General features: G+C 38.6%; 1 protein-coding gene across 6 annotated transcripts; it reads left to right on the forward strand.

Moving 5' to 3' along the window:
* Window positions 1–31,679: 31,679 nt before the first annotated feature.
* Window positions 31,680–170,920, forward strand: STAG2 (stromal antigen 2). 6 transcript variants are annotated; one of them, XM_045472409.1, is made up of 35 exons: window positions 32,589–32,682; window positions 32,977–33,107; window positions 82,601–82,744; window positions 87,024–87,102; window positions 91,658–91,822; window positions 101,098–101,194; window positions 106,084–106,160; window positions 108,994–109,198; window positions 111,344–111,495; window positions 114,082–114,155; window positions 115,749–115,872; window positions 116,675–116,773; window positions 116,906–116,985; window positions 122,563–122,670; window positions 124,264–124,375; window positions 126,274–126,391; window positions 126,792–126,895; window positions 128,366–128,458; window positions 128,584–128,673; window positions 129,280–129,483; window positions 131,666–131,736; window positions 132,059–132,146; window positions 132,236–132,316; window positions 134,115–134,207; window positions 141,058–141,232; window positions 145,377–145,516; window positions 147,023–147,124; window positions 150,509–150,657; window positions 152,162–152,290; window positions 156,300–156,523; window positions 159,526–159,715; window positions 159,806–159,916; window positions 162,907–163,033; window positions 164,180–164,257; window positions 168,993–170,920. In XM_045472409.1, exons 3-35 carry the CDS (start codon window positions 82,701–82,703, stop codon window positions 169,014–169,016), a joined length of 3,807 nt encoding a protein of 1,268 aa, XP_045328365.1. In that variant the 5' UTR covers window positions 32,589–32,682; window positions 32,977–33,107; window positions 82,601–82,700; the 3' UTR covers window positions 169,017–170,920. The 6 variants fall into 6 exon arrangements, with proteins under 6 accessions (XP_045328363.1, XP_045328368.1, XP_045328367.1 ...); XM_045472407.1 differs by lacking the exons at window positions 32,589–32,682; window positions 32,977–33,107 and adding an exon at window positions 31,680–32,113; XM_045472411.1 differs by lacking the exons at window positions 32,589–32,682; window positions 32,977–33,107 and adding an exon at window positions 32,168–32,189.
* Window positions 170,921–243,400: the final 72,480 nt, after the last annotated feature.

Below are 243,400 nucleotides of genomic sequence, written 5' to 3' on the forward strand. Positions count from 1 at the left end.
TCGTTTGGAAATGGTCAATTAATTCAAATGACAAATTGGAAATAGGAGCCACTCAGCAGGTGATTCTTGGTATGACTGAAGGGGCCTGGTGACCTTTCTGACTCAGTTTCTTCCTTTGTCTGTAGGAAGCGATGGTCTCACAGAAGTGTTACGAAAACTAATTGAAGTCGGTAGCTAGCTAGCGTGCTTTGAGATTCCTGTATGAGCCCTGCTTTTTCAAGGCGTGTGATTGCACCCTGCGGTGAGTCTCTGGTTCCCTCTCCTCGGTCTTTAACAGGTATTCAAAATGACCCAGCTCAGGTAGATTTTCCTTGTTCTCAAGTTACCACTACTACATTTAGCCCTGATGCCAATTGCCTTTATTTATTTGCTCATGTTTATTTATTTATGTTGAGAGAGAGAGTGTGTGCATGTATGTGTGTGTGAGTGTGCAGGGGAGGGACAGAGAGAGAGTGAGAGAGAATCCCAAGCAGGCTTCACTTTGTCAGTGCAGAACCCCAAGCCGAGCCTGATCTCATAAACCTTGAGATCATGACCTGAGCCGAAATCACGAGTCGGTGCTTAAGCAACTGAGCCATCCAGGTGCCCCAGCAGTTGTCTTTACAATCAAATGCAGCCCACGGTAGTAGTAAGGACCCAGACTAATCCTTTGGCTTTAGGAATTTTTTTTTAATGTTTATTTGAGCACGAGTGGGGGAGGGGCAGAAAGAGAAGGGGACAGAGGATCCGAAGAAGGCTGTGGCACAGAGCTCGAACTCACACACCGAACTGTGAGATCACGACCTGAGCCAAAGTCGGATGCTCAACTGACTGAGCCATCCAGGTGCCCCTGGCTTTAGGATTCTTAATGTCTTTCCTTCTGCGGAGTTCAGTTTTCCAGACCACTCTCTACCTACATTTGTCAATTTTCCAATCGACTCACTCATCTCCTCCCTGATAATAATCCCAAAAGGTTGTAAAAGATCATCTCAGTGGCTTCTCCAAAACCTAAAAGGACATGCTTCTTGGCTTTGCTTAATACTTGCTAATTTCTTCTATGCCTTTCTCATTCTTTCCCTCCTCCCCTCTCCCCCATTTTAATTGGCCTGTGGGAAACACACAGCAGGTGAAATTCTTTAGATGACTCCACAGCAGGAGAAGAAAAGAGATGCTAAAACCCAAATGTTGAGTTGTTGAATGGGGGGGGGGGGGGAAAGGGGGGCAGGGAGGGGTGCTGGGATCGGCCAAGCAGAAAACTAGAGGGGAGATGCGAGCAAGACCGTGTGACCACATCAGAATCCTTCTGGATAGTAAGGGAAAAGCTAGAAAAAGAAAGCCAACTGAGAACACTGGAAGAAAGGACCATTGACCCCTACCCTGAGCCACCTTCCACAAACTCGCTTTGCCATTTTGCCATTTGAGAGAGGGAAGCAAGTGAATGTGATACCCTTCCCCATCACAGGAAAAACGTCAAGCTGATATATCCTAATGACCCTGGATCCATAGTGACATCTTTATGTTCAAAGGAAAGCACGCTTTTTCTGAGCGTTTGCTTCTAAGGATGGAATATAAAATGGAATATGAGACTATGAGTGTAAATCAGGCTTTTTCTTGAGTTCGGTTTGAATTCTGTCAATATGTATGACAATTCCTTTAACTTTCTATTTTGAAATCATTTTAGAATTACAGAAAAGTTGCGAGAATAATACGGGATTTTCACATTTATCCCTCGCTCAACTTTTCTCTAATAGTAACGACTCACAGAATTATTGATAGGGAAACATCTGTTATAAGATGGCAGGCAGGACTGATGGGGAAATTCCAGTCCCTGACCGAAGACTCCCCTTCCAGGTTCTTCTTCTGACCCTGCTTGCCCAGGCACCAAGTTACTACTAATTCGGAATGTGGAAGTGACAGACTATAAATTGTTCCCTCTGCTTACACTTGGAGTGCGGAGCTCTGGAGAGTGATCTCCTCTGAGCCCACCGGTGTGAAATAAACCTCCTGCCTTCCGAGATCTCCGAGTGCCACTTGGTTCTTGTGCTGGGTGATCCAGACCAAGTTCCATAACATTAAAACAATAATGTAAGCCAGGATATTAGCATTGGCGCAATACACAAAAATAATACTTCACGGTAAACGGCTGACCTTACTTAAATTTCACCAGTTTCACTCCTAGCGTTCATTTTGTTCCTGGGTCCAGTCCAGGATCCCACATTACATATAGTTGTGTGTCTCATTAATTTCCTTCTGTCTGTGGCATTTCTCCATTTTAATATATTTTTAAATGTTTATTTTGAGAGAGAGAGAGAGAGAACGGGGGAGGGGCAGACAGAGAGAGGGAGAGTGAATCCCAAGCAGGCTCCACACTGTCAGCGGAGAGCCTGACTCCAAGGCTCCATCCCACGAACTGAGATCATGACCTGAGCAGAAATCAAGAGGCAGATGCTCAACTGACTGAGTCACCCAGGCATCCCAGCATGTCCCCATTTTAAAGAAGAAAATAAAGCCTGTTGGCAGTGATGTTGTTAAAATGCAAGATAGATGTAAGAACATACAGATGAACTGCCTCCCTCCCTTCTTTTTTTCCTTGCCAGCAAAAGTTAAATATTAGCTTTATTTTTATTTGCTATATAACTGAAGTAAAAAATAAGTTATGATTTTTATTTTAAAGTAAAAAATGCAACTGATAGTTTTAAAGGGTTTAAAAGCTTCAAATAATCTTGTAATAATCTTACAATTGATTTTACTATGCAGTAAAGAATTTAACCTTGCCCGAAAAGAGGTCTGACCTTTGTTCTTGGCTTCTGAGAGGTTATCTCTAAGCCCTTGGAATGTCATGCTTGATAAGAGTGTCTTCACCTGCCTGGGCAATATGTGTGACAATTTTGACATGAATCCCAGGCACTTTCTTTCATTCTCTCGAACCCCAAAGTTATGTCTGCACTACCTGGGGGAGAGTTTCCTTTCATAGAAACCACTACTCAAAGAAGTGCCCATTGGTGAGTGGCGTCAGTTACCATTGCAAAACTAGAACTTTACCAGACTAAGATATCCAGAGAGTGGGTCAAGTTTCCTTTTACTTTGCAGGTAAGAAATATTTCCCTCTGGAGTAAGAAACACCAAGGGGGCTCGGCTTTTACGAAATGCTGTAACACTGCATATGCTTCTCACTTGAAGTGCAGAAAACTTCTGTTGTTTAAAATGTTAAACGTTTATTTATTTTGAGAGAGAGAGAGACAAGGGTGGGGGGTGGGGGAGAGAGAGAGAGCCGGAGCCAGGGAGAGGGAGAGAGAGAGGAAGAAGAGAAAGAATCCCAAACAGGATCTGCACTGTCAGCTCGGAGCCCGACGTGGGGCTCTATCTCACAAACGGTGAGACCATGACTTGAGACGAAATCAAGAGTCAGATGCTTAGGGGCACCTGGGTGGCTCCGTCGGTTGAGCGTCCAGCTTCAGCTCAGGCCATGATCTCACGGGTTTGTGGGTTCCAGCCCCATGTAGGGCTCTGTGCTGACAGCTCAGAGGATGGAGCCTGCTTCGGATTCTGTGTCTCCCTCTCTCTCTGCCCCTCCCTTCTCACGCTTTCTCTCTCTCTCTCTCTCTCTCTCTCTCTCTCAAAAATAAATAAACATTAAAAAAAATTAAGAGTCAGATGCTTAACTAAGTGAGCCACCAGGTGCCCCCAAAACTTTTGAATAGTATCTATTTATACAACATTTTTGAAATGACAAAATTTAAGAAATGGAGGACAGCCCGGACTTCAAGCTGTATTACAAAGCTGTAATCGTCAAGACAGTATGGTACTGGCACAAGAACAGACACTCAGATCAGTGGAACAGAATAGAGAACCCAGAAATGGACCCACAGACATATGGCCAACTACTCTTTGACAAAGCAGGAAAGAATATCCAATGGAATAAAGACAGTCTCTTCAGCAAGTGGTGCTGGGAAAACTGGACAGCGACATGCAGAAGAACGAACCTGGACCAATTTCTTTCACCAGACACAAAAATAAACTCAAAATGGATGAAAGACCTCAAGGTAAGACAGGAAGCCATCAAAATCCTCCAGGAGAAAGCAGGCAAAAACCTCTTTGACCTTGGCCGCAGCAACTTCTTACTCAACACATCTCCGGAGGCAAGGGAAACAAAGGCAAAAATGAACTATTGGGACCTCATCAAAATAGAAATCTGCACAGCGAAGGAAACAATCAGCAAAACTAAAAGGCAACCGACATAATGGGAGAAGATATTTGCAAATGACATATCAGATAAAGGGTTAGTATCCAAAATCTATAAAGAACTTATACAACTCAACACCCAAAAAAACAAATAATCCAGTGAAGAAATGGGCAAAAGACATGGATAGACACTTCTCTAAAGAAGACAACCAGATGGCCAGCTGACACATGAAAAGATGCTCAATATCACTCATCATCAGGGAATACAAATCAAAACCACAATGAGATACCACCTTACACCTGTCAGAATGGCTAACATTAACAACTCAGGCAACGACAGATGTTGGCGAGGATGCGGAGAAAGAGGATCTCTTTTGCATTGTTGGTGGGAATGCAAGCTGATGCAGCCACTCTGGAAAACAGTATGGAGGGTCCTCAAAACATTAAAAATAAAACTACCTTACGACCCAGCAATTGCACTACTAGGAATTAACCCAAGGGATACAAGTATGCTGTTTCGAAGGGCCACATGCACCCTAATGTTTATAGCAGCACTATCAACAATAGCCAACGTGTGGAAAGAGCCCAAATGTCCATTGATGGATGAATGGATAAAGAAGGTGTGGTATATATATATACAATGGGGTATTACTCGGCAATCAAAAAGAATGAAATGTTGCTATTTGAAACTATGTGGATGGAACTAGAGGGTATTATGCTAAGTGAAATTAGTCAGAGAAAGACAAATATCATGACTTCACTCAAAGGAGGACGTTAAGAGACAAAACAGATGAACATAAGGGAAAGGAAACAAAAATAATATAAAAACAGGAAGGGGGACAAAACAGAAGAGACTCCTAAATATGGAGAACAAACTGAGGGTCACGGGAGGGATTGTGGGAGGAGGGATGGGATAAATGGGTAAGGGGCACTAAGGAATCTACTTCTGAAATTATTGTTGCACTATATGCTAACTAACTTGGATGTAAATTAAAAAAATAAAATAAAATTTTTTTTTTTAATTTTTTAACGTTTTATTTATTTTTGAGACAGGGAGAGACAGAGCATGAACAGGGAGGGTCAGAGAGAGGGAGACACAGAATCTGAAACAGGCTCCAGGCTCTGAGCTGTCAGCACAGAGCCCGATGCGGGGCTCAAACCCACGGACCACGAGATCATGACCTGAGCCGAAGTCGGCCGCTTAACCGACTGAGCCACCCAGGCACCCCTAAAATAAAAATTTTTTTTTTTAATTTTTTTTTTCAACGTTTATTTTTGGGACAGAGAGAGACAGAGCATGAACGGGGGAGGGGCAGAGAGAGAGGGAGACACAGAATCGGAAACAGGCTCCAGGCTCTGAGCCATCAGCCCAGAGCCCGACGCGGGGCTCGAACTCACGGGCCGCGAGATCGTGACCTGGCTGAAGTCGGACGCTTAACCGACTGCGCCACCCAGGCGCCCCTAAAATAAAAATTTTTAAAAAGAAAAGAAATGAAGGACAGCTTAGTGGTTGTCAAGGATTGGGGAGGGGAAGGCAGAGGGAGATGGGTATGGTTACAAAAGAGCAACTGGGGGGATCCTTGTGGTGTTAGAACTATTCCGTGCCTTTTTTAAAAAGTTTTATTTATTTAAGTAATCTCTACACCTAACGTGGTACTCAGACTCATGATCCTGAGATCAAGAGTTGCACACTCCTCTGACTGAGCCAACAAGGCACCCTGGAACTGTTCTGTATCTTGACTGTGCTGGTAGATGCATGAATCTACATGGGTGATAACATTGTGTATAAATTTTTTTTAATACTTAAAAAAATTGTTTTAAGTTCATTCTGCTCCCAGCGTTGGGGCTTGAACTCACAACCCTGAGATTGAGTTGCATGATCCACTGACTAAGCCAGCCAGGCACCTCCAAATTGTATATAAATTAATATATACATGCACATGTGCATGCATGCGTGCACACACAGACACACACACACACACACACACACACACACACATTAGTACAATTAAAACTGGGGAAGTCTGAATAAGACCAGTGAATTGTATCAATGTCAATGTTCTGGTTGTGATAAAATGCCGTAGAGGCCAAGGGCAGGCTGCCCCAAGATAGGCCCCTTTGGTATGAAGATTATTTTGAATTAAAAGCAATATAAAAACCCAACAGATTCGGGAAAAGCTCTTTACCTTCCCCCAACTGCCTACTAGCTGTACCAGGAAGAGAGCTATTACAAGAGATTCTTCTTTACCTAAGAAGCTTACCTGTATAACAGGGCAACTTTGTTTTCCAGACATCTCTTCTCACCTTCCTGTTAATGGTCTTCCTCCCATTTGTATACCCAGATCCTACCCCTCTCCTTAGCTCAGAATGTCATTTAAGCCTCATGTTGCCTGTATCTGAAATTTCATGCCTGCGTGGACTCCCCATATATACAAAGCTAAAATGAATTTTCTCCTGTTAAATTGTCCCATGTCAATGTGATTTTTGGTCCAGCTAGGACCTTGAAGGGAAGCGCAAATTTCTTCCTTCCCAGCAATACTATAGTTTTGCAAGATGTTACCGATGAGGGATGGAAGCAGAAAAATGTTCACCTTTACCCCAGAAGGCTGACCTATAGCCTGCATAGTTTTAATAAGGGTCAAATACATGCTAGTTGCTACATTCTATAAGGGTTTCATTACTGCCTGTATATCTCACTGATGGTTGATTTCAAAATGAATGATAAGCACCAGAGAAATCTTATGAAAGTAGTTTTACAAGTAGAAATTTGATGAAGACTTTTATGACCTGCCTACACGTGCCCTCCTTCTTGAGCACTAAGCATACAACCACCAACTTCATACATCAAAGGTGGAGCACTTTCTGCCCAAGGGTTCCGTCCCTGTGCTACTCAAATAAAATTACTAAGTTGCACCACACAATGTCTCAAGAATTCCTTCCTGACCATTGTACTTAACAACCGCCCAACATTACCCAGGGGGGTACCCAGGCAACGTGTACAAGGGATCTCTCTGTATTATTTGTTTACAATTACAGGAAAACCTCGGTTTGCGAGCCATAATTCATTCCAGAAACATGCTTGTAATCCAAAGCACTTGTATATCACAGCGAATTTCAAGAACCATTGGCTCAGTTGTGATCATGTGACATTCGGCATCACATACTACTCGTATTTCAAGACGTAGCTCGTTTATCAAGTTACATTGATTAGAAATGCTTGCTCATCTTGTGGAACACTCACAGAACAGGTTACTTGCAATCCAAGGTTTTACTGTATTTTTATGAATAAGGGTAGGGAAATCATACTGATATTTAGACAGAAATTTACCTTAACCCAGGTGCCATCACTGTAAAATGATTGGTTCAGATTTGTTTTGAGAAATGAATAAATCTTATAAAGGTGACATCTTCATACTAAGACTATCAAGTGACAGCAAATGTTGTAGATCCAGGCTTGTTTTGTAAATGAAGAAATATTAAGTCTAGGTTTTGAATATATATATTCGAGGGGCACCTGAGTGGCTCAGTTGGTTGAGCGTCTGACTCTTGGTTTCGGCTCAGGTCATGATCTTTCAGTTCGTGGGATTGAGCCCTCGGTTGGGCTCTGGGCTGACAGCACAGAGCCTGCTTGGGATTCTCCCTCTCCTCTCTCTCTGCCCCTCCCCCCACTCGTGCGTGTTCTCTCAAATTAAATAAATAAACTTGAATATATATTTGAACCAAAGAGGTAGCAGTAGATAGGACCAAAGTGAGAAAGACTCCAGTTGATTTACTCTGTTAGATAATTATTATGTTGAGGGAATAAAAGAGGAAAAACCAGCTCAGCCCATCTGTTTGAGTATGAAAACCTTCTTCAATTAAATTATTCTGTGGGAGTCAATAATGAGGTAATTCAGATAGCATCAAACTAACAAATACCTTGATATAGAACTGAAAAGAATTTTGGGTCAAAGTCAAATCTCTGCCTCATATCCTATTGGTGTAATACGCAAAACTAGGTGTGGCTGAACAATAACAGATAATGCATATACTGAAAGTCCAACCACTGTGCAGATATTCCTGGCAAATTACAACATTCTTTCAAACAACATCCTGAAGGCTCAACAGGATGATATTTTCCATCCTCAGAAAGACTTGAAGGATATCATCCAAGCAAGGAGGAAAATAATTTCCTGCAGGCTGAGTTAGGGATCTCAGTGCCAGTGTGGAATAGGAGAGAGCTCACAACAGAGCAGACACAGGGTCAAGATCACCGTGTTGGGGAAAACATGGTGAGAGAGGGACATGCTTCTCTCCTAGACGTTTTCAAAGACACGTGGGCAAAATGGAACTGACAGCTAGGTACACTATAAAAGAATTAAAGGGCTATACAGTAGTTTCTAGGGAGCCAGAAGAAAGACTGGGTGAAGGGAATTGAAAAAACAATGACTGAAAGCAAAAATGGGAAAAAGAAGCAATGAAAACCTGATGGAGAGGCTGCAAGTGTTAGCACAGAACTGATTCCAAGACCTCCGAATGGCTGAGAAATTATACATGAATGAAAAATGTATAAAACATAGAGCCAGTGCTAGGCTGTAAGAAGAAAATGAAAGGAAAATAATTAATAGGAATTTTAAAAATGAGGATTTCAGAAACGTATTACATAGGAGTTGGAAAGGGAGTCTGACTATATGTAATTCGGCTTTTTTGGAGCAAAGTTTACATTGACATTCAAGTACCCCGGGTGGTCTCTAACCCAAGCTGGTAGCATCAGGCCAATCACAGTTTCATGGCTGCTTAAAAGCTTACAGTGTATTATTTCAGAAACAAATCAAGGGTCTTGGTGGTAATTCTTTCTGTAAATACAATATTGTCTTAGATAATAATGATTATTTTTTTTTAAGTTCATTTATTTTGAAAGAGAGAGAGAGCACAGCGAGTGGGGAAGGGGCAGAGAGAGAGGGAGAGAGAGAGAATCCCAAGCAGGCGCCACACTGTCAGCGCAGAGCCCGATGTGGGACTCAAACCCACAAACCGTGAGATCATGACCTGAGCCGAAATGAAGAGTCAGACGCTTAACCGACTAAGCCACCAAGGCACTCTTAATAATTATTATATGGAAGCCTCTTCTTCCTCTCTGGGGCTAAGCATGCTGTATTATATTTTTCTACTGCTTATCAAGTTCACCAGACAGATTATAAACTTCTAGAAGGTAAAAACCATGGCTTACTTTTTCTGAATCCCAAGTATCTGGGATATGCTAGGAATTCAATAAATGGTTGCTTCTTTAATAAATGAACAGCAAAGAAAACTTAAGAAAAATGAAAGGGGGTTGCTTGGCTGGTTCAGTTGGTGGAGCATGAGACTCTTGATCTCAGGGTTGTGAGTTCAAGGCCCAAGTTGGGTGTAGAAATTACTTTAAAAATAAATTAAAATTAAAATTAAAAAAAAAGCAGTGCACCTGGCTGGCTCAGTTGGTGGAGCATGCAACTCTTGATCTCAGGGTCCTGAGTTCGAGCCCCATGTTGGGTGAGGAGCCTACTTGAAAGAGAGAAGGAAAGAAAGAAAGAAAGAAAGAAAGAAAGAAAGAAAGAAAGAAAGATGAAAGGCAACATTAACCTACTCACTGGTCACCAGCTAAATTCTGACCGTGCTTCTTAGTAATCTTTACATGAAGGCATTGAAGGAAACTAGATGGTGACCTAATCATTTCTTTGAGGAAGTTTGGGAGAAACGGTTCACAAAGCAACAAGGAATAATACCGGAGAAACACAATTCCTGTATGACATTCTAAGATGTGATGTAGTCATAGTTCAGCAGTAAATTACAAGTGGTAACACCTTTCCCTTCTAGACTTAGATTCAGCTTCCCCTTTTCATTACCCACTCCCTGCGGCGCACCTTCTGTTTTGTTTTTCTTTAACGTTTATTTATTTTTGAAAGAGCACTAGCAGGGGAGGGGCGTGGGGGGCGGGGAGGGACAGAGGATCTGAAGCGGGCTCTGCACTGACAGCGGCTAACCCGATGCGGGGCTCGAACCCACAAACCGCAAGATCATGACCTGAGCCTAAGTCAGACCTCAACGGACTGAGCCACCCAGGCGGGCCTCCCTTTTTTTAAAACCACAAAATACCATTTGTCTTTCCTGAGATAGGCTGTGTCCTTTCAGTCCTCTGTGCCTTGGTTCGTAATATGCCCTCTGCCTGGAAAAGTTCTTTCCTCCATTATCTTCCTAAAGAATTCTTATTCGTCTTTCTAATTGCCAAGTCCCTCTCATTTACCTATTGCTGCATAACAAACTCCCCCCAAACTGAGTGGCTTTCAACAACTTTATTTATTATTTCCTGAATCTGTGGGTTGTCTGGGCAGGTCTGCTGGTCTTGCCTGGGCTCCCTCCTGTGCCTGCCGTCAGCTGGTGGGTCATGGGGGGCTGGGCTCAGCTGGGACACTGTCACACCTGTCCTCTCTCCATGTGGTCTCTCCTCCTCCAGGGCCTCTCTCTCCACACAGCCTCCTCCCAACAGGATAGCCTAGACTTTTTGCCATAGTAACTGGGTTCCAAGAGCAAAAGCAGACACTGCTAGTTCTCTTAAGACCTGCCTAGGATCAGAAATCCCAGAATGTCATTTCTGCTGCATTTTATTGGTCAAAGCAAATTCCGCAGTCAGCCCAGATTCAAGGGGAGGGGAAATAGAGTGCACTTCTTGACAGGAGGAGCTACAGAATCACATTGCAAAGGGACAGGAAACAAGGGGAGGCATCATTCATTGGGAGCCATTTTTAACAATCATACAGCTGAAATGTCACTTCTTTGTTCCTTATTTGTGATACACACGCAGAGACCAAGAATGAGAGAGAGAGAGGGAGAGGGAGAGGGAGAGAACCATCACATTATCTCATGGACATGATCTCATTCTTGTGTCTATGTCTTTTTTTTTTTTTTTTTAACATTTATTTATTTTTGAGAGAGAGAGAGAGAATGGGGGAGGGGCAGAGATAGAGGGAGACACAGAATGCGAAGCAGGCTCCAGGCTCTGAGCTGTCAGCACAGAGCCGGATGCGGGGCTCGAACCCACGAACTGTGAAATTATGACCTGAGCTAAAGTCAGATGCTCAACCAACCATATAGGCACCCCTCTGTGTCTATGTCTCTTCCCCTTACTATACTGTGGCATACTCCTGACGCACTTGAAAGAGGCAGGGGGTTAGGAAACCAGTCTGAAAGAATACCTTTTGGTAATCGGATTTGGGGGAAGCTATACCAGCAAGATGCAGTTGGAAATATAGTTTAGGGCCAGATTGTGGAGGCCCTTGAATGTCATGCTAAGGAATTTAGATTCTATCTTGCAAGCACTCAAAACCGAAGTCAAGAACATCTCTCCCCTAACTGCTGCTCCTATATTTCCTATCCTAGTGAATGGCAGAAGTGGAGACTCATCTTCTACTTACCTCATCCAAATGGCCTCCAAGTGCTGCTTATCACAATTCTTAAATATCTCTTGACTGGGCCATACTCCATCTACACCGCCATACCATTAGCCCAGGGTCTGCCTCATCATCTCTCCTCTGACCTATCGTCACAGCCTGTTAACAGGTTTCCGTGATACTAGTCTCACCCCATTGTCTGTCCTCCACACTTCCACCAAAGTCATCTGCAGATGTTAGCCTCTTTATCACAAACCTTCATGGATTTCTATCACTCTCGAGATACAGTTCAGTCTTTAGCACTGATTACAAGGGCCCTCGGTGATTTGGCCCCTGCCTAATCTCCCTCTACTCCCCGCCCCCCACCCCCCCGCCCTTTATATATTAGCAGTCCAAATTTCTTGTAGCTTCTCAATTCATTCCATGCCTCCTTAGGTCTTGGTGCCTTTGCCCATGCTAGACTCTGTGTCAAAAAACGTTGCCCTCTTCTCTTGCCCTCTACCCCCCTGTCATTCTGTATTAGGTGCCTCTCATCTGTGTTGTGATAGCACCTAGTTATTATTGCTATCATAATAATGATACTTATTGATCACTCACATACATGAATAACTCAATTCGCATACCGACCACACGAAGGCAGCTAGTACGTGACAGAGTTGGGATTTGAATCCAAGTGCCTGGCTCAAGGACCTACTATTGAAATCACTGTACTACTTTCCTGCTCAGGCAGAGCACACATCACACTGTATGGTGACTGTCAATTTGCCTGTAGGTCTCCCCCCATCTACTGTGAGTTTCTCGAGAATAGCAATTGTGTCACATTCATCTTTTTATCCTCAGAACCTAACATAATGCCTGTCACATAATGGGCACTCTATAAATGTGCACTGAATGGATGGATGGACAAATGAATGAATGAATGACTCCTGCAACTTGTGAATGATTCTTCTTACTCTGTTGTTTTAGCCATTTTGTAAAGATAAAAATGCCTACCGAACTAGACACATACTTTGATAAAGACCCAAATTATATTAAGGAAAAGAACAGAGGACTGCTCATAGGTGATAAATTTTCTGTTTACCTGATGTTCTGTCAACAGTTTAAAAAATGCATGCAAAATCGTTTTATTAAGTAAAAACATACAACAGTGGAATAAAAAAGGCACTGGATAACAGCAAGAGTTTAATTCTTCCTTCAACTCCTCCCCATTAAGGTAAGAAATGAAATGAAGTCCACTATTAAGGTAATCCAGAGAGGGACACAAAGGCTGTCCAAAAAAGATATGTTTGACCAGAATGAAGATATTCATGATATATAGAAGTATAGTGAAATGATACACTGGAAGGTGGCTTAGTTGTGGAAAGCACATGTATTTTGCATCTTAATAAACCTGTGTTTGAATCCAGGCCCTGACGCTCCTTGGGCAAGTCACTTAAACTCTCTGAAGCTCGGTTTTCCCATCTGTAAGTTGGGGATGATAATATCTATCTTAGAGGGATGTTATGAGATGTACAGATAAGGTGCCATGCCTAGTCTAGTGCTTGATGTAGAATAGGCTGTCGATAAGTGGTAGTTTGACTTAGTACTTACTCGGTTCTTTATATGTCTCAAAACGCTTTCATACATATTGTCACAGAGTGAGTTAGGGATAGAGAAAGAAAATGTCATGAAAAGCTGCAGTGTACTATGGAAAAAGCACAGGGCTTGGAAACCATGAGACCCAGGACTGAATCCTGGCCTGACCATTTCGGAGCTTTGTGACCTAGGGCAAATTCCCTTAACCTCTCTGAACCTCAGTTTCCATATCTATAAAATAGGAGTGACAGTACCTAGTTACAAAATAAGGGAGTTTGTTCACCTATACACAGGCCTGAAAAACAATAAAATCAGGGGCACCTGGGTGGCTCAGTGTCCAACTTGGGCTCGGGTCATGATCTCATGGTTCTTCGTGAGTTCGAGCCCCGAATTGGGCTCGCCTTTGTCAGCGCAGAGCCCGTTTTAGATCCTCTGTCCCCCTCTCTTTCCACACCTCCCCTGCTCACACTCTCTCTCAAAAATAAAAAGCATTTAAAAAAACAATAAAATCAATCAGCATTTCATTTGTGAGCTGTGAAAATTCATACTTTATTTATTTTTTTAATGTTTATTTATTTTTGAGAGCGACAGAGACAGAATGCAAGTGGGTTACGGGCAGAGAGAGAGGGAGACAGAATCCAAAGCAAGCTCCAGGCTCTGAGCTCAGTACAGAGTCCGACATGGGGCCAGAACTCACGAGCTGTGAGATCATGACCTGAGCTGAAGTCGGAGGCTTAACCGACTGAGCCACCCAGGTGCCCCTGAAAATTCATACTTTATAGTTATGAACGATAATGAAATGTAAAAGTCACAAGCATCAGAAGACATAAATAATCTAGTGCAGTCCTAAAGACTTTGAGAAGACATTCTTGTAAAAAGAATACGAAGTAATATGGAAAACAAGAAGAATCTACCTTCTTATACTTGAAGTGGCTTCAGTAGTATCTGGATACTGAAAACAGGGTGTCTCAGTGGGTGCACCAGCAAAATGCAGGTCCTGCATCTGCAGAAGTGAGTTCTGCACTCTGAATTACGGTGATTTCCTCCAAAGGATAGCCACCCAGCAAAGCCCGTTTTGGATGAAGAGCTGATCGCCTGCCACATTATCTCTATCGCAAGTCTCTCTATCAAAAAGCAACTGTTGACAAGATTGCACACAAGCCAAACAGACTAGCTTAAAACTTTGGAACCAGTTTTCATTAAACTAGTTATTTCCCCTTGAAAGAATTATATACAATTGCACTTCTAGGTAGAGAAACATCCCCACGTGTGCACAAAGATATTTACTATACAACTGTTGTTAGTAGGGGCGCCTGGGTGGCTCAATCGGTTGTGCCTCCAACCTCTGCTCAGGTCACGATCTCATGATTGGTGAGTTCGAGCCCCATGTCAGGCTGTGTGCTGACAGCTCAGAGCCTGGAGCCCGCTTCAGATTCTGTGTCTCCCTCTCTCTCTCTGCCCCTTCCCCACTCGCATTCTGTCTCTCCCTCTCAGAAAATGAATAAACATTTTTTAAAAATTTAAAAAAGAACTGTCATTAACAGTAACAAATAGAAAACAATCTCAGTCTCCATCAATACAAGAATGACCAAATAAGGGGCGCCTGGGTGGCTCAGTCGGTTAAATGTCCGACTTCGGCTCAGGTCATGATCTCATGGTTCATGGGTTTGAGCCCCACCTCTGGCTCTGGGCTGACAGCTCAGAGCCTGGAGCCTGCTTCGGATTCTGTGTTTCCCCCTTTTTCTGTCTCTCCCCCACTCACATTCTGTCTCTTTCTCTCTCTCAAAAATAAATTTAAAAATAAAAAAAAGAATGACTAAATAAAATGTAGCTGATTCAATGGAACACTATACGGTAGTTAAAAGTCACGAATTAGTGCATGTATCAACAGGGATAAATCTTAAAAACATAATGTTGAATGAAAACCACAAGTCACAAAAGGATATGTATGGCATGATACCTTTTATGTGACATACTACACTACTATTTATTTTTGTACCTATTTAGGTAAAAGTATTTAAAAGATTTATCTGGAAGGGGACACGTGGGTGGCTCAGTTGGTTAAGCGTCTGACTCTTGATTTCAGCTTGGGTCATGATCTCACGGTTCGAGAGACGCAGCCTTGCATCCGGCTCTCTGTCGACAGCGCGGAGACAGCTTGAGATTCTCTTTACCTCTCTCTCTGCCCCTCTCCTGCTCGTGCTCTCTCTCTCAAAATAAAGAAATAAAGATTAAAAAAAAGAAAAGATTTATCTGGAAGAATGCTCATCAAACTAAAAAATGTTTCTCTATGGGAAGAAGGGAGAGGGACAAGTTGGGAAAGTGGCCAAGGGGAGGGTCTGTGATGGTTAATTTTATGTGTCAACTTGACTAGACCACAGGGTTCCCAGATGTTTGGACAAACATTCTCGAGGTGTCTGCGCGAATGTTTTGGAATGAAATTAACATTTCAGTCAGGAGACTGAGTCCGGCAGATTGCCTTCCCCAATGTGGGTGGGCCTCATCCAATCAATTGAAGGCCTGACTAGAACAGAAAGGCCGACTCTTCCTCCTGCTTGATTGCTTAAGCTGCTCAAACTGAAACATTAGTTCTTCTTGGCTCTCGAGGCTGTCAGCTCTCCCGAGTCTCCAGCTTGCCAACTACAGATCTTGGGATTTCTCAGCCATAATTGTGCTGAGCCAATTATTTATTTATTATTTACTTACTTATTTTTAAACAAGATTTTTTTAATGCTTATTTCTGAGAGTGAGAAAGTGCAAGTGGGGAGGGGCAGAGAGAGAGAGGGGGACAGAGGATCAGAAGAGGGCTCTGTGGTGTTAGCAGAGAGCCTGATGCCGGACTTGAACTCACGAACCACGAGATCATGACCTGAGCTGAAGTCAGATGCTCCACAGACCTAGGAGCCCTGTGCTGAGCCAATTCTTAATGGTCAGTCTCTCTCCCTATCTATCTATCTATCTATCTATCTATCTATCTCTCCATATATACATATACATAGTTATAGGTATAGGTATATGTATAGATATATAGATATCCTGTAAGTTCTGTTTCTCTGGAGAACCCTAATACAGAGATTTTAGCTTTATCCTTTTTAATGTTCTGGTTTTTTGAAAGGAGAATGGATTCATGTGTTATATTTATTAACTTTATCTTCAAAGAACCAAAGTGTGTCAAGCCTGTCTTTTTATTCCCAGTTCACAGATAATGAAACTGAAAGGTTAAATGATTGCCTCAGTCTTTCTCCTTACTCCACATACACAATTCGAAGGGAAATTGCAAAGGCAAATGCAGCATTATAAAAGAAAAGTACCTAGAGCTCCTTGTTAGGACATAGAAATTAAAGGTATCATTTTTGATTTTTCCTTCTCACCTTCTTTTCTCAGATCTTCTACACCAAAGGGGTGAAGTCACACACATGGAGAAAGAGAGAGGAGGCAACAAATGTCTCATAAACACGGTAATTAACTCTATGTTACTTTCAAGATTTGAGGATGTGCCAAAAGTTGACCCCCAGAGTGTGGAGTGAATACTGCTTTGGAAATCATCGAGAACCAGTGCTTCAGAAACATAATTTACAGGCACAGTAGCTAGACAGCAAGATTTGCAGTGGAAAATTCCTCTCACTCCCAGGTTAAAGGATGGGGATAATTCTCCATCCTTTCTGGACAGGAAAAATGTGCTTGGAAATATGTAAGAGGAAGGCAGAAAAAAGTTTAAAGGGGGGAATCTACATGAATATTTATATGATCCTGAACTCTCTTGACTATTTCTAGGGAAAGATATATTGACATGAAATCTACTTGGAGGATTTTCTATTTTACTTAAAAGGGGAAAATAGCCATAAAACTGTTTCTTTCTCTTGTCAACAGCAGTAGAAACCCCCTTTCCACCAAATGAAGTAAAGGCTACTGTGTCTTAGATTTTGGGAGGTCTTGTGTAACTACTTGAATGTCTGTAAACAGGAAAATAGAATAGTCCCCCTTCTCTGGCACATCCCAAATCAATGTTGTTTGTAAAAATGTTGTATTAGTTGTTACAGAAGCAAAATGCCCTATTATCCAAATAGAATCATATGTTTTTTCAAACCTGGTCATTTAAAAAAATTTTTCTTAATGTTTATTTATTTTTGAGAGAGACACAGAGAGTGTGAGTGGGGGAGGGGCAGAGAGAGAAGGAGACACAGAATCTGGAAGACCCTCCAGGCTCCCTGCTGGCAGCGCAGAGCCTGACACGGGGCTCCAATCCACGAACTGAGACATCACGACCTGAGCCAAAGCCGGAAGCTAAACCAACTGAGCCACCCAGGCACCTGTCAAACCTGGTCATTTATCAGAATACTTCTGAAACCTGATTTCAGAATTCTTCCTTTCCCTTGATTGAATAGAATCTTTTTAAACCATATAATTTAAAGGTATAAAAGAACAGCAATGCATTTAAGGAATTCCAAAATGGTTATGTGGACTTCTGGCTTGAACTTGGACATGATCTCTCAAGAGACTGCATATGTGGTACTTATATGATGTATGCTAGTGCTATTGTATTGAGAAGTTTTCATTCCTTTATGTGTAGAATCTAATGTTTTTAGAGTGTATCACTGAGCTTTTATGAAATACCCAAATGCATTTTAACTGAAATGAAAAAGGGTATCCGGATTTCACAGAATCTTTATTTATTTTGTATTATTTGAGATCCAAGACAAATAGTCTGGCTTTATAGTATTTCATTTCTTTTATTTATTTATTTATTTATTTATTATTTTTTAACATAATCATTGGTCTTTTTTTTTTAATTTATTTATTTTGAGAGACAGAGACAGCGTGAGTGAGGGGGGGGGGCAGAGAGAGAGAGAGGGAGAGAGAGAGAGAATCCCAAGCAGGCTCTGTGCTGCCAATGCTTGAAGTCATGAAACCATGAGATCATGACCTGAGCCGGAGTCAAGGGTCAGAGGCTTAACTGACTGAGCCACCCAGGTGCCCTCATTTCTTCTTTTTAAAACTTCTTTTTTTAAGTCATCTCTAGGTGGGGTTCAAACTCATGACCCTGAGATCAAGAGACGCATGCTCTTCCTACTGAGCCAGCTAGGCGCCCTATAACTTCTGTTTTTAAAATTATGGAATGTTTTACATATACAGAAAAATATAGAGAATGATATTATAAACTCCCATCTGCCTGCTGCCCGGGTTGTCAAATCTTAAGTTTCCCATATTTACTGAAGATCCTTTTTTAAAAAAAGAAAGAAAAGAAATACGACTTTACAGATACAGTTGAAATTTCCTGCCTCCATTTATTTCCCATCTCCCTTTCTCATAAGTAGCCACAATCATGGATTTGGTGACTTTCTTTTTTTTTTTCTTAAATTTTTTTAAATCTTTATTTATTTTTGAGAGAGTGAGAGAGAGACAGAGTGAGAGCAGGGGAGGAACAGAGAGAGAGGGAGACACAGAATCTGAAGCAGGCTCCAGGCTCCGAGCTGTCAGCACCGAACCGGACTTGGGGCTCGAACCCACGAACCGTGAGCTCATGACCTGAGCCAAAGTCGGACACTTAACCGACGGAGCCACCCAGGCGCCGCTTGGTGACTTTCATTTCCATGCACCTTTTTGTATTTTTATCACATGCGTGTATATCTATAAATGTATAGAACATTGTTTTGCCTATTTTAAACTTTATTAAATGGCATCATACAATCAGTAGTAGAGGCAGTATAATGCAATGAATAACAGCACCAAGGGGCGCCTGGGTGGCTCAGTCGGTTGAGCGTCCGACTTCGGCTCAGGTCATGATCTCACGGTTGGTGAGTTCGAGCCCCGCGTCGGGCTCTGTGCTGACAGCTCAGAGTCTGGAGCCTGCTTCGGTTTCTGTGTCTCCCTCTCTCTCTGCTCCTCCCCTGCTCATGGTCTGTCTCTCTCTCTCCTTCAAAAGTAAAAAAAAATAAAAATAAAATTTCAAAAAAAAAAAAGAGCACCAATATTGGAGCCAGAGGTGCTCTGGAATTTCTGCTGTACATGTTACTAGTTGTGTGACCTTGAAGAAATTACTTAATCTCTCTGTGCCTCATTTTTCTCATCTATAAAATGGAAATTCATAAAAAATATTTAACTTATAAGGGTGTTTTAAGGATTAAATGAGTTGATATGTGTAAACACTTAGAACATAATAAACTAAGCGTAAATGTTAGCCATTACTCTGCACCTTGATTTTTTTTTTACCTAACATTTTTCAGATTCACCCATGTTGATTCATGTAGCATTAGTTCATTTTCACTACTACAAAGTATTGTCATATGAACATATTGCAATATATCTCCTCTTCTGTGATACACACGTAGGTTGATTCCATTAGAAAAAGTGCTGCAATGAGCATTCTTGTAGATGTTTTTTGTGCACACATATACAAGAGTTTCTCTAGAGTTCTTCATCTTTAACTTTCTCTTTTTTTAAGTTTTTATTTTTTTAGTAATCTCTACACCCAACATGGGGCTCAAACTCATGACCCCAAGATCAAGAACTCTTCTGACTGAGCCAGCCAGGCACCCCTCATCTTTAACTATCTAGAAAGATACATTTTTAGAAAATATGGCTTTTATTTCTTTTTCACAGGCAAAGGAACTATGTGTCTCATCCATTTCAATGTCTCCAAAATCAATAGTCCTATTGTACACCTGAAACTAATATAACAGTGTATATTAATTACACTTGAATAAAATATATGTATATATTTAAAAAACCAGTAGTGTTTGTGACTTTCTAACCATTTGCAGCTGCCCTGTTGAGCATCAAAATCACAGACTGGTTAAAGTGATGATGTCATGACAGCAAATACTGGTCTTATTGGTTTTTTTCATTGCCTTTTAATTTTCACACACTGCAATCTGCAAACTGAAAGTGTAGAACCTGACCTCCAATCAAAGAGCATGCCATTTCTTATGCTTTGTATAAAATCCGATTTTTTCATGCATAGTGATTGATCATTGTACTTGAAAGGTCATTATACTTCAAAGGTTTTTGAGGTCTGTGTCACAACAGTTGTAACTAATGAATGTCTTTTCAAACTCCATTTTGTTATTTCTTCTTGGGAAGAGACTGAATTGGTCAAGTGGGTGTTATATTGGTCTTAACTTGCTGAATGGTAGGCTGTAAACCTTAAGAATGTTTCGACAACTCATAAAGGGATAAAGACCCCAGTTGAAATGTCTCTGATGATTGGGATCTTAGACTGCTAACCTCATTAAGTTTCATCTGGTAGTCCCTTTGAAAATTCATTCAAATTTTATCATTTTCTCATCCTGAAGATTGTAGGGAAGTGTTGTTTTTTTTTTTAAAAATAGGGACAGCTTCCTTTTTTTTTTCAAACAACTTCTGATAGTCATTATTTCTTGCATTTTTTTGTGCCAGTAATTGATACGCTTCTCTTTTAAGAATATCTAAATGGCTATAATGTTTTGCCTTGTGAAGTGACTTTAAATGGATTCTCAAAGTGTTCTATAAACCGTATTTAAATCTGAAAAAATAAAACCTCAGTAGAGATTCCAAAGCTGATCTCATTTTATGATTTGGCTCCTAGACATTTGGATGTCCCACCCTCTGTGAAACAAGCCGTCTACTTTCATTGTTGGTAGCCAGCTCTTCATTTACAGCTCTAAGAAAATATGTCAGGTTTTATGGCTTCGTAAATAAATCTAAAAGCATCTTTGAAAAAAAGAAAAAGTCTGTGTGAAAGGCATTCCAAACTAATGGATATATCAAATGTCTATTGAGCACCAAGTTTGACTTATCTACTGTGCTGGATAGATGTCCCTATTCTCAAAATGAGTAAGCACACTATGTTTGGCCAGCAAGTAGAAGGCTATGATCCAGTATCTAAAAGTGGTCTGGAAAGTGTGTTCCCGGTGGTGTAGAGAAATAGCCTAGGGTTTGGAGAATGAGAGGACTAGGGTGTTGCTCCTAGCTCTGTCACTGGACCCTGTGTTATACTGAGGACACTGATCTCTTGACTCTTCAGTTCCTCCTCTGAAAAATGAAGGAGTCAGTCTGGATGCCCATCTATGTATCTTCTAGACAACTCTATGAACTGTAAGGAAGGGACCAATGTGGAATGTAGTATTCAAGAGAGACATTATGGAGAACATGAAGCTTCACAAAGTCCTGTGAAGGATTCAGATGCTTGGGAGGCAGTGTTCGGGCATAACTAAATCGGTTTTTACTGCTAGATATGATTGTTTTTAGTTTACAGTGTACAATAAATAATTGCAAAACTAGAATAATGTACATATTTACCTATTTTCCTGGGTAGATATGTTTGAAATGTATTTTCAGATGATTAGAGGATGGCATATGAAAATATATTATTATCATTACTATAATTGTTGAGATTTAACATCATTAGGTTTTTTGAATGTATCAACTCAGGTTAAAAGGAAAATAGAATTAAATTAATTCTATCAATTATAACACAAAAAAAAGTCATGACTCTGGACATTATCTTTGACTTTGATCCATGGCAAATATGTTTTAACAACTGGCTCTCCATGGGGGAAAAATAGCCCTGATTCTCTTGCATTTGCTGATTTGCATGGTGTAAATGCCCTCACCGTGTCTGATTTCAAGATCCCAATGTGAGGTCACGAACTGAAGTCGGGAAGACATGTGCACACTCAGCTCTTGTGAGCCAGTGCTAGCAGGCTCTAGCACACCACCATAGTATATAACGTGGATATAAGGAATATATTTACCTTTCTTTCTGACCCATTTGAGTATAAGCTGCTGACACAATGCCCTTTTTACCCTTACATAGTGCAGTGTGTATCTCTCAAGAATAAAGACATCTTGTGGCACCTCTTCACCTCCATCGGTGAAGCATGCAACTCTTGATCTTGGGGTTGTGAGTTTGAGCCCCACATTGGGTGTGGAGATTACTTAAAAAGAAAAAAAAATGAAGACAACCTCCCAATAACTACAGTATAATTATCAAAATCGGTAAATTAATATTGTTACAATATTATTATATAATCTAAATAGACCTTATTCAAATTTTGCCAGTTGTCCCAATAATACCCATTATAGTTTTAAAAAAGGGTGTGGTCCCAAAAAAAAAAAGGGTGTGGTCCATCTAATCCAGGGTTGTCTACATTTTGGGGATAAAATGTATTTTTTCAGAAGTTTCTCCTTCCACTTTGCAATTCTCCCATCTTTTCTTCACACCTCTTAATCTTTCCACGAGGAGTTCTAGCATTAATTTCTAGTGTCTAACATTAGAAGTGCTATCAACATATAACAACAGTAAACTTGCTACCAATGATACACATCAAGTGCTTACAGTGGTTCTAGTGTTTGAATTTTACTTAATGTTGGTAGTTAGTAATAACAAATGCGCTTAAATTCAAGGAATAGTCTTTGTTGTTATTAATGGTAGTGTCCTTCCTAGTCATTAATATGGTCTTAGCTTTATAAGCCTGCATGCGTGCCAATAAAAGACAGTCTTAAAAAAGAGACAGTCTTATTGGAGGTCCTGGGCAATGCTAATTTTAACCAAATGACTTTCAGCCATATATGGAAATAGGTAAAAAATATTTATTTTGGGGGCACCTGGGTGTCTCAGTCGGTTAAGCCTCCGACTTTTGGTTTCAGCTCAGGCCATGATCTCACGGTTCATGAGTTCGAGCCCTGAGTTGTGCTCTGCGCTGACCACGTGGAGCCTGCTAGGGTTCTCTGTCTCTCCCTCTCTCTCTGCCTCCTCCCACCCCCTGCCTCTCTCTTTTCTCTCTCAAAAATAAATAAACATTTAAAAGAACTTTAAAAAAATATTTATTCTTGGGTGTGTGTCTGTTATTCTGCTAACAAGAATGCTTCTGCTTACAGTACTATTTCGATAAAAAGTAGTATCCACCAAGGAGTTCCACAGAACAACAAACAAAATGAAGAATAATGTAATCATTAAATGTGTATAGGTTTATTTTTTTACTAAAAATTAAAAAAAAAATTTTAATGTGTATTTTTGTGAGAGAGAGAGAGAGAGTCAGAGCATGATTGGGGGAGGGGCAGAGAGAGAGAGAGGGAGACACAGAATCCGAAGCAGGCTCCAGGCTCCAAGCTGTCAGCACAGAGCCCGACGTGGGGCTGGAACCCATGAACCCTGAGACCATGACCTGAGCCGAAGCTCAACCAACTGAGCCACGCAGGCGCCCCTTAAAATTTTTTTTAATGTTTATTTTTGAGAGAGAGAGACAGAGACAGAGACAGACAGAGCTTGAGTGGGGGAGGGGCAGAGAGAGGGAGACACAGAATCTGAAGCAGGCTCCAGGCTCTGAACTGTCAGCACTGAGCAGGATGTGGGGCTCAAACCCATGAACCGTACCGTGAGATTATGACCTGAGCCGAAGTCAGTCGCTTAACCAAATGAGCCACCAAGGTGCCCCAAATGTGTATAGGTTTAAACTGATAAATGTCTCTGGAACATATTGAAAAATCCTGCATCACAACAGGGCCTTTAAAATAATCCATAGGTCTGAAGTGATAGGTTTGCCTGTGCCTTGATGTCTTTTCTGTTGTTGTTTTTTAAATGCTGGCACTCAAAAAATAATGCAAATGTCATCTGTCTGCACAACAAATCCTATGACATGTTTAACTACTTAATACAAATAACTAGGACCAGTGCCAGCATTAAGTGATGAAAGAATTAGCTGCCGATAGGAATGGATTATTTTGGCTAGTATTTCTCAAATGATTGAAGCAGAAGGCAGAAGGTCATTTTTTCCTTGAAATTTCCAGATATTCATACTAAATTTCTACTTTGCTTCCATGGAGATCTGGACATTCAGTGAAAGCTATGTCTTTATATGCAAAAAAAAAAAAAAAGTTGAATGGATGATCAAATAAAGACAAAACAAAGACGTTCACTGTAATTACCTTCTTTCAGGCCAAAAAGCAGCACATGTGCCCTGTCTAAACCCTGAATACATTTTTACTTCCACTGCTTAGTCTAAGCCTCATCACCTTGAAAGAGGACTTCAACTACCTCCATTTTGACCTTAAACTTTCTAATTGATTAAATTCTTTCCAGCTTATCTCTTAACTCAGGCAAAAGACCCGGTGGGCAAAGCATCCCGTGCTGGGAACTGAAATTACCCCCTAAAGCAATAAGGACTGCCCTGACGCCAGCAAGACCCCTTAAATCCCAAGACAACAATCGACCTGACCTTTCCTGCCCACCTGCACGTACCCACTGACCTTTGTCTTACATTTTCCTTATATGAACCTGGAAGGATTTTCAGCACTGGAGACAGTCTTGGAGACATTAGTCCACTGTCTTCCCCGTGTTGGCCTCACTGAAATGGACTCCTTTCTAGTTTCATCACCAGTGCCTTCGGATTTTGTTAGAGGCAAGTGCTGAACTTGGTCTGTTTGGGATCCTCAGCGCCGGTTGCCCTTGTGCCCATGCACACTGGCTACAACCTCTTAGATTGTCTATCCCTTTCCGATCCATCATCCAGAGACGTCTTTCTAAAATGTCAAACTGAGCATGTTGTGTCCATGGCACACCGTTGCCTGTAGGTACCAAGCTCCCTCCTTTACATGGGCATCCCAAGGGGCCCCTGTGATCGGGATCCTGCATACATCTCCAGCATAAACTTCTCCAGCTCTCCTTTTAACAGAGCTCTCTGCCCTCCACTTCCTAGTCGTTAGCCAAATGATTTGTAGTTCTAGGAGGAGAGGGGCTCTCTGTTGTGACTTTCTGTGCCTTTGTTCACACTCCTCCCAGAGTAAAGCTCTTTATCTTTTGTTTGCCTAATGAACACTATGTAATTTCAACTCTTACCTTCCTTATAAAGCCTTTTCTAACTCATGCCCACATTCACCTTTGTACACACATTCTATTTCGTCAATCTTCTGTAGTAGCACCTATAACACTTGATTGGATTTATTTGATCCTGACTATCTTTTCTTAACAGGTTGCAAGCTCTTTGAGGTCAAGCACCATGAATTATTCATCTTTGTGTCTCCAGCCCCTAGCCTATTCTGTGTCTGGCACATGGGAGGTACTCAGTAAATACTGTTGAATGAAGAACAGTTGTAAAAAAAAATTGTCTAGATAGCTACTGTCCCGTACGTAGCCACTAGCCACATATAGGTATTTACATTTATATTTTAATTAAAATGAAAAATGCGGTTCTTCAGTCACACTGGCCACATTTCAAGTGCTCAGTAGCTACTTGTGTGTATCATACTGGACAGCCCAGATAACAGAAATTTCCATCATCGCAAAAGGTCCTAATACATAGTGCTGATCTGGAAAATTCTTTATTTTCCTGTTTCAATTTAATGAACATTGATTTTCTGCTATAGGCTAACATTTGTGCTAGGCGTGGTGGTTATCGCAAAAGTGAACAAAACGTGAATATTATTATGATTATTTGCAAGGCATTTGAAATCTGGTAGGAGGAAGCCTTGTAAAATGAGAGAGATTATTTCCATATTGGGACATCAGGGAAGGCTTCATGGAGATTTTCTCATTTAAACTGGGCATTTAAGGATGGAGAGTATTTGAGTAGGGCAAATCTTAGGAAAGGAGAGAAAATAGTGTAAGCAAATGTACAGAGGTGGGAAAGTACTAGGAAAATGGGAAGTAATTTAGTTCCCTTAGAATATATGGTATATGAGCTGGGAGTAGTCGTTTAGTGTATTAATTCATTCCTCAAATCATTCAACAAATAGTTTTTGAGCACCTATCCTGTTTCAGGCTCTATACTAGGTCCTGGAGGGGTGCCTGGCTGGCTCAGTTCCTATAGCACAGAACTTGATCTCAGGGTCGTAAATTCAAGCCCATGGAGCTTGAATGTGGAGCCTATTTTTAAAAAGAAAAAAAAATGTATATATATCACACACATACACACATACATACTGAGTGCTGGGGATAAACAGAGACTATACAGATATCGCCCCAGCAGAGTTCACAGTTATGAGTGATGAGATTTGGATAAAACTATGGAAGGCACTGAAAACTACCCTAAAGAGTTTGTACTTTGCTCCTTTGGCCCTCACACTCAAAGTGCGGACTTTGGACCAGCAGCATGGGCTGGGCATGACCCGCGAGTTTGTTAGAAATGCAGAATCTCAGGTCCCACCCTAACCTCAAACCTACTGAATCAGAATTTGCACTTTAGCAAGATCTCCAGATTATCCTTAAGCACATTAACGTTTGAGGAGCATTGTTGTAGGCCAACTGAGCCAATAAGAGAGCGTGCAAGTGAATGAATTAAAGTAAAGGAGTAAGGATGTAGGAAGTAAGCAAGCATAAAAGTAGGAAGTGAGGTGGTATTCTAATCAGTATTGGGTTGAAAGCAAAAGAAACCGGACGTGGGCCTATTACTGTAGAATGAGATGAGAAATGGGAGGGGTTGGGTGTGAGAGACAATCAATCTTTTGTATACAGGCACAGCTTCCGCTCCATGAACTCATACTGGAAATACTGTCTGTTATTCAAAGTGAAAAAAAATCAGCAAATTCAATAATATGGTATCTGAGATGTCTTAGAAGGTGCCAGCTATTCGTTTCAGAAAAGGCTTATTGGTAGGTCTACTTCCTGTTGACGCCACAGGTCCATAGTGTACTCCTGAGTGTCAAAGTATCAGGCCCTTAATCTCATACAAGTTCATACAGGGATTATGATAAGGAATTCAGAAATTAAATCACTGTATCAAAGTTCACAAAAAGCTGATTTATAAACGAGAAATTCAATTGATATAAATTTTTAAAAAACATTTTTTAATGTTTATTTTTGAGAGAGAGAGAGACAGAGAGAGACAGAGAGAGACAGAGAGAGAGAGAGTGGAGGAGGGGCAGAGAGAGAGGGAGACACAGAATCTGAGGCAGGCTCCAGGCTCTGAGCTGTCAGCACAGAGCCCAACTCCGAGCTCAAACCTACCAACTGCAAGATCATGACCTGAGCGGACGTTGGAAGCTTAACCAACTGAGCCACGCAGGCACCCCTAGAAGCTCAATTTATTAATTTACAATGGAGTAATTACCTTTCCACTAGCCAGAACTTTCTTTTATTACCAGCATTAAAATTTTTAAAAGTTTTTATTTATTCATTTACGTGATCTCTACACTCAATGTGGGGCTTGAACTCATGACCCTGAGATCAAGAGTCCCATGCTCCACCGACTGGGCCAGCCAGGTGCCCCTAGGTGTATCACAATTTCTTTAACCAATTTCCTTAAATGATGCCATTTCTATTTTCAGTTTCTCTTTATTACAAATCTACACAGATCTTTGTGTAATTTGTTTTTTTTTTTAATTTTTTTTTTTCAACGTTTATTTATTTTTGGGGGGGACAGAGAGAGACAGAGCATGAACGGGGGAGGGGCAGAGAGAGAGGGAGACACAGAATCGGAAACAGGCAATCTTTGTGTAATTTGTACAAGCATCTATGTATGATAGATTCCTAGAAATAGAAATGGCAGGCTAATTTTACATCTTGTATGCTATGAGATACTTTTTAAAAAAATGTTTATTTATTTTGAATGAGAGAGAGAGAGAGAGCGAGCGTGAGCGGGGGAGCGGCAGAGAGAGTTGGAGACAGAGAATCCCAAGTAGGCTCCAGCTGTCAGCACAAAGCCCAAAGCGGGGCTCAATCCAGAGTTGAAAGCTTAACTCACAGAGCCACCCAGGCACCCCTGGGATACTTTCTTTTTTAATGTTTGTTTATTTTTGAGAGGGAGGGAGGGGGAGAGGGAGAGAGAGAGAGAGAGAGAGAGAGTGAGCGGGGGAGGGGTAGAGAGAGAGAGAGACCCAGAATCTGAAGCAGGCTCCAGGCTCTGAGCTGTCAGCACAGAGCCCCACTCTGGGCTGGAACTCAAGAACCGTGAGATCATGACCTGAGCTATAGTCGGATGCTTAACAAACTGAGCCACCCAGGTGCCCCTGAGATATTTTGTTTTTAAACAATTCCCACCAATGGTACGTGAGAATTCTCAGTGCTTCACCAATACTGAGTACTATCAAAAACTTTTTATCTCTGGGGCACCTGGGTGACTCAGTCGGTTAAGCGTCCGACTTCAACCTAAGTCATGATCTCGCCATTCCTGACTTCGAGCCCCTCATCAGTGTCTGTGCTGACAGCTCAGAGCCTGGAGCCTGTTTGAGATTTTGTGTCTCTCTTTCTCTCTCTCTCCCCTCCCCCATTCACACTCTGTCTCTCTCAAAAATAGACATTAAAAAAATTTAAAAAATTTTAATCTTTGCCAACCTGGTAGGTATTTAGTTTGCATGTCTTAGTGGCGGATGAAGTTCGGCACCGTTTTATGTATTTATCAGTCATCTGCATTTTTCCAGCGAGTTGACTCTTTATATTCTTTCTCCGTTTTTTAAAATTTTTTTTCAAAATTAAAAAAGAATTTTTTTCTGAGATAGAGAGCACGCACGTGGGGAGGGGCAGAGAGAGAGGGGAACAGAGGATCCAAAGCAGGCTCTGCGCTGACAGCGGCAAGCCTGATGCGGGGCTCAAACTCACGAGGAACAAGAGATCATGACCTGAGCTGAAACTGGATGCTCAACTGGCCGAGCCACCCAGGCGCCCCCTTTCTCCACTTTTCTATTGGAGCATTTTTATCTTGTTGATTTGTGCGAGTTCTTCATATGTGTCATGCCTTTCTCATTCATGTAGCAAATATAGTCTGCTCATACTTTACCTTTTGACTTTGTTTATTGTACCTTGCTATACATAATTTTAAATTTCTGTGGGCTCAAATTTATTCACCTTCAGGCTTCTGGATTTTAGTTCACATTTAGAATGGTGTTAGAAAATACAGACTATATATACATGCTGCCTAGAGTAGGAGACTATCTAGAAAATTTAAATTATAATCAGAAGCTTGTTCCATTGGTATAGATGGAGTTAAAGAGAGCTGTGGAATGCTTTATTTAGATTGTGGTAAGATAGGAAGATTATCTCTGCTACCCCGTGGGGTATGCATTTCTAGTGACCAGAATATTTTTGCATCAAATAGTGTCTTGTCCCTCAAATAGCATCAAATGTTCTAAGTATTCAACTTTCCTTTTTCTTATTTCTCATCAGGCACTGAAAGTTTCTGCTATTATAATATTATCTCATGAAGGAAAGCTTTTTTTTTTTTTTAATGAAGGCTATGTTACAAATAATTAGATTAAAGCTTATTTTACATCAGTTACATATTTCATTTGGTGGCATTTTCTCACTTTGTCCTCAAATTCAAAGGGTTCCCTTTTTGGTCTCTCGGTACCCTATGAAATACATTTCACTTCTTAGGACAGGACTGGGGCACACAGCACTGTAATCTGTACATATTGAAAGCTCAATAAATATTCTTGTGAATAAGCTCTAGAAGAAAAGAGAGGCTACTGTGAAACACTCAAACATCAGTACAAATTTGCTATAAAATTTTCTTCAGATGTTATACCAGTTAGTTACTGGTTTTCTTCAATGGTATTTTTTCACAAGATGAAAGAAAGTTTAGTAAACAGAGGAAGTTTTCAATGTTTTTTCAAGGTATAAAATTGTTTAAAGTCTCAGTTGCTACATAGACAATAAGAATATGAATTTACAAAATAGGTGAAAAACTGCACCATGTACTATAAATGTGACGTTTGGAGCAGAAAATCAGTAGTTTTCAGCTAATACTAAGGCAGGAAATAATTTAATATCAATTGATAGTAAATTGGCACAATTGAACTAAATTAATGTAAAATGATTTGGTACAGAGCCCAATTTTTCTATTACTTTAAGTGGAATTTTGCATTAACTTATGTAACTGTAAATTTTCCACTACTCCCTATTTAATGTTCTAGCTGCATCATTCCGTAACTTGAATCTATTAAAAACTGTATAACATTCTACCAAAGATGGTCTATAAATGAAATGGAAATTTATTTTGAATAGTATTCCACTCCCCAAAGCTTTAGAGGTAAGTAAAAAACGTCTCGGATTTTATTTGTTATTGATATTTAGATGTTTCTGTTTAACTTTTATTGTTCAGTTGATTAAATATACCATAACTCTTTTTTAAAGTTGCAGAAAAAAAACAGTAAGCACACAGAATGGGAGAGAAACTAAGGCGCGTTAGGAATATATTTTGAGGACTGAAATTAATCATTATATTCCATTAGGAATGCTTTGAAGGTGATATCGGGTGAAATCTCCTCGATTTACACGGGGCTTTCGTTATTTCTCATTTGGAAAATTTGTCAGTAACATTTACATTTATTCCTTCTCTTGTAACTAAAAGGTAATTCAGTATCAAAGGAATACTCTAACCAAAATTTTTTAAAAAGAAAGGAACGACGTGCCTTTAACTACACACTATTGTGGGAACCTGGGAACTTCTATAACAGCAATGGAGACACGGTAATAGGTCACTTCTTCCTGTCCTAGGAAAAGCGGCGCTTCGGAGGGGACAGGGCCTCCCCGAGTTTTTCTCCCCCGCGTAGAGAGTTCTAGGTGGTCAAAAGTCCGGGACGCTGGATTCGAAACAAACAAAAAAATAAAAAGGGTGATAAAGACTGGAGTTAACAGGGGGGTCAAAGGAACGTAAGGGCTCCTTTCGCACTTCAAACACCTTGGGATAGGGGGGAGGGGGCAGGACAAGGAGGAACCAAAATTCTTAACAAAGTCGTGAGGCAGCCCTGTCCCACGTTTCCAGGAAGACAGTGGATCAGCGGGGAAGGCGGGGGAGGACGGGGAAAGACCGGGCAGGTCCCTCTCGACTCCTTTAGCCCAAATTTTTGATTTCCCTCCACTTCGCTCCGTCCCGTTTCCTCCCCCCACCCCTGCCCCAAGAGTCGAGAATAAATTGGTCGAGCGCCCGGCCTAGCCTAGTAGCCCAGTTCCTTAAATCTCTTAGACCCTAGAGGGGGAGAGACCATATTTTCTGGGAGACGGGAATAGTGGGCTGCAAAGAAAAAAAAAAAAAATTTTTTTTTCCTCCAGTGTCAAGTCTTCCCGGTGAAAAATCGGCTCGCTTTCTCTCCACAGCCGAAGCAAAAAAGCAAAAACAGAAACTCAAAAAGCGAAGCCCCTGAATCACTTAGGATCAGGTGTCAGAGTTCCGCGAGTAGACTTCTTTCGGTGGGAAGGGGTAGGGACCGCGGGGGAAAAGAAGGTCCCGGAACTAGGGAGGAAGGCCCCTCGCTGGGGCGTGCCAGAGGAGGGGACAGGGAAGGGTGATGCCCGGTTGGGCTGCCAACCTCGGGCTGCGCTCGGGGCGCAGGAGCCCGGGGGACGAGTCCCGCGCGACCCCGGTTTCCGATTTCCCACGGCCCGGGGCTCTGCCGGACATTCCTAACGACCTCCTTTCGACCCCCCCAAATTAAAGAGAGAGGAAACGCGGCGCGATCGGGTCCGCGGCGGAAGCGCGGCCAAACGAATGAGTAAGTCAGGCGCGGGCACGGAACCTTGTTTACCCCACTCGGCGGCGCGCCCCTGCGGGCGCCTCGTTTGCAGGCGGCGTCGGAGACGCTGAACCCGGGAGGCAGTCGGCCACGATTGGTCGTTGATAGGGAGGAGGACGCTGGGAGACAAGCGTTGCAGTGTCAGCTCGCTGCCGCTAGATGCCGCTCCCTCCCAACAGGAGCCGAGCGCGGGTTCGTGGCCGACAGATGGCGCCTGCGCGTTCCATTCGCCTCCAAGTCGCCGAAGAGCGAACACCCCAAACAATCCCGAAGCGCCACCAAAAAAAAAAAAAAAAAAAAAAAAAAAAAAGAAAAAAAAAAGAAAAAAAAAAAAACCCGCCGGATCCGACCGCCACTTTCAAAACCCCCCACCGCTCTAGAACCGCGGGAGCTTCCGTCCCTGAGTAGAATTCGAGGGTGTAAAGAAGAGGAAGGGGAAAATATCTTGTACCAGCCCAGGGGTGAAGAAGCCCCCGGCCTGAGAAAGAAGGAAGGAGGAGTGGGGGAGGCGAACAGTCTCGTTGCTGCCTCTGTGTACGCTGAGGGGGGAGGTAAGTTATAAAATGGCGGAGGCGAAGCTTCTAGAAGTTTGGAGGGGCACCCGGAGGGCGCGGGGCCCACCGTGAGGTGTGTATGGTTGAAGCAGGGCGCGAGAGAAGAGTTGGGAGGGAAAGAGAATGGGCACTCTGTTGCCACTTAATTTCCCCTCTACTCCCTTTGCCCCCAGCGGGGCCAGCCATGGAGCGGGTGGCCAAGTCAAGACGGGGAGAAGCCTCCCCGTCCCCGCGTAACCCCCAACCCTTCTTTCTGCCTTCTCCCCCCAAGTGGCCACCTCAACACTACCAAGGAACTTCCAGCCCCCCTTCCTCCCTACCTCCTACTCCTAGAGTGGCTTTCTACTGCACGACTCTTCTTTTCGACTACCCTCGCTGAAGATTTTCTCTTCCTTCCCTCGCCCAACTCTCCCTCGGGGCCTCCACGGAGACCCCCCCCCCCATGGGTGGCCCAAAATGGAGAACGCGGAGCAGCGCAAGATGGAGGCTCCGCTTTTCTGTGTTGCATTAGATTTAGGTGCCTTTTCTCCGGCAGGCTCTTAAGCCTGGGAGAGCCCAAACTGGAGGTGGGGTGGGGTGCGAGCCATAGTCGGGGGAGGAAAGCCGGGGAGGCTGTGGCTGGGGTGGGGGAGAGCGCGGTATCGTGGAGAGGGGAAGGAAGAGAGCAAAATGGTGGTGCTGGGAACCTAGGGGGGAGGGGAGAAGCGGAGGCTCAGTTGTGTATATTTGGGCCTCGGACCGAGGGAGGCGAGGGAAAATCTACTCTGATCACACCCCTCCCTCGTGCCCCCTCCCTTCTCCCTTCCCCTCTTTCCTTTCCTCCCTCCCTCCGCTCCCTCCCTCTCTTCCTCCCTTCCTAGAGAGGGAACAACATTCATGTGACGGGCCCCTCTGCTTCTCCCCCGCCCCATCATCTCCAGCGCGTGGTGGGGGAACTGCTTGGGAAAGCGATTGGCATCGATCTCTCCATCCCTTCCGAGGCCCGACTTCGGTCAGTTTTCTTCGGGCAACAATTTTATAAATAGGCTGGGGTCTGGCAGTGTTGGCCCCCGCGTGCAGACCTTGCCCCCGAAGGGGGCCCTGCCTGCCTGGCATGGGAGGAGGGGGGAAGGGCGGGAGTGGAAGGCTGTTTGTTGGGGGGTTTTGGCGCCACTTTTGTTTTAGTTTTAGTGCTGCTTTTCGTTCCCACCCCCACCCGCACTGTCTTTCTCAAGGCACGAACTGAGCTGATCCTTGCCCCAGGTAGGCAGCTTCTGTTTTTTCTCTCTACACTTTTATTCTTGCTTGGGGTTGACTTTCTTTTTTCTTCTGTCGCGTACCCGGTGATCTGTGGCCGGCGATTTTAGCACGAAAAGGGTCTGATGGGCCATGGGAGAGAGAAGGTGTGGGAAACAGCATCAAGTAGTTCCGCAAAACTTTGAGCCCCGTTCCCATTTTCTTCTGGCCTACATTCGTAAACGTATTGTTGATTTCTGCCTTTTTTTTTTTCCTCGTCGCGAGAAGGTCTTGTTTTGCCTTTAGTTTTTTATAAACCGCTGTACTTTCGACATTTAGTTTCCGCTCTCCCTTGGTGTGTATGTCATTTTATTTTTAATCCTGAACTATAATGGGTTTTATCGTGAGATTTTTCATGCTGCAGTGTTCAGCTTTAATTTTTAATATTGCATTAGTAGTTTCATCCGGTTTGTGAGACTTTCTCCTGCGTGGCCTAGAAATGTTTTATATCTTGTTGCCTACCACCCTTTCCTACCGTCTCCCTCCTTTCTCTCGGATGGTTTCTTAATTGAGGGTCATGGTGTTTGATTAAATGGTTATTTACAGTTTACACGATATATCTATTAGAAACTTTTGATCTGTGGGATTAGGTTTAAGTAAACGAAAAGCTTGTGTTGCTTTGAAATGGTTCCTTAAAATGCGCGGGCCGCCCCCCCTCCCCTTGGTAAAGCCCCATCTTCCCCTCATACTGGAGTGTAAATTCCATACCCCTTTTCTCCCACGGACCGCCGTATTTCACGGCAGCCACACCCTGTATTTGTCTCTGTGGATTGGACTCATTATCAGCTTAATTTAGTGACTCTTAAACCACCATGATGGGACTTGCTTAAGCACGAAGCTTCTTTTCCTGTTTAGTCCTAGTGGTTAGTGTCGAAAGAGGAATAATCGAGGTTTCTTGATGAAACCTGGTGCGGTCCAACCTCTGCCTTTTTTCTGTTGTCTTTTTTCCTACTCCGGGCTGTTGGCGGTGTCAGCACCGCTGCTGGGGGCGGGGGTGGAGGGGAGAAAGAGTCGGGTTACCGAAGTGCGTCATTCCTGGCTCTAGCAGGGCCTGCTCGGGAGCTGCTGGTGTTTGTTACTGTCCTCGCAGCACTTTCCTGCCAACCTTCTCTCTCTGCGTATTGGTTAGGAGCAAGAGCAGGAGGCGGTCTTCTAATTCTATCTGTAGCCTAGCGCGTTGCGTTTCAGGGTATATGTGAACTTATTAAAAAAAAAAAAAAACCTGGGCCCTGGAAAGTGGATATACATTTCTGTTTAATGACATACAATTCAGGTAGTTTAGACTTGCTTTCATATATTTTCCAATGAACGGTGGGGTTAATTTTGAACATTTTAAAACGCTTACGTTAAAATGCCTGGTTTTCTTTTTACATCGATATCAATCTGTAATTAGGGATCAGAAGGACCGGTTAAGGCATAAGCATTCAGCGGTTTTTCAAGTGGTTGAATTGTAATTTTATGACACATTATGTTAAATAGTCTGTTTTTTTTTTCGTTTTGAGCCGAGGTGCTACATGAATGTAAGCTAATTGCAGATATTTAAGTTCATTTTCACCACCTACTCCTATTTCTCCTTTTACGTATAATTTTAAATATGCCTTTTGGATCTTACGGACTTTATTAAAATTCTTAAAGATGGCTATTTCTTTGTTTTTAACTGAATTCTTAAATTTGCAAGTAGTTGTTTTAGGGTGACAGTCACTGTTAAATTCTTCTTACGAGTCTTTGATACTTTAGCATCTTTGGGCTTTTTTCAGGGTACTTACCGAGCACAGTGTCTTCTTAATTCTTTTCTGAAGATAATAATTGGAAGAGAGAGTGGTGGGAGGTAGAGATGAAACAAAAGTGGCCTTGAGTTGATCGTAGCTGGATGAGTACAGGGGAGCTTATTGTACTATTATTCTCTCTACTTTTTTGTGCGTACTTGAAAATTTCCACAATTAAAAAAATTGGAAGAAAAAATTTCAAATTGGCTTGCAATTTTGATGTGATGGCATACGTTTGTATTTACCTATCAGTTATCTGCGTGGAAAACTTGGCGTTTTGCATAAGTAATTACACAATGCCTGATATACAAACTTTCAAAAAAATATTTAATTTGAACCAGTATAGAATAAGCAGTATACATAGTTACAAATCGGTTGAACTCTAAATGTTTGTAACTTAGTCTGAATGTATTCTACTTTTAGTTTCTTTTTTAATCCTTTGAAAACGGGAAAATTCCATTCTCAGATTTTGTAAATTTTGCTTGTTGTCTATTTCATTAAGTTGGGGTTACAGTGAGTCAGTATGAAAGGGATTTACTATTAATAGGAGGGGCTTTGGCAGTTGCAATAAGTGACAGTGGAAGGGATTCGGGTGCCCTAGGGCGCATTCCTGGTAGGAACATAGAGGTAGGAGTTGAATTCAGTTTCAGTATTTGGTGTTTAATGAATGGGTAGAGACTAGGATTGGAAAGGAAATGTACTTATTAGCCATTCTTTCCTACTGTGAAATAACTATAGCATTCTAAGGTTATCAGAGACTGGCAGTGGGGGTGGGGTGGGTTCTTTAAAAAAAAAACTGATATGAAAATGAACATTTACTTATAAAGTGAGTTAAATTGCACTCCTCACTTTGAGGATTTAGTGTAGTTAAAAGTCGATATGTAAAATATTCTAATGTTTTTCTATTAAGGCCATTCTGACCATTACCCATCAACAGTAAAAGTGCATTGCAATTAAAATCCTCAGTTTCCTTAATTAATATATTTGTGAATTGCTTCTACATTCTTTGAAGGTAAGTGCCTTATTTTCTGCAATTTTGTGTTGTTCAGTGTCAGGCTTTTTACCCCTATGAGATGTATTTTTTTTAAGATTTTATTTTTAAGTAATCTCTACATCCAACATGGGGCTTGAACCCACAACCCCAAGATCAAGAGTCACATGCTTCACCAACTGAGCCAGCCAGGTGCTCAGATGTATTTTTGAATATGTCAAAGTTCTAAAGGAAATCCAAAATAATGGATATTTAAGTTTTATGTTGGGTGAAGTGTCTTCCTTCATCATTATTAAAACAAAATTCCACCCTAGTCTAGGAAGATATTTCATAACTGTTAATATTAGTCTGTGTATTCATATGCAAGTTTTAGCTTTAAGAATGTTATGAGAAGACAGATGACATTTTTTGAATTCTTGTATGCAAATAATCTTAAGTAGATGATGAAGATTGTGGCTTCAGATTTATTGTGGAAGGCCACAGCTAAACTACTAAGCCAACAAATTACGAGTTTTGTAACTTTGAAGTGTATTTAGTAAGGATTATTAATTTTTAAAATTTTATTTATTTTTTAAAATACATAAGTAATCTCTACACCCAACGTGGGGCTTGAACTCACAAGATCTAGAGTCGCATGCTCTTCTGACTGAACCAGCCAGGTGCCCAGTTAGGATATTTTTTAAAGCCCAAACACTAAAGATTTGAATGAAATTAAGTCTTGCATTTCTTTTTCATAATTTTCTTTATCGATCTTACATTATTGACTTTGGTGGTTGTCTGAGGACCTATGTATTAAAATGGGTGGGGAGAAGTGGGGAGTAGGCTCAGGCTCAAATAAATTATCTTTTGGGAATATAGCATTAGATGTGAAAATATGCCTTGGACGGTTTAGTAGTGCTTAATATTCTGCATGTTTAACTGATGCCACCCACAGTCATGTGTGGGAAGAGAGTAAACAGTGAATAGTGTATTCTTTTTGCTTTGGGCTCTATAATAGATGGAAGACTTCAGTTTTTGATGCTGCAAGTTAACTTTTAATTTAGAATTTACATTAAATGGACACCTGGACACTTGGGTGGCTCACTTGGTTAAGTGGCCAACGCGGGGCTCAGGTCATGATCTCATCATGAGTTCAAGCCCCACATAGGACTTGGCTGCTGTCAGCACAGAGCCTGCTTCAGATCCTCTATCCTCCTCTCTCTGCCCTTTCTCTGCTTGTGCACACTGTCTCTCTCAAAAATAAATAAACTTTGAGAAGAAAATTTATGTTAAATGGACACCATGATCTGTTCATTACATCCTAGCGGGATAAGATTCATATCTCTTTAATATTGTGACTTTTGTGTCTCACATGTTTAAAAACAACAACCGGGTCTTATATTATTAGCACTTTGAAATTGCTATTCGTAGGTTATTCAGATATTTGAAATGGCAGCTCATTGTACAATGGAGCACTATTGTATACCCATTTTGGAAATTGGGGGAGCTTAGCAAAGGAAAGGGATAGTCCCAGTTAGCTATGGGTATCAGTATATCCTGAAATGTGATTAATCATTGGAGAATAAAGAAACTTTAAAGATACAGGCAAATTTAAAAGTTCTTTACATTTTCCTTTTGTAGTTTTCTACATCTGATACATGCATTGAACTTTTAATTTGTGGCTCAGTACTGTCCCTGTATAATAATTCTCTGTGTCTCTGGCTATCATGAGCAGTGGTTATTGCATGTTTCTGTTTGGTAAAGATAATGTGAGAAAAAATTGTCAGATTTTTTTTTTTAACATATCCTGGGTTGCCTGCTTTGCATTTAATTGAACCAAATTTTATATTCCTTCTGTGTAAGTGGTGTTGCTTGTGGAGTCTTAATTTTTGAATATGTGCATTAAAAAAAAAACCCTACATCTCTAGCAGCTGTGGTGATCTGCTACCTGAACTGTGTTCTTAATGTATGCTTGCTATAGTTCCATCTTTGATACTAACCAGAAGAAAACAAGAAGTGTTTACATATGGTTAGTCAAGAGATTATTGAACTTGTTTTACACTCCTCATTCCTCCGAAGGAAGGGAGGGTGAGTAATGTCAGTGCTCTGTTCTTTTTTATTATTTGATTGGAAAATGCATTACTAGGATTGATGAGACCAACTAGAGAGATATCTGTAAGTTCTGAATAATCTAATGTAAACTCAAAGTAAAACTCTTTTATAATGTCAGAATGTTAGAGGGGGAAGAAGTAAGTCTTGTTTACACTAAAATTTTGCATGCACAACATTTGTTGTAATTGGATTTGACCTCTAACTTGTTGAATCTTGAGATATTCTAAGAAAGAAACTTAATTTAGTGTACTTTTAAGTTCCTTTTGAATACCAATAACTGTTTTAACATTTATTGTTTTATCTTCTCGGCTGCCTTGCATGATAGGTGGTTATTATCATTTTACAGATGGGAAAATTGAGGCTCTCAAAGAATAAATGACTTGTCACATAATAATTGACAGCCTGAATTTACACCCAAAGTAATTTGGCCTCAAAACCTTTGTGTGTGTATTTTTTTTAAGTTCAGTAGTTTCCCTTAACTGGCTTAGGTCTTGGGTTATTTATCACCAGAAAGCATGCCTCATTTTAATATTACAAAATGAAGATTTTTTTTCACATACAGTGCAAGGGAAATACAGATTTTTACACAGGGTTAGATGAGTTGTTGCCCGATGAAAGGTCTAAATTGTGTTTTACGCTAAAAGATAGTTGAAAGAAATCTGAGCCTTGGTTTTGTTTGTGTGTGCTCATTATACAAAAGTTAATGTGATAACATGTTGAGTTATAGTTTTGACTTTTTGGGGGTAGGGGTCATACTATGGTAGATAGAATGGTTTCACTGAAAAATTTTTCCCTTATGTCATTTATGTTCTATACAGAATGGAAGCTAAGTGTGTCTGAGAATAGTTCCCCAGTCATTCAGCTTGTTTATTGAATGGTTTAGATTTGAAATAAAAATTTATGCAACTTTTGTAGTTCACTGCTCTGATTGATTCTGTAAGGGGATTTTGTTGTTATTTAATGGTACCTTAAAAATACTCTTTCCTCCTGAGTGTTAATATCTTCTCTGCTTCTAATTTCTAGTTCATCTTTTCACTTTATTAAATTTTCTTGTTCTAATTTGTATCAGGTAATAGTTAATATTGGTGACCTGGATTATTAGTAGGTTCATTAGTCTCAGCTTTCTTTGCTTTTTCCTTCTTGCTTTTCATAAACTACAACTAGAACTTTTCTTATCCGAAGGACTGCTAGATGTTGGATATCTGGCCTAAGATAAATTAGTGGAGATGAGGTAAAACAATGTATAATGTTTTTCATAGCCATGAGTGCAATTTATATGTTTTATGTTAATTATTCCCTTATTTTGTGGGAGTGATGCACTCTTCTATCCAGATTTCTTTGTTCAATATTGAGTCTTTTCATCCATATTTTCCCCTTTTGTACTCCAAGAATACCAAGACCCTGGTGTTCTACAACGGAATTATGCCCCAAGACATCCATTGTACACAATGAATTAGTTTCTCTCCTGTGTATCTAGGAAGATACTAGTTTTGTACCATTCTTGGGAGAATTCAGGAAATTGTCACTCACATTATTTTCTGAGTTCTGTGGTTAACTTTGTGGAACCCTGGATGAGAAGGGCTGCTAGAATATTAAGGGACTTGGTTTGGTGCTAAGCAGTTTTACTTTTCACAGTTAACTTTCCTGTCAGTAACCCTAATATAGCTCTACTAAACTTTAGTATGATAAAATGTGAATGTAATTGATAATATTGTCATCTCTGTGGCATAAGTTGGATAAATTGGTTAGTGTTGATTTCAAGCAGTTAGTGCTACTTAGTTGTTTCAAAGAATTGAATGTGGGAAGTTGAATAATTTTATTTGTAAAAAGGAATATTGTAGGAGCACTGTTCATTATACAAGTCAAAACTTAAAGTTTTTTTTTTTTAATGTTTGTTTACTTTAGAGAGAGGCGGGGAGAGAGAGAGAGAGACGTGAGCAGGGGAGGGGCAGAGAGAGAGGGAGACGCAGAATCTGAAGCAGGCTCCAGGCTCTGAGCTGTCAGCACAGACCCCCATGCAGGGCTCAAACCCACCAGACGTGAGATAATGATCTGAGCCAAAGTTGGACACTTAACCCACTGAGCCACCCAGGCGAGGCAGTGCCCCTCAAAACTTGTTTTTTAAGTTTATTTATTTTGAGAGAGAGAGAGCGTGTGCACGTGAGAGCGGGGGAAAGGGGGAGAGAGGGAGAGAGAGAATCCCAAGCAGGTCCCGTGCTGTCAACGCAGAGCTCGACGCGGGGCTCTATGTCACAAACTGTGAGACTATGACCTGAGCTGAAATCAAGAGTCAGACGCTTAACCAACTGGGCCATCCAGGTGCCCCTCAAATTCAAAACTTCTTATAAAGTATTTGATGGTGACTAACATTAGGAATAGTTAACACTAACTGAATTCTTAACTCTGTGTCAGACACTGTTACAAATGCTTTACATTGCATTACCTCTCTTAATCTTCATAACCCTGTTACCCATTATCCTATAATTTATTGCTCAAATCAGGATACTTTTTTAAAAAGTTTATTATTTTGAGAGAGAGAATGCAAGTGGGGAAGGGGCAGAGAGAGAGGGGGAGAGAATCCCAAGCATGCTCTGCGCTGTGAGTGCTGAGCCTGAGGCAGGGCTCAAACCCACAAACCAGGAGATCATGACCTGAGCTGAAATCAAGAGTCAGACACCTAACTTGATTGAGCCACCCCAGCATACTTAGGAGAGTGAAAGGGGACTCTAACTAGATGGCATTCTGGGATAATAGTATAAATGGGAACTGTCCCAGAGAAGCTAGGATATATGACGTCCCTAATGAATACCCCATTTTTCAAGAGGAAACCTTGCCTAATTAGTAAGTGGTAGGAAGGGATTCACAGCCTCTACAATTTATTTGGGCATGAAAGTGATTTAATTACTTTAAACGGCCATATTCTGAGAGTTTGTTATTTTTACTTGGAGGAATTTCTGTTGGTGTGGGGTTGACAGTAAAAGACGAGAGACAGTGTTTTTAAAATTCTACCCAGGAGAATTTCCAGTTGGCTTTTTTCAAGTGACTATTGGACTTTTGAGTCACTGTTAAAAAAAAAAAATAGCTTCTGAGGTCCACTGAAATAAAAGGAAAAAACCAAGATAACTACTTTTACTGTTTGAAATCTGTAAACAGATTTTCTTACATTTTATTCAGACTTCCTTTATTGTTTTCTAGGGAGGAAATGTTAATTGTATGCTTTTTCATGGAGGTTTTTATGTGGGAAATCTCTTCCTAGAAGAAAAGTGAGAGAGAAATAATTTTGTGACTAGGGAGAAGTGGTGTTAGAAAAGAAAGAAAAACTTACAGGTTAGAGACTTATTTGAAGTTAAATTGATTCTGTAACATAATTTGAGAGTTGTCTTGTAGAGTTTGAAGTGTCATTTCATAAAATTAATAGTTCTCTTTTATTTTGATGACTTTTGTAGTTGCCTTATATTCCCGCCTGTTTATATTTGTGGTACATCCCCCCCCCCCAAAATGATTACTGTAGGTGAATTCAAACATTTGGAGAAATGAATTCAGCATAATTGCAGATTATACTCTATTGCAAACGAAAATTCCCTTCCCACCCTTTTTAGTGGGGGTGAGTGGCAGAGAGCTGATCTTAAGAGGACTTTAAGTTTTTTCATATTTGGCTATTTTGATATTTTGTTGAGGAATTTGTGTGTTTTTTATCCCCTGGCTAGTTTACTTTTGGAGGTTTTGTTGGTGTCAATATCTTATAAACAACTGCATGGTTAGTAAGTAGGTCTGTTTAGTTTTGTAAATCTTTTCTTTAATTCATTAAAAGCTATCATGAAATTGGAAGTGGGGGGATCGCCTGGGTGGCTCAGATGGTTGAGGATCTGACTCTTCATTTTGGCTCAGGTCATGATCCCAGCATCGTAGGATCGAGGAGCTCTGCATCCAGCTCTGTGCTGAATGTGGAGCCTGCTTAAGATTCTCTGTCCCCCTCCCTCCCTCCCTCCCTCCCTCCGTGTGTCTCTCTCTCTCTCTCTCTCTCTCTCTCCCTCTCCCTCTCCCTCTCCCCCTCTCCACCCCTCTCCCCCCCGTCCCCTTCTTCCCCCCTCATGCTCTTTCTGAAAAAACAATAGCAACAACAACAACAACAACAACAAAACAAACCACTATGTACTGGGATTACTATATATTAAAGAATATTATTAGGCTAAAACCAATAGTCATCAATGCAGATTTTATTTTATTTTTTTTTGATACAGTGCTCTTAATTTGAGATAGTGACAAGTATTTTTTTTAAGACTTTATTTTTAAGTAATCTCTGCTACCTAAAGTGGTATTCAAACTCCCAACTCCAAGATCAAGAGTTGCTTGCTCTACCAGCTGAGCCAGCCAGGCACCCCTGGTGACAAGTATTTTTAAGGACTACTTTGAAAAGTTTTGGGAGAAAAAACAATTGACTTTAAAAAAAAACATTTTTTTAAATGTTTATTTCTTTTTGAAAGAGAGAGAGACAGTGACTGGGGGAGAAGCAGAGAGAGAGACACACACACACAGGACCCAAAGCAGGTTCCAGGCTCTGAGCTGTCGTCACAGAGCCTGATGCGGGACTTGAACTCACAAACCGTGAGATCACTACCTGAGCTGAAGCCTGACGCTCAACCGACTGAGCCACCCAGGCGCCCCTGTTTAACTTTTTGACTTTGAATTCTTTGTTAGAATGTTAGCTTGAAATGTCTTCATAGCACTATATGATACTCATTAAATTCATTCTCTGAATATGATATACATGATGATTTAGGTTTGGTGTATTTGAAGTATTTCCATTACAGGATTGGGATGTATGATACCCTCTTTTCTTGCATTTCTAATCATTTTCCCTTTTTCAAAAGCAAGGAGAATTTTTCCACACTCACCAGTGTGTCTACTGCCTTGTACCTAATTTGCAAACTTTGTGGCAACTAGAATATTATTACAAAGAACATGTTTAATATCCTCTTCCTAAAAAATGCCTTTTTTTGTGGTTTAAAGAAATAGTATTAAAGATAGGAACATGAACCTTTGAGAATTTCCCTTTTACACTAAAGAAGTAACGAAAATGTAGGAAATATTAGCAAAGCCGTAATATTTTTCCTTAGGGATATATCCCTCCCTGTTTCCACTACTCATTCAGGCCAAAAGGCATTCCTCAGACTTTATTCCTGGCAGGAGAATTGAGGAAGTGGTGGTAGCCATGGTTGGCAGGGAAGCAGAAGCATGAAGGTATGTTTTTGAAAAGCAAATTTGTCAATGATAAATGGATTTTTCCAGCTCTGTGTATATGTACTTTTTTGAGTTTTGATTAAATATCAATGCATAAAGTGCTACTATTCATTGAGGAGTATTCAGTAGTTGCATTCATATTACGGTGTTCTAAATATACTTGAAAAATTTCAGAGGGATTATTTGGACAATATGGCATTATATTAGAAAAGATTCTTTAGTGGGAAATTAGTTCCTAAACTTTTGAAGTTAGATTGAAACAGGTATCTAGGTTGCTGCAGAAAAATAGCAAATCTAACATGAGAGCTAATTATATGTGTGTGTATAAATATATAGTGTTTAAATGTACAATATTGGTGAATATTCATTTATCTCTTATAAGTAGATTGTTAACTTTTTCATTATCTCTTTTAAGTAGATTGTTAATTTCTTCTGACTACGAATTGTGTTTTTATCTAATTTTGAATCCTTGTGTCATGTACTATATGTTATACAGATTCTCAAGTGAAGATTGAATTAAACCTTAGGTTTTCTAGAAATTTAACCCTGCATTATAATTACATTATTAATATTCACATTAAAGGGCTGTATGTTGGAAGAGAAGTAGTTAATTTCCTCTAGTTGGCTTTGCCTTAATGAGAAATCTTAAGTTTGTATAGGATATCATTACCACATCTACTACGTGGCAAGTTGTACATTCCCTAACATTGACTTTTTTTATTTCTTTCAACATCCTGTGAGGCAGTTGGTGGTATTTTCATTTACTGAGGTTCCAGAATGGTTAAGTGACTTGCCTAAGTTCACTCAGCTAGTAAGTGGCAGAGCCTACTTTTGAATACAGTTCTTTCTGCCTGATTCCAGCATACAGTACTTCTTTACATGGTGATACACTGCCTCCCAGTGGGCTGATTTATAGATTTCATAGTGATAATTTTTTGGGGGGAAAGAGAATAAAAGGAGACAATAATTGGGGTGCCTGGCTGGCCCAATTGGTAGAGCATGCAACTCTTCATCTTGAGGTCATGAGTTCAAGCCCCACGTTGGGCATGGAGCCTACTTAAAATAAATAATTTTTTTTTTTAAAGAGACAGTAATCCTGAATTGTTGAGACTGAGGAGGAAGTTAAATTTCTCAAAGTAGCTAGGGAACTTTTGGAAATAAAGTAGGAGCAAGGCTTTTTTTTCTGCTTTGAGAATTAAAAATGCATGAATTTTTTTTAAATTCCAGTATAATTAACAGTGTTCTATTAGTTTCAGGTGTATAATATATTGACTCAACAATCTATACATTACCCGGTGCCCATCACAATAAGTGTACTCTTTTTTTTTTTTAACGTTTATTCATTTTTGAGAGAGAGAGGTTGACAGAGTGTGAGCAGGGGAAGGGTAGGGAGAGGAGGAGACGCAGAATCTGAAGCAGGCTCCAGGCTCCAGGCTCCGAGCTGTCAGCACAGAGCCTGACATGGACCTTGACCTCACGAACCGTGAGATCATGACCTGAGCCGAAGTCCGATGCTTAGCTGACTGAGCCACCCAGGTGCCCCACAATAAGTGTACTCTTAATCCCCTTCACCTATTTCACCCATCCCCCTATCAACCTCCCCTCTGGTAACCTTCTGTTCTCTATATTTAAGAGTCTATTTTTTAAAACTTTTATTTTTGAGGGGCACCTGGGTGGCTCAGTCGGTTAAGCGTCCGACTTTGGCTCAGGTCATGATCTCATGGTCTGTTAGTTCGAGCCCCGCATCGGGCTCTGTGCTGACAGCTCAGAGCCTGGAGCCCGTTTCAGATTCTGTGTCTTCCTCTCTCTCTGACCCTCCCCTGCTCATGCTCTGTCTCTCTCTGTCTCAAAAATAAATAAACGTTAAAAAAAATTAAAAAAAAATAAAATAAAACTTTTATTTTTGAGAAAGTGAGAACATGAGTGAGGGAGGGTAGAGAGAGGGAGAGAGAATCCCAAGCAGGCTCTGGGCTGTCAGTGCAGAGTCCAAAGAGGGGTTCAGTCTCACAAACTGTGAGATCATGACTTGAGCTGAAATCAGGAGTTGGACGCTTAATGGACTGAGCCAGCTAGGTGCCCCTAAGAGTCTGGTTTTTTTTCGTTTGTCTGTCTCTTTTTTTCTTTGTTTTGTTTCTGAAATTTCACATATGAGTGAAATCATGGTATTTGTCTTTTCTGACTGACTTCACTTAGCATTATATTCTCTAGATCCATGTTGTTGCAAATGGCAAGATTTCATTCTTTATGATTAGTATTTCATTGTGTGTGTGTACACACCACGTCTTTTTTTTTTTTTGAGAATTTACTTAATATTTAAAGTAATCTCTACACCCAATGTGGGGTTCAAACAACCCTGAGATGAGGAATCGCATGCTCCACTGATTGAGCCAGCCAGGTGCCCCTCTATCACATCTTTATCCGTTCATCTATTGATGGACACTTGGGTTCTTCCATATGTTGGCTATTTTAAATAAGACTGCAATAAACATAGGGGTGCATATTCCAATTAGTGTTTTTTTTAAATGTTTATTTTTGAAAGAGAGAGGGTTTTTTTTTTAATGTTTCTTTTTGAGAGAGAGAGAGAGAGAGAGAGAGAGAGAGCATGTGTGCACATGCACAAGTGCAGGAGGGGCAGAGAGAGACAGGGACAGAGGATCCAGAGCAGACTCCATGCTTGACAGCAGCAAGCCCAATGTGGGGTTCAAACTCAGGAGCTGCGAGATATGACCTGAGCCGAAGTTGGATGGATGCTCAACTGACTGAGCCACCCAGCCACCCCTCTGATTAGTTTTTTTGTAATCTTTGGGTAAATACCCAGTAGTAGAATTATTGGATCATATGGCAATTCTATTCATTTTTTTGAGGAACCTCTATACTATTTTCCACAGTGGCTGCACCAGTTTGCATTCCTACCACCAATGATCAAGGATGCCTTTTTCTCTACATCCTTGCTAACACTTGCTGTTTCTTGTGTTTTTTAAACTAAACTCTACTCCTGATGTGGGGCTTGAACTCATGACCCCTAAGATCAAGAGTTACCTGCTCTACCGACTGAGCCAGCCAGGCACGCTGTTTCTTGTATTTTTGATTTTGGAGAAAGGCTTATTTTCTACCAGTAGTTGATAGAGGATAAATCATTCTTAGTCTGAAGTTACATGTGATGTTTCATATTTTATAATAAGTGTTGAACAGCACCTAGAAGAGCGTTGGATGGGGGGAAGATGATAAAGTTTATTATATTGTATTTGTTTTAATCCTCAGTAAAATGACATCTGAATTAATTTTAAGAAATTAAACTTGCTATAAACTATGAAATAAAATGTTGTCTAAAGCATTGTTGGCACATATCTTACTGCTAGTGTTCCTACTAAAGGACAATAATACTAATAGGAAAAATCTGTTCAGGTAAATTGGTTTAAGTCCAGGCAACATTATAATGCCACTTTGTGGTAGTGTGTGTGTGTGTGTGTGTGTGTGTGTGTGTGTGTGTGTGGTGTTTTTTTTTTTTTTTTCTTCTTCATTTTTTCCTGTCTCCATTTTCTGCTGCTTTTCCACTTCTGGTGTCTTTATGATTTCTAAAATTCAGCATGGGAAGTGGAAACATTTTGATGATTTAAAAAAAAAAAATTATACTATTACTACTACTAACACTACATAACCAAATGCTGCGCCCTGAGATAGAAATGATATCAGAAAGTAACCCATTTAATTCTCCCAACAACCCTGTGAAGTAGGTACTATTATTATTTCCTGTTTACAGTTGAGGAAACAGAGGTGCAGAGCAAAAATGTAAATTGCCCAAGGATACTTACCTAGGAAGTGGTGGAGCTTTGATGTGAACCCAGGCAGTCGGGCTATAGAGTCCATGTTCTTAAGCACCATACTGCTGATTGGTTGACAGTAATGTGAAAGGTTTCCTCATCTTGGCTGCGATTTATTTATTTATTTATTTATTTATTTATTTATTTATTTATTTGGAGATGGAGATAGCACAAGTAGGGGAGGGGCAAAGAGAGAGAGAGAGAATCCCAAGCAGGCTCCGTGCCTCTAGTGTAGAGCCTGACACAGGGCTTGAACTCATGAAACTGGTGAGATCATAACCTGAGCCAAAATCAAGAGTGAGAAGCTTAACTGACTGAGCCACCCAGGCATCCCTTGGCTGTGTATTATTTTAAGTCATTTCTTTAGTTGTAGAGTGTTTCTTCATCCTCATAGGAATTTTAGGTGTCCACAGAGGATTGGACAAATTTCTGATTCTCAGGTTTCCCAGCTGTAAAAGAAGTAATGCTATCTGATTTATGTTATTATGGGGATTATATAACAGTACTTTTTCTGAGTGTTTCTGTGTGCCTGACAATATGCGGAGGGTTTTGCTGGTATGTAATAATTTCATTTATTGAGTACATTCCATGGGTCTGATATTTGATGTAATATACTACCTTTACTTATATGGTGTAGGGGATGTTATATACCCAGTTTACAGATTGGAAAACTGAGGCCTAAAGAAATTAAGTAATTTGCCCAAATAATTTGGTTCTTACCTCAAGGCCTTTGTATTTGCTGGTCCCTTTGCCTGGCTTGGTTCATTTCATCAGGACACATTTTGCTCAAGTAATTAGCCTTTCGGTGTAGCATTCCTTGGTCATGTTCTGTAAAGTAATATTCTTTGCCCCCAGCATTCACTTTCCTCCTTACTCTGCTTTCTTTCTCTGTGTGGCTCTTTTCACCATCAAACACAACTTTACATGATTTGTCCCTTTTCTGCCTTCACTCCAGCACTTAGAACAGTGCTTGGGACATAGTAGGTTGTATAAATATTTGAGTGGATGCATTATGTGGTATCGTGAGATTATAGACTGCATTTGTGAGCTGATCCTAAATTAAACTGATTTAATCTTAATGGGCCAAGATGCCCATTCCCTGGAGTAAAGAAGTGCTGTGGCATGTGCTTGGGCCTGTTCTGGGGTGGGAGTAGGGAGATAGCAGAGTCTTCAGTAGTTTTAGAAACCTTTCTCATGAATTGCCTTCAATTCCAGGAGGAGTATGTGCACTCAGCTCAGTTTCTAGGTTCTGTGAAGCCTTTTATCTCTTAGTAGAGGTCTGCCTTCCAGCTTCTTCTTACGGTCTTAACTTTGAATCCCTCATTTTGCCTAAAGATTTGTTCATTGAGCTTTTATAGTGCATTTGTAATGAATGCAGTATGGAGCTAGATATGAAGTAAGGAGTTGGCTTCAGAGAGGAGGATTCCTAGCTTTGCCACTTACAATTTAGTAGGAGATAACATACATACACACATACGTACATATGAGTGTATGTTTAAAAAACCGCCATGTACTGAAACTTTCAATAATGATGTTTTAGTTAATATTTTGATAGCACATAAGTCATTATTTTATGATGTTCTGGAATGCATACCTCTTTCTTTGTTTCTATTTCTTGAAAAATTTCTTGCAATAATTTATGTAGTTGGAACACAGTAGTGATAATATTGTACTGTGCTCTTGCATTTAAATGGTAGCTGATTTTGGAGAGAAAGAGATGAATTATATTTTAGATACTTCAACCTTAAGCTGATATTATGCAACTGGAGTTCAGTAGATAGAAGAACAGGAAATATATGTTAGGGATTCCTATGCATAGAGTACATTGGCTTTTAGAGGGGAGAACTTATAAACAGGAGCAGAGGGTCAGGGGTGAAAATTTCATTGTTAATTGGACAGGAGCAAGAAGTAGGACCATTGATAACAGAGTGGTCAGGGAGATAGAAAATCTAGGAAAATGTAGAATAAAATCCATAAATATCTGAAATTTGAAAAGAATCCATTTCTCATCTGGGAGATGCTTTTAAATTGTATACAGTATAAAAACTTGTTCCAATTGTGTCAAGTTGAAATTCTCTTTAAAGCTGATATAATCAATGGTTATCCTCATGTAGATTGTTTTCTTTGTGGCATCTCTTGGGAGTTGGGTTCTTCTTGTACGCTGGGTCCCAGGTTACCAAGAATAACACTAAGCTGTGAAGTGGTCTGGGACAAGAAGGGAGGGCATACCTGGCTTATTTCTTTCTAAAAATTCAGTGGAATTATTTTGTCTTTTTAAAAAATGTTTATTTTTGAGAGAGTGAGAGTGGGGGAGGGGTAGAGAGAGAGAATCTCAAAGCAGGCTCTGCACTGTCAGCACAGAGCCCGACATGGGGCTTGATCTCACCAACCGTGAGATCATGACCTGAGCTGAAATTAAGAGCCCGATGTTCAACCGACTAAGCCACCTGAGCACCTCTTGGAATTATTTTGTATGAAACATTTATGTTAGTGTGGATAATCAAAGAATTGATTGTTCTTGTATGTGAGCTATGATAGTTACAATTGGATATGTTGGAATCGATTTTTTAAAAAATTTTAAATGTTTATTATTGAGAGACAGAGACAGCATGAGCATGGGAGGGGCAGAGAGACAGGGAGACACAGAATCCAATGGAGGCTCCAGGCTCTGAGCTGTCAGCACAGAGCCCGACGCGGGGCTCGAACTCACCGCGAGATCATGACCTGAGCCAAAGTCAGACACTCAACCGACTGAGCTACCCAGGCACCACTGTTAGAGTCTACTTTGAAAAGGAAAGCCTTTTTTTCTTTGTTCCCTCTGTGCTTCTATGTGAAATAAAGTTTGTAGATAATCACTTCAGTTTTCTTCAAGTTTTTGGAAAAGCTATTTTGGGTAGAAATAACGCCAGGCTGAGTATCTTGTAGAATCTTCTCACTTTTCTGCTTCTTGGGATAACATTTCAAAGAAAAATTATTGATCTGAAAAACTACCCAAATTCTAATACTTATTACTTCATTCCAAAAATACTTTTTCTTGATGAACTTACATTTTACCATTTTAAGTGTACAGTTCAGTGGCGTTAAGTACATTCACATTGTTGTGCAGGTATTACCACCATCCATCGCCAGTGTTATTTCATCACCCCATAATGAAACTCTGTACCCATGAAACAACTGCCTCAGACAGTCCCTGATAAACCAGTGCTCTCCTTTGTGTCTATGGATTTGACTATTCTAGGTACCTCATCTAAAGGGAAACGGAATATATGTCCTTTTGTGACTGACTTCTTTCACTTGTCATAATGTTTTCAAGCTTCCATCTATTTTGTAGGATGTGCCAGAATTTCCTTCCCAATTGAAGGTGAATAATATTCCATTGTGTATATATAACACATTTTGTTGATTCATCCATGATGGACATTTGGGTTGCTTCCACCTTTTGACTATTGGGAATAATGCTCCTGTGAATATGGGTGTACAGATACCTGTTTGAACCCTTACTTTCAGTTCCTTGGTTTATATACCCAGAAGTACAATTGCTCCACAAATATTTGAGTGTCTAGTATGTGGCAGGCACTGTGCTAAGCACTGGAGATAAAGCAGTGACCCTGGTCCCTGCCCTCAAAGAATTTAGTCTACTGTTGGTAAAAGATATTAAATCAGCAGTTAAAATTAAGTATATTAAGTGTTACAAAAGGACAAGTACAGAGTGCCGTGTGTATGTTTTATATGGTTGTAGTAATGTATATATTATTAGTGAGAAGAATACATAATATCAAATGCTTTTCCATATTCCAGTATAATCCCTGCAGCACCCCACTCCCCCACTCCCCCACCTACCACCACCTGGGAAACTTCATTTTTTCACGTGTAAAAACTTAATGCCTGGGGGCGCCTAGGTGGCTCAGTCTGTTAAGCATCCGACTTTTGCTCAGGTCATGAACTCATCGTTTGTGAGTTCGAGCCCCATGTTGGGCTCTCTGCTGTCAGCGCAGAGCCCACTTTGGATCCTCTGTTTCCCTCTGTCTCTGCCCCTTGTGCGCATGCTTTCTCTTTAAAAAAATAAATAAACATTAAAAAAAAGTTAATGCCTGGAGTTTTTTACTATGATGTGAAGTAGGGCTGTTGTGATACTGTGATTTATAAGAAGTGTGTGTATGTATGTTTGGTCTTTGACCCCATTCCTGGCACAAAGCTCCTGAAATCCTTGGAATTTCCTAAGTGTTGAGAAAGAGTAACGTGTTTTTCATTATGTTAATGAGGTTACTTTTGGAAAGCACTTGGGGATGGGACTAGTTGGTTGCCAGTGGTGCCAACCTTGTGTTTTGACGTCTGGAACCTTCAGCTCCGCCCCCCCCTCCCCACGCCTCCCGCCTCCCGCCTCCCACCTCCACGGAGTGGGGAAAGGGGCTGGAGATGGAATCCAGTCACCAGCTGGCCAATGATTTAATCAGTCTCCTGCCTCTGTAATGAGGCCTTCATAAAAACCCAAAAGGACAGGGCTCCAAGAGCTTTCAGGCTGGTGAATATGTGGAATTTCAGGGAATGGTGAGCTCTGAGTGGGCAGGGAAATATGTCCTTTCTCTGTACCTTCTTTTATGTGTCTCTTCATCTAGCAGTTCCTGGGAATTATATCCTTTTATAATAAACCGGTGATCTAGTAAGTACAGGATCTCTCTGAGTTCTGTGAGCTCCTCTAGCAAATTAACTGAACCCAGGGAGAGGGTCTTAGAAGCCTCTGATTTATAGCCAGTTAGTTAGCAGTACCGGTAACAACCTGGACTTGGCGTTGTCCTCTGAAGTCTAAGGACGTGGTCATGGGAATGCCCAGTCTGTAGCCCATTGTCAGAAGCACAGGTAACCTGGGTTTGCAACTGGGAGCAGAAGATGCTAGTGGGGCGGTGGGGGGGGGGGGCAGTCTTGTAGGACCGAAGCCTGAACCTGTGGAATTTGATGCTATCTTGCAGTAGATTAGTGTCAGAATTGAGTTGCATTGTATGACACCCAACTGGTGTCTGGAGAATTACTGGGTGCTCTATGAGAAGAAAAACACATTGGAATTGGGTCTCAGAACCAACTTATGTATACATACTTTTGTCTTTTTTATGTTCATTTTTTATTTATTTTATTTTTTTAATGTTTATTTACTTTTTGAGATAGACAGAAGCATGAGGGGCAGAGAGAGAGAGGGAGACACAATCTGAAACAGGCTCCAGGCTCTGAGCCATCAACACAGAGCCTGACACGGGGCTCGAACTCATGGACCACGAGATCATGACCTGAGCTGAAGTTGGATGCTTAACCAACTGAGCCACCCAGGCACCCCTATTTTTTATTTTTATTTTTTTAATTTACATGTTTATTTTGAGAGAGAGAAGGGGAGGGGCAGAGAGGTGAAAGAGAATCCCAAGCAGGTTCCACACTGTCAGCACAGAGTCTTGATTCCATGAACCCTGAGATCATGACAGCCAAAACCAAGAGTTGGACACTTAACCGAGTGAGCCACCCAGGTGCCCCATTTTCGTCTTTTTTTAAAAAAAATTTTTAATGTTTATTTTTTAGAGAGAGAGAGAGACAGCGTGTGCGAGCAGGGAAGAGTCAGAGAGAGAGATGGAGACACAGAATCTGAAGCAGGCTCCAGGCTCTGAGCTGTCAGCACAGAGCCTGATATGGGGCCTGAGCTCACGAACCGTGAGATCTTGACCTGAGCCGAGGTCGGACGGTCAACCGACTGAGCCACCCAGGTGCCCCACATTCAGCCTGTTTCTTGATAGTAATGATCATTTTTAGTTATGAGCAGGGTAGATAAATTAAAAATGGCTGTTAGACATTCTTTTTAAAAAATAATTACATGATTGCATTTATGGTTATGTCAAATGGTGGTCCATATTCTACTTTCAGGAAGAAAGTCCATAGGCTTCCCTATTGAGAATTTGTCAGTGCCATGGCCTGGTGAAACCTATGGAAAAAGATACTCTTCTTTCTTTAGGATATCTGAGAATGTTCTTGACTATTTAACTTTTTTTTAAAAAAACAGTTTCACTCTTTACTATTTTTTTTTAAAGTTTATCTATTTTGAGAGAGAGCGAGAGAGTCTGCAGAGGGGCACAGAGAGAGAGAGAGAGAGAGAGAGAGAGAGAGAGAGAGAATCCCAGGCAGGCCCCACACTGTCAGTGCAGAGCCCGAGGCGGGCTCAGTGTGGGGCTCGAGGCTCAAACTCACAAACCTTGAGATCACGACCAGAGCTGGGATAAAGAAATGCTAAACTGACTGAGCCACCCAGCTGCCCCTGGACTATTTAACTTTTGAGTTATTATTATTATTATTATTATTATTATTATTATTATTGTTAAATAGGCTCCACAGTGGGCATGGGGCTTGAACTCAGGACCCTGAGATCCAGACCTGAGCTGAGATCAAGAGTCAGATACTTAACCAACTGAGCCACCCAGGCACCCCTAACTTTTGAGTAAATAAAGATGCACTAGTAACTTAAAAAAAAAAATGTTCTTAACATTTATTTTTGAGAGACTGAGAGAGACAGAATATGAACAGGGGATGGGTAGAGAGAGTGGGAGATACAGAATCTGGAGCAGGCTCCTGGCTGTCAGTAGAGAGCCTGACGCGGGGTTCGAATCCACGAACTGCGAGATCATGACCTGAGCTGATGTTGGACGCTTAACCCACTGAGCCATCCAGGCGCCCCATCAACTTTTTTAAAGTAAGCTCTACGTCCAGTGTGGGGCTTGAACTCATGACCCTGAAATCAAGAATTGCTTGCTCTACCCACTGAGCCAGCCAGGCCATGCCTGCACTAGCAATTTTATAGTGAAACAGTTTGCAGGTCTGGGGAGAGAATTTTGGAGCAAATGGAAATACAGAATAGTTAATTTTCAGACGCTCTATAGATTGACTTATTTTAGTTAGATACATAAAATGTATCTATAGCTTTAGTTAAAATGATCCCCTCTCAACACAATCACCTTGTTTTATTTTCATGGTAGCTTTTACCACTGCTTGGTATTTTCTTGTTTCTTTGTGGTCTTTCTCCCCCCACTAGAATTTAAGCACTAGAATTTAGAGCAGGGACTTTGTGGTTTAATGCTGTAACCTTTGTGGCTCTAAGTTGGTAGAGCATACACTTCTTTTTCTTTTTAGATGTTTATTTATCTTGAGAGAGAGAGAGTGAGCGTGCAAGTGAGCGTGAGAGCATGTGCGCGTGCTTGAAGCAGAGAGGCAGAGAAGGAGGGAGAGAGTCTCAAGCAGGCTCTGCACTGTCAACACAGAGCCCGACTCGGCTTGATCCCATGAACAGTGAGATTATGACCCAAACTGAAATCACGAGTAAGATGCTCAGCTGACAGCCATGCAGGTACCCTGAGCACGCTACTCTTGATCTTGGGGTTGTGAGTTGGAGTCCCATTGGGCGTGGAGCCTACTTAGAAGAATAATATTACTTTATCTGGATACTGATAAAGTATTTAGAAGTAAATTCAGTCCTAGTTGTGAATGTAACTAAACTTCTGAACTTTCAGAAATCACTCAGGGTGTTTTGCTTTTTGTTTTAAATCTGAGAAGTGGAAAAAGTTTTGAGATCTGAGGAGCCTTGTCAGTATTACTATAAAATACAAGAAATTAGAGGTGAGGCTAAAAAAAGACTCCAGTCTCCAAAGTCCATTAAATAAATGTTGTGCTGTATGTAACTATGTCTGAGCTCATTATCTGAGTTATGACTATTAGCATATTTTCTTCTGATCAGTTTTATCTTCAAGTTAAGGTAAGCTTTTTCTGTTAAGCATCTGATTTGGTACATTTCCAAACTTAGCTTCTTTTGCAAGTTGCAGAAAAGAAATGTGAAAAAGGTGAGAGAAGAGTAGTTAGAAACTGTATTGCTTTTTTGCCACCATCTTGGAGGAGGATCAGGGGAGGGGAGTTATGTTTGCTTGCACTTTATTTTTCAGTGTTGAACATATTACCTAATATCAAATTCCAAATGTACTGCTCATTATGTGTGTTAATCAAGTGTAACAGTAGCGATGATTCCACCATAGTTTCAGTGCATTGTAGAGTTTATTATAGCATTTTCAGTATGTCCTCATAATAATTCTTTAGAGGGGGGGAAGTCTTGTGGTATTTATGCAAATACTTTACACATGAGGAGTTAGCCTTTCACAGGTGCCAAACATGGCCCAAGGTCACACAACTAAAATTGGTAAAATAAACTCTAGCATATATATACATCTTGTTTCCTGGTTTTGTGTTCTTTAGAACCGTAGAATTTTAGATCAGGAAGAAGTTTTAAATACTCTTAATCTCATATATATATAAATTATGAAATAATTTAGCATTACAAAGCTAATGTGCCAGTATTCCAATCCAGCTCTCATCCTCAGATTGGTTCTGTATTGTTTCTAATCTTCCATGTCTTTGATCTTGGAGATATGTATGCTACTGAATGAATTGACTAGCTGATAGCAAAGGTATTTGGGTTTCTTAATAGTTTTCTGGTTCATGTGTATACTTGTAATGGTGAATGGCTTCCAAAAATATTTGAATGTATTTTGAGGCATCTTGGAATAGTGGAAAGAACATAAGCCTTCGAGCAAAGTAAACTTGTTGGAATCTTAGGACTCCTTTCCTCAACTGTTTGACCTTGTGGAAATTACCTAACTTCTTTGTTTTTTCATCTGTAAAATGGACAGGATATCACCTACCTTAAAATAAAGATAGCGTATTATGTTAAGTTTCTGACACGTGGGATATACTCTGTTAACATTACTTTACAAAATGTCACATACAAAACTTTTTTACAGTATAGAAAGGAACAGCTAAGATGAAAAAACAAATTTGGGGGCACCTGGCTGACTGAGTTGGGAGAGCATGTGATGCTTGATCTTGAGGTTGTGAGGTTGAGCCCCACATTGGGTATAGAGATTACTTAAATAAAACAAAATTTGGGAATGCATTTATAGCAGATACGACCAAAGGTTTTATATTAGAATTCATACAAATTGACATAAACAACTATTGTCATCTTAAATGTTAGTGGACTTGAAGGTTTTAATAATATTACTACCATTTACTGAGTCTTACTTAGTGAAGTGCTTGACAGCTGTCACTTTAAATTCTTAGGCAGTAACCATGCAAAGAATAGGTGCAAATCTCCCATTTTACAGATAGCCAAAAATCGTAAAAATGTACCTTGTCTCTAATCAAGAGCCCTGGAATAAATGTTGATCTACTTGGATCTAATAATGAGAAAATCAGGAATAATTCAGCATAAATCTATATGTATATAGGAAGCAGTGTTATAATGAAATAGTGGAGTCAATCTTAATGTCTAACAATAAATACATAGGTTATAGGACATCATATCTGGTGGAATTTCATGAAAACATTAGTTTTTATTATGAATATCACAGAGGTGGTAGAAGTGCATATATAGATGGAAAATTATGCACTATTAATCCACTCTGTTTACAGTTTTGAAAAGATTTACATCTAGGCATTTATGCACACATATATAGACAAAGCCTGGAAAGAAAAATGAAAATAAGTGATTTATCAGGGTAATGGATGCTGTGTGATTGTTCTGAGATTCTTAAAGGTAATTTTGTGTGTAATTTTGTGGAAACCAAGGTAATAATGCTTCCTGTGTAGTGTACATTGAAGAACATTGCCCTTAAACTATCAGGGGACTTGACCTCGATGACATGGTCCAATATACTGTATCTTCTACCTTCGGGGGACTTTAATACTCTCAACTACTGGTGTTTTACTTTTTTCTTCCAGTAGACTTTCAGCACACATTATCAGTCAACCTATTGTATTTTACCGTGGAGTTTCAGTGTTATTCTTCTTCTTGAAAATCATAGCTACAGTAAGTAGACCTACATATATTATATAACTATTTTTTCCCTTAATGGATTTATTTGAGATTCTTCAACTTCTTGGTGAGATGAAAGAAGCATGCTTATTTAAGCCCCAGATATATGTCTGTCCCACTGCAGTATTATGAGGGAAACCATCCATTGTAATCTTCTATGCCCATTGCCTTTTGTGGAGCTTGTCTTGTCAATCAGCAAAGCAAATAACTTCACTGCTCTCTGCCTCCCAAATTACTTCATATATTTTATGGTTGATATATTTTATGGTATGTGTGTTCTTTTCTGTTTCATTGCTTCCGTAAAAAAGACTGGTTGAGGTGTTAGTTTTGATTCCTTCTCTTTTTCCATTCATCTGTACTACAAGACACAGTGCACCATTGATTCTTGTATTTCTCATTTATATACTGATTTTAAAAGAAGCTTGTTAGAATTTACTTGTGTAAGGGGCGCCTGGGTGGCTTAGTCAGTTGAGTGTCCGACTTCAGCTCAGGTCATGATCTCACGGTTTGTGAGTTTGAGCCCCGCGTTGGGCTCTGTGCTGACAGCTCAGAGGTTGGAGCCTGGAGCCTGCTTCTGATTCTGTGTCACCTTCTCTCTCTGCACCCCCCCCCCCAACTTGTGCTCTGTCTCTCTCTGTCTATCAAAAATAAATAAATGTAAAAAAAAAAAAAAAAAAAAAAAAAAAGATTTTACTTGTGTAAATAGTATGATGGTCGTGGCGGTTTGAGAACTTACCGGAATCCTTTTTCAGTTGTTTGCACTTGTGTTCCAGTTAAGGGTATTACTGTTAAATTGATATCCCCTGCCTTCCCCCAATGTGTATGCTTGTGCATGCACCCCTCTGATTGGTTTTAAAATTTTTTAAGTTGATTTATTTATTTTGAGAGAGAGAGAGAGAGAGAGAGAGTGTGTGTGTGTGTGTGTGTGTGTGTGTGTGCCTGCGTGCAGGGGAGGGGCAGAGAGAGAGGGGGAAAGAGAATCCCAAACCAATTCCAAGCTCTCAGGGTGGATTTGTTTTAAATTAATATTCAGGGAGCGGTGCCTGGGTGGCTCAGTGGGTTAAGCATCCAACTCTTGATTTCAACTCAGGTCATGATCTCACTTCCTAAGTTCCAGCCCTGCATTGGGATCTGTGCTGACAGCATGGAGCCTGCTTGGGAATCTCTCTCTCCCTCTCTCTCTGCCCCTCCCCTACACATGGGTACATACTCTTTCTCAAAATAAATAAATAAACATTTTAAAAAATATTCAGGGAGTGAAATCATTGAGAGTTCTCTGTACTGTGATTCTTTGGAATGTTCATATTTCTTGTATCATGTATTTTACACAACCATTGTTTGGAAAATTTACAGGTTGTGTTGCATGGTCTTCATGTCTTCCAAGGATTTAAGAAGGATTTTTAAAATGTTTAGAGCAAATTACTTTGAAAGAAGGAGTAACTGTTGTATAAAAATAATGATATCTACCCATGGTAAAAATTCAGTACAAAAGAGGCGTAACGTGAAAAATTCCAATGTCACCATTCCCAGTTTCAGAAGTAACCACTGCTAATAGTTTCTTTGGATCCTTCTAGAAATTTTGTTAAGCATAAACAAATTGGATCATATTTGAAAATTGTGGTCTATGGGGTACCTGGGTGGCTCAGTCGGTGGAGCATGCAACTCTTGATCTCAGGGTTGTGAGTTCAAGCCCCACATTGGGTGTAGAGATTATTTAAAAATAAAATCTTGGGGGGTCCTGGGTGGCTCAGTCAGTTAAGCGTCTGACTTCAGCTCAGGTCACGATCTCATGCCTCATGAGTTCGAGCCCCACGTTAGGTTCTGTGCTGACAGCTCAGAGCCCGGACCCTGCTTCAGATTCTGTGTCTCCCTCTCTCTCTGCCCCTCCCCCCCTCAAAAATAACTAAACATTAAAATAATGTTTAAAAAAAAGTCTTAAAAGGAAACATATGTATTGGTCTGTAATTTGTTCTTTCTACTTGATGACACTATCCTAACATTTAATAATATCAGCACATTTTTTAGCAGTATATGCTTTATGAATCTAACTATCCATCATGGCTTTTAAAAATGCACATTTTTTTCTGGGAGTACATGTAATTTAGTGTTTTTTTTTTCTTCCAGAAAAAGTGGTATTGTATTATTCTCTATACTAAGTTCGCCTAAACAATTTTTGTTGTGTGGGAAGTTCATGGGGATGTGATTTAGGGCATACCTTATTCCCAGAAAAGAACTTTATTATAATGGTGTCTTTTCAGTGTGAATTGTGTATAAGATGCAGTTTTTGTCCTCAAAGAGTCCACAGTCTGAATACAGAAGGTAGCTAAGGAAACAAAAACATTAAAATATAGGATCATTATTGTAATGATGGAAACTTGTGTAAAGTTTAGGAATAGAAAGAGGTAGTGATTATCTGGAAAAGTTCAGGGAGTGTGCCTTACCATAGTGATTGAGATTCAGTAGAAGTTTATCAGGGCATTCCAAACCAGCCAGCCATCCCCCTCTCCCCCTCTCCCCCTCTCCTTACACATTGTAGTAGTATCCAACTGCTCTTAGTTCCCTTAAACATACCACGCCGTTTGATGCCTACATGTTTCTTTGCTTGAGCTTTCTAATGCCTAGAATATTCCTGCACCCACTTGCCAGCATAACTGTATATGTCCTTCCAGATTTAGATTGGGGTCACATGGGAACCATATCTGAGCTCCTTTTTCCTAAAGAGCCACTTCTTTGTGCCCTGGGGCTTCCTATGCATATTTATGCCAGTGTACTTTCAGTATACTCAATTGTGTAATTGCTTGGGTGACACCTTCACTGTACTGTAAAACTCATTTGCAGGGGTGTGTGTGTGTGTGTGTGTGTGTGTGTGTGTGTGTGACTGTTTTATGCATTCCCCCATATTTTATTATGAAAAATTTACAATATACATAATTGTACAGTGATCACCCATATATCCATCACTTAGATTCTGTCTTTAACATTTTGCTATAATTGCTTTGTCAGATACCATCCATCTAGCCACTGCTCCCTTCTATCCATTGATGACCTTTTTTTTGGTGGGATTTCAAAGTAAGTTGTAGGGGCACCTGAGTGGCCCAGTCAGTTAAGCATCCGACTTCAGCTCAGGTCATGATCTCATGGTTCGTGGGTTCGAGCCCTGCATGGGGCTCTGTGCTGACAGCTCAGAGCCTGGAGCCTGCTTCAGATTCTGTGTCCCCCTCTCTGCCCCTCCCCTGCTCGCTCACTTGCTCTCTCTCTCTCTCTCTCTCTCTCTCTCAAAAATAAATAAACATCAAAGTAAGTTGTAGACATTAGTACCTTTCTACCCCTAAAGACTTCAGCATTATGGTCATTAAATGGAGTTCGTGTTTTATTTTCATCCTTTTTTTACATTTTGAAAATTGTACCTGTTATTTTTATCAGGGCTGTCACAGTGCTAATATAGAGGTGCTTAGTATTTGAATTGAAATCCTTAATTTTGTGCATTTAACTATAAGTATATTGCACTTGAAAGGAGCGATTTATTAAGGGCTGGAGTAGAGAGAATTTCATAGAACAAGGGTAATTATTATGATTATTAGAATAATTTATAATTTAAAGGCTGAAATAAATGCTAGGTAAATAGAAAAGGGTAATTAGGAAATGGATTTGGGGATAGAGTGGGGAGGACTAGCGAGGTTTGAGAGGATGCCAGGAGCTGATGTTAGAAGCTAGGGTTTTAATTGGGCTTTACAGAATGGTTCTAGGTTGAGCAGAAGAGGGTGGTTATGGTTACAGACTGGAGAAACAGAGATGGGAATGAATAACTTTCACGGAATAATGAGACCAGCATTGTAATTGGGATTATAGGTTTGTTTTCAATAATAAAAACATTAGTTTCTGGTCTTTGCCGGATCTTCTCAAGATTGGGAAGTGGCTTGTGTAACAAGTGCTCAGAGATTATCTTGTATTTTTCTTAAACTCACAGCTTAAAAAATAAACTCTTTTTATCTGATACTTTTTTTCAATTAAGTAAGCTTCTGTCTTGGGTTGTTCAGACTTCAAAAAACAGGCAGCGTCTGGTATTTCCGTAGAATATAGAAATTGGAAGGAGGAAGATCCCAGTGGCAAATGAAGCATATATGGAATAAACTTCTGGAGATTTACAATCTTGATTAACTTAAATTTGGGCAATATCTTATAGAAAAGACCTATTTCCTTCTTGTGGAAAGAAGAGTGGTGTGGTGACCACCGGTGGCTTCAACTCTGGGAAGCTTCTTAAGGACATTTTGGGGAAGTGCATTGAGCTGTGGGTTTCTGGCATTTGAGTGAGTAAGGTTCAGATGATTAAGTGGCCCAAGGCAGGAAAGGGGAAGTGTGTTTGTTTCTCTTCCCAACTACTCATGCCTTCTCAGTCTCTAAAACTGGGTCGTTTTGTATATTAGAGGTTGCAGATTCTATGGCTTACAGCAGCTTTTCTTAAAGTGTGATATGGACCCATCTGTGTAGGGGATTTATGAATAATACAGATACCTGAGACTTTAATACAGATTTACTGAAGAAGTCTCTTGGTGTGGGTCCTGTGACATTGCATTTTAATAAGCATTTTATATGATTCTTACGCAGTTGGAATTTAAGAGAATCACTCTTATACATAGACTTTTCCATTATTTATTTATTAAGTGATCACCTGTAGATACTATGGTGGGGCTACTGCTCCCCTTCAGAAAAGTACAATTATAGGTGGCAAATGCCTATTTGCTTTATAATATGATTGATGGTAAAATGCAGCTGTTGATTTTCTGCTGCTCTAGATTTTGCTAGAGATCATTTTGTGTACACAATTGTAAAGAAACAATCGTTTTTATTGCATGTATTGATCATGGTGTGTAAGATATTTCGGCGTTTTTTCTATGTAATTGTTTTAAACATTTAAATACAGAGGAAGGAAACCAACACCTCTCTTATATTTGAAATGGACTGATTCAGAAGACTTGAAGAGCATAATCTCATTTATGTTCTGAAGATATGGTATGTGAATTAGCCTAACAAGATACCCATCTGTCCCATCTATTTGTGAAGCAAATATGCAAAGACAGGTTCAAGCCCCAGATTTCTGCCTCTTACTATCTGTATAACCTTGGGCAAGACTCTTAACCTTTTAAAAAATATTCAGTGTTGATGAGTGTTTACGGAGAGTTGATGATGTGTTGTAGGAACCATGTTATGACATTGCTTAAATATTTTGATAAAACTTTTGGTTTTACCATGATGTGAGGGATGTTTTGGGTATGATACAGAAATAACGAGGTGAACAGGAAAAAACCCTTTGCAAACTTTTTTTTTAAGCATATTTGGTGACAGATAAAATGTGCAGATCACAAAAGAAAATATGTAAGGAGGGTCTGTAGTGCATCCAAGAAGCATGGAGAGTGGTGAGCTAGCTTAAGAGGGGATGGCTGATCTCAAAAATCTCAAGTGCAAAAGATGATGTCCTTTGTGGGTGGCAATGGTGAGCAGGGTAGAAGATAAAGCTTTGGTAGACAAGGTTTAGTCAGACTAGGAGAGATGATAGGGTTGTATATAACAACTATTGCATTGCCTGAGAAAGGGCTGTATATAACAACTATGGCATTGCATGAGGATGCCATATTAGCAGGAAGTGATCTGTCTGTGGAAGCAGTGGAGAGAATCTGTGGCTTCTCAAGCCTGAAAGACTATCCTGACGCTTAAAGAGATTTTTGAAGTTGGCAAGAAAGAGGTCATTAGCCTGGTGTAGTCAGTCTTTCTCCACATCCTGTGCCCCTGGCAAGCAGTGATCTGTTTTCTGTCCATAGTTTTTACTTTTCTAGACTGTCATGTAAATGGAATCCTACAATTAATAAGTAGTCTTTTGAACCTGGCTCCTTTCAGTTAACATAATGCATTTGAGATTCAGTGGAGTCATGTGTATCAAGTTTGTTCCTTTTTACTACTGGGTAGTATTCCATTGTATGGGTGTAACATAATTTGCTTATCCATTCACCAGTAGGATATTTGGATTGTTTTTCTATTGTTTAGTGATTAATGAATCACTTTGAAGTTTTATACTTTCAGATTTTTACACTGACTCTAGCATTCATTTTGAGTTAATTTTTGCATATGGTACGAGGTAATCGATTAAGTAACTTCTTTTGGTATATGGGTACCCAACCTTTGAAAAGGACCTTTCTTCATTGAAATTCCTTGGTAACTTTGTCAAAAGCCAAGTGACCATTTGTGGTGTGGGTCTGTTTCAAGTTTGTAGTTCTGTTGGTCTCTCTTGATCACCATTTGCACTGCCTTGATTATTGTAGCTTTATATGAAGCTGTGATATAATGTATAGTGGGAGTCCTCCAAATTTGTTGTTTCAAAATTGTTTTGGCTGTCGTAGGGGCGCCTGGGTGGCTCAGTCAGTTAAGCGTCTGACTTCAGCTCAGGTCATGATCTCACGGTTCGTGAGTTTGAGCCCTGCTTCGGGCTCTGTGCTGACAGCTCAGAGCCTGGAACCTGCTTTGGATTCTGTGTCTCCCTCTCTCTCTGCCCCACCCCTGTTTGCACTCTGTGTCTGTCTCTCAAAGATGAATAAACATTAGAAAAAAATTGTTTTAGCTATTGTAATTCCTTTGCCTTTTCACCTAACACAAACCATGAGGCAATGACCTGAGCCGAAATCAAGAGTCAGACACTTAACGACTGAGCCACCCAGGTGCACCACCCCCCATACTAGGATTTTAATTAGACTTTTTAAAGTTTTATTTTGGTGTAATACTAGAGCCATAAGAAGTTGCCAAAACAGGAGAGACGTCCCATGTATTTTTCACTCAGTTTTAACCAGTGGAAACATCTTGCAGAATGGTAATACAATATCAAGACCAGAAAATTGGCATTGGTGCAACCCATAGAGTCTATTTATTTAGATTTTTACAGTTATATGTGCACCCATTTGTGTGACAGTGTGTTTATAATTCTGTCCAGTTTTATCACATGTGTAGATGAATGTAACCATCACCACCAAGATAACAGAACTGTTCCATCATCACAAAGATCCCTCATACTACTTGTTTATAGTTACTTTCATCCCCCTCCCTCACCTTCCTCAATTCTGTCCCTAATCCCTGGAAACCACTAATTTGTTTTCCATAATTGTGTCATTTTGGAGACTATTATAAATGGAAATGATATAGTACATAACCTGTTGAGATTAGCTTTTTTTGCTCAACATCATTGTCTTGAGTTCTGTCCAAGTTGTTGCATTCCAATAGTTAAGTCCTTTATATTGCTGAGTCATATTCCATGGTACAGATGTACCACAGGTTAACCATCGACTCATTGAAGGAAATTTGAAATTAGTGTTCATGTTAATTTGTATTAGTTTGCTAGGGCTCCCAGTACCAGAAAGTGGGTGGCTTAAACAATGATAATCTATTGTTTTGCAGTTCTGGAGGCTAGATATCCCAGAGCATGGTGTCAGCAGGGTTGGTTCCTTCTGAGGGCTGTGGGAGAGAGTCTGTTCCATGCCTCTTCCCAAACTTCTCATAGTTTGCTGGCAATCTTTGGTGTTTCTTGGTTTATAAAAGCATCACCTTGGTCTCCTCCTTCATCTTTTACATGATGTTCTTACTGTGTGCATGTCTGTCTCAATTCCCTTCCCTATTGTTTAATTTTTTTTAAATTTTCTTTATTTTTAAATGTTTACTTATTTATTTTGAGAAAAAAACATAAGTGGGGGAGGGGCAGAGAGTGAGAGGGAGAGAGAATCCCAAGCAGGCTCCACACCATCAGTTCAGAGTCCAAAGCAGATAATTTTTTCTCTTACACTTAAACTCTTGATTTTTAATACCATTACACTTAAACTTTTGATTTTTAATACCATTTACCTGATTACTTATTTGCTATCCTACAGGAAAAAGAAAATAGCTTTGGACGAACATGATCAGTATTATAACAAATGATAAAACTATTTAAAAATTTTTTGCCTTAACATTAACATTTATTTATTTTTGACAGAGCACGAGTGGGGGGGGGGGGCAGAGAGAGAGGAGGGACACAGAATCCGAAGCAGGCTCCAGGCTCTGAGCTGTCAGCGCAGAGCCTCACATGGGGCTCAAACTCACGGACCACAAGATCATGACCTGAGCCAAAGTCGGATGCTTAACTGAGCCACCCAGGCACTCCACAAATGATAAAACTATTAAGCAAAGTTTAAATTTTCCTTAGATTTCATTTTGTCTTTGGAATTCATCACACTAAGTATGTTGTGTTGTGTTTTGGAATCTTAGTATAAGCACTTTCTCTGTATATTTGTGTTATTTATTCAGTGTACATGATTAAGTTTATTTTTCTAAATTTTTTCAACTTCAGGCATTTCAGAAATTCAGTTTCATGTCTCCAATAGATAATTCATTTTCCTAAATCAGAAGTTAAAATTCAACATAGAAGGGTATACATAGAAGTCTCCAGAGACTCTTGCCTTCTCTATTCTTTTTTCTTTTTCTTTTCCTTTGGTAAATATTATTTATTTATTTTTTTTTTGAGAGAGAGAGGGCGAGCACAAGTGGGGGAGGGGCAGAGAGCATATATCAAGCTGACAGTGTGGAGCCTGGTGTGGGGCTTGATCCCATGATCGTGACCTGAGCCAAAATCAAGAGTTGGACGCTTAACTGAGGAGTTGGTCCTCCTCTATTCTTTCTTTCATCCCTTTCCCCTCACAGGCAACCTAAAAAATGTTTCTTGTCAATCCTTCCAGTATTTCCTTCTGGGCAGACAAACACATCCATGTATACATTCTTATTTTACTATACTATCTTGAAAGTAGTATACTAGTCAAAATAATTTGTTACATGGGAATGCAAGCTGGTGCAGCCATGGTAGAAAACAGTATGGAGGGTCCTCAAAAAACTAAAAATAGGACTACCCTATGACCCAGCAATTGCACTACTAGGCATTTATCCACGGGATACAGGTGTGCTGTTTCGAAGGGACACATGCACCCCCATGTTTACAGCAGCACTATCAACAGTAGCCAAAGTATGGAAAGAGCCCAAATGTCCATCAATGGATGAATGGATAAAGAAGGTGTGGTGTGTGTGTGTGTGTGTGTGTGTGTATATATATATATATATATATATATATATGTGTGTGTGTGTGTGTGTGTGTGTGTGTATATATATATATATATATATATATATATATATATATATGTGTATACCCACACAATGGGGTATTACTCGGCAATCAAAAAGAATGAAATGTTGCCGTTTGCAACTACATGGATGGAACTGGAGGGTATCATTCTAAGTGAAATTAGAGAAAGACAAAAATCATGACTTCACTCATATGAGGGCTTTAAGAGACAAAACAGATGAACATAAGGGAAGGGAAACAAAAATAATACAAAAACAGGAAGGGGGACAAAACAGAAGAGACTTATAAATATGGAGAACAAACTGAGGGTTACGGGAGGGATTGTGGGAGGGGGGATGGGCTAAATGTGTAAGGGGCACTAAGGAATCTACTCCTGAAATTATTGTTTCACTATATGCTAACTAATTTGGATGTAAATTTTTTTTTTTTAATTTTTTTTTTTCAACGTTTATTTATTTTTGGAACAGAGAGAGACAGAGCATGAACGGGGGAGGGGCAGAGAGAGAGGGAGACACAGAATCGGAAACAGGCTCCAGGCTCTGAGCCATCAGCCCAGAGCCCGACGCGGGGCTCGAACCCACGGACGGCGAGATCGTGACCTGGCCGAAGTCGGACGCTTAACCGACTGCGCCACCCAGGCGCCCCTGGATGTAAATTTTAAAAAATAAAAAATAAAATAATTTGTTACAGACATTGATATTAGGTGCCAGACCTAACAGAAGAGTTGTGTTGATGATGTCTTCCATGGTGTGAGAGTTGAATCTGCCATACTGACCTGAACCATTTCATGATCTGTCTGTAAGTTATGATCAATATGAAGTAGTGAGATAGTTTCACTAGTAACTGTGCTAATGATTAATACAACATTGGAGAAATCTGCTTGTTACTATGTAATTTTAGAAAGAAAATGAGAGACAGATGAAATATAGTTGAATACCTAGTAAGTGGTTATTGCTAGCCAAAGCAAGTGGTAACAGGAGTAACCTATGTGTGTGGGGGTGCACAATGAGTGGGATATTCGGCAAACATTGGCAGAATAATTTGCAAGAAGCAGTTGAAGAAATCTTTTTCTTGTTTGAAACTTCTTAATCAGAAAAGCTGAGCATAATCTCGGATGGTAGAGAGATTGCTTTTCATGATGAAAAGAGTACTTTGAGCACTTTTGCCAAAGTAGTAATAATAGAATAAAATGGGAGAGGGGCGCCTGGGTGGCGCAGTCGGTTAAGTGTCCGACTTCAGCCAGGTCACGATCTCGCGGTCCGTGAGTTCGAGCCCCGCGTCAGGCTCTGGGCTGATGGCTCAGAGCCTGGAGCCTGTTTCAGATTCTGTGTCTCCCTCTCTGTCTGCCCCTCCCCCGTTCATGCTCTGTCTCTCTGTCCCCAAAAAAATAAATAAACGTTGAAAAAAAAATGCTTAGCAGGTAATAAACTATTATTAAAAAATAAATAAATAAAATAAAATAAAATGGGAGATACTTGAATATGAAGAATCTCCTTAGGCATGTTCTCAGATTTTGCTAAATTATTTGGCACTTTTTTTTTTATAAAGTGGATCGTTACACACATGTTTTTCTATTGAAAGTTTTCTTTTTTTTAATGTTTTTATTTATTTTTGAGAGAGAGAGAGAGAGAGAGAGAGAGAGAGAGAGACAGAGACAGAGTGTGAGCAGGGGAGGGGCAGAGAGAGAGGGAGACACAGAATCCGAAGCAGGCTCCGGGCTCTGAGCTGTCAGCACAGAACCCGATGCGAGGCTTGAACCCACGAACTGCGAGATCATGACCTGAGCTGAAGTCGGACACTCAACCAACTAAGCCACCCAGGCACCCCAAAAGAGTTTTCTAATTGAAAAATTTCTTTCCTTACTAATGACTTCACAGATAAATCATCAGTGCAACAAATTCCATCTTAAAAGTAAGGGTGCAATAACTATAAACCTCTCCAATTTAAGATAGTAGTTTCAAGTTCTCTGCAATATAGTATACTTTCAAGTATACCTAATATTAAAACATTAGTTCTAAGATATATTTTCCTTTAATAACATATCGTTCTTAATATTAAATGTGTACTGAGTCATTATTTTGCTTCCTTTTTTAGCGTTTAGATAATCCTTTTAGGGGAAATTTTGTAGGATGCTTTAATATATTTGTGGTGGCTTAGAAATAAGGTGGTCTTTTGGTCTCAGTTGCTCTATGAGTTTAAAAAATTCCCATCATCTTAGAGCTCAGATTGAGAGTTGGTTTTGTTTCCTTCTTTTTCACCATTGGATGGCATACTCAGGTGGATGAAATACACTTACAGGGATATGGGATATAAAGGCACTAAAAATGGAATAGGTTACAGGGCAAAATGTGGGGGCCCTTTGTAATATCTAGTATCAGTAATCTGTATATGTTTAACATTTTAATATCTCTTCTTACTGATCATCTTTATGAGGTATGCTAATGATTAGCTCCCCCCACCAAATTTAATGGAACCACATGCTACATTCTAGGGATCAGTAGTAACTCCTCTAATTCCTAGTATCATCACATGATGCAATTCTAGCATGTTTAGCCCTTGACTGCAGCCTGCTTGATTGCTGCGAGAAGGTTCTTGTCTCTTTTTTCCAGTTTTAAGTTGTGTGCTGTTTTCTTGTGGGAAACTGAAACTTGTACCATCAAATTTTATAATTAAATTTTTTTTAACATTTATTTATTTTTGAGACAGAGAGAGGCAGAGCATGAACGGGGGAGGGGCAGAGAGAGAGGGAGACACAGAATTGGAAGCAGGCTCCAGGCTCTGAGCCATCAGCCCAGAGCCCGATGCGGGGCTCGAACTCACGGACCGTGAGATCGTGACCTGAGCTGAAGTCGGACGCTCAACCGACTGAGCCACCCAGGCGCCCCTCAAATTTTGAACAAAGGAGAGAAACATTGAACATTTATTAAATGGGTTTCAATGATCATTTTTATACTCTGGTTTGTAACTTTAAAAATACAGCTAGGCCTAGCTTACCTTGTTCAGTCTAAGCAAAAAAGTGCTTCCATTTTTTTTTTTTTTAAATCTGGATGTTTCTTTGGATCTTTTGCCATAAAGTTACACAAGCTTTGGTTCATTTTTTACCATATTAAAGAGACAAAAAAATCTGTTTGCTAAAGCAAAATACTTTGAGTGTAGGTATAAATTGTTAGTGTCTTATTTATAAAACTACATCTCAAAAGATGTCAATAGCTAAGGTCTGTAGTGTGCTTATTCAGTAGAAAGGTGTTCTCAAGTGTCTGGTGATACAATCTTGTGAGACTGTATGATACAAGAGATGCTTACTTGATAAAAGGTTAAAATTTAATTTTATTGTGGTAAAAAACTTAAAATGTACCATCTTCACCATTTTTTTTTTTGTTAAAAAATTTTTTTTAAAGTTTTATAGAGAGTGCAAGCAAGAGAGAGGGGCAGAGGGCGAGAGAGATAATCTTTTTAAAATTTATTTTTATTTTTTGAGAGAGAGCGCAAGTGCACATGCGTGCGTGATTGTGAGCAGGGGAGAGGCAGAGGGAGAGAGAGGGAAAGAATCCTAGGCAAGGCTCCATACTCAGCGCAGAGCCCCATATGGAGCTCTGTCTCACAGCTGTGAGATCATGACCTGAGCGGAAATCAAGAGTCAGACACTCAACTGACTGAGCCACCTAGCCCCCCACCCCCACTCCCCCGGCCCCCGCCATCTTTACCATTTTTAAGCAGACAGTTCAGCAATTAAATTGACATTGTTGTGTAACAGATTTCTAGAACTTTTTCATCTTGAAACTCTGATTTAATGATACCCATTAAACAACTCTCCTTTTCCCACTCCCTCCACCTCCTGGTAAACACCATTCTACTTTTTGTTTCTTTGGATTTGACTACGTTAGATACCTCATCATGTCAGTAGAATCATACAGTATTTGTCTTTTTGTGACTGACCGGCTTATTTCATTTAGCATAGTGTCTTGGAGGCTTATGCATGTTGTAGCATGTGACAAGATTTCCATCCTTGTTAAGGATGGATAATATTCTATTGTATGCATATACCATATTTTATTTATCTGTTCAGCTGTTGATAGACGTGGGCTGCTTCCATCTCTTGGCTATTGGGAATATTGCTGCTATGAATGTGGGTATGCAAATACCTGAGAACCAGCTTTCAGTTGTTTTGGATATACACCCGAAAGTGGGGATTGCTGGATCATATGGCAGTTCAGTTAAAAATTTGGGGGGAACCTCCACAGTGTTTTGCATAGCACATGCACGGTTGTACAATCTTACCAACAGTGCACAAGTGTTCAGTGTTTTACACATCTTTGTGGACACTTGCTTGCATGTGTATTTTGGTTCTAGCCATCCCAGTGAGTATGAAGTGGTATCTCATTGTGGTTTTGATTTGATTTTGATTTAGATCCTTTGCCCATTTTTTATTTGGGTATTTGAATTTTTGTTGTTGAGTTGTAGGAATTCTTTATATATTCTGGTTATTAACCTTTTACCAGATACATGATTTGCAAATATTTTCTCCCATTCTGTAGTTTTTCACTCTGTTGGTTGTGTCCTTTGATGTGTAAAATTTTTGATATTGTCTCATTTGTCTGTTTTTTGCTTTCGTTACCTGTTTTTGGTCTCCTATCCAAGAAATCATTGCCAAGTTCAGTGTTATGAAGCTTTTCCTCTACATTTTCTTGTAGGAATTTTATAGTTTTAGGTCCTACATTTAGGTCTTTAACCTGTTTTTAATGAAATTTTTTATATGGTGTGAGATAATGAATGGTTCAACTTCACATCTTTTGCGTGTGGATATCCAGTTTCCCCAGCACCATTTGTTGAAGAGACTGTCATTTCCCTATTGAGTGGTCTTCATACTTCTGTCAAAAATAATTTGAATGTGTGTATGCAAGGGTTTATTTCTGACCTCTCCGTTCTATTCTGTTGGTCTTTATGTCTGTCTGTGTTTATGGTAGTACAACACTGTTTTGATTACTGTAGCTTTGTGATATGTTTTGAAAGCAGGAAGTGTGATTCCTCCAACTTTCTTTTATTCTAAATTGTTTGGGTTATTTGGAGTCCCTTGAATTTTATGATGATTTTTTCTGTTTTCTGGAAAAAAAATGCTCTTGGGATTTTGATAGCAATTTCATTGAATCTGTGGATTGTTTTGGGTAGTATGGACATCTTAAATGATAATACGTCTTCCAATCAATTTACATAGGTGTCTTGTGACTTATTTGTGCCTTCTTTAATTTCTTTTTATTTTCTCTAAGACCTTAAGTAATTTCTACACCCAATGTGGGGCTTGAACTCATACCCATGAGACCAAAAGCCACATGCTCCACCGACTGATCCAGTCAGGTGCCCCAAGTGTCCTCTTTAATTTCATCCAGCAATATTTTGTAATTTTCAGTGTATAAGTATTCTACCTCCTTGGTTAGGTTTATTCCTAAGAAGTTTTTTCTTTTGATGCAATTGTAAATAAACTTATTTTCTTAGTTTCCCTTATTGGATTGTTCATTGTTGGTGTATAGAAGCACAACTGATTTTTTTTAAGTTTTTATTTATTTTGAGATAGAGCGGGAGGGGGCAGAGGGAAGGAGAGACAGAATCGCAAGCAGGCTCTGCACCACCAGCGCAGGGCTAGATTTGGGGCTCAAACGCGTGAACCGTGAGATCATGACCTGATCCGAGATCAAGAGTCTGACCCTTAACCACTGAGACACCCAGGCATGCCGAAGCACAGCTGATTTTGTGTGTTGACTTTGTGTCCTGCAGCTTTGCTGAATTTGTTCATTCTAACAGGTGTGTGTGTGTGTGTGTGTGTGTGTGTGTGTGTGTGTTTGTTTGTGAAATTTTTCGAGTTTTCTACATCCAGGATCATATCTGAAAACAGATAATTTTACTTTTATAATTTGGGTGTCTTATTTTTCTTGTTTTTTATTTTCATTAAAATTTTTAAATGTTTATTTATTTTTGAGAAAGATGGAGAAATAGTGAGCAGAGGAGGGGCAGAGAGAGAAGGAGACACAGAATCTGTAGCAGGCTCCAGGCTCTGAGCTGTCAGCACAGAGTCCAATGTGGGGCTTGAACCCACGAACCGTGAGATCATGACCTGAGCCGACGTCCGATGCTGTCTTTAACCGACTGAGCCACCCAGGTGCCCTTAATTGCTTTTTAAAAAATGTTTATTTTTATTTTTTTTTTTTAATTTTTTTTTTTTTCAACGTTTATTTTTTATTTTTGGGACAGAGAGAGACAGAGCATGAACGGGGGAGGGGCAGAGAGAGAGGGAGACACAGAATCGGAAACAGGCTCCAGGCTCTGAGCCATCAGCCCAGAGCCCGACGCGGGGCTCGAACTCACGGACCGCGAGATCGTGACCTGGCTGAAGTCGGACGCTTAACCAACTGCGCCACCCAGGCGCCCCTAAAAAATGTTTATTTTTGAGAGAAAGAAAACAAGTGGGGAAGGGGCAAAGAGAGGAGGACAGAATCTGAAGCAGGCTGCACACTGCAAGCAGACAGTCCGATGTGGGGCTAGAACTCATGAACTATGAGATCATGACCTGAGTCCAGGTCTGACATTTTAACAGTCGGAGCCACCCAGGCACTCACCCCTCTTGCTTGATTGTTTTGGGTAGGACTGCTGATACTATGTTGCATAGAAGTGGGGAGAGTGGGCATCCTTGCCTCATTCCTGATCTTTTTCTTTTTTCCAATGTTTATTTTTGAGAGACAGAGACAGAGCATGAGTGGGGGAGGGGCAGAGAGAGAGGGAGACACAGAATCTGAAGAATCTGAAGTAGGCTCCAGGCACCGAGCTGTTGGCACAGAGCTCGACAGGAGGCTCGAACCCTTTGACGCTTATCTGATTGAGCCACTCAGGCCCCCCACCTCATTCCTGATCTTAAAGGGAAAGTTTCAGTCTTTAACAGTAGGATATTAGCTGTGGGCTTTTCATTAGTGGCCTTTGTTTTGTTGACTTTCCTTCTATTCCTAGTTTGTTGAGTGTTTTTATCATGAAAATGTGTTGAATTTTATCAAATGCTTTTTCTGCATCAGTTGAGATGGTTATGAATTTTTTTGTCCTTCATTCAGTTTGGTGCATTGCAATGATTGATTTTCATATGTTGCACCAGCCTTGCATTCTAGGAATAAATCCCATTTGGTCATGGTGTATACTATGTTTAAGGTGCTATTGAATTTGGTTTGCTAGTATATTTTTAAGGATTTCTGTATTGGTGTTCATCAGGGATGTTGGTCTGAGGGTTTTCGTAGTGTCTGTCTGGCTTAATTTAACTTTTAAAATGTCATTTACATGTTTTAATCTTTAGGAAAGTTTAAGGTTAGAATTTAAATAAATTTAGTTTACATATGTATGACTCTTCTGTCATTGTCATTGTGTAGAATTAACAAATGAAGAACCAACCTCTTAAATCTGAAATAAGAAATGGGAAGTATCCATACTGGTTTATAAACTTCATTGTGAAAGCATATTTGATTTCTGAACTTCCAATATAAATATAATTCAAGCCTATGAATTGTATACTGTGGGTGTTAGTAGAAAGGTTAGCAGTTTATATCAAGTGGATGCTAATGCTAGGTATTTTAACAGGTTGTTATCTAACCAGAAATAGAAGGCACAAAAAATATTAAATATGTAGCTTGTATGTTGTGTTTCCTGGTCATACTAAAATGACAATATTTTTGTGCTTACTAGTAGTAACTGAAAATATACATTTTAGATTAAAATTTCCCATTATCCTCTATAGAGTGGTTTTGCTTGTTTACACTTTGCTTTTATTGTTGTTTGTTAACTGAATTGTTATCTTAGTTACAGTTGTATCTCCATATTCCTGTGACTTATTAATAAACACTCAGTATTTCATTTAGATACTTTTTGTACTACCTTGAATAAATAAATGAAAGTTTTGATATAATCCGAGAATATGTGAGATAAAAATGTGGATTTCCCTTGAAATCCAGGTAGGATTATCCTTATTTTCATTTACTTTGCTATCACATCTGCTTTGCTATCTGTTGCTTGAAATCTGCCAGTGAGCTAGTGGTGCCCAATGTGAAGTGGGTTTGATGGTGATAATGTACTGTGCTTATACTGTATACCATTTATAAGTATTTACACATGAATTTAGCTCATGGTTGTAAATTTGGTTTTCAGATCTAGATATTCATTTATATCAGCTAATTGGGTCTCACCTTTGAAATGTTGATAGCCACTACACCCAGTTGTAATTATCGCTGTTTATTCATGATGTCTTAACATACAGAAAGTTCTGTCAGTGGGGGCATATATATATTTTTAAATTAACTCAGTGTCGAAAGGTAGGTATGGTATTCTGGTATAAGTTAGATGAAGAGTGAGCATTGATAGTATTTTTAAAAATTACTCATGATTTAGCTATTGACCTTGGCAGACTGAGATAAGAGTTTAAGGTGATAGTTTATGGTAAAACAAATACTCTGTTTTGATGTTTAGCTTGATATTTATTTTGATATTTATCTGTTTTGATATTTATTTATAAAAGTCAACTGCAGCTTGTTAGGACACACTGGGGAATCAGCAGACTTGGAATTAGATAGTTGATACATGTCCAGTATATCAGGTATGATATGATATCCAGTGTCTAGCAGCAGCTAGTGCCGGTATGGTAGACAGATGGGAGGACGATGTGGCATTCAGATTAGGGCATCTGGAGAGACACAGAGATGCTGTTTTTAGGGTGGGTTTTGGGCAGGAATCCAGTTCATGGGATGGGGTTGGTAGATAATTTATAGCAAGAACAAAGCAGGGTATTGATCCTGGGATGACTCAGACACAGGGTACAACTGAGTACAGGGTGAAAGAGTAGTGGGTCTGCAGGAATAAAGCAGAAGCTTTTTCTTATCTCCCTCCCCTTCCCCTGCCAACACCCCCCCTCCCCCAACTGGTAGTACTCATTTGTTGCAAAGTTGAGGAGTGGCATGCTAGATTTTCTACAGAAATCAGAATCGATGGTCAAGATCTGGGGCAAGCAGAATATGTAGGTTGGGCCAGGTGATTCTAATTGTGTTTAGCACTGGAGTCATATTTGGAAGGTATTGGGGAATGTGGGTAGACAAGGAAACTAGCAAGATTGCTGAGCACCTACTATCACATACTTAAAAATAGGAGGGGAACAGGTGGATGTTTCCAGTTCTGTCTGGCTTTAGTTTCTGGCAATGTGTAGTGATAGCATATCTGTGTAGACTGTGCCCCAGCTTGCTCCTTCCCCTCTTCCTGAAGTAGAAGTTGTTTCTGAAGTGTCGTGGCATTGTGTTCAGTTTGTCTACTTATTTGAGAAAGTCCTTTTACTTCTGGCCTCCCTCTTTCCTTCTGTATATTGTTTTTTAAGTTTGTAAGGGCAGATACTTGACCTATCATACAGTTAATTAGGAAATGTAGGTGGGATCATTAATTCTCCGAAGTGCACAGATTTCTTCTAGTCCTACCGTTTCCAGATTACCTTTTCCTGTGCTAAAGCAGGTGCTTTCACTAGAAATTCTTAAGGACTCCATCTAGGTTTATGGAAGCGAAAATATATTTGCAAATGATACACGTGGTAGCTACGATATGAGTATGCTATCAAGAAATGTTTTGGTTGAAGTTTTGTTACTGGTCTGGGTGTACATGATCATTGCTTGATTTGTCATTCTTTACACCTTGTCGTCTCCTTAGAAGACTATAGCAGAAATTGGGGAGATAAACAGAGGGAAGAAAAACATCTTTTTGAGCAAGGAGAAATCTTTTTTTAAGAAGGTTATTAATCATTAAAGGGACAGTAGATTTTCTTCTTTTGAAGGTAAGTATTTACGATTAGCAGTTGGTGAGCTTTTCATTTCTTGCCCTATGTACTCAAAGTTGCCACGTATCATTTGACATAAGGAATGATAATAACTTTCCTATTTTGATTAAGTGTTCTGCTGCAGGAACTAGTTTACCTTTTAACATTCATGACCTCAACCTAAATGATAGACTCCTGCCAGTTGGCTTCTAAGAAAGTAGATAGGCCAATAAAAGCATACCTATGTTCATAAAGTTTTCGGGGGTGCCTGGGTGGCTCAATTGGTTAAGCGTCAGACTCTTGATTTTGGCTTGGGCCATGATCTCATGGTTTGAGTTTCAGCCCTGTGTGGGGGCTCCGCCCTGGCAGTTCGGACCCTGCTTGGGATCATCTTTCTGCCTCTCTCTTTGCCCCATCCCCCCTCAAAATAAATACATAAACTTTAAAAAAATATACAAAAAGTTTTTGTTCCTTGCTTACCTTGAGTAGATGAACATGGTAATGATCATTTTATGTGAGCACTTGGATGGCTCGGTTGGTGGAGCATGCGACTCTTGATCTCAGGGGTCGTGAATTTGAGCCCCACATCAGGAGTAGAGATTACTTTTTAAAAAAAGATAATTTTGTGATAGAACTCGGATTTTTGTAAATACTTTGAGATTATGGACCCGAAATATGAATAAATCAGCAGAGATAGTTTTGTAATTCCTCAGATAGTTCAGATTTTAAAAGATGACATTAAAAAAATACATCTCCACCTACATAATTTACTTTTTCCATACTAACGATAAAATTGTGAGTTAAAAATGTGAAAATCACCTATATTGTCACCATCCTGATGGTTTTTTTGAATGTTTATTTTTTTTGAGAGCGGGAGTGTGCCTGCACACCTGCGCAGCACAGGCAAGGGAGTAGCAGAACGTGGAGAGAGAGAATCCCAAGCAGGTTCCCCATTGTTGGGGCAGAGCCCAGAGCTGTCAGTGCAGAGCCTGACACAGGGCTCAAGCTCAGGAACTGTGAGATCATGACCTGAGCCAGAATCAAGAGTTGGATGCTTAACCAACTGAGCCACAGGCATCCCACCACCCTATGTTAACTGTTCTCCTTTGCTGCTGCTTTTTTGTTGTTGTTAATATTGCATACATTGATAGAGGGCTTTGATGTATCAAACTTTACCCATGTTGCTACACAGTCATCATAAATAGTTGTAGAGAATGAATGTTATATTATTTGTGTTTTTGTACCGTAAGTTAATAAATGGCTGGACATTTAGGTTGTTCCTACTTTTAAGTGTTTATATTATAGTGATGGTGGCATTTCGGAGGGTTATATGTATTTCTTAGATGTGATTCTTAGAGAAGGATGTAATCCTTTTGAGAAGAGTGTTAAGATAATAGATTAGCATGTTTGTATGTGCTGAATTTGCTGGCCTTTAGCAGCTGAATATTTCTCCATTTTTAGGGACATAACACACCTAGTCATTTTAAATGCTCCCCTCACTCCCTAACAATATGTGGATTCTGAGGGACCTTGTTAGTGATGGCTCTCTGTTTTGGAGCTTTTTACTTTCTGTTTTGAGACCACTTGGGATTTGAGTTAAAAGAACTTTGAAACAATTCTTTTACCAAAAAATCAAAATTACTCTAAGATTTTTAAACAATATCATAGGAAAACATGTTTTTTGTATATTTTTACTTTTTTGGGGGGGTAATTTTAATGAATTTATTAGCAGGTGATTCAAAGTTAATTATGCAAACATAATGACATTTTTTATATATTTGTGTTTGTATGTTCTAGTTATAGGAGTCTAACAGGTTTTCACAAGTGAGGGAAGATTTTGTTATTGAGTGAATTTAACATGGAATGTAAATTTTGAATAATAGGCCATAAACATGTATTTATTATAGATAACTTGAAAAAGCTATGGTGATCAAGTTTTAGCTTTTAGATCTTTGTTTATATCAAAAGAAGTGCTACTGAGAGCATTTACTTGAATTTAATGTATAGAATTGAAAATATATAATCACCTATTACCTCTTATTCTAATAATTATGTGTGAATGTATTTAACAAACCTTTAATGGCAGTATACTAATACACTTGAGCTTAAGGAAATGGTTTTACTTTAGAGTATATTCAAACTGTCTACAAATGTGTTACTTAGTTTTCAGTAAGGAGAAACAGAAGCTAATTGTTATTGTATGTATTTTTTTCTTAAAAGGAACATAGTGATTAAGAACTAAAGCAAATTTCATTTCTGTGAATTATCTTCCAAAGCTTTTGGAATGTTAACTCTTTTATAGTAGTTGCAGAGAATTTGTACATGTGATAAGAATCAGTTTTTCCTTGACACTAGGTGAGAGCTCCACCTTGTGATCTTTGAGCATATTTTTTAAAAAATTAGTAACCTATAGTAGGCCAGAAATGGTGTGATACGTTTGATCATCAGACTCTTACTTTTATTTGAGCATTACATATTCTTACAGTTTTGGGTTTTCCAACTTGGGACAAATGTTATTAAGTATATTTAAAGACTTTGTTTATAAGTTTTTTAATGTAAGTCTTTGGGGGAAGCAACTGTATTTATATACAGCTGTAGACATTTAAAATAAAAAAATTTATAGCCCTTTCTACTGATAAAAGTTTATATTCTTAAAAAAACCCAGTGCTAATTTACCCATTGATTCCCTCTCCCCTTAAAGAAGTACAAAGCAGCTTTAATATGTATAATGTTTTGAGCTATGAAGAACTGTTTTGGTGGCAAATTGGTTATTTAGATAGTGATTAAAATAGCAAAAACTCAGATACAGGCAATTTGGTATTTATGCTTAATAATATTAGGTGGCAGTATAGGTAGGTGCCTTCTTGTAGAAATATATTTTCATGTTTATTGGTACAGGTAGTTCCATAAGGGTAAGGATCTCTCCTGTTCACCACTGTGCACCCCAGTGCGCAGCACTGCATTTGGCACATGGTATAGATACCTTTAATTGGTTGGATGGATTTTTAATAATTAGAAACTTATTAGAACAAATATTTACCCAGGATAGGGAGTTGGCGAGTTTAATAATTTTTTTCTAAATCTATTAGACCTTGTCATGGTATTTCTTTTTAAAATACAACTTGTAGGGGCGCCTGGGTGGCTTAGTCGGTTTAGCATTCAACTTCAGCTCAGGTCATGATCTCATGGTTTGGGAGTTTGAGTCTCGCATCTGGCTCTGTGCTGTGTTGACAGCTCAGAGCCTGGAGCCTGCTTCAGATTTTGTGTGTCTGTCTGTCTGTCTCTCTCTCTCTCTCTCTGCCCCTTCCCTGCTCGCGCGCGCTCTCTCTTCCTCCTTCCCTCCCTCCCTCTCTCTCTCTCTCTCTCAAAAATAAACATTAAAAAAAATTTTTAAATACAACTTGTCTGAGAGACTTAACATCTTCATGAATTCCATTTTTCCTTAGTGTTTGCTGTGGTTTCTAATTACCAAATCCATGTTAGTATAGCCCTGTATACTGAACAAATTAATTTGACCTGGCAAAACTTGTACACTAGAAATTTGTGCTATTTAGAGGAATGTGGTAAGTGTATCATATAATGCTTATTTTATTTAGTGTTCTCTGCTTTTCAGAGCTGATGCATTCTTTATGTCCCTTAGGAGAATATATTTATGAACTACTTTTAAAAACTGTGTATTTAAGGAATGCAGCAAGTTTGGTTTTATAAAGTGCTTGGGGGAGGGCTGAGGACATTGCAGGTAGGCAGACAGAACAAGCACTTCATTTCCATCTTGCCATCTAGATTGCCTGGTGAGTGTTGGTTAGAACTTATTAGCTCTATACTTCTCCAACTCCTTTATAAAAAACAAAATTGTTTCTTAAGAAGTAATTTTTTTTTTAATAAGTTGGGATTTTTAGGAGGCTAGAGTGCATCCTACGTGTGATGGCAAGCATCAGAGTTCTGGTGTGCTACTTAGATAATTCCTTAGGTTACAATAAGAATAAAACCAAATTAACAATTTAGTGGTTTTAGAGGAGAACAATCCTGGGACCATGATTTAGTACAATGAGAAGACCATACTAACGGTCATACCCAAATAAAGATTTTACAATATGAGTACTCTTCAGAAAAAAAGATCAACTCAGAGTGGCGGTATAGACAACCCCTGATTATTCAGGGCTTGATTTGTGGATTACTCATTCTTCTTGTTTCTCTTATTACCTCATTATTTTGCTGTTCATAGTAGCTTCATTAGAGTGAGCTAGGAAATGTAGTGTTTTGAATTTCTATTAATTGCATATTACTAGCCATTTATGATTTTTAGAGACTTAAAATTAATGGAAAAAAATGGGGCACCTGGCTGGCTCGGTTGGCAGAACATGCGACTGTTGATCTCAGGGTTTCAGCCCCACTTTGGGTGTAGAGATTACTTTAAAAAAAATCTTAAAATTAATGGAAAAATTGAATTATCAGTTTCTTGTATAATGTCGTATTTATTGGGAGAGATCATTAGAAGTTAATCAGTATGCAATATTTTAGCATTATTATTTTTGGGGAGCATAGAGAGTGCATGTGTGCATGCGAGCGGGGGAAGGGCAGAGAGAGGAGAGAGAAAATCCCAAGCAGGCTCCATGCTCAACACAGAGCTCAATGCGGGACTGAATCTCACAACCCTGGGATGGTGACCTGAGCCAAAATCAACAGGTGGACACTTAACAGACTGAGTCATCCAGGTGCCCCATAATGTTTATTATTAATTAGATATATTTAGTCTTATCTGCTTTTTCTTTAGGTGGCCATCAAGTACTAGATTCACATGGAAATAAAAGAAAAACATAAGAAAATTATAAAAGAAAGTTACACACAAGATTAAGAGCTTCAGACCCAGCCTATTTTTTCTTTTTTGTTATAGACAGACTTATCATTTACTTTTAGATCATTTTCTCATTTAGGATCTGCATCTTTGACCTTCAAAATTAGAAATAATATCCTTCCTATGGCCAAACTAAACTTATTTTGGTCACAAATGGCATCATCTGTTGTCTACATGACATTATTGGTATTTAAATTGATTGTAAGTTCCTTGAGGGAATAGATCAGAGCTAACATTTTTTCCCCTTCTCTTTTCAACACAGTGTGGTATTATCATGACATTATTTATTAATAAGCAAGACTTTGGGCTGCTTCTTTTATTATAGAAGAACCTGCCTTTTTTTTTTTTTTTTTTTAAGGTAGGCTCTATGCCTAACATGGGGCTTGAACTCATGACCCTGAGATCAAGAGTTGCATGCTCTACAGACTAGGCCAGTCCGGCACCCCTGGCTAGCTCCTTTTAAGTGTATGGTACATCATCAGCAAAAAGCTGCAGAATTTTTAGGCATCTTGTATTATGGTTTTAAACTTGTCATAAAGATTTTAGGACCAGTAAAAGAGTCATATCCTGTTCCTAGTTAGGGCATACATCTCTTTAAGCCAGGCTAGAGAATCATAACAAATTTTAGTTATTTAAACCAGAACATTTATTTGTAACTAATTATTGAAATCCTTAGGATGAAACAGATGCTGTAGCATCTGCCCTCTTGGGTTTAAGTGTTGTTCTTTCACGGAATCCATGCTGGAATCTGCAGTATACAATTTTTAGGTGCCTCATTTGATCCGTCCCAGTGGTGTTTCATCTTTTAGCCTTGGCACTCCAGTTATACTTTCTCTTCCCCTTGGCAGGATTATTTGCTACAGGTTGGCTTTTTTTTTAATTTAAATTTCTTAAAAATATGTATTTATTTTTGGGAGACAGAGAGACAGAGTGCAGGCAGGGGAGGAGCAGAGAGGGAGGCATAGAGCCTGACGTTAGGCTCAAACCCATGAAGCATGGGATCATGACCTGGGCCAAAGTCGGACGCTTAACCTACTGAGCCACCCAGGCGCCCCACCACAGGTTGACTTCTGAAGGTGGTAGGCCGTGGAGCCACAGTGGCGGCACAATGTGTGCGTCTTATTGCCACACTTTCCAAATGATTACATCCCCTTCATCATCTCGTTTCTGTGGCCGAGACCAAAGAGAGAGAATCATAACAAAATTTAAAAATAATTGTCTGTAATACAGTGTTTTTTCTTTGTAACTGTTGTTGCTACGGTGGGGCTACATCTGTTTATAACAAATCCACATCTAGAAAAAGCAGTCAAATGCAAGGGGAAAAAAAATCCTTATTTACTAAAGGACAGTAGCAGGCACTGGGAAATTTAGTTTTTGTTTTGTTTTGTTTTGTTTTGTTTTGTTTTGTTTTGTTTTGTTTTTGTTTGTTTTAAGATTTTAAGTAATCTCTATACCAGAACTTACAACCTGGAGATCAAGACTTGCATGCTCTACCAACTGAGCCAGCCAGGTGCCCTGGAAATCTAGTTTTTGAGTATGGATATCTTTCCCAATATTTTTCATTTGTTTGTAATAAATATGGCATCCCTTCCCTTAAAGGAATTGTTTGTCTTAGAAGAAAGAAGCAAACCATCATTTTACCCACGTAAATATATGAATATATTTCTGACATTGGGGTGTTCCAGAAGATGATAAAGAAATGATAGCAGCTCCAGAAATACCAACTGATTTTAATCTACTACAGTAAGTATGTTATGAAAATTTTTCAATACTTGCTTTTTCCACGAAATGGGAAATTTAGTATATTAATTTCAGTTAAAGTTAGTTCAGAAGATCTAACATATAAGATAGAAGATAAGCATGTAACTTTGAAACAGTTTATATCAGTGCTGGTTTGTCTCTGTAACAGCAATTCCATGGTTTTCTGTACTATGTGTTAAATTTATTTTTTAATTTATTATTTTGCCATGCGATTCTTTGAATCTGTACTTGGTTTTACAGTAGCAAACTGTTTGAGGGAGTGCTGTGAAATTCTTAAAAAGTACAGTGTTCTCATTAGTAAGGAATATGTACCACGTAGTAGCATTTAGGATGTAATATCAGATTTTTGTTACAAAATCCAATGATAATAGGATAAAACAAATCTGGGAGGGTAGGATATACTCTTCATATTTTTTTCCAGAAACAAATTACATGCTTAGTGGTCCATAAAGTAACTTCAACGTAGATATTTTCTTTTACCCTTGTTCTAAAAGCTACCTATACTCCTCATTCAACTTTTATTCTAACTACTTTTTAGTATTTGATGTAGGAAGGAATTTGAGCTACTGTATGTAATAGTAGTTTTCACACTAAGCTGCAGTTTCCTGAGGTGCCTCAGTGAAAAGTGAAACTTTAAACTGCCTTTGGATCCCTTTAACTTTACACACATATACACCATAGTATATTTGCTGTTGGAATTTTTATAAGACTTGATTTGAAAATAGTTTGGTTGCTAAAAATTGTGAAAACATTAGATAGATACCTTTGTACATAATGGTTGCCAGTGTCTACTTTTGATGCTGTATAGATTTTCATGTTTATTTATAAAAATTACAAATTTTTAATTTTAATTTTATTTTAGAGAGAGAAAGGGGGATCGCAAGCAGGGGAGAGGGGCAGAGGGAGGGAGAGAGAATCTTAAGCAGGCTCCATGCTCTGCGTGGAGCCAGACTCAGGGCTTCATCCCACAACCGTGGGATCATGACCTGAGCTGAAATCAAGAGTTGGATGCTCAACCGACTGAGCCACCCAGGCGCTCCTAGGTTTTCATTTTTGAAATAACTTTATTATTTTCAATGGAGACTATGGGGGCTCTATTGGGATGTTGCCAATATTTCAAAGTACGTTTTTTAATGTGACTTCAATCCCAGTGTTTATTAATTCTATTTTAAAATTCTTGAGGGACATTTCTTATTTTTGTTTGAGGGAGGCTATGGGATAGTCTTAGGAAAAAATAATTTTTGGTTTGACTATTGTAAAATTAGGAAATTTCTTAAATTGTTAATTAATATTGGAGCCAATTAAGACTGTTTATATTATAGGGGCATCTGAGTAACTCAGTCGGTTGAGCATCCGACTTCGGCTCAGGTCATGATCTCGCAGTCTTTGAGTTCAAGCCCCGGGTCGGGCTCTGTGCTGACAGCTCAGAGCCTGGAGCCTGCTTCAGATTCTGTGCCTCCCTCTCTCTGCCCCTCTCCCACTCACACTCTCTCTCAAAAATGAATAAACGTAAAAAAAATTAAAAAAAAAAAGACTGTTCATATTATAAACTAGACTACTATTAGAATATCTCAAGTAATTAAGGACTGAAATAGGATAATGGATAAGTGGGAATTGTTGTGGAGGTAGAATAGCACTATTTGGTGGGGGATGAGATGGGAGCCAGGGTAAAGAGAAAGGAGTGGGTGGTTCAGTCATATGATAGATGACTCATGAAATTTCAAGCCACTAAAAGGTTAACCTCGTATGCTCCATAAACATACTAGCATAGGCTATTTTACCTAGGATAGGTGGTGGTGTTCTTTTGATCTTAAAAGCAGAGGAAAACACTGGAGGAAGACAGACTTTCAAGAATATTTCTTCTCTGGTTGGGGATATTTTAGACTCTTATCCTGATTACTCCAGATTTCTTCATAAGGTTTTCCAGTTTGTAATCAAACCTCTAGTGGCTCATTCTTTTAGTTGGGATAGCCTGGAGATGAGGATTAGGAGTGTAATTGAGCCTGTGATTACTCTGTGGCCATTGGAATATTGTGAAGACTAGTTATTGTTTGCAGACTTACTGCAGTTCCTGAGCTCTCTAAGAGAGATGGTGTCCCACAGATGTCTTGGGAAGGAAGAAGTATTATTTATATTCAGCAGATCCTTAAAAACATTTTTTTTTTGCAAGACCATATAGGTATGTGGGGAGAATATTGATGACAACAATCTTCCTAAGATGTAACAGGCATGAGTTTTTCAGGGTTAATATTATAGTAGTCGTTTAGGTTTTGGTGCATTAACTCTGGGAAATGGTATTTATTATAAGCCCTTTCCTCACAGCATTATAGGAGATAGTTAAGATTGCCACTATCTTCGGTACATTGTTTAAATTACTTTGTATCTGAGTGCTATAAATAGTAATTTTTTTCCCTGCTAGCACCTTAAGCATTATTATACGTATGTAAAGTATTCCTACCTCATAGCCTCCGGACAACTGGTTATTGTGGCAATAAAAATGGAAATAAAAGAAATCTAGTTAGAGAAGACTAGCTTTAGAAAGATAGCTTTAAATTTTGATTGCATTTATTTTAAGCAAAACTGGTACGAGGTTTACATATTTGGAGTGGCAGACTTTTATCTTTTATGGGTGTGGCTCAATCCTAAAATCCATTATGACCCAAATTCCAAGTATGCCTTGGCTTAAGCATTTAAATGAGATTATGTTAGTACTATTTAGATACAGAGACCCATATTTACATATATATGAAGCATTACACATATGTATTTAAATTAGTCTTCTTCCTCATGTGTATGAAAATCCAGATAATACAAAACACCCCACCTTCTCCAAAATAAAGGACAACTTTACTTCTTGTACGAGAATGAAGAGACTTGAGAGATTTCATTCTTTCTTGCATATACATTGTCTGTAGATGAGAAGATTGAGAGATTGTCACTTGTTTAAGATCACACAGTTTCTTACTACTAGAATCAGTTCTCCTGACTGTATAGCTTACCACCTCTTTATTTCAAAAAGGATTTTGATCAATTAGCACACCTGTATTTCAAATGGTTTAGTTTGTAAAAATGTTTTATATATACCTTTCAGAAATACGTGTTTTGTATAGTTATATTTAGATATACAAATATTTTTTGAGTGAGAGAGGAGTGGTCAGAGGATCCTTAATATTGCTAAAATTCCCTAATATTAAGTTCATCTAGTTCTTAGTGTTAAAATACAGTTTTTTGAGCACAATGGTGTTTCAATCAGAAAATGAAACCAGCCATTACAACAGAACACAATTCCTAGGGTTAAAATTTTGAGAACCATTGGTTTTGTTTTTGTATTTTGGTTAAAATTAACAAAATAAAAAATGTTTAGATATTTGTGTTTCAGATTATTGTTTTTGTAGTTATGTAATTTTTTTTTCAACGTTTATTTATTTTGGGGACAGAGAGAGACAGAGCATGAACAGGGGAGGGGCAGAGAGAGAGGGAGACACAGAATCGGAAACAGGCTCCAGGCTCTGAGCCATCAGCCCAGAGCCCGACGCGGGGCTCGAACTCACGGACCGCGAGATCGTGACCTGGCTGAAGTCGGACGCTTAACCGACTGCGCCACCCAGGCGCCCCTGTAGTTATGTAATTTTATGTTTGGGAATGTGCTGTGGTATGATGATTTGGGGAAGCATCTTCATTATATTTAATGAATAAGAATTAATTGAAAATAATTGAAAAGAATAAATCAAACCTTTCTGTTAGAAAATATGGCAAAAATTATTAACTCCACCAATGTTTTTTAAAAAAGTTTTATTTATTTTTGAGAGACAGTGCGCAAGTGAGGGAGGGGCAGAGAGAGAGTGGGATACAGGATCTGAAGTGGGCTCTGCACTGAGAACATTGAGCCTGAGGTGGGCCTCCAACTCACAAGCTGTGAGATCATGTCTTGAGCTGAAGTCAGATGCTCAACTGACCGAGCCACCTAGGTGCCCTAAATTCCACCTGTATTTCTAAGGAAATGTTTTTGTTGTTTTTTTAAAGTTTATTTATTTATTTTGAGAGAGAGAGAACATGCATGCTGGAGGGGCAGAGATGGAGGGAAGGAGAGAATCCCAAACAGGCTCCCTGCTGTCAGCACAGAGCCCGATGTGGGACTTGATCCAGTGAACCATGAGATCATGACCTGAGCTGAGATCAAGAGATCAGATACTTAACCGACTGAGCCACCTAGATGCCCCATAAGGAAAGTTTTAAATAATTGCTTATCTTTCTGTCACAGGGAGTCAGAAACACATTTTTCTTCTGACACAGATTTTGAAGACATTGAAGGAAAAAACCAAAAGCAAGGCAAAGGAAAGGTATGTACAGACTATAACTTTATTTTGGTTCTTAAGGTCATTTGCGCGCGCACACACACACACACACACACACACACACACAAATATAGTTTTAGTTGTATCTCAGATATTCTATTTTGTTTTTTTTTTTTTTAATTTATTTATTTTGAAAGAGAGAAAGGTAGGGAGAGAGAATCTCAAGGAGGATCTGCACTGTCAATGTGGAGTATGATGCAGGGCTTGAACTCATGAGCCATGAGATCATGACCTGAGTCCAAATCAAGAGTCAGACTGACTGACTCTTGCAGCCCCAGTCAGATAGATATTCTCTTTTAAAAATGCTTTTTTCCTGGATTGGTGTGGTAAACCTTCTGAACACATATGGTTTCTTTGGCTTCTAGGCCAAATATCTTTTTTTTTTTTTTTTTTTTTTGAGAGAGAGAAAATAAAAAGGGCAGCACAAGCAGGGAAGGGGCAGAGAGAGGGAGGGAGAGAGGGAGAGAGAGAATGAGAATCCCAAACAGGCTCTGTGCCATCAATGCAGAGCCCGATGCAGGACCTGATCCATGAACCATGGATCAAGAGTTGGGTGCTTAAAATCAAGAGTTGAATGCTTAACTGACTTAGTCACCGAGGTGCCCCTGGGTCAAATATCTTTTGATTATCTATTTCCACTACTGTAAAGTTGAAATTAATAACACATCATTGTTTCTTTTTTTTAAAAAAAATTATTATGTTTTTAATTTTAATTCTAGTATAGTTAACATACAGTATTACATTAGTGTTAGGTGTCAGTATAGTGATTCAATAATTTTATACATTACTCAGTGCTCGTCATGGTAAATGTACTCTTTAATCCCCATTGCCTATTTCACCCATTCCTCCACATACCTCCCCTGTGGTAACCATCAGTTTGTTCTCTATAGTTACGAAGAGTCAGTTTCTTGGTTTGTCTCTCTCTTTTTCATTTGTTCACTTTTTTCTTAAATTCCGTATAGGAGTCAAATCATATGGTATTTGTCTTTCTCTGACAGACTTATTTCACTTAGCATTATACTCTCTAGCTCCATCTATGTTGTTGCAAATGCAAGATTTCATTCTTTTTTATGGCTGAGTAATATTCCGTTGTATGTACATGCTACCTTGTCTTTATCCATTCGTCTATTGATGGACATCTGTTGATGTGCTGCTTCCATAATTTGGCTATTGCAAATAATACTGCAGTAAACATAGAGGTGCATATATTGTTTTGAATTAGTGTTTTTGTGTTCTTTGGGTAAGTACCCAAATCGTTAGTGTGATTACTGGATCATAGGGTAGATCTAGCTTTAGTTTTTTGAGAAACTTACATACTGTTTTCCACAGTGGCTGCACCAGTTTGCCTTCCCACCAACAGTACACGAGGGCTCCTTTTTCTGTACATCCTTGCCAACACTTGTTTCCATTTCTAATAGATTCTTTTGTAAAGCACAGTATGCTAAACACAATGTAATATTTTGTTGGCTTTACACATGAGTAGTCAAATATAAAGCAAAGCAATAATAAGATGTTCTATTCTAAAGATGTAACCTATAACCAGTTCAAGTCTAATAGGTTACAGTTGACAAGAGTTTCACTCTTTATAAATAATGCCAAGGATAAAAACTAACAAAGTAAGGTTCTGAGTCAATAGAATGCAAGTTTAGAATATGAGTAGTTAGCCTGAGGGCTCTGGACAACTTGGTGAATGGGTGAATTATTTTGATGATTTGGAAAGTACACTTGACCCTGTGCATGTGTGTGAATACATTGTACAAAAGCTGATTCATTTTTGTTAACCATTTTCTTTCCCAAAATGAATTTTGGATTTATATTTTCTTATGACATATTTACTTAAAGTCTAAATAACAGAAATGTAAAATGAACAAAGTAACATTTCCCTATAAACCTATCATACAGAAGTAATGTATTATTTAAACATTTTGATGAACATACTTTTTTTATACATATACCTGTCTATAAACATGCACGTAGAATTTTACTTAAATGGGTTTATACTATGCAGACTGCTTAATTTGCTTTTAAAACTCAATAGTATGTTGTCAGCAGCTTTCCTATCAGTGAATTTTTGCTGTAATTTCTAATGTCAAGGCATCACATTTTATGTATGGAATATAATTTATTTAACTAGTCCTTGGAATATATTTTTAGAGTTCACATAATCCATGTTTCATAATTTCATATGCTTTTTTAGTCTGTTAAAAAGTGGAAGTTTTGAGACAGAAAAAGTGTGAATGAATAAAATGTTAACTCAGAACTATCCAAAGACAACTGTAATTCTAGTGGGTAGTTTATGGTTTATTCATTATAAATCCATGTTTTCTTGTTCCACAAATATCTTGCAAAACTAAAAATCTGCTTTTGACTTTGATTTCATTTACAAGGTAGGATAAGACTAACAGTGGCATCTGAATAGAGGACTCCCCAAAGTTACTGTGCCACAGGTTAACTTTATATAAGCCACTGCTATGAGTGAGGTGTTAGGGGTCAGGTCAAGGATTTATTATAATAGTAACTTATGTTTTTTTTTTTTTTTAAGTTTTATTTATTTTGAGAGAGAGAATACATGCGAGGGAGGGAGGGGCAGAGAGGTGGGGAGAGAATCCCTCAGATTCTGTCAGCACAGAGTCTGATGTGGGGCTCGATCTCGAACTGTGAGATGATGACCTGAGCTGAAATCAAGAGTCAGATGCTTAACTGACTGAGCCACCCAGTCGCCCTGGTAACTATGTTTTGACACTATACTATGTATATCCCAAGCACTATGCTAATAATAATGTTTGTTTAACTAATTTAATATTTGAACCACCCTGTGGATTAGAAATCTTCCTTATTTTTATAGATAGGAAACTGTGGTCCAGAGAAGTCCAGTGCTTAAAGGATTTGAGCCCACATGTTGAAAGATGGTGCTCTTAATCCGCTGTAGTATGCTAGCTCATAGTCTTTCTTTAGAGATGTTTTTCATCTAGAAGATTGTACCCAGGTTAGCATGTTTACTTCTTGTACTTCCTGTGTTATTATTCCTTGCATGTTGTTTTCTAGCATAGCATATTCATTGAACCATTTTAATTGTACTAATTAGTTTTCCATACCAACAGGGAGTATTGAAGCATGTGATAGATAGATTGCAAATATATAGTTCCGTTTAATTAACATTAACATTTTATACTTTTCTAGTGTACTCCCGGTAGTTGATTTTTTTCTTTCACCCTTATCTGAAATCCTTCTACTGGGGACAATAACCTTTCATTCTACAATTAGTAATTAATGACTTAGTTTCACAAAGGCTGCGTCTCATTAAGAAAATAATGTAAGTTAACAAGTAATATATTTCAATTGTTAGGAAGGAGTTTGAAGTAGTTATTATGAGTAGGGTGGTTTTGGACTCTTGAGGAAGGACCCTCTATGGAACAAAGTATAGACCCATACGGGCTGTCAGCAGAAATACATTTGTAGACCTGGCGGTAGATTGGGGGTTTGTAAACTATGACCTGTTTTTATACTGCCCATGAGCTAAGAATGGCTTTTATATTTTTAAAGGGTTATAAAAATAAACAAAGAACATGTGACAGAGATGGAATGTGGCTTGCAAAGCTTGAAATATTTACTGTCTGGTATTGTACAGAAAGTTTGCCGATCCTTGCTCTAGATCATAGAAACGTGTAGGTTGAAAAGAGACCTAGAAATCATCTATTCTAATCTGTAAAGATTTAATACAACTCTGACATTTTAGAAATGAGGACTCTGAGTTAGGGAATGACTTGCTTTTCTATAACAAGGTATAAAGGCCGTGGGAGGTATTTTATAACTGAGGCATGTAGGCAACCTTTTCACTGATTTATGAAGCCCCCAGCCCCCCAATATTGACAGCTTCCTTATAAAGGTCCTTTGTTTCCCTAGTGTTCATTAACTGAATTTTCATGATAAATAAGTGTTGAGCTATCACCAGTTGTACAGAGGAACATGATTTTTTAAATTTGAATTTGCCTTCACTTATCCAGAATGAGAATGAGGTTGATACACCTGTTCATCCTTTTTAGAATTCCTTTGTCAGTCCGCCACAATAATTTGTAAGACTAACAATAGAATTTAAAAGTTTGAACTAAATATGAGCTACTTACTTGATGAGGTGTTTTGTTATTCTTGCTGCCCACTCTAGTCTGCACCCTAAAGTATGCAACCCTATGAGTAGGCACAGTTTTATCCTCACTTTACCAATGAGAAAGTCTGCAGCGCAGTGTGGTTAAGTAACTTGCCCAATATCACTCAGCTGATAGGAGTAAGAATTTGGACCCATGCAGTCTGTCAGTCTGCAGAGACTGTGCTCCTAACTGCAACCTCATGTGAGGTGTCCGATAGGATAAGTAAACAAAATGATACCACAAAGAGGCTGTCTCAACATATGTGTATGGCACTCCTCTTTAGGTCAGGTTTAGGCATGTTATAATTATGTACCCTTTTAACTGCTTCTGCCGTAGCTTTGTTTTGAATTTTCAAGGATAATGATATAACTTACCCAACTTGTATTTTTATGCAGACTTGTAAAAAAGGCAAAAAGGGCCCAGGAGAAAAGGGCAAAAGTGGAAATGGAGGAGGAAAACCTCCTTCTGGTCCAAACCGAATGAATGGTCATCACCAACAGAATGGAGTGGAAAACATGATGTTGTTTGAAGTTGTTAAAATGGGCAAGAGTGCTATGCAGGTAATGTTTATCGTATTCTTCCCAGTTCATTTGTACATTTTAAACTTTAGTGAGTTATATGAAATGCTGGGGATTTTGAATTGCATTTAAAAAATTTCTAACACTGCTTATTAGAAAAAAGCAATAAAGTCATCAAAACTAGGGATCTGTCCATTCAGACATAAGACCTTTAAGCTGTGTCTTGTCATTTTCTACTGCATTATTTTGTTTTCATGGTATATAATAAAAAATTCTTTGCTCAAAAAATATGCTGATGTAAACTATGAGGTTTTAATTTCCCCTGAATTTATGTGTCTACCATTAAAATATGAAGTCCTTTGCTCATATAGAATTCTTGGTTGAGTGACCTAATATAATCACCATCCACTTTAGTGAATTGAATTATGTTGATCACTGTTATCTATTACACATTTTATTACTTGTGCTGTTTCTTAGCAGAAGAGTAAAAAGTGAGAGTCATATCCATGTCAAGTCATCCTAATTTTGTTTCTTCTGCATGATTTTGTGACGAGAAGAATTTAGGCTTTACATTGGAGACTAAACCTGTACTGTTCTAAAAAATTGAATAAACACTATACTCAAAGAAAATACATGCTTAATAAGGTTATTATTTACTTTATAAAAGCTACAAGGAATCATTTTCAGAGAATTAATTTTAATCAAAAAAAAGTACACATGGATTGATTTTGGAGAACTAGCCATTTAAGCTTTGTGTTATTAAAAAGTAAATATAATTCTTGTTTATAAATATGGACTTAATATGTATGGTTTTGTAAGTAAATTTTAAGTATCAATTAGGACTAATAAACAACATTTTTACATGTATAATAAAAATTGTGTGAGCTGTTACCAGTTGTACAGAGGAACATGATTTTTTAAATTTGAATTTGCCTTCACTTATTCATCTATGGTTTGCTTTTTATATAGTTGTGATGAGGGTATGGATTTTATTTCTTTAATGTTTTAAATGACTATTTCATATATACATTTGATATTTTAAAAAATAACATCTTAATTATATTACGGTGCTATGGTTTACTTAGTTGTTCCCTAATTTAAAAAGTTATCCCCCTCTCTGTTGTTCCCATGGTTTAATTTTATCAAAGAAATAAATTGTCTCAGTTACATCATATATAGTATTTCATTACTTTCTTTTTTATTTTTATATTATACTTTTTTTCTATAATATTTTATTTTAAGCTGTTAAATGCATTAATCTTTTTTCTGGTATCTTTCATTTTTGTTAACATCAGAAGTCTCAACTTATATCCACAGCTAATTAGACTGTTCTAATTTTGTCTGGTCTGTAGGGTTTTTGTTTAACTTTTTGGCTCATCAAAATTTTTTAATAGAAAATGTGAGGATTTCACTTTATATTTAATTTTTTTGTTAATGGTATCTCAGTGTTTAAAGAATGAACGTTTTCTTTATTTTTGTGATTATGGTTTGTCACATATGAAGATTGTACCTCTATGCTATTTGTTTTTCTATTTCTAAAAGTGTTTTCACCCTTAAAAGTGGAATGTCCACAGTATCTCTCCATTGATTTCCCTGAATTGTCTTCTACCTCTAGTTTGTTTTGTGTACTCTTACTTGTGTTATCTTGGTAATACAAAATTTGATCAAGGAAGTCTCCTGTTTACAAGCTTCCAACAGTTCTTCCTTATCTAAAAGTTCCAGCCCTGATTTTTTTTTTATGGTGTGCTTGCTCTTCCCTAGCCACAGTATGTACTCTGCTTCCACCCTACCCGGCACTCCCACACCTTTCTTTTCGTTTTTTCCCTTTGCCTGGAATAGCCTTCTTTCTTTTCTTTTCTCCTTTTCTTTCTTCTTTTTTCTTTTCTTTACTCTTCTTTCTTTCTTTCTTTTTTTCTCTCTTTCTTTCAGTATCACATAAGATTGACTTAAATCATACGTCACTCTTTTGAGAAGCATTCACAGGCTCTGTCTCTTTCTTTCCTTGAATATATTTCTTACTCTCCTCTTTCCATTATAGCACTTAGTATATTGTATTATAGGTATGCATATGTCTGAAAATGCTTCTGGGTTATTAATTTCTTGATCAGGGACTGTGTATTATTATATATGAAAGTAAGTATAAGACAGGCCACTGGTTTTCAAATAGTTTTTATTTTAAAAAAGGAGGGATCATGCATGCCTATGCCCTTAGTTCTAGTAGATAATATATGTTGAATCTTACTGAATAGATTTTTAGCAAGTTACTTGATGATGAAAATTTTAAAATATTTTAATGTGTTAGCTTGTATTTATTAAACCAGCCTGGTATTCCTAGTACAAATTTTATTTGATCTTTCTCAGTAACCTTTTAATGTGATGTGATCTTTTTGTAAGATTTCATTAAATATTTTTGTATCTTTATTAATGAAAATAGCCCTTGTTCACTTATCTGTTGCTGCATAACAAATCACTCCAAGCTTAATGATTTAAGAGAACAATCATTTTATTAGGCTTAATGATTCTGTGTTGGTCTAGAATTCAGATGGAACTAAATAGGGATGAAATTGTCTATGCTCCTATCCATGATGGCTGGCGGCCTTACCTGACACAGCTTTAATGCTTGGAGGTTACATAAACAGTTAGGGACTATAATCATCTGGAGGCTTCTTTATTGATGTTTGGTGTCTAGTCTGGAGTGACTTGAAGGCTGGGCACAGCTGGAACTGTTACCTGGAGTGTGCACAAATGGCTCTTGCATGTGGCTTGGGTTTCTTACATTATGGCTTCTGGGTTTGGATAGTGTCCTGAGCAGGAGCATCTAGTTCTCTAGTGCTCCGAGAACCCAATGCAGTTGAATGGTGTTCAGTGACTTACCTTTGGAAGCATCATTTTTACTGCCTTCAGTCCTAGATAAGGGAACATAGATAGACCCCACTTCTTACTGAAGAACAGTGTCCAACATTTTGGGCCATATTTTAAAGCTCCCACAGTCCTATAATATATTCTCTTGGCATTTATTAATTGTATCATATTTGGGAATAATCCTAAATGTGTTAAATTGATTTAGTTAACATACCTAAGCTGTTGTAAAGTACAGAAAAGGACTGAGATCTAGAAGTTAGGTAAAATTGTAGAAGATTTCTTCTCATTCTCTGAGCCAGGTAGTTCTTAGATAATACTTCCTTTTTATTTTCTTTAATGTATATCAAATTGTACATATTTTATTCATTTAGTTTGTACCCAGGTTTTATATTTGTTGGTACAGAAGTTCAGTGTTTTCCCCTCTTGACATTTTGGTTCTTTTAGTAGCTCTTATTTTTCATCCTAATTTTTAAAGCTTGGTTTATTTAAAAATAATTTTCATCAGCTTTGTGGTTTCCTCTTCTGTCCCCCAAAGAATAAAGTGCTGCTTTATTTTTTTTAGCTCTGTCCTATTTACAGAAAATATAATGTTGAAACATACTTCACATACCATAAAATTCACCCTTTACAATGGAAATTCAGTGGTTTTTAGTATATTCACCGAGTTGTGTAGCCATCACCACAATCTAATTTTACAATAATTTAATTTTTTTTTGTTTTTGAGAGAGCATGAGCGGGGGAGGGGCAGAAGGCGAGGTGGGCAGAGGATCGGAAGCGGGCTCTGTGGTGACTGCAGTGAGCCAAATGCATGGGTGGAACCCATGAACCTCAGGATCATGACCTGCACTGAAGTCAAGAGGCTCAACCACCTGAGCCACCCAGGTGCCCCTAATTTTAAGATATTTTTAAAGAAAGAAACCTTGTGCCTCTTAGCAATCATTTTCTCTTCATCTGCCCCACATCTAGGCAACCACTAATTGACTTTTTATAAATTTGCCTATTCAGAACATTTCATATATATGATCCATTCAATATTTGGTCCTTTTTGAGTTTTTTCTTTGACTTAACATAATGTTTTCAAGGCTCATCCATATTGTATGTATCATAACCTCATTCTTTTTTATTGCCAAATATTCCATTTTGTTTATCCATTCATCTTTTGATGCACATTTTGTTTGTTTCCACTTTTTGGCTGTTGTGAATAATGCTGTTACAAGTATTGTACAGGTTTTTGTTTGAACATACATCTTCATTTTGCTTGGGTAATACATACCTGGGAGTTGAGTTGCAGGATCATATAGTAACTTTTTAACCATTTGAAAAGCGGCCAAACTATTTTTCCAAAGTGGCAGCACCGTTATATGTTCTTCACCAGCAGTGTTTTAGCATTCAGTTTCTCACATCCTTGCCAATACTTGTCACTGTCTGTATTTTTTATTATAGCCATCCTAGTGGGTGTGAAGTGGTATCTTATACTTTTTATTTCCATTTCCTCGATGGCTAGTTACATGGAGCATCTTTTGATGAGCTAACGGCCATTTGTTTATCTTCTGTATAGAACTGTACTCAGAATCGTTGTCTATTTTTTAATGTTTATTTTTTGGGGGGGGGAGTGGAGGGGAGAGAGAGAGAGAGAGAGAGGGAGAGAGAGGGAGAGAAAGAGAAAATATGAATATCCCAAGCAGGCTCCACCCTGAACATGGAGCCTGATGTGGGGCTTGATCTTATGAATGTGAGATCATGACCTGAACCGAAAATCAAGAGTTGGATGCTTAACCCACTGAGCCATCCAGGTGCCCCTCTCTGTATTTTTAATTAGATTATTTGATGTTTAAAAATTATTAAATTGTAAGAAAAATTTTTTAATGTTTATTTATTTTTGAGAGAGAGAGAGACACACACACACACACACACACACACACACACACACACAGAGTGTGAGTGGGGAAGGATCAGGGAAAGAGGGAGACAGAATCTGAAGTAGGCTCCAGGCTCTGGGCTGTCAGCACAGAGCCTGACGCGGGGGGCTCACAAACTGTGAGATCATGACCTGAGCCGGAGTCGGCCACTTAACCGACTGAGCCACTCAAGTGCCCCGTAAGAGTTCTTCAGATAGGCATACCTCAGAGGTATTGTTGGTTTGGTTCTAAACCACCGCAGTAAAGCAAATAACACAATAAAGCAAGTCAGATGAATTTTTTGGTTTCCCAGTATGTATAAAAGTTATGTTTATACAGTACTGTGCTCTTTTAAGTGTGCAACAGCATTATGTCTAAACTGTATATACTTTTTTCAGAATTTTAAAAAATATTTAAATGTTTTTAGAGAGAGTGTGAGTCAGGAAGATGGGCAGAGGGAGATAGAATCTTAAGTAGTCTCTATGCTCAGTGTGGAATCTGACGCGGGCTTGGACTCACAACCCTGGGATCATGAACTGAGCTGAAATCAAGAGTCGGATGCTCAGTTGCCTGAGCCACCCAGGCACCCCTTAACTGTATGTATATACCTTAATTAAAAAATACTTTATTGCTGAAAAATGGTAATCACTATCTGAGCTTCTGGTGAGTTGTCGTCTTTTCGCTGATAGAGGATCTGGCTTCAGTGTTGATTGATGGCTGCTCATGGATTGAGATGGTGGTTGCTGAAGTTTTGGGTGACTGTGATAATTTCTTAGAATAAGACAACAATCAAATTTGCCACATCAATAGACTGTTCCTTTCACAAATGATTTATTTGTAGCATGCAATACGGTTTGATAGCATTTTACCCACAGTAGAACTTCCAAAAATGAAGTCAATCTTCTCAAAACCTGCTGCTGCTTTATCATTTAAGTTGATATAATATTCTAAATCCTTTGTTGTCATTTCAACAATCTTCACAGCATCTTCACCTGGAGTAGATTCCATCTCAAGAAACCACTTTCTTTGATCGTCTATAAGAAGCATTCCTCATTCGTTAGAAGTTTTGTCATAGGATTTCAGCAATTCAGTCACATCTTTAGGCTCCATTTCCTCCTCCTTCTCCTTTTTTTTTTTTTTAATGTTTAAGGTGGGGGAAGGGGCAGAGAGAGAGAGAGAAAATATCCCAAGTAGGCTCCACACTGTCAGCACAGAGGCTGACGTGCGGCTAGATCTCACAAACTTAGGAGATCACAATCTGAGCTGAAATGAAGAGTCATATGTTTAACTGACTGAGCCATCCAGGGGCCCCTTCAGGCTCCATTTCTGATTTTAGTTCTTTTGCTATTTCTACCACATCTGCAGTGAAATTTCTACCACATCTACTGGAAGTGTTGAAGCCCTCAAAGTCAGCTATGAGGGTTACAATCAACAACTTCTAAACTCCTGTTAATGTTGATATTTTGACTTCTTCCCATGGATCACAAATATTCTAAATGGCATATAGAATGATGAATCATTTACAGAAGGTATTCAATTGACTTTGCTCATATACATCAGAGGAATCACCAACTATGGCAGCTATAGCCTTGTGAAACGTATTTCTTAAATAAGAAGATTTGAAAGTTGAAATTTTCCTGATCCATGGGCTGCAGAATGGATTTTGTGTTAGTAGGCACAAAAATAACATGAATCTCCTATTGTACATTTCCATCAGAGCTCGTGGGTGACCAGGTGCTTTGTCAATAGGCAGTAATATTTTGAAAGGAATTTTTTTTCCTGAGCAGTAGGCCTCAAACGTGGGTTTCATATATTCAGTAAACCATGTTGACAACAGGCTTTGTTGTTCCACTTATAGAGCACAGACATAGTAGATTCAGCGTAATTCTTAAGGGCCCTAGGATTTTTGGAATGGTAAATGAACATTGCCTTCAACTTAAAGTCACCAGCTGCATTAGTCCCTGACAGGAGGGTCAGTCTGTCCTTTGAAGCTTTGAAGACCAGCATTGACTTCTCTCTAGCTAGCTATGAAAGTCTAAGATGGCGTCTACTTCCACGATAAGGCTATTTTGTTTACTTTGGAAATTTATTGTTGAGTAGCTACCCTGGTTAATTATCTTAGCTAGTTTTCTGGATAATTTACTACAGCTTCTACATCAGCATTTACTGCCTCACCTTGCACTTTGATGTGAAGGAGACACCTTCTTTCCTTAAACTTCATGAACCAACCTCTCCTAGCTTCAGTTTTCCTTCTGCATTTTCTTCACCTTTGCCAGCCTTTGTAAAATCAAAGAGAGTTGTGAGGCCTTACCCTGGATTAGGCTTTGGCTTAAGGCACTTTTGTGGCTGGTTTGATTCTCTTATCCAGACCTGTAAAACTTTCTCCATATCAGCAATAAGACCGTTTCATTTTGTTGTCATCATGTGTTCAGTGAACAACACATCATTTTCTGCAAGAATTTTTCCTTTTCATTTATAACTTGGCTATTTGGCTCAAGAGGCCTGCCTATCTTTTGGCCTATCTCTGCTTTTGGCATGCCTTCCTTGTTAAGCTAATCATTTTTAGCTTTTAATTTAAAGGGAGAGATGTGCAACTCTTTCTTTCACTTAAACACTTGGAGGTCATTGTAGGGTTATTAATTGGCCTACTTTTAATACTAGTATGTCTCAAGGACTACACAGGTCTGAGGAGAGAGAGAGGTGAGGAAATCAGAGCACACACAGCATTTATTAAGTTCGCAGTCTTACATAGGCACGGTTTATGGTGCCCCATAACAACTACAATACTGACATCAAAGATCTCAGATTCCCATAACAAATATAATAATGAAAAAGTTTAAAATATTGAGAGAATTACCAAAATGTGACAGAGACCCAAAGTGAGCATGTGCTGTTGGATAAATGGCTCCAATAGACTTGCTTGACACATGGTTGCCACAAACTTTTGGTTTGTAAAAACAATACAACCCGCAAACGAAACAACCCGCGGTATCTGTGAAGTGCAATACAACAATATATGTTTCTATATTTTGAGTACAAATGCCTTGCCAGATACATGACTTGCAAATATTTTGCCCTATTCTGTGGATTGTCTTTTCTCATCCTTGATGGAGTCTTTTGAAATACAAAAGTTTTCAATGTGATTAAGTGAAATTCGTCGTTTGTCTCTCATGCTTTTAGTCTAATATCTAGGAATAGTTTGCTTAACACACAGTTAAAGATTTACTTAGTTGCTTTATCGTTTTAGCTGTTACATTTTGGTCTTTGATCATTTTGAGTTAAGGTTTGTGTATGGTATGAGGTAGGGCCCAACTTCATTCTTCTGCATACAGATACCCAGTTTTGCCAGCACCATTTGTTGAAAAGCTAGTCTTCATTGAATTGTCTTGGCATCAAAAAAATGAAGTAACCATCAATATAAAAAAAATAAATTTTTAGATTCCCATTTTTAGATTCTCATTTTTATTCCATTGATCGACACATTAATCCTTAAGCCAGTATTATCTTGATTACTGTAACTTTGTAGCAGGTTTTCAAAATCATGAAGTGTGAGTCCTCCAACTTTGTGTTTCTTTTTCAAGATTGTTGGACTATTCTAGGTCTCTTGAATTACCATAAGGATTTTAGGATCAGCTTTCCAATTTCTACTAAGAAGACAGCTAGGCTTTAAAAAAAGTTTTTTTTTTTAATGTTGTTTACGTTTGAGAGAGAGAGTGCACAAGTGGGGGAGGGAGGGACACACACACACACACACACACACACACACACACACACACACAGAATCCTAAGCAGGCTCCAGGCTCTGAGCTGTCAGCACTGAGCCCAGTGCAGGGCTCGAACTCAGGAACTGAGATCATGACCTGAGACGAAGTCGGACGCTTAACCGACTGAGCCACCCAGGTGCCCCATTTAATAGGGATTGTGTTGAGTCCGTAGATCTATTTGGAAAGTATTGTCATCTAATAATATTAAGTCTCCAGATCCATGAACTGTCCTACTTTCTTATGATGTTTATTTAGCCATCAATTTGCTTTTGTTATTAACATGGGACTATTAGTGCTCAGTGATGAAAAAAAATTGTTTGGTGGTGCATTTTCTCATTGACCCAGCCATTCACATCTTTTAAAAGATTTTTGTTTTCATTTCATTGAAATGTTAATATTCAAGTGTTATTTATATTTACTACCATATTTTAGTGAAAAAAAATGGGTGTGATGTTTAATATTTTCTAGGATATCCTTAATGTCACTAAGAAGTAAGTAGTTACACTTTATAGAGTTGGGTCCCATGGTTTTCAGATTCCTTTTAATGCAGATTAAACAGAAGAGCGATCATCATTTTGTGGCATCAGGTGATTATTTTATTGAATTCAGTTAAAATTTAATTTTAAATTTTAGTACACAAGTATGTATATATTAATTTGAAGTAATGGGATACCATTTAATGTTGAATCTTAATGACTTTAATCACACTTAATTCTTAGAACATTGCAAAAGCTAATTTTTTTTTTTGCATTAGCAAAAGTTAATTTTTCTTTAATTTCCTCCTCTGCTGTAGTCGGTGGTAGATGATTGGATAGAATCCTACAAGCATGACCGAGATATAGCACTTCTTGACCTCATCAACTTTTTTATTCAGTGTTCAGGCTGTAAAGGTAAGATACATTTATTTTGGAAGCAGAATGTTCTCAAATGATCTCTTTCTGTTCCACCTAAATATACATTAGTGCTTTACATGGAAAATAATGCCAAGATATTGAATTGTTTGCATTATAATCATACAAAATGTTAAAGGAAAAAAGAGCAAAGAACAAAATAAGAAAGAAACTCTGTTGAGACCATTGTATTCATATGTGAAAGTTAACTAAAAACTTGGCAATTTATAATTATTATATTACTTTTATTAGATATATTTCCCACTTTCAGCATCTGGTTTTAGGAACAAAGAAATGGATTAAGAAGGGAGGAGGAAGATAATGAAGAGATACAGGTTCAAGTGGCAGGGAATTGTAAAGTGTAGGGAGTTTAAAAGTGCCATGAATAAGAGTAAGTAAGTAGGTAAGTAAGTAACTAAGTTAAGTAAGGTTTTGGTGAACTTTCTAGTTTTTTTTTTTTCTCTAAAAAGTAGAGAAGTTTCGGAGTGGGGTTTTGTTGAAATTTTTTTTTCACTTTATTTAAAAAGATTTTGAAGTAGGAGTGAGGTAAATATAAAATACAGTAGTGTCTTCCCTGGGGCAAAAATACTTAGTGCAGACATTTGGCAGGGAGACAAAATTATGTAAGTTGGGGGGTGTCATACATCCTGATCTGGATCAGTAAATGATTCAGACAAAATCCTGGGCAGGTTAGGACCTATTTTGTTTCTCTGTAATACTTGGTCCGTCCTTGAAATTCTAGAAGGTGTCCAGGAAAATAAATGTTACAGAGTTTTCCAAGAGTATTACATTTTTTTTAAATGAAAGTGGTACCAAAAACAGGCATTAGTAATAAGTCAGGAGGAGGGATGTTTGCTTAAAAATAGATCTGAGAAGTTAAGATGTTAATGACAGATTTAAGTAAATCTGTAAAGAGAATCCAAAGAAGCAAATTATTTATGTCTACTCCTTTAATTCTATAATAATACTTTAAAAGTACTATTATTGAAGTTGTAAAACAAGTCACGTTTTTTAAATGAGTTTTTACTTTTTTATTTTTATTTTTTAACTTTGAAAGTGACATTTTATTGAAAATAGAGTTTACATTCTTCTCACATTACTTTCTCTTCCAAGTAGCAGAGGAGTAAAATCCTAATTCTCAAAATTACACTGCTCAGTGTAAAATTTAGATAATCTGTTTATATAAAGACTTTTTCAGTTAAGTTTTTAAAATATTTATTTTAATTTCAGTGTGTTAACATGTAGTATTCTGTTATTTTCAGGTGTACAGTTTAGTAATTCAGCAGTTCCTATGAACAAGTAACCTTTTAAGAAATGATACATTTTATTTGAGGTTGATCACAACATTCAGTGCAGCATGCATACTAGATATTATGTATGAGAGTCCAGATGGATAAAAAATTAACTTCTTGAGTCTTACCTGCATAATCTCATTAATGTGGTCAGTTTTGAGATTTTAAAAATTGTCTTTTTAGAGACTTTAAAACTTTAGAGTACAGAGTTGCCTAGTGTACTTCTCAGCTATAGGTAGCCACAAATCAGTATTACAGAATTCTGCAGACTCTGCTCAAGGGGTGTGTAGTAATGACAGAGTGATGAATCAGAATAACACTTTTCATAAATGAGATATGTCAATATTATTTTTATTTTGTCTACGTCCAGTCTATTTTTCTGGAGTAGAAGAAATCAGGTACCTGTTTGTGGTGGTGTGTAATCAAGGGCCCCGTCCTTTTTCTTTAGATTCTTTGACAGTGGAAGGTTGATTGCAGAACAACTGAACAGGTGCCAGAAATAACTTGATGAGCTAAAGTTCTGATTTTTATGTTTAGTCTTCCCTGTTATACGGTAGTTTGGTTAGTTTTAGTTTCCTTAGTTAGGCTCCTCATTGTAGTTTTAAAGCAAGGCCGTAGTCAGAGCATTTTCCTTTATCAGATTCATTCCTTTTCTGGCACCAGCGTGTTTTATGAATCAGGAGCCTGCCAGTTGAGCGTTTGGATACACTTGGTCATAAACTAGGTTGTCCAGATTTTTAAAAATTGAAGGTGTTGAAAACTTAAATTATCAGGTATATTTAAACACTGCCATAATATTTATTTTAGAATCAAGAAAGTTCCACAAAGGAGAATTTATCATATAATCCAAAGTTAAGCTCATTAAATGCTTTCAAAACATACTCAGCATAATTTAAATTGAATTCTTTTATAAACGAGTTAGAAACATCGTTATGTATATGTATTGTACTTTAACCTTTTGCTTTTGGAGTCCTGATTGTCATCATGAACATCAGTTATTTTACTGTAGTTTTGCCTTTAGCAGCTATTGAGGTGTGGTGGGATATTTGGTGCTACACTGAAGGCTTCAGGCTGCTTTGTGGTGGCTGGATGTGGCCAGTGTTTCCTTCTTTCTTTCCTGGTCAGCTGTCACTTTTCAGTTTATCAGCTTTTAGCAGTCTGTCTTCATCTCTTCTACAATTTCAAGGCAGTGCCTTAGGCCTGGTGTCTTTTTTAATTTTTTTTTTTTTCAACGTTTATTTATTTTTGGGACAGAGAGAGGCAGAGCATGAACGGGGGAGGGGCAGAGAGAGAGGGAGACACAGAATCGGAAACAGGCTCCAGGCTCTGAGCCATCAGCCCAGAGCCCGACGCGGGGCTCGAACTCACGGACCGCGAGATCGTGACCTGGCTGAAGTCGGACGCTTAACCGACTGCGCCACCCAGGCGCCCCAGGCCTGGTGTCTTAATGGCACCTTCACACCTGCCCCAGGGGATACATGCACGGAGTTTGTGACAGCTATTTTTTTTCTGCTTATTTTTGGGTTTCTGGCTGTTATATGGTCAGTGAGATCAGAGAGGAGCTTTAGAAATGGGACACTTGTCGAAATGTATGCAGCATGTTTGCTTTGAGATTTATTTATTATATGCCATGTTTATTTTGTAGAAATTGTTTCAGGGATTGAGCAACATGTCTTTCTATAGCATTGCCAAGTTTATAGCACCTGGGTGTAAAGTGTAGGAAGGTTCTGAAGATGGTATATCCATGATTCTAGATTAAAATAAAAACCTTTGGAATGTTTTTGAGAATGTCCTTCTTTAGCAAGGAAAATGGTGCTTCCTTCCAGATTTGTTAATATTTTAAAACCATCATGTAGTTCTTTAATGTTGAGGTAAGTAAAGGCTCTTCACAGCACCACTAGAAATTGATCTTACCTGGGGGTGGCAGCATGATGAAGATGAATCATTGCAGACAAAGTATTTAGCTTCTCTTCGCCTTAGCCTTTAGCTTCCTCATCTGTAAAGCTAGGATTACAGTGCCTGCCTCATAGGCTTGTTCCCAGAGCTGCATGTATGTCACGTGGCTGGTGTATAGGAGGCTCATTGGATGCTAGTTCCTCTTGTAGCCTTGCTGGCATTATTACGCTACTGGGAAGTGTTAAATTGCATGCCCATAGAGAAGGAGCTCAGGTATCAGTTGTTCTTTTCTGGTTTGGGGTTGGAAAGAGAGTATGGTATTTTATTGTTGTTTTTAAATTTATATATACACACACAAGTATGTGCATATACAAAATATATCATGGTTAATTGAAAGAAGTCTAATTGTATCTAATTTAAAAAAATGTTTAGAGAGAGAGTGTGCATGTGAGCTGGTGGGGGGGGGGACGGTAGGTTGAGGGGCGGGCAGAGACGGAGAGGTAGAGAATCCCAAGCAGGCTCCATGCTGTCAGTACAGAGCCTGATGCAGGGCTCAAACTCAAGAATGCTGAGATCATGACTTGAGCCGAAATCCAGAGTTGGAAGCTTAACTGACTGAGCCACCCATACGCCCCTATATCTAATTTTTATAATATATCTAATCTTCTTATACCAAGACACTTTTTTTAGATGGTACTATATTTATGGTGTTCATAGTGCTATGACTGGCAAGGAATAAGTAATCCAGCAATAGAAATAGGAATTTGAGAATCTAGTTTTTACATGATTTTTTAAAAAATAATCTGATACCCCATCAGTGGAAGTTCATGTGCATCTTCTTCCTGTCTTGTCTTTTTTCTAGAAATCCCTTTTCTGATACTTGATCTCTCTACTGGCTAACTTGTACTACTTGTAATGTACCCCGTTTCTCCTCCCCTTTCCCATATTCCTTTGAAATTCTGAATGTCCTTATCAGATTCCTTCTCTGTGAAACACCTGACTTATGCTAATTTATTTATTTTTTGTCTAACCTATAGCTTTTGTTGGCATTGCCACTCATTAGGGCATTTCTTATATATTGCATTTAATAGTTTTTATTTTTTCCTTCCTCCTTCCAAGAGAGAGCGGGAGCTGGGGAGAGGGAGAGTGAGAGTGAGAGGGAGAGCGAGAGAATCCCAAGCAGTCTCTGCACTGTCAGCGCAGAGCCCTTCTCAGGGCTCGATCTTGTAACTGTGAAATCATGACTTGAGCCAAAATCAAGAGTCAGACGTTTAACTGACTGAGCCACCTGGACGCCTCCTTCCTGTTTCTGTTATTCTTTATTAAAACTTCCAGCTAGATTACAAGATGAGCAGGAACTACAACTTACTGTCTATTTGAAACCTTTTGGAGGATAACGAGTTATTGCCTTATACATAGTGGTGTTTAATAAGGAAACTTGGCTAAAGTGAACTTTACCTATCACTCTCTTCCTTATTCAGTTTTATACTTGAAGTTTTAATTGTTACTCTGGGTATTGCCTCACCCTTGATGACATTTTATATTAAAAGGGGTTAAGCTAGTATACATATTATAGGTAAGACTAGATTAAGTCAGTTAGAAATGTTATAGAGACTGACAGTGTTAGAGGCTGACTTAGAAGTTCTCTTTATTTTATTCATTCTACAATGTATATTAACTTCTTACACTTGCACATTTCAGGAGTTGTCACAGCAGAAATGTTTAGACATATGCAGAACTCTGAAATAATTCGAAAAATGACTGAAGAGTTTGATGAGGTAACTTATCCTAAATGTTTTGATAATTTTATGCATGTTGATCTTGATTTACCCTTGAAAGTATTCTTAAATTCTGAGTGTTAGTGTTATGGATAACAGCTTTGGCATCAGATTTAATCAGATGATGAGATATGATCTTGGGCAAGTTGTTATCTTGGCATCAGTTTCATGATCTGTAAAATGGGGCCAATAATACTTCTTTCATAAGGCTGTTGTAAAGATTTAACTCAGTAATGTTTGAAAAATTTCTTAGCATTTTACAATGCCTGGTATATAGTAAGAACTTAATATATGGTAGCTTTTATTATTGTCAAAAAATTAAAACTTCAAGAAAGAATAAAATGTAGTGCCTAAGAACACATCGTGGAATATTGTTAAAGATAGATTTGGTCAATATTTGGGGAACAGGTACCTTAGGCAAAAGACTATACAGTTGACCCTTGAACAGCGGGGGGATAAAGGATGCTAATCCTCTCCCCCCCCCCCCCCCCCCAAACCACCATGGTCAAAAATAGGCATGTAACTTTGCCCCACCCTCCCTTAACTATTATAATAGCCTACTCTTCCCTGGAAGCTTTACCAGTGAACGGTCGATTAACAAACATTTGTATGTTATATACCATATTCTTATAATAAAGTAAGGTAGAGAAAAGAAAATGTTACTAAGAAAATAAATTTACAGTACTATACATATGTTTATTGAAGAAAATCCATGTATAAGTGGACCCGTACAGTTCAAACCCATGTTGTTTAAGGGTCAGTTCTCTATACGTTATTATTTAGAATATCTTTTATGTTTCAAATATGAGTAATAAGAACAATACAAATAAAAAAATACTAGCTTAGACTTGAGTGAATTCTTTATCACAGTGATGTCTTTGAAGTACTGTTACCAATAAAGACAGATTTACTATAATGTAAGCTCCTTCAGGGCAGGGTTCACAGCTGCATTCCAGGACCAGCAGGTTTACTCTTCAAAACTTGTCGGTGTGGATTTTCAAGTAGAAAGTCTGGTCTAATTTGAGTTTTACTTGATCATTTTTTTTCTTGCTTACTCTGACGAAGGAGCTTTCAACTATCATTCTAAAAGATAGACAAGATTTGTTTAAAAAGGCTTTGATGATCACTAAGTGCTATTAATCAGTCTTCAAGTAGTTGAGAGGTAATTATGAGTAATGGTATTACAGCAGTCCCTTCCCGCCCCCCACCCCTTCCTTTATCCCCGGGGGATACATTCCAAGATCTCCAGTGGATGCCTGAAGCCACAAATAGTACCAGACCCTATATATTCTATATTTTTTCTATGTATACATACCTGTGATAAAGTTTAATTTATTAATTAGACACAATAAGAGATTAACAATAACTAACAATAAAACAGAACAATTCTAACACTATACTGTAATAAAAGTTACATGATTGTAGTCTGTCTCTCTCAAAATATCTTGTGCTGTACTCACCCTTATGATGATGTGAGATGACAAAATTACCTACATGATGAGGTGAAGTGGGGTGAGTGACATAGGTGTTGTGACATAGTGTTAGGCTACTATTGACCTGACAATACCTCAGAAGAAAGATCATCTGCTTTTGGATGGAGGTTGACTGTGGGTAACTGAAAGGTGGAAAATGAAACTGGATAATGGTGGGAGGGCCTACTTTATTTTAACTTACTAATATCAAAATGTTTTAGTGAGAACCTTTTTACTAAAGGGAAATAGCTATTTGAGATAAGAATCCTGAAATCTGATTTGAAAGTATCCGCAAACTAACAACAATTAAGATGATACAGTTCATTGTAGCCACTAAATGATTTAATCAGATAATATGGAAGAAAGGTTTTTTCTGGAATATTAGGATCTTGTTCTCAGATGAGAAATAATAGTTCAACTTCTATATGCCATGACCTAAAATTAAAAAAAAAATGTTTCTCTGATGACAAAATATAGGGGTGCCTGGCTGGCTCAGTTGGTAGAGCATGCAACTTTTGATCTTAGAGTTGTGAGTTCAAGCCCCCTCGTTGGGCGTGGAGTCTACTTAAGAAGAAAAATATATCATGGTTAAAAAATGTACTAAACTGTACCAATAAAATGATCTTAAGTCTCTAGGATACTCTTGAAAGCAACTCTTACTTTTGGATGTTCTGTGGAGTATTGGCCTTCGTTTTTATTTTTTAAGGATTTGTTTTTAATGATTTATGGGGATTCTCAATGTAACTGCACTGGAGAATGCCCCATCTTTATGTAGAAGAAAACTCAAGTACCAGTCTTTCCAGGCTATACTAGCTATCTTTACATTTCTTTTAAAAATTATATCATTTTAAAAAAATAACTATGTCATTGTTTATGTCTTTTGACTGATGTCCTTGAAGCTAATGAAAATATACATTGTAATCTTTTGATTATTTATAAATCATAACATCATTTAGACTGGTTGAGAGTATGATTTCATCATTTTTAATCCATTAAAAATAGAACATTGGTTTGATTTTTGCTATGCTTTTGTTTTAAAGAAATTTAATCAGTTTATCTTTGTTAATCAGAATAATGTTTTGCTTTGATGGGAGAACCTTTATATTTTTAACATTGAGTAATGGTATATATTTTTATTAGTTAAAGTGAATTCAGAATATCCATTTTGGTCTTAAAGAGAAGTGTTCAAAGGTACCTCCACCTTTGCATATTCTCCTGCCTACTTTGAGGATTTAATGGAGAAGAAGGGTGAGGTAAAGGAGTCTATTTTCAGCTTTTGCCTAGGGAATTTCAAAGACAAGCGAAAATTTGTTAAATCATGTGTTTTAAGTGAAATTCCTGTTTAAAATTTTTGTTTTTAGGATAGTGGAGACTATCCACTTACCATGGCTGGGCCTCAGTGGAAGAAGTTCAAATCCAGTTTTTGTGAATTCATTGGCGTATTAGTACGGCAGTGTCAGTATAGCATCATATATGATGAGTACATGATGGATACAGTCATTTCACTTCTTACAGGATTGTCTGACTCACAAGTCAGAGCATTTCGACATACAAGCACCCTGGCAGGTCAGTATTTAAAATTTTTTTGCCTATTTCTTTAGGTTAGAGATGAAAATCGTTTTCATTAATAGAAATGAAATAATCACACAAATTAATTTTGCTTGTAGAGTAACCATCAACAGGACACTCTTCCTCCACTCCCCCCCTTGCCCCATGAATTACTGGGAATGCAATGATATTTTCAGTTTTGATTTTTAAAGGTATATTATAGTTAGTATATATTGTGATTTTCTTGTGTTAAACCTACTTGATTGCTATGCCACAGAAGGGGAAAAGAAGTGGATAGGAATGTGTCATGTTTTTGAAAGACGTTTTATCAGGGAGAATATTGACAGCAAATTTGGGGAGACTGTCAGTCACTTTGGATATGTAGTCCTAATGACCCTTATTTTGTCTCTGATTATGCACTGTCCCTCCTGGTTTGATGGTCCTGGCAGGATCATGTTTATTCTTTAATCACGCCACAAAAGTTTATTTTATTTTATTTTTTTTTATGTTTCAGAGTAACTTTAGACTGAGCTAAATTCTTTGATTTTTGAAATGAGTTATATTTTTAAGCCTTACATAATTCTAGAACAGTGATTTTTGGTGTTGGTGTTTATAAAATCTTTTGGTTCCTCCTTTGTGCTAAAAGTAAAATTGTTGATACGCTATCACTGAATATGTACTTCTTGGTTTGAGTTGGAAAAAAATCAACTAGACTTTCATTGTTACTATAGTATTATAAGCCTTAATGCTAGAATATATGATTTCTGCAAAAATTTTTCATTCTTTAAGTGTGGGGATATTTTTATCCTTTATTTTCCTAAAGAATTAAAGGTACAATTAAAAACGTACTTTTGCTAAGTCTTCCATTTTCAAAAAATGCAGGTAATCTGAGGGAAGGGAGTAGAGGAAAAAAAAAGCAAGCAATCTTTCTATAGGATTTTTGTTTTTAGATTGGAAGTCACAAAATACGAATGTGTTCTTGCTCTATGAATTTAGGTAGTGTTTAATATTAAGAACTTGATGGCTAAAGTAAATGAAAATAAGTATGATGACATAAGGTGGATAATTTTAGATCAGAATAACAATCTGAGGGAATGAAATAGCTCTGAAGAGAAAATTGAGGCTCCCTTTTAAAGACACCCAGTAGCCACAAATTAAGATTTAGTTTTGTGCTGTTCTATTATGCAATGAGAAGTAGTCTGGAGTAAACTAAAAAACGCATAAAATGGTGAGATAGTAGTTTTAAATCACAGTAAGTCTGGTCTCAGGAGCCAGGGTTCGGTAACAGAAGGTGGGAATCTGGAGGAAGTGTAATAAAAAGCACTTTATTTAAAAAAATTTTTTTTAATGTTTGTTTATTTTTGAGAGAGAGAGTACAAGAGGGGGAGGGGCAGAGAAAGAGGGAGACACAGTTTTACACACTATAGTTTGACATGAGCACTCAGATTGCTTCTCCCTTTGGTTATGGAGATAGCTAAATGACTGCTATATGAACCAAAATTTACTTAGAAGGTGAAATATCTCTGAAAAAGATCATAGGGGACACAGTTTAGAGTAGTGGGATATGAGCATAGTCTAAAGTCAGATTACCTGGTTTTTTAAAAGTTTATTTTTGACAGAGAGACAGAGACAGAGCATGAGTGGGGGAGGGGCAGATAGAGAAAGGGAGACACAGAATCTGAAGCAGGCCCCCTCAGGCTCTGAGCTGTCAGCACCGGGGCTCAAACTCCTGGACTGTAAGATCATGACCTGAGCCAAAGTCAGATGTGTAACGGACTGAGCCACCCGGGTGCCCCAGATTGCCTAGTTTTGGATACTGGTTTAACTACTTATATGAACTGTATAATACCAGGCATATTCCTTAATCTCCCTGGCCTTCAGTTTCCTCGTGAATGAAATGGGGATAATACTTGACTTTGAGAGCTGTTGTGAGGTTTAGGAGACAATCCATGAAAAGTACTGTAACATAGGTAACTGACATAGTAAGTATTCAGTACACATTAGCTGTTGTTTATTTTGTTGTTGTCATTTGTAGCAGCTGTATTTTTCTTTTCTGTTAGAAGCAGAACAGCCCATTTTGTCCTTAATTTCTCTTAACTTGATATTAAATTGTAAAATTTTGCATCTGTGAAACTAATTTCAACATTTTCCATTTAAAAATAGCTATGAAGTTGATGACAGCTTTGGTGAATGTGGCACTAAATCTTAGCATTAATATGGATAACACACAAAGACAGTATGAGGCAGAACGGAATAAAATGATTGGAAAACGAGCCAATGAGAGGCTAGAACTCCTGCTACAGAAGCGGAAGGAGGTAAACTTCTGTGTTGAGTTTTTTTTTAATGCTATTTATTTATTTATTTATTTATTTATTTATTTATTTATTTATTTATTTATCAAGAGTGAGAGCGAGAGAGAGAGAATGCGCACATGCACGTGTGTGAGCTTGAGCGAGGAGGGTCAGAGAGAGGGAGAGAGCGAGTCCTAAGCAGTCTCTGCACTGTAGCGTGCAGCGCTACACAGAGCTGGAGCTCATGAACTGTGAAGCCATGACGTGAGCTAAAGTCAAGAGTTAGATGCTTTATTGATTGAGCACCCAGATGCCCCTGTATTAAATATTTAATCTGTTAATCCATGACCAACGTGGCCACCGTGAATTATCATATAACTTTGCAAGTTCATCAAACTTTTGGGAATGATTTAAATTTAAATAACATTTCAGGTTGTTTAAATGTCCAGTTCGGTTGACTGTGCAAACCAGCAGTACCTTTTGCATGCATTTTCTTTTCTGTGTGGACTAGGATTAAGAGTTCAAGGTTTTAAGTAAGGAGTCCTGGCCATTCAGACAAGTTGTTTTAAGCCTTAGTATTTATCTCTGCCATGAAAATGTCTCTGTTAACTTCTTCCCCAAGCTTGTTGTCAGGATGAATTCAGGTTTTACTTCTGTGACATCACTGTGAAAAATTACTTATGGGCTATTCATGGTGTCTCAATTGCTGCCCTTTTTTTTTTCCTTTTTTCTTTTTTTTTTGGTAGTATAGGAGGGCAGTTAGCATTAACAACCGACCGCCAAATTTAACTTTGAATGAGGAGACTATTTTTCAGCCTTAAAAAATTTTTTTAATGTTTATTTTTGCGTGAAAGACACAGAGGGTGAGCAGGGGAGGGGCACAGAGAGAGAGGGAGACACAGAATCCGAAGCAGGCTCCAGGCTTGGCACTGTCAGCACAGAGCTTGACGTGGGGCTCGAACTCACAAGCCGCAAGATCTTGACCTGCGCCGAAGTTGAGCACATAACCGACTGAGCCACCCAGGCACCCCCTAAATAAAATATTTTAATGTTGTGTTTGTGATTTTTAATTCCTCCTTCATTAGTGATACATATTTTGCTGTCTGATATTTGTGATGTTTGTGCTCATTTCTAATCTGCAAGATCTGATGTTTTAGAAGTGTTAGTAATGCAGTTGAGTTAATATTTGCCATGGTAATCCATAAATTCCTACTTGATTTTGACATATTTGGGGTTGGTAGTAGCTACAATTTTAGTTGATTATTTTTGGGATAGTCAATAACTTTAAAATGTCCTGACTCAACAAAAGCCTCAAAATCTTGTCCATATTTTCCCCCTACCTAAATTCCTCATCTTTTTTGTATAATTTGAAATGGAAGAATTGACCTTTTTGCCCCTTAATTTAGATAATAACGTTCATCAGATTTATTAGGTAAACATAATGCATGTCTTAGGCCTTGAAATTATGGTCCAATTCTTGGACATTATTTTAAGATTGTGAGCATAGAACGAGTGGATATAGGTAAAAGGATTTTGAGATTAAAATTCCTGTACAGGTATAAGATATTAATACTTCTAGGTTAGGGTTAAGTTTTTGACCACCTTGTACATTTGACTATTTATCTGTGCTAATGAATATAAGAAGCACATGCCCTTATTAGCATTATTTGGAAATGCAAGAATGTATTTATAAAAGAAAAAAATACATTTTACAAAAGCACAGAACATAATCTAAAAGCTCATTGATACTTAAACTGTGAAAGATTTTTCTTCTCTCAAGCTCTGAAACAATTTTGTCTTCATTCTCAAACTCTGAATTAAAATAATGGGAGTAGATAAGTAAACAAAGATTTTAAAATGTTTACTTGATTATTTAAGGTGCGATTTGTTTCCTTCAAAAGAATTTAGCAGGGAGATTCATTTTTACTAAGTTATTTTACTCAAATATCTTTTGTTCTTTTTTTTTTTTTTTTTTTCAACGTTTATTTATTTTTGGGACAGAGAGAGACAGAGCATGAACGGGGGAGGGGCAGAGAGAGAGGGAGACACAGAATCGGAAACAGGCTCCAGGCTCTGAGCCATCAGCCCAGAGCCCAACGCGGGGCTCGAACTCACGGACCACGAGATCGTGACCTGGCTGAAGTCGGACGCTTAACCGACTGCGCCACCCAGGCGCCCCTATCTTTTGTTCTTTGAACAAGCACTGTAACATTTCTTTTTCTGATGATTATGACCAAGATAATGAAATAATGTTAGGCTTTTTTGATATGAACATACATGTTATATAATAGGTGATATGTGTGATAATAAATTACTTCACAGATTCTTATGTGCCTTTTTACAGTGGAAATTTGTGACCCTTAGAAAAGGCTAATCTACCAGGTAAACATTAAAAGCCACGTCAAATATTCTAGGTATCAAGGGACTTTGGCTACCTGATCTACAGCAGCTGTTACTTTTTGTGTGTGGTTACTGTTGTCTAGTAGAGTTAAAAATTAGATTTAATTACCAAAATACTGGGGAGACCTGCATTTGTACTTGTAACAACTTCTAGAAGTTCTTTTCATTGTCCTTCCTTACAATTGAAAAGAAATGATGTATTCTTTTCAGCTTCAGGAAAATCAAGACGAGATAGAAAATATGATGAATGCAATATTTAAGGGAGTGTTTGTACATAGATACCGGTAAGTCAGGACATTTTTTCTATGTAATTCTTTTTTTTATAGAGTTTAAATTTATTCATTTATTCTAAGAGAGAGAGAGAGCACACAAATGCACACGGGAGCTAGTGGCAGAGAGAGAGGGAGAGAATCCCAAGTAGGCTCTGTGCTGTCAGCGTGCAGCCTGATGCAGGGCTTGATCTCACGAACCGCCAGATCATGACCTGAGCCAATATCAAGAAATCAAGAGTGAGATGTTTAACTGACTGAGCCACCCAGGCGCCCTCGATGTAATTCTTTTTTCCTATTCAAGTTTGGGTATTTAGTGGTTTAGGCAGTATAAATCAGTGGAAGGAGCACTGGAACAAGATCAGTGTTAGAAGGTAAGGTCTTCCACTGATTGAGCTACTCGACAGTCAAGTTATTTAACTGCTCTGAAGTTGATGTTTTCTCTCTGAAAAATGGGGTAATGTGCTTGACTTATAGCTGCCCAGCAGATGGAAGCTACTTCTATGATTAGGACTCAGAGCACAGAATACTTCATTGCCTTTGGATGTACTATGTTTAAATTTTTTTGTTTTTTCAACGTTTATTTATTTTTGGGACAGAGAGAGACAGAGCATGAATGGGGGAGGGGCAGAGAGAGAGGGAGACACAGAATCGGAAGCAGGCTCCAGGCTCTGAGCCATCAGCCCAGAGCCTGACGCGGGGCTCGAACTCCCGGACCGCGAGATCGTGACCTGGCTGAAGTTGGACGCTTAACCGACTGCGCCACCCAGGCGCCCCTGGATGTACTATGTTAATAGAAACTATGCATGACAATTCTGGGCTCTACTGTTTTGCGTGTCAGTGGGAAAGTCTGGATAGATTTAAGGGGTTTTTTTGTTCGTTTTGTTTTGTTTCGTTTTGCTGTTTTGAATGAGCAGAGGAAAGAAATAGGTAATCTTATCACCATTTCTCCTCTAACCTATTCTTTAAATGTTGGTCGCATTTTTATTCAACTTCTCCCTCACTTCCTCAACTTGTCAATTATTGAATCACTTCCTTTGTAATGTCCCTTTGTCCATTTTTTCCTTTTTGTTTCTGGTGTCACCATTATCTTAGTCTATTCTCCCACCATTTCTCATACCTAGAGATTATTGAAGTTTTCCTAAAACATTCTTTTGTTGTTATTCCTCTGCTCAGAAGCCTTCAGTAACTCACCAGTATCTATAGGCTGAATTCAAAATAAATTTAGTCTGACATTCAAATCCAAATTTAGCTTGGCCTCAATGTTATGTGTACCTAATTCTCTCCTGGAAAATTATGCTCTAACTAGACTAGTGTGCCTGCTGTTTTCTGAACACACTGTGCCCAGCAGGTGTGAGCAGAGGCTGGGATATGGCATGATATAAAAGGTGAGGGATTCGATTTTGTTTGTAGTTTTATTTAATTTTAAAGATTCATACGATGACTATTATGCTTTGCCAAATAGACTGTAAGCATTCAGGTGTCATGCATCAGTTCTACTTTTAAATCCCCAGTAATCCATAAAGGTATTTGGCGTCTCTTGACTAAATCACAAATCCTGTTGCTGTAGTGGCACTAATATATGTAATTTTTCTTTCCTTCATTTAGTGATGCAATAGCTGAAATCCGAGCTATTTGCATTGAAGAAATTGGCATTTGGATGAAAATGTATAGTGATGCCTTTTTAAATGACAGTTATTTAAAGTATGTTGGTTGGACTATGCATGATAAGGTGAGATATGCTCTTATAGAATATTTGTGTACATATAGGCATAGCTATCTACAGCTCTCATTCGTGAGGAGTATCTGCGTATAGGTATGCCTGGGACCACATTCCTATAGGCCCCTCTCTTTTATTCTTTTCTATCTTTTCCATGAGAACATGGTCTCCTGTATAAAAGTCCCCTAGACTTTTAAATCTTGGCCACTGATTTGGACATCAATCTTGAATTACTTTTTGTAGCGAAACATTAGAATCATGTATGAGGTGGTGGTCAGGCATTTCTTAGGGCAGTCAGAAGAGTCCTTATTCTTAATATGTGAGTGCTAAATACTTTTAAAATTTTTCTAACTTTTCTTCTCTCTTTGATAAACACTTATCTTTGCCAGATTATAAATTACTTTGCCTTTGACCTTTTTTATTTTCTGTTTTTTGTTAATCTACCTTTCTCTCAGGCTACCTTTTCACTAGCCTTGAAGTTCTTAGAATACATCCTTTACAAATACTTTTTTTGAAGGAAAACTTACTGTCAAATGTTCTACTATTGTCTTTCACGGTAGTATTGCTCTGAATAAGTTTTCAAAAAATTTTCATTTGACCTACAGAAATAGTAACCCAAAAGGTTTAGTCTTAAATGTATGTACTGATTTCTATTTTTGCATTATCAGGGATGAGAGGTTTTGAAAATGAAAGTTTTGGAGAATTGTATGGAAGATACTTAAATATTTAAAGTAGAAAATACTGTTTATGTCTTGAATATTCACGTTGAAGATATGCAGAGTTTTAATGCATTTTCTCCTCTTGTTTCATTTAGCAAGGTGAGGTAAGACTCAAATGTCTCACTGCTCTACAAGGGCTTTATTATAACAAAGAGCTTAATTCCAAACTGGAGCTTTTTACCAGTCGGTTCAAGGTTAGTATAACTTTAAGTTTTTAAAAATTACCTGTTGTTTGAAAATATTTTTCTCTAATTTTTACTTTATTTTTAAAAAATTTTTTTTTCCAATTTTTACTTTAAAAATATCTTAATTTTTTTTGTCCTTAGGATAGAATTGTATCTATGACCCTTGACAAAGAATATGATGTTGCAGTACAAGCAATAAAATTACTTACTCTTGTTTTACAGTAAGTATGTATTTATTGCATATTATTAATGTTCAGATGTTTAAATAAAACATTAGAGTATATAGTTTAAATTTATCTGGTTTTAAATTTTAATTACTTAAGTCACAGAATTTTTACAGCTAGAAGTTTAATTTTCTTACGTAAGGTTGTAGAAACAGGAAGAGGAAACCATTAGAGTAGAATATTTTAACTGAGCTAGGAATTCATGTGTTCCCATTCTGATGGCCAGTTTCCTTTCCAATTTCACTGTCTTAGGTGCCCTTGAAATAAAGTTAAACACTTGAGTACATTAAATATGCCTATTATATTTTGTCACTCTTTTAGAAAATAAAGTTAAACACTTGAGTACATTAAATATGCCTATTATATTTTGTCACTCTTTTAGAAAATAGTATTTACTGAAATTTCTCTGTAAACAATCTGAATTTAAAACATTCTTTTATGCATTTAACCTCCCCCCCCCCCCCCCGGATGGGGGGCATTAAGGAGGGCACTTTTTCGGATGAGCACTGGGTTCTACCTCTGAAGCCAAGACTATGGCTATGTTGACTAACTTGAGAGTAAAAAAAAAAAAAAAGAGAAAGACTAAAAAAGAAAATTCTATTATGTTCAAATGTAATAGTGATGCAATATTTTTTCCTTTTTAGAAAAATTTACCATCATATTTTAAAAAATTTGTTTTTTAATGTTTGTATTTGAGAGAGAGAGAGCATGCACATGAGCAGGGCAGGGGCAGGGAGAGGGAGAAACAGAATCCGAAGCAGTCTCCAGGCTCTGAGCTGTTAGCACAGAGCCCGATGCAGGGCTTGAACTCCCGAACCGTGAGATCATGACCTGAGCCGAGGTCGGATGCTTAACCGACTGAGCCACCCAGGTGCCCCTAAAATGTTTAATTGAAGTGTAGTTGACATAATATTAAATTAGTTTCAGGTGTACAACATAGTATTTCAAAAATAATATATATTATGAAACGCTCACCACAATATGTGTATCATAGTATTATTAACTACATTCCCTATGATACACTTTTCATCCTTGTCACTTACTTTATTACTGAAAATTTGTTCCTCTTAATCCCTTCATCCATTTTGCCCATTTGCCCCACTCCCCTCCCCTTTGGCACAGGGGTTCATTTTCTCCACAACCTCACCAACACTGTTATTTGTCTTTTTGATACTAGCCATTCTGACTGTTGTGAAGTAATACCTCATTGTGGTTTTGATTTGCATTTCCCTGATGATTAGTGATGTTGACCATCTTTTCATTTGTTTGTTGGTCATCTGTATGTCTTTGTAAAAATGTCTGTTCAGGTCCTCTGTCCAGTTTTTAATCAGATGTTTTTGGTATTGAGTTGTAGGAGTTCTTTATAGATGAAAACAGTATGGTGGTTCCTCAAAAAACTAAAAATAGAAGTACCATAGGATCCAGTAATTCCACTACTGGGTATTTACCTAAAGAACATGGAAACACTAATTCAAACAGATATATGTCCCTCTGTGTTTATTGGAGTATTATTTACAATAGCCAAGTTTAAGAAGCAGGTAATCTGTCCCATCAACAGATGAAGGATAAGATACGGTGTACACATGTACACACACACACACACACACACACACACACACACACGCACACACAGGAATATTACTCAGCCAATAAAAATTTACAATTTTAAACATTTTTTAAGTGTACAGTTTAGAGGCCTTTAGTAATGTTTATTTTGTTGTGAAGCCATCACCATTATCCATCTCCAGAACTATTTTTATCATCCCATACTGAAACTCTCTACCCATTAAACACTAACGCCCTATTCCTTCATTCCCCCCCAGCCCCTGGTGACCACTGTTCTACTTTCTATCTCTATAAATTAGACTATTTTAGGAAACTCCTATAACTGGAATCACATAGTATTTGTAATTTTGTATCTGGCTTATTTCACTTAGCATAATGTCTTGAGTTTATTCATGTTATAGCATGTATCAGGATTTCATTTACTTTTGAGGCTTAGTAATATTCCATTGTATGTTTATGCCACATTTTGTTTACCCATTCATCTGTCAGTGGACATTTAGTTTGTTAGCATGATCCAAATAATAATTGCAAAATGATTTTTTTAACGTACCATGCTAATTCTGACACTCGTATGGAAAATTCATCATGTATTGGTAGCCAGTGAAGCTGTGATAAAAACATTTAGTGAGTGATGACTGCCCAGTATTATTTTTAAAAAAGGATATTCTTTGTTCATTCTAAGATTATGTTCTTTCCTTTTTTTTAAATATTTTTTTTTTGAGAGAGAGCGAGCGAGCATGGGAGAGGGGCTGAGGGAAAAGGTGAGAATTTTTCACAGGTTCCATGCCCAGATCTCACGACCCTGAGATCACGACCTGAGCTGAAATCAGGAGTTGGATGCTTAACCAATTGAGCCACCCAGGCGCCCCCCAAAATCAATTATTTTTTACCTGTGTCCACAAATGGCTGGAAGTGATTTGGTTAAAATTAGCATTGCCTAGGACTCCCAATAAAATTCTCCCTCTTCTCTTTTTAAACTCTTTTACTGGCATATAACCGACTGAGCCACCCAGGCACCCCTGCGCAGTATCATTTTAAGCCATATTGTAGAACCATAGTAATTTTTAGATTTCGGTACTGGTGTGTGAATAGACTGTGATTAGTAGCAGGGAATAAAGAATAGAGACAAGCACAAATGAGTCAGGGAACCTAGTATAGGGTGAGGGTGACATTTTCCTGTAAGAAAATAAATGGTTTAAAAAAAAAAGAAATGGTTTTGTGACAACTAGGTTCTATTTGGGGAAAAATAAAATCGGATTCCCATCCCATTCCTTATACAAAAGTAATTTCCACATGGATGAAATGTTTAAATGCAAATAAGTGAAACCATTCAAGTACTAGATGAAAACCTGGGGGAGATTAAATATTTTTATTTGATATGTAAAATGACTGAGCAAGATCTTTCAGAGCTTGACATAAAACCTAGACATAACAAAAATCATTGAATTAATTACATAAAAAATTTAAAATGTCTGTATGACATAAAATACCACAAACTCAGAGAACCAATGACAGATTGGGCAAAATATTTTTTTATCAGAGGAGTTAATTTCAGTAAATCAATTTAAAGAATAGAAACCCAAGAATAGTCCAGAGTCAGGAAACCAAATTATGGGCAGAAAAGAAAATAAAAATTTAAACATCTGAAAAGATGTTGAGCCACACATAGAGACAAGTATATTAAAATGAGATCATTTTTTTAACCTGTCATTTGACGGATATACAAAAGTGTTTGCTAATACACTATTTTGTTAAAGCTGTGCAAAAACAGGTACTTAAACATTATTGATGTGACTATAAATTGATACAACCTTTTTGGGAAGAAGCTTGACAGTATCTATGTTCAAAATTTTAGTTGCTCGCATTCTATAATATAGCATTGTTTATAATAGAATTAAAAAAAATGTTTATTATTGAGAGGGAGAGAGAGCGTGTGAACAGGGGCAAGGGGAGGGAGAGAGAGAGAGTCCCAAGCAGGCAGCACATGAGCTAGCCTGACATGAGCCTGACATGAGCCTGGGTCTCACGAACCGTGAGCTCATGACCTAAGCTGAAATCAAGAGTAGGATGCATAACTGACTGAGCCACCCAGGCGCCCCAGAATAGAATTTTTGATATGGCCTAAATGATTATCAATAGAGGAAGAATTAAATTAATATGTAAGATAATAGCTGTTTTGAGCATTCTTAACTATTGCATTTTCTTTTTTAGTTCAACTTAAAAATTATAAATATTGTATATGTTATGAAAGTATTGAAATAATTCTGAAATAAATAAGAAAGTAATAGTACTCTACATGTATTTCCGTAGCTTCTCCCTTTCTCTGTAATACCTTACGGATATCTTTCAATATTGTTTTAAAGGATAATAGCCATTTAGTTGATTCAGCTATTACATACTTCATCACTGGAACTTGTCAGGAGCATTCCTTCTCAAACAGTTAAAATGAGTGAACTACTGCACATTGATTTGAGTCAGTATATATATATTTTTTAATTATAAAATGACCCAAGTTGGGGCGCCTGGGTGGCTCAGTGGGTTGAGCATCCGACTTTGTTCAGGTCACGATCTCGCAGTTAGTGAGTTCAAACCCCGTGTCGGGGTCTGTGCTGACAGCTCAGAGCCTGGAGCCTGTTTCAGATTCTGTGTCTTCATCTTTCTCTGCCCTTCCCCTGCTCGCATTCTGTCTCTCTTTCTCAAAAATAAATAAACATTAAAAAATTAAAGAAAATGACCCAAATGGTTTTTCCAATAACGATTCAGTATTATACATGGAGTAAGTCAAAATGCTTTTGAAACTTGAATTGTAACATTTTGGTTTTGTTTCTCTTAAAGAGAAGTACTATTTCCTTAGACATCAGACTTCTGGAATCCTTGGGCACAGCAGAAAACCAAAAAGGATCTGAGCTCCTCAACTAACCATCTAACATACTTAGACTTCTTTCTATGTTGGTGGTCCTGTGATTCTCAATTTACATATAATGCTAAAAACCTAGATTGCATATTAGGGGTGAAGGAGGTACCAGAGGCCGGGACCCTGAATACAGAGTCCATAAGGGAAGAACTTAACAAGGTTTACCCTGAGGTACTGTGGTTGATGGGCCTAATAATGACTTTTATTTACCAAGAAGATTTTATTAGGTTTATTTTGTGTGTTTTTTTAAATTTTTTTTACATTTTATTTTTGAGAGACAGAGAGACAGAGAGACATAGCACAAGTTGGGGAGAGGAAGAGAGAGAGGGAGACACAGAATCCGAAGCAGGCTCCAGGCTCTCAGCTGTCAGCACAGAGCCCGATGTGGGGCTCGAACTCAAAAACCATGAGATCATGACCTGAGCTGAAGTCGGCCACTTAACCGACTGAGCCACCCAGGCACCCCAAGGTTTATTTTGTTTTTTAAAAATGAGATCAGGGAAATGAGCAGTACATTTTAGTAAGATTTTTCCAATGATAGATTGCAATTAAAGGTCTTTGGCACTTGAATTTTAACTATTTCAAAAATCTATTTGCATTGCCTTATATGGTGTTCAGTACACGGCGAATGAAGTATTCATCATTGTGAGAGAATTGGGGTGTTGGTATATTTTAATGTTGTGATATTCTTAATATCACTATGAAGTACAGAGAGTATTTTCTGTGATTATTAACTCTAAGCTCTTAGAATGCCACCACTTAATTTTTTACATTAGTTTTTATTCTGTCTTCATTTCTCTTTTGCATCCTTGTCACATTATCACTTCTCTTCATCATATATTTCAGTACATTTGGTATTCACTCTAATTTTTCCTCCCATTGATCTTAGATGTTAAAAAATATGCAGCTCTTTTGTCAGTGTAAGCTTTTACTGACAGATGATACTCAAATAAGGTTGATTTTTTTTTCTTTTTTTTTTAAACAGAAGTTAGTAAAAGTGTACTGTTTTTTAATGTATGAGCACGGATTGTTGTACTCAGTGTCTTTAAAATTAAGTCATTGTTGAAACTGCTCCTGCTCATTTATTTTTTTAGGAGTAGTGAAGAAGTTCTTACTGCAGAAGATTGTGAAAACGTCTACCATCTGGTTTATTCAGCTCACCGGCCAGTAGCAGTAGCAGCTGGGGAATTTCTCTACAAAAAGTAAACCTACTTTTTTGTTATTTTGTAAAGTATACTTTTATGACAGTAATTCCTTGTGCTATAATTGATACTAAAGATGTATATAACTCATTTAAAAAATTATTCAGTACAAGGTGTAACTTTCACATTTAAACCTTTCTCCACTTGATTTGTAGAAGTTAAATCTTAAAAGGGAAATGCCTTTTAATGGATAAAATATATAAAAATATATCTATATCGTCATGTTAAGACTGACCTCTTCCTAATTTTTCATTCTTTTCTCCCATGTCAGCTTCCAAATATTGCCCTTCCTAATGTAATATTTAGTTTTTTAAAAAAAATTTTTTTTTTTTTTTTAATTTTTTTTTTCAACGTTTATTTATTTTTGGGACAGAGAGAGACAGAGCATGAACGGGGGAGGGGCAGAGAGAGAGGGAGACACAGAATCTGAAACAGGCTCCAGGCTCTGAGCCATCAGCCCAGAGCCTGATGCGGGGCTCGAACTCACAGACCGCGAGATCGTGACCTGGCTGAAGTCGGACGCTTAACCGACTGCGCCACCCAGGCGCCCCTAAAAAAATTTTTTTTAATGTTTATTTATTCTCGAGAGAGAGACAGAGACAGAGTGTGAGTGGGCAAGGGTCAGAGAGAGAAGGAGACACAGAATCTGAAGCAGGCTCCAGGCTCTGAGCTATCAGCACAGAGCCTGAAGCGGGGCTCGAACTTACAAACTGTGAGGTCATGACCTGAGCTGAAGTCGGACTGAGCCACCCAGGTACCCCAAAATATAATATTTAGTCTTAAGCCTGTAATTGTTTTGCTTTAGAAAATATTAAAAGGTTTTGCCTCAAGTGTTTGATATAGTGTGACATAAGAATCCCAAGAATCCTACAATCTTTTTCATGTTGCTATAACATCTCAGATCAGGTAGTATGGATAGCATTGTGAATATCTTGGCCACAGAAAACATTCGGCAAATGTTATGTAATGGCTTTTAAAGAGAACAATTTGAACCACATGGACTAAACTATGTATCTTTGACATTTTATTAAAATGCCTATTTGGCAGAAGCCATTTTATTAGAAAGTTCTACATGACATAAAATGTTCATATTCCATTTTTCTGTTGGTTGCTACCAGTGATGGTTCTCTTTTGTTATATATAAGGAAAAACCACCATAATGTCCATAGAAAGAGGCCACTAAATTCACACTTTGGGATAATTGCAAGAAGGATAGAAAGAAAATACATGTTTAGTTTTAAAGAGATGAGTATCATAGATTTAGGGCATAAATGATATACGCTAGTATAATATTTTTATGAAAAGGAATGGTTGCATAAAATGCAGTAATGTTTTTAAAAAGAAATAATTCATAACTCCATACAATTAACTTGAGAAGTTAATTTAAGAGGACTTAGAAGTACTATCAAGTTTGAAATTAAAAAGGTTTATAGCAGTTATTTACTTGGGTATCATGTTGTAGAGTACTCTACCTACCCAGGTTTCATTTACTCTCCTTAGGTAGATGCTTAAAATATGGAATCCAGACAGTTTTTTTTTATTAGGAAATACGGTTTTTTTGTTTTAAAAGTAAATCTTTTGTGTTGATTGTAGGCTCTTCAGTCGTAGAGATCCAGAGGAGGACGGAATGATGAAAAGAAGGGGACGACAAGGTCCAAATGCCAACCTTGTGAAGACATTGGTTTTTTTCTTTCTGGAAAGTGAGGTTAGTTAGTGTTCATTTTATGCGTATGTTCAAAACAATTTGGAGAAAAGGTTGAAATAATGTATATTTTAAAATCTTCCACATATCACAGAAAATCTTGGATGGAATAGTTGTACCCATTACACAAAGTTTAAAAAACTTTTGACTTTTCTTAAGATGTTCAAATAATAGGATTTATGTACAGAGCTTAGAGTATGAGCTTTGGAATCAGAAAGACCAATTGGGGTCCTCTGATTATTATTTGTATAACTTTGTTTTAGTTACTTAGTTTTTCTCTGCCCCATTTCCCTTGTAAAAATATGGGTAATAATTTGTTACCTAAGAAATTAGCTATCTAATCCACGTAAAACTCTTAACACAGACCCTGCATTTCGTTCTCAGTATTTGGTACCTGCTTTATCACTTTTGTTGTAAAGAAGGAGATAGGGATTTACATTTAACATCAGCTCTTAGGTCTCCTTCAGGTTGAAAACCTGTTGACAAGAATTTGAGAGAATCCAACATACATTTTTGGTGTCCATATTCTGTATCACTTAATCACTTTTAGAGTCTTTTAATTAAATTTTCTAATTGTTTCTGCATATAGAAATACAGTTGGTTTTTGCATATGGACCTCTTAACTGTAACTTTGCTAAATTCACTTATTTTGGTAAGTTTTTAATAGATCTGTTGAGTTTTTCTCTAATAAAACAATCAAGTCATTGCAAATCACGATAGGTTTATTTCATTTCATTTATGCCATTTTTCCTTGGTGTTACTTTTTTGGTCACTGTTTGTTTATTTTTTGAGAGAGAGAGACACACCGACCGTGCACATACAAGTTGGGAGCAGGGTGGACAGAGAGGGAGACAGAGAATCCCAAGCAGGCTCTGCACTGTCAACGCAAGCCTGATGCGGGGCTCTTACACACAAACCTGTGAGATCATGACCTGGGTCAAAATCAAGAGACTGAGTCACCCAGGTACCCCTTCCCTGGCATTATTGCACCGGTTAGGACATCCAGTAGAATGTTGAATAGAATAGGTGAGAGTAGACATCTTTGGATTGTTGTTGATCTTCGTGGAAAAGTGTCCAATATCTCTCTGTTCTCTTATTAGTTATGGGTATTGTGTAACTGTTTATTTGAGGATGTTTCCTTCTATCCCTTTTGCTGAGTTTTATCTTGAATGGATGTCAAATTCTGTCCAATGCTTTTTCTGTGTCCCTTAAGATTGTTTTATTGTATCCTTCATTATGTTAATAATTGAACTATGTTGATTGATTTTTTGAATTTTGAACCAACCTTGCATTCTTAGGGTAAAACCTACTTAGTCGTGATCTGTTATCCTTTTTATATATTGCTGGTTTCTATTCCCTCTATATTCATGTAAGATGTTGGTCCATACATTGTTTTATTTGTAATGTCTCTGACAGCTTTTGGTGTTATTTTAATGTTGTTTCCCTAAAATGAATTGGGAAGCTATAGGGCCTTTTAAGCTTCACAGAATGAAGAGAAATAATATGCTTATATATTGAATTGATAAGTTAAACATGTATTTTATGTTTTAAGTAACCATTATCACCCCCATTAAATTAAAATCCCAGTATAATTGTAGTTAATTCATGTAGTATTGAGTCAAAATAGGCACTAAACTTAAATGCATATAATCTTTTCAGAATTAATTTTCTTGTAAACTGTTTAATGATTATTGTGAGGAATATTTAATGATACTACCTAACTAGGTTAACTTATACACAGCAAGCTGAGGCAAGTGTCTTCTTTGTCCTTTTTTCCATTTGACCTCAACAAACAGATATGCTGTTTGAGTTTGTATGTGGTGCCAACAAAGCTTCCATTCCTTTGAGTTAAGGCTAGTGTACTATTTGTCTAAGAGCACGTTGCTCTTTTTAAATTTTAGTTACATGAGCATGCAGCATACCTTGTGGACAGCATGTGGGACTGTGCTACCGAGCTACTGAAAGACTGGGAATGTATGAATAGCTTGTTGCTGGAGGAGCCACTTAGTGGAGAAGAAGGTAAGTGGTTGTTTTCTTGTCTAGATAGTTTTGAAAATGGATTATACTTATTCCATTTGTATTTAATATTAAAACGTAACTGAAAATCTTTGTGAATAATCGTGTTTTCATATACACGAATACTGTGTAAAAAGATGTAGTTGCTGTCAATATTGTTGATTTTTTTCCTCCTGGTATCTGTGTTCATATCTTTGGTCAAATTGTGGACCAGTGATGCACAGATTTGTACTGTTCAGGATCGTTTACCTTGTTCTCATCCTTTTAGTGATACAGTAATGGGATATTCTTTAGTACATTAGGTCAGATTCTGTCACAGGCAGAAGGAATTGTTATGTAATACTTATAAGTGGCATATAGGAAAAAGAAACAGGTTAACTCTTTCTGATTCTTTTTTTTTCAGCATTAACAGACAGACAGGAGAGTGCTCTGATTGAAATAATGCTTTGTACCATTAGACAAGCAGCTGAATGTCATCCTCCTGTGGGAAGAGGGACAGGAAAAAGGGTATGTCAGTATAGTTTCAGTATTTTAAAGTATATTTCTGCCTTTTCAATATCATTAAATTCTTGTTCTTAAATTTTTTTTAATGTTTGTATTTTAGTTTTGAGGGAGAGAGGTCAAGTGTGAGTGGGGGAGGGGTAGAGAGAGAGGGAGACACAGAAGCCGAAGCAAGCTCCAGTCTCTGAGCTGTCAGCACAGAGCCCGATGCAGGGCTCAAACTCAGACTGTGAGATCATGACCTGAGCCGAAGGGACGCCCAACCAACTGAGCCACCCAGGCACCCCTAAAAAAAATTCTTGTTTGTAACTATAGAGCCATATTTTTGAATCTTAAATTTTATTTTTCAGATGATCTTTGCTAATATGTGTTAGAAGTAAATTTTAAAGCATTAGCAATTTGGAAAATTTGAGTTCCTTCCATAAGATACTTTGTTAGTTACTTCAGGAGATACAGTGATAGTCTCTGCTCAAGACTAAATATAACTCACAAGGGCATTAAAAAAAAAAAATATATGTATTTTTGAGAGAGGGAGAGAGAGACTAGACAGAGCAGGAGAGGAGCAGAGACAGAGGGAAACAGAGAATCCCAAGCAGGCTCTGCACTGTGCGTGAAGAGCCCGACATGGGGCTCCATCTCCTGAGCTGCGAGATCCTGATCTGAGCCGAAATCCAGAGTCGAATGCTTAACCAAGTGAGCCACCCAGGTGCCCCTAGAATGGTCCATTTTTGTGTTTTGGTTTATTTGTAGACTTGCTTTCTCTTTCTTTTAATAAAAATTAGAAATTAAAACATGTTTATTCATTAAAATGGAGAAATACCTATTTCCTTGGATTATTTTTTAACATATCACTGCAAAGTTCACATATATTTGCATTGTAAACTAATAATTCACCAGCCTTTTAAACATTTTGATTATGAGGCGTAAAAATACATGGTTTGTCACCTGGTATACACCTATATATGTGTGTTTATGTGTAACTGAAATAAAACTTCATCAAACAATACTGAAACTTACAGTATGTAACTTACTTTGTTTTCCATTTTTTCTTGTTTTTCTAAATGATGATAGTAACTTACTATGTTGAATTCATAACCCATGGATCATGGCCCATAGCTTAGAGTACGCTGAAATGCTACTCAATCTCGTTATTATAGAAGATCCTAAACTACATTTTCTATTCCTAACTGCTTCTTTATTCATCTAGTGGTAGAGTTGGTTAGTCTAATTGGGTATTGATTTTGCCTTTGGAATCCTTCAAAGTTTTTTATTGTTGTTATTTTAGGTAGCTTTTAAAATAATTGTGCAGGTTATTCTCTGTTACTTTTGGGTTTCATATTTTATAGTAGAAATTTTAGTATCCATCATTTAAAATACAGTTTCATCGCTTATTTTGTATGTCTTAACTTGAACTTGAGCACCTAACAATGTTAATAGGTTTAGTAAATACTTAAAAGCATTGTTGTGTTCATTCAGGTGCTGACAGCGAAGGAGAAGAAGACCCAGTTGGATGACAGGACAAAAATCACTGAACTTTTTGCTGTGGCTCTTCCTCAGTTATTAGCTAAGGTACATTTGTGTAATGTCCTGTAAGAAATTACAGGATTTGTTTGGAAACGCCATGCAGATTTTTATCATAATGTCTACTTAACATTTTTGTGATGTTTTGTCATGATTTTCTTTTTATTTCAAAGTATTCTATAGATGCAGAAAAGGTGACTAACTTGTTGCAGTTGCCTCAGTATTTTGATTTGGAAATATATACCACTGGACGATTAGAAAAGGTACAGTGTTTTCTCTGTGTAAAGACACCTTGAACAAAAGTTATTGGTTTAGTTCATCTCATCATATTGTTTGTTTATATTTTTGAAACTTCTAATGCTAAAGGAAACCTACATTTTATATATCTTCTTTATTTTCTCTAAGTTGGATTTAAAGAATGGCATTAATGAGGCTTCCTTTTGATTCATGCCCATAGCCATACCCTCATTCCTACCCATTATGAGAATATATCTGATCATTTATGGAGATTGGGGTTAGATAACTGGATAATAGTAACTGTAAAATGAGAGCAGTTAATATTTATTGAATACCTTTACTGTGTTCCAGGAACTATTGTAACTTCTTTGTATTTTCACCAAAGCCCTATGAGATTAGTAATATTATTCCCATTAAATCTGAGGAAATAAGTATGGGTGGGTTATTGTATTTATTTTCCACAACTGGAAAAACATCAAAATGTATGCCCTATTTGTTGTAGAGTTACCATATTTGAAGCTTTTTGTCGCAGAGGTGTAGTCTTTATGTGCCTATCATATGTACCTTAGTGTTTTTTTTAATTTATATGTTCCTTAGTTTTACTGGAAAAAAAAAAACCTTTGCTTTTGCAGCATTTGGATGCCTTATTACGACAGATCCGGAATATTGTAGAGAAGCACACAGATACAGATGTTTTGGAAGCATGTTCTAAAACTTACCATGCACTCTGTAATGAAGAGTTCACAATCTTCAACAGGGTAGATATTTCAAGAAGTCAACTGATAGATGAGTTGGCAGATAAATTTAACCGGCTTCTTGAAGATTTTCTGCAAGAGGTATATATTACAAGTATTTTGTCAGTTGGGTTCCTCCCCTTCAGTAACCGAATTATTCATGTGTCCTGGTCATAGTCCCTAGCAGTATGTTTAAAAATGTTCAGACTTTTTGTTCTTCGATTCATCATGTTACTGTTATTCCACCAAAATGGGAAGGTGGTAAGAATCTGTGACTGGGAGAAGGTGGAAGCAAAACTGATACTCCCTCCCTTTTTGTTAATTAAAAAAAAAAAAAAAAAGATCTCAGAAGTTACCAGGGTTTAGCTGAACCAGAAGCTATTAGGCAATTAGGGTATAAATGGAACAGAAAAGTAGAACTAAACTGTGGCCATGTAACCTCATAAAAGAAGGCTATTTCTTAGTGTTTTGACAGTGTTACTAAGGAAAGGCAATTAATGATCTTTGATATTGTAAAGCCTTGATAAATTGCTGTTATAGGGGCGCCTGGGTGGCTCAGTCGGTTAAGCGTCCGACTTCGGCTCAGGTCACGATCTCATGGTCCGTGGGTTCGAGCCCCGCGTCGGGCTCTGGGCTGATGGCTCAGAGCCTGGAGCCTGCTTCCAATTCTGTGTCTCCCTCTCTCTGACCCTCCCCCGTTCATGCTCTCTCTCTGTCTCAAAAATAAATAAACACTAAAAAAATTTTTTTTAATAAAAAAAAAAATTGCTGTTATAGCCACTGTTCATTTGGGGGTTTCCTTTGTTCTATTATATTCCTAAAGAGACTTAAATTGTGACACTCAAATACACTTGTATTTTTTGAGTTTTGTATTTTCTGGAAATACATACCTAACAGTAATTGACGTGCATAAAATAAAATGTCATAATTCTCAAATGAATGCATTTAGCCTTTTCTACCTAACTTTTGTCATTAATGTTACAAAAATCATAATGGACTTTGTAATTTTCAGTTTTCTTGTTTGTTACTTCTTTAACTTTCTTGTTTTGGGTGTGTGTAACATTCCATGCTTACTAAGTTTTGCTTAATTGGAGGTCTGTGCAAATATGTTAATGTACAATGATGACATTTCTTAGTTAAAAAATTTATTTTTTAATATTTATTTTTTGGGAGAGTGCAAGCAGGGGAGGGACAGAGGGAGACAGAGGATTTGAAGCGGGCTCTGCACTGACAGGCTGACAGCAGCAAGCCCGGTGTGGGACTTGAACTCAACGAACCATGAGATCATGACCTGAGCCAAAGTCAGACATTCAACTGATTGAGCCACCCAGGCACCCCTTTAGTTAAAAAATTTAATGGCTGTACTGTTGGCTAGATGTGATTGTGACTAGGACAAGTTAAGTCAAAATCAAGCAATGGATTAAGTTTATTATTTTTTAAAATTAAAAAAAAAGTTTATTTATTTTGGAAGGAGAGAGAGATATAGAACCCGAGTGGGGGACAGGCAGAGAGAGAGGGAGACACAGAATCTGAAGCGGGCTCCAGGCTCCAGGCTCCAGGCTCCAGGCTCCGAGCTGTCAGCGCAAAGCCCAATGCAGGGCTCTAACTTATGAGTCTTGAGATCATGACCTGTGCTGAAGTCGGATGCTTAACTGACGGAGCCATCCAGGCGCCCCAAGCAGTGGATTAATTAAGTTTAATTACTTGTGTAGAAAAATTCAAGTTTAGAAACAAAATGTTTTTTGAGAGACACAGGGTTCAGTATAGTAAGTTTGATAGTATTTAAAAAAAATTATAAGTTTCATGGCAGTAAGACTCATAAAATTTTCAAAAACTTAAGTTACTCTAAATTGGAAAATTGATACTCACAAAGGTCAATATGTCTTTCTTGAGCACTGTGTTTCGTTCATTTAGGTTTTATCTTTTAGGTGTTGTCTTTATGATCTCTTGTTTGTCCTTTACTATATTTTTCTTTATTGTCCTAATACATCTTTTACTGTGAAAGAGTAAATTACTTCCTAGTTTTGTGTCAAGGTTACGTTAAGGGAAAGGGGAGAGTGTCACTCAGTTTTTCTTTCATGAGTATAATGTACCTGTGATAACAACTCTATTGACTCATTACTCCAGCCATACTGCTTTAAATTTGAACAGACTAGGTATTGAATGAGAAACTTAGTTTGCGGTGTTAGGTTATTTTTCTCAAGGTGGTATCACCAATGTGATAGCCTAAAGTTTTTCATGTGGGTAGTTATTAAGGTTTAATGCTGTCTAATTAATATTTGTAGGGGAAGAGCCTGATGAAGATGATGCATATCAGGTATTGTCAACATTGAAGAGAATCACTGCTTTTCATAAGTAAGTTGAATTTTAATATTCTGATATCTTAAAACTAGCAAAATCAAAACCAGTTTGTGTGTTTTAGGGTTATAATGTTATCACATTCTGCTAGATTCCTTGCACTTTTATATAAAAAGTAGTTGGTAGAATCATGTTTTGAATTGGGGAATAATTGACAAATTATCAAATACCATACTTTTTAAAACATATTTCGTTTTTGTTGTGGGTGCATGTTAAAAAGTTTGCTTTATTTACTTTAACAGCATTTTTGTTAACATTCAAGTCCCAAATCACTCGAAGTGATTAAGCTTAACTTTTAAATATAACTTGTCTTTTACAGTGCTCATGATCTTTCAAAGTGGGATTTGTTTGCTTGTAATTACAAACTATTGAAAACCGGAATTGAAAATGGAGACATGCCTGAACAGGTTTTTATTTATTTTCAAGTTACATATTTAACTTTGAGAATGAAAACTTGTGACTTTTTAATTTTAACTGTATTCTTTTCTTTTTACAGATTGTTATTCATGCCCTGCAGTGTACTCACTATGTGATCCTTTGGCAGCTTGCAAAGATAACTGAAAGCAGCTCTACAAAGGTTTGTGGTGGTCCTGTGAGGTTCTTATTACGCTCAGTGTCATTAACTGTTTTCAGCACACGTACACATTTAGTAAGATCAGTTATTTCAGTAAAGTGTTGCTTATTTCTAAAGTACCATTTAGGCATGTATACCATTAGAAAGTTTTTTTTGTAGTTTGATATATATTCAGTGAAAGAACATTAATATGTTATGATTCAAGGCATAATTTTAAATTAAAAATTCTTTCACATTTTAAGGTGGCATAGTTTATGTACGTCCATATTCTCAATAGTATTGAGAACATATAGAAATACAGATTTTGTAAATTATGACCAAGAGCCTTTGAAACCAGCATACAGCTATTGGACTATATAAATTGATGATAACAAGCCAGTTGCCCCTAGATCTTCATAGGCCTCAGTATTGTTTTGGGATCACTTTGTTCATACCTAGATCTTTCTGTTGATGTTCCAAATTCATGATAAATCACTTTCTGGTTGAGTATAATGTGGCAGCTACAAGGTAGTAGAACTTTCAGAATTTTATCCATAATGGTAATCTTTGATGTGTTCAGTAATTGAACTAAGCAGTACTGCCTCTTTGATTTGTAAACTAGAAGCTTAAGCATTGTACGTGTAGTAGATGTTGTCTTAAGTATTATATAATATTTTTATAAATATTAAGCACTTTCTAGAAGATAGAGACTTAGTTGTTCGTAGCTTTTCCCTCAAAAACCATAGTCTTGATAATAAATTTCTTTTGTATAGAATCACAGAATAATTTTAAATGCTTAGAATTTCTCTGAGTTGATAATGCACAAGATGCTGTTATATCCACAAATGGATATTTCCCCCTTGAAAAAACAATTGAGTATTGTTGTTAGTGTACTTTTGTCAAACACCCAAGGAATTTATTTAACTCAATGCCAAGCTTCTAGTAGGAACAGTAGCCATATTAGCAAATATGACTGCTCGTCTAAGTCAAAAGCATTGAATTAAAAATTAAAATGGGAAAGGAGATTATATTTTGAGTAGAGGAAAAGGATAAAAATGAATGTTACTGACTACAAACTTGTTCTGAAGCTTGGTTGAATTTTCTTTACCAAATCAATCTCCAAGTTAAACTTGTTTTTCTTTAACTTTATGGTCTATTACAATATATTCATATTCTATCATTTGGGATCCAGTATTAGGTGATGGGTCAGGGTTATACCTTAAATTAGTGAGGATGATCTTTGTAGAATAGTTTAATATTTTAAGGTAATTGGTAAATAATTAGGAAAAAATGTAAGGAAAAGATTTATTTTTATTGTATGTTTATAAGACCTTAATTTTTTTTTAATTGGAGCAATACCACGAAACTGATTTTTGTCCATCTCTGTTTTTAAAAAGTACAACTGGTATACTTCAAGTAAGAAATAAAAGATCGTCTCTTTTATTATTAATTAATTTCGTCATCAATTGGCTACCCTTCAAATTACAAAACGATGATGGAGCATAAATCTTTACTCTATGCATTCTGAGTTAGTAGATTTATAAAGATAGCCATATATAGTCATATAGGTTTTCTACTTTTAAAGGACCCAGACCACTTAGGATATTACCCATTAATATACCTGGAATTTTTAAAGCTGCAATTTGTTGCAAATTTTAAGAAAAATGGTCTAATTTGTCTTTTTCGTTCTGATGAATAATAAATAAGTAACTCTAATGTACATATATTACATAGTTAAACATATATTTTATGTAATTTGAAGTATCTTAATACATGAGGTTTGTATACAATATCTTAAATTGTTTATGTTGGATTTTTCAAGGAGGACTTGCTGCGTTTAAAGAAACAGATGAGGGTATTCTGTCAGATATGTCAGCATTACCTGACCAACGTGAATACTACTGTTAAGGAGCAGGTTAGTAATTACTGTAGATAGCCATCTTTTGTAAGCAACTTTTACAAGTGTCTGAACTAATACAGAAAATTAAAGTAATACTGAGGTTGAGCAAAGTAGAAATGACTTGTATCTGTCCATGTATATGATGCTCAGAAAATAGATTAATGTATTTCATGTGGAATCTGTAAGTTGTATTGTAGATTACCCTCATATTGTAGTTATTCTGTTATTGTTTCTTTATGACTCACATGGTAAACAGACCCATATATACAAATTAGATGCATGAAATTACGTAAGTTATTCTTTTTTAAAAAACTTTATTTCGTGAGAGTTCATGTGAGTGGGTGAGGGTCAGAGAGGGAGAGCCTCCCTCCCCGTGCTGTCAGCACAGAGCCTGAAATGGGGTTCGATCTCACGAAGTGTGAGATCATGACCTGAGCCAAAATGAAGTGTTTGGACACCTATCCGACTGAGCCACGCAGGCTCCCCATTGAAATGAACAAGTACAAGTGTGCCTCAGGGAGGAGAATGGGTCCATACGGTTTTTGTCATCTCTGAGAATATTATCAGATAGAGACTGATATTCCTGTTCATCCTGATTGTGTACATTATTTTTCCTTTTGTGGACTTTGAAATAAAAATTTTAATCATTTTCCTGCCTTCAAAGAGTTACCTTCGCACTTCATATGCCCTCATGATTTCATTACTACTATTTACCTCCTCATTCTGGAAATATATATTGTTAAATGCTGCCATAGGTAATTTTCCCATCTGTAAAATGAATTCTGATCCTTGGACTAAGAGCCTGTTTAGTTTTAATTCCCTAGTAGAGGATTAAGGTTTTTTGGACATATGCTTTTTATTTTTTTCTTGTTTTTTTTTTTTTTTTTTTTTAAATTTTTTTTTTTCAACGTTTATTTATTTTTGGGACAGAGAGAGACAGAGCATGAACGGGGGAGGGACAGAGAGAGAGGGAGACACAGAATCAGAAACAGGCTCCAGGCTCTGAGCCATCAGCCCAGAGCCTGACGCGGGGCTCGAACTCCCGGACCGCGAGATCGTGACCTGGCTGAAGTCGGACGCTTAACCGACTGCGCCACCCAGGCGCCCCTGGACATACGCTTTTTAAATGCTTCTGTGAGGAAGACATTTTCATAATCCTGTTATAAGAAATATTAATGATGATACAGTGAAAATGGTTATTGTGATATCAAGGGTTTTTTTTTTTTTTTTTTTAGCCATTTCCTTCTCCTTAACCTTTGCACATTGGGATAGATCCCTAGCAGTCATCACGAGTGCTATTTTCAGCAGTTTGTGTTCTGTTGGGTACTCTTTATTTATTTTTTCATTTTGGGGTATACTGTTCATTTAATTTATAGTGTATTTTTTATTTTTTTATTTTTTCATTTTTTTAAATTTACACCCAAGTTAGTTAGTATATAGTGCAACAATGATTTCAGGAGTAGATTCCTTAGTGCCCCTTACCCATTTAGCCCATCCCCCCCCCCCCCCCCCCCCCCCCCGTAACCCTCTGTTTGTTCCCCATATTTAAGAGTCTGGAGACTTATGTTTTGTCCCCCTCCCTGTTTGTATATTTTTGCTTCCCTTCCCTTGTGTTCATCTGTTCTGTGTCTTAAAGTCCTCATATGAGTGAAGTCATATGATATTTGTCTTTCTCTGACTAATTTCACTTAGCATAATACCCTCTAGTTCCGTCCACATAGTTGTTAATGGCAAGATTTCATTCTTTTTGATTGCTGAATAATACTCCATTGTGTGTGTGTGTGTGTGTGTGTGTGTGTGTGTGTGTGTGTACACATCGTCTTTATCCATGCGTCTATTGATGGACATTTGGGCTCTTCCCATACTTTTGCTGTTGTCGATAGTGCTGCTATAAACACTTGGGGTGCATGTGCCTCTTGGAAACAGCATACCTGTATCCCTTGGATAAATACCTAGTAGTGCTATTGCTGGATTGTAGGGTAGTTCTAGTTTTAATTTTTTGAGGACCCCTCGTACTGTTTTCCAAAGTGGCTGCACCAGTTTGCATTCCCACCAGCAATGCAAAAGAGATCCTCTTTCTCTGCATCCTTGCCAACACCTGTTGTTGCCTGAATTGTGAATGTTAGCCATTCTGACAGGTGCAAGGTGTATCTCATTGTGGTTTTGATGATGTGGTTTTGATGTATCTCATTGTGGTCCCTGATGATGAGTGATGTTGAGCATTTTTTCCTGTGTCGGTTGGCCATCTGGATGTCTTCCTTGGAGAAGTGTCTATTCATGTCTTTTGCCCATTTCTTCACTGGATTATTTGTTTTTTGGGTGTTGAGTTTGATAAGTTCCTTATAGATTTTGGATACTAACCCTTTATCTGATATGTCATTTGCAAATATCTTCTCCCATTATGTTGGTTGCCTTTTAGTTTTGCTGATTGTTTCCTTTGCTGTGCAGATTTTTATTTTGATGAGGTCCCAGTAGTTCACTTTTGCTTTTATTTCCCTTACCTCTGGAGACGTGTTGAATATGAAGTTGCTGCGGCCAAGGTCAAAGAGGTTTTTGCCTGCTTTCTCCTCGAGGATTTTGATGGCTTCCTGTCTTACATTGAGGTCTTTCATCCATTTTGAGTTTATTTTTGTGTATGGTGTAAGAAAGTGGTCCAGATTCATTCTTCTACATGTCGCTGTCCACTTTTCCCAGCACCACTTGCTGAAGTGACTGTCTTTATTCCTTTGGATATTCTTCCCTGCTTTGTCAAAGATTAGTTGGCCATATGTTTGTGGGTCCATTTCTAGGTTCTCTATTCTGTTCCATTTATCTGAGTGTCTGTTTTTGTGTCAATACCATACTGTCTTGATGATTACAGCTTTGTAATACAGCTTGAGACCTGGGATTGTGATGCCTCCTGCTTTGGTTTTCTTTTTCAAGATTGCTTTGGCTATTCGGGGTCTTTTCTGGTTCCATACAAATTTTAGGATTGTTTCTTCTAGCTCTGTGAAGAATGCTGGTGTTATTTTGATACGGATTGCATTGAATACGTAGATTCCTTTGGGTAGTGTTGACATTGTAACAATATTTGTTCTTCCTCTCCAGGAGCATGGAATCTTTTTCCATTTTTTTTGTGTGTCTTCTTCAATTTCTTTCATGAGCTTTCTATAGTTTTAGTGTATAGATTTTTCACTTCTTTAGTTAGATTTGTTCCTAGGTATTTTATGGGTTTTGGTGCAATTGTAAATGGGATTGATTCCTTGATTTCTCTTTCTGTTGCCTCATTGTTGGTGTATCAGAATGCAACCGATTTCTGTGCATTGATTTTATATCCTGCGACTTTGCTGAATTCCATCAATCAGTTCTAGCAGTTTTTTTGTGGAACCTTTTGGGTTTCCCATATAGAGTATCATGTCATCTGCGAAGAGTGAAAGTTTGACCTCCTCCTGGCCAATTTGGATGCCTTTTATTCCTTTGTGTTGTCTGATTGCTGAGGCTAAGACTTCCAATACTATGTTGAATAACGGTGGTGAGAGTGGACATCCTTGTCTTGTTACTGACCTTAGGGGGAAAGCTCTTAGTTTTCCCCCATTGAAGATGATATTAGCGTTGGGTCTTTCGTATATGGCTTTTATGATATCTCGTGGTATGATCCTTCTATCCCTAATTTCTGAGGGTTTTTATGAAGAAAGGATGCTGTATTTTGTCAAATGCTTTCTCTGCATCTGTTGAGAGGATCATATGGTTTTTGTCCTCTCTTATTGATGTGATGAGCCACATTGATTGTTTTCCGGATATTGAACCAGGCCTGGATCCCAGGAATAAATCCCACTTGGTCGTAGTGGATAATTTTTTTAATGTACCGTTGGATCCATTTGGCTAATATCTTGTTGAGGATTTTTGCATCCATGTTCATCAGGGAAATTGGTCTGTAGTCCTCCTTTTTAGTAGGGACTTTGTCTGGCTTTGAAATCAAGGTAATGCTGGCTTCATAGAAAGGGTTTGGAAGTTTTTCTTGCATTTCTATTTTTTGGAACAACTTCAAGAGAATAGGTCTTAACTCTTCCTTAAATGTTTGTTAGAATTCCCCTGGAAAGCCATCTGGCCCTAGACTCCTCTATTTTTTGGGAGATTTTTTTGATTACTAATTCGATTTCTTTACTGGTTATGGGTCTGTTTGGATTTTCTATTTCTTCCTGTTTCAGTTTTGGTTGTATATGTTTCTAGGAATTTGTCCATTTCTTCCAGATTGCCCTTTTTTTTTTTTTCAACGTTTATTTATTTTTTGGGGGACAGAGAGAGACAGAGCATGAACAGGGGAGGGGCAGAGAGAGAGGGAGACACAGAATCGGAAACAGGCTCCAGGCTGTGAGCCATCAGCCCAGAGCCTGACGCGGGGCTCGAACTCCCGGACCGTGAGATCGTGACCTGGCTGAAGTCGGACGCTTAACCGACTGCGCCACCCAGGCGCCCCCAGATTGCCCATTTTATTGGCGTATAATTGCTCATGATATTCTCTTATTATTGTTTGTATTTCTGCTGTGTTGGTTGTGATCTCTCCTATTTCATTCTGGATTTTATTTATTTGGGTCCTTTCCTTTTTCTTTGTACCAAACTGGCTAGTGGTTTATCAATTTTGTTAATTCTTTCAAAGAACCAGGTTCTGGTTTCATTGATCTGTTTTTTTGTTTGTTTCAATAGCATTGCTTTCTGCTCTAATCTTCATTATTTCCTGAGTTCTGCTGGTTTTGGGTTTTATTTGCTGTTCTTTTTCCAGCTCTTTAAAGTGTAAGGTTACATTGTGTATTTGAGACCTTTCTTCCTTCTTTAGGAAGGCCTGGATTAATATATACTTTCCTCTTATGACTGTCTTTGCTGTGTCCTAGTGGAATATAGTGCATTCTTTTTTTTTTTTTTTTGATGTTTTTATTTACTTTTGAGACAGAGAGAGACAGAGCATGAACTGGGGAGGGGCAGAGAGAGAGAGGGAGACGCAGAATCCGAAGCAGGCTCCAGGCTCCAAGCCGTCAGCACAGAGCCCGACGCGGGGCTCGAACTCGAACTCACGGACTGTGAGATCATGACCTGAGCTGAAGTCGGACGCTTAACCGACTGAGCCACAGGCGCCCCTAGAATATAGTGCATTCTTAAAGCTACAATGAAAGTATTTCAGATATGGTCATCCAACTATAAAGCGATCAGTAAAGTTGTTCTACCTTTGTGTTTGTTACTTGTCTTTATTTTATTTTATTTTATTTTATTTTAGAATATCAAAACTGATTTCAGGGAAGTATTTGGAGTTATATAGTGAAAAATTTACAGTCAGTTTCCAACTGTTAATCTTAATTTTCTTATTTCCAACTCCCTTTTGTCCCTCCCATACATACATGCTTGGGCATAAATACATTAGAAAATATTAAATGGCCAAGATCCAGTTACTGAATTTCATGTTTTTCATGTAAAAATATGAAGTATATTCTTGTAATTATTAAATTGCTGAATTTTCCAGTTTTAAATATATAGTTTTGAATTATAGCAATAAAGGATTTGGAAATTCAGTTTTCATCTCTACATTTCACATGAAAGGAAGAAACGTTTCTGTAGGTAGTAAATTGAGTTTAAACTCTTAGGATATGATTTTAATGGAGGTATACATGGATCCAAATTTAATACGTGAAATATTACTTGATATATTTTCGTATGCCACCAAGATACTGAGCTTAATATTCCCTGTTTCTTACAGTGTTCACACAGTTCCTTATGGGTTATCATATGTAATCTATATAACCTGCTGTTCAGGCCTTGGCAATTATTTGGTCATGAAATATTGGTCATGAATTATCTTGTGTGTCAGTCTTCCTAACAGCTTCCAGAAATAGTTCCTGGTTAGTTCACTTGACCTGCTAGTTCACCTAATTAGTAAATACCAACATGCTTATCACTTTGTGTTCTTACTGTATATGTTGCAAAAGTTTTTATAAACTCAGATATCCTGATGGGTATAAATGGCTACTATAATAGCAAAATGAGAAGAGACTGAAAGAAGAGATGAAAGCATAAAGTGAAAGAGAAAAAAGTTAATGTGGTTAGTTCCAAAAAGGTAAAACCATTAATGAGATCTGCTTTATGCTCTGTAGTATACTCTTAGAATCTGTCTAGCAGTAGTCTTCCTTCAAATGTATTTTACTGTTGACTCTGCGACCCCGAGATTCTATGTTGATTACAATCCTTTCCCAATAGGTAATTAAAATTTTCCGGTTTCCTTCTATTTTTACTAGTGTTTGAGTCCATGTAAAACTCCTGGCAAAGTTTTTATAAAGCTCCTTAAGATATAGCATTAGCTTTATGTTTATTATGATATTATCTGGTTTGCCTGATGAGTAATAAGGAGGCACATAATTGGTTGTGTTTTTTCTCTACTTAATTACCACACATAATGAGAATGAGCATGCTTAAAAAGTACCAGAGACTTTGTGATCTCTCTTCTAAGAGATATTCTAGGACATTCCAAGTTTATATGTTATTTCATATTTAGGAGTGTATAACATGAGATACTGTCATATAGTGTAGAATGAGATTTGGAGTCAGAAAACCTATGGTTGATTCCTGAGTGCATGTTTTGGCAGTGTTAATATGTTCAAGTCACTTAAAGGTTGCTGAAAAGAAACAATATTTGTGAAGTTACCTTGCAGTTAGTAAAACATGATTGCACATATTAGTGATCATTATTATGAAAATTACATTCTTCAGCTTTAAAAATTTGGTAAAATACTAAACTAATTTTTTTAAGCAAAAGTTAGATTCTGTTTTTGTGTTAAATATGTCACTTGTGGTAGTTGGTGAGAAACCTTGAATTATAACATGCTGTCCTTTTTTTTAATAGGCCTTCACTATTCTGTGTGATATTCTGATGATCTTCAGCCATCAAATTATGTCTGGAGGACGTGACATGTTAGAGCCATTAGTTTACACCCCTGATTCTTCATTGCAGTCTGAGTTGCTCAGCTTTATTCTGGATCATGTCTTCATTGAACAGGATGATGATAATAACAGCGCAGGTAATTTTAGTGATATCTTTTTGTGAAATCTTTGTATCCAGCAGAAATTTAAGTAAGTGGTAGAATACTATTTGATATTTTACTCTGAAAACTTTAAACACAGGTTCATGTTCTGGCACAGTTCTATTAATTTTTTGTAATATTGTAAAGATAATGTGATATCTTCTTACCAGTTTTCAGGTAGTTTGAAAAGAATAAAGTGTTTCTTTAAGTGACCTTTTTGTTGTATTAAACTGTATAATTTCTCAATGTTAGAAAATGTTTGAAACTGTTCTGTAAATGTCTGGGGCAGTACAGAATGTTCACAGGAAAATAATTGCACCAGCCTTGCCTAGTGTTAAATTACTCTTCCTACCCTAATTAAATACACAGATGCCTTACTTGAACAAGAGGTCATGGAAAAACAGTGTTGGGTGGCTTCTTTCTCGGTTTGTTTTTAATTTGAAGTGCAATATAACATCAATATATATGAATCTCCATACATATAATGACACATCACTGCAAATCAGATTCTAAACACCTACAATTCTAGACATGGCTTATAGCTTATTTTTATCAATAACCAGCTTTGTTTCTCAAGTATTAAAATTTAGCTAAAACAGAATGAAGAAACCTAGAGTAGCAGAAACATTTGTTAAGAGTCCATGTATTGAAGTTTATTTACTTAAAACTTTTTACCTTTGGGCGCCTGGGTGGCTCAGTCGGTTGAGCGTCCGACTTTGGCTCAGGTCATGGTCTCGTGGTCTGTGAGTTCGAGCCCTGCTTCGGGCTCTGTGCTGACAGCTCAGAGCCTGGAGCCTGCTTCGGATTCTGTGTCTCCCTCTCTCTCTGCCTTTCCCCCGCTCCTGCTCTGTTGCTGTCAAAAATAAATAAACATTAAAAATTTTTTACCTTTTACTTTGAGCTGTTGGTTTAGTTAGACTTTTATTTTTTAACATTTATTTGACATTTATTGGTCAGCAGGCAGTATACTAGGTGCTATGGATATAAAAAAAATGAAACAGTGGCTTTTCCTTTGAGAATTCAATTCAAGTGGAAAAGCCTTACCTATTTTTTTAAAAACGTTTATTTATTTATTTTGAGAGAGAGCACATTCAGGGGAGAGGCAGAGAGAGAGGGAGAGAGAGAATCCCAAGCAGGCTCCAAGCTGTCAACACAGAGCCTGACTTGAGGCTCGAATTCCTGAACCACGAAATCATAACCTGGGTCGAAATCAAGTCAAATGCTTAACCAACTATCCAGGTGCCCTGAAAAGACATATCTAAACACAAATAATTTCACTGCAATTTGATAAGTAATAGAGGCATGTTCACATTGTTGTGGGCTTGTAGAGAAAGTTTTAACTGGCCTGGGAGTCAAACCATTGAAATAAGCTAACATTTGAATCAGATCCTAAAAGAGATGAGTAGGAGTTTTTAAAACTTCTATGGGAAAGCATAGTTGCATTCCAAAAACTGATAAAAATCAGTTTTGGTTTACCACCCTTTTCGTTAATTGGGTGACTGCCTCTACTACATTTATACCATGAAACTAGAAGAGAATAAGCTTGCCAATACTCCTGAGTTTTCTAGAAGCTTGTTGAAATTACACTCAGTCTTATTGGGCTTTTTTTTCCTATTTAAACCTTAAAAATGAAATGTATTCCAGTTTTTTTGAAAAATATAAAATATAACACATTTGTCCATATCTACCACTAGCACTTGTCAAATTTTGCCTTATTTGTTACTGATTTTTATTTTTGAAGGAATAAAGGGTAGATACAAAAGAAATCCTTGTTTTTAATCCCTGCCCAGTCCTATTACTCTTTTTCCCTGGAGATAACTGCTATTCTGAATTTGCCGTTATCATTCTTTGCTTTTTACTTTTATTATTAGAAGTTTATATGTCTGATAATATATAGTTTATGTTACTAGTTTCCACATAAATGGTATTATGTTGAACATTTTATTTTGCATCTTGTTTTTTTGCATTAACATTTTTGAAATCTGTCAGTGTTGTCATGGTTATAGCTTATTCATCTTGACTGCTGTTACATAATATGAATTAACTCTACTTTATCCATTTTTATGTTATTTCCTTTTTTTATTTTGGGGGGGAGGAGTGAGAGAGAGAGAGAGAGAAAGAGAATGAATGAATGAATGAATGAATGAATCCAAAGCAGGATCCACATTCAGCACGGAGCCTGATATAGGGCTTGATCCCATGACTGTGAGATCATCACCTGTGCTGAAATCAAGAGTCGGACGCTTAACTGACTGAGCCACCCAGGCACCCCTATCCATTTTTATATTGAGGAACATTTAGGTTGTTACCAATTTTTTCCCTATTGTAGTGCTACAACAAATGTTTTCTTACACTTTTCCCCTTGAACGCACGTGCAAATGCTTTTCTAGTGCATATCTAAGAATGGAATTGCCAGATTATATAGTCTTTGTGTGTCTTAACTTGACCACATGTTGTGAAATTATTCTGCCAAGTTGTTGTATTGTTTTATTTTCCCACCAGGAACATGAGTTTCCATTGCTTTTCGTTTTCATCTAACCCCTGATGTTGTAGACCCATGGTTATTTATTTGATTTGTTTGTCTACATCTCATGAGAAGGGGAGCGTAAAACAGAGAGTGCTTCTAGAGGCAATGACAACACAAAATAACAATGGCAGCTAACATCTATGAGAGGCCCAGTGGGTGAGATAATTCTCTAACATTGTTTAATCCCCACAAGTGGCTGGTTTTCAGTAAGAAGTGGAAAAAAACCAGGGTGCCTGGCTGACTCGGAAGTGTATGTGATTCTTAATTCAGGGTCATGAGTTCAAGCCCCACTTTGGGTGTAGAGACTACCAAAAAAATAAACTTTAAAAACAAACCCAAAATCAGAGCTCAAAAACTCTTAATATCTGGGCAATTTAGTCTGTAGGGGGAAAGCATCTGAATACATGTACCTCCTAAGAGTAGTACTAAACATTGATTGGAAACAGTATCGTATAGAAATCCATTACAATCACAGAGATGTTTAGACAAAGCTGGTATATTCAGTGCAATCTTTTAAAAGAGTAAACAATACATTTTAGGTTTCTAATCAAATGGCTTTGGGATTCTGGAGTATGCACTCATGATAACTTTTTCTGATGCTCTGTCTGAAATTCCTATTCTCAAAATTTGGTTTTGACTTACTAGCAGTTATCAAGGATCATCAGAGACAGGGTAAAACATTTGTTTTAAAGAACATTCTTACTTTACACAAATTAGTTGTTTGATATTGGTGATCTTATATTGAAGAGCTGACAGGATATGCACCTACTGTTCACAAAAGAGGAAATATAAATGTCTAATCAATGCACGAAAAACTTTAACTTCACTGCTAACCAAAGAAATGTAAACAAAATTAGATAGTTTTTATAAGGAATTTCGTTTGTAAAATTTATCCAGAAGAAAATACGTAGCTTTATATATAAAAGGTATCATCACAATTTCATTTGCAGTATCAAATAATTAGAAAGAGTCTTTTGGCAGTACTTGGAGGCTATAGTCCAGCTTCCTTGACTATTCAGTTGGAAGTAAGTCTTACTCTTTGATAACTCTGAATGTCAACATCTCACACAGTGGATCTGAGTAGAAATGTGTGAAGTTACCTTAAAAAGAATGGTTCCTAGGCCAGACTTACTGAATATATGTAATATTCATAACATAAGTATGTTGAGGGTAGGGTAGGGTCGAATCATCCTTGAAGGGATAGGAAGGTTTCTGAGCTTGGCTGTCCCCTGTGAAGAGCCTTAACCAATAGACACTAATCTGCAGATCTCATTGGCAAACTATCCTTTAGGCAAGTGAATGAATGGGTTAGGCAAGCTCAGCCTGACTTCACTAAACATCAGTTCCTCTGACTCATTCCACTTATTCCTGTTATGTCTTCAACAGGCAGCCTTATGATTACTGTTCGAGTTCACAAAAATTTTCTCTCTTGGGATTAAGGAACTGATCATTCACTGAGATATTAAGAGTGACTATAATTTGCATTTCATTTAAATGCTTTTTCCTTATTTTTCAAATTCTCCAAAATAAAGGTATTTTATAGTAAGAATTAAAAAATACATATGGCAGAAGTAAAATACAAGATGGCTTAATGTTTGTCATTTTTTTTCTCAGACGGTCAGCAGGAGGACGAAGCCAGCAAAATTGAAGCTTTGCACAAGAGAAGAAATTTACTTGCAGCATTTTGTAAGCTAATTGTATATACTGTGGTGGAGATGAATACAGCTGCAGATATCTTCAAGCAGTATATGAAGGTAAAGTTGAAAAATGGATAGCAACTTATTTTTATAATGCTTAAAAGAAAATGAGTGTAACACTGGCTTTTATGCCTGATTGCCATTGAATTTTTTAAACAGTAAATTACTTTTCTAGCATAAAGTAAAATTTCTTTTAAAATCTAATTTTTTCGGTAACATGACCTCATACTTCTACTCTTCCATTAATGGACATTTTGGATTTGTTGGTTCACATCTTTTACAGTATTGGAAACATGTTGTCTTAGGTTAACTAGCACTATTAGAAATTACCTTTGTGATTTGGTTTAAGACAACAGGATGATGTTCCTCCTCTGCTTGATGTAGCATAAAAAGGGTATTGTTCCAGGAGTCAGGAGACCTAGCTGCTATAGTTCTGGCTTGGTTACTATGCAGCTCGTGACCTTGAGTAATTCAATACCTTTTGTGTCCTGTCTTTCTTCATCTGTTCCACTGTGATAACTAAGGTTCCTTTAGGCTTTGAAAATCTGATTTGATTCACAGTGGGTTATTCACAATTTTCATAAGTACCTGTGAGATTCTCTAATTTTTAAGTGGTAGTAGAAAGGATATTATTAGCGGTACTAATGAAATAGGACTAAGTGTGGTAGGATAGTTTTTCTTTAATCCTTTCTCAAGTAAAATCTAATTATAAATGTGAACTTTTTAAGACTTTGCTGTCACTAAATATGCAATAAATTTGTCAAAACCTAATTAATTAGTTCTCTCTTTGAACTATTTTGCTACATGATAGAACTCTCTTAGAACCATTGTAAATTACTTTGGAATTTAAGTTATTTGGCATTATTGTTTTTAGATTTTTTTTAAAAAAACTAAGGTTGTGAAGTCATTTTGCAAGTTTAAACTTTTTGACTTACGTATTGTAAAGTCACTTTTATTAGTCATAAATAAGGGTATGGTTATCCTGTTATCTCTGATAGTTCTGTATTCATTTTGAAACAAGGTCTTAAATTAGAAGAAAAAATTCATGTGCAATGAATGTATAATACAAATGTCACACACGATGAGTTTTTTTTTTAAATGTTAACAGGCTGTTAGTTTCCATAAGCCAAATTAATAAAGTTGGAAACTGCATGTGACCTGTGGGCCTGTTGTAACAATGAATAAGTTCTAAATGTAACTGGGATTATATTCATTGTCTTGATAGTTCACAAAGAGCACAAGAACTTTGTTTATATCCTTTGTGCTATTTCTGACAATGTGCATAACCTGATTACTTAGTGTTTTACTCCGCACCTCCTTAAAACCAGGTCTGGAGCTTAATGTGATTGGATCTCAACTGTCTGTTTCAGAATTTACTGGTGTTAGGGATTATATACTTAGAAATTATTTTAAAGTTTAGTAACATTTTTATTCTGCCTCTGAATGTGTAAGTTCAGCCAAATACGTATTTTGTGGCATACTCACATGGCTAACATAAAATTAGTCTTATTGTCCAAAAGTTTTAGGAGATAAGGCTCTAATTTGTACAAATTTCTTTTCTAGTATTATAATGACTATGGAGACATCATAAAAGAAACGATGAGTAAAACAAGGCAGATAGACAAAATTCAGTGTGCAAAGACCCTTATTCTCAGTTTGCAACAGGTAAGATACAAAGTATCAACTTGGTTAAACATAATTAACATCTAAGAGTTTTCAAGGTAACAAGTAGAAAACTGGACAAAGGATGCAATACACAGTTCATGAAAGTAGAAATACATGATTTTGAGTCTCACTAGTAGACATTGTTCAAGTGAGATCATTTTTTGCTTTCAGACTGGCAACACTTAGAGCTATCTAAGATATGGGAGAAATAGGTACCGTCAGCAGTATGTGTTGGTACAAGCTTCCTGGTAGGCAGTTGTTTGGCAGTGTATATCAAAATGTATAACGTGTATGCCATTTTTGGCCGCGCTTCAATTCTGCTTTTAAAATTTTATCCAAAGTGGTAATAGGACAAGTTTGCAAAAAGGGGTATATAATATCACACATGGCAAGGTTGTTTAGAATAGCAAGAAATTAGAAATAATCCAAATGTCTATCAATAAGGTGTTAGATGAATATATTGTGCAATGCATCTCTTGCAATGACTATTGTGTAGTACTTAAAATTGTTTTTTTTTTCCCTTTTTGTGTAGCACTTAAAAGTTGTGTAGATCTGTATTCACTTTCACTAATGTGTAAAGATCAAATATATAGTTTGAGAATAAAATGAAAAAGAGTATAGTACAGCATCCCTGTAAAATTGAACTTCTCTGTATATCTATCTGGAAAAATCATCACCAAAATTTTAGCTGTGGTTAACTTGCTTTGGTAGTTTTCAAGTGAATTTTACTGGTTTTTTTTTTTTTTTCATTTTCACATTTACCTTAATGAGCATTTATCAGTTTTATAATCAAACCACAATACTCATTTTCATTTTGACAGTGGTGAGGCAAATTTAACTTCGTAAAAATCATTTGCTTAATATGCGTTTGTCTCTGGAGACCAAATGCATATAGAACATAACCCAACCTATTTCAGTTTGATAAATTTCCTTTTCAGAAATCTAGGTATTGAATTTCTTAATCCCATTTGCATATTTGGATATTCTTTAATGTTTAATAGAGCACAAGTAGAGGAGGGGCAGAGAGAGAGAGGGAGACACAGAATTCAAAGCGGGCGTCAGGCTCTGAGCTGTCAGCACAAAGCCCAACGTGGGGCTCGAACCCGCAAAGTATACGATCATGACCTGAGCCGAATTCAGATGCTTAACCAGTTGAGCCGCCCAGGTGCCCCTGGATATTCTTTTATTTAAAAAAATTTTTTTAATTTTTTTTTTTTTTTTTTTAACGATTTATTTTTGAGACAGAGAGTGACAGAGCATGAACGGGAGAGGGGCAGAGAGAGAGTGAGACACAGAATCGGAAGCAGGCTCCAGGCTCTGAGCCATCAGCCCAGAGCCTGACGCGGGGCTCGAACTCATGGACCGTGAGATCGTGACCTGAGCCGAAGTCGGCCGCTTAACCGACTGAGCCACCCAGGCGCCCCTAAAAAAATTTTTTTATTTTAATGTTTATTTATTTTTGGCAGAGAGCATGAGTGGGGGAAGGGCTGAGAGAGAGGGAGACACAGAATCTGAAGCAGGCTCCAGGCTCCGAGCTGTCAGCACAGAGTCCGACGTGGGGCTCAAACTCACGAACCATGAGATCATGACCTGAGCCAAAGTTGGGTGCTCAACCGACTGAGCCACTCAGGCGCCCCTGGATATTCTTTATTAAAGTCAATAGAGGGGTCCCTGGGTGGCTCATTTGGTTAAGCGTCCGACTCTTGTTTTGGCTCGGTTCATGATCTCACAGTTTGTGAGTTTGAGCCTTACGTCATGTCTGTGCTGACAGTGTGGAGCCTGTTGGGATATTTTCCTTCCCCCCCACCTCCCCCCAATCTCCTGCTCACGTGTGTGCTCTCTCTCTCCCTCTGTTTCTCAAAAATAAATATTGAAAAAACGTTAATGGAATTTAAAAGGATTTAAGGTTGACATTTAAATAACTTTTCTTCTCATAAACCAATAGCTTCTCCCTGTAAAAAGTTTAGAAAATATAGGAACTAGAAAAAATACAATATCCTTGTTTTTCACCTAACAAATACATTTTTAGTTTTTAATAGCCTTCTTAGTCTTTTATGCCTATATGAAACCTTAAGTTTTATAAAAAATTAAGCCATATTATGCATTCTATTTTGTAAGCCTGAATTTTTCATGTTAATAAAGCAATAACACTTTCATACACTTTCATGCCATTACTTTCCTGTAATGTTTTATTTATTTTTGAGAGAGTGCAAGTGGGGGAGGGACAGAGAGGGACAGAGGATCTGAAGCAGGCTCTGTGCTGACAGCAGTGAGCCTGATGTGGGGCTTGAACTCACAAACCGCACAATCACGACCTGAGCCAAAGTCTGACACTCAACCGACTGAGGCACCCAGGCGCCCCTTTTTTGAGCATTTTATTTATTTATTTATTTATTTATTTATTTATTTATTTTTATTTTTTTAATTTTTTTTTTCAACGTTTATTTATTTTTGGGACAGAGAGAGACAGAGCATGAACGGGGGAGGGGCAGAGAGAGAGGGAGACACAGAATCGGAAACAGGCTCCAGGCTCTGAGCCATCAGCCCAGAGCCCGACGCGGGGCTCGAACTCACGGACCGCGAGATCGTGACCTGAGCTGAAGTCGGACGCTTAACCGACTGCGCCACCCAGGCGCCCCTTTTGAGCATTTTAAATGACTGTATAGTATTCCATTTTATACAAGGACCATAACTTAATCAATATCTCTCCTTGTTTAGCGTTGAGGTCTTTTACTATCCTTGCCATTATAAATAACACCAAAACATTTTTGTACCTATGTATCGTGCACAGATACTATTATTCCTTTGAGTAAAGTCCAGTAATTAGAATTGTTTAGATAAAGGACATCAGACTTTTACAGTTTTCAATACAGATTGCTCTATAGAAAGGTTATCTTTCAATTATGTTTCTAGCAAGTCGCAGTGCTTGTTGCATGATAGTCTTATCAGTAGTAGCCATTATTTGTTGAAAACCTTGGCCATTTGGTAGTTGAAAATTATATTTTGTTGTGCTTACTTATGATGGAAGTTCTTGATGTGAAGATTCATCATTTAAATGGGAAGTAACACATAGTTGCCTAATAATGGAGTGGGTTTCCTTTTTCTTTATATTTTTATATGCTGTTTTAATATCCAGTTAATTCCAGCAGAATAGAATTATACCATAATTAACCTAAAGAGTTCTTAATGTCAGTAACTCCCTCTAGTCTGAATGTATGAAGTACTGTAATTTTGGCCATTTCTATCATGTTCTTAAAAATCCATGTTTTAGAATAAAATACAATGCCCCATTTATGGATCATTTAAAGAACATGAGATCTTAAAAGATGTTAGTAATCTATACTTATTACAAAACTCTAACATGCTTTCTTTCTTCCCAAACAGCTTTTTAATGAAATGATACAGGAAAACGGCTATAATTTTGATAGATCATCCTCAACATTTAGCGGCATAAAAGAACTTGCTCGACGTTTTGCTTTAACTTTTGGACTCGATCAGTTGAAAACAAGGGAGGCCATTGCTATGCTACACAAGTAATCTCCAAATATTTTATTCAGCTCTCCTGTTTTTTAATCATGAATTTTTTTTGTATTTACTTCTTTTGTTTAGAATAACCAAATTCAATTGATGCTTTATTATTTTTTTTTTCAAATCTGTGGCATATCTCCTTTCTTGAGAACCAGTAATAATGGTATCTCCATTAACACATGTATTGGGACTAAAACTTCTTTTATAGAAAGTCTTTGCTTTAATTAAAACAATACAAAAATCCTTATAAATTATGTGAAGAAAAGCAACACATATTCATCAGGTATTATAAAATCTCTTTTAATAGCTTTTATTATAATCTCACTGCTAGGTAGAGAAATTTTTGAGATTTGATTCAATTTTTCTCTTTCTGTGGTTCTGTTTTCTATTTTGTAATGCTCTTTTCCCTTGTTTTGAGCCACAGCCTTCTTTCTGCCTGCATTTATTCTTTGCCCTTATCAAAATTGAAAATTATCTGACTTTATTTTAGTCATATATTTTAGCATTCAATCATGCTTTTAAATAGGAGTATATTTTAGAGTTTTAACATAACCAGCACGTGGATAGTAATATGCTTTACTTCTTAATTCTGGATGAAGAGCCTGGCCTTTGGGAATATCAAGAGGCTTGGATTCTCTTTCATGAAAGCTCTTTGTTTCAGTTGTGTCTCTTTTACTCCTTGCTTACTTAGTTATAAATGTGTTAAATATCTCCCTACAGGTATTTTTCTTCTTTAAGTTAGTCCCATACCCCAGTTTTAACTCCCTCTCTCGTTTTACTTTGTTCTGAACATCTCAAATTCCTTTTTATGCCTTTCCGTAATATATTGGATGATAATTTTAGGTATTATTTAAGGACCACACATGTAGTGATTATTTTGAGAAAGTAATATATTATTTTCTTCTTGTAGTAGCCTTCCATTCCTTCCTCCCCAGTTTCATCGGATTATTTTTTACACAGTTACATTTTTGATAGACTATAAGAATATAACATTGGGTTGTTGTCTTGATTAGAGGTATTTGTCACTAAATAAATATATTTAAAATGGGCCCTAAGTGAAATTAAATTTTGAAATTGACTCTTAAATGCAATGTTAGAAGTATTTTTTTAATAATATTTAAATTAGTTCTAAGCGTCATAGTAGGTCTCCTTATGTCTTGAAAAATACAGAATATATATTGATCATTACATGAGAGAATTTGGGCTGTTTTCTTTGGAGAAGAGATCCAAGAATGTAGATATACCAAACCACATTCAAAGTAATGCTAGCTGGTGTGTGTGTATTCCTCTGTTTGTTTTAGTTTTAAAATAACAGTGACATAAAATGTACATGTACTTGCTCATTCTCACACTATAGGCTCCTTATTCTCTTTATTCCTCAGATTAAATGCATGGCAGAGGAAACATCTTAATAGTGGAACAAAACTATATATAGAGAGAAATTTCCTTTCTGTGTTACTAAATTTCGTATTGTGACCCTTAAATGTTTTGTTTTTTTTGTTGTTGCAGAGATGGCATAGAATTTGCTTTTAAAGAGCCTAACCCACAAGGAGAGAGCCATCCACCTTTAAATTTGGCATTTCTTGATATCTTGAGCGAATTTTCTTCTAAACTACTCCGACAAGACAAAAGAACGGTGTATGTATTTGCTAAAAATATTCTATTTATGTTTGTGTTGAAATTCTTCTGTGTTTTGTTTTGTTTTGGAGACAGTGTGTGCGAATGGGAAAGTGGGGCAGAGAGAGGGAGAGAGAGATTCTTAAGCCTGGCGTGGAGCCCAATGGGGGGCTCTGTCCCACAACCCTGGGATCATGAACTGAGCCAAAACCAAGAGTCAGAACCAAGAGAGCCACCCACGCATCTCTGTTCTGAAATTCTTAAAGATGAATTGTTACACTTGGTTTTTCTCCCTTCTGCACAGTTGTAGGATTACATTAACGCACAAAATACTTTATGCATCAAAAAATTCTACAATTTAAGGATTATAACTGTATTTTATGCGTAATACTCCATTTTAATTCCTGTGTTGCCCTTCAGCGTAGTTGTGGCTTTAGAGTTGTTACTTGAATGCTTTATGTATTCTTCTCTGCATTCTTCACCTTAACCTAATAGACAATAATATCAGTAATTCATCCAGGCTCATGTTAGTCTCTGTGTTGAGCTGTGACTACACTGGAAAGTAGAAGTTTCCTTTTTTGCTTTAACCGATTAGTCCTGTCCTCAGCAGACCAGTTAGACAGAATTCTTTTCTAATGTGGTCTCCTAAAATGGTGACTTATATTCTAAGAGAGCCCAAGTGAAAATTCTCAAAATTCACTCCCCTCTTTGAGGTATAAAAGGGCAGAGGAATAGGAGTAACTCATAGTACCTCTTCTGAAAGTCTGCCAGTATTTTGCACTGAAAGATTGTGTAGGTTTTACATGATTTTCTGAAGCAGACAAAACTAATCTCTTGTGGTAGAAATCACTGTAGTGGTTACTTTTAGGGTTGGGAGTGTTGAATGGGAAAAGGGACATAAGGTAATTTGTAGGATCATGGGAATGTTCTTTATCTTCATAGATGTGTAGGTTACATGACTGCATTAATTTGCAAAACTGATCCAACTGTATTCTTAAGTTCTCTGCACTTTATTATATATAAATTTATCTCAGTTAAAAATTACATTAGCACTATTAATCAGAGAAATCGAAATTATAAAACAATGAAAAATCATTTCTCACCTAGCAGATTAGCAAAAATTAAGAAGTCTGATAGTGCAAAGTAGTGTCAAAGATGTGGAGAAGGAGACTTTTATCCATTGTTGGTGATAGCGTAAATTGATACAAGACCATTGTGAAGCTATTTGGCAGTGTCTAGTAACATTTAATATTCTCCCTATCTCATGATCCAGTAATTCTGTTCATAGGTAGATACCCTAGAGAAACTTACACATGTGTACATGGAGAACCACAAAAGAATTTGACCAGTGCAGGTTTTGAATAGAGGAAAGGTCAAAACAACATCTATAATTAGAAAATGAGATCAATTGATTGTTATACAATAGGATGTCATAAGCAGTCAAAATGGTTAGATCTTTTCCAAAGTAAACATAATTTCTCAATCTCATTAAACACCCAGTCATTGTTCAAATTTCTAGTAGTCTCATGCCATAAATTACTTTTATTTGAGAGAGAGAGAGAGAGAGAGCGAGCGAGCATGAGTTAGGGGCAGAGAGAGAGGGAGAAAATCCCAAGTAGGCTCCACGCTGTCAGTGCAGAGCCTGATGCGGGGCTTGAACTCCCAAATCGTGAGATCATGATCTGAGCCAAAACCAAGAGTTGGACACTCAAGCAACTGAGCCACACAAGCACCCCCAAATTGTAATATATTTAAAGTGTGCAGTATGATGATTTTGTATATTTTGAGAAGATTCCTCTGATCAATTAACACGTCTGTCACCTCACATATTTACCTTGTTTTTTTTTTTTTTGAGAATACTTAAATGCTCCTCTTTTAGCAAATTCCAATTATACAGTGTAATAATACACCAAATACACCATCATCAACTATAATCACCATGTTATACGTTACTCAGATGTCATCTTTAAAAGCTCTTTTCTCAACTTTACTGAGATATAGTTGACATACAACATTGTACAATTTTAAGGTGTACATTTTGATTTGATACACTATATATTGGAAAATTATTAACACCATAGGATTAGCTGACACCACTCTTCCAAAAATGGTTAGATCTTTGAAATATAATTTTGCTTGTAAAAGTCAAAGTACAAAACTGCTGTAATAGTTATAGACAAATATATATTAAAAATATATTATGATTTTACTCATGTGGAATTTAAGAAATGAAACAAAAATGATGGGGAAAGGCAAACCAAGAAACAGACTCTTAACTAGAGAGAACAAACTGACAGTTTCCAGAGGGTAGGTGAGTAAGGGGATTTATAGGGGATGGGGATTAAGGAAGGTACTTGTTATGATGGTACTTGTTATGATGAGCACCAGGTGTTGTTGAATCCCTAAATTCTAAACCTGAAACTAATATTATACTGTATGTTAACTAACTGGAATTTAAATAAAAACTTGAGAAAAATATTTATTAAAAGTATTAAAAATATGCATGGGGATGTTAAATAGCAAATTCAGGTTAGTAGTAAGCCTTTGTGGCAGGGAAGAGGACAAAGGGAAATAGCGTCAGGGAGGGCCCCTTATCTGGAATGTTCATTTAAGCTATGTGGTGGATACGTAGCTGTAAATCTTTCTACCAGTGAGTATATTTTGGCCCAAGCTCCGTATCTTGCTGCAGATTGGTAACAGTTTTCAGAATGATGGCCAGTTGATAGTCTACACTTTGAGGAGTACTGTACTACTCTGTATACCTGAAATATAATTAATAAATAGTGAACTAACCCCAAGCAGTATCTTTGTAACTGATTCCTCCTATCCTTTGTCTTTAATGGTGTTTAAAACTGGTGATTTTGAGTTGATTCGAATTAGTCATTGTTGTGACAGCAGATTATTTGGGTTATACATTATAGTTAGTTCACAAAAATTGTGTTCATGTATTTGAAGCATAATTTAGACAATAAAGCACTGAACTCTTAGTGTCAAAAGTCTGGGAATTTGAGGGGCACCTGGGTGGCTCAGTCAGTTAAGCATCTGACTTCGGCTCAGGTCATGATCTTATGGTTCGTGAGTTGGAGCCCCGCATCGGGCTCTGTGCTGACAGCTCAGAGCCTGGAGCCTTCTTCTGATTCTGTGTCTCCCTGTCTCTGCCCCTCCTCTGCTCACGCTTTGTCTCTCTTTCTCTCAAAAATAAATAAACATTTTAAAAAGTCTGGGATTTGAATCCTGGTTCTGTTGCTTTCTCATTCTTATCCTTTGCTTCCTCATCTGTCAAGTAAGGAGAATATCTCCCTCACAGGACTATGAGACTAAAGTTAAAGAACCCAAGAATAAAATGCCTAACACATAATGTAGTCACACAAATGTTAGTTGAATTGTTATTGCTATATTACACATAAGCCATGGAATCCTCATGATACTTGGATCCATGGGTAAATGTATGACTTCCATCAGGCTGCAGATAGAGGCCATAGCTTTTTCATCTTTGTACCAATCCCCAGTGCTGAGGACATAGTGACATAGTGGATGCTTGACAAATACTAAGCTGAAATGCTCTGGATTATTTCATTTAATGAAGAATCTTGATAGAGACAAAATACCTTGTCACTGTACCGATGAGGCTGAGATTGAATCATGAAGTAATGTGTCCCTGCATGTACAGCTAGGACTTGGTGGAACTGGGACTAGAACCCAAATTTGTGTGATTTTCAATCCAGTTCTCTTTCCAGAAATATTATTTGGTTCTCCTAGCAGAAGACCTGTAAAGTTAGGATAGAACAGAAAGAAACATAATGGAAAAGAAAACACTAAAATCCTTCAGTTGTTACTGTGTGTTTTGAGGAAATGTTTGTTTCCATTCTAATTTACTTTTTGTTTAAGTCTAATTAAATCATTGACTGTTCCATATGGTATGTAAGCCTTAAGATTATTAGGAGGAATAAATAAAAATTGGCGCGGGGGGGGGGGTCGGAACTATGGCAGTTTTATGTATCAAAGCTAATGGTTTCTACTTCTTTTTAAGGTATGTTTACTTGGAAAAGTTCATGACCTTTCAGATGTCACTCCGAAGAGAAGATGTGTGGCTTCCACTGATGTCTTACCGAAATTCTTTGCTAGCTGGTGGTGATGATGACACCATGTCAGTCATTAGTGGTATCAGCAGTCGAGGGTCAACTGTGCGGAGTAAAAAATCAAAACCATCTACAGGAAAACGGAAAGTGGTTGAAGGCATGCAACTTTCACTCAGTAAGAATATAGTTGATTCTCTTTATACGTATCCCTTATGTTTACCAACAGAATTGTCATTAGGTTCACCTTAGTGTTAAATTTGAGCTATGTGTTGTTAAATAATACCTTGTACAGTACAGCATGTCTAGTTACGTGTAAGTTTAGCGTTTTAAACATTTAATATACATAAATTCAGTTCTCATAACTCATTAGGTACATCCTCATTTTTCAGATGAGAAAACTAGTAGAGTGGCTTGGTTAAGTAACTTAACCTGAGGTCACACAATTATTTAGTACCCAGGCAATCTTACTCCAGAACCCCTGCTTTTTTTTTTAATTAAAAAAAATTTTTTTTTAATTTTGGAGAGAGAGCACAAACTGGGGGGATGGGCGGAGGAAGAAAGAGAGAAAATCCTAAGTGGACTCCACGCTCAGCGTGGAGCCTGACATGGGGCTCAAGCCACGACCCTGGGATCATGACCTGAGCCGAAATTGAGAGTTGGATGCTCAACTGACTGAGCCACCCAGGCGCCCCTAGAACCCATGCTTTTTAATCACTATGCTACACTGTATATGCATAGGGATATGGACTAAGTATTACAGAGCTAATGTTACCTAAGAAACCAGATTATTTAAGTGTGGAGCAACAAATTCAGAGAGGTTCTGACTTTGAGTTTCTGTGAAGAGGTCATTTATCATGAGGAACTTGGTAGAGATACAAATTTCCATCTGGAATCTTAGAAATAAGAATACATTATGATGCTTGAATCTCTTGGACTCCTAGCACTGTAGGGCTGGTTCATAATGGGCCTGGGGACTTTTTCCCTCTCCTTCGGAACCTTTAAACAAATTAGTGGAGTTGCCAAAGTTTGTTCCAGTTATTGCTGAATAACAAACTATCTGAAAACTTAGGACATATAAGGGACATGGTGTCTGTCTGATGCTTCAGCTAGGAAGACTCAAAGACTGGTGACAAATCCTATGGAGGCACCGTCACTTATAGATAGTATCTGGTGCTAGCTATCACCTTGGACTTTAACTGTCTTGTCTGCCAGAACACCTACGTGTGACCTCTCCATGTGGCTGTTTGGCTTTCTCACAGTATGTGACTGGGCTCTAAGAGCAAGTGTCTGAGGAGACACAGGAAGTAGAAGCTGCCAGTTTTTTAAGGCCAGAGAGTGGCATAGCATATTCTGTTGACCAAGCGTATTCCACCATATTCTCTTGACCAAGCAGTCAGAGCCCAGCTTCAAGGGGATGGAACATAAATCTTCCACCTCTTAATGTGAGGAGTGTCAAAGATTTGGGGGCCGTATTTTCTAATTGCCACATAATTCTTCAGCCATCGTCAGGTATATAGTGTTCAGTACTTGGTTGTCTGTGGATTAATGGTTGTATCTTTTGTCCAGTAATAGAAATGCATGAACTTACAACTGGTACCCTTAGATCTAGACTTGGTTGGTTATACAGTTCCAATGTCTTGGTCTGTGGGGAAATCTCTTGTACAGTGTTCCTGACCAGTTAAAATAGGGTTAGTGGTTTATAGGAAGTTAAAATAATTTTTTTAGGTAGAAAAATTATCCAATTAAAAGATGATATATCCTGCATATCACTACAAGTTTTTCTCATCTGAACAAATAGTAGTTAACAGCTTAATGCCAAGCCATCAGATCTCTCCTTTTCTATAGACTATATGGAGCACAAATGAATTGGTATTTATATAACATCTTGAGGGTAGATGATCAAACCAGATAGTTCAACTTTTACAGAAAGAGTCAATACTCTTTAACAGATTTTTGGAGAAAGCCATAGAAATTGGGGCATTAGTAGCTTGGAAGGATGACTACTGATAGATTGTCCAGATCAGTGCAATTTTGAAGAGATAATTGGAGCCTGACACAGTAGAACTTAAGGTGTCATGTAATTATATTGCAGATTGTGAAATTTTACATCTAATCTATTTGTTAGTAGGGCATTAGCTACTAGTACATTTTTCTTTCCACTCTTTTCTTAAAAACACCTCTGTATGCACGTGTAATTTTCTAATAAAACCGTTTTCCTGCAAATCCCTGTTCAGTCCGTCCTCAAGTGCTACAATTTCACCTCCCAAATCAGTGATTTTAAAAAAATTACTATGAATTCAGTAACACTTGCACGTGAATTTGTCTTTTATTAATCATGGCAGCATCTACAGATTTGAAAACAAATAGCTTTTGCAGGTGTGAAATCTAGTGTTGTTAGTCCAGTATATGGATTTGTGCTCCCCTTGGACTTGGCGAGCATCCTATAAACTAGGAATCATTCTTCCATTGTCTCCGTTTCTCTTCCCACCTAGCCTCCTAACTAGCTCGTGTGCTCACTAGTCCTCATGTTCCTCAGTCTGCCTTCTATTCTACACTGCCACCACATACTTTGATTAAGACCCGTAACTGAACCACATTGCTTCCCTTCCATAAAACTTCAGTGGTCATTCCTGTCACCTTAGCACAGCTTGTAAGACTTGCTGCAAATTGGTTCCTGCCTCTTTATCCAGCCTTACCTTTTGCCACTTGCCCTAGGAGTACCAAACTCTTAGTCTGAACCGTATGAAATTGCCGTTTTTGCAGGTCAAAACCTGCTGAATGTCAGCAAGTTAGTATGGTTCAGTCATTGTAGTTTCGTGCCTCAGTGTTTTTGTGTTTTTGTTTATGTTCTTCCCCCTGCCTGGCAAATGTCACGGTTGACTCAGTATCTACTATAGTTAGAAGTCACTTTTGGGTAGTTGGCTCTGATCCTTTTCATTGCTCCCATTCCACCTGTGCTCCCCTCTCTTGTAGCACTTACACCGTGTTGTCATTGTGTGTGTTTTCTTTGTCTCCAAGGACAGGGACTGCACTTTACATACCTTGGTGTATCCCCCTGTTTCAAGCACTAGCATGGGAAAAACAGCCAGTTATTTGTTGAACTGAACAGGTTATGTGAGACATTTCGTTCGTCAAAATTAGTTACTGAACTTTATTGCCATCAATTTTCTCATTTAGCTGAAGAAAGCAGTAGTAGTGACAGTATGTGGTTAAGCAGAGAACAAACACTGCACACCCCAGTTATGATGCAGACACCACAACTCACCTCAACGATTATGAGAGAGCCCAAAAGATTACGACCTGAGGATAGCTTCATGAGTGTCTATCCAATGCAGACTGAACATCATCAAACTCCTCTTGATTATAAGTAAGTACATTTGATTATTTTCTGTACTTTAACTTTATTAATTATATAGAAAAAAGTTAAGTTAAAAGAAGAATAAAATTCTCCTTGAAGCACGCAGGTAACATGGATGTTAGCTCAAAGACAACACGAGGAAGCAAGGCAACAGCAGGAGAGAGCAGCAATGAGCTATGTTAAACTGCGAACTAATCTCCAGCATGCCATGTAAGTGAGAGTGCCTTATTGTCTGAGTCTAGGAAGTTCACTAATTCATTTTCACATATTTTAATGTGTGCCTTACCTAAAAATTTCAGCAAACTCTAGAGTAAGCTGAAATAATCAAGGAACTAAAAATTGGTCTTTCCAACAGAAGAAAACTTCCAAAGTTAAATATTCACTAGTTAGCTAAAGGACCAATCTTAGGTTGATCTGTTGGAAAAGGTTAAATTTGAATCCTTGTTTATTTTGGTACACAGAATTATAGCTTAAAAGTGCAGTTTTGTTACATCTTAATTGATTCCCCAGCTTAGTTCAGGCCCTCATCCCTCATCTGAACCATTGTATTAGCTTTCTAACTTGTTTCTTTCCCTCAAATCTCCCATTTATCCTCTCACCAGACTCCTCCCCTCACTCCCCCCCACCACTCCATCATTCAACTACCATCAAAAATGACTATTGTAGAATAAGAATCTGGTCATGTAACTCTTTGACTTAAAACCTTTCCATGGCTCCCCATTGCCTACAGGATAAAGTCCAAACTCCTTAGCTCATGGCATGCAAGATCTTTCAAAACATATGCCCCCTGCCTACATACTAGTATGATACCCCCCATTCCTTGGCAGGTGGTAAAAGCACTGTGAAAGAATAAGCTCGGGTGTCACCTTAAGTGAAGCTGTGGTCATCTGTACTCCCATAGCACTCTGTGTATTCATATTTCTTACAGCACTTACCACATTGTACTGTAATTGTTTACGAATTTGTCCCTTTCTCTAGACTGTGAGCTCCTTAAGGGCAGGGACCACTTTCATTGCCTGTTGGTGCTTGGCACATAAAACGTGCTAAGCAAATGTTTGTTGAATGAATAAATGTCCAATGCAAAAAAAAATTGTAGTATAACTTTTAAATACTTTGTTTTTACTGGAATCTGTATGAGGGTTTTATGAATCTTTATTAGCTTTGGCTCCAGAAGAAATGGCAGAAAATCAGTCTTTAGATGATTGGGAAGATCTGATGATTCTGATTATTTAAGTTTTGAGTTTGAAAATTTGTATTTGTGGTATATGTTTTAATACTGGGAGACAGTAATTGTTACCTTCTTTTTAAAATTCATGTTTCGTTTCATTTTGTTTTTAAATGATGAGAACTTCACCTGTTTTTCTTGAGAAGTGATCACTTATCACATGCTTGGTAACCTATTAGAATTCACCTTAGTTATGGCCTTAGGAACCTCTACAGTTACCTACACTCTATCACATGTATAGATTCTGATCCTGACTTGGCTGATAGGGTCATCATCTATACTATGACTTGGTTCTGCCCTCTGTTCTCTTTTCCCGTGGCCACATTCCCCTTAATATGTTCTTGTTTCATGCTGGATTCAACAGCTAATTTCCTAGCTTCCAACCAGTCACCAGTTCAGACATTCTGGAATTCTACCGTACAGCCATTTGGTCCTTATCTCTCCCCCTGAAAGTTTTCTGCCAGTCTCTAAGATCTTCCATAGCAGCTCATTACTCAGTGCCATTTATCATTATTCTTTTATTTGAAGTTTGTTTTAATTCCTGTGGAACTTCCCCAGCTGACTGTAAGAGATTATCTCATTTAAATAATTATTACCATAGGAGTCTTTTGGTTGTGGTGCCATAAGTAGTCTGTTGCCTGAAACTTTAAAATATTTTTGTTTTACAATGATTTCTCTGTAATGGCATCTGCTCTACAACTGGAAATACTTCCAAATTATCTCTTTGGTTTTTTTTTATAGTTTATATCACATGTATCTTCCTTATACTCCAAATGAGATGCACAATAGATTTCTGGTTTTCTATAATATGGTTCACATATTTCCTTCACAGTTGCCTTTACCAGATACAATAAAATTGTCATTTAACTGTCCAGAACTCTTAGAAAATAGGAACCATTGTCAACATATTTCTCCAGGTAGCCTGGATGAGACATCATGCCTTGCTATCTTTATATTATTTTTAAAGACTCAACATAAGTTGTGTAAATTGTAAGTGAATAATTGATTTTGGTGATGGTGGGAATTTTTAAATGAGTGAGAAAAGAAGGAAATATTGGCCAAACTGGGGAACTACTTGCCTTCAGTTTTGCTATTATGTTGACTCCTCTATGCTGGTCTGGGCTAATTTGTGAACTTGACATTTGAGTTTATTCCTTGTGATTATGTGATAACATACAGAATTTTTGGTCTTAAGTTTTTATTTTACTTTTCTATATATGTCTTAGTTTTGATTTTTGTAGGACAGAGAATCCATGTTTCAGCATAAATGTTACTTATTTCTTCCTGAAGCAGAATTAATCTCTTCTTTCAGTAATCTTTTATAGCCCTTGGTACATGATTCTCTTGCAATATTTGCCACATTTTGTTACAGTTAATTATTTCTGTTTTCCTGTAGTAGACTGTGAGCTCCTTGAGGGCAGGAACCATGTCTTATTTCTCCTTTTTTGTTTTGCTTGCATCCATAGGCTATAAAAGAAGCCTGACATGTAGTAGGCACTATGTGAATGAATGAGTGAGTGCCTGGTACACATTAAGTACTGAGTGAATTCGAGTGAGTGATGGGTAAAGTTACTGTATATTAGTGAAAATATCTGTGTTCTGAAAATGTCATTTCTATGGTCTCTGTTTTATATTTGTTTATTAATTTGTACCCTGCCTACTTTCACAAAGGATTTGAGGTATCTTGTCTGTTCCCATGTGGGAAATTCTCATTGAACTTTTATATGGGATATCAGAACTATCAAGCTAAATGTATTGAAGTAATGTAGAATAAACAACTCCTTAGCATTTTTAGACCAGTGAACATTGGGGTTTTGACATCATTGATAACATGATCAATGCCTAATCATTTTCCCTGACCTTTAATTCCATCATTTTCCATTACACTTCAATATAGAGAGCTACATAGTTGCTGCCAGCATATTAATAGTCACAACATTGGTTCAGATCTTGACCTTGTTTTATATTTCTCTAGTCGGCGTGGTACAAGCCTAATGGAAGATGATGAAGAGCCAATTGTTGAAGATGTTATGATGTCCTCAGAAGGGAGGATTGAAGATCTTAACGAGGGAATGGATTTTGACACCATGGATATAGACTTGGTAAGAAACTTAATGATTTCTGTATGATTTTCATTTAATATCCTTTGGAAATTAAGTTGGAATTAGAGGAAATACCTGCCATGAAAAGTAAGTTTTGGAGAAAGATTAAATAAAATAGTTGCTAGGTGTTTAGGTATATGAGAAGGGATTGGGGAGAGGGTGAGGTTGATGAGGCTGTTAACTCTTAGTTTAAGATGGCAGATTTTCAGATTAATTTAAGAATATATCGATTTAAAGACTACATTTTGCTTACTATTATACTAAGTATCATATCACCTTATCATTTTCCATTTATTTGCCATTATCAAAACAATACATTAGTAATTTGATACTACCCTGGTATTGAGACTTAAACTTGGAAATTAAATACATATATAAGGATATATTCTTTATTATATCATATGTGATTAGGGCTTTATCATACATAAAATGTTTCTGCATTATTTCATCTTGCCACATACCTCATTCAGCTTTGTGAGGTAGGCTGGGAGGATTGAGGATATTGAAACTTAAGGCAATTAGCCCATCCAAGGAGACGAAACTAAGAAACAATAATGCTGAGACTTAATAAACTAGCTCTTCTGATTCTATTTCTTAGTATACTATGCTGTGTTCTCCTTCAAAGGAAGAAATCAGTTAACATGGGTTCTCTTCAGAGTTGTGTAATGCGGCGTCTTTAAAGGAAAATGATTTGAGGGGCGCCTGGGTGGTTCTGATGGTTAAGCATCCGACTCTTGATTTCAGCTCAGGTCATGATCTCACAGTTTGTGAGATAGAGTCTGCGCTGTCAGCGCAGAGGGTGCTTGGGATTTTCTCCCTCTCCCTCTCTCTCTGCCCCTCCCCCCCCAAATAAATAATAAAAAATAATAGTAAAGGAAAATGATTTGAGAGAGGCATTTTTTAAAAGTAAAACAAAAAAAGTGAGTTTTCTAGCTTTCATCTTTCAGAATAATTATTTGTGAATGATTTGCTTTTGTATTTTTATGCATTCTGTAGTTTTAATATACAGTATTTAAAATATTGTAACGTACACTTGCAATTATATATGTCATGTGAGCACTTAATGATAATTTCAATATTTTCAGCTGCTATCTGGTTTATAGATAGAGTGATTGTCAACTCTCTTCCTTTTCTTTTTTTCCTTAGCCACCATCAAAGAACAGACGAGAAAGAACAGAACTGAAACCCGATTTCTTTGATCCAGCTTCAATTATGGATGAATCAGTACGTTCAATTTAAATGTACCCCAGGATTGCAAAATCAAAAGTACAGGCAATCCCTAAGTTTGAGATTGAAGAGCTGGGACAGCACGTTGAAAATGGATAAAAACAGTTGGACAGGAGAAATAGAGGCAGACAGAAGGGATTTCAGGAGGAAGGGGGGTTGGTGATACAGTGGTGGGACAGATTTAAAAGTACCCTTGAATCCTTGGCCAGCTGGGACTTAAGTATTATGTTCAGGAATTTGGACTCTTTCTGTAGGCTTGAGTTACCCATCCAAGGATGTTGAATGAGGGAATGGCATGATCAGAATTGTGTTTCAGAAATATTTCCTTGGCATTTATGGATGGATAGGATGAATGAGAAACCATAATCATAATATGAAGACATAGTAAGACATAGAACTTGAATAAACTTTGATAATAAAGAGAAGGGGAAAGAGACTGGTTATTGTTAGGTATTCTCACTGTGTCTTAAGTACTTCTCATATTTGTCCCCACTGCCATATCGTCCCCAACAGTGCCTTGGTACAAGTCCACTTCAGTTTTTACTTGGCCTATTGCAAGTAGCCTTTAGACTGCCTCTTGCTGCCACTGCTTTATATTTCCTTTTATATTTCTCCTTTATATTTCTTTTGTGGTCACCTTCCTAAAATGCAAATCTGGTTCTCTCCCTCATAACTTCAGGGCCTTTCATTGATTTTTTCCCCCCTATTGCCATTAAGAAAAATTTTTGGATCCTCAGCATGACAAACAAAAATTTTTGGGTTCTTGCTCCCTCACCAACTTAACCTTGACTTTTTCCTTACATGTATCCTGCTCTCCAGCCATACCAAGTCTTATAGTTCCTCCCATACACACCATGCTCTTTCACGACACCATGACTTTGTATAAGCTTTTCTCTCTGCCAGAATTGCCCCTGTCCTTTTTCTCCTAGTGAATTCATCCTTTAATAGTTCTGACATTACCTATGAAGTTTTTGCTGACCCCTCCAGATAAATGCCTTTTTTTGGGGGCTCTTGTACCACTTTGTGTACATTTTTAATTTGGTAATTACCACACCTGTGTAGTGAAATAGGATATTACATTTCGCTCAGTAGGCCTAACGCCAGGCAGTGATAATTTTATTCATTTTGAGTTCTGCCCAGCATAATAGGTGTTTAGTTTTGTCAAATGAATAAATCTGTTAAGTCCCCTTCCATCTCATTTTTTATCGTCTACCCATTTGTGCTCCTTCCTCCTAACCCTTACTACCGCAGGCGACCATCCTCTGAGTCCTGCCTTCCGTGCCCCAATTTCTGCTGTTCTCTCCTAGCCCTTCCTCACCTGATAATCTGCTTCAGATCGTTCTTGGGAAAATTTTAACAAACTAACTCACACCAACATACTAGATTAATAAGGCCAGTTACCTGAGTCAGGACACACCGTCACAGAGCAGCAGGTATAGGAATCTTTGGATAAGCCACCTCGATGTCCTTTAAATCAGTGTTTCTTGTCTCTGGTGCACGTATGAATCATCTGGAGATCTTATTCAACTATAGATCTGCTTCAGTTGGTCTGCAGTGTGGCCTGAGATTCTGCATCTCACAAGTGCTGTTGATGCTTCTGCTGACCATACTTTCAATAGCATAAGTGAGCTAGGCCTACCTATAAGTCTATAGTTTCAAGTGCATTTTGAAGTGTACGGTTCCCTGATAATCCAGGGATATGTATCTTCAGTTTGTTAAATAAAAGGTGAAGGTGGTGACTGTGATGAGGACTAAAAGAATCTTTTCAAGCAGTTATAATGAAATGCATTAATCTAACAATTTATTGGGCTGGACTTTGGTGCTAAAATGAGTTCGATGTTCTCCCTGCCCTCCAGGAGTTTGTATTCTAGTTCACAGTGACTATCCCTTTGAAGTGAAAGGGACAGAAGCTAGTATTTGAGAGCATAATGTGCCTGATGCTGTGCTAGGCATGATTTAGATGGATTCTCTCAGCTACCGTGTGAGAAAGGTGGTAGGACCTCATTTTTACACTCAAGCAAATTTGGGACTGAAGAAATGGTTCATCGGCTTGTTCAGTCTTACAATTCTAGTGCCAGAGTACTAATTTGATGAGAGTTCCTTTTGATTTAAAAAATCTCATGCTGTCTCTGCTGTTGTACTTTCCAGAACTAAAATCAGACATCATTTAGAAGAAACACCAAGAACATAATTTAGAAATTGGAATGATTAACTGTAGTCGATAAGGGCAGTTAGAGATCTCTTATTTTTTCATGTGTTCACCTAAAGTGAGCCTAAAGGTTTGCAAAAAGGTGTTCTTCACTTGAGATTACTAAAATAATGAAACAGCAATGTAAACCATACGTATATATTTTTGGCAACTTATAGAGAAACTACAAGCTGAGTGAAGCCAGATAGGAACCTAATAATTACTTGTTACTTATAGGATTTTTTTTTGGCATTCTCGTGTCTTGTTGAATAGGTAATGTTATAACTAAGAGGATAGTAGTTGAGCTGTTTCCACTAAAATTAGGAAAATGAGCACATGCATCTGTTTCTGTAGTTTTATAGTGTTACCACATGATGGCAGCAGTCACATAACTGAGTGGCCAGTAATCTTTCAAGGTTCAGTTATCTTTGACCATATAAATGTATGTATATTTATATATATGTTTAAGTTAATATATGTATTAAGTTGATACTAATTTATCTTAAAATATACATTAAACTTTACCTCATATTGTCTCAACAATAACTTAAGAAATAGAATAATAGAAATTTTTAAATGTAAAAATCTGTGTTTGCCTTTATACAATAGCTTACATCTGTTTTTAACACAAGCCTGTGATAAGTGAGTCATCAAAACAATAGTAAAATTGAGACTTAAATCCTTATACCCAGTTCTAAGATTCTCTTCTTCTAAGTAAAATAACGAAAATATCCTATATAGATGCTTTATTACTAAATACATCCTAAACAGTCTTTTGTACCATGATATTCACAAGATTCAGAAGTGGTAGCATCAAAACTGAGCAGCTCGGTTTGGGTTGCATATACACAAGATTTTGCACTTACGGTTTAGTGAGTTGTATGTCTAGAAGCAGTGTTGGTTTATTTCATTGTGCCAGTAGTCGCTCTCTGCTACTAGTGGGTCATTATTGCCATGACACACTAAAGCTTGCTGTTTATACTTTTTAAAGATATGCTTTAGTGTTTATTAATGTTAACATCAGAAACAGATGTTTGTTAGCACAAAAAGAGAATAAGTGTCATTGGTGTCATTCTTCTATGTTAAGATTCTCATATTAGAATTATCTGTAGTATAAAATTGGTAAAAGAAGTGTTCAGTCTAATGGAGCTAACTTTGTGTTCTTATAGAAGAATCTACTTACAACCTAATCTGTACAAAAGCAAAAAAATAAACGTTCACATGATTTCTAGTTAGGCGTTCTGGAAAGAATGTGAGTTCATCTTCATGCCATACTCTACACTAAGAGTTGCTAGTAAGATTTATCCTTCAATTCATCAGACATTTCCTTACCCAAAGTCACAGAGTATTATGGCTAGAAGGGACCTTTAAACATCATGTAGGCTTCTTTGGTGGAAATACTCTAACCACCCGAACTCTGACTCTAGCCAAAAAAGGAGAATCCTAAACTTTATTGGAGGGTCGGGGGGAATAAGGGGTGAGCAGTGGTGGTGGTTTTGGTGAATGACAGGTAAGAAGTCGGGTGCATTTTTTCCTCTTTGTTCACGTTACTGGGAATTCCAAATACTTGATAATTCATTATAAGGAGGCTGCAGTCAGATAGATACTTGTTTCCTGGTCTGGAAACACTCACTTCCTTCAAGTGAGTACTGAACAAGTACTGAGTTCAGTAACTTTTTTAAAAATGATTTTTCATTTACAAGTAAGAACCCTGTAATCCCAATCTTAGCTCATTATAGTATTTAAAAATACTCCTTAATTGTCCTAGTAAATGCTGGAATTTTAGTAGAAAAGCCTAACTTTTAGTATATGTAGCTAAAAAGTTATGTCTTGTTTTTGTTTGATGAACAAGAGAGAGTTGGCTCCATTCATCATATGCTTTTACTTTTTTCAGTTAGTGACAAGTAATTATTAGATTTTACCTTTCTTTTCCCAACTGGAGTGGTATAAAAAAAGCATCAGTGTAAGTTACTTTGCCCAAATTTCACATTACTTATTAAAATTTGTAGTTCTGTTCATTGACTCGGACTAGATTTTCTGGATTTTCTACATACTTGTATTCTTCTTGGATATTTTTAGTCCGTGTGTTCAAATGCCTTTTTAAAAGCAATACCCACTTCACAGTGCAAATACCAAGTCTGCAAGACATTCTTAAGCTCTTTCCAATGAGCCTGTGCCAGAAGCATATGTAAAGAAGCACATTCATTTGTCCATTCAACAAATGTTGAGTGCCTGTGTGTTCAGGGCATTATCTAGGCATCAACGGTGTGAATAAACCTATACATGAGACATGGTCCCTGCTCTTAGTTATATGTGTGAGGTAAGTAGCATCTTGAGTAGGCCTGATGTTGTTACTTCATTACATATTTATGGTCGTTTCAATTTTAGAATTCAAGATCTGAAGGGAGGGGAATTTTTCAAAGTGGTTTTATTAGCATATTATTAAACTTAGTATTATCAAATATTAATGTAACATATACAGATCTGTTTTACAAAGAAATGAATGACAATTTTAACAAGATTTTTTTTCTTCTCTCTCATTAGGTTCTTGGGGTGTCAATGTTTTAATACCAGTACACAATTAAATCTGTGGTGAAGTCATTTTCTAAGTGGAAGAGGAAGTTTTAAAATAAAGTGTGGTAGATACAGTGAAATTCTGTACAGATTTTTCTCTAAGGAGAATATGACATGCTTACGCTTACCAAGATCAAGTGCATTGAGGGGCAGTTTTGTTTGCCTGAAAAAAGTAAAGGACAAGTAAACAATTTGATGATAAGCTACAGTTTTTCTTAGAAAGTAAATATTTTATTTATGCGCTGTTAGTTGGCTTTTGAACCAATTATTTCATGCTTTTTTTAAAGAAAATATAACAATCTAAAGAGGCATTTGGTACAGACATGAATCCTCTCACATTTATTTACTGGGTGTACTAAGTAATGATGACCTCTGCTGGATTTCTGTTTACATCCAAGAAACAAAGTTAAGGATGAATTTATTCCCCTGCCCTGAAATTATAGGATAGAATTGTTTTTAGCATTCTAAATTTAAATGCTTAAAACATCAATCAACAAAGCTTTCTTTTAAATATTGTAATTGTGGAGAAAAGTAAACTTATAAGCAGAACTTTTACAATTTTTTCATCTAAAATGTATTTTAAGATATTTTTAAAATCCAAGAGCTTCTCTATACTTTTCAGAAATATCCAGATGCAGTGAACTGCCAGAAGGTAACCAGTCTCAAACATGCTTATCCCATTATCAGCCCTGAAAGTTTGCTTGTCCTTTAAGATAAAAATGTAATGTTGTGATATTCCTTCCAGTAGTGCCACTGTATTTTGTCTCCAAATAAAAGAAGCTTATTGTAGTATGTTTGCAGAAAAATTCTAAACAAAAATTATACAGCTTATTAGAGTGTGGGAATAGGGATCTAAATTTTAAATAAAATTATATATATATATAAATTGGTGCTGATTTTATAATTGCGCAGTTTGTTTAGTTTTTTCTTACTTTTAAATTCCAACTTAAAATTATGAGGTTTCAGAAATATATTGAAAGTTTAACAATGTTTAAAAATAGAAAAGCATGAGTGTTCATGCTTTAAAATGATTTTTAAATTTGTATTTTATATTGTTTTATCTATCTGTCTTTGCAAGCAGTCTTCAGGTTAAAGATACTTCTAACAGGTTACAGTACATTTCCTCTGTATGTAAATTAGATGGGATAATAGAATTCATAACCCATAATATTCTTTGAAAGCTAAGCTTTAAACTTCATTTTATGTCCTTTCACAAATAAATTAGTTTAAAACAGAAAGTGGCTACTTGCCATTTTGACATCAACTCATTTTGCGAGGCTTAGGCAGCTAGACATCGTTTAAAACAAAATATTAACTTATATTACATGTATATCTATCTTTTGTCAGTCGTCTCTCAGTTCTTGAGGTATATTATTTTAATCATTCCATGCCTTAATATGCTTGCAATACGAGAATATCTTCAGATGGGTGAATACCAAAAGGCTTCCAGTTCTTAGAGTCAGAAATCAACAAGCATTGGGCTGTGGTAGCCAAAAACCATAGGTTAGCTAAAAGATCATGATACAGTACAATTGTTTTATTAAATCATGATTAATAACAAATGAAACCAGACTTGTCTAAACAGATTTTCCATCTACAAATATTGTTATGTGCAAAAAGTACTGCCTATGTTGTTTTTCACACCACTGCATTTACTAGAACTGCTGAGAGGACTGTATATATGATTTTAAACCTAAGTTGATTTTGTTTCTCACTCTTGAAAGGAGTACTTCTTTGTGAAAGCAGTTCTTACAGCTTTGTTTTCAACCAGCTAAAAATGTTTTATATATTACTCTAACCTGTTGTCCTCCACATTCTATTGTCCTAATTGTACTGTTTTCTGATTTGTATTTATGTCTTGAGACAGTAACTTTTTGAATAAAAATAAACCTACAGTATGTTGTATGTTTTATCTTTTATAATTAAAGGAGGAGGGTGGCTATAAATGGCTTAGAAAACATATCCATCATCACAGACCTTAACATGTGTCGGTGAGGTTAATTTATAGAGAACATTGCCATTTTATATTTTTAATAAATCATGTATTTTTAAATGAGACTAAATCCCTAATTGGGTTATTACTTTAAAATAGAAACTTGTGACCATTGTTACTTTAATTTTTATTTGGTATGGGTTAAACACTCTTTTTAAAATGTCTGCATTATTTATCCAGGATACATTCGAGTGAGTACTGTGTGCTAGGCATGTGTTAGAGATCTTAACAGTGAAGAAGATAGATAAGGTTCCTCCCTCCTAGATCTAGTGGGGTAAACAAAATAATTAAACTTATAAGGAGTGCTAGGAAGGAAATTACCAGTGTGTGCTGAGCTAGAGAATGAGTGTGTGTGTGTGTGTGTGTGTGTGTGTGTGTGTGTGTGTGTAACCTTTCTTAGACAAGGGACTCATGCTTAGAGGTGGGTGAAAGCCAACATTTGAAAAAGAATTTACTAATTGACTTAAAAAAAAAAAAAGACTATGGTCTTTAACATGTTAAGATTTGCATTGTACTCTTTTTTTTAACTTTTTTTTTTTTTTTAAGTTTATTTTTGAGAGAGAGGGACACAGGGCACAAGCAGGAGAGGGGCAGAGAGAGGGAGACAGAATGCAAAGCAGGCTCCAGGCCGCGAGCTGTCAGCACGGAGCCCAATGTGGGGCTCAAACTCAGAAACTGCGAGATCATGACCCCAGCTGAAGTCAGACACTTAACCAACTGAGCCACCTAGGCCCCCCTGCATTGTACTCTTAACGTTAGCACATTGGTTCACCTGGTTTGTAGAGGATATTATGAAGACCAGTCTTCTGTCATTGGTGATTCAGAACTAAGCATATTAAATGATAGCTAATAGCTGGGGCACTGTTTTAAGTGGTTTTACATGCACTAACTTTTTAAAATGTCGTGGCAGTAGGTGATACAAGTTGTCCCCCATCTTTCCTTCTCCCCCTTCCCCCACCTTTTTCTAAATCAGGAGGCAGGGAAGAAAATGAGGCACAGAGAAGTTAAAATACCTTGGGCAAGGCTATTATGTAGCTATATGAGGCTGTATAAGGCTAGTAAGTGATGGAGTTGGCATTCACGTCCAGGCAGTCTGGCTGCATTAAGTCCCAAGAGCATCGAAACTACTTGATAACCTAAGGACAACCTAGATGATTGCATAAAGGTAAAATGGCACATGATTCATTGTGCCATGGTGAGGAAATGGAGGATCTTTAAGGGGTCCAGCTGGCTGTAGAACTGAGTGGTGCGAAGAAACATTGTCCTAAACATGCTACCCAGCTGACTTGTGTAAAAAGAGTATAAATTGAGCCTTGAGCCCATAAATACTAGTTGATAGTCTTTAAAGTTGAAAGACTGGGAAAGAAGTGGATAATCCAAGAAGAGAGGTCTTCAATATCCTGCCTCAAAGGGAACTTGTAAGGATTCACACGGATGAGTTCCAGGTCATATAGATGATTCTGGTAGCTGTAATCATTCAGCTAAAGAAAGTAAGCTAATCCAGTACAAGGTTTTTGGTTATGAGGAAACAAGGTGATGAAGTTCACTAAATGTCCCTTCAAGTCAACCGATCTTACCTATCTACTGTGTGCCTGGCCTTGTGTTAGTTGCTGAGCAAAGACCAGTAAGACAGACTTCCTTTTGAAGTTGTTTACAGTTCTGGGGGGCTGGGATGCCTATGCAAAACTAATAAAATGAAGCACACTCAATGGTTTTATTGGGTGTTCTGGGACCCCAGAGGAAGGGCACTAGCTGTGGCTGTGCCGTGGGAGGAGTCTTCCTATGTATAAAGCTGTCACTTGAGTTCCCCCCCCCATGTTTAAAATGCAAATTTTCGCACAAGCAATGCTGAACTTTACAGTGAACGTATTTTACTATACTTGCTTTACCACATACCCATGTATCAATACATCTCATTTTTAAAGTATGTTTCAAAGTAAATTGCAAACGTGGGCCCACTATTTAAATATTTAGCATGCTTATCATAGGACTTTAATATTTGTTTACCCTTTTTTCTTGTGTAAAATTCATATGTGATGAAATACTGTATATATTTGCTGAGTTTTAACAAATGCATAACAGCCGTGTAACCCAATTCCCTATCAAAGATGATGAACATGACCATCAATCCAGAAAGTTCCTCTATACTCCTTATCGATCAACCCCTGCTTCCATCCCTTCTAGAGGCAACAACTGTTTTCTTTCCATCATAGATCAAATTTGGTCATTTTAGAACTTGATATGAATGGAATTATACAATATGTGTTCTTTAAAAAAATGTTTTAACGCTCATATTTGAGGAGGAGAGAGAGAGTGCAAGCAGGGGAGGAGCAGAGAGAAGAGGGAGACACAGAATCCGAAGCAGGCTCCAGGATCTGAGCTGTCAGCACAGAGCCCGATGCGGGGCTCGAACCCACAGACCACAAGATGATGACCTGAGCCGAAGTCAGACGCTTAACCGACTGAGCCACCCAGGCACCCCATACGATATGTATTCTTTTTGTCCAAAGTTTCAGTATGTTTTTGAGATTTATCCATGTTGTATGTGTCAACAGTTTATCTGTTCAGTAGTTGATGGACATCTGGGTTGTTTCCACCTTTTGGCTGTTATGAATAAAGCTACTACTTGAGTTGAATTTTAAAAGGTGAGAGGTAAGCTACGTGCAAGGGGATGACATGACCAAGGCTGAGAATTCTAGGCAAAGGCAACAGCATCAACAGCTGTCATGGATGTAAGAACTATTAAGTAGCTGTTTAGGGTAGGTGAGACAACACTGGAAGATAGTTGGCCATCTGCTACCTCGCATCAGCTCTAAAAATGAAAAAGTGTGTTCACAGCATGTTTGGTAACTTAAGTATTACGTGCAGTGCTCTCAGAACTGGCAAATATCCCAAGTAGCTGTAGTTGGGTGCTTTTATAATGAGTTTTGATAAATTGATTTGTTTACTGATATGTGTGTTTTATATGTTTTAGTCACATTAGGCCTTGTTGTACCATTGAGAAATAGAGTACTTTTCCTACAGTTCATCACTTGTGTAGTTGTATTAAAAATGAGCTGTGAATTCTTGAAAAGTGGGTTGCTCAGTTGAAGTCAGTTTGGGACCGATAGGGCAAACTAAAAGTGAAAGGTCAGCTACGGTAAGTTTACTATTTTTTTAAATCTTTTATTTTTGAGAGAGAGAGAGAGAGAGAGAGAGACAGGGTGCGAGTGGGGGAGGAACAGAGAGAGAGGGAGACACGGAATCCGAAGCAGGCTCCGGGATCCGAGCTGTCAGCACAGAGCCCGACGCAGGGCTCGAACTCACGAACCGTGAGATCGTGACCTGAGCTGAAGTTGGATACTTAACCAACTGAACCACCCAGGCACCCCAAGTTTACTAATTGTTTTTGAATTTACCTCATTTACCCTCTTTCCACCTTAGGTGTGAGGAGTTTGCTCCAGTGAGTCTTTGGCAAGCTAGCTTTTATTTATTTTTTTCAACGTTTATTTATTTTTGGGACAGAGAGAGACAGAGCATGAACGGGGGAGGGGCAGAGAGAGAGGGAGACACAGAATCAGAAACAGGCTCCAGGCTCTGAGCCATCAGCCCAGAGCCTGACGCGGGGCTCGAACTCACGGACCGCGAGATCGTGACCTGGCTGAAGTCGGACGCTTAACCGACTGCGCCACCCAGGCGCCCCAGCTTTTAAATAATTTTACAGTACTTGTAAATTATAGGTAATTTCAATTTTTTTTAATGTTTCTTTTTGAGAGAGAGCGAGCACAAGCAGGGGAGGGGCAGAGAGAGAGAGAAGGAGACACAGAATCCCAACCAGGCCCCAGGCTCCCAGCTGTCAGCACGGAGCCTGATGCGGGGCTCAAACTCACGAGCCATGAGATCATGACCAGAGCCAAAGTTGAACGTCCAACAGACTGAGCCACCCAGATGCTCCAATTATAGGTAATTTTAAAGAAATAGCCAGTATTTATTGGGTGTTCACTGTGTGCCAAACACTTCACGGTGCTTCAGTGATAGTTCTTGTTATGAACTTATAGTTGATAGTATCCGCATTTTACAGGTAAATACACTGGTGCACATGTTAAATCAACTTGCCTAAGAGCACATAACTCAAAAGTGATGGAGTCTAGATATGAACCCAGGTCATCTGACTTCACTGTCCATGCTCTTATCCATCTCCCTTCATCTTTGTGCTACCAAATGCACCTGCCTACTTGCCTCTGAATTTGTATATACTACGTTTCCTTTTCTTAGGGAGATAAGCTCTCCCTGTTTTTGAGACCCTGGATTCCCCTCCCCTGCATTCTTTATTTTCCCCTCAACTGGATCATTCCTAGAAACATACAAACATCTCCAATCTTCAAAACTAGGGGAAAAAACATTCATTTCACTAACCCTCTCCCTCTACTGCTCCATCTCTCTCTCTTCGCTGTCTGGATTCTTCTCCCGTTCTCTCTTCATTCCTCCCACTCCGTTGAAACTCTTCTGTGCCCTATTGACCTTCATTTTGCCAAGTTTTCTTACCAGTGTTCTCACTAACCTATCTCTAGAATCTAGTTTCCTCCTCCAAATTACTGTCTGTCCTCTGCCCCAGGCTAACCCATTGATGGCAGGTTGAGTTTTGTGCCATTTTGGTGGAGTTATGGGGATGCTGGGTTTTTTTGTTTGTTTTTGTTTTTTTTTGGCTGCCATCTCCGGGAACTGACAGAGGGATGTTCCCATGGGACTTTCCCAAAGCCTGTGCAAGAGTAATTGAACTTGTAACTGCTATATTTAGTTCCCAGCCTCCATAGCTGTCAGGGTCTGTCTTATGCCACATGGAAATTTCCCTGTGATTTCCTGGCTTTCTGTGTTAGTGGAACAACCATTTTCATCATCTTCCCATCCTTTGCAAATGGCTTTGGTAGTGAGTTGAGAGAAGATTGGATGGATTAAGCTTGGAGCAGAGCATGGAACTCCATTTCATGCCTGCCAAAACCTGTTTGGGTCAGATTCACATTTTCCAATTCTAAATCCCTTGGGACCAGTGTCCTTTGTACAAGTTTTAGTATAAGTGTAGACACATTTAACCAGCCCTTCCATAGCATTTAAAGGTTTATCTGGCACGTTCTTAGGATTTTAGCACCTTCAAAGTCTTTTTATTAAGAATTGTCTTCTTTGGGGGCGCCTGGGTGGCTCAGTCAATTAAGTGTCCGACTTCGGTTCAGGTCATGATCTCATGGTTTGTGGGTTCGAGCCTAGCGTCGGGCTCTGTGCTGACAGCTCAGAGCCTGGAGCCTGCTTCAGATTCTGTGTCTCCCTCTTTCTCTGCTCCTGCCCCGCTCATGCTCTGTCTCTGTCTGTCTCAGAAATAAACATTAAGAAAATAATAATTGTCTGCTTTGAGAGCCCCAGGGCCTCTATAGGCAGAAGGCTAAGCTATTGTAAAAGAAGACTTAATAGCAATTCAGTGACTTAATACATTTATTTATTTCTCCCTTTGGTAGCAATTCAGGATGACTCTTCCAACGACCCTTCCAAATTGGCAGGTGCCTTTTCTCTATATAGTTGTTGTAAGACACAGGCTAATGAAAAGCAACTCTGCCATCTTTAAAATTTTTTTTATGTTTTATTTTTTATATTTGAGAGAGAGATAGCGAGCATGTAGGGGAGAGGCAGAGAGACAGAGACAGAATCTGAAGCAGGCTCCAGGCTCTGAGCTGTCAGCACAGAGCCCAATGCAGGGCTCGAACTCACGAACCGTGAGATCATGACCTGAGCCGAAGTCGGACGCTTAACCACCTGAGCCACCCAGGCACCCCGCAACTCTGCCATCTTTAACACATGGCTTTCAAGGTTGTTTGGTCATCACCATTCTAGCCCACAGGAGGTGGGGAAAGATCATGGAGGAGTACATGTGGGAGTTTTTCCATGGGCCAAACCTGAAAGTGGCAGCCATCGCTTTTGTTCACATTCCATTGGAGAGAACTCGGTTATATGGCCACACCTAACTTGCAAGGAGCCTGGGAAAAGTAACTTAGTCATATGCCCAGAACGAAGGGAAGAATGGAGTTTAGCAGACCACTGGCAGTCTCTGCCTCAGTCTTCCCCCTTTTGCCATTCATGTGTGTCCTTCTTGCCATTCTTAGGACGTACTTGCCCCCTCCCTCAAGGGAAACCACCCAAAGCCCTATCCCAGTTGCTACATGCAGTTCAAAGTCCAGTATCTCTGGGTTATGCTCAGTCTTCTCCATCAAGCCCACATATAGATAGATATCCTCTAACACCCAATATAGAAATGTGAAGCATGGACAGAATGACCACAATCATTCACATTCAGAAAAGAGAAGGATGGAAACTGTAGCAGTCATTTGGTCCATAGCAAACCAGCTAGACAGAAATTGTGAAGACTTCCTACCCTGGCAGTGGAGGTCCTTTGGTCAGATTCTGGTTCTGCTCTCTGAGTGGGATTTCCTTATCTTCTGTCTTCCTTATCCTTCCTCTGGAAGTTTTTTCTTGTCTACCATCCTCCATGGCCACCTCTGAATTGGGCAATGCCAAATAGTTTATTTCTTTTGGAAGCATCCCTCTTTCAGGTATGTGATCTGTGTTAGTTGATGTAGAATACATTGCTGTTGCAAGACCCAACAGTGGCTTAGATGCAGTGATCTACGTAAGAGAGGCTTTGTTTCCCCCTTTACAGCCCAGGGTAGCCGGTCTAGGTTAGGGTGTTGCTCCTCTTCTATGTGGTTATCTGTGCTGATTGTGGGAAGTTCTGTAATTTTTTACAACTATTTTTTTTCAACAAGCATAGCATTTACTAAAGTTCAATATTTACAGCTCTTTTTGTAGAAGTGTATTAAATGTTTTATTTTGAAGTAATGTCAGACTCATAGAAATGTTGCAAGAATTAGTACAAAGAAGTATTTAAAAAAAATTTTTTTTTCTAGTTTTGAGAGAGAGAGCGTGAGTGGGGGAGAGGGGCAGAGGAAGAGAGAGAAGCTTAAGCAGGCTCCATGCTCAGCGCAGAGCCCAACATGGGGCTGGATCCCACAACATTGCGATCGTGACCCGAGCTGAAATCAAGAGTCAGACGCTCAACCCACCAAGCCACCCAGGCACCCCAGTACAAAGAAGTCTCGCATGCCCTTTATCCAGATTCCTTAAGTGTTAGCATTTTGCCATATTTTATCATTCTCTTTCAACATACACACATTTCTTTTCTGAAAAGTTTGATTATGTTGAACACGTGATGCCCCTTTAGCTCTAAGTAATGTATATTTCTTTTTTTTTTTTTTTTTTAATTTTTTTTTTCAACGTTTATTTATTTTTGGGACAGAGAGAGACGGAGCATGAACGGGGGAGGGGCAGAGAGAGAGGGAGACACAGGGTCGAAACAGGCTCCAGGCTCTGAGCCATCAGCCCAGAGCCCGACGTGGGGCTCGAACTCACGGACCGCGAGATGGTGACCTGGCTGAAGTCGGACGTTTAACCGACTGCGCCACCCAGGCGCCCCCGTAATGTATATTTCTTAAAATACAAGGATATTCACTTACATAACCACAATACACTTAACAAAATCAGGAAACTAATGTTGACGTGACACTATCCTTTAACCTACAGACTTTATTCAATTTTTTCCTATTGTTCCACTCATGTTCTTTGTATCAAGAGAAGAAAAATATCTGATCCAGGAACTAATTCATGATGACATATTGCATTTAATTGTAATGTCTCTTTAGTCTCTTTTTATCCAGAAACATCCCTAGTCTTTGTCTTTTATGACATGGACATTTTTGAAGAGTACAGGCCAGTTATTTTATGGAATGTCCCTCAATTTGGGCTTGTCTAATATTTCCTCATGATCAGATAGATTCAGGCTATACACATTTAGTAGGAATTCTACAGAAATAATGTGCCCTCAGCGCATCATATCAGGAGGCACATGAGGTTGATTTGTCTCATTACAGGTGATTTTAACTTTGATTACTTGGTTGAGATGATGCTGGGTTTTCACCAGTGTAAGTTACTATTTTTTGCTTTGTAGTTAGTAAGTATTTTGTGGGGAGGCTCTGTGAGTCTATGTAAACATTCTGTAACTCATCAACTTTCTTGCCTTAATCAATTATTACTATTTATTTATATCAGTATGGACTCAGGGATATCTTTTAATCTATGGTTGTAATTCATTAATAGCATTATTTATTTTGTTGATCAAATTATCACAGATTTGGCCAGTGGGAGTCCTTTCAAGCTGGCTCCTGTGTCTTTGATATGTTCTTTTTTTCCTTTTTTTTTTTTCATTTATCTTTTGATACATTCTTATCATTCTTTGATTATTTCATTACTTTCTGATAACAAGATATTCCAGGCTCCTTTTGTACTTTCGCTGCTAAGCCTTGGAATCAGCCATTTCCACAAAAAGCCCCAGTTCCTTTTATTAGAGAATAGTATTTCGCTAAGTTCTTTATAGATTTTGGATACTAACCATTTATCCAATATGTCATTTGCACCATCTTCTCCCATTCCGTCGGTTGCCTTTTAGTTTTGTTGACTGTTTCCTTTGCTGTACAGAAGCTTTTTATCTTGATGAGGTCCTAATAGTTCACTTTTGCTTTTATTTTCCTTGCCTCCAGAGACATGTCTAGTAAGAAGTTGCTGTGGCAGAGGTCAAAGAGGTTGCTGCCTGTTTTCTCCTCTAGGATTTTGACAGTTTCCTGTCTCACATTTAGGTCTTTCATCTATTTTGAATTTATTTTTATGTATGGTGTAAGAAAGTGATCCAGTCTCATTCTTCTGCATGTTGCTGTTCATTTTTTTTCCAGCACTATTTGCTGAAGAGGCTATCTTTTTTCCATTGTTGGATGAGCAGTGGGTGTTACATGTAAATGATGAATCACTGGGTTTTACTCCTGAAACCAAAACTACACTGTATATTAACTAACTTGAAGTTAAATAAATAGATTTTAAAAAGAGAGAGAGAATGGTATTTAGAAACCAGGATATGGGATCTACATGTATTCATTGGTACTGGATTGTGACGGCTTCTAGAGGCCATCTTAGATGACAGAGTTGGGAAATACCTGTGTGTATACACATACATATGCATACTTGTATAGCTATACAAATGTTCTGTGTCACCCTCCTCCCCCACCACTGCCACCAGAGTGGGGTTATGTTATTCATTTGACATACAGCTAGGTTCATTTGCTTGTGTTTATATCGCATTTCTGGGTCCTCCTCAATCCTTATTGATTTTATTCATTTTTGAATATGTGAAATGTTATTTACATGATTCCAAAAGACAAAACAGGGGTGCCTGGGTGGCTCAGTCAATTAAGTGTCTGACTCTTGATTTTGGCTTAGGTCATGATCTCATGGTCCATGGGTTTGAGGCCTGCATCAGGCTCTGTGCTAACAGTGTGGAGCCTGCTTGGGATTCTCTCTCTCCTTCTCTCTCTGCCCTATCCCCACTCACCCTTCTCCAAATAAATAAAAATAAACTAAAAAAAATCCCAAAGCCAAAACTATACAAAAATATATATTTAGAGAAGCCTCACTCCTACCTGATTCCTTCTTTTTGTTTAAAAAAATTTTTAATGTTTATTTATTTTTGAGAGAGACAGAATAAGCAAGGGAGGGGCAGAGAGAGGGGGACAGAGGATCTGAAGCAGGCTCTGTGCTGACCTCAGAGAGCCCGATGTGGTGCTCGAAGCTATGAACCGTGAGATCATGACCTGAGCTGAAGTTGGACACTCTACTGACTGAGCCATCCAGGCATCCCACCCCTGATGCCCTCTATCCTAATTTTCATCCACCATTCTTTCCATCTTTTTCCCACTCACCCCCTGTAGATAACCAGTTTCTTTGGTTTCTGGTTAATATTTCTTATGTTTCTTTTTACAAAATAAGCAGATACATGGATATTTTATTTTCCTTTATTACTCTTTTGCATTCTTTTTTTTTTTTACTTAATGCTTCCACTGTATGTTAATTAACAATACTGGAATTAAAAAAAATAGACCAAAAAAACCACAGTATTTCCTAGAAATCACTCCAAATCATTTATAGATTCTCATTCTTTCTTGTGGTTACATAATACTCCATTGTGTGGGTATACTATAGTTTAACCACTTTCCTATGTAGGAGCATTCAGGTTGTTTCCATTGTTTTGCAATCACAGAAATATGGTACAATAAATAACTGTGTATGTATGTATTTTTGTACTGTTGAAGGTTTATCTTCAGAATAAATTCCTAGCAGTGGAAATATTGGTTCAAATGGTAAGTGCCTGTGTATTTTTGTTAAATATTGCCAAATTCCCTCTCCACAAGGCTGTATCAATTTGCATTCCCACCAGCATATGGTACTGAATGTACAAGTGCCTGTTTCTCCACAACCTCACCAACTGACTGTCTTGTCTTACTTTTTAAGTTTTTCCCATCTGATCACTGAGGAATGGTATCACAGTGTGGTTTCAATGTACACTTCTATTATTTAAGTTAAGTTGAACATTTTTATTGTTTAAAGGCCATTTTTACATCTTTTTTGTGAATTGTCTGTTCATGTCTTTTGCTTATGTTTTATCAGGTTTTTCTGGGTTTTTCACTTAATTAATTTTTTTTCAATGTTTATTTATTTTTGAGAGAGAGAGAGTGCGAGCAAGGGAGGGGCAGAGAGAGGGACACACAAAATCCAAAGCAGGCTCCGGGCTCTGAGCTGTCATCACAGAGCCTGACGCAGGGCTTGAACTCACGAGCCGTGAGATCATGACCTGAGCTGAAGTCAGACCCTTAACGGACTGAGCTACCCAGGCACCCCTCCACTTAATTTTAAAGAAGTCTTTAGATATTAGAATTATTTGCCCTTTATCAGTGATATGTGTTACAAGTATTTTCTCTCAGTTTGTCATTTATCTTTTTTTTTTTTTTTTCATAAGCTCTATGCCCAGTGTGGGACTTGGACATACAACGGTGTGATCAAGAGTGGCATACTCTACTAGCTGAGCCAGCCAAGCACATTGTCGTTTGTCTTTGGCTTTTTGCTCATGCGTCGGATTGATTCTTTTTGCCATGCAAAAGTTTTTACAACTTGTATGTGGTCAAATGTATGAATCTTTTATTGCATCTGGATTTTGAGTCATAGTTAGAAAACCATTCCCTACACAAAGCATGTATAGGAATTCAGTAAAATTTTCTTCCAGGACTTATGTGATTCAATGTATTTATTCAGCTCTCTGATCCATTTGAGATTTATTCTTGTGTGTAGTGTGAGGTGTGACCCTAATTTTATGTTTCCCCAAATGGCTATCCTGCACTGTTTATTAGAAGTTCATCTTTGCTCTAGTGATTGTATTTTATTTTATTTTATTTTATTTTATTTTATTATTTTATTTTTCCCTAGTGATTTTAGATGCCACTTTTATCATACACCAAATTTCTCTGTGTACTTGGTTTATATTTCTGGACTTCCTATTCTGTATCGCTGGTCTATTTATGTGAGCAGAACCACACTGTTTTATTTATAAAGGCTTTATAGTATGCTTTAACATCCCATATGTGGTTTCCTTTTCAGTGTTTTCCTAACTATTGTTGCATGTTTATTTTTCCCTATAGATAGTATCAACTTGTCTAGCTCCATAAAAAATCCTTTTAGTTTTTTATTGGGCTTCTGTTAAATTTAAAGACTAACTTGAGGACAGCTGATATCTTTATGATGCTAAGTTGTTCTATTCAAGAACAGGAAATACCTTCCCATTTGTTCATCTCTATTTTGTGTCTTTCAGGAGTATTTAAAATTTCCCTCACATAGGATTGGCACATTTTTTGTTAGGTCTGTTTCTAAGATCTTTATCTTCATTATTGTGATTTGAATGGAACCTTTCTCTACTATTATCTTCCCTGGTTATTTCTTGCATATATAAAGGCTATTGGTTTCTGTATCTTAATTTTATTTCATTTATTTTTTAAAATTGTTTATTTATTTTGAGAGAGAGTGCGACCGAGTGGGGGAGGGGTGCGGGGCAGAGAGAGCATCCCAAGCAGACTCCACACTGTCTGCCCAGAGCCTGACGTGGGGCTCGATCTCATGAATCGCAAGATCATGACCGGAGCCAAAATCAAGAGTCAGACGCTAAACAGACTGAGGCACTCAGGTGCCCTTGATTTCTGTATCTTAATTTTATATTCTCTTCCCTACTGGATAAATAAAGTGTTGGAACAACTGGATGACCATGTGAAAAAAAATTAACCTCAACCCCTATCTCACACTATATACAAAATCAATCTGAGATGGATTCTAGATCTAAAGCTTCTATAAGAAAACATTAGGGGAATATCTTCAGGATTTGGCAGTAGGCAAAAGTTTCTTAAGCCACAGATAACAATATCTATCAAAGACAAAATTGATAAAATAGACCATCAAAATGTAAAACTTCTGCTAATGAAATGACACCATTGAGGAGATATGTAGGCAAGCCATAGGTTGGGAGAAAGTATTCATAAAACGTGCATCTGAAAAAAGACTGGGGCCCAGGATAAGTAAACTCCAGGGGCCCCTGGCTGGCAGTTGGTGGAGCAACGCAGCTCTTATTCTCGGGGTCATGAGTTTGAGCCCCATGTTGAGTGTAGAGATTATTTAAAAAAAAAAAAAAGAAACCCAAACTCCTGACAACTCAATGAAATAAATACCTAATGAAAATGGGCAAAAGATTTGAACACACACTTTACAATGAAAGATAGGTAGACAGAAAAGAAAGCCATGAAAAGCATTCTATAGTACTCATCAGAAGGGGAAAGCAAATTAAAATAACAGTAAGATACCACCACACACCTACCAGAATGGCTACAATCAAAAAAGCTGAAGACACGAAATATTGGCAAGGATGTGGAGGAAGTGAAACTCTTACTATTTCATTGTGGGTAAAGGTCTAGCAGTTTCTTAGGAAACTAAACATACACATACCTTATGATCCAGCAATTCCACTCTTAGCTACTCACCCAAGAGTAGTGAAAGCAAATGTCTATAAAAAGACTTGACCAAGCATGTTCACAGTAGCTTTATGGGTGATGGCCCCAAACTGGAAAGAGCCCAAGTTCCATCAACAGGAGAATGGATAAGTAAACCAAGGTATATTTATACAATGGAATATGACCCAGCAATAAAAAGGAATAGTGGGAAAAATCCTAACGTGTTTGCCTTTGGTGTGTAGATTCCAGAATTGACTGGAAAGTGACACAAGCTTTGTCCTGGGTAACCCAAACCTTTAGATTTAAGATTTGTGCATTTCATATTATTTATATTTTACCTAATAACAAACACCATAAACAAATATTTAACTCTAATTAATATTTATACTGAAGTATTTAGGTGTGAAATATACTGCTATCTTTTTTAAATTAAAAACGTTTTTAAATGTGTATTTGTTTTTGAGAGAGACCGCACAGAATCTAAAGCAGGCTCCAGACTCCCAGCTGTTAGCAAAGAGCCCGACGCAGGGCTCGAATCCAGGAACTGTGAGATCATGACCTGAGCCAAAGTCGGACGCTTAACCGACTGAGCCACGCAGGCGCCCCTGTAATGCTATCTTAAACTTATTTCAAAATGTATCAAAAATAGGATCAATTTATGGATGAGATGGGTAGATGAATCGATACGTGTAGTTAAAATATTAGTTGTAGACTAACTTTCTTCTGTGTTTGAAAATCTCCAGAACAAACTGGAAAACTTTCTTCTGTGTTTGAAAATCTCCAGAACAAACTGTTGAAAAGGAAGGAATGAGGAGAGAGAAAAGAATCACTTATCCGTAGCTTCTAAGCAACAGGGATGTAGTCTTTGGAAACAGGGAATGCTAACAACGTGTTCCTAGTACCAGATAAACAGACTCTGAGACAGTTAACTGATCATACACAGACAGTACACAGTTTGGGAAGACAGCTTAATTTACCATTGTTTAAAAAGTATGTACAGTTGCAATTAAAGAGCTTGGCCAACAACAGCAAGAACACCACTGCTGGCTACTCACTTCCCCTACGGCAGAACTCCTCAAACTTAAATCGACGCAACCTGTTTAAATAAGATTTTGTCTTGTCAGATAATTGGTAGTGTGGCTGCATTCAAAAAGCTATTTAATTTTGGGGACTTATCATAGAGTGGCAGAACTGGAAAGAACCTCAGGAATTTCTAATCGAACTCACTTCATTCTACACGGACGGAAGAACAAACAGGGACTAACAAAGCAGGCTAAAGGCAAACCCAAGTTTTTTGACTACCTGTCTCTAATTTTCCTCACTCCCAGGGGTTGTCCGACATTTTAGCAGATTTCGTGAAATGAAACAGTACACAGAACTGTTTTTTATATGCAAAATATAAAAATAGTAAATGAGTTCCACAGAACTCTTCGTTTCAAAGAATAACAGTGTGACTGTTGCACAACTCTGAATATACTCAAAAACACTGAACTGTACGTTTTAAATAGGTGAATTTTATAGTATGCAAATTATGTCTCAAATTTAAAAAAGCAGTTATGTGGGACCAAATCAATTCAGTCCAAGGATACAGTTTTCTTGTATTTAGGGATACACTTTTATCCAGGGATACGTTTTCTTTTCTTTCTTTTTTTTTTTTGTTCATAGGCTTTATGTACAGTGTGGGCTTGAACTCACAACCCCGAGATCAAGAGTCGCATGCTCTACTGACTGAGCCACCTGGGTGCCCCCAGGGATAAATTGTCGACAAGAGAAATGGATAGACTTTGTAGTCTTCAGGCAATCCTCCATAAATTTGATTTCTCTCAGCCGAGCTTTTGATAAGTTCAACAACTGTGGGTTTGAGGGTATGCTGTCTGGCAAGTCCTTAGAGCACAACTAGTCTGTGTTTGCCAAAGTACAGAGCTATGTGTGTTAAAAGTCAACCCAAGTGAAAGATGAGTCAAACAAGAATCCATCCTGGAATAGAAAGCAACTGCCCTTCTGCGTGGAGACAAGCCAAGGGAATACTCACTGTCAGGGCCAATATAACTCTCGAGAAGGAAGTTGTGGTCTGCTTTAGCACATAGATGAACCAGACCCCCAAATTCTACACTAGACAGCATCACTGTAGTAATTTTAGGTTGGAAAAAACCTAAAGCCGTAACCAAATCTCAGTCATGAAAATGAATGTCAGGAAAGATTTAGCTCTGAACAATAATTCCTGATGAACCAGCCACCAGAGAAACTAGCTGTAAAATGTATGCCTAGGTAACCAAACGAATTGACTTGCTGAAAAGGATCGTTAGCACTGCACTTGATAAATGTTGAGGAAAGTCTACCAAGAATGGTGACTTTGATTTTCTAAGGGTATGTTTGAAACCTCTCTTTATTATTGTCATTCCTAGTTTGTGATAATAAAACCTGCATATGGGAATACAGAAAGCATCTTTCTTCTTAGTTCAAACTGACAATAAATTATGAGGGTACACCTAAAATTGAGGAAGAGCCAGAACATATGCCTGTTGGATGAATCAGAAAATTTACAGAAGGTTACATAAAATACTCCTCGTGGTTCTGATGTTCTTGTTTAATTGGTGACTGTCGGTGCACTGAATTACATTTGAGCATCCTGTTAAGTGACTAGGTGTTAAAATCAATATTTACCTGAAGCCAAGGCCAAAACGAAATAACACTACCATAGAAAAAAGTTCTGGAATATAAGAATAAATCCAAAATCCTATTGAAAAATTATCACGTTTTTTTTTTTTGAAAAATGAGGTTTTCACATTGAAAAGATTTTTTTCACATTTAAAATTTTGACATTACATTGCAGGGACACTCATTTCTCAGCACTGCCAGTTTTGTGTACTGCTTGAAGAAAATGCTTTGTGAATCTTTTAAAAATAGATTTTGTATTTTAGAGTAGTTTTAGCTTCATAGCAAAACCGAGCGGAAAGGGGCGTCTGGGTGGCTCAGTCGGTTAAGCGTTGGACTTTGGCTCAGGTCATGATCTTGCGGTTCGTGAGTTCAAGCCCTGCGTCGGGCTCTGGGCTGACAGCTCAGAGACTGAAACCTGCTTCAGATTCTGTCTCTCCCTCTCTCTCTGCCCCTTCCCCGCTCGTACTCTGTCTCTCTCAAAAATAAACGTTAAAACAATTTTTAAAAACTGAGTGGAAGGTACAGAGATTTTCCATATGCCTCCTGTTCCCTCACATGCATAGTCTCCCCCATTATCCACACCCCGTACCACAGTATTATAAGAGTATATTTAATTTTGTAAGAAACCACCCAACCGTGTTCCAAAGTAGCTGTACCATTTTGCATCCCCATCCAGCAATGAATAAGATTTCCTGTTGCTCCCCATCTTCACCAGTATTTGGTGTTGTCAGTGCTCTGGATTTTGGCCATTCTAATAGGTGTGAAGTGGTATCTCGCTGTTATTTTAACTTGGCGTTTCCCTGATGACATGTGATGGGGAGCGTCTTTTCATATGTTTATTTGCCATCCGTATATCTTTTTTGGTGAGGTGACTGTAAAGGTCTTTGGCCCATTTTTTTAATCGGGTTGTTTGTTTTCTTATTATTGAATTTTAAGGGGTCTTTGTATAGTTAGCAAATATTTCTCCCAGTCTGTGGCTTGTGTTTTCATTCCTTTAAGAGTGTCTTTTGCAGACAAGAGAAAACTTAATTTTAATGAAGTCCAGTTCATTAATCCTTCCTTTCATGGATTGTGCCTTTAGTGTTGTATCTGAAAAGCCATCTTCAAATCCAAGGTTACCTAGATTTTCTCCTATGTTACATTATAGGAGTTTTCTAGTTTTACATTCTACATTTAGATCTGTGATCCATTTTGAGCTAATTTTTTGAAGTGTGTAAGGTCTATATCTAGATTTATTTATTTATTTTTCGCACATGGATGTCCATTTGTTTCTGCACCATTTGTTGAAAAGACTATTTTTTCTCCATTGTATTGCTTTTGCTCCCTTGTCAAAGACCAGCTGACTATGTTTATGTGGATCTATTTTGGGCTCTCTATTCTATTCTATTGATCTATTTGTCTATTCTTTCACCAATACCACGCTGTCTTGATTGCTGTAACTTTATAAGTCTGGAAGTCGGGTAAGGTCAGTCCTCCAACTTTGTTCTTCTCCTTCAATACTGTATTGGCAATTCTGGGTCTTTTGCCTCTCCATGTAAACTTTACAATCAGTCTGTTGATGTCCACAAAATAACTTGCTAGAATTTTAATTGGGATTACATTGAATCTACAGATCAAGATGGGAAGAACTGACATCTTGAGAATATTGAGTCTTCCTATCCGTGAACATGGCATATCTTTCCATTTATTTAGTTGATTCCTTTAACCAGAATTTTGTAGTTTTCCTTCTATATATCTTGTTCATATGTTAAAATGTGGATGAGAGACAGTGTTCTCCGACTGAGAAGGCACTTTGAGACCAAAAAATGTTGCAAGTCACCCCATATTGTTTATACAGAGTTCTGTTCGGGGTAACTTACTAGCGGGGGGGTTGGGCACACCAACAATCCAGACACTACCCAGCCGTTCTCCGCCCAGTTCGAACATGAATCCTTAACTTTTATAGAGGCACTGTGGTGAGGTCAAAGGGTAATTAACCAAAGTGGTGCCACCTGTACACCACTTTAGGGTAGAACAGAACAAGCCTTCTCACATTCCAGTCAGGACATACATTAACCTCCAGTAGTCCCGGAACATGCAGCCTCCTGGGAGGTAAGCACACAGGCAAAAATAAGATGGAGGGCCCAAAGATGGAGTCGGTCTGGTTAGAACTCCTACATATACTTACTGTTAGATTTATACCTTAGATTTTCATTTTTTGGTGTGCTGATATAAGTGACATTACATTTTTGATGTAAAATTTCATTTATTCATTGCTGGAATATAGGAACGCAGTTGACCTGTATCACTGTTTATGAGTTCCAATCTTTTTTTTGGTTTATTCCTTTGGATAGTCTACATAGACAAGCACATCATCTGCAAACAAAGACAGTTTTATTTCTTCCTTCCCACTGTATACCTATTTTTTTCCTTTTCTTGTCTTACTGTATTTTTAGGCCTTCCATTATGATGTTAGCAGAGATGAGAAGGGACATCGTGCTTGTTGATGTTCTTAGTGGGAAAGCTTTGAGCCTCTCACCATTAAGTATGATATTAGCTATTGCTTATTGGTAGATATTATTTCTTTTTTAAAACTGTTTTATTTATTTTTGAGAGAGCGAGTGCGAGTGGGGGAGGGGCAGAGAGAGAGGGGGACAGAGGATCCGAAGTGGGCTCTGTGTTGACAGCAAGGAGCCTGATGAGCGGCTCAAACTCACAGACCATGAGATCATAAACTGAGCTGAAGTCAAGATGCTCAACCGACTGAGCCACATAGGTGCCCCTGTAGATGTTATTTCTTAAGTTGAGAAAGTTCTCCTCTATTCTTAGTTTACTGAGAGTTTTTATCATACGTCAGTGTTGGATTTTGTCAAATGCCTTTTCTGCATCTGTTGATATGATCATGTTATTTTTCTTCTTTAGCCTATTGATGTGATGAATTAAATAATCAGTTTTCAAATGTTGAGCTAGCTTTACATACCTGGGATAAATCCCACTTGATTGTGGTGTATAATTCTTTTAATGCATTGTTAGATTCAATTTGCTAATATTTTGTTGAAGATTTTTGCATTTATGCTCATGAGAGATACTGGTCTGTAGTTTTCTTGTAATGTCTTTTGTTTGGTTTTGGTATTAGGGTATGCTGGCTTCATAGAATGAGTTACCTCTGCTTCTATCTTCCAAGAGATTGTGGAGAATTGCCATAATTTCTTCCTTAAATGTTTGGTAAAATTCATCTGGGCCTGTTGCTTTGTTTTAAAAGATTATTAATTATTGGTTCAATTTTATTGATGATATGGGCCTATTCAGATTGTCTATTGCTACTTGTGTGGGCTTTTGCAGATTGTATCTTTCAAGGAATTGGTCCATTTCATCTAGATTATCAAATTTGTGGGCATAGGGTTATCGATAGTATGCTTTATTAGCCTTTTAATGTCTATGGGATCTGTAGTGATGTCTTTTCTTTCATTCTAGAAACAAGCATATCTTAGAGATATTGAGCGTTTGGTTCCAGACCACTACAATATAGCAAATATCACAATAAAGTGAGTCAAATTATTTTTTTGGTTTCCCAGAGCATATAAAAGTTGTGTTTACACTGTCCTGTAGTCTATTAAGTATGCAATAGCATTATGTCTGAGAAAACAATTTCTGTATCTTAATTTAAAAATACTTAATTGCTTGGGCACCTGGCTGGCTCAGTTGGTCGAACGTCTGACTCTTGATTTTGGCTTAGGTCATGATCCCAGCATCATGGGATCCAGCCCCATGTTGGGCTCTGCACTGAGCATGGAGCCTGCTTAAGATTCTCTCTCTCTCCCTCTGCCCCTCTCCCCTGCTCTCGCTCTAAAATAAAAAAAAATTTTTTTAAACTTAACATAATTGCTAAAAAATGCTAACCATCATCTGAGCTTTCAGTAAGTCATAATCATTGATCATAGATCATCATGACAAATATAATAATAATGAAAAGGTTTGAAATATTGTGAGAATTTCCCAAATGTGACACAGAGACACAAAGTGAGCAAATGCTGTTGCAAAAATGGCACCAATAGACCTGCTCAACACAGTGTTGCCACAAACCTTAAATGTGTAAAAAATGTAATATTTGTGAAGTGCAATAAAGAAAAGAATGAGCAAACAAGGTATGCCTGCATTAGTAAATTGTGTTTTCTCTCTTTTTTTCCTTAATTAGCCTGCCTATAGACTATCACTTTCGTTGATCTTTTCAGAGAATCAGCATTTGGTTTCAGTGATTTTTGTCTATTGATTTCCTTTTTTCAACTTCATTGATTTCTGCTCTAATTCTTTTTTTTTTTAAGTTTTTATTTTAATTCCAGTTAGTTAAAATACAGTGTTATATTAGTTTCAGATGTACAAGATAATGATTCAACACTTCCGTACCCCATCCTGTGCTCATCACAAATGCACTCCTTAATCCCCATCACCCATTTCACTCATCCTTCCACCCACCTCTCCCTGGTAACCATAAGTTCTCTATAGTTTAGAGTCTCTTTCTTGCTTTGTCTCTCTCTCTCTGCTTCCCTTTGCTCATTTGTTTCTTAAATTCCACATATCAGCTCTAATTTTTATTATTTCTTGTCTTCTGCTTAGTTTGGACCTAATTTGCTTTTCTTTTTCTGGTTTCCTGAGGTGGACATTTAGATTATTCATTTGAGATCTTTCTCTTTTTTTAATATATGCATTCAATACTAGAATTTTCCCTCTAACCACTGCTTTCACTGCATTTCACTGGGTTTATTAAGTTGTGTTTTCATTTTAATTTAGTTCAAATATTTAAAAATTTCTCTTGAGGGGCACCTGGGTGGCTCAGTCGGTTGAGCGTCCGACTTCGGCTCAGGTCATGATCTCGCGGTTCGTGGGTTTGAGCCCCGCGTCGGGCTCTGTGCTGACAGCTCAGAGCCTGGAGCCTGCTTCGGATTCTGTGTCTCCCTCTTTCTCTGCCCCTCCCCTGCTCATGCTCTGTCTCTCTCTGTCTCAAAAATAAATAAAAAACAAAACATTAAAAAAATTAAAAAAAAATCTCAAGAGAAATTAAAAAAAATTTTTTTAATGTTTACAAAACATTAAAAAAATTTAAAAAAATCTCAAGAGAAATTAAAAAAAATTTTTTTTAATGTTTTTATTTATTTTTGAGACAGAGAGAGACAGAGCATGAGCAGGGGAGGGGCAGAGAAAGAGGGAGACACAGAATCTGAAGCAGGCTCCAGGCTCTGAGCTGTCAGCACAGAGCCCGACGCGGGGCTCAAACCCACAAACCACGAGATCATGACCTGAGCCGAAGTCGGACACTCAACCGACTGAGCCACCCAGGCGCCCCTATCTCTTGAGATTTCTTATTTGGCCCATGTGTTATTTGGAAATGAGTTGTTTAATCTCAAAGTATTTGGGGATTTTCCAGCTCTCTTTTTGTTATTGTTTTCTAGTTTAATTTTATTGTGGTCTGAGAGCATGCATTGTATAATTTCCGTTCTTTTAAATTTGTTAAGGTGTGGTTTTGGGCCCACAATGCGGTCTATCTTGGTGAATGTTCTATGTGGGCTTGAGAAGAATGAGTATTCTGCTATTGCTGGATGAAATAGTCTATAGCTGTCCATTATGTCCAGTTGATTGATGCTGTTGTTGAGTTCAACTTTGTCTTTACTGATTTTCTGCCTACTGGATCTATCCATTCCTGATACAGGAGTATTGATGTCTCCAAGTATAATAGTGGATACATCTATATCTCCTTGCATTTCTATCAGTTTTTACCTCGTGTGGTTTGATGCTCTGTTAAGAACATGCACATCAAGGATTGTTGTCTTCTTGGAGAATTGACCCCTTTATCATTATGTAATGCCCTTCTTTATCCCTGGTAACTTGTCCTTGTCTGAAGTCTGCTCTGTCTGAAATTAATATAGCTACTCCTGCTTCTTTTGATTAATTTTAGCATGGTATCTCCTTCTCTATGCATTTGCTTTTAAACTATATGTATCTTTATATATAAAGTGGGTTTCTTGTAGATAACCTATAATTGGGCCTTGTTTTTTGATCCACTCTGACGATCTCTGTCTTTTAATTGGTGTATGTAGACCCTTGATGTTCAAAATGATTATAGATATAGTTGAACTACCATGTTTGTTACTGTTTTTTATTTGTTGTCCTTGTTCTTTGTTCCTATTTTTGTTTTCCACTCCTTTTTCTGCCTTTTGTGGTTTTAACTGAGCACTTTATGTAATGCCATTTTCTTTCCTTTTTTTTTTTTTAGCATATCAGTTATATATTTTTTTTAACTTTTTTTAGTGGTTGCCCTAAAGTTTGTAATAAACATTTACAACTAATCCAAACCCACTTTAAAATAAGACTATACAGCTTCAAAGATAGTGCAACTATCTTATAATAACAAAACAATCATAACATATCCCTCCTGTCCTTTGTATCTTTTCTGTCTTTTATTTCACTTATACAATAAGCATACATGAGCACACACACACATGGGCATACACAGTTACATACAGTGTTGGTATTAATATTTTGAACAGACTTTTGTCTGTGAGATCAATTAAGAATAAAAAATTAAAAGTTTAATGTTACCTTCAATTATTCCTTTTGCAGTGTTCTTCTTTCTTTATGTAGGCTGAATTTCTTTTCTTTTTTAAAGTTTATTTATTTTGAGAGAGACAGAGACAGCACAAGTTGGTGAGGGGCAGAGAGGGAGGGAGAGAGAGAATCCCAAGCAAACTTTACACTCCCAGCGCAGAGCCCAACATGAGGCTCAAACCCACGAAACCATGAGGTCATGACCTGAGCCAAAACCAAGAGTCAGATGCTTAACCAACTGAGCCACCCAGGCGCCCCATGTTGACTGAATTTCTGACCTATATAATTTTTTCTTCTCTTTAAATAACTTTTAAAAACATTTCTTGCCAGGCAGGTGTATTGGCAACAAATTCCTTCAATTTTTGTTTGGGAAATTCTATTTCTATTTTGATTTTGAAGGATTCTTTTGTGGAGTATAGAATTTTAGATTGGTGGTGGTTTTTTTCCTCTCAACACTAAATATTTCACTCCGTTCTCTCTTTGCTTTATGAGAAGTTGGGTATAAACCTTATCCTTGCTCCTCTACGGGTAAGGTTGTTTTTTCCTTTAATTTCTTTCAAGAACTTTTCTCTAATTTTCTGTAATTTGAAAATTATATGCTTAGGTGTAGGTTTTTTGGGCATTTATTTTGGTTGGTGTCCTCTAAGCTTCCTGGGTCAGTTTGGTGTCTGACATTAATTTGGGGGAAATTCTCAGTAATTATTGTTTCAAATATTTCTCCCATTACTTTCTTTGTTCTCCTTCTGGTGTTCCCATTATGTATGTTACACCTTTTGAACTTGTCCCACAGCTCTTGGATATTGTGGAATTTTTTTCCAGTCTTTTTTTCTGTTTATTTCTCAGTTTTGGAGGTTCCTATTGAGATGTCCTCAAGCTCAGAGGTTCTTTTCTCAGCCATGTCCAGTCTACTAATAAACATTCTTCATTCTTGTTACAGTGTTTTTGATCTGCAGCATTTCTTTTTGGTTCTTTCTTAGAATTTCTATCTCATTGTTTACATTGCCTATCTCTTTTTGCATGCTGTCTACTTTGTCCATTTGAGCCCTTAGCATATTAATCATGATTGTTTTAAATTTCTGGCCTGATAATTCCTATATCCCTGCCATATCAGAGTTTGATTCAGATTCTTTATTTCTTCAGACTGTTTTTTGCCCATGAGTATGTCTTGTAATTTTTTCTTCACAGGTAGGCATGATATACTGGGTAAAAGGAACTGCTGTAAATAGGTCTTTAGTGATATAGTAATAAGGTGTGGGGGAAGGGGAAGCATTCTATAGTCTTAAATTAGGTCTTAGATTTTAATGAGCCTGTCCCTCTGGAATGTGAACTTCACACGCGCTTCTCAGGTTTTTTCTCCCTCCTCAGGTGGTATTGGATGGCTTGACTGAGGTTGTGTTGGGTGTTTTCCTTCTCCCAAGTGGAAGGCTACAACTGGCTGGATTTGAGTACTTCCTTCCTCAGGCCAGTTAGGTTCTGATAAACCCCCAGCAGGCTAGGTTCTGGTTAAATAGTTTCTCCTGAGGGCAGACCTTGTTAAGGAGAACAGAATGCTCTGGCGTATTTCAACATAGTTCCTTTTCCCCTCTCCTTGCCAGAAGCAGGAGGGGATTGTTCTCTGATACTGTGAGAATCTGGTAGAAATCCAGGAGGTAAAACTCACAAAAGTGTGGGGAACCCGTGATGGCTGGGTCCCTTTAGAGTTTTTGACTCTCAGACTTGCCCACACTGAGCCTTCAGTGATTCATCAATTACAGTTCAGGTTTCCCTAACCCAGCATTGGTTTCCTCAGAGGATTCTGCTTGGGTAAGTTGTGATTCTCTATATTCACCTGTCAGTCCCTTTTGTGAGCACTGGTTTGTTCTTTGACCTCACTTTATTTTTTTTAACCTGACATCTCTTACAGATCTAAAAAGAGTTGTTGATTTTTCAATGTGTTCAGCCTTTTACTCGTTGTTAGCCTGGAGAGGCGACTTCCAAGCTCTTTACGTGCTAGACTGGAAACTAGACCTATATTATTTAGTAATCTCTGAAAGCCTTGAGGTCAGAAGCTGTGTCTTGAACTTTGTCATAAATTCAGCAACTTACGTAATTCTTGGCGCATGATAGGTGCTTAGCTAATATTTGTTAAGTGTGAGAATAAGTTTTTGAAAGAATGAGTGTTGGCAAACCAATTTACAGATGTTTTCAGCTAGACCTCCAACAGCTTTCGAGACTCCCCCTGAACTCCCTAGGTTCTTTGCCCAAATGCATAGTATCCAATATGGGGAAATAACTATTTTCTCTCCTAGTGGTGCTTACAAAGTTCTTTCATGCTGGACTGGAAACTGGAAACCCCATTTTCTAAGTTTTTTCAGATGCGGTTTTAAGATTGTTGCCCCCATTCAACGCTTTTACCTCTGATACCTTGTGTGACCTTGGTGGGGTTTTTTTTCCCCTTTAGGTTTTTATTTTAGATTGTATTTATCTCATTGTTATTCTATTTCTCAGTTTAACATACAGTAAAATTGACCTTTTTTTGGTGTACACTTCTATAAGGACTTCATGAACTATTTTATAGAGTCGTTTTCTGAGCTCTTCTCTCTCCGCCATCTCCCTGCTACTTTCTGATTCCTGGGGCTTCCCTAGTCAGTCCTCTGGCCAGAAAGCTGGGACTTCAGTACCCTGTTCCACTGTGCACTTCTGGTGACTGTGCTCATGTCTGGGAGGAAAAAAGCAATGGTCATGTGCTCTACCCTTTGGTACTACATTTTCCTGAAGAGGAAGGTTTCCCCGCCTCTGAGTTTTAGACCCTGTGGGTCCCTGCTCCTGATGCTGTCGGTGCCGCTGCCTGTGTTACCATGGATGCCGATTTATTGCCACTTTGAATTCTTGTCTTCTTTTCCAAGATCTCTGCTACCACTTAGTTTGCAGAATCCTCAAATAGCTGCCCCATGCATTCCATCCAGGTTTTACAGCTGCATTCGGTGAGGGAGACAGAATGGAATGTGCTTCTCTATCTCAGCAGGGACAGAAACAAGCCCTTGCCGTTGTATAAAATCATTGGTGAAAAATGTGCCTTTCAATTATGCATCTAGAAATGTGACAATGGAGCAATGTAACAGACTCCAGACTTTAAAATTAGCTATGATTTTTCACCTCTATCTTGGTATTTATTGCACGTATACATCCAGTCAACACCCAGAAGCAGATTAACTGAGCTGACACACAGCTGCCCACAGGCACATGAAGGCTGTACCCAGAGCTGCCCAGCTGAGCCCAGACTAAATTGCCAACCTGAAGAATCGTGAGCCAAATAAATGGTTGTTACATTAAGCCACGGAGTTTTGGGGTAGCTGTTTTCATGTAGCAATAGCTAAGTGATACTGTAAGCAAGTAAAACAAAAGCATTAACCCATTGTGGTATCTGATTAAAAAAAAAAAAACGATTTCTGGGTGTTTCTGCATGTCCAAGTGTACAAGGCACAAAATAAAAAAGTAGTACATCTCATAGTATCACTAATCATTTTGTGCACAGAATATAATTCACAGAAAATGTTTTCCAGTAATTTCATTTCTAGAAGGAACTTTGTAGCTAGGAATTATAGCTTGAGCAAATCTCAAAAATCCCTCAATTTCAACTACTGAGAGTGGTTGGCAGTCCATAAGCATCACTTCGACAAATTTCGTTTAGGTTTTTTAACGCCATAGACATAGAACAGGAGGAAGTGCCTTAAAAATATTTCTTAAAGTCTGTTTTAAAGTTTGCTTAGCGAGAATCAAACTTTGGCCATTTCACTTGTCTCTAAGACTTTCTTCCCTTTATTCTCGTTACATTCATTATTATGTTTGGATGGAGCATGATTTATCGTAGATGTACATGATTTGGGAGTTTTTCCTTCTTACGAAATTTCAAAGTGGAAAAGTTGACATTTAGCTTTTATTTCATCCTCATAAGCTGTGGAAAGATTTTTGAATAAGATCTCTTAAAACATGCATGGTCTTTTTGTAATTAAAAACGAAAAATTAAGTGCAGTTCTTAAACGTGATTTTGTTTATTCTTTCGAATGCTAATACAAAAAACAATTCTACAAAGATTAGAATTCTATATTTTTTAAATTTTTATCTTATATTTAAATAAAAAATTATTGGCTCAAAAGAATGCTCTTAAGTTTATTTGTTCACTGCATGTTTTAAAGTAGGCTCTAAGCCCAATGTGGAGCCCAAACTCAGGATCCTGAGATCAAGACTTGCATACTCTACTGACTGAGTCAACCAGTCACCCCACTGCATGTTTTCTTAATGTTTGTATTGACTTTATCCATTTCCCTATTTAACTGTAAGTTCCTAAAAATTATGTTCGTACATAAAATTAAAAGCTTTCACAATCATCGTTAAGAACCAGGATTTTACTCCTGCCATAATAAATATGTATTTATATGTCAATGACCGGAAGATTTCAACAAATAAAGAACACAGGGAGATTTCCAGTCTAATTGTCATCTACAGTGCTTACCTATATTTGAAAACAAATGTTCAGATGTTAAAAATAAGTCTGATGTTCTTTGTTCATATTACTGACATTTTCATGCTGATTATATATTATGGTAACATACATAATTACATTCTGCCCACGTTCTGTGATGTCTGCGCAGAAATGATGTTGAGGTAGACATTCGCCCTTCAAAAGGGTGAGGCCATATGTGAGAGAAGATTTTTGGCCCAAAACTTCAGAGCATCCCTACAGTTGACGCTTATTTATTTCTCTGCTCCAGAACTTTTGTGGCTAATGTGACTTGGTAAAGTGCTGGGATGATTATAATCCATCGCAGCGCACAGAGGCACATCATAAAATCCTGCTTCGTTCTGCTTCATTTGCACATGGCATCTTGTGTTTTCACGCACAGCCCACACCTGCCCCACAAGACATAAATCTCTTCTATTTGCCCTTTTACGGTGAATAGCTTGGGGGTGCCTGGGTGGCTCAGTCGGTTAAGTGTCCGTCTTTGGCTCAGGTCATGATCTCACGGTTCCTGGGTTCGAGCCCCATGTCGGGCTCTGCTGACAGCTCAGAGCTTGGGGCCTGCTTCGGATTCTGTGTCTCCTTCCTTCTGCCCCTCCACCTCTCATTTTCTCTCTCTCTCAAATATAAATAAACATAAAAATTGTTTTAAAAAAAGATGAATAGCATGGACAAGTAAGTGGACAGTGCACCTGTAGTGGGGAAGAGATACCAGTGGAAAAAAAGACCTTGAGTAGGAGATGAGTTATGAAAGGAACGAAAGACGACAGTGGTTTTCTTCAGAGAAGGCCATAGGAGTAGAAGTAGAGAATCATTTGAATGCTTGTTGGAAGTTACTCATTGTTTCTAATGGGCGTGAAGATTGTAAGTTTTAAGGAAAACGCTCTTTGATTGAATAAATCACATTAAATGTTGGGCAAAGTTGCTGAGGCAGGATGTCAGGCATGAGGAGGAACAAGAAGCAATGGAATGATGATATTCTCTGAAACCAACAAACATACTTACTAGGTGGACTTTCCAGTTGGATGCCTTTATGGTTTTGTAAAAAGTGAGACTCAAAGGGTGTCCTGACCAAGAGAAGGGTTTCCCTCAAGCTCCCGGTTGTCTACTGAGGATTAAAAGGAAGGACTGCTAAATGCAATGCAGGAACCATGGATTGGATCCTGGAACAGAAAAAAACAAAACAACAACAACAACAAAAAACAACTACCATTGGAAAAACTGTTGAAATCTTAGCCTGGAGTTCTCAAGTGTAGTCAATAGTCATTATCAATGTTGGTTTCTTGGTTTTGACAAATGTACCATAGTCATATAAGAGGTTGACACTGGGGAAAATGGGGGGGGGGGGAGATACATGGAAATTTTCTGTACTATCTTTGTAAGTTTTATGTAAATCTAAAATTACTTCAGGGGCGTCTGGGTGGCTCAGTTGGTTAAGCATCTGACTTTGGCTCAGGTCATGATCTCACGGTTCATAAGTTTGAGCCTCGTGTTGGGCTCTCTGCTGTCATTGCAGAGCCTGCTTCAGACCCTCTGTGCCCCTCCCTTTCTACCCCTCTCCCGCGTGCTGTCTCTCAAAAGTAAAATAAACATTCAAAAAGAAATAAAAATAAAATTACTCCAAAAATATTTTAAAATAACTGAAGCTGGGGGGCAAAAAAGTGCTTTAGTTTGGAAGTAAGATACTGATTTTGGTAGAGAGGTGTTGCCCTTGGTGCAAGGCACACCCAAGAGAGAATGTCAGATTAGAAGGCTGTAAGGACTGCTCCAGATAAGGAGTAAAAAGTAAGGTAATGGAACACAAGCAAGGAAAAGAAGTCTGCAGCTAGACTTGCATCAGAGAACTTAGTGTAAATCTTGAGGAAAATCTCTCAATAGTAATAATGCATATTGCAGTGAAATAGTAATGGTTGGTTTAATACAAGCTCATTCTCTAACATAGGTTATCCTTTAGTCTTTTTTTTTTTTTTAATTTTTTTTTTCAACGTTTATTTTATTTTTGGGACAGAGAGAGACAGGGCATGAACGGGGGAGGGGCAGAGAGAGAGGGAGACACAGAATCGGAAACAGGCTCCAGGCTCTGAGCCATCAGCCCAGAGCCCGACGCGGGGCTCGAACTCACGGACCGCGAGATCGTGACCTGGCTGAAGTCGGACGCTTAACCGACTGCGCCACCCAGGCGCCCCTATCCTTTAGTTTTTAACCAGTGTTCAATTCACATGGAATTAATATTTGCCACCTTTGGTTAGAGTCGTGGGAAATCAGAGGTATTTCTTCCCTTCTTCCTTATAGACATGAGCTGCAGTTAAACCCTAGGTTTTGAGTGAGACGGGCTCCAGTTTTGTTCTTCTTTGCATGTTGCTTCATTGTGTCAAATCCTGCATTTAAAAAAATGAAACAGCTTCAAAAATTATTATAAACCACATCCACCTTTGTTCTTTAAAATCTTTTTTTAATGTTTATTTATTTTGGGAGAGAGAGTGCAAGCATGCCACAGAGGAGGGTAGAGAGATGGGGAGACAGAGAATCCCAAGCAGGCTCCGCGATATCAGCACAGAGCCCTATATGGGGCTCGATCTCATGAACTGTGAGGTCATGACCTGAGCCTAAATCGAGAGTCAGACATTGAACCGACTGAGACCCCCAGGTGCCCCAGCCCTCTTTTTCTTTTTTGGCTATGTCATACAACAGGCATGCTTTGGTCATGCTACTAGGCATTCTTCATGTCCCCCGAGTCTGTATATGGTGGCTGGGCCTTAGATCACCACTTTTTGGATTTCTGAATTGTTACTACATGTGTAACAAGTCACAGGCCATCCCACCACCTAGACTGCTCTACAATGCCAGCTATGCAAGTTGTGTCAGCTAACCAGTCTGGTAGCTTCACTCCCCTTTGGTCGATTTTTGGATAATGGAGTGGATTCGGTAAGATTCTGGTTTTAAGTAGTAAACCGTATCTCAAGCCAGCTTAAGCAAAAAGACATAAATGGTCATTCACAAAAAGGAAATGGTGGAGGTCTCGTGGTATCTGCAGGCCGGAATGTAGCTGGACCTCTAGAGGAAACCAGAACTAGGAGCCAGAAAGTCAGCACAGGAGCCCAGAAAGCATATTCTCTTTTGGTCTCTCATCTTTGCTTTTCTCTCTTTGTAGAATGACTTTCTGGGCTTCTCTGTCAACACAGAGACCGACTGGCTGACTCTATGCCCTATGAAAAATTCCCAGGAGGAAGACTCTTATTCGTTCACTTCTTGGCGGGCACTACCCCTAATCTAGTCAACTGCAATCGTGGGGGCAGAGTCACACATTGCAAACCTGACTTCCTCTCCATATAGGTCGAAAAGTAGTAGTGAGAGAAGCAAGAAGTACTGTGAGCTATGTAGACACCTCAGAGGCTGTTTACTATAAGAAATGGGCATAACCATAATGGAGAGAAGAAAAAGGCGATCTGATAGTTGTATGAAACACATACAACTACACAAACTATGTGACATTGAACATTCTATTCTCTTAGGGTCAAGAATCAAGTGTTGTTTCAATTCCTCAAAAAATATTGAATATTCGTGCATGGGTTTGGCTAAGTACCATTGGCACAAATTATCAGGTATGGTCTCGTGTCCTCAGTTGAGTTAGGGAGAGGTGTCTATGAGAAAATAAACCCTTATTCTTCCTTCCCCTTCTCAAATTCCAAATATGAGTGAAGTCATGATATCTTTCTCTGACTTATTTCACTTAGCATAATATACTCTAGTTCCATCCATGTTGAGGGAGGCAAACCGTAAGAGACTCTTTTTTTTTTATTAACGTTTTATTTATTTTTGAGACAGGGAGAGACAGAGCATGAACAGGGAAGGGTCAGAGAGAGGGAGACACAGAATCTGAAACAGGCTCCAGGCTCTGAGCTGTCAGCACAGAGCCCAACGCGAGGCTCGAACTCACGGACCGCGAGATCATGACCTGAGCCGAGGTCGGCCGCCTAACCGACTGAGCCACCCAGGCGCCCCAATAAGAGACTCTTAAATACAGACAACAAACTGAGGGGTGCTGGAGGGGAGGAGGGTGGGAGATAGGCTAGATGGGCGATGGGCATTAAGGAGGGCACTTTTTGAGATGAGCACGGGGCATCGTACGTAAGTGATGAATCACTGGGTTCTACTTCTGAAGCCAAGACTCCACTGTATGCTAACGAATGTGAATTTAAATTAAGAAAATAAAATAAGATTATTTTTTATCTTTAAAACAAAAGAAAATAAACCCACAGTACAAGAAAGTATAATATTAAATCACAAGTAATACAGATGTTAAGTTCTATTTGGGTTTATGTCTATAATGAAAATGTATCGTTTATCTTTTTAAGGTCCAATTTACTAATGGTACAAATGCATACTCGTGTTCATTTTATTTTATATTTGTATGAAGACCGTAGGGACTGTGGAGAAGCCCAATGACTGTGTCTCAACAAGGAAGTTGCTTGAAGAAATTTGTGCAGGGGCACCTGGGTGGCTCAGTCAATTGAGCATCCGACTTTGGCTCAGGTCATGAACTCACAGTCTGTGAGTTCAAGCCCTGTGTCAGGCTCTGTGCTGACAGCTCAGAGCCTGGAGCCTGCTTCGGATTCTGTGTCTCCCTCTCTCTCTGCCCCTCCCCCCCTCACGCTCTGTCTCTGAAAAATGAATAAATCTTAAAAAAAATTAAAAAAAAAGAAATTTGTGCAACGGTGATCTAATTAAGCCCAACGCCTCCAGGGCCTGCCCCACCCATAGGTGGGCCGAAATACACAATGTCGTCTCTCCTGGTCATTTTTGTGGACACTGCCCCACAAATTCCTTTTGTAAAACCATATGTCTTCTAGAGTACCCTGTTTGAGTGCAAACTGCGCTTTGCAATTACTGTATGATCAAGCATTTGTAACTGCGCATGATTGGTTTAGAGACTGGTAAACTTAGATGAGAAATCCAAAAAGATCTTGAGTACAGAGCAGAGGCAATAGCCCCTTCGGGGACTTTGGAAGTGAATGATGAGATGTGGAACGAGATGGTGAGGGGCCACTGCAAATTGAGTCACTGAGTTCAGGTTACTGCCAAGAATTCCAAAGGCTGCCTTACAAATTTCCATTCCTGGTAAAGCTACCATAAAAATCTTAATGGCAAAGATTAGGTGTCCTGTTTTCTCTTTAACCTCCTATAAAGGTTCAGGGGCCCCTAGGTGGCTCAGTTGGTTAAGCATCTGACTTCAGCTCAGATCACGATCTCACGGTTCATGAGTTCGAGCCCCACGTCAGGCTCTCTGCTGTCAGCACAGAGCCTGCTTCAGATCCTCTGTCCTCCCCACCTCTCAAAAATAAATAAACATTAAAAAACTAAACTCTTACCAGGTTTATACTCATACTGACTTTCCTTATTCTTATAGAATCCTGTGAATAAATCTTCGGTTGACTGAAGGATCAGAGTTAGGGAATATACTGAAGAAAATAGGAGCCTCAACACTCTAATTCCATCAGAGGAGCCAGTCTTCTGTGTAGCCTCCTGTTCCTGCCCCAAAATAGCTCTCTGGCTGAACTGATGCCAGGAAATTTCCTATTAGAGTCCTTGCTTATATATAGGTTCTTTGGATATTATTAACTAAGCCCGACACGTAGATGGTGTTCAATAGTATTTGTCCTAAGATATGGTGATGACATCAGGGATTAGCATGAATGTCTTTCAGTTTAATGAGATCAGCTTACCCATATAAAAGCTGTTGGGTAGAGGAAGGTTGGAAAGATATAAATCATGGTTCTATTTATGCTGTGACAGCACAACATAGCACGTTTAAGAAGACCAAGATAGAAAATACAAACAGGCTATGAGCACCATGTCACAGAGAGGTTTACCCCTACCACATCACACCGCTTCCCTTCTCTTCCGTGATATCCTAGCCATGTGCCGATTTACGTCTGCCGATAAGGCCGTGTGGGCTGAACTGCTCTGCCAGGGTGAAATATACAAAGCCACTGCTCATCCCTCCTCAACTGCTCCAAACAAATCGTCAGAGGGTGAAAATAACTCAGTGACTAGATTTCCTGGTTTGACTTTGTTCACAGCAATTTATCTAGATAAGCCTTCCTTTTTTCTCCATTATTCTGGGGAAATACAGTCAGAAAAGATCATGCAAAGTAAATATACTGGGTTTTAAGGAAAATGTATATATTCCGCTTCTAAGAAATATGTTTAAGGGGAACAAAAGGAATTATGGAGTTTTTGTTGCCGGTTTTAACACAAATCAGCTGCGTCTTCATCACCCGGGAACCACCTCACCCTTTTTGTTTCTATAAAATTAGACAGTGGCTGGAAATGGTGAAAAAGTATGCTGGTAAATCAAGAGGAAAAATTTTATAGTGAAAAACAGAGATTAAAAAAATCGCACCAAGAACTTGGAGAACAATTTGACAGATTTCGAGCCAACCTGTGTCATTTATAGTACAATTGAGTCCAAGGACTGTGTGTATAAAACAGATTAAAATGACTGGTCCTTGGAGAAAAGGGATTTGAATACATAACTGCTTTTCTATGTCAGCTATGTTTTTAGTAAAATTTTGAGAACACTGCAAAGCTCACATTTGCTACTAAAATTTTTACTTTTTAGAAATGTAGTTCATGTAGATAAAGGTTTCCTGGACCCAAATGAAAATTATTCTATGGGAGAAACTGTCTCCAGTTTAAAAACTATGCCATAGAGTGCCTATCGGGGTAAGAAAATAGTTCAATTATTTTTTAATATTTGTCCAATCAAAGCAGCACCATATCTGACTAATTCCATTATTATAATTTGAATACTCTATTACAGTATCGATATCCTGCTGCTTTTATGGTATGTCTCGTTTTACACAAGCAATGAACTCAGGAAAATGCTTATGGAGATAGAATCCTATTACCCTCCACTGTGTCTAATATGGTTCTGCTGTTTTAAGGACACTCCTTTTCCTCTCCCCCCTCGTCCTTCTTCTGTCTCCACCCTCACCCCCGCCCAGTTCAGTGAAGTGCACTAGGCCACTAGATAGGGAGGCAAGGGGTGATATACTGGTCAGAGTAAACTTTTTTCTTGAAAAACCACTGACTGTCAGCCACCCCAGTATGGTGTAAGAACACTTAACAACGGAAACACGAGATTGATTTGAATTAAGCTTTTCATGCAACAAACACAGCTGAACACTGGTGTACTGGTTGTTTTCGGCATTGGAGACACAAATATGAATAAGATAGTTTCTGACTCTATTAAGTGAAGAACATCACTTGAAAGAGGAGGGAGGAGTGACAGTTTACAGTGTGGCTGGGTTTTAAAGGATTGGATAGGAATTTGCCAGGTGGGCAAGGAAGAGAAGGGCTTCTGGGCAAAAGGCATAACATGGGCAAGGCAAGATGATATGAAATGACAAGACGTTTTGGGGGCTTCTAAGCAAATGGTGAGGGGAGGAGAGGATGGAAAGTGGCCAGGGATGGTGTTGCAAAGGGACAAGAGCTGGATTGCAAAGGGCTTTGTAGACCACTGATTGTTAGAGAGGTGTTCTCTCTTGTTGGGTGGGGGTAGTACATATGGCCTGGATGAACTGGCCCCAAACCATGTATTTCTTTTGATTTTCATTTCATGCTTACTAAGTTGTTTTCTGGCTGGATCTTAGAGACACCTTCGGATCAGGAAAGGAACACTCAGAGCACTAAGCAGAAATAAAATGGTAAGTGGAGAGATAGAACTCCATTTAAGATGAATAAAGTAGACAGAAAATTCAGAAACAGACCCAACTCTCTTTGGAAATTAATTATATGCTAAAACTAGCATTTCAAACCAATATAGAAATGGTGGGCTTTTCAGGAAATGATGTTGGGACAATTGGTTAGCCTCTTGGGGAAAAAAAATTAAGCTTGATTCTCCCCCCATCAAAAAGCAACTTGACCCCTACCTCATTCCTCATACCAGATAAATTCCAAATGGAGCAAAGATTTAAATATTAAAACAAAAATACTAGGAGAAAATATAGGCAAACATTTCAATAATCCTAAGGTGGGGAAGATATTTTAAAGTATGATCCGAAACTCAGGAATCACAGAAAGATTGAGAAATTTGACTACGTAAAAATGTATAGCTTCCTAAATAGCAAATGAACATTGAAAATAAAAACAATGAACCGTGGAAATTATTTACATTTATGATAAATGGCAAATTTACTTAATATATAAAGAGCTTTTTTGAATAAAAAAAAAACCCTCAACACCAGAATTAGGAAAATAGCCAATGGATGCTGATAACCTAATCAGTCTCTCCAAAATCAAAGTAACTTTAAATTATGTATTCTAAATGTTAAAAAATTCAACTAAAAATTCTTTAATGCCTTATTTCTTTCATCTTTGTTTCTTTGGACAAAGACTGACTCTCTTTCTTCTCAAATATGTATAACTGACGAATATTTTGCCTTCTTTATTTTGACTGCCCTTGTTTTCAAAATGTGTACTTGAAAACTGCTTTTCAAATGTATATTAACCGTTTGAAATATGTCTATCTTTGAGCTTACCTTCCTGGTGAATCCCAAAACAATACCTGAAAAGATATGGGGGTAGATCTTTGTAACCACTTAAAAAGAAATGTAGACGCGCCTGAGTGGCTCAGTCGGTTAAGTGTCCGACTTTGGCTCAGGTCATGGTCTCGCAGTTCCTGGGTTGAGCCCCATGTCGGGCTTTATGCTGACAGTGTGGAGCCTGCTTCGGATTCTGTGTCTCCCTCTCTCTCTGCCCCTCCCCCACTCGTTCTCTCTCTCTCTCTCTCTCTCTCTCTCTCTCTCGAAAATAAACATTAAAAAAAGTTAAAAAATAAACAAAAATAAACATTAAAAAGTAAGAACAAAAAGAAATGTAAAACTGGTATGCTGAAATCTGAGGGTGTACTAGTTTCTGGATTCTGGCTGGGGCTCAGTCCCTCTCATTGCTTCATGCACACTGATGTTTTGTAGCTTTCAGTACACGATTCTTTGACCTCCTTGGTTTAATTTATTCTTAGGTATTTTCTTCTTTTGGATGCTATGGTAAATGCAAATGTTTTCTTAATTTCCTTTTTGGATTGTTCATTGCTTGTGTATAGAAATGCAATTGATTTTTGTATGTTGATCTTGTATTCTGTAAATTTACTGCGTTCATTTATCAGCTTATGTAGATTTTTCTGGAGGCTTTATAATTTTCTGCTTATAAGATCATGTCATCTGTGAATAAATTTCAGCTCTTCCTCTCCAATTTGGATGTCTTTTCTTTCTTTTTCTTGCCTAATTGACCTGGCTAGAACATCCAGTACGTTGTTGAATAGCAGTGAAGAAAATGACATCCTTGTGTTGTTCCTGAACTTAGGAATGTGGGAGGAAGGCTTCCAGTCTTTCACTGTTGAATATGATGCCAGCTATAGGTTTTTCATAAATGCCTTTTATCAGGTTGAGAAAATTCCCTTCTTTTCCTAGTTTTCTGAATGTTTTTATCCTAAAATGGTGTTAGATTTTGTCTAATGCCTTTTCTTCATTAATCAAGATGATCATGTGGATTTTTTCTGTCATTCTATTAACGTGGAGTATTATTACATTGACTGATTTTCTTATGTTGAACTACCCTTGCACTTGTGGGACAAATCCCACTTGATCCTGGTTTATAATCCTTTTAATATGCTGCAGAATTTGGCTTGGTAGTATTTTCTTGAGGATTTTTTTTTTAATTTTAGAAAGAGAGAGAACGTGTGCAAGTGGAGGAGAGGGGCAGAGGGAGAGAGAGAGAGAGAGAGAGAGAGAGAGAGAGAATCTGAAGCAGGCTCCATGCTAAGCTCGATCCCATGTCCCTGGGATCATGACCTGAGCTGAAATCAAGAGTCAGATGCTCAACCAACTGAGCCACCCAGGCACCCCAAGGATTTTTGTATCTATATTCATAAAGGATATTGGTCTGTAGTTTTTCTTTTTTGTTATATCTTTGTCTGGCTTTGGTGTCAGGGTAATGCTAGCCTCAAGAATGAGTTAGGAAGGAAGTATTTTCTCTACTAATGCTTTTTGGAAGAGTTTGAGAAGGGTTAGTGTTTACTATTATTAAGATTTTATCTTAAGTAGTCTCCACACCCAACATGGGGTTCAAACCCACAACACTGAGATCAAGAGTTGCATGCTCTACCAACTGACCCAGCCAAGTGCCCCTAGTGTTAATTATTTTTAAATGTCTGGTAGAATTCACCAGTATAGACATCTGGTTCTACGCTTTTCTGTTTGATTACTAACTCAGCCTCTTGTTATAGATCTGGTCAGATTTTTTATTTCTTCTTTAGTCAGTTTCAGTAATTTTTGTCATTTATTTTTTAAAAATGTTTTCAGCATATGCATGAAATCTGCTTTTTGTCTCTGATCCTATCTTGGTTATTTATGTCTTCTCTCTTTCTTTCTTATTAAATAAGCCCACCAAAAGTTTGCCAGTTTTACTAATCAATCTTTTAAAAAAAATTGGATTTGTTGATTTTCTTTACTTTATATATGGTTTCTATGTAATTAGTCTCTTTGTTTTTGTTTTCTTCTTCACTTTAGTTTTTGTTTTAATTCATTGATTTTCATACATTGATTATGTATATGTGAAATATTAGTTTGGGGTATATAAAATAGTCTTTTCTTATGGGAAACTAATGATCAGTATGGGCAATTTAATGCAGTTCACCCTAATATTTAAAGCTAAAAACATTTGCTGTAAGCAATATTTTTTACAAGGTAGAAAAATGATATTACAAAGATTTTATTGTTTATGAGTACATTTATTTCTTTTTTTTTAATTTTTAAAAATTTATTTATTTTTTGAGAAACATAGAACAAGTTGGGGAGGGGCAGAGAGAGAAGGAGACACAGAATCTGAAGCAGGCTCCAGGCTCCGAGCGGTCAGCACAGAGCCTGATGCGGGGCTCGAACTCACAAACCGTGAGATTATGACCTGAGCCGAAGTCGGACGCTCTATCGACTGAGCCACACAGGCGCCCCTGAGTGCATTTATTTCGAGTAAAAGTGCAAATCATACACGGGAAAGATATACAACAATTTCGAGATAGTGGTTACCTTAGGGAAGGAAAGCAGGTGAAGGGATTTATGTGTAATATTTTATTTCTTACAAAGAAAATATTAAAAATATAAATAAAGATGTAGAGCAAATGAGGCAAAATACCAACACCTGTTTTATTTTGTTGGTGGGGAAATCCCACAAAACTTGATAATTAGAATTTTTGTTATCATCCTGTCTAGATGTTAACAATTAGTGCATCCAGGTAAGTACTATATGAAACACTTATATAAACAAGAACAATAATAACGTTTTTATAAATTGTGTATTTCATTGATGATTTCTCTGTTTACAATGCGCTATTGACTTTGTTGGTTATTTCTACTGATTCTTGCTCCTGGAGTCTAGTTTCTTTCCATGCTTGCTCATCTTTGTGTGTTCCTTGTTGGATTTAAAATTTTTTTTTGTAAGAATAATTTGAGATCAGGGATAACGGTATCTTCTTCCAAAGAGGATATGTATTTTTTTCTGTCAGGCACTTGGGGCACCAAGTGCTTTAAGTGTAGTTGAAAGCTTGAGGTTCTCTGAGGGGGGCCTGTGTGGCTCAGTCAATTAAATGTCCAGCTCTTGGTTTCGGCTCAGGTCATGGTCTCACGGTTTGTGGGTTTGAGCCCCACATCGGGCTCTGTGCTGACAGTGTGGAGCCTGCTTGGGATTCTCTCTCTCTCTCTCTCTCTCTCTCTCTCTCTCTGCCCCTCCCCTGCTCACTCTCTCTCTCAAAATAAATAAAGTAAAAAATAAAATAAAAAACAAAGCTTGAGGTTCTCTGAATAACCCAGAGAATTGGACTTAGGCTGTGATCCCACGTAAAGACTGTCCCAATTCTGGGCGAAGCACTCTCAGGACTTTGGGGCCCTGACTTCTGGGTCCTGCCTGTGGGAAGTTCTTGTGAGGCCTCTGGGTTTTACTTCTGTCCTGCTGCCACTTGTTCTGTGAGTCTTCAGAATGAAAATTCACAAATTGGAGGGATTGTCAAGAACGCTCAGAGAAGAAAGTTGCTTTTGTTCTTATTCATCTCCCTGGTGAATATTTTCCTGTTAATTTTGGCCTCGTAATTCCCTACTGTCGTGTTGGGTCTTTTATGCTTTTAAGGTGGTAATTTTTCTATTTTATCGAGCTTTTTCACTTGTTTTCAGCAGGAGGGTTGTCCAAACAATCTAGCCCTCGATTATCAGAATTAGGAAGCTAGCATTTAATTCAGTTCCGTCTTATCTTCTCTCTCTCTTCTTAAGGTGAAAGTCGTCCCTGTAGGTTGTTTCAGGCTCGATTCCTCACCTCCCGCGTGTGATCATTCAAACAGGAGAAGACATATTTCCACAAGAGTGAGCAGTGATCGTAAGGCCGAGGACAGTCCCCCAGGGCAAAAGAAATCTGCAGATGAGGTGACTCTAGTTCACCCAGCAATTTTTACAACCATTTATATTATCAAACAGAACTCGGTTTATCAGTCTAACAATATCTTCATTTGGGATGCGTCAGAGTTTCTTTCGAGAACGAAGCATCATGACTTACTCTGCACGTCTGGAACTGAAGGGCCCATCCAAGGGTTCTCCCCAGCTGCTCCCCCAAAAGCAGCAGCTTGAACTAAAGACGCATTCACATTTCTAGTTGTCAAGTTCTGTACTTGAATTTTTTTTTTTTTAATTTTGAAAGCGAGAGTGTGAGCAGGGGAAGGGCAGAGAGAGAGGGACAGAGAATCCAAAGTGGGCTCTGTGAGCCCGATGTGGGGTTCGAACTCACGAACCTGGAGGTCGTGACCTGAGCCAGAGTCCGACGCTCAACCGACTGAGCCACCCAGGTGCCACATGTGCTCGTATTTTTTAAATAACGGCTACCTCAACCTTTACCCACCAATATGTTTTAAAAGTTCCTAGGGCCTCACAGTTCATCATAACAGGCAGACTCCACCGGACTCCTTCCTCCATCTTCCCCCTTCTTATCTTTGGATAGTTTAAAGGGAACAAGGTTGGTGACCCACAATGCTGCCTTTCATAGAAGCCGCCTGCTGCTATACGTCTTGTCAAGGTCTTGTCAACACGTTCGCTTATAAAAACAGGCGCCTCTGTGGCAATATTTCATTCCAGTGATGCTTTTTCCATTCTACCAGTACGTTCCAGAAACGCAATCGTTCTGGTCGATGGCCCTTAGTGCAATGGAGCCAATGTGCAGCTTTACATTTTTTGGTCTTGTGTTTTGACTGGCTGAGAACCCCAAGCCGAGGTGTCTGAACACATCACAGTGATGCTGAATTTTATGATTAAGGAAGAAGCTGGTACATGAGGGGGACTCTCTATTGGTTTTGAAATTTGAAAATTAGTGCTCATTGTTCAGCAAGTTTTTATTTCTTATCTGATAGAAGTAGAGGCTGTTTCAAAGAGGCATCTTAAGATGCTGCATTTTAGAACAATTTGTTTGAACCCAAGGAAGTTTGTATTTCGGGTGTAGGTGGGAGATGGACCGAGATGGTCTGCATATAATGGAAAGCACATCGGAAAGGAAGGATGAAGGGAGGGAGGGAGACCACGGCTTCTGAGGCAGAGGAGAAGAATGGATGATGTGGTCAAAGCTGGCCGCCTGCCTTCTCCGGTGCTTTCGTGTTTGTAGGGACAATTAGCGGAGGATATACCAGGTTATGATATAGTAGCAAATGGTCACAAAGTAGTGCTTTAAGGCAACAAAGACTCATTTGTCCCTCATATCCAGTGTGAGTCTGAAGGGCTTTCTAGCACAACTGTACCTCTATATGGCAACTAGACCATCCAGGCTGATGGCGGCTTTACCATCTAATAATTGCCCCATCTTGAACATATGACTGTTTTACATTGACTGATGTAGCATGAGAAGAGAGGCTGAGGGTGTTGCACAAGCAGTTAAGTACTCTGTTCCAGAAGTTCTATGTGCCACTCCAGCCTACGACCCATGGGCCGAACTTGCCACACGGCCCTAACCAACTTCATGACAGATGGAGAAGTGCACTTCCTTGTGTGTCTGGAGGAGAGCCAGACGTTAACGAACAGAAGTCTCTGCCACAGAGGTGCGTGCCTGATGCCTTTCCACCTTGCAAGTTATGTGTCATAAAAAGAAGCCCAACTGTATGGTTCTTAGCCACAGAATACAAGCCTCAAATGTATGGCTGTGGCATACTGTGGAGAGAAAGGAGCCATTTGTCTTTAGAAAAAGTCCTTCCCACTCCTGAAGGGAGTACATGTAGAATAACACTCCATTCTTTTGGGTTTTCACAGACCACCACCACAACGTGGTGAAATGAAAAACAGTTTGATGGGGCGGTTGGGTGGCTCAGTCAGTTAAGCGGCTGACTTCGGCTCAGGTCATGATCTCGCGGTCTGTGAGTTCGAGCCCCGCGTCGGGCTCTGTGCTGACCGCTCAGAGCCTGGATCCTGTTTCAGATTCTGTGTCTCCCTCTCTCTGGCCCTCCCCCGTTCATGCTCTGTCTCTCTCTGTCTCAAAAATAAATAAACGTTAAAAAAAATTAAAAAAAAAAAAAAAAAGAAAAACAGTTTGATGGTTGATTTTATGTGTGAACCCGGCTAGACGATGATACCTAGCTGTTTCATCAAACGCTAGTCTGGATGTTGCCATGAAGATATTTTTTAGATGTGAATAACATTTATAATCAGTCGACCTTAAGTAAAGCAGATTGCTCTCTATAATATGTGCCATGGGTAGGCCTCATCCAATCATTTGAAGGCCTTAAGAGCTGAGACTGAAGTTTCCTGAAGAAGTGAATTCTGCCTCAAGACTATAACATAGGAATTCTGCCAGAGTTTCCAGCCTGCTGGCCTGCCCTGGAGATGTCAGACTCAAGACTGCAACATCAACTCTTACCTCAATTTCCAAACTGTTGGCTAGCCCTACAAATTTCAGATTTGTTGGCCCCCACAATCACGTAAGCCAATTCCTTACAAGAAACCTTTCTCGCCCTCTACACACACATATACACCACCCCCGTATACACACCCTATTGGTTCTGTCTCTTGGGAAGACCCTAATACAAACAGTATCTATTACATTTTCATCTACAGAAGGCCCCGGTAGAATCCTGTAATGAATAGCCATGCTTTGATGGAATTAAACAAATTGCTAAAATTCATTCTTAGCCGAACATCCTCTCAAGGTTCTCTGGGATAGCTTCAGCAGGACTCATGGGAAGAAACCCTTAAAATCTTGGTAGGGATTTCTTGGTAGGGAGACGGAGTGTAATGAAATATTATAGTTAAGACATTTCAAAAGGCTATTTGTAAGGGATGGTGATCACATGAATTTGAGTGGAGTCACAAAATTTGTCTAGTGAAAGATTAAGGGCCTACCACTCTGCTGAGACTGTAACTTTCTTTCTTTCTCTAACAGATCATGTGACATGTAATTCTGTCTATCACGGGGGCTGTTTCTTCATCAAAATGTATCTCTGAAGGCGCCTGGCTGGCTCCGTCGGAAGAACATGCAATTCTTGGTCTCAGGGTGGTGAGTTTGAGCCCCATGTTGGGTGTGATTACCTGAATAAATAAAACTTAAACAAAAAAAGAATGTCTTCTTAGTAAGGCACACATATTTTGTGTGATTCCATGACCTCCGAGTCTCTTCTCTGTAACGCCTATCATAAGTTCCTGTGTGAAAGTGATTTTGCCTTACACACACATTTTTGTTTATTGCAAGTAAACAACTTGATTTGAGGGGGGCGGGGAAGCGCCTCAAAGTCAGTGTTTACAGAGGGCCCCCTCTGAGAAATGTTTATGCCCCTAGACCAGTGCTTCTCAGACTTTAATGTGCACAGAGAGCGCTGGGGAGCTCGCCAAAGTGAGGATTTGTGTTCAGTAGGTCTGGAGCAGGGTTGGAGATTCTGCATTTCGAACAAGCTCCCAAGCGATGCCTACACTGCTGGTCACTGCCCTGCACTCTGAGTAGTAAGGCTAGGCGGTTTCATCTATGAATACGGTTCCAATCACCACTTTTGCTGGTAACCCCCGAATCTCTGTCTTCCACTGAGGTCTCCCTCATTTCTAACACCCCGCTCCCCCCGCCCAGTAAACGGCAGCACCCAGTGCTCAAGTCAGAGACCCGAAAATCCTGTGTGACCTTTCTTCCCCTCTCCTTATCTAATCAATGACCAATGTCAAGTCTACTTTGAAAACACCTCTCAAATTCAACTTCTCTTGTTCTTCACTGTGACATCTATTACCCTCTCCCAGGTCACCATCCCGTTTCTTGCTTGGGCCACCAAACATTGCCCTCTAACTGGGCTCCCTCCTTTCCCTCATGCCCTCTGGCCATCCCTTCTCCTCTATGCAACCAGACTTATCTCTCTGCTGCAAACCCGTTCGGGCCACTCTCCTGCTTCAAACTCCTACTGCCATTAAGATAAAGTCCAAATTTTGATCCCACGGTTTGCAAGGCTCTGCGGTACCTGTTCCTTGATGATTTCTCTAGCTTCACTTCCTGTCAGTCTCCCACTGCACTCTTGCACTCTGAGATGCCGCTATGCGGTCTTTGTCGAGCTCTCCAATCGAGTCTTTTACCTCCGTGCTTTTGCACAAACTGTTCACTTTGCCCGAGCCACTCTTTCTCCACCTCTTCATCAGGCAAACGCCTATTCATCCTTCAGGCCTCAGCTTAGACATCACTGGAATCTCTCCCTGAGTCACCTAAGTCGTGCTGAGGGCCCTCCTCTGTGCCCCCTCTCTGTGTTGCCCTGTATTCCCCACCCTCATAGCATTATAATTAACAGCTTTCAGTTGACCTTTGAACAACACAGGTTTGAACTGTGCAAATCCACTTATGTGTGGATTTTTCTTTGATAACCGCAGTAGAGTATTATAAATGTATTTTCTCTTCCTTATGATTTTCTTGGTAACATTTTCTCTTCTCTAGCTTACTTTATTGTAAGAATACAGTATATAGTGCATACAACATACAAAATATGTATTAATCGACCGTTAAGGTTATGTAAGGCTCTGGTTAATAGGCTATTAGTAGCTACGTTTCTGGGGAGTGAAAAGTTATTTGTAGATTTTTGACTGCATGGGGGGGTCGGCGCCCCTAACCCCCAAATTGTTCAAGGTCGACTGTGCTAGTTTCCCTCACCAGGGTGTGAGCTCCACACGGGCAGGGACCCCGTCCATCTTGTCCAATGCCTAGCACACAGCTTAGCAATTGGTGGGTGTTCATAAGCATTTGCAAATGAAGGACTAAGTAAGGGAATGAGTGAATGTCAGACATTCTGTATCTCCTGGTGTCAGGATTCTACTGGTGTCTCAGCCTTCAGTAAATTTCTGGTTTTCCTGGGAAGGAGCTCTCTCCAATTTTCTTGTTCGATTTGCTCCAGGCATGCAGTGCAATCTTAAGGATACACTCAGGGCAAAGCAGCCAAGTGCAAGGGGTTGGAGGATGGGACAGTAGGGTAGGGGTGGTGCTCATGTACCTGGTGAGTTAGTGGTGTTGCTTGTGTCGCTGAAGGCTGTTTTTTCATGCTTGCAATTACAAATTTTGTTAATATCAGGTCTGTCTTTTTCAAGTGGAATGTCAAGTCTGTGAGGACTGGTGCCCAGTTTGCTAACACTTTTGAAGGCCTTCAACTTTGCTGGCCCAGTGCTTACCCCTTGATGAGCAGGAGCCCCAGGAAAGTTTGTGTGCAGGGAGAGTGGATGTTTTGTTTTGGTTTGTTTAGCTCACCTTGCCGGTGAGGTGGCCAAGTTTGGCTGTGCATTGGTTGCTAATGAGTTTGAGAGTCATTGGCAAAGATAACCAGACTGGAAGTGTGCTCTTGCCCTTGTTGTACAGAGGTGTGGGGTATCCTCTTGAGTGAAGGCATGGCCATATGCTAATGCCGAGTTATTGTCATAACAGCTTTGCTGTGGGAATAAAGTGTCTTCCCAGGTCTTTGTTATTCATTTTAATGTGTAAACATATCAACCGCTGAGTTTCCTTGGAGATCCCACCAACCACTTCTGAAAAGAAAAAGGGGCGCTTTACATGTGGGCGTAGAGATTGCTCTTGTCCTACCCTTGTGAATTTCTCATTCTGTGTAACTGATGTCACAGTTTTTATTTCACTTTGCCTTTTAGTCTTCTCCCTGGGTTTGGTTAACAAGGGACCCTTTACAATTCACCCCAGAGAACCTGTGGATTAATTTATATGTTGTGTCAGAAACGCCGAGGTAGGCAACACAACACACGGTAAAAATTCAAAAGTATGTGAAAAGAGTTAACCTAAGGTTCACCACAAGGGTTACAGAATTCTTTAGAAAATGATCTATAAATAAACATTTAGATGTGTTAGACAAATTCTGAACTGAATCCTTTTGTTACCTATAATTCATGCACTGTGAATATATAACCCACATTTGAGCTGGTTTAATAATTTGCATTTTCATATTGTATTCTTCTGAGGTCAGGTACAATAATACTGAGAGATCACCTACCTATGTCATTTTGTGTGTGTGTGAGCCTCAACCACCCATTCTCTGATATGTACAGTTATAAACCAATGTTGTAAACATTAGTGCTATTAACCAAGTTTTTCTGGTTCTCTTTGGCATATGGTAGGATTTCACTTCCTGGCCTCTTTGAAGTTGGGTGGGGCCTGTGATTTGTGAGTAATTGCTGTACCCTGGATGTTTGCGTGCCCTCAAAGTTCATCTTAAAGCCCTAATCTCCAATGTGATAGCATTTGGAAGTGGGGTCTTTGGGAGGTAATTGGGTCATGAAGGTAGAGCCTTCAGGAATGGGATTAGTGCCCTTATAGGAAGAGACACACAAAAATAATAAAGAATAAAGTAAAGATAACCAGGAGGAGGAGGAGGAGGAAGAGGAGGAGGAGGAGGGGGAGGAGGAGGAAATAAGAGACACAAGAGAGATGCTCTCTCTGCCATGTGAGGATACAACAAGAAGACACCCATCTATCTGTAAACCAGAAAGAGGGCTCTCACCAGGAACCATCTTGGCTAGCACTTTAATCACGGACTTCCCAGTGAGAAATAAATTCCTGTTAAGACACACAGTCCATGGTATTTTGTTATAGCAGCCCAAGCTGATAAGACAGTGTCAGTGACATGTCACTTTTAAACCAGAGCACTTAGTTACCAATGGGAGACTCTCTGGAGCTTTCTCTTTCCTTCAGGCCGAGTCCATGCATGATCATAATGAACAGAGACCCTTGCCAACTCATGACAGACACGAAGCATGAATGAGATATAAATATTTGTTATTTTAAGCCACTGAGATTTGAGGATTGTTACTCTAGCAAATCCTAGCCTATCCTGATTGATACACCCAGGCGTAGCATGGGCCTTGCTTCTATACAGAGGCGGCATCAGGGATGTTAATCTTAGAGGAGCCATCTGCCCAACTGTAGTACCCCTTTTTGGTTATTTTGTGGCTTCATCTAATCATCTAACTGGGAAGGACTTGTGCCCCCTCAGCCATGTAGCAACTGGAGTCCTGAAAGGTAACCTGTAAGCTGATACCATTCCTTTCCAGAAACCTTCCAATCTTGTCTCTTCCAGACCAAAGATACACTGAACTACAATACAGAATTTGGGAAACAAAAATTTGAGGGCTATCGAGAGTCATGATTTCTTCAGTGACTATTCTGCTCCTAACAGATCCTGTACCTTTGGTCAAAGGGTGGCCACCTGACCCAAAGTGGGCTAATCAGAATTTTCCCCTAGAATTTTTATACTCATACAGGATACAAGCTATAAACATAGAAGCCCAGATCTGTTTAAAGCATTTTTCCCTGCCTCATGTAGAAAATCCAATGGGAGCAGGTAGAAAAGGAAACATTCCAAGAGGAGCAGCAATGAGAAATAGAGAAGTGGAAATCTACAGATAGCGAGAGCAAGCTAATGGTATTTGCGTTCCTTTATCCAGTCATCACCGAAGCTAGCTTCTTCTCTGCCATTGACACATTTTTGGTTCTTGAGTCAATGAATGTACTCGTCCACCCCCACTGCTTATTCACCTTCAACTAGTTGTAGTTGATCCACTTACAACTAAGTCTTGATTAAATAAAGTGGTTTAAGCAACTCTCTTCCTTTTTCTTCTTATATTAATGTGATTTCCCAGCTCTTTTATATCATGACACATTTGTGATGACATTTGTATGACACCTGGGGGCAAACTATGGGGTGTGTTTATGAGACTCACTGACAACATCCATTACTTTTTCATGTCATATAATTATAAGAAAAATAAAAACAAAATGTTAAAGAAAATATTAAACATGTATGTCAAACTTATACATAACATATTTTCAAAAATGTTTAATGAAAAACATGAGCTTCCTTCCTTCAATATAACTTTTTATATAGGTGTTGTGCTTGAAGGGATTGTACACCATTCCCTATCAAGATTTTGGTGATGAGTCTTTGAATTCTTCGTGGTCCCCACTGACAAGAAACTTTGTTGCCACAAGTAGATGATGAAGACAATTTAAACCTGAGGCGCCGGGCTGGCTCAGCCCGTAGAGTATGTGATTCTAGATCCCGGGTTGAGTCCCATGTCGGGCATAGAGATTACTTAAAAGATTAAAAAAATGTTTTTTAATCTTTATTTACTTTTAAGAGAGAGAGAGAGCAAGCAGGGAGGGACACAGAGAGAGGGAGGCACAGAACCTGAAGCAGGCTCCAGCTCTGAGCTGTCAGCACAGAGCCCAACACGGGGCTCGAACTCACAAGCTGTGAGATCATGACCTGAGCCGAAGTTGGACGCCCAACCGACTGAGCCACCCAGGCGCCCCTAATAAATTTTTTTAAATAAAAATTTTAAAATTTATTTGAGAGAGAGAGAGAGAGAGAGAACACACACGCATGCATAAGATGGGGAGGGGCAGAGGGTGAGAGAATCCCAAGCAGGCTCCAAGCTCAGCACGGAGCCTGATGTGAGGCTCGATCTCATGACCCTGGAATCATGACCTGAGCCAAAATCAAGAGTTGGATGCTCAACCAACTGAGCCACCCAGGCACCTCTGAAAAGAGACAATTTAAACCTCGTTTGACAATAATTTCAAAATTTATAAGAGTTGAAGTATATTTGAAGAGTCATTTTCTGTTATTGATAAATACTATGATGAAATATCTTTTGATAACACAAATGGATTTCAAATCTAGTCAAACTTTCTCATGTCAAGCCTACTGATATTTTGAAATAGTGATGCTACAATCTGCAGAACGCACATGTAGTCACCATGGGGCTAACATGGGTGCAACTCAAAGGGCATAGGAAACGGATTCTAAGTATGGGACATGTGAAGATACAGACTTGAGTCTGGTACCCGGAGCTGCACCCCATACCCAGCAGTTTCCCATCTCACTCTCTCCCCTGGTCTCCCTCAAAGCGATGTCCTGGTGGTGGAGAACCTCCTCGATACGCTCAGCATGAAGCAGTGGAACAGTGAGTGTGGGAAGTGCCCTTCGTGCTGGCTGCCTGTGAAGACTGCAGGGAAAATTCCAGATTCTGCTCTACAGGGTCTGTCTTCTGAAGGAAAAACAAAGCATCTCAGCTGCTAGCAGCTGGTGGCAACTGGCCTGGGGGCTCTGGTTCCCCTAAGCTCTGCCTGATTGTCCCAAACACTGAGAAGATCAATACTTTGCCCACCTCTAATCCACGGACAGCACTCCAGTGTGTCAGGGCCCATCATTTGGGGAGCTCTACTTTATTAAGGCTTTCACTAGAATTCTATAAGGAGATGGCAGGAAGTCTCGCCGTTGTAGGCCCTCAGAAGGGGGTGCCTCGCTGGCACTCTCACTCTCTCTCAACCTCTCTCTCTCTCTCTCTCTCAAGTCTCTCCAGTATTTGTTCTACAGCCCGTCCAGCATTCCCACCCTCTTCCTTGGGAAACTATACTCGTCTCCTCAAGGGGAAGAGTTCCAGTGTGTTTTGATTTCTTCACGTGAGTGCAGATGGAGGCCTGCTGCTACCCAGGTCTGCCGGGCTCTGAGGCAGAGACCTATGGGTGAGGTGACCTGCCCACAGCTGAGTATAACATGCCTCCCGTTACTACCCCCGATATCTAGAGAAGCTTCTGTGCCAGTGCATGCCTCAACCACCATGCCACCCAGGATGGGGTTGGGCTGCTGGACTCCTAGCAATGCTGTGTTTTAGCAACAGTGGCAACAGCTGAAGAAAACATCTCCTAGGTGGACTGAGCGGGCTTCCAGCTTTCTTTTCTCGAGGCAACAGAAGCCAGTACTGCCCCTTTGAAATGAGTGCACACTCCTGAGATTTCACAGAACTCTTGTGAAGGGGGCACCCTGGAGAGTGAAGAAACATATTCTAGTAATAGGTAAGATGAGAGGCTAAGGATAACTTAATTAGAAAAGTAATAGAAATTTAATTATTTTACTTCAAGCTAGAGAAGCAGTATATATATATATATATATATATATATATATATATATATATATATATTTTACACTTTAAATGTGTTCTTTCCCAAAACATAATTGCCTTAAGCTATTATTGGCTTCTAGCACAACTGGTCTTAAGAGGGATGTGATGACACATTAAAGGAGTGGAACAAGCGGGCTGCCCTCTCTGTTAATCATGCCTGTTGTGGACTTGAAGTCTCCCCACAAACCCCACTTTCTTCAGGGCAACCAATCCCTGTTCTGTCAGCTTCTTTAATCCTGGGTGTCCTTGGAAGAGTAGAGCTAAACTTCTGCATTTTCATCGTATTTGTTAGTCATTCACATTTATAGGATTTAACCCACCAGCTGATCACTCAGCTTATTGAAGTGCTCCCTCCCATGGTCTGCACCCCCCCCCCCCCCCCCGCCCCGGAGGAGAAAAGAGCCAAGTAGAAAGGAATGTTGGAACCAGAGTCAAGGTCCAGGGAGTTGTCTTCTTTTCTTCTCCCTGGAATTATGAATACCATGCAGGTCACGAAATTGCTACCTGGGTTAACAGCCAAGTCTCTGCCCTCAGCTGGGCTGGTAGATCAGCTCGCCAATCTTGCTATTCGTTTCTTGTTACCTCTCATGCTTCCTCCTCTAGGCCCGCCTAAGCAATTAGGGTGCTTCTCACCACAGCACCACCACTCCATCTACTTCTGTGTCTTTGCCGCTGTACTGAAAACCCAACGAGGTCGGATCCTACGTCAGCCTTGTTTTTCACTGTACTTCCATCACCTGGCACAGGGTCTGCCTGGCATAGAGTCAGCATTCAATAAATATGCGTTGCATGAATTGAACCAAACTATTTGCTTTTGTAACCTGAGCAAATGTATTCCTTTCTCAAATCCTTGGTCTTCCTATGTGTAAAATGACGGCTATGGGCTATTCTCCAAGGTCCTTTTCAGTTCTTGACACGTCATGGTTTACTTTCCTCAAACCTCAGTCTCACTCACTGATAACTTCACCTTCCATTTTGATAGTACCAATTGTCCAGAGTGAGATCTTGCAGCATATTGTTTCAAAATTATCTTGCATAAACACCCTTTCTCCCTTCTATCACCTCTTGTTTCAAGGAAGAGAACTTTCTCCTCTCATCCAAAGCCCACTCCTCCATACTCTCCACCCCACCCTACCTTTCTTCTCTGGGATCTCACTTTCATCTATTCATTCAACAGACATTTGTTGAGCATCTACTATGTGCCAGACACCATACTAGTCACTGAGGATAGAACTGTAAGTGTCTGATCTGTACTTTCAAAGAGCTTAAAGTCTTCCCCTATCGTATCTCTGTAAGTGTTCTCAAATCTTTACCTTCAGCCTGGATACTTTCCCAAAGCTGCTAACTCTGATATTCCAACTTTCTTTTGGGACCCTCCATATGGACATCCTACCAGCCTCTCGTATCACAGGGAACATATCCCAAAATAAACTCTTCTCCCCCAAACTGTTTTCTCTTCTTGTGGATATTCTTACTTTGGTCAGTTTTTCTATCATGATCTGAGTCATGCAGACTTGAAGCCTGAATTATAGTTGCCTTCCTTCTTTTTGCTATCTGTGATAGGCAAATAATGGCTCCCCACAAGATATCCACATCCTAATCCCTGCAACCCATGCCCTTGTATGGCAAAGGGACTTTGCAGATGTGATTAAGATACTGAAATAAGATAACTCAACACCGAAACAAATCCCACGAAAATTGGGCAGAAGAGGGGCACCTATACGGCTCAGTCGGTTGAGCATCTGACTCTTGATTTTGGCTCAGGTCATGATCTCATAGTCTGTGCATGGAGCCTGCTTGGGCTTCTCTCTCTCTGCCCCTCCCCTACTCGCACACATGGTCATGTGCACTCTATCCCTCAAAATAAATAAATAAACATGAAAAAAACTGAGCAGAAGACATGAATAAATGTTTTCCCAAAGATGACATACACGTAGCCAACAGACACATGAAAAGACACTCAACATCACTCATCATCAGGGCCATGCAAATCAAAACCACAATGAGTTGTCATCTCACACCTGTCAGAATGGCTAAAATCAAAAACACAAGAAAGAACGAGTGTTGGTGAGGATGTGGAGAAAGGGGAACACCTGTGCGCTGCTGGTGGGAAGGCAAACTGGTACAGCCACTGGAAAACAATATGGATGTTTCTCAAGAAATTAAAACTAGAATTACCATATGATCCAGTAATTCCACTACTGGGTACTTACCCAAAGAATACGATAACACTAATCCAAAAAGGTACATGCACCCCTATGTTTATTGCAGCGTTATTTACAATAAGGCAAGCTATGGAAGGAACCCAAATGCCTATCCATAGATGAATAGATAAAGGAGAGGTAAAAGAAAAAAAAAAAGAAGATGTGATATAGATATACAATGGAATAATACTCAGCCATAAGAAAAGACAAAATCTTGTCATTTGCAGCAACATGGATGGAGCGAGAAGTATCATGCTAAGTGAAATAAGTCAGACAGAGAAAGACAAACACCATATGATTTCACTCATATGTGGAATTTATGAAACAAAGCAAATGAACCAAGAAAAAAGAAACAAAAAACAGACTCTTCAGTACGGAGAACAAACTGGTAGTTGCCAGAGGGGAGGAGGGTGGGGGATGGGTGAAATAGTTGAAGGGGATTAAGAAGACATTTATTGTGATGAGCACTGAGTAATGAATAGAATTACTGAATCACTATATTGTACACCTGAAATTCATATAACACCGTATGTTAATTTTACTTGAACAAAAAGCATCTAAAAAGAAAAAAAAATCCTTCCCCAATGCGCAGCCTACTTTTTTGAGGTTTGATCATATATATATATATATATATATATATATATATGTATATTTGATATTCAAATATAGGTAGCTAATGGGTTTTACAAATAGTTTTCAAAAGAACCTTATTTTTTTTTTTTATAACTTTTGAAAAAGTTTATTTAAGTAATCTCTACACTCAACATGGGGCTCAAACTCATGATCCCGAGATCGTGAGTCGCATGCTCTTCCGACTGAGTCAGCCAGGTGCCCCAAAAGAACTTTATTCTTTAAAAATATTAATCAGGCCTGATATTTAATGAAAAAAAGTGTTGCTATTCTTTTCTGTTTCATGAAGGTATGGAGCCCTTGGATGACTGTGTCTGTAACACGAGTAAGTTGTTTATTAGTTGTCTTCACAAGAAAGTTGAGAAAATTAACAATTGAATGCTTATAAACTTTTTTTCTTGATTGAAAAAAACAAGAATCTTGAAATAGGAAGATTATCCTGGATTATGTGGTCGAGTCTGATATAATCGTAAGTGTCCTTAAGAGACAGGCTGAGGGAGATTTAACATGGAAGAGGAGAGGGCATTGTGACCACGGAGGCAGAGACTGGGGTGACACAGACACAAGGCAAGGAATGCCAGCAGCCACCAGAAGTGGAAAGAGACAAGGAACAGATTCTCCTCTGGAATCTCCGGAAAGAACCAGCCCTGCCCATGCCTTGATTTATGTAAGATTCGTTTTGGACTTCTGGCCTCCAGAACTGTAAGAGACTAAATTTCCGTTGTTTCCACCCACTGAATTGGTGGCACTTTGTTACAGCCACCATAGGAAATGAATACACCCTCCTACCTCAAATCAGCTGCTAGTTTACCTCCACCTGTCTCCCAAATCCATCCCCCCCCACCCCCGCCATCTCCACCACCAGTGCCCTCACTCCCATTCTCGTTATCTTTACCCCATGTGACTAAAAAAGCTTTCTAGTGAGTCTCCATTTCTTCAGTCTCACCTCTTCCAATTCATCTACTGGAGTGACTGTCCTAAAAACAGTGTGGATCCTCCCTGGTATTTCAGACCTTCCACGGGCTGGCCATAAGCTTCTGCCCAAACACATCCAGAGCTGAAGAGCTTCCTGGTTTATGATGTATGACTCAGGATTGCAATTATTAGTTAACTCAGGTTGTTTGAGAATTATTCCTATAACTTCGATTAGGCCTGTGTCTACACATCATGCCGCTCCTGGTTCCCAGCCTCTACCTCTGTCCTCTCTGGGCAGTTAACTTGGCTAGGCTGAACTACATTCCCCAGAATTTCCTTTCCTGTTTCCCATGATGGTGAGCCACAGGAGAGATTCCTGTGTGAGGTTTGAAAGGCAGAAATGAGGCAGCAGCCATGTTGTAGCTCATACATGTTGCCGGTCTGTTAACTCACCTCGTTCTGGTGAGGCAATGGCTCCACCTGCTCCTGGATCTCTCTTCGGCTTCTCCAAGTCCTGCGACGGTTGTGTGTGGCTAGCAGCACACCATATTACCAAAGTCAGAGGCAACAAGAACTGACGTGAGTTTTGGTCTACCCTTGTCGGCTCTAGCGTGTGCTTGTGGGTTTCAGCATGTCTTTGTTCTTCTGCACCATACGCTCATCTTCCCTTGCCTGCCCTGTGGACTTCAAGCTGTAATATCAGACGCAAAGACAATAGCCTTATGGACATGCAGAGCCTACTTTACCAGCTCCCACAATTCTGCCAATTGCACGCTCAGTTCCAGACCACTGCAATAAAGTGAATTATCACAATAGAGAGTTGAATGGGTTTTTTGGTTTCCCAGTGTATACAAAAGTTATGTTTACACTATATTGTAGTCTGTTAAGTGTGCAATAGCATTAGGTCTAAGAAAACAATGTACATACCTTAGTTGAAAAATACTTGATGGCTAAAAAATGCTAACCTTTATCTGAGCTGTCATAATCACCGTAACAAATATAAGTTTTTTTTAAGTTTGTTTATTTTTGAGAGAGAGAAAGTGTGAGTCAGGGAGGGGCAGAGAGAGGGAAGAGAGAGAGTCCCAAGCAGGCTCCAAGCTGTCAGCGTAGAGCCTGATGCGGGGCCCAAACCCACAAACCATGGGATCATGACTTGAGCCAAAGTCGGACGCTTAGCCGACTGAGCCACCCGGGTGCCCCAAAAAAACTTTAAAATACTGCTAGAATTATCAAGACGGGACATGGAGACATGAAGTGAGCAAACTCTGTTGGAAGAATGGCGCCAATAAATTGCTCCATGCAGGGTTGCCACAAACCTTCAATTTATAAAAGAAAAGCAATATCTGCAAAGCACAGTAAAGTGAAGCCCACTTCACTTTATTTTCAATAAAACGAGGTCTGCCTATAATGTCACATCTCTGTAACAAACCTATATTGCATAGATAGACAGGCTCCGAGAAGTTAATGCAACTCCTAGTGGTTCTGCTTCTTCCCTGACTCATGCGCTCCTCCAGTTGGGACCATTTACTAGAGAATCATCCAGTCGCTCAGCTACAACCTCAGCCCCGTCCCAGGCTCTAAGGATGTACCCTGACCACAGGCCAGAGGGAAGTCAGTGGTTGTAGCTGGTCTTCTGAGACTCTTCCTCAGTCAGGTCACTTTTGTTGCCAAGCCGACTCTGAGCTCAGGTTCTTGGGTCACCCGCCCACCTTCGTGTTTAAGGAGGTGGGGGCGAGTGATTGGCAGTACAAGGGGATCATGAAAGGTGCGGGGGAAGCAGGTGCTGGGTGGACAAAGGGGAGATGTTCACCACATGCCTGCCAGCTTAGCTTGTCCCCAGTACCTTCAGCTCCATCAAGAAGTTCACTTTTCCTCAATTATTTCCATCCCATCACAGGAGGCCTAGCAAATTCCCTACTGTATAGCCCTTCACAGTGCTCTTTGTGGACCATGTTTGCCACACTCTCAAGGTATGAATTATTCTGTCTTTTGGAATAGTGTAAAACAAGTCAATTTCTCTTCTATATAGCATTCCTTGCAAGAGTTTAAAACAAGCCTTAGACTCTACTTGGCCTCTTCCCTCCCCTCAACCTTGGAGTCATCTCTTTTTCAGGCTAAACATACTTCCCACTGCCTTCAGCCCTTCCATGTTCCACTTGAGTCATCTTTTTGAGAGTAGGAACTGTACCTTAAGGTCTGGCACAAAGTAGGTGCGTAGTAATTGACTCATTAACATGGTTTTACACTAATGACTCTCCCGGTCAGTCTTCTGGATGCAGTCAGATTGGCATTGGCTTCAATCGTGCACAGACTGGTGCAGAAGATTGGGGGGGGGCGGTGATCACTTCTTTGGATGCACTGCTTATCTGAGTTCAGTGTGGTGAGCTCAGACCACATTTGGGAACGTGGTAGCAATTGTTCCATGATGGCCTTTGGGTTCACTTCTACCCCAAGCCTCACAGACACCACAAAGTCCAGAGGCTTGTTCAACTGAGTTTTCTTGAAGCTGCTTGGGGGAGGGGGTGGATGCATTGGCAACAAACAAGTTGTAGCTGTGGAGTAAAATTCAAAGCCCCCATGGGCATGTCTGCACTGCTATGCTACCCAGGAATGTTAATTATAGAGAAATAAGGACCAATGAGCAAAAAGAAGAGAAGAAAGACCCATGATTCCACTCTCCAGAGGCAGCCACTGTCAACACCGCACACCATAGTTTGTATCCTTCCAAGTTAACATTGTGACCCTACCGGTGCTTTGGGGCTTTGGCCAAGTTTTCAACTTCTCCTGGCTTCAATTTCCTCATCTGAGAAACAGATGATAATGCCAATCTAGCAGAGATGTTGTGAAAATCTGATGAGATAATTTCTGTAAAGCACCTAAGGCATAGTTACTCTTAACTTTGTGGCTATTAATTGTTTTATTAGTTCATTCCAATTCCAAATAACAGCCTTAACCACTGATCTGATGTTCCTTGTGATGGTTTTCTTCCTCAAAAAAAAAAAAAAAAAAAAAAAAGAATGGGACTATAGCTGGAACAAAATTGGCCACAAGTTGATGATTATTGAGAATGCGGGTTCATTGTGCTCTTCTCTCTACTTCTGTATATGTGTAAATTTTCCATACCGAGGAGTTTTTAAAAGACAAAAAAAAAGTAAGAAGTCCTGAATGCAGCCATCGCCTCACTCTTATTACCAAGTCATTTCGTATAGTTTAGGAGCCAGCAGGAAGAAACTTTGCAAGTTGGGGCTGGCAGGTGTGAACTGGGGCCCATAGCTAAGGGTATTTCTAAATGTAACAGTGTGGTCACAGGCACTAATTTTGGATTGCATGGTTTGTGCATATTGAGGTGAATGAGTGACCATTCCCCTAAGGGTCATAAAGCCCATGACAAGTAGCTGAAGTGATATAGAGGTCTGCATCGAGAGGCTAATGTGGTGGTGACGTGACAATATCTTCGACTAGTTCCTGCCATGGAGACCGGTATCGCCGAGTTGAAGGCCTGCTACCTCCCTTCCATCCTGTGAATTTCTCCCTCTCAGCTCTGAGGGCCATTGTTAACTTCTCGGGAATTTTGTGAGCCAGACGATGTCCCACTGGTAGCTCGCAATAGGCAGGCCATGGTAGGAGTATTTATTTGATGGGAATAAGTAAACGCCACAACTCAGATTTTTTGTCGTTGTCGCTGTTCTGAAGAGCTGGTTGTTAAACGTGTACCAGGGCACCACTGACCATACCATGTCAGGAAATTCTTCTTTTACTCAGATTGGCCAAAGTTGGATTCTGCTACCCCTCTCCCTAGCTTTCTCCATGTAAAACCATTGGTGACAAAGGACACCTTGAAGAGAGAGAACAGCCTGTTACTGCTGCTGCTGCTAAGCGCTGAACACGGCATGGGACTCTTTTAAAGTCAAGGACTCCACAGATACCGATAAAGTACTTAATTTCCTCTTCTGATTGTCACACAGCTTTTGGGGGAATTCTAAGTGACAGGCAGCAGCACTGGAGACCTCACGGGAGGCAAAACTGCCACAGCCTCTTTCTGAACACCTCCGACTCAATACACTCCATGGTCTATAACATTCACTCAGATGGAGAACACCATGAGCTGCAACTGATCTCTGGCATGTTTCTCACCTTTAGTGGTTCATTGATTGCAATGTCATTTCAGGTTTTCTCTCTGGTTTGGGAATCCAATCTTCCTACTGCATTAAGGATACTTGGGTTGTCTACGTGACTGTCACTAACTGGCTGTCAACGTGGGCAAATCTCCTCTCCTGAGGTTGCAATCTGTAAGTTTACTCGTGTCTCTGGCATCCTCTAACTATGCTTGTTGTTGCCAGAGAAATGGGACCACCACTGATTCCCCACCCCAATCTGCTTTAGTGTTGTTTAAACACTTATCTTAAATAAGACTTAAAATCAGATGATTCTTTTAGTGAGATGGGTTCACTCCTGTTGTAAAGGTTCAAGTAACATAGAGTTACATATAGTAAAATATGAGAGTTCTTTATTCCTTCCCCATTCCCCCTTTCTTCTCCTAGAAGTAGCTGTGGTTATTAGTTTGTATGTTTCCATCTGGTTCTTTTAAAATGCACTCACAAGGGCGCCTGGGTGGCTCAATGAGTTGAGCGTCTGACTCTCGGTTTTGGCCGGGGTCGTGATCTCACGATTCGTGGGACTGAGTCCCAGGTCAGGCTCTGCACTGACAGTGCTGAGCCTGCTTGAGATTCTCTTTCTCCTTCTCTCTGTGCCCCTCCCCCATTTGTTTATCTCTCAAAATAAATAAATACACTTAAAAAAAAAAAAAAAACATACCCTGGTACCTTTCCCCATTCCCAAGCTTGGCAGAGGCCTTGAAGACAACAGGCCACACTCCTCGTACAAGCACCCAGTAGGGAAGGAGTAGAACAGACTTTATTCTTAAAGGATTGTGGCTAATTTTTGGACCTGTCTGACATTCCCCAGGAGGATTAGCTCAAAGGACTTGCCTTTATTTTACCTAACTTGGAACTCCCTCAGAGCTGAGGTGGGGCTATTTGCTGAAAATACTCAAAGGTAAATGTTTTAACTGCTGCTTACCTGGGGCGATAGATAACAGTAGGGGCAAATAGAAAACTGAAAAGCTTGGGAGGAGAGGCTGGAAAATGAATTGCTTTGGGGGAAAAGGACTTCCGAAAAGCTCCTATAGATTCCGGGGAATCTATAAGGTGACTGCGTATAGCTGAGATGGTGTGCATGCCCAGGAAAGCCCTGAGAAGGCCATGAGCTCTTCCGTATGGCTCACGTGGAGTCCTTGTGTGAACAGGTAGTGAAGGCCCAGGCAGAGCTGTTAACTACCTAAGTGTTGATGGCATACCACAACACACACCACCCCTCAGCAAAGACTCAGAGACTGGGGATTTGTTGTCATTCCAGGCATCAAAGGGATTCTCTGTTAAATCACTGGCTGATCACTGAGTGTATGGAACGAGGAATTTGGTGGCAACAAGGAATATAGACCCTACAACATTAATTCAGAAAAGTCACTGAAGAAGGAAAGGACCAATCCTCCTCAAACTCTTCTAAAATATAAAACAGTAGGGAACACTTCTTAATTCCTTCAATGAGGCTGGTATTACTCTGATAGCAAAGCCAGACAAAGACCCTCCAGAAAAGAAGAGTACAGACCAATATCTCTTAGGCATATAGATGCAAAAATCATCAACAAAATACTAACAAACTGAATCTTGCAGCATATTAAAAGGATTATATACCATGACCATGTGGAATCTATGCAAGGTATGCAAAGGTGGTTTTAACATATAAAAAATTATACGATGTAATACACCATATTGGAGAATATTCTTTAATTAATATTCTTATATTAATAGAATGAAGGGTAAAACCCCACAAATTCATCTCAGATGATACAGTAAAAGCATTTGACAAAATCCAATATCCTTTCATAAGAAAAACACTCAGAAAACAAAGGATAACAAGGAACTTTCTTAATATGATAAAATGTATAAGTATTCAATGAAAAACCCATAGCCAACATCATAGTTAATAGTGAAAGATTGAAAACTTGCTCCTAAAATCAGACAGAAGACAAGAATGTTTGCTTTCTCCATCGCTATTCAACATTGTACTGGAAGTTCTAGCCAAAACTATATGCAAGAAAAAAGTCACCCAAATTGGAAAGGAATAAGTAAAAGTATTCTTATTTGTAGATGACATGATCTTATATGTGGTAACCTTGAAGAATCCACAAAGTAATTATTAGAGCTAATAAATTTCAGCAAATTTGCAGAGTACAAGAACAATGTACAAAACTCAACTTTACTTCTATATACTAGCAATGAATGATGTGAAAATAAAATTAAGAAAACAATTCCACTTACAATAGGATCGAAAAAATACTTAGGAATAAATCTAACCAGGGAGGTTCAAGACGTACTGGAAACTAAAAAAGGTGGCTGAATTTAAAGAAGACCTCATAAAAAGACATCCGTTGTTTATGGACTGAAAGATTTAATATTGTTAGGATAGCAATGCTACCCAGAGTGATTTACAGGTTCAATGCAATCTCTATCAGAATCCCAATGGCATTTTTTTTTTTTTTTGCAGAAATAGAGAAATCAGTCCTAAAGTTTGTATGGAATTACAAGGGACTCCAAATGGCCAAAACAATCTTGAAAAAGAAGACCAATATTGGAGGACTTACATGTTCTGATTTTAAAACGTAATACAAAGCTACTGTAATCATAGCAATGTGGTACTGGCATAAGAATACACATACAGACCAAAGAAATAGAATTGAAAATCCAGAAATAAACCCGTACATTATGGGCAATTGATTTTTGACGAGGGAACAAAGACCATTCAATGGGAAATAAATTGTCTTCAATAAATAGTGCTGGGACAACTGGACATCCACACCAAAAGGATGAAGTTGGACCTCTCTACCTTATATCATATACAAAAATTGACTTCAAATGGATCAAAGAACTGAATGTAAGAGCTATAAAACTCTTAGAAAGAAACATAGGTGTAGATCTTTGTGACCTTGAATTAGGCAATGATTATTTAAACATGGTACCAAAAGCACAAACAATGAAAGGAAAAAAATAGATAAATTGGACTTCATAAAAATTAAAAACTTTCATGCTTCAATGGATACAATCAAGGAAGTGAAAAGACAACCAGTAGAAGGAGAGAAAATATTTGGAAATCATGTATCTGTTAAGGGTCTACTATCCAGAATATATAAAAACTCTTGAGGGGCACCTGGGTGGCTCAGTTGGTTAAGTGTCTGACTGTTGGTTTTGGCTCAGGTCATGATCTCATAGTTCATGGGTTCAAGCCCCGCATCAGGCTCTGCACTGACAACATGGAGCCTGCTTGGGATTCTGTCTCCCTCTCTCTGCCTCTCTACTGCTCATGCTCTGTCTCTTGCTCTCAAAAATAAATAAACATTAAAAAAAAAACCTCTTGCAACTCAACAACAAAAAGAACAGTCCAATTAAAATGAGCAAAGGAATTGACGTTTTCCAAAGAATATATACAAATGGCCAATCAGCACACAGATGCTAAACATCATTAGTTACCGGGAGAATGGAAATCAAAAGCACAATGAGATACTACTTCATATCCACTAGGATGGCTATAATAAACAACGACAATAGAAAACAACAAGATGTAGTAACGATGTGGAGAAATAGGAACCCTCAAACATTGTTGGTGGGAATGTAAAATGGTGCAGCTTCTCTTAAAAACAGTTTGTCAGTTCTTCAGTAAATTAAACATAGAATTGCCAGATGACCCAGCAATTCTATTTTTAGGTACATGTATATTTAGGAGAATTAGAAAAATATGTTCACATAAAAACTTTTATACAAATAGCAGCATTATTCATGGTACCTGAAAAATGGAAACAACTCGAATGCCCATCAAGTTATGAATGGATAAAAAAGTGGTATATCCATACAATGAAATATTATTCAGCCATAAAAATTAAAGATGTACTGATACATGATACAGTGTGAATGAACCTTAAAAATATTATGCTAAGTGAAAGTAGTCAGACACACGAAGTCACATATGATTCCATTTACATGAAATGTCCAGAATAGGTAAATTCATAGATTTATGTAGATTTTAGATTTATGTAGAATGTAGACTAATGGTTACCAGGGGCTTAAGGGAGGAGGGAATGTGAATGACTGCTTAACATGGATAGCTTACTTTTGAGGATGATGAAATGTTCTGAAATTTATACAGTGGTGATGGTTGCAAAACATTGTGAATGTGTTGAAAACCCTTTAATAAAATGAATTGCCTGTTTATATCCTTTGTTTATATTTCTGTTGTATAATTGGTGTTTTATTAATTTGTGGAAACTCTTTATATTTGGTGCCTATTAATTCTTTGTTTTATATGCTGCAAATATTTTCTCCCAGTCTGTTACTCATCTATCAAATTTGTGTTATCTTTTGCTGTACAGAATTTGAAAATTTTTACATAGTATGATTGTGAACCGTTTCCATTATGGCTTCTGAGTTTGAAACTTAAGATATTTTCCATTCCCAAACTGTAAAAATGTTGTCAACATTTCCTTCTAATGCCGTTGAGCTATTTTTTAAATGTAGGTTTCAAAAGAGTCTGGAATTTTTATGTTTGGCATAAAGTGGGATTTTAACTTTATTTTTTCCAAATGGCTTCATACAATTCATTGAATAATTCATGCTTTCCCCACTAATTTGAAGTGTTCCCTGTACCTATTTTGATAATAACATTGAAAATGTAGTAGTCTTCCACACTTAGGTCTTTCAGATATTCCGATGTAACAATTGATGGTCAGTGTAGTTTATTTGAATTATAGACACACAAAAATAATATTTACACCTATGCAGTTAGTTTAACCATTTATCACCACAAGGCACTTCTGTATCTCTTAAATTATTTGCTTGTCTTAACAGTTTTTTATGGTGGATGTATTTGTCTGCTTGGACTGCCAAAACAAAATACCATAGACTTCGTGGTTTAAACAACAGAAGTTTGTCTTATCACAGTTATGGAGACTGGAAATCCAAGATCAAGGTGCCAGTGAGGTTGCCGGCTGGTATGGACTCTTCCTTTGGGTTGCAGATGGCTACCTTCTCGATGTGTGCTCACATGGCCTTTCCTTGATGTGTGTGCATGAAGAGAGAGAAAGAGAGGGGTGGGGAAGGAGAGACTCTGGTGTCTCTTCTTCTTTTTTTTTTTTTTTTTTTTGTTTATTATTGAGAGTGAGAGAGAAAGAGAGCAAGGGAGGGGCAAAGAGAAAGGGAGAGAGAATCCAAAGCAGGCTCTGCACTGTCAGTGTGGAGCCCAATGTGGAGTTCAAACCCATGAACCATGAGATCATGACCTGAGCTGAAACCAAGAGTTGGAAGCTTAACCCACTGAGCCACCCAGGTGCCCCTCTGGTGCCTCTTCTTATAAGGACACTAATCCTATCAGATCAAGGCCCCACTCTTATAACCTTATTTAACCTTAATTACTTCCTTAGAGACTCTATTTCCAAATACAGCCAATGTGGGTTAGACTTCAACAAATGAATTTGTAGGATGCAAACATTCCATCTATAATATTCCAGTCCTGGTCCCCCCCGCTCCAAATGCATGTCCTTTTCACATACAAAACACATTCATTCCACCCCAACAGTGCCAAAGTCTGAGCTTATTCCAGCATCAACTCTAAAGTCAAAAGTCCAAAGTCTCATCCAAATTTCATCTAAATCAGATATGGGTAAGACTGGAGGTATGATTCATCCGGAGGCTAAGTCCTCTCCAGCTGTGAACCTGTGAAACCAGACAAGTTATGTGCTTCCAAAATACATCGGTGGGACAGGCATAGGATAGACATTCCCATTCCGAAAGGGAGAAATCAGAAGGAAACAAAGAGTGACATGTCTATTATGCTAAGAGAAATCAGTCAGTCAGAGAAAGACAAATACCATATGATTTCACTCATACGTGGAATCCAAGAAACAAAACAAACGAATGTGTGAGAAAAAAAGAGAGGCAAACCATAAAACAGACTCTTAACTATAGAGAACAAACTGAGGGTTGCTGGAGGGGAGGTGGGCAAGGGGATGGGTTAAATGGGTGATGGGCATTAAGGAAGGCACTTGTGGTGAGCACTGGGTGTTGTATGTAAGTGATGAATCAATAAATTCTACCCCTGAATCTAATATTGCACCATATGTTAACTAAATGGAATTTATTTATTCATTTATTCATTTATTTAATTTTTTGGAGAGAGAGAGGGTAAGAGGGGCAGAGGGGGTGGAGAGAGAGAGAGAGAGAGAGAGAGAGAGAGAGAGAGAATATCCCAAGTGGGCTCAACGCAGAGCAGGATCCCATGACCCTGGGATCATGACCTGAGCCGAAATCAGGAGTCAGATGCTTAACCATCTGGGCCACCCAGGTGCCACCCCTCCCCCATTTTTTGCCTTATGGACAGGGTGTGAATTTTCCAAATCTTCAAGTTCTGCTTCCTTTTCGCTTAACAACTCCTTCAATTTAACTCTCTCCTCTTGCATTTTTCTATAAGCATCAGGAAGGCCCTCCAACATTTTGCTTAGAAATCTCATCAAATACCCAATTTCATTATTCATAAGTTCTGTCACAAAGCACCAGAGAACAATTCAGCCACATTCCTTACCACTTTATAACAGGGATCACCTGTCTTCCAGTTTTCAATCACCCACTCCTCATTTCTGTCTGAGACCTCAGCACAACGGATTTTGACATCCATATTTCTACCAACATTCAGTTCACTGTTATTTACGTATTCTCTAAGAAGGGAGAGGCTTTCTCTGCAGCTCTCCTCATTTTCTTTCTGAGCTCTCACCAGAATCACCTTTAGCATCCATATTTCTGCCATGAGTCCCTTTATGGCAATCTAGGGTTTTTCTAGCCTGTAACTCAAAACTCCTCAAAACCCATCACCCAGTTGCAACACCATTTCCATATTTTTAGTTAGTTGTTACAGTAGCACTCCTCTTCTCAGTACCAAAATTTGTATTGGTCAGGGCTCTCTGGACAAACAGAAACAAATTGCCCTCCCGAATGTGGGTGGCCCTCACCCAATCAGGCGAAGGCTTGCATAGCACAAGAAGGTTGACTTTTTTGTAAAAGGTGGAACTTCTGCTTGACTGCCTTTGAACTGGGACATCTGTGTTTTTCCTGCCTTTGAACTCAAACTGAAACATTGGTTTTTCCTGGGGTTTGAGCATACTGACATTCAGACTGAAACTACACCTTTGACTCTCCTGGGTCTCTAGCTGGCCAACTGTAGATCTTGGGACTTCTTAGCCTCCCTAATTGTGTAAGCCAATTTCTTATAATAAAACTCTTTGCACACACACACACACACCCTATTGGTTCTATTCTGTTTCTCTGGAGCACCAGAATATAGTGGGTGAAGCAAGTGTTATTAATCCCATTTTGTTGATGGGTAAGTTGAAGCCTGAGAGTGATTTGTATTGCTAAATAAAGATCATTAAGTAAGTTACAGACTATGACAGGGTTTTCCAGATTGTGCCCTCTTGTCTACTGTCCATCTCTCCTGAGAATGCACATGGTTAGGCTCATTGTTACCTGCCCGCTTTTTATACTTTATCAACTCTTCTGAACAAACTAGACCTCCTCGCAGGTCCTTGCATTATATTAATAGTGAATAGACAAGGCTCTCTCACTTTAATACCCCCTTGAAAGTAATGTCCATGTTCTAGAATCTATGATTTGTGTCCTCTGGGGCGTCCCGAGCCCAACCTCTAAGGCAATACCTTAAAATATTAGTAATTTTTTATACTAAGTACTTTCTTCCTAAGTACTTTCTTACGTAGCTTTTAGAAACACACTCCATTCCTTTCTCCTTCCTTCCCTTCCTGCATCCGTTCTACCTTCTGTTGGCAATAGCACCCCAATTTCATTTTGGCAAATTCTCCGTATATATACCGGATAAAGATTGGTAGGAATTTTAATTAAGACACCCTGTCCTCTCCTAGCTCAGGAGCAGTGATGTGGCCCCAATCTAGGTCAATTAGAAACTTCCTCTTGAATTTGATTCATGAGTGGAATGATAAAAAGACTGGATGAAGCATCAAGCAGTTCTTGCTGGACACCTTCTGGAGTTGTCCAATTTCTGAAGATCTGGGATATCCAGGCTTTTCTTAAACCTTTTTGATCCCCTGTATCCTGCAAATAATTCCTCTTTGTCCCAAGTTAGTGAGAATTGAATTTTACTATTCATAACCAAAAAGCCCCAGCTCATATAAAGGTTATTCATTCATTCAGCAAATATTTATTAAGTCTTTACTATTTGCCAAGCACTGTGCTAGTCACTGGGGAGGCTTCTAAGTGCTTAAATAGGCTGGTCTCTTTTTGTCAATAAGAAGGAAAACTGGAGGTTAACACTACAAGCCTTGATTATAAGTGCCAGGGGAAAAAATGAGACTCTACGAAGCTCTCAGTGCTTTGCAAGAGAATAATTAACTATCATTAAATAAAGTTTAATAGAAACAATAAAAACATGAATGTTGGAATTGTGATAATTTTCTCTAATTGAAATAATTAATTCAGAGCTGTAATAGTCTTCAACTTTGTAACAAGTTTCTTTAGAGGTCTGGAGCACGTTTGAGTAGGTCCCTGTCGCTAATCACTCAGGAACACGGTACATGGTGTTGCGCATATGAGAAGCAGCCCATCAGAGAGCAACGCTGATTATTTGAGGCATCTGTGCTTGTGATTTATTAATAGCCATGGGGGTGGTGAAGATACTCGGTATTCCAGGCATTTAAAAGATGAAGGGGTAGTTTGAGGGGAACAAGTGGTTTGGGGGAGTTACATACTGATTCCTCTCTACTGCACTCTGCTGAAATAGACAGTTTAAGCTCTGATATCATCTTAAAGATCTTGGAATTCTGGACGCTGTTCCATTAATAATGATTTTAGCAACCTCGCAGGCTTAGTAATTGGCTCCAACATGACCTTTTCATTGGAACATTTAGGCTCTCCTTTCAGATTCCAGACAGAGAACTGGTGTAGATTCTTTGGCGTCATTGATTTGGAGCTCAAATTTAAAAGCACTATTTTCTCTTGCAGAAGCATCTGAATTCATAGCTCACATATCTTCTGACCCGCAGCCAAATGTCTCTTTGAACTGGACTTTAGTTTCAACTGCCTGTGAAAGAGCATCGGTCTCTTGATCTCGCACCAAACATTCTTCTCATCGCACGTTCATTTGCCCTTGGAACAGCCTGTCTTTCTGACTGGCCCTCACATGGGTGTGCCTTGCGAACCGTTCCCTCTCTCTCAAAATTCTCATTTAAAAATGTTCTTGGTGATGTGAAACTCCTATGTATTCAAAACCTTTCAGGTAAATGTAAACTGGGGGGCATTTCATCGCTTTGTGTTCCGAGACAAGGAACAATAAGAATTAACGATTTTGAAAAATAGCCAGTTTATTCATAATTTTTGAAGGTCCTCTTCCTCCAGGACAGTTAAAAAATTTCATAAAGTGTAAATCTCTTAACTCATACACATCTTGAAAATGATGGGCCACACAACACATCATACGAAAGGAAAAAAAATAACCTAGGTGCCTGGTAGCGCGTCCGAAGTTAACCGTGTCGATATAACGTATTCTAAGTCACACCACTCAGACAGAACCTCCAAATCTGATGAAAATCTGTGCGGCTATTTCCATACCATGGAGAAACTGACAAAACTGGATGTTAATCACATAGGTAATCTGTCCAGTCAGTAATGACCCTGGCCTTCTTCCTTGACTCCTGCTACTCATTAGAACCTCCACCAGAGGGCAGGCAGTAAAAGAGAAAGGAAAGGTGAGGAAAGGCTGGGAGGCCCTCAAAACACGAAGAATGAAGAAGTCAGAAGCTACCCAAACTCATCTTAGAACCCATTCCCCCTACTCCTGGTGGGTCTACCTTATTTGAATGAAGACATTTTCCCAGATAGGGGAACTGGGTCCCAATCAAGGTTCGGTCACTGCAGGCAGTCAAGAACTATTTACTGAGTGTCTGCTATATGTGAGGGCCTGTTCTAGATGCCCTGTTCTAGACGCTGGGGATACAGCAGTATACGAGACAGACAAAACAGTAGCTTGGGGAACTAACATTCTAATATTGTATTTTCATAATCCCTGTGAGCCTCGGTTCCCTTATCTTTACCATGGGGGCAATAATACTAGAGTTTCCGTGAGCAACCAGATGAGATACTTAAGCATCTAATGAAGTTTCTGGATTTATTATAATTTACAGTTCATACACAGTTTTTATATAAGGTCTACAAAATTGCATATTCTAGTTTGTTCAATTTCATAAACATTTTCCTATGAGTATTTCTACTCAGTGGATTAGCAGTTATGTAACATTTCCTTTTGTCAATTTATCGTAAAACTTAAACATCACTCTGTTCTAGTATATATTTTGTTCATAGCAGGTTCTCGGGAAATATTTGTTGAAAGAATGTATGAATATCTCACATTTATATGATGTGCATCTTTTCAATTTTGCAAATAACACTCTTTATTTTTTGAATAAACTTTCTGGGGAAAGTTCTAAAAGTAAGACAATTGTATCAAAGCGTAGGACACAAGGCATGAGTATTTTCATGATCGTTGAATAGATATTGCCATCATGCTGCCATAAAGACTGGCACTAATTTATTCTTTTTATTATTTTTTAATGTTTATTTTTGAGAGAGAGAGAGAGAGAGAGAGAGAGACAGAGTGTGAGCAGGGGAGGGGAGAGAGAGAGGGAGACACACACATACAGAATTCGAAGCAGGCTCCAGGCTCTGAGCTGTCAGCACAGAGCCCGACGTGGGGCTCGAACCCATGAACTGTGAGATCGTGACCTGAGCCGAACGAAGTCGGACGCTTAACTGACTGAGCCACCCAGGTGCCCCAGACTGGCACTAATTTAAAATAAGCCTACCACATTGTGATTTTATTTGTATTCTTTAATTATTCGTATTGTTAAATTTCATTCATATAGTTACTTACTATTTGGCTATCCCTGTCATACATCTCACATGTTTGGAGGGAAGACAGGAAAGGCCCTCCATGTAGGATGCTAACTGAGGAGGGTAAGACTCAAAATCCACCCCCCACCCCCAGCCTTAGCCATCAGGGCATCCGGAGCAGGGAACGCAGTGACAGAAGGAAGAATGGGGCAGAAAATGAATTAGAAGGACAACGAAGGGAGATGTTCGAGTTTTGCCAAAGACTAACAGATGACAGATAAAGACTATCACCACAAAGGAGTACCTCTGTGTCGCATCACATCAGGGGCGGCGCTGTTTTGTGCAATGAACACCTGCAGCCCTGGAAGGGTAGCCTGCAACCCTGCCTTCTCGGTTGGACTTGAGAGAGCTGATGTAGCACTGGGCATGGAAATGTTGATGAATTAGTATGAATCAGGGCCTGGCTGGCAGTGTGATTTGCATACCTGTGGTTTGGGGTTAGGCATTCTGTATCTCTGCCTCTTTGCCTTGAAGAATCGACTTGGTTGAGTGGTTGAAATTAAGCAATGAGACTTTGATCTGAAATGGTTTGGTAACATAAGCAATTGTGTGGTTTTGAAAAATAGTGTATTTTGAAATTCAAACTTGCAGAAAAGCCAAGTGCAGCACAGAGAACTTCCATGTCCCTTTCACCCAGTTTCCTAACTGTTAACAGATCACTGCACGTGGGCTTGCCTGCCATTCTTTCCAGTCCCCAGAGCTCATTAAAAATGGTGCCAACGGCCCCAACAGTGTTTCTTTTCCCTGTCCGGCCCAGGATTCCATCCAGGAACATGGGTTCGCATGCAGTCGTTTAATCTCTTCAGGCTCTTCAACCTGAAATAGTTCTGTAGTCTTTCTCGATCTTTCACGTCCTCGGCAGTTTTAGAAACTACCGGTTTTACATTTTGTAGGATGACCCACGTGCGTTTCCTCAGGACTAGACTCAGGCCACATTTTCTTGGCAGGAATACCCCAGAAATACTGCCATGCTCTTCTCAGCACCTCACATCCGAGGGCACAGGACACCAACCTGTCTTCTCACTGGAATGTCAACCTTGATCACATGGTCATGTTGGTGGCTGCTGGTTTCTCCACCCTAAAGACACCATGTTTTTTCTCTATAATTAGTATTTTGTGGGGAGATATTGCCAACGTGCTGTTCCTCATCAATCCTCTAGCCACCACCCTTAGGCTCCTGAATCAACCACTACTGTCACGGTGCCCAGAGTGATTTTCTCTTTCCATCAATCAATCAGTCTGCCGACATTTTATTAGCTGCCATTCTCCTATAAGGAAGAGAAGGGATTCTCCCATGCTCTAGCTCTCTATTGCTATGTATCAAACCATTTTTATTAAACTTAGTGGGTTAAAACAACAACATTTCTCTAGCTCACGAATCTGCATCTGGGCAAGGTGATGTGTCAGCTGGGGCTGGGGGATCCACTTCCTATGTGGTTCACTCACATGGCTGACAAGTTGGTGCTGGCTTTTAGTTGGGACCCCGGCTTAGGGACGTCAACCAGACCCCCTCCATAAGGCCTCTCCATGTGGCTGCTTGATTTTATTCTAGGATTGTGGCTGAAGCTCAATAGCAGGCATCTCAAGAGAGTGAGGTGGAAATACACGGCCCTTTTCTGATGCTCTCTCAGAAGTCACGTAGCTTCACTTTCATTGTATTCTGTGGTTGAGGTGGTCACAAGTACGCACCCAGGTTCAAGGGAAGGGGACATAGTTCTCAACCCGCAGTGGGGGAAGGGGACATAACCCTCACCCCTCAGTGGGAAAATTACGTTGTTAACATTTCTTTGTAAGAACAGCATGTAGCATAGAATACACTGTGGTGGGTATCTTCGTGAAATATAGTCTGCCCACCCCCCATTTGTTTATTCATTTATTCGTTTATGCCAATGTGGACTCATGGATTCCTATTTTATATAATTGGTTATAATCCACTGTTATCATTATTTATTTTGATGCTCAAATTGTCCCAGACTCGACAGTTGGGAATCCCTTTCCAGGTGGCATCTGTGTTCTTTTGGCATATTCCCATGATTCTTTGAGCACTTCCTTTAGTGGAGGATAGTATAGAAAAACCATGACCCGGACACTTGGGTGCTCATTACCAATGGGCTGTCATTGCTTCTAGGCCCTCTTGTAAACAGAGCTAGTCTGTAAGAGTGCCTGCAACACACACACACACCCCTATAACTATTTTTCCACTTCTCTAAGTATAAGTGTGTATGTTTAAAAAGCATGGGTTCATATCAAAACCTCCAATTTCAACTCAGAATCTTGGGGTTCAGTCTGGTCTGGCTCCTTTCCACGTTTCTGCGATCTTCTCCAACGGTGAGAAGCATGGCACTTATAATCCTCCCTTATTTGCTCAGTTAATGTGACCAATCTCCAAACCACATTAGTTTTCTCCTCCACCTGCCCTGCACCTTGTCACCAGCACTCTGCATTCTCACAAAGCAGCAGACACATTGCCAATGCCCTTCCATGTGACATCTTACACTGCTTCAGCACCCCGTGTCTTTGGGCACCAAGAGACACACTCCCAATGTGTCTCTATGCAGCCTTGGTGTCAATGGGCATGCTATTGACATCCTCCATATAGCACCTCCTGTCCCCCTTCCTAGCAGTCTACGTCCTCAGGCAGGATTGCCACTGATGTGTCTCCATGAGGCAGCCCCCTTCACTGCCACTGACTCCTCCAAGCTTGGAACGGGAGACGAAAGGGAAGGTAAACAATTGTATTTCAGCATGATCAAAAGTGTCCGACACATGGTTCAGAGCCCTCTGTGAACATCCACACTAGTTCCTTTATAATCATCTTTTTCGTTTTTTTTTTTTTAATTTTTTGAGAGAGACAGACGGAGTAAGTGAGCAAAGACAGAGAAAGAGAGGGAAATAGAATCCCATGAAGGGCAGAGAGAGAGGGAGGGAGAGAGAGAGAGAGAGAGAGAGAGAAATGGGGCTCACCCAAAGCTGGGTTCGTGCTTACCTGCAGCGGGGCACAACCTCACCCAATGCGGGACTGGAACTCACAAACCGTGTGATCATGACCCGAGCTGAAGTCAGATGCTGAACCGACTGAGCCACCCAGGCGCCCTATAATCATCTTTTTAGAAATGCACACTTGATCTTGTTTTTCTCTTACTTAAAACCCTTGGATGACTCTCTGGCCCTTCCACTAAAATCGCCAAACCCTACAAGACCCTACATCTGACACTCTGCCTATTTTTCCAGTATCACCTCTGCTTTATTTCTCTGGGTTCAGTCAGTTTCGGATTCAGAACAGAATCTTCCAATTTCTTGCTTGGAGTGTGTAAACCTGGCTGTCAGTATTTCGGGAACTGAGCCAAGGGAAGGGCTGGAGGTCTCAGTGTTCAGAATGCAGACTTCAGTTTAGTCTGTTTTCAGCATGGCATATCGGTGGGCCCTCAGCTGCGCTTGGCTGAAGTGTTCAGTCTTTTGCCAGGATCAAGGAAGGGGTCTGGGGATTAATTGTTCCTTGTAAAAATGTTCAATCAATCATCCTGATTTCAACTCCATGCCAAAACTCCCACTTTCAGAGATACCTGGTACCTTCAATTCCTGAGCCTTTTGGGGTTTGCAGTACAAACATCTTCCTTAGGTTTCAAGCCTTCTCTAGCCTGCTAAGTCAGTTACTGCTCATTTATCCATTGGCTAGTTTCCACATTTTGTAGGAGGTGGGCCGGGGTCTGTTGTCTTGCCTGTTGTAGGCTTTCCTCCTGTTTCCTTTGTCCTCATGGTGTTTGGCCTTTTAATTCCTTAATGTCTTTTTTGTGGGGTCTCAGGAAAGAGCTATGTGAGTGTATTCAATTTGCCAGATTTAACTGGAAGTGGGATTCTTTTAAATAGCAGTCAGTTGGGCGGCCCACTCTTGATTTCGGCTCAGGTCATGATCTCATGGTTCGTGGGTTCGAGTCCTGCATCGAGCTTTGCACTGACAGCAGGGTGCACGTGCTCTCTTTCTCAAAATAATAAACTGTATTTTTTATTAAAAATTTTTTTTAGTTTATTTATTTTGAGAGAGAGAGAGAGAGAGAGAGAGAGAAAGCAGGGGAGGGACAGAGAGAGAGAGAATACCAAGCAGGCTCCGCACTGTCAGTGCAGAGCCCGATGTGGGGCTCGAACACACAAACCATGAGATCATGACCTGAGCCAAAATCAAGAGTCAGACGCTTTAACCAACAGAGCCACTCAGGTGCCCCAAAATACTAAACATTAAAAAAAAATAGGAAACACCCTGGTTCCTTTTAAAGCAGCTCCTGTGAACAAAAATTGGATTTCATAGAATCATGAAATATTTTAACTAGAAATAGTCATCCAGTCCAGTGGTTCTTGTCTTTTTCTTTTAAAGACTTTGTTTAATGGAGCA

Source organism: Leopardus geoffroyi, chromosome X (genome assembly GCF_018350155.1).
Source record: "Leopardus geoffroyi isolate Oge1 chromosome X, O.geoffroyi_Oge1_pat1.0, whole genome shotgun sequence".
NCBI classification, from domain to species: domain Eukaryota; kingdom Metazoa; phylum Chordata; class Mammalia; order Carnivora; family Felidae; genus Leopardus; species Leopardus geoffroyi.

What these genes read in the sequence shown, in the direction of transcription:
- STAG2 (XM_045472407.1), top strand. Translation starts at nt 82,701, where the DNA reads ATGATAGCAGCTCCAGAAATACCAACTGATTTTAATCTACTACA. An exon ending in CCACTGGACGATTAGAAAAG is followed by an intron (nt 128,674 to 129,279) that starts GTACAGTGTTTT and finishes TTGCTTTTGCAG; the next exon opens with CATTTGGATGCCTTATTACG. An exon ending in TTGAAGATTTTCTGCAAGAG is followed by an intron (nt 129,484 to 131,665) that starts GTATATATTACA and finishes TTAATATTTGTA; the next exon opens with GGGGAAGAGCCTGATGAAGA.